The sequence below is a fragment of the Astatotilapia calliptera genome, chromosome 22 (genome assembly GCF_900246225.1).
Source record: "Astatotilapia calliptera chromosome 22, fAstCal1.2, whole genome shotgun sequence".
NCBI lineage: Eukaryota > Metazoa > Chordata > Actinopteri > Cichliformes > Cichlidae > Astatotilapia > Astatotilapia calliptera.
The window spans coordinates 24,404,925-24,670,875 of record NC_039322.1 but is presented as its reverse complement, the minus strand read 5'-3'; the positions used below and the strand labels follow the sequence as shown (position 1 = coordinate 24,670,875).

Here is a 265,951-nt window from a genome sequence, read left to right as displayed (position 1 = left end):
TCCACCAGATTTGGTTTAATCTTTTAAAGTGTTTTATCTCTGATGACAATTTTAACTAGTAGCAGACTATAGATCATACAAATTTATAAAAAGGTAGTTCTCTGAATTTGCTTATATGAGGAAGTAAGGATTTTTGTGTGCATATTGAAGGCTGGCTCTTCAAAACTGACTTTCTTCAAAAGATGACATTTCCTTGAAGAGCAGGGAAATGAAGTTGTGCATCATTCCAGAGTGGCACATTTTAGTTTCTTTTGTGGGTAAAATGTGCTACATTGATTATTTCATTATTTCAGTCATTTAACTGACTGACTAGGTGAAATCTGCATTGCATCTGTTTCCTGCTAAGTAACTATGATTGAAACATTGGCAAAGTAGCACATTTCCTTGAGTCTTGGCTTTAACAAAGCTTTTATTTGTGCATCAAAGTCTCACCACTCCATGTCTGACATTCATATATGTGTTACAAGACAGGTTACTGCTGTATGGAACTGCAAGAACAGATGCACGGTGAATGCCCTCTTAGCATCTCAAAAACTGCATAATTATGGCCTATTTAAAATGTTAAGGAAAGTTAGGCCCACAACAAAATCAGTTACTGGTGGCATAGCTAATGCTTACATTTGTTTTCCAAAACAGGATTTTTAAAAAATGCATTTGATTGCAGTCTTTGTGTGCTTAGTGTGTACGTTTGTGGAATAAGGTATTTAAATCCCACCGAAGGGCATCCTCATCCCAAAAGTCATCGGTTGGTAAACCGATCAGGAGACTGCGCAGAGAGAGGGAATGATAGAGAGAGAGATTTTGGCCTGTGGACACAATGCGTGGACACAGCACTCTGTGCAGCACTTAGTTTAATCATTATTTAAATCTGTCACTACCTGTGGCATTGATTTCATTAGACTGGAAGAGCAAACAAGTAGCAAAGCTGATGTTTTTTGCCATAAATGAGCTTGTTCTGCTGTGTTTCTACTGACAGGATTTGAATTACATGTTCTCACATGCTTGTCTTTACTGAGATCAGCTTGTGCATTCTCTAGTGACTGAGTAATTATAAAATGGACATATATGATGACTTTTTCTAAAAGTAATTAGGTTTTTGGTCAAGGGTGAAGCCTTTCCACAGCAGGTTGGATGCGTGATAACTTTCTGTGCTCTTTGTGGAACTGTCAGAAGAGCCAGGGCGACACTGTGTTAATCTGTTCCAACACACCTGTGCTGCGATTCCTGCGTCTCACTGGAGATCTGCCATCTTGAAGCTCTTGAGTCCAACAATGGGCATTGAAATGCTGTTGTAAAGACAGAATAAGTGCCAGCACTCTGCTTCACTTTCTCCCTGCCAGAATTGCAGACACACTCACAACCTCATAGTTAAGGTGGAAATTCTTCTGGCCTTAGCAAGACAGTGGCCTCTGATTACCGCTGTATCAACAAGCGCAGCCTTTTTGTGTATTGTATCTTTGTACTGTAGACTAGAGCTGAAGCTGATCTAGATACATTTAAGGTACTTTCAAAAAATGTTTAAAAAAGCATTGTCAGAAATAAATGTAAGTCAGTGGTTGATTTTGATGTATTGACAAGAGATTATATCCTACTTTTTTTGTTTATTTGTTTTGTTTAGCGAAAAAGTGTGTAGATGTTTTTGGGTGCAGGGCCTGAAGCTTTAAGACCAAGTGGACTGCATGTGTTGAAGGATGCAAGAGGAAAGCCACTGCTTTCTTACAAAGCAGCTGAGAATGTACAGCACAGTACTTTGTGGGAGCTTGTCTTACAATGGTAGATAAACATGTGAGATTGTAATCCTTATTCCAAATTACACACCATTAATTTGGGTGACAACCCACCCGCCTACCCTCCCCCACACATTCTCCTCATCCTCCTCCTTTCCCACTTCCACAAAGCTTTTGTAATGTTATTGATTATATTTGAAGAAAATGTATTTATTTTCAAATAAAATATTTATTTAAAGTGCTGTTTTTAATTGTATGTCAGTGATTTCTTAAACCACTCTTAAAAGGAGCCAAACATGTAACTTGTCATAAAGATACAGCACTGTTGATATATACCGAGAGCCTTGAGAGATGCTCTTTATTTGCCTGATCTTTTTTTATTGGTTCTCAAGACTTCCACACCCACAATAAGCAATGAGCAAACAGAAGAGCAAAGTACAAGTTACATATCCTAAATAGTAGTGAGTCAGCACTCTGTCAACACAGAGAATGTTTTTGTTGATTCGTTGTGTTATATAATTTTAAAAAAAAGTTTAGCAACCTGCAAAGTAACAGCATACCAGAGTAAAGATTTATAAATACATACATACTAAATGGCTGAAATGGCTCACAGAGACATCCTCCCACACTGACACATTTAAATGACAAGTCTTGTTTTCTCCTAAGGCCTTTATTTCTCTGTTAGATCTGAATAAAGAGCTCACTGCACATTTCCAGCTAGAAGTTTTGCTCTACCATTTTTCTAAAAGAACAGCTCTGTGGGGACTTACGATTAAAAAAAAGTCTAATTGAAATTCTAATTAGCTGTGCAGTAAAGTCATACTACTAGACCTCAAATACACGTGCTGTTTTACATGGTGTTCGTCAAGGCAGGATTTTGTCCTTGAGCTTTTTTTAATAGGTTGCTGAAAACAGTGAGAACTGGTGCAGGCTTGCAGGAACCCAAATCTGTAGAAGGACAGACACTAGTAGCATCTAAGATTTGTGCCACTAGCCATGGGTTGCAGACAGTCAAGTGCTAAGTAACCCAAACCAAAATGTTGTCCATCCTCTAGACATTTAATCCATGATGTTTTATTAAGTAAAATCTAAGAAAGAAGCCTGCATTACATTGCCTACACAATTAAAGTTATTTTAAAATGACTAGAGTAAACGAATTAAAACACATAGGCTTTATACTGGAATATAATGAATTGTAAATAAACACTATGTAGCAGGTTCAGAAATGTGCTGGACTTAGGAAACATTTTTGTCTTCATGACAAACGAGAGAAACCCAAATAAAGACAAATAAGGTGTAAAAACAAAGACTATATAAAAGAATTTAAATAATGAAAAGGTAATGCTATGCAGCAATGTGCAAAAGTTTTAAAGCCCTTGTAAGGATGCTTTCAAAATTGCAGTGGTTCAATCAGCTATTTCATAAAATTGAACTCAAATCACTTCTCATTGACTAATCTGCATATAGTTGTTAACCCTGAGACCAAAGTCATCATAGGTACACTATGATGCAGTCTCCCCCAATAGACTGCTGAGACCACTAAGAGTCAAATCCACTGCCTTTCAGTTTCATCTTGAAATTCTCTCCAGGAAATTTCTAAACAAAATCAGGGACAAAGTCTGAGTCCAAAGCTCACAGGGAACAGTGCTGACCAAGCTGTCAGTAAAGGTGGAAAGGACTACAGACTAAGCAGATTTCAAAGACGTATACCAGGAATGATTACTTGGCCATCATATCTGTCTGTGTATCTATCTATAACTGTCTCAATGTCTGCAACAGAAGGATATAATCAAGGCTTCAAACCTCAGACTGTTAAGGTTGTTCCAATCACGTTGGACAACTTGGAAGGTTCTGCGGTAACAAAAGCATTTCGTGCTGAACATTCCCTCTCTTCTTGTATTTGCAGCTACATCTTCATGACTCTAGCTAAATGAAAGTCTAAAGCAGCTGCACATAATTCTTTGCTAATCTATTAAAATGTAAGCCTACCACTATGGTGCCTTACACCTGTTTCCTGTTCTGAATTAGGTTCACCTTTTTCTACACCAACACTTGCCAGCAAATAGTTGAATAGATATTACACATTTAAGAAAAAATAACAGTCTCTAATTATAACAGACAGAATATCAACCAAATAAAAAAACAGATTATATAACAGTTATAAATTGATTTACAAGTCATTGAGTGAAATTAGTATTTGATCATTAAGCAAAACATGGCTTAGTATTTGGTGGAGAAACCCTTGTTAGCAAGCACATCTGTGAAACATTTCTTGTTACCAGGTTTGCATACATATCAGGATACATAGCAGTAAGATTGAGACTAGCTAGGCCATTCCATGACCTCAGTTTTTCATTAGCCACTCCTTTGTTGTATTGAAGGCCGATTTAAGATCCATCGTCAGTGTTCTGGCTAAAGGAAATAGGTTTTCTTAACCTGTTACTACCAAAAGGGCTTTCTGAGCTCCATGCTCGAACATGACATGCCCAAAATGAATGGAGTATTTCTCTGCAAAAACAAACACTGTGTAAACAATCTCGGTATTAAAATAAACTAACACTTGTGAGATTTCATCAGAGGTGTAAATATTGCAGCAGATGTGTGTCAAAGTGAATAAGCTGGAACACAGAAAAAGTAAGTCAATTTTTTCCTCCAATTGTTTTTATTTTTTAGCATATAACCCCTTTAAAAATATGCTTTAGTTCAGATTTTAATTCAGAAAATCAGTAATCAACATATAAACATCCTCCGTGCAAAGATTTATGCTTCTAATGTGAAACAGTGAAAAATGACTGTACATTTAATAGAATAGAATAGAATGCCTTTATTGTCACTATACAGTTGTACAATGAGATACAGAGCATCTCCTACTCAGTGTAAACATGCTGGGGGGGGAGGGGGTACAGTTCTGCAGCGCTATATACATATGGACAGTATTAACATAGGGAAAAAGAAATATATATATAAAATGTACAGATATACAAGCCGGTTTAAAAAAAAAGTAATATGTAATAAATAGTGTTGTGTATATACAGTTGAGTTATTGCACATAGATAATAATAATAATAATAAATAAATATTCAGGCGTTGTGCAGTTTGTCCAATTTTGGCACACTCTAGAGACCATGTGTCAGCTGAATTATTAGGAAGTAAACAGAAGAAAATATTTAATTTCGTTTGAATGCCCAAAATAATGAATCAATGAATTGGCTTCTATTGGCCAATTTGCAAGATTGACACCGCTTTTTAATCATTTGAGCCAATAGAATCACGATAATGATGCCGCGTTCACGTCAGTTCCACCAATCACAAGTTGCAAAGCGAAAACCCCACATGGCCCTAAATTTACGACAGGTGGTGTAACTGGGCTGAAAATGGCAATTGTGGCTCAGATGCATGGTGTTAGTGAGGCAATTATCAGAAGCTACATCTACTATCTACTAGAGATGGCACGATACCACTTTTTTATGTCCAATACCGATACCGATATCATAAATTTGGATATCTGCCGATACCGATATGAATCCGATATCCGTAATCCCTGCACCCGGCCAGAGGGGCCGATGGCGCGATATGGCAGCCTCGCTTCTGTCAGTCTGCCCCAGGGCAGCTGTGGCTACAACTGTAGCTGCCTCCACCAGTGTGTGAATGCGAGAGTGAATGAATAGTGGCATTGTAAAGCGCTTTGGGTGCCTTGAAAAGCGCTATATAAATCCAATCCATTATTATTATTATTATTATTGGGCAAGACACTTCACCCATTGCCTACTGGTGGTGGTCAGAGGGCCCGGTGGCGCCAGTGTCCGGCAGCCTCGCCTCTGTCAGTGCGCCCCAGGGTGGCTGTGGCTACAATGTAGCTTGCCATCACCAGTGTGTGAATGTGTGTGTGAATGGGTGGATGACTGGCTATGTAAAGCGCTTTGGGGTCCTTAGGGACTAGTAAAGCGCTATATAAATACAGGCCATTTACCATTTTACCATTTTACTTTGTTTAACCAGTTACATGAAGGCGGTAGAGTTCGTAGCTTGGTTGTGTGTGTTTAGCGGACTTTTGCGCAATTACATAATCTTTTAATCATCACTTGTTTTCACTGTGTTTAGTTGTTATCGAAATGGTTTAGCATTTTAGCTGGGATTCTAAAGTTTCTGTGGATACCACACATGTCGATATTTGTATAAAAAACTTGAAGTCATGGAGGGTTGCATACCTCTTAAGAGGTTAAATGTTTTTTGGTACATGGCCCTTTGTACATTTGCCCTTCAGTGTAATTGTCCTGCAGCCTTAGCAACAACAACAACAACAAAACAGCCAGAAAGCATAATATTTCCACCTCTATGCTTGACTGTGGGGATGGTGTGTTTGGGGTCATACTCAGCGTTCCTCTTCTTCCAAACATGATGAGACAAGTTGATGCCAAAGAGATCAATTTTGGTTTCATCTGACAAGAGCACTATCCCAAGTTGCCTCTGAGTTATTTAAATGTTCATTGGTAAACCTAAGATGGTTCTATACATGTGCCTCCCTGTATAGGGTAACCTTGAGCTGAAAGATTTCAATACATTACGGTGTAGTGTATTACCAATGGTGTTCTTGATGAGGCATGGAGCTCCAGATGAAGGGCAATTGACGGTGAGTTTATATTTTGTCAGTTTTCACCTTCTGAGCAAGTTTGTCAGTCAATGTTCTTGCCCCTGATGTCCTTTGTTGAACAGGTTGGAATGGAAGTAATTCTGACTTTATATTCAGTGAAGTGACTTTAGGAAGTTCAGAACAATTGGACAACGGGACAAGAGAATTCTGCATCTTCAAAAAACCAAAAAAAACTTTTGAAAGGCCAGCTGAATCCCAGACTGCATGAATGGGTCCTGTCCAATCCAAGCCAGAGCCCCTAGGTCCTGAGCTGCCTGACCCTGAACCATAACCCTATCGATCCCGAGCTACTTGAGCTTCCCAAATGTGTGGACCTAGATCCCAACCAGTCCTGTCACCCTTCATTTTGACCCTTGAGAGTCTCTTCATCCACCTTCCACCTCCTTTTCAACCAGATGGCTTCTTTCTCCACCAATGCTGGCCAATGGTTCGGGTTTACTGGCTTCCCATGTTCCCCCTGAACTGTTTTGCCTGCTCTACTGGCTTCTTGCTAAGATTTTAGAAAAGGTATTCGCTAAACACCTTACAGCTTATAGTATTTGACTTGGACAAACTACAGTACACTTGACAAATTTCAATCTGGCTTTCATAGAGCTTATACTACTAAAGCTGCGCTTCTTAGAGTGTCTAGTGACATTTTGATACAAAAACATGTAGGAAAATGTTCTGTTTTGCAGATGTTGGACCTTATCTGTGCTTTTGATACTGTTGACCACCACATTTTGCTTGATAGATTGAAATATTGGATGTATCTGCTTTGAAGTGGCTCACATCATGTCTGTTTGAACTGTGTTTTTCTGTAGTTGTTTCTAAGTACAGGTCCCCAGTCTCTTCTCTTAGCCAAGGTTTTGTATTGGGGCTTCATCGTTTCTATTATATCTCCTCCCTCCTCAGGCCACTATGAGGATATTTAAGGACATTTGCTAACACTGCTATGCAGATGACATTCAATTAGGTATGTCTTTTAACCCCTAGGATAATTCTAAGCTGCAGATCTTGAATGGGTGCTTAGACTCTATTAAAGGCTGGATGACTGACAACTTTCTCAAACTTAATGAAGAAAAAAACTGAATTTGTTGTTTGAGCCCCTGATAGATTTGTGCCTGGGGTAATGAAAGCTTCTGGTCCTCTTGCGACATTTGCTAAATTGTCCATCAGGAGCCTTGGGGAAACTGCACTCTCACTTTTGATGCTCATGTCAAATCTCTGGTAGATATTGAAATATTGCCAACTTAAGTTCCATTGTGTTAGGCTCTGAACTGATTGGTTGTTTTTCATACATTTATTTTATCATGTTTGGGTTACTGTAATTCACTGTTAATTTGTCTAAAGGAAAAAACCCCTGGAATGTCTGCAGGTTGTTCAGAATGGAGCTGTGAGGATTCTAATTAAATTACTCTAAGTACTAAATACTAAGTACTCTCATTTAGAAATATCCTGTAGAAATATCCTCTGCAGGCCTACTTGTTGTTCCTAGAGTATTTAAAAGTAGAATATGAGGGAGAGCCTTTGGTTTTCAGGCCCCTCTTCTGTGGAACCAGCTTCCAGTTTGGATTCGGGAGACAGACACTATCTCTACTTTCAAGATTAGGCTTAAAACTTTCCTTTTTGCAAAAGCATATAGTTAGGGCTGGACCAGGTGACCCTGAATCCTCCCTTAGTTATGCTGCAATAGACGTAGGCTGCCGGGGATTCCCATGATGCATTGAGTTTTTCCTTTCCAGTCACCTTTCTCACTCACTATGTATTAATATACCTCTCTGCATTGAATCACATCTGTTATTAACCTCTGTCTCTCTTCCACAGCATGTCTTTTATCCTGTCTTCCTTCTCTCACCCCAACCAGTCGCAGCAGATGGCCGCCCCTCCCTGAGCCTGGTTCTGCCGGAGGTTTCTTCCTGTTAAAAGGGAGTTTTTCCTTCCCACTGTTGCCAAAGTGCTTGCTCATAGGTCATATGATTGTTGGATTTTTCTCTGTATCTATGAAGCGCCTTGAGGCGACTTTTGTTGTGATTTGGTGCTATATAAATAAAATTGAATTGAATTGAATGTCACACCATTGGTGTTCCAGCTGCACTGACTCGACATTGAATTTAAAGTCTATTTCAAGATTGTGGTTCTGACGTTTAGAGCTCTACATGGATCAGTGAACTTTTTTTTTCTTGTTAATGCTCTGCTATTTTGTTGTGAAGCACTTTGTGATCTTTCAAGAGGTGTAATAAAAATAAAATTGTACTTATTTACCTCCTTGAACTGTTTTGTCCCTGTGGGCAACCCGGTCAGCCTCCCAAACTCTTTCTTCCCTGCCATGGGCTACTGCCAGTCCCCAGAACTGCTCTGGGACTTGTTTACCTTGTGAAGGTATGGTACAGACGACACAGGAGCTGTATCTTTCCATTCCGACGTTATTCATCTCCAAACTACAACTGGACACATTGCGCCAAAAATCAGCAGAACCCCTCCTCCCGACCTGGGTGTGAGTGTAGCCCTCTGGTGGGCCACCACACATGCCTCCCCCGAACACCCAGTAGAACCGTCCACTAGTCCAAAGCACGGGGCTTAAGCAAACGGCCAGAATGGCTGAACCGGGGAGGTGGAGAACTGGCTGTGGGCCCACTAGCTCAGGCCGAACCTGCCATAGGTTCCTGGATCACCGGCGGGCGCAGGGCGCTCTCATCCTGCAGAACGTGCGCAGGTTTAAGCCGGTCAACTGAAACTACCTTCTGCCAACCCCCGAAGTCCAAAACGAAGTGCTTGTGGCTTGGCTTAATAACTCTATATGGGCCATTGTAAAGCGGACGCAAAGGGGGTTGATGAGCATCGTGCCTGACAAAAACAAACTGAGAGGAGTCCAATGATTTTGGAACAAAAACGTCAGGCAGGCAGTGGTGCACGGGGCCCGGAACAGAATCGCCTCCTCCTCCGGCCACCTGGTTGTGCAATCCACCACAGTCAAAAGGTGTGTTAAACCCTGAGACTGCGGAAGAGGGCCAACCAGTATGACATGCACATGGTCGAGACGCCGACCAGGGACGCGGAGGGGTTTGAGGGGCGCCTGCGTGTGTCTGTGGAATCTTTGAACGTTGGCATGGAACACACAGTCCTTCACCAATTTCCGCAGCCCTGGCCAAATGAACCTGGTGCTGACCAGCTTGACTGAAGCACGTACGCCCGGATGAGAGAGGGAGTGGACGGAGTCAAAAACGCGAAAGGGGAATGACCGGTCGCGGGCAACCCGTAGAAACGTCGCACAGCAAACGCAGACCACCCTCACACACCGGCATGTCCTCCGACACGAGGCCTGTCTGCGCGGAACAAAGTGCGAGGACGTCCAGGTCAGTGGCGTGTCTAGAAAATTTTTGTTGGGGGGGCCAGGTAGGGGCACAGATTTGGAGAAGGGTGGCAGATGTAATTGGCAGATAATGTTTAAAAAAACATTCTACCAACCGTTAACCATAATTCAATAATCCTATAAACCTAATAACCGAGATTCAGATAATTATTTAATAAAAGCTAAATATTTGAAATGAGAATAAGAAAGAAAAGTATTTCTTTGTGCCCCACCTTTCCCTGTTAATGTCCTACCTGCCCCCCCTGGCAAAACTTTCCTAGATCCACCCCTGCACAGTTACCAGCTGTCAGCTACTTAGAAAAGGATCCTGGTGTTATTTTTCTCTCAGAAACAGTTCATAACTTCCCTTCAACTCATTCATGTCACCTAAAAGGTAAACCTGTTTCTCCATCACCTGTTCAGCTCTGATGATTCAGTAAGGACATCTCCTGGTTTCATCTTCATGTTTCCCTCTCATCCAAACCGACATCATGACCAGCAGGTTTACAGCTGTGGCTCCAGCAAACATCAGCTGATACTAGAAATTAATATTAAATAAATTCTAACAACAGCTGATCAAACGTGCTGCTGTTGTTTAGCGCGACATCCGCTGGTTTCCTCTTTCTGGCGCAAAGTGGGCGATAAATAAACAAGAGAGAAAAGCCGATCAGCTGATCATTGATCAGTTTCATGATTGAAGTAGCAACAGGAGAGGGAGGGGGAGAGAATGAGAGAAGAAGAGGCAGCTGTGCAGCGTAAACACAGAATAACTCCAGCTTTGTGTCTTTTTCATTATAGCGAAAGTCCGGGACAAACTGCGTCTCTTCTCAGCTCAATACGAAACGCGTAATATTTTCTCTGAATGAGGGACCATTCCATTTTTTAAGGAGCCGTTGGCAACTCTACTAACCTTATGAATAAAATAAAGTTCACTATCAGTAACATCATAGCACCCACCCAGCTGTATAAAAACTCTGTCAAGCTGGCTGGAACGCAGTACGAGTTATTGCAGCTGAGGGTAAAAAGTCAGCACAACGAAAATAAACTCCACCTAAACTTGGTTTATATCTGACCCAGATAGACTGCAGGTCATAACTTCTTACCTGAAGTTCAGTTCACCTGACACTCGGACTGGTGGCTGCCTCGGGGCTCTCCTCCTGCCTCCCCTTCCCTCATCCACCTGCTGGCCTCTGTGGAAGCCCCGCCATAGCCACCACCAAACAACTGAGTTATTTTTACACATCGACCTGCATCTGGCCAATCCACCACCTCTCATTGTTCATGCCATTACATGTACAGTATACCTGTGGCTGGCTAACTTAATAACAGCCACTCAACCATGCAGTTGTTGGAGCAGTCACATTAATAGGAATAGGAAAATAAATTGCACCAGGGTTATCTTTAAGTTTCCTGTACTACAAGGTGTCTGCTCTGACAAGAGTTTCATAGAAAACGATGCTGTATCTTGACTGCACAGGGTGACTTGACAAAATAGGTGTATATTTGAATAAAAATAATGTCTTCTGTAGCTCCAAAATTGCACTGCATGTATTATTATAAAAATCTATGACTAAATCAATTTTTACATTAGCAGTTACTAGATCAATCTATTTGAATGATTATACACGGTTTTCTAGCCAGCAGGGTGAAGCGGTAGTGTAATAAGGAAAGAAGAATAGGGTTTTGTTTAACCAGTAGTTTCCGATGTATGGAATTTTAATGCAGCAATTATAAGGTTACCAAGACAAAACTATCCACCAGGTTGACCTAAGCAGAGAAGTCTCACACATAACTCTGTAAACCTCCAATCACATAGGCCAACAGACCAGCCAGCAACTCCCTGGCAGCCCCAAATCCTTTGCTTTCTCCTATCGCCAGCACACTATGTGAGTGGGGTTTTAAATGTACACATGAATATAATAAATGTTGAATTCCATTATTGGTGGTTGTGGCTCTAGATGTAGAGCATGTCATCCACTAATCGTAAGATTGGTGGTTTAATCAATCAATCAATTTTGAGTGCTCAAGCAGAATAGAAAAGCACAATCACTTTCCACAGAAAAGTTCTGGTTTTAAAATTATTCTGTTTTAGAACTGTTGGCCGAGAAAACAGCTCTTGTTATCAACATTGTAGCGTCACTTTAACAGTACTTTTTTCCCTCATTTCAAACAAGCTGCAAGCTTTTACTGACTTTTGCAAGTTGTTATATAAGTCCAAACAAAGTGGCAACATCACAGTTTTAAGGTTCTCTTTGTGAATGCATTTCTCAGATCCCTCCTTTCTCCTATTCCCTTTCTTTTGTGTCTTTGTGTATGTGCATGTGTAATACTCTGAAACAATCCTGACATCAGGATTTAAAAAGTCATAATACATAAAGTTAATAATGGCCAGGTACAATGTCTGATTTTCTGAATACTTTATTATCTGTGATGTTTGGTGATTCATTCTACAGAAGAAGACAGCAGACAGTCTCGCCTTTGCCCCAGTGAAAAGATACATGCTCAGGCGTGTCCAACATTACCTTAACTTATTTGAATGTGGATTTGAAGTGGTATTAATGCTTAGCATTCATATCTTAAAAGCACTTAAGCACTTAAGGTTTCATTTACCTGGTAGTTTTGGATATCTGAAATGGGGATGATACAAGCTTTTACCATGAAACTGGCAACTTGACCACAAAACAAAAGATAAAAATGCCACACATTTAGCACATGTTCTCATGGAAATGAAAGAAACACACACTTGGGGAAAAAAATTGAAAATAACATTTTTTCCTTTGGTATTTATGTGTGTAAGGTTACAAGTTTTGTATGTTTGGAAAGAGTATGACTAGCTGTTTACCAATGGTTACCATGGACTATAAATAAAAAATGCATTAAGCTTCCAGCTTTGAAAAATTAAGATATTGTGGAATTGCTTTAAATCTGGTATTGATTATGTAGCTGAAAAGAAAGAAAATGATCTTGCTGTACCAAAACACAGAGAAAATTCATTTAATATGTATGATTGATGTTTTGGATATTAATAATAAAATATAATAAAAGGATGAGGCACAAATAGAAAGCACAATGGGTCGCCAACTGCTGCACCCACAAGAAAAAAAACAAACAAACACACCCTCAAAGAGATAAATATGAAACAAACAGATGTGTGTGTGTGTGTGTGTGTGTGTGTGTGTGTGTGTGTGTGTGTGTGTGTGTGTGTGTGTGTGTGTGTGTGTGTGTGTGTGTGTGTGTGTGTCTTTTTTTACAAAACATACTTGATAATAAGGGTGAGAAGCTGCAATAACATCCCCTACAAGCCAGAGGCAGACAAGAGACCTGGGAGATCCGTGCCATCCCAACACACACACACAAACACCTCCTTTCTAAGGAGCAGCAAACTTAGGATGCAGTCAGCCTAGCCCCCAAACCTCCAACAGACTCCTGCCAGGCAGGGTGTATGAAAGAGGGGGCTCGGAAGACCCTCCCCACTTACCACCCATTCAGTATTAAAAGTAGACTTGTAGTCAAGACCACCTAAACTAAGACCAAGACAATACCAAGACCAGAGGGTATCGAGACCAAGACAAGACAAAGACAAAGTCGAGACAAGATCGAGGCCGAAACAAAAAAGTCTTTAAACTGCAGCCAGATGCTGCTTCATTTACAGGTGTCAGGCATATTTATGTGTTTTTGCGATGCACTCGCACAGTCCTCCTCACCGCTGTCTACTGTCTCACTCATTTACTGAGAGGACAGCCGCATGCTCCACTGTCGCGTCTCTCGCCCTCTCTGTTTTTCACATAATGATATTATCCTATATCCTCGCATTTGATTGGCCACAATATGGAGGGATTGGAGCATAGCTGAGCCACTGTGTGAGAGCTGAGCTGCTAAAGGAAATTAAGTGAGGAGCCGGCTCTCGCTCAATAGGAGTAGACTCTTCTGATTCACTACAAAGCACTCTCTAAGCACGGCTCATAGAGCTGATGCTTTTGCGCATGACACATTATCGAACATTACGTTGTGTGTCATGGATACTGTTGACTCCAAATCTCCCTCCCACTATGTCGATCTTAGACAGCAAGACCGAGGGATCCGAGACCAAGACAAGACCAAGACCACATAAAAGTGGTCTTGAGACCGGTCTCGAGACATCCAACTCTAATTAAAAGTAATATGCTGGGGTGCGTGATTATATGACGTGTAAAGCATGTGGAGAATTCTGTTAAAACTGAGGGTACAGACGTGTATGAGTACCTGACTCCTGGTCAACAGTGCTCATCCACACTTGGCCCCCAAGAGCCTCAATTTCTGAGCTTCAGATAAAACTGAGGGGCAGATAGCAATGAAGAGGTAAGCTGGGCCACTTCAGCAGACCCACCAACCAACCTCTGGGCTGGTTGGTGGGACAACACACCTGCCCCTCAAGACCCCAGATGTATATGATATGATTATGAGCCATAATGACTACTATATAATTAAAAATGAGGGCCGGATCAGCACACAGCAGCCAGCAAAACTAAACAAATGGCCCTACCTACTGTGACAAATGTGGCACACATCCAATGCAAGACTCTACATGTGTGAGTGATGTGCTGTTTGAGGGAGTTGGGGGAAATGAAGGATCAGGACATATAAGAACAAGAGGCAGAGAATTACCCTTTATGTGCCATTTTAAAGGAAGAGATCCAGGTCCGACCAAGTTTATTAACTCTTATTCACAGTTTTCTGTGAATTGATGATAGTTCTGCGTTGCCTCTTCCAGTGCTTTGAGCAGTAATAGTAAACTGTTAAAAGTACACATTAAAAGTAAAATCCATGAGTTGAGTGGTTACTAGGGACAATATGATTTAAGAATGCCAAAGAGTGAGCCCTACCCTTTCCCATGCTCTGATGTCATTAGCTCCAAGCTACTCTATGAACAGTTTTGACAGTCAAGTACATTCAGTTAACTTACATTGCCCTGAAGCAACAGTGATAAATATCATGGCTAATTTCAGCAGTTGCTAACATCTGTTTTTCACTCTTACTTTACAGCTGTTTCGTTGTCTGAGAAAAAGCCAGTCATGGCATCATTACCTCGTGCTCTTGCTTCCTACATGACTCATTCCAGTACTCTAATGAAGTAGCTGCTTCAGGGTTAAAGGCAAAGAAAAGTGATGATGCACAAGTATTCAAGGCATGTTCAACAAAAAAACAGAATTTATTGTTAAACTACATGAGGTGGAGTAATTTTGATTTCCGTAACTCGTTATTACTGCTTTTATCACATCAAGATTTTATTATTCACTCAGTTACTCGGTTAGTTAATTTATCAACTAAAGAAAAAGAGTTCTAAAACAACCACTGGTTGGATTATTGACATCATTTTGGATATTTGGATTTTCTGCTTTAATTCACATAATCTTAAGAAATGGAAGTAACATTTGTTTTCATTTTCATGTGGATGTGCCCACATTAGTTCAATCAAACTCTTGAGACTTTGGAGACTATTCTAGAAGTAACTATGTAAGATTGTATGCATGCATGTAAACATATTCACAATGCAAACACACACGGTTTTGCAAATGTGAGCATAAACAGAATGCAGTAATTTTCTTTTTCTTTTTTTAAAGCCAGCACAGATGCATGTGTATCACCTTCTGGTTACTACTTCTTTTAACAACACCATATCGATTAGGAATGTAAAAACCCTGCTGCAATTTTGAATGCTTAATGGTATATTTGAATTATATCTGCTAAAAGGGTTCAAAGTTTTATAATACAATGAATGGTTTGATTTTAACAAGTGCCTTCTTGTGTCTTCTTTTTAGTCATTACTTCAGCACACAGACAATTTCACTACAGAGCCACATTGGTAAAGTGCATGTAGAATGTAGTTTGTTGGTGAAAGTAAAGGGTTTGTATGTTGCTTCATTGACATTAACAGTACTTTAACAGGTGTGTAGGTTACCTGATTAGTGCAATAGTTCCTCTCATCGTAGGCTCAGAGGAAGAAGGTTACAAATGATCTTCTTATGGCCTCTGACAGTGGACTCATCTCTGTGCTTGTCCTGCTAGACCTCAGTGCAGCATTCGATACTGTTGACCATAATATCCTATTAGAGCGATTAGAACATGCTGTAGGTATTACAGGTACTGCGCTGCAGTGGTTTGTATCATATCTATCTAATAGACTCCAATTTGTTCATGTAAATGGAGAGTCCTCTTCCACAAGGTTCAGTGCTAGGACCAATTCTGTTTACATTATACATGCTTCCTCTAGGCAGTATCATTAGAAGACAAAGTATACATTTTCACTGCTATGCAGATGACACCCAGCTCTATCTGTCCATGAAGCCAGATAACACACACCAATTAGTTAAACTGCAGGAATGTCTTAAAGACATAAAGACCTGGATGGCCGCTAACTTTCTGCTTCTTAATTCAGATAAAACTGAGGTTATTGTATTCGGCCCTGAAAATCTTAGAATTATGGTATCTAACCAGATTCTTACTCTGGATGGCATTACCTTGGCCTCCAGTAACGCTGTGAGGAACCTTGGAGTCATTTTCGACCAGGACATGTCCTTCAACGCACATATTAAACAAATATGTAAGACTGCTTTCTTCCATTTGCGCAACATCTCTAAAATTAGAAATATCCTGTCTCAGAGTGATGCTGAAAAACTAGTTCATGCATTTATTACTTTTAGGTTGGACGACTGTAATTCATTATTATCAGGATGTCCTAAAAACTCACTGAAAAGCTTTCAGCTAATCCAAAACGCTGCAGCAAGAGTACTGACGGGGACTAGAAAGAGAGAGCATATTTCTCCTGTTTTGGCTTCCCTTCATTGGCTTCCTGTTAAATCCAGAATTGAATTCAAAATCCTGCTCCTCACATACAAGGTCTTAAATAATCAGGCCCCATCTTATCTTAATGACCTTGTAGTACCATATCACCCTATTAGAGCAAATTTTCACTCAGTTCACTATGCTATACACAATGAGACAGAATTGTGATTTACAGTTCAATTATTTGCTCTCACACCATGATATGTTGTTGCTGAGAAGATAACCAGATTTTTTTACTTCAAATGTCTGGTCGTAGACATTTCACAGAAACACAAAGTATAAATGTCATCATAGCTCAAGAGAAATAGCCATCACCAAAGATTTCGTGTATATTTCAGTCTTGATCAAAGTGGTGGATAGCCTGTATCAGTGTAAGAAAAATTTATCACAACTTGAATGACAGCTGTGAAAAACAAGGTGAAAACACACAGACACACACACAACATAATGATCAGTACCTGTTTAGGTGCAGTCATGACTCACACACAGAAATAATTGAAGGTTTCTGTGAACGTCAGACCTGTCTGGTGCTTCTTCTTCCTGATGTCTGAAATATGCAAAAGTTATTTTATGACTGAGTGGATACAGCGGTGACACCATAATTAATCAGACACATATAATCATAATCTTCCTTGTCCATTTACATACTGTAAGTACAAACACATTACTATTTTTACTCTAATACTTTCAACCTTAATATTTGACTCTATAGTATTTAGGATGGTTTCAATTCAACCCGATGTTTGTATAAAAAACATTATTGCAGATTAATGTGATATTACTGTGGAGTAATAAGTCTTGGGAATGCAGTCAGTCAATTCACCACAACTCTTCATCTTACCAAATATCTGATGGCATTTTTCATCGAGGGCAGCATGGTGGCATGGTGGTTAGCCCTGTTGCCGCACAGCAAGAAGGTCCTGAGTTCAACTCCACCATCAGGCCGGGGTCTTTCTGTGTGAGTTTGCATGTTCTCCCCGTGTTTGCGTGGGTTCTCTCTGGGTACTCCGGCTCCAGCTTCCTCCCACAAAGACATGCGCTTAGAATGGATAGGCTAATTGATTAATCCAAATTGCTCATAGGTATGAATGTGACTGGGAATGTTTGTCTGTCTCTGTGTGTTAGCCCTGCGACAGACTGGTGACCTGGACAGGTCAAACCCCTGAAATGTCTTTTCTGCTCCCTGGACTAACCTACTCTTTGTTTCCTTCTGTTTCAAGTGTGTATGTGTGTGTGTTAAGGGTAGCAGGGGTGTGCTGGACTTTTGAAGAGATGAGGAAATTTCAGGCCCAGTACCTGCTATATTACTAGAGTTGGAGGTGGAAGTGGAACCAGTTGTGAATGCATTCTGCAAAGGTGGTGCATTCGCTTGCATGACATGTAGAAAATACATGTCATGCAAGATTCAGGGTCAGTAAATGTTTTATATTCTTTAGGTCGGCTATATATATATATATATATATATATATATATTAGGGGTGCAACGATATTCGTATCGATATTGAACCGTTCGATACAGTGCTTTCGGTTCGGTACGCATATGTATCGAACAATACAACATTTGTAATTTATTTTATCAATTTTCCTTCTGACGATGCTGTCTGTGTTGAGCGCTCAGTGAATCTGTGTTCGACTACTCCGCCTAGGCTGCACTGTCCAGCGCAGATCCACTGAGCGCTCAACACAGACAGCATAGTCAGAAGGAAGAGCGCAGGGCAAGCTAGCTAGACAGAAGTTAAGCTCTCCTTTTAACATGGACCTCCCCCACTCTCATTCAGATCTGGCGTTTGGAATTATTTTGGTTTTCATGTGACGTATGACCCTGAAGGTAAGCGAGTCATGGACTAAAGTAAAACAGTATGTTGGATGTGCCATGCAATGCTCAATTACATTGGTGTGAACTAGTGTGTTAGCACAGTTAGCTCGTTAACGTATTGGCCGTCTAGCCCCATGCACGGAGCGATCGGCGGTAGCTCGTTAACGGAGATTTGCCGTGTTGTGGCGCTAAGGTCATTTCAACGAGATTAACCTGAAAGCACTAGTGGGAACACAACAAATATGACTGCACATTTACGCCAACATCATCCTAGTGCAAAGACAAAAACAACAAGCATGCTACTAACTTTAGCCGAGTCATTTAGACAGCTGTTAGCACATGATTCTCCTTATGCTGCTGAGAATATAGCCCAGAAGAAGCGGATAGTATAGCTTTTATTTTGGAAAGAGACATTTCTCTGTAATAAACTCTCTTTTCCAAAGATGAGTGATTCCTCAATCAGATACAGGGCTTGCAATATCGCTAGCCCGACGTCCCGGAGCTAGCGATTTTTTCAGTCGGGCTACCAAAATTCTATCTCTTCCCTGCCCGTCGGGCTATTGTAGGTAAAATATATGTCAATGCTTTTGCATTCTTTCAGAAATGTAGCTGGGTAATTATGTCATTGGCATCGGTGAGCCACTGTCAATATGTGACATATTGAAGTCGCGTTTGAATTTGCGCTTGTTTTTTGCTTTCACTTTGCAATCACGTGAACTGTGTATAGAGAGCGACAGCACTGATCTGTGAGTGATGATAATTTGTGCACCAATTCCTCTGACATCGTCTTATTAATCGTTAGCTTACTATGCAAACATGACAAGTGAAATCTCCCGCAGCAAGCTTAAACATGTGAGAGGTTGATCGCGCAGAGAATCGCTGAAATTATGTGAGTGCGTGTGTAAAAGCATTTCAGTTCTGCTGAGCCAAATAAGACAGGTCAGGGTGAAGAAGTGACAGCCAAAGAAAAGCTTACCACAAAACGGAGAAGTTATGACAAATCAGACTATAAGGCAAAAAGAAAGTGCAGCTTCATGGTTTCATGGACAAAATAATTTCTGTGGCTGCAATATGACGAGCTAAATAACCAGGGCTGCACATAAGTGGTCCGCAGGTGTGCATTCGCTGTCAAAATAAAAAACACGCACAAGGGTTAGGGTTAAATTTAAAAACTGTACTTTTGAGTTAAAATATATATTTATAATTTTAATAAATGACAAATTAAAAATGCTTGAACATTTTTTTGTATCGAAAAAATATCGAACCGTGACACCAAAGTATCGAACCGAACCGAACCGTGAATTTTGTGTATCGTTGCACCCCTAATATATATATATATATATATATATATATATATATATATATATATATATATATATATATATATATGCACTTCTAATTTACTATTTGTCTCATTTAGTAAATTTGCCCCAGTGTTGCTCACCACACCTTTCTACATGCTGGTATTTGACCAATGAATACACAGCAGAGTTACATCAGCACTAACTTTGGTTTTGCATTTGTAAGCTGCTGTGTTGGCAAAATCTGTTACAACAGAAAAGCTCTATTTGTGCTATGAACCTTGACCTTGTGAAGCACTTTCACACACATAGTTGAACAAGTGAACATCTGACATGGCACAGCTTCTTTGAAATTTAAACTTAAAATTTGAGTTGTGTGGAGCTGTAGCGGTTACTCAGCAGATAATTCTATCTATATCGAGTCTTATGGATGTTGCTTCATTAGGACATCACAACCTGGAATATTACCACTTTAAGATGACAATTAAATCTGCTGCATATGAGTCAGGGTGAAAAGCTTAATTTGTCTGACTATTTGACCATTTTCCAGGATGCTCTCCACTTCTAAAGAAATGATTCTCTCTTAACCCTAAACAAAGATGAAAGTAGAGACTTGTGCACATGTGTGCACATATGCAAAGAGCAAATGTGCATTTGTGCAATGTGTGCACTATATTTAAGCCAGGTGCAGGGACAAGACAATGTTTGCAAGCTGAATTACACCTTCCAAACCTGTATTTACTTGTTGAAAAGTAAAACGACCTCAATACTTTTTCATAAGCTCCCACATTTTGCTATTTTTCTTGCCAGTTTATACTTTAAGGAATGAAAAAGATGACGAAACTCTACAATAGTACAAGACACATGGAGATTTCTACACCTTTTTGCTCCTCAAAAACACCTGGTTGCTGCAACTAAACTGCTGAATTAAAAGTCATTTTACCACTTCAGAAAAAAATAAAAGAAAAAAAAAGAAAGACACCCATTGTTGGGTGTCTTTCTTTTTTTTTCTTTTTTGGTCCAAAGAGTTGTCCTTCTTTTAAAGATCTCCTTTAGTAGTTTCTTTGTGACAGAATCAATATGACTTGAACATTTTTTATGTTGAGATGAATCTACTACTTGAAATACAGGAAAAAAAACTTTTTACATTTATTTCTTTGGTGTTTTTGTAGTTATTGCTACAATAAATGAATAGAGCCATTTCCTATATATGAGCACTACCTCAGCATAATACATCTGATGGCATTAAACACGTTTAGATGGCAACAAATTCCACCAGTTAACCCTTGATATAGCTCAACTGTCATTTGAAACGCATTCTAGTTGACAATCTTAGTGTAACCTAGAATTGGTGACACTAAAGAAAGGATCAGTTGGAGACTACAGCACAAGATTATTGCCAGTGTTTGCAATATACTTTAGATCTTTTTGCCTTTGTTGTTTCAAAGGTTGTTTCAAAGACTGGAACCAGGTTGCAGTCAGAAAAAGTGACTTTGTTTACCAAGACGAGTGCGTGTGTTATCAGCATGCTCTCAGTTTGGACCTGAATGCAGTCAAGTTGCAACTGTGATAAATCTGTAAAAACTGCAAATCTGGTGGTGTCTGTTACAAATCTCCAGCCGTCTACATATCTGTAACTGTGTTTAATTCACGTTGAACAGAAATTCACGCTTCTCAAGAGGTTTTAAGATAGAACCTAATATTAAACTGCAGTTTTTAATGAAAAATGAAAAAGAACTGACAATGGTCAGGTACACGACTGGCTCGTTTTTGATGAGAGCAACCAGTCAATGCCTTGTTCCAACTGTTGGTTGCACATGCCTTCTAGCAGCAAGACGAATAGCTTCAATGACCACAAATTGTCTAAAGGCCTTACGGAGGTGAAATGCATCATTCGATGAATTGCAGCTCTGGAGAAAATAGTCTGTGTTGTATTACATCAGTCTATATAAGTACACATGTATGATAAATTGTTAAATTTATTTGCACTAATTTTTTTCTTACAGAGTTTGATTGTTCTGGTGGCAGCGGTAAAATAGTGGCTGGTTAAATGTTTGAGTAGCTAAAAATTTCCACCCCTGGACACAAACCAAAGAAAAACTGTTTAAGCTCATTTGCAATCCATCATGACAGACAATATCATGTTTTTCATAAATCTTTTTTGAAAAGAGAATGCAAACTGTACAACCCATTTTTCATACCACGAGACATGCTCTGCTATCTGTCTCCAAAACTCCCTTGGTAAGAAGGTGCTCTTCACTTAAGTGGATCACTCTGTAAAACAGAGGCAAGTGCTACCAAACAGCCAAACAAAGAAATCCAAACTTGCCGTTTGAGCCTCCCTGGTGCTTCATTTCATCTTTTGTCTGGAATCACCATGGTTCACTGGGCACACTTTGGAGTAGGGCCATCTCCTTGGTTTCCAAGATTTGCATGGCTGTCCACACGTCAGCAGCCCCCCTTTCCTCACCCCTCCACCAGCTCCTAAATGCGTCAGCACTCCTTCCTCCCACCCCTCCTCTTATCCGCACTTGCTTCCCTGCAACACCTCAGCCAGGCTCCCACATCACACTGTGTCCTTGAGTATTCACTATAGGCTCCCCTCCACCAACTCATGTTCTCTCTTTCATTTTATCCATTGTTTTTACATCTGTGCTACTAATAAATACTAATTATTGTTATTTAAATACAACTGACATGAGAATTAATTAACCTACAACAACTATATGAAATTTCTGTCATTCATGTCATTTCTACAATTTTACAGAGATCTAGCTTAGGTTAATCTACCTGCATAACACAGTAATGCATAATGTAAACAGTAATGTACAGTCATGAGTTTTATCTTTTGTATTTGCCACCATTATCGCAACACCAGATCATCACCGTTATCCTAGAAAACTGGACAATTACAGGAAAGGTAACTACAGGAATGGTTCTTAACAGATTTTTAAATATTTTTAACATATATAATCAATTTGTCTAGTCATTGCAGTTGCATAAAAATGTTTTTTTGTATTGCTTCCAACCTTTATTGATTCTGAAAGTGAGGTGTTAAAACAGATGTTAAAATGCACCAGGAGATTGTGAAAAAGGTGTTATAGTGTCTGCATCTGCAAGTCCACTTCGGTCTGCTTTTGTCTAAGAAGATGAGTGTACGGATTTGCATAGATGCCTGCATGACTGCCAATATTTTTTTCTTGGGACTGACTAAAATTACATGAAAAACTGCTGTATAAAGCATGTTCGCCCTATGTATTACACTGCTTTTTGCTAGATCACACTCATGCAAGCACAAGATACATGGAAATGCATTAAGGACTAAACTTAATTTCATGACAATGGCAATGATGTCATCAGTGGACAAACAATGGTTTTCTAAGGTTTCATGTAGTTTTTTAAACAATACAGTGTGTGTAGTGTTTGTGGCAGTTCAGACATTGCACTGTCAGCACGCCTGATACCTATTGCAATTTTGCCAATAGGCAACATAGCTATTGGCAAAATGTTTGAACCTTCACATTGAGCTTAAGATCTCATTTATAGTTTCTACACTATAACCCCAAATGCAACTACAGCATAACCTCACACGTTGCTACCTAGAAATGTTTTATATATATATATATATAACACCCAGCACGCCCCTGCGGGCGGTTTATCCTTCAAGCTCGGGTCCTCTACCAGAGGCCTGGGAGCTTGAGGGTCCTGCGCAGTATCTTAGCTGTTCCCAGGACTGCGCTCTTCTGGACAGAGATCTCCGATGTTATTCCCGGGATCTGCTGGAGCCACTCGCCTAGCTTGGGAGTCACCGCACCTAGTGCTCCGATTACCACGGGGACCACCGTTACCTTCACCCTCCACATCCTCTCGAGCTCTTCTCTGAGCCCTTGGTATTTCTCCAGCTTCTCGTGTTCCTTCTTCCTGATATTGCTGTCATTCGGAACCGCTACATCGATCACTACGGCCGTCTTCTTCTGTTTGTCTACCACCACTATGTCCGGTTGGTTAGCCACCACCATTTTGTCCGTCTGTATCTGGAAGTCCCACAGGATCTTAGCTCGGTCATTCTCCACCACCCTTGGGGGCATCTCCCATTTTGACCTCGGGACTTCCAGGTTATACTCGGCACAGATGTTCCTGTACACTATGCCGGCCACTTGGTTATGGCGTTCCATGTATGCCTTGCCTGCTAGCATCTTGCACCCTGCTGTTATGTGCTGGATTGTCTCTGGGGCATCTTTACACAGCCTGCACCTGGGGTCTTGCCTGGTGTGATAGACCCCAGCCTCTATGGATCTTGTACTCAGAGCTTGTTCATGTGCTGCCATGATTAGTGCCTCTGTGCTGTCTTTCAGTCCAGCTTTGTCCAGCCACTGGTAGGATTTCTGGATATCAGCCACCTCCTCTATCTGCCGGTGGTACATACCGTGCAGGGGCCTGTCCTTCCATGATGGTTCCTCGTTTCCCTCCTCTTTCTTGGGTTTCTGCTGCCTGAGGTATTCACTGAGCACTCGGTCAGTTGGGGCCATCTTCCCAATGTATTCTTGGATGTTCGTTGTCTCATCCTGGACTGTGGTGCTGACACTCACCAGTCCCCGGCCCCCTTCCTTCCGCTTAGCGTACAGCCTCCGGGTGCTGGACTTGGGGTGAAACCCTCCATGCATGGTAAGGAGCTTTCTTGTCTTTATGTCAGTGTATATATATATAGCGAGCCTACCGCAGACATGAGCGAGACAAATAAATATGAAGGCATGCCGGCTCGGACGTCGCCCGGATCAACAAGGTCCGCGTCAGGTCTTGAGGAACCAGGGCACCCTGACGAAAAGTGGGCTACTGGAACAAGAAGGCATCGGTGGGCAAGAGACAAAAACAGGGCGTTGTTGGAATGCTACTACGCAAGTAACCCCGGCGGAAGGGGCTACATGAATAGGATGAGGGACCTATGGATTCTTCGATACCCAACATCCACAATGACGGTGAAACAACTAGTAGCTCAGTGTTCCAACATTCGAAAGAAGGGACTGCTCTCACAGCTAGAGATTGACGAGATACAACACAAATGCTACGGCAAGGAGGAGTCAGGACGCCAGGTCAGGGGGGCGACATCATCACCCCCACCCGAGATTGGGTACATAGCCCCAAGTGAGATAGGAGAAGGATCGTTGAGTGCGAGAGGAACTGACCTGAAAAATAGGATCATGGCCAAGCTTGAAACCTGGATCCCCCGTAGCCGGTTACCAAGATTACGTGAAGTACCCTCAGAAGGTCTGCTAGATGATGTTAATGCAGCACTACGGGCAATACCTACAACCACGATTACCAACACTAACAAGCTGATCTACAATACGGCAGCAGTGATCAGTGAGATGCTTGGCTACAAGTTGAACAGCGACAAGGGGCAGTACCCTCCATGGAGAAGGAGGCTAGAGGGCAAGATCAAAGTAGCACAGAGGGAGGTTAGCCAACTAACGGAGTTGCAGAAAGGTGCGCCAAATAAGGTGCCTAAGAAATACAGCAAGCTGTCCATACCTGAGGCCTTGGAAACTGCCAAGCAAAGACTCACAGCCTTGGCCAGCCGCTTGAGGAGGTACACCAGAGAGATAGAAGGCAGGAGAATAAACCAGCTGTTCTCCACAGAACCAGCAAAGGTGTACTCTCAGTGGCAAGGGAACAATAAGAGAGACGGAGCAATACTGGAAGAGCATATGGGAGAAGGATGCAACCCATAACGGCAATGCTCAGTGGCTAGAGGATCTGAGGGCAGACCACAGCGACCTCCCTGAACAGGGTCCAGTAACCATCACAGTGGCAGATATCCAAGAAAGGGTCTCCAGTATGAAGAGTTGGACAGCACCAGGGCCCGACATGGTTCATGCCTACTGGCTGAAGAAGCTGACTGCACTCCACGAGCGTCTGGCAGCACAAATGAACCAGCTGCTAGTTAACGAGAGACACCCGGAATGGCTAACTGAAGGCCGGACGGTCCTGATCCCCAAGGACCCCAAGAAGGGACCGGTCCCCTCCAACTACCGACCAATAACCTGCCTCAGTACTACATGGAAGCTCCTGTCAGGCATCATATTGGCTAAGATGAACAGGCACATGGGTCAATACATGAGCGGGACACAGAAAGGAATTGGCAAGAATACCAGAGGCGCAAAACACCAGCTACTGGTAGACAGAACAATCAGCCGAGACTGCAAGACCAGACTGACCAACCTGTGCACTGCCTGGATTGATTACAAGAAGGCCTATGACTCAATGCCCCACAGCTGGATACTGGAATGCCTAGAATTGTACAAGATCAATGGGACCCTAAGAGCCTTCATCAGGAACTCAATGGGGATGTGGCGTACAACACTAGAGGCCAACTCCAAGCCCATAGCACAAGTCACCATCAAGTGCGGGATCTACCAAGGAGATGCTCTGTCCCCACTGCTGTTCTGCATAGGCCTTAACCCCCTCAGTGAGATCATTAACAAGACTGGCTACGGATACCGACTACGGAACGGAGCAGTTGTCAGCCACCTCCTGTACATGGATGACATCAAGCTGTATGCCAAGAGTGAACGAGACATCGATTCACTGATCCACACTACCAGGCTATACAGCAATGACATTGGAATGTCATTCGGACTGGAGAAGTGTAGTCGGATGGTAACAAAGAGAGGGAAGGTAGTCAGAACTGAGGGGATTGAACCACCAGAAGGCAACATTGCAGACATAGAGGACAGTTACAAGTACCTGGGGATCCCGCAGGCGAATGGGAACCATGAAGAGGCCGCTAGAAAAGCTGCAACCACCAAGTACCTGCAGAGGGTCAGGCAAGTCCTGAGGAGTCAGCTGAATGGTAAGAACAAGATCCGGGCCGTCAACACGTACGCCCTGCCCGTGATCAGGTACCCTGCTGGGGTAATAGGCTGGCCAAAGGAGGAGATAGAAGCCACTGACATAAAGACAAGAAAGCTCCTTACCATGCATGGAGGGTTTCACCCCAAGTCCAGCACCCTGAGGCTGTACGCTAAGCGGAAGGAAGGGGGCCGGGGACTGGTGAGTGTCAGCACCACAGTCCAGGATGAGACAACGAACATCCAAGAATACATTGGGAAGATGGCCCCAACTGACCGAGTGCTCAGTGAATACCTCAGGCAGCAGAAACCCAAGAAAGAGGAGGGAGACGAGGAACCATCATGGAAGGACAGGCCCCTGCACGGTATGTACCACCGGCAGATAGAGAAGGTGGCTGATATCCAGAAATCCTACCAGTGGCTGGACAAAGCTGGACTGAAAGACAGCACAGAGGCACTAATCATGGCAGCACAAGAACAAGCTCTGAGCACAAGATCCATAGAGGCTGGGGTCTATCACGCCAGGCAAGACCCCAGGTGCAGGCTGTGTAAAGATGCCCCAGAGACAACCCAGCACATAACAGCAGGGTGCAAGATGCTAGCAGGCAAGGCATACATGGAACGCCATAACCAAGTGGCCGGCATAGTGTACAGGAACATCTGTGCCGAGTATAACCTGGAAGTCCCGAGGTCAAAATGGGAGATGCCCCCAAGGGTGGTGGAGAATGACCGAGCTAAGATCCTGTGGGACTTCCAGATACAGACGGACAAAATGGTGGTGGCTAACCAACCGGACATAGTGGTGGTAGACAAACAGAAGAAGACGGCCGTAGTGATCGATGTAGCGGTTCCGAATGACAGCAACATCAGGAAGAAGGAACACGAGAAGCTGGAGAAATACCAAGGGCTCAGAGAAGAGCTCGAGAGGATGTGGAGGGTGAAGGTAACGGTGGTCCCCGTGGTAATCGGAGCACTAGGTGCGGTGACTCCCAAGCTAGGCGAGTGGCTCCAGCAGATCCCGGGAATAACATCGGAGATCTCTGTCCAGAAGAGCGCAGTCCTGGGAACAGCTAAGATACTGCGCAGGACCCTCAAGCTCCCAGGCCTCTGGTAGAGGACCCGAGCTTGAAGGATAAACCGCCCGCAGGGGCGTGCTGGGTGTTGTGTGTATATATATATATATATATATATATATATATATATATATATATATTTATATATATATATATATAGAAAGCACAATGGGTCGCCAACTGCTGCACCCACAAGAAAAAAAACAAACAAACACACCCTCAAAGAGATAAATATGAAACAAACAGATGTGTGTGTGTGTGTGTGTGTGTGTGTGTGTGTGTGTGTGTGTGTGTATACTGTTAGATATATAGTATATATCTAACAGTATACACAGGTGAGTAAGTGACGGAAGTGACGGACAAGGTAAGCGACTCATGTTGTAACTGACGTCAGACGCCGGAGATTTTGGCGGAAAATTAAAGCAAATGGTAGTTTAGATTTGAACAAATTCATTTAAGCTTCAGCATTACCAAATACACTTATCAATTGTCTTATAACTAACACTATTTGTCTAAATAATCTCCAACACCCTGGAGAACAACGAGGAGAGTTTAGAGACTCTCCAAGATTACATCGATCAGTGCTTTCAGGATCTCGTGATGAAGAAGACCCCGTGTGCAGCTTCCCCGGCCAAAGCTGAGACGCCGTCGTCGAAAAGACAACGCTCGGCAGATTCCCCCGGCTCAACATCGCCAGCCGGCAAAGATATTGCCGACATATTGGAGTCAATCGACAAGCGATTGTCCAGTTTCGACGCAAGGCTGTCCTTGGTGGAGATTCTTCACCGAGAATTTAAATGCTTGCGAGAATCCCTGGAGTACAGCCAGCAGCAGGTGGAAACGCTTGCTGCTGAAAATGCCACGCTAAGGGAGTCGGTGAAATGTCTCACAGATAATGTTACCCAGCTCAATAGAGAAAATAAAAAAATAAAAGAAACAGTTATCGATCTACAAGCTCGTAGCATGCGTGATAATCTGGTATTTTCTGGTATTCCAGAAGCCGCTGGAGAGGACGCGGAGACCACGGTAAAAAGCTTCATCAAAACCCACCTGAAGCTGCCGGAGGACACTGTGAAGAACATCGTCTTCGATCGGGTACATCGCCTCGGCCCCATTCGGGCTACGACCGGGAGACCACGTCCTATCGTGGCCAAATTCGGCCACTTCAAACAAAAGCAACATGTGAAAAGCCGCGGCAGGGAATTAAAAGGAACGGACTTCAGCGTGAACGACCAGTTCCCCAAAGAGATCTTGGAACGACGCAGGGTCCTCTTCCCAATCTGACGCGGCTTCATCCAGAAGGGCTCCCGCGCTGTCATCGCTGTGGACCGGCTGTACGTGGACGGACAGCTCCACCGCGACCCCAACATCACTCCGTGGCTGTATTAACCTCACACCAGATAAGAATCAGCTACACCACTTCCCTATCCACTCACACTAACTTGCATTAACATCTGTTTAACTTACCAGTATCAAATCGCATCTTAAAGTGTGATTTCATAGCAGAATTAACACCGTCACTCTCCGTCAGTGATTTAATTGGAATGTTTACGTTTTGTTTCTGTTTTTTTTTTTTTTCTTCTCGTTTTTTTTTTTTCTTCTCGTTTTTTTTTTTTTTTTTTTTTCCCCTCCTCTCTTTTCCCCCTCTTGGTTTTATGCTGCTCACCCCTGTCCTTGGTTTCTTTCTTTATTCCTTTCACTGCCTCGATCACCTGCTTCAACACTCATCCACAAACATCCTTTATTTCGACACATACGCACTATGCGCTCAACGGCAGCACATTTACATCAGTCAGACAGCGCACACAGTCATATAAGATACACACACACTTAAGCCAAGCCTACTCATATTAGTAACTATGCATACGCCACACATTTTTTCTCTCTCTCCTTCTCTTTATTTATGAACAAGTGACGTATTCTCTCCACCTGTCTAAGCGACGCACACAGCATACATCCCTAGTTATACACAAACATCTATGGGTACACTGAGGTTCATTACATGGAATATAAATGGAGCTGGCTCCAGAGAAAAGAGGTTAAAAATATTTAACCAACTCAAAAAACTACAGGCAGATGTTGTCCTTTTACAAGAGACCCACAGACCTCTTAGAGGTTCGAATGAACTTAAAACGCCTGAGTTTCCTAATGTGTTCTCAGCTTGTTATAATTCTAGACAAAGGGGAGCAGCAATTTTAATACATAAAAATATTAATTTCACAGTACTCGATACAGTTATAGATCCAGAGGGCAGATTCTTAATCATTAAACTATCTATACGTGATAAAAAGCTATGTATTGCAAGTGTATATGGTCCAAATGTTGATGATCCCTCATTCTTTCACGGTTTTTTCAGTGCACTCTCTGAACACTTAGATGGCACACTTGTTCTTGGAGGTGACCTCAACCTTGGACTAAATGAAGACATGGATAGGCTCAATACAGCGGGAACTCAGCGTAATTGGCAGTCCACAAATATAATCAAACAATATATGAGCGACTTTGGTCTTTGCGATGCATGGCGCTCCCTTCACCCCACCAGTAAGGAATATACTTTTTTCTCACATGTCCATCACTCCTACTCTCGTCTGGATTATTTTTTGGTCAGCAGCTCACTGCTGAACGACATTTCAGACACTGAGATTCACCCTATAGCTGTCAGCGATCATGGTCCTGTATCTTTAACACTAATGCACAAGAATAATACTACGCCAAGAAAAAACTGGAGATTTAATATATCACTACTTAAAGATGAAGACTTTATTAAATATTTTAAAAAAGAGTGGACTTCATATTTGAACTATAATGACACTCCCGAAACATCAGCTTCTGTTCTATGGGAAGCAGGGAAAGCTGTGATGAGAGGTAAAATAATTTCTTTCTCATCACATAAAAAGAAAAAAGAAAACAAAAATATTCAGGAATTAGAAAAAAACATCAAATCACTAGAAGAAGCCTACGCGTCCCACCAAGATCAGGAAACATTGAACAAAATACGCAAAACAAAACTAGAATTAAATGAGATAATTGATAAAAAAACAAAATTCTTAGTACAAAGACTACGCCTACAAAATTATGAACATGGTAATAAATCCGGTCAATTTCTAGCAAACCAGCTAAAAATAAATAAAGAAAAAACAACTATATGTGCTGTTCAAGATTCATCTGGGAACACATTATATGAACCGATACAAATAAACAACATTTTCAGGGATTTCTATAAAACGTTGTATTCACCACAAATAAACCCATCTAAAAAAGAAATTGATCAGTTTTTGGACAACATAACTCTTCCAAAATTATTGGACACTCAAGCAATGGCACTGGATTCACCACTGACACCAGGTGAACTCCAGGAAGCCCTGATAAGTATGCACAATAATAAGGCTCCAGGTCCAGATGGCTTTCCTGCAGAATTCTACAAAGAATTCTGGTCGATTCTAGCACCAGTTTTCTACAGAACGTTGTTGGAAATTAAAGAAAAGGGCAGACTTCCATCAAATATGAATTCTGCAAACATTAATCTCCTGCTAAAACCAGGCAAAGACCCTGTATATCCCTCAAGCTATCGTCCAATATCCCTTATAAATGTAGACCTTAAAATAATCTGCAAAGCTCTCTCAAAGAGACTGGAGAAAATAACCCCCCTCTTAATTCATCCTGACCAAACTGGTTTCATAAAAGGTAGGCACTCATCAACAAATACACGTAGATTACTTAATTTGATAGACTACTCATACAGTAAAAACCTAGAAACTACAATATTCTCTTTAGACGCAGAAAAAGCATTTGACAGAGTTAACTGGAAATTTCTATTTGCAACTTTACACAAATTTGGTTTTGGATCCTCTTTCATAAACTGGTTAAAAATATTATATAATTCCCCAACAGCTTGTGTTAGAACAAATGACCAGACATCCTCCAGCTTCTGTCTCTTGAGGGGCACCAGGCAGGGATGCCCACTCTCCCCTTCACTATTTGCAATTTTTATTGAACCACTAGCAGCAGCAATTAGACAGAATTCAGTAATTAAGGGCATAAAATGCAAGAACGTGGAACACAAAATCAGCCTTTATGCGGATGATGTGTTACTCTTTCTCCAAAATTCACAAACCAATATCTCTGGGGTGATTGAATTGATAAACTCTTTTGCAAGAATATCAGATTACTCAATTAACTGGTCAAAATCTACAGTCCTACCGATTAATTGCTCCTTCCATAATTCCTCTTCTACACCACTGCAATCGGGAAATATAAAATATTTAGGTATTAATGTTTCTCCCAAGCTTGCAGATCTAACTAAATTAAACCATATCCCACTTTTAAAGAAGGTAGAAGATGATATGGCTAGATGGAAATGTCTACCCATATCACTCATGGGAAGGGTTGCCGCTATAAAAATGATGGTCTTACCAAAAATAAATTATTTATTCTCAATGATCCCAACTAAACCGCCACAAGATTGGTTCAGATCTCTAGATTCATGTATGTCCAAATTCCTTTGGAAAAATAAACCCCCACGTATAAGCTTAAAAACACTACAAAAGACCAAGGATAAAGGAGGACTAGAACTGCCTAACTTTCAGCACTACTTCTTAGCCAACAGGCTTCAGTTTATCTCAGGATGGCTAAAACACACCCTCTTAGATGAACCTTGGCTAGATGTAGAACAAGCACTCTGCAATAATCTAGAGATCTCAGACCTACCATTTATCAGCTCAAACATCCAACGACATGAATGCTTTAAAAGCATCAACATCAGCTCTTCTCTGACAGCATGGTGGGAGTTTCTAAAATTGACGGCGTCTTCATTAATCCCATGCAAACGTACACCTATCTGGAACAACCCTGACATATTACAAAACAATAATATGATAAACTTTTCAGATTGGAGTGATAAAGGAATCAAATATTTAGAACATATACTAGAAGGAACAGAATTTATTTCATTTGACGGACTAGTTACACAATATGGGATCAACAAGAAAAGATTTTTAGAATATCAACAAATTAAATCCATAGTAAAAAAGAAATTTAAACCGGGTCAAGTTGAACTACAAACACCACCAAGTGTGGTTCAATTTCTTACTCTTAAACCCCCCAAATTACTATCCAAAATATACAGAATGCTTTCTAAAACAGATGAATCAATATCACTTCCTATTGCAAAATGGGAAGCGGATTTATCAGTTAACTTAGACCTAAACTTCTGGTCTCAGATTTGCTTAAAAACCTTTCATCTAATTAGAAATCCCAGTCTTCAATTAATTCAATACAAAATATTACATAGAGTACACTATACAGGTCATCGGATGTTCAAGATGGGCTTTACGTCTACCAACAACTGCTCACACTGCCAAACCAATTCACCGGACAATTATATCCACGCTCTTTGGTTCTGTCCACCAGTTCAGAAGTTTTGGCGCGAGATATGTGAAGACTTATCGAAGTGTCTGAAATGTAACATTCCAACTTCCCCCTTAGTGTGTTTGTTGGGCAACTTAGATAATGTCACTTCAGAAAAGAATATCGCCCATATGGTTTTCACTGCCCTATGCATAGCCAAGAAAACAGTCCTCATGAACTGGAAAAATAAAAATAATCTTAATTCTAACCAATATAGAAATTATCTATTAGATTACATTAGTCTTGATACAGCCTCTGCCACCACATCAGATCAATTGCTCTGGGCTCCTTTGATCAGCTCCATCACCTAGTGGGGGTGGGGGGTCATAGTTTGGTCCCGCCTTCACTGTTGTGATTGGTGTGGGGGTAGGGACAGGCTTAGGGCGTCGGGGGGTTCCCCGGAGGCATCTTCCTTGGGGGGCTCAACCCGGGGTAGCGGTCATGTCCGGTTAGGGGCTCTGTTGGCTCTCCGGTGACTGTTTCCTCGCGGCTGCGTGCAGCGGGGCTAGGGGAGGGTCTGTGCTGACGGACGTGGGTTACTGACCTGGTAGCCTGGCTGGCCCTGGGTGGGTCCGGGATGGGCGTGAGGTTCTGGGGGCGCTCTGTCTCTGGGCTGGGACCCGGACTGGGCCTCGGGGGCTTGGGTCCTGGTTGGTGTGTTGCCGGGGTTGTGGGCGGGTGGGTGCATGGGGGCCCAGCCCTGGAGCAGGGTGCCGCCGGTGCGTCGAGCCACCTGGGGGGCTCTTCAACTGGTGGGGGAGATTGTCACATCTTGCAGGAGCTTTCCTCTCCTCAGGAGCTCCCTCTGCAGGAGGGGGAGATACAGGAGAGGTGGAGGAAGATCTCAGCCTGGGTGTTTATTGTCTTATGTAGTCTGGAAGATGAGTGGATGGTGGGGTGGGTGCAGTTTTCTCTGTGGTGGGGTTGGGTGGACTGTCCCGGGCTCTGTGGGGCCGGGCGGCGCTGCTGCACTGGGCCCGGTCTGGATGGGCCTGGGCCCCCTTTCCCTGGCGGGTCGCGGAGTATGGGGGTGCCTACTGGGGTCAGCGGGGGAGCTGGCCCCAGGGAGGGGTCACTTGCCCCTCCCTTCCTTCCCTCCCCATCTCCAGCTGCCTCCCTCTTCCCGCTCCACAACAACCACCCACACATGCAGGGCCTTGGAGTAGGGGTATGTCACCAGGGTGCAGAGGAGGCTACCCCCCCCCTCTGTCCCCTTCTGGCTGCCTCTGCCTCAATTTTATCCCACAACTTAGACATTCACATTACTCACACTCTCATTACACATACATATAGGATCTTGGGGGTGGGCACGATACACGGAGTCCAAAGTACCATCAGGGTGTACACCCCACCCCTGGCATCGTTGCCCACCTCTCAATTTTAAATACACGTAGACATTGAGGGCTAGCAGGAGGGACCATGCGCTTACCTGCTGCTCTCTGGCAGGTAGCTCCAAGCCCTCCTGGGTTTTAAATGCACCTTAGAACACACATGCATCAACATTACAATGAGCGGGTGGAGGGAGGTTTGGAGTCTTCTCTCACCCCCGTTCTCTGCGACCTGCTGGAGCAGGGGGGCTAGGAGGAGGAGTTGGCCGTCCGACTGCGGTCTGGAGTGTGGAGCCTTCCTGCTGCTGCGGAGTCGGGGCGGTCTGCCTCCCCCCACCGCAGGGAAAAGGGAAACACCACCTGGTTCTGGGTGCAGTTCCCCCCTCCAGGGGCGAGGGCACCTAGACCCGGTTTGTAGAGTACGCTTGGGGAGTGTGATCGTGTGTACAACGTCTCTTTAGGTCTGTCTCCACGTTGGTTGAGTGTGGAGTAAGTGCATATGAGAGCATGAGGGTGGGAATGGATGTTTGTATCTGTGTGTGCCTGTATGTCTGTGTCTATATGTCAGATTGGGTGTCAGGCGCCACCTCTCTGGGGACATCTCAGGCCCTCCAAGGTTTGGAGGCCTATCTCCCCCTACCACCACTTCCCCTGCCAGTGGCGGACCCCCTCAGACATCGGTGCGTTGGTGGTTCTTTGTGTCCGGGGATGGGCGTCCAGGTACACACCGGCTCACTCCTATCGGGGCCTGGAGCCTGGGGCTCGCTCGGGCCACTTCGGAGGTGGGGTGCCCCCGGCCTCTCGGCCTGGGGCTCGGTCACTCAGGCGCAGCTGGCTGCCGGCGGAGCTCACGGGCGCGTCACTGCAACTCCCCCTGGCTTCTGCTCCGCGGCTGCTGAGTGAGCCCTCATCTGGGACTCTCCTCAGCTCTTTCCGGGACAGTGGCGCAGCTGCCCCTCTGTTGGTCTTCCTTGGTCTCTTGTGTTCTGGGGGCCTCTGGATGTCTGGAGTTTTGATCTCCTCCACACCTGCTTCATGCCCTGGAGGACGGGGCTGTGGCCCCCCCCACACCCTCTAGCAGATTATTACATGAAGGAACCTTTTAAAAAAAACAAAAAACAAGCGCGTCCATGCTCACAGGTGTACACACGGGTGATCACACCCACAAACTACACCCTTTTTGGCTCCTACCTCAAAGCACACTGTGTTCTGTTGATCTTATGTGCTGCACAATAATGTTTAACATTTAGTATTTACTGTCATATTCCCATATATCATTGTGATGTTGTTTATTCTATTACTCTTGTTCTCTTCTGCTTGCTTTCTTTTTTCTTTCTCAGCAGGTGATCCAGGTGATTGATATATGCATTTTTTTTTCTCTGCCCGTTCGGTTGGTTTTTGTCTTTTGCCCTTCTCCCCCGTCCCTCTTCTCAGCTGTTTCTCTTTCCCTCTTTCTTTCTCCCCTTCTTTCCCCCAGTCAAGTCTGTCCCGTATTCAGTAAGTGAAAATAAAATAAACAATAAAAGGTGAATCAAATGGACCATTACGGCAAGGCTGGGATGGTCAGTTTGGTAAAGTAAATCCGTTGGGCATCTTTCTTTGCCTTTAGACAACAATTCTGATGGCAAAAGAGCCAAACGGGACAGGCCAAAAAAAAAAAAAAAAAAAAAGAAAAAAAAAAAAGATATATAGTATATAATCTGCATCTCGGTTTAAGGAACATCCGTAAAGAAATATAAGAAATTAGAAATACTTTCTGTTGAGCTTGAAGAGTTTTCTTCTTCTTCGGCCATGTTCTCTTAATAATACACTCACTTGGTTGATTACTTTGCCCGTTTCTTTTATTGTTAGCAACACAGGAAGGGAATGAGATACAGCATTGCTGCAGTTCGCGCCAACTGAACACACACACGGAACAGGAAGAGGAAATGAAAAAACAATCACCAAAGTAAAATCTCTTTCAAAATAAAATGATAATCAGAAAACGACAATCAGAAAAAACGTCTCTCCCAACATAAAATAAATCAATATATTTACTCATGAGAACACAAATCTAACACTTTCCAAAGCAACTTCCTGGCGGGAGATTGCTGAAAGTATTGGAATGGATGTGAGGGACTGTACAAAAAGTGGAAAATGTGTTTGAACCAAAAAATAAACAGTGTGCAGCCAGGGGAAACAAAGCATTTTATTTCCCAGCATTTTATTTTAAAACAAATAAAATGCTTCCAAATCAATTGGAACCACAACACTAAGAGCTGACTACAAGGTAATTAACATGTAGTGGGCAAGAATATGCATAAATGCTGAACTTATGTGTAATTTAAGATATTACAAATGTGCCAGCTTGTGTATGAATTTCCATACAGACAGAGACAGGTTTTCACACACTACAAACTCCAACCAGGGTTTAAATACCTAGGACTTGCCACCATTTGGTTTTAGAACTGAAGGCACTTCTTTGATGAGACGTGAAATGTCTTAGAGACTCCAGTCGCATTCCTTCCAAGCTCCTTAGACTACCAGGATCTGGATGACTGAGAACCTACACAGACATATGACATCTCATCACTGGCCTGTGGGTGTAAATAGACTGCAGTGTCCTGACAGACGAGGTAGCTCTTCTGTTTTGTGCAATCTGCTTAGGCAGAAGTTGTTTGGTTTCCTTGATGCATAATTCAATCTTCTTAGCACTCAACCTCATATGCTATATTATCCTGTGTATGCAGGCAGACCTGATCCTTGGTATGGACCACACTTTGGCAGAACTTATATTAAGGTTCAAAAGCCTTGAAAACACAGTATTTCGCCAAAATGAGTCTCAGCTGTTCTGAAATTCCCATATCACCAAATCATCTGTTTCCCTAGCGACTATGTCTGGGGGGTTAGTGTTTGTTCTGTGTTGACACCCAATTTGTGTTGGAGTGGATAATAAGAGTCAAACCTTAAATGCTGATCTATATGCATTGGTTTATGGTACACATTCAAATCTCCTACATTACTGATGGCAATTTTATAGTCTAAGAAAGGGAGAAACGCTAAAAAAACAAAACAACATATGACATAATAATAAATTCAATTCAATTTTATTTACAGTGGGGCAAAAAAGTATTTAGTCAGCCACCGATTGTGCAAGTTCCCCCACTTAAAATGATGACAGAGGTCAGTAATTTGCACCAGAGGTACACTTCAACTGTGAGAGACAGAATGTGAAAAAAAAAAAATCCATGAATTCACATGGTAGGATTTGTAAAGAATTTATTCGTAAATCAGGGTGGAAAATAAGTATTTGGTCACCTCAAACAAGGAAAATCTCTGGCTCTCACAGACCTGTAACGTCTTCTGTAAGAAGCTTTTCTGTCCCCCACTCGTTACCTGTATGAATGGCACCTGTTTGAACTCATCATCTGTATAAAAGACACCTGTCCACAGCCTCAAACAGTCAGACTCCAAACGCCGCCATGGCCAAGACCAAAGAGCTTTCGAAGGACACCAGGAAAAGTATTGTAGACCTGCACCAGACTGGGAAGAGTGAATCTACAATAGGCAAGCAGCTTGGTGTGAAAAAATCAACTGTGGGAGCAATCATCAGAAAATGGAAGACATACAAGACCACTGATAATCTCCCTCGATCTGGGGCTCCACGCAAGATCTCATCCCGTGGGGTCAAAATGATCATGAGAACGGTGAGCAAAGATCCCAGAACCACACGGGGGGACCTGGTGAATGACCTGCAGAGAGCTGGGACCACAATAACAAAGGTCACCATCAGTAACACACTACAACGGCAGGGAATCAAATCCCGCAGTGCCAGACGTGTTCCGCTGCTGAAGCCAGTGCATGTCCAGGCCCGTCTGAAGTTTGCCAGAGAGCACATGGATGATACAGCAGAGGATTGGGAGAATGTCATGTGGTCAGATGAAACCAAAGTAGAACTTTTTGGTATAAACTCAACTCGTCGTGTTCGGAGGAAGAAGAATACTGAGTTGCATCCCAAGAACACCATACCTACTGTGAAGCATGGGGGTGGAAACATCATGCTATGGGGCTGTTTTTCTGCCAAGGGGACAGGACGACTGATCCGTGTTAAGGACAGAATGAATGGGGCCATGTATCGTGAGATTTTGAGCCAAAACCTCCTTCCATCAGTGAGAACTTTGAAGATGAAACGAGGCTGGGTCTTCCAACATGACAATGATCCAAAACACATCGCCCGGGCAACAAAGGAGTGGCTCGTAAGAAGCATTTGAAAGTCCTGGAGTGGCCTAGCCAGTCTCCAGACCTCAACCCCATAGAAAATCTGTGGCGGGAGTTGAAAGTCCGTGTTGCTCGGCGACAGCCCCAAAACATCACTGCTCTCGAGAAGATCTGCATGGAGGAATGGGCCAAAATACCAGCTACTGTGTGTGCAAACCTGGTAAAGACCTATAGTAAACGTTTGACCTCTGTTATTGCCAACAAAGGTTATGTTACAAAGTATGGAGTTGTATTTTTGTTATTGACCAAATACTTATTTTCCACCCTGATTTACAAATAAATTCTTTACAAATCCTACCATGTGGATTCATGGATTTTTTTTTCACATTCTGTCTCTCACAGTTGAAGTGTACCTCTGGTGCAAATTACTGACCTCTGTCATCATTTTAAGTGGGGGAACTTGCACAATCGGTGGCTGACTAAATACTTTTTTGCCCCACTGTATATAGTGCTAAATAACAACAATATTTGCCTCAAGGCACTTTATATTGTAAGGTAGAGCCTACAATAATACATACAGAGAAAAACCCAACAATCATATGACCCCCTATGAGCAAGCACTTTGGTGACAGTGGGAAGGAAAAACTCCCTTTTAACAGGAAGAAACCTCCGGCAGAACCAGGCTCAGGGAGGGGCGGGGCCATCTGCAGCGACCAGTTGGGGTGAGAGAAGGAAGACAGGATAAAAGACATGCTGTGGAAGAGAGTCAAAGATTTATAGCAAGTATGCTTCAATGCAGAGAGGTCTATTAACACATGATTATTTAGACCTTACATGTGAGGAGCTGGATTTTGAATTCATTTCTGGATTTAACAGGGAGCCAATGAAGGGAAGCCAATATAGGAGAAATATCCCCGTCAGTACTCTTGCTGCAGCATTTTGGATTAACTGAAGGCTTTTCAGGGAGTTTTTAGGACATCCTGATAATAATGAATTGCAGTAGCCGAGCATGGAAGTAATAAATGCATGAATTAGTTTTTCAGCATCACTTTGAGCGAGCAGGATATTTCTAATTTTAGAGATGTTGCGCAAATGGAAGAAAGCAGTCCTACATATTTGTTTAATATGTGCATTGAAGGACAAATCCTGGTCAAAATGACTCCAAGGTTCCTCACAGTGTTACTGGAGGCCGAGGTAATACCATCCAGAGCAAGAATCTGGTTAGAGATAGATATACTATTTGAAAAGTACTGACAGTGGCTGCAGTGGACAGATGTTTTTAACACCACTTGGTTTCGCTTCAGCTCTTTGTATGTTATAAACTTTGCTCCTCCCCAAGCTGGTTGGTGGAACAACAACAGCACAAGCGAGAGTGCCCCACAGACCAGTTGTACCACATATTTGATACACTGCCTCTATCAGCAATGGGCACTGATTCAGTGGGGGCTAGCATGAGGGCATTCCTTGACTGCCCATAGACTGCCTTTACACTTCCCCTGCTGAAGCATAACTTTACTTCGTTTATGGTTCCTAGAGTTTCTAAAAAAGATTGGAGGTATAGTCCTTAGCTGTAATGCTTTATTCATGTGGAACCAGTTTGGGTTCAGAAGACAAAAAACGTTAGTTGCTTTAAGATTAAATTTAACACTTTTGTTTTTGATCAAGCTCATATTTAGGCTTACAGCAGGTCAGGCTTATTTATATAGCACATTTCCAAACAGTCCATGTTGCACAAAGTGCTTAACAATGTAAAATGCCACTAAAATAAATAAAATGTACAACAATGATGAAGTAAAATATAAAAAAACAAACAAATAAATAAATAAAATAAGTCAATAAAAACAGCAAAAACAACAACTAAGGCTGTTAAAACCAAAATGTTTTGATCAATTTGTGTTAAAAGCCAGACCATAAAAATGTGTCTTTAGTAACAATTTAAAATGTTTAAGCGTTTGTGCAGATCAAATATTAAGAGGAAGGATTTTCCAGAGTCTGGGACCTGCCACAGAGAAGGCTCTGTCACCATGAGATTTAAGTTTAGTCTGTGGAATAGTCAAGGTTAGTTTTGATCTGGACCTGGACAGGTAAGAAGGGCCTCGGCCGTTAAGCGATTTAAAAAAAAAGGGAAGATTTTAAATTGGATCCTGTACGGAACAGGGAGCCAGTGTAGAGAGGCCAAAAACTGGTAATATGCTCCTTCCATTTAGTGCAGTTAGCAGGCGAGCAGCTGCATTTTGGACCAACTGGAGACAATGAAGAGAGGTCTGGTCCAAATCAAAGTACAGAGAATTGCACTTGTCCAGTCTGCAAGTAATGAACAGATGAATAACACGTTCAAAGACACCAGCTGCAAGATATAGCTTTACCTTGGCTAGCTGTCGTAAGTGAAAAGGTGACCCTGCATATCCCTTAATTATGTTCCTCTAGGCTCAGACTGCTGGGGTACTGACCATGTTACGCTCACATTTTTTCTTCTCTCTTTCAAGTCATTAAACTCATTTATTAAATGTATTCTCTTAGTTGGTGTTGTGTCCTCGTCTCTCTCTGCTCCTCTTTTCTATCTTCTCTTCCTCTTCATGACCAGCCAGTTGCAGTTGTCCGTCTCTGCTGCTTATATTGAAGAATGTTGCAGGGGTTGATCTTCCTATAAAAAGTGCATTGAAATTGTCTTTGTGAACTGTGAGTTGGCATTATGTAAATAAAATTGAAGTGATGAAATCAATCAAACATTACCAAAGTGTGAGACCACAGAAAGCAAAGTTTCTGCTGAGCTAAATTGTGACATTGTGACACATCTATCTGGGGACAGTACTATATCGGGTAGAAGGAGTTTCTATTTAAAAAGAAAAGAGGGTAGCAACTTATTTAGAAAAAAACGGACAAATAAACATAAAATAGTTTGTTTGTCTAAAAATGTTTACCCCAAAAAAGATATGCTGTTCTTGATTAGAGCTGTGGTTAGCAGGGAGATTGCAGAATGATACCAAACTTGCCTACATATCAAATGTGCCCACATAACAAGCTCTTAGCATATTGAGCTGCGTCTCCCAGGGTAGCATCAGTTACAGCGTCTTTGGGGAAATTACCCTACCCTACTTCCTTGAGGCCATATATGACACTATTCAGAGTGTGTAATATCAAAGTCTATTTTAATAAATAAATAAACAACCCCCCCCCCCAAAAAAAAAAAAAAACATTTTAGAGAAACTCAAAGTTGAAATTTAACTGAGCAAATTCTTTTATATAAAGTAGGTCACAACATGAACACGTCTTTGTTATCAGCATTAATTTTATTTATTTTTTTCAATGCACTCCATGCCACCATTATGGAAGGATATGAATAAAAATTAATATATACAACATTTGAAACACGATGTTTGACTGACCAAGCCTACTTCATGATCCTCTTGATATCTGTAAAAATGTGTACATTAAACTTGTTTGTATATATAATAATCAAACCAATTAGGTATTGATTCAGGAGTGTAGATACATTCCTGCAGCATGGAAAATAGCTAGCTGAGATTGTTTGGGAATCAGATAAAAGCTTATCGGGACTCCTCTGGAGGAGCTGGAAAAAGTTACTGTCACAGTCTGGCGAGGGCAGACTGTATGAATTGAAAAAGGACCCAAAATGCAGACTCCAAGGAACAGGGAACAAAACTTGAATGTTAACAAAAAGCGAGCCGTTTAATATGGCTGGTAAAAAAGGTACAAACAAAGGGCAAGGCAAACTGAAGCAAAATTAACACAAACCTAAACTGGGAAATCTAAACAAACAATAAGAAAAACCTAGACAAGAAACTTGGAAGCATGGCATAGGAAACATGGCGTGGACAACAGACGACCTGACAATCACACACTGAAAACAGAGGACTTAAATACACAGGAGGTGATTAGGGGAAGTGGAGACACATGAGGAAACAGCTGGCACACATGAACATAATGACGTCACAGTGGGAGAGTAAAACTGAACATGATGAACACAGAACACCAGACCTCTTCACAATAAAACAGGAAACATAATGAGACATAGACATGACAACCCGAACTTGACAACGTAAGACACAGACATGAAACGCATGAAGAGCAGGGGAGATTTAACATGGTTGGAAACACGAGGGGAAAATAATAACTAGAAACACTTAGGCATAATAATACAAACTTGATAACATAAGACACGCAGCATGAAACACGAAGGGTGAGGGGAAGCTTAAATACAGGGGAAGAAAACACAAGGAGTCTAATAACCAAATGAACTTAGATAACCTAATGAACAAAATAAACTCAAACTTAAAACGCTGGGTCAAAAGACCCAGGACCATGACAGTTACTGGGCAAAGATGTCTGGACTAACCCTTTTAGCATGTGAATGAGCTCTGGATAAGAGTTAAGTGTTGATGGGTGAATGATTGGTTGGTGAACTAACTAAATAAAATTGGACTAATTTCAACAGTTTCACTTGAATGAGAGTGCCATCTATGTTCACGATTGCCTGTTGCTGTTGTTTTAAAGACAACTAGCATTACCTGTTTAGCAAGCAACAGAACTATTTCTTCTTCACCTGGTGGTGTGTAACAGACAGTACCTTGGGGACTTAATTTCAATATACAAGTCGAGCTCTCTTCCTGACACCCAGCGTGTAAACAACAGCCTTTTATTGACAGAGCATGAAAAACAACTAGTCAAAAAGACGAGTGATGTGATGCAGTCCCCTCTCTACTCCCTCAGCTGAGAGGCAGCGGGGGGGTTGTAAGAATGACTGGCTAAAAATACAACCTCCCTGTGCCTTTCCAAGGTCACTCTGTCATTTTGATTTGATTGGACCACAGCAGTCACAGCTATCCTCCTTTTGAGCTCCACTAACAAGCATGACATTCTCTGCCAGTGATTGCTCAAGCATCTCCCATATCTGAAGCATGTATTATGTTCTTAGATTAATTTTGCTTCCTTTTCAGAACCATGATAAATATCATTTGTTTACCAGTTAAATTAGACAATCAAGGTCTTAGATTATCAGCGGAGCACTGTAGACTCTATTCCACATTTTAGTATTATGTCAACTCATTCAGAGATTTTTTTTCTCTCTGTTTAGATTTTCTACAGTTTGAAACAAAACACAGAACATAAAACATAGGATGAAATAAACATTAAGGACTTTTCATTAGGGGACAGCATCTTCATGGGTGTCAAATATTCATTGGTGGATTTTGTTCCCTTTTTAGGAGTTTGATTCTGGTCGCGTTTTCTTATCATACACATGAAATATTAAAAAATGGAATATATACACATTAAGGCATGGACTCCACTAGACCCCTGAAGGTGTGTTGTAAAATCTGGTACCAAGAGGTTAGTGTTACGTTCCCCTAAAAGGGTCCAGGCGATGAGGGAAAGTAACAAAAAGTGTCCGGGTCGGGAAAAGGAGACAGAGAAGCAAAATGGTTAAATTAAAGAGTTATTAAAGGTAAACTGAAAGAGAGGGACAAGCCGTGATCACCATTTAAAGAAACAAAACAAAACTCAAGCGTCGGTCAGTAAACTGAAAAGTAAGTCAGAAAAGGGTTAGTAACCGAGCACACTCCTCTCCACCAAGCAGGAGCAAACAATCACAAAATACAGCTCACTAGCTACTAGCTACTAGCTACTAGCTGCAACCACCAAACACTCACACAGCTCACTAGCTACAAACACACAGCTCACTAGCTGCATGGCACTCTGGCACCAGAGGTCACCTTTCTCTGCCCTTAAATACTTTTAATTGCTGATCGGAGTCAGCTGTACAAAAGAAAAAGGTGGCACCTAAGGCAAGACAGATGGTAGGGCATGCCCACACAAGCAACTTCAGGAAGAGGCCCTGCTGGGGCCGTAACAACAGATCCTTTAAGTTGAGAGGTGAAGACTCCATGGATCAAAGTAAGGCTCGCTTGAACTGAGATCTGAGTTGGGAGGCCTAGTCAAACACGTCAAGCTCATGGTTGTGTTCCTTAAACCATTCCTGAACCATTTTTGATTTGTGGTAGGGTGTATTATCCGGCTGAAAGAGGCCACAGCCATCATGGAATACCTTTTCCAAGAAAGGATGGACGTGGTGCGCAACAATGCTTACGTTAGGTGCTATGTGTCAAAGTAACATCCACATGGATGGCAGGGCCCAAAGTTTCCCTACAGAAAGAACAATAACACTGCCTCCACTGACTTGCTTTCTTCCCATAGTGTATCTAGGTGTTCCCCAGGTAAACAACGAACATGCACCCAACCATCCACATGTGCACATTGTGGGTTCTTTTGGCAATGGATAGGGCTCAGTTTGGCACCCTGACTGTGTCTATGCAGTCCCATACAGACAACAAATTATGATGCACTGTATATTCTGACACCTTTTTATATTCTGACACCAGCACAACATTTTTGGGCAATTTTGAGCTCATCTATCGGATGGGACCACATGGGCCAGCCTTCACTCCCCACATGCATCAGTTAGCTTTGCCGCTCATAACCCTGCTGCTAGTTTAGTGATGTTGCCTTGCTTGTGCCACTTTTGATAGATACTGACCACTGAAGTTTACCCCACAAGATCTGTAGTTTTAGAGCTGCTCTGACCCAGCCGTCTAGCCGTCACAATTTAGCCCTTGTCAAATTCCCTCAAATCCTTATGTTTGCCCATTTTTCCTGCTTCTAACACATCAACTGTGATGACAAAATGTTCACTTGTTCCCTAATATATTGAAACCACTAACAGGTGCCATGATGAAGAGATAATCAGTGTTATTCAGTTAACCAGTTTCATGCACTAAAAGCTAAAAACAGACTAAGCTTGAATCTGTTCTTTCTTATCCTTCTCTCATTGTTCGGAACCTCTTATATGATGGCTTTTTCCCTGTGCCTCTGAGATTATTACTTGATTGTTGGAATCAATAGCAACAAGAATTTAGAGTTGTACTGTGATATCCATATTGCAGTTGTGTCTGATTACTGGCAACCATGGTTACTGCTATGTACCATGAATGTAGACAGGATGTTTTAGTGAGTGAAAATGTGAAAATGTGTTTAGAGTTCTGGAGAATGCAGAAAGGTTTACATTTTGCCTGAATAGGTGCATGTTATTATTAGGAAATATATTAGTGTCCATGCTTAGTTACACAAAGATATAACGTTTTGTGACTTCGACAACTCTGGCTTTAGTCTCAAGATGCCCCACTATTCCATTGATCTTGCGTTGTGTTACATCCGTTAGTTTTATTGTGCTGAAGTAATGCTGGCAACCAGACATAAGGCGTTTTCATCTACTTTTTTAGTCCATATTATGATGACAGCCACTTTGCACTAAAGTCAAATTATGGTCTATCACCACTTTCGAATATTAGATCAGTCCAGATCAGTCAAACTGGAAAATTTAAAGAACGTTGAAAGTTTTGCAAAGATAGCTGTAATTTTTTTTAATGTTGTTTGAGTAAAGTGCTGTTTGGCATGATGGGAAAAAATTTGCGTCTAGACAGTTGCAATATTTTAGAGGCCTTAGGGGGCTTAGGATTGCCTATGTCCGTGCCTGATAATAAGCTTGTGTAAAAGTCTTTCACAATTTATTTGTACTATGTTCTAAAGAAAGTACAAGCTGCTGAACACCAGATTGTTAAAACATGTCAGTAATATCACTATAATATAGACTTGCAGAGGCCTTGGGCAACATGTTGATGCAGTGTTCAGCAAACAAACAAGGTTCTTCATTAAAACCTCATCTGAGGCATTTCTGTGTGGAGTTTGTATCTTTTTCCTGTGCTTGCATGGGTTTTCTCTTGGTTCCCGAGAGTCCTTCCACGCTTCATACTGCTCTTTCTAAATCTGCTGTAGGTGAGGATGTAAGAGTGGTTGTCTATTTCCCTGTGTGTTAGCCCTGTGGCCGAAGGTAACAGTCTGCCCAGTCTACCCTTGGATTGGCTTGTGACAGCTGGAGTAGACTCTGGCTCTCCTGCAACCCTAAGCTGGATAAGTTAAGAAATCCAAAGAAGTGACTTGGTTTGGGAAGCTCCTTCTGTCTTTCCAAGGACTCTGAAAGCTTATTCAAGCACACAAAAAGCAATTATTAAGACAAAACGAGCTCTCATTGGGACCCTCCTTGCAAAGAAAGATCATTACTGCAAAAGAGAAGTGTATTTACCAGCCTCAGAAACTAATTGTTGAAAATGTGTTATTTTATATATAACCACTTACAATAATAAAATAATAAATAGTAAAGTTAAAGTTGAAAACCATTGAAGCTGTGTGACATGAGGACAGATTTCTTTTAAGGAGCCTAATAAATGCTCTTCTAGAGATATCCTGGATGTTTGTGCACACTGGTAGTTGTTTACCTTCCAGTGCTCACTAGCTTGAGGTCATAGTCTGCCTTTTTGAACACATCATCCTTTAAATATATGACAGGTTTACTTCCCTGACTCACCGTTGCCATAAGAAGATGACTCTATTATCTCAAAGCTGTAACATTTGTAAGTTGATACAGTGGGATGAAAAAAGAAAAAAAAACTAACAGGGAATTGAAATACAGCTTCTGCTGAGGGCTCTCACTGTGAGTCAGAAGCTTCGACTTATGGAAGATGGGGGTTGCTCAGATAGTCCTCAGGGGCATGATGCACATGTTCATTCAGGCATGTAAATTTACACCATTGGTGCAAGGGGACAAATTTGCAGGTTTCAAGAAAAAGCTGCTGTTTATGCTTTCTTTTTAAAGACTGGCCAAAGATGACAAAACCAGATATGATTTGAAAGGGTATAAACTAAAGACAAGAGGAATATATATTGCTGTTTTATGCACGTGGCATAACTCATACTTGTGTACATACACATAAACTGTCACTGCTGGCACAAAGAAACTGTTTCTCATCTCATAAAATGAGGATAAACAGCTCTAGGCACATCTTTTACAACTGCAGCATTTACAAAGACAAAACAGAAAGTAGTAATTTACCTTTGTCTTCTATGTTTCAATTTAAAAAGCTCCATTCACTGTGTCCACAGACTGTACACGTGCATTTACGATTGCTCCTCTGTGATGACACCTGAGCCACGAGAACAAAACACAACGTGACACTTCATATGTGGGTGGGCTGGGAGGAGGGAGGCAAAGTTTCTGCATGGTAAGAAGACTTAGTCAGCCACCCCCATGCAGCTTAGCTGGCTCATAGACACTAACTCACAGCTGCTGTTGGTACTGCGTGTGGTTATGCTTGAGCTAAGTCAACCGCACAAATAAAACGTGTGAGATAACAAGAAGAAAAACAACATCCACAGATGTTTGTTGTAGGGCTAAAAGAAGAATAGAACCGGAAATGTGACATGAAACTCAAAGGGGAAGCATGCTGTGAAATATGTTAAATAGGTTGAAAAAATGAAACTTCATCTAAAATAATTGCAAAAGAAGTCCTGGATGAATTTGAATAGTACCAAGCAGGTGCCTAAATGTCTAATTCTGTTACCCCAAATATAGAAAAATAAAGCCGGAGAATTTGTGTTTTGATTGAGGCAAAGACTATTAAATTGCCACATAATATTCATTGCAGGATGTTTGTTGATTTGACCTTTGACCTGAATGGAGATTAAGATTTGAGACTGTGCCTGTTCTGAATGAACATGTGCTGCAGATAAATGGATAAGTGGGACCCTGGCAGAAGAGCACAGAGTAGGCAGATTCATGGTCAGACGACAGAAATATGTCAGCCTCCTGGCAATGTGAGGGGACACCTGGAAGTAATGTAAGCAGGCCTCCCCAGCCCACCTTCCTAACTCTGCTCTCCAATTTCTCTTTATCTCTGTGTCTCATCCTATCTCCCACCCTCTCCTTGTGACTCATCACTAGAACCTTAATCACCAATGAGTGGGCACTGCCTCCACCTTCCATGAAGCAGGAGGCTAAAATCAGGGCCAGTATTCTGTTGCCCCCTGCTGTTTATTGTGTGGCATTGCATCAACAAACACTATGCTATGAGATTTCATGTGTTCCAGTTTTCAGAGGAACAAACGAAATAATCTGAGCTTCCTGTGTGCAGTTATGTACTTAAAAGGGGCATTCAGTGGTGTACCATTGCCCAAGAATATAGTTTTATAATCGATGTGCCCTAAATCTGGCTTGGTGGTTTCTCAGTCTTCAACAGTAAACCATCTCAGTAACTGAAGATGGTTTGTCCCCTGACGCTCTTGAGTTATGCAGAAGGACAATAATCAATACACAACAGCAAAAAAAAGAAAAGTTGATGGCAGAGCAATATTTGGGTATTACAGTTGGATCCAGAAGTATATGGACAATATAAAAAATTTTGTTATTTTGCCAATGAACGTCATCACAGTAAATTTTAAATTAATTTTAAATAAAATAATCAAGATGTGATTGACGTGCAGATTTCATCTCTAATTCAAGGGACAAAATACCACAAAAAATATATAACTGTCTAGAAATTACACCATTTATTATATATAGTTCCTCATTTTCAGAGGCTAAAATGTTATTGGACAAACTAATAAAGCTATACTTGGAACATGGCAAGAGTTTTAACGCCCCAAATCCCACCAATCTGACTTTGTCTGGGGTATTAGGCTCCTGGGAAGTTCTAACAAGCCTATCTCTAATATTTTTTCCTCTCCTATAGGTTATCATTGGTGGCTCTTTAAAGGTCCCCAATAAGTTTGAGTCATTTTGAAGGATATGCCAGTGTTTTAAAATCATTTCTTTAATGTTCCTGGTTTTTGGTGTGAAGGTTGTACAAAAGACAAGGTTAGGTTTAAGTTTTGGAGATTTCTTAGTTTCTAAATAGAAACCTGTTACTGAATTCACCTTCTGTTCAGCAGATTTTAAGCAGTCCTCTTTGTAATCTCTTTCTTTAAATTTGTTCATCTCTTCTTTGCTCTCATTGTATTTCTCAGAAGTTTCACAGATATGTTTGACTCTATTCAACTGGCTTACAGGTAGGCTTTTTTTGAGGTGGCTCGGATGGAAACTTGCAGCATGAAGTAATGTATTCCGATCAGTGGGTTTAGAATACAAGGAGGTGGACAGAGATTTGTCTTTTTCTGTTACTTTTATGTCCAGAAAGTTCATTTCTTCAGTGTTGTAATTGAGGGTGAAACGTAAGCCTACAAAATGTCCATTTAGGAATTCTACAAACTAGTAATATAGAGACTTGTCCTTTCCAGAGTAAAAACACATCATCTATATACCGTTTCCAAGACATAATAAATGGTAAATAAGGGTTATTTTAGTGATTATATAGAATTTGTTCTTCCAGGCGACCAACAAAAAGGCAAGTAAAAATGGGGGTCATTTGGGTTCCCATTGCAGTGCCAGAGATCTGAAGGTATGGTGTGTTGTTGAAAAAGAAATAATTCCTCTGTAGGACAAAAGCAGCCAGTTTAGTTAGAAGAGAGCTAGATGGTAATTTCGTAGACCTGGTATCAAGGAAATGTTCCAGGGTCTCTAGGCTTTGTTCCTGATTAATATTGGTATACAGGGATTTAATATCCAGGGTACACAATATTATATCTGGTTTGAGATCTTTGAGGAAAAGCAAAAAGTGGGAGCCATATTTTATGTAATAATTTAAGGATGGTAAAAAGTTCTTAATGTGGAAGTCTACAAAGCTTGATATTGATATTCTCTGTTAGACTACCAATTCCAGAAACAACAGGTCTGCCAGGTGGTTCCTCTAGGTTTTTATGAATATGGGGTAATATGTATAAGAAAGCCCTTAAGAGATGTTCATTAAGTAAAAATGTTTTCTCCTTCAGAGAAATCTCCCCTCTTCAAGTAACAGTTATAGTTCTTTAAAGTATTCTTTTGTAGGGTGAGATTTAAGTTTTTTTATAGAAAGTTTGATTTGTTAATTGTCCATCCATCCACTCGCTTATCCTTTTCAGGGTCGCAGGAGCCTAGTTGTCATAGGGCGAGAGGCGGGGTACACCCTGGACAGGTCGCCAGTCTGTTGCAGGGCTAACACACAAAGACAGATAACCATTCGCACACACATTCACACCTATGGGCAATTTGGATTGATCAATTAACCTATCCCCACTAACTGCATGTCTTTGGACGGTGGGAGGAAGCCGGAGAGCCCGGGGAGAACATGCAAACTCACACAGAAAGAGTTTCCAATTCCACCATCAGGTGGTGGAATTGAACGCAGGACCTTCTCGCTGTGCAGCAACAGCGCTAACCACCATGCCACCATGCTGCCCTCTATGAAAAATGCCATTATATATAAGGTAAGATGAAGAGTTGTGGTGAATTGACTGACTGCATTCCCAAGACTTGTTACTCCACAGTAATATCACATTAATCTGCAATAATGTTTTTTTATACAAACATTGGGTTGAATTGAAACCATCCTAAATAGAGTCAAATATTAAGGTTGAAAGTATTAGAGTAAAAATAGTAGCATTGTACCACCGTGCTGCCTTTGTTAAACGTCTTAAATTTTAATTTTCATATTGAATTTTGTCCATTATGACTATGGCACCTCCTTTGTCGGCAGGTTTGATGACAATGATGACAATGGATTTATTCTGTTCAAGTTCTGTCAGTGCTTGTTGTTAGTCATCTGTTAGATTGTGTGAAGTAAAGGTTTTCTGTTAAATATATTTTTCAAGTTCTATGAGTCTACAGTGTGTATCTATCAAGTGGTTTATGTTCTTAGGACAAAAGCTGCTTTTAATGTAAAAGGTACTTTTGTGTACATTATTGTGGGAAGGTTCATTGTTCATAAAAAAAAAATTGCATCTAACATTTCTAAAAACATTATGTAAATCTCAAAAGAGTTCAAATTGACCTACAGAAGGAGTTGGTACAAAAGAAAGACCAAGTTCAAGCACTGACAGCTGAGCAGGGGTCAAAGCAGTGTTACTCAAGTTAACAACAGCTAACTTCTTCCCAGGAATCGGGATCGGGTCCATGGACGGTTCTGTGAGTCTTTTCATTTTTCCCCACCGTGTGCATTTGGATTTGGGCCTCTTCTGGACAGTGGTTCCAGGTGGGGAAACTCCGTTTGGTCCAAGAAAGGATATATGAAGTGGTTGGGTAATTTGTGCTGTGACCTTTTCTTATTTGTGGTAGTTAAAGGAAGCCTTGGATGTGTTTTCTTAAAACAAACTTTCTGTTGCGTTTGGTGTGGTTCAGTGATCGTGGCAGCATTCATAGTTGAATTGAGTATCTTTGGACCATGGGTGTGTGAATCCCTTTTTGCATAATCTCATCTCTTAGGAATTTGGCTCTTTTGAGGTCCTTTGTTTTATTTTCATATTCCATTAGTCTTAAATCAATTTAAGAAAGAAGGTGAAGTTGTGCCAGAAATTTTTGTTGCTATCTGGAGTTATGGAAAGACTGCACTTACCTCAAACAGTGCCTGAATACAGGATAACGCACTTTGAATTGCCGATTTATTTATTTTTATTACATTTAACATCCATGATTTTGAAAGGGGAAAAAACTCTTTCAAACAACCTGGAACTTCAAAATGAAGGAATGAAGCATAGCTTTATTAAGCATTCCATATTTGTTAAAGTGCTTGTGGTTTTGTACACTTTCATGAAAACTTCAATGCAAGGATTTACAGAATTCACAAGGTGATGTCATAATTTTGATTAAAATTGCTTTAACAAGTGGAGAAAAGCTTGTTTAATAGCCTCTAGCCTCTATGGTAGGGCTGGGCAATATGAGGAAAATCTAATATTGCAATATTTTTTGGCTACATCAAAATACACAATATATATTTTCACAATATGTCTTGACCCCAGCTCCCCCGGTACCAGGAGCTGCAGTTTAACCCTCCATGAATTCAAGTTTTATATGTAAATACCAGCATATACTGGAAACACTCTCCAAAGTGCAGCTAAACCCATTTTCGGTTAGTATGTTATTTTATTTTAGTTATTTTAAAATATATATTAAAACCATTGTTGGTTTTAATCTAGTTTAAACCAAACCACTCCACTGGATTTAGCTACACTTTGGACAGTGTTTCTGGAATGCAGAAGCTAGCGAGCTGATTGGAGACCAAAAGTCAATCAGAATTTTTGCATCAAAGTCTGTGATTGATTGGTTTTGTGGCACATTTATAACGGTGTACAGAAAGAGCTGAGTGCAGGGTGCAGAGATGTTGAGGACAGGAGCGACACACTGAGAGCAGGTCCGCAGATGTCTGTGAGCACACAGTACACAGATCTGACCACAGAATCTTTTAACAGACTTGACATGGTGGACATTTAAGACACTCCTCCTTTTCTTCCTCTTTTTTTTTATCTTTAAATGGTTTGGAATATTATGCTTTTTTCGTTTTCTGTGAATTGGAATGGCACTTTGAGAATACATGATTTGAGAAGCTTGAAAAATCTGTTGTTTGTAAGTTAAGTGTGTCTGATACAGCATAAGATACAGAGTGTGCGATGATAATAAGGGGGTGTTAGGATACTAAAATGAACATGAGGCTTGATAAATCATAAAGTCAAGACTGATCAAAACAATGAAGTTATAAAGAGGTGCAGTGCATATACAGTGATGAAGAGAGCATATATTTTATTCTGCTACCCTCATAAAAGTCAGCCTGTGTGTATCTGTCTAAATGTATTTACTGCGTACTTTCACACTAAGGAACTCTCATTATGACATCATTGCAAATTATGATGCATTGCAATGTTGAAACTGTATTTCCTGCTTGTCTCCAAGTGTTCAGTCAATACTGGCTAGACAAACCAGATCAGGTGTAATAAATCACTCCAATCGAAATGATGCAAGACTGAGCTCGATATATAATTCGATTATAAACAACTTTGTGTAACTAATACATTTGCTCTTAATAATAAAGTACTATAGAGTAAAATAGTGTTTTTATTTAAAATTAAATTATTCAATAACAAATTACTTTAGTAATGTTATAAATAAATCAATGAATAAATAAATATAAATGAATAAATAAAATGATATTTTTTTTAAAATGCAGAATTTATTCTACAACATTATTTAAGCACAGAATTCTTTATTTCAATGTATGTGGCTCTTGTGGTCCTCCATTGACCTTTGACTGAGCTCTGACCAGAAATCTCCCACTGATTTGATTCTCAGCTCAGTCCACAGCTCAGTCAGTGATACAGTAAAGGAAAACTCAGCAGGAATTATCATTTAACTATTTTTAATTTTCTGTTAAAGGTTTTCACATACGATTTTTTATGGTGGCACATCATATTAAATTAATATATATATGAATTTAACTGTAAAAAAACAAATGAAAACTGCTGCAAATCTTTGTCTGGCAAAGTAATTTAAGAAAACCAGGTTAGTGTTTCTTAGAGACACACGGGTGTTTTATCATTTTTACAAAGTGTGCAGCTCCTCACAGGTTCATTGAAAATAAACAGGTAGTTATTCTGTAAGAGATCACTGATGGGATAATAAAGCTGAATCCATTTGTTTCTCAGTGAAATCAGCTCTAAACATTGATTTATACAGCTTTGGATATAAAAATGAGCTGGAGACCTGATTCTTCCAGAATCCTTTTCAAACCCAGACTCATGTTTCCATAAATCTGACAGAAAGTCAGTCTGAGTCTCAGAGACAGTAAATACGATTATCGTTAGATCTTCATCTTATAATATAAAGCACCTTGAGGCGACTGCTGTTGTGTTTTGGTGTTGTGGGTCCACAGAGGTTGAAACACATATATTTAATTTTTCCGATTTTAATGGATAAAAAAAGTTGGATATCATCTGCATAGCAGTGAAAATATGCGCTATCACAGGGGCAGTATCATAATTAATGAGGAACTCCTATTTACAGTCTATTAGATAGATATGATTCAAACCGCTGCAGCGCCGTACCTACCTACAGCATGCTCTGACTATAATATTCTAATAATAATAGAATATTATAGTCAACAGTATCAAACGCTGCACTGAGGTCTACCAGGACAAGCACAGAGATGAGTCCACTGTCAGAGGACATGAGAAGATAATGTATAACCTTCACTAAAGCGGTTTCTGTAGCAGGACAGCAGAGTGAAGACTTTTTTAAAGTACATGATATGTCATTTATATCACCAAGTAGAACTTGAGTCATGACTCGACTGATGATTCCTACCAAACTCTTCATTAAGTGGTTTGCAGGACGTTCTTCAGTACAAACTCAACTGATAATTTTGCGACTAAACGTTAAAACCACGAATTTTCTCTTTGGACTTCAGTGCCCTTTCATTTGAGTCAGATGTCGTGCCTCTCCAACACAAACCAAACAAATAGGTTCTCATTTATAAACAGGATTTATGGCACTTCCCACTCCCATTTCTAAAATCTTGATGTGATTGTGACGTGACCTTTCTACAAAACTGACTTTTCTTCTCCACATCTGGATGCCTACAATTTAGCACATCCTTGTTCTGACCATAAAGGGCCATGTTCACGTTATATTAAAAAAGAAAAAGAAAAATTAAACCAGATTGATCAAAGCCTCAATTTCAAACAATATCGCAACATTCATTTGGACAGCAGCAGATTTGTTGAGTTTAATTTTAATTAAATAATCGCAAGTTCACAACAACAGTCAACCAAAGGCGCTTTGACCCGACAATAATAAATCTGATTGTTGCACACACTACAAGTCCTGCAGTAACACTTGTGCATGCAGACATTTTTCTTGAACATTTAAAGCTGAATGTGAGAGTTTGCCGGTGAATACATTTATATGATCCACATAAATGTCCTTCCTGGTGGTTTATTAAAAGGAGCACTGCATCTGGAAATAAGTGGATATGAGGATGTACTTTTTTGTTCACACCTGTCAGATTCATGTGAAACATATTTCCACCTGCACTTTTTAATAAATAGGACATCAAGCTTTGTAGGAGATGCATTCACAGCTCCTGGTAAAAAGACAAACTGTTACGCTCCTATCAAAACTCGCCACTTTTTATAAGCCTGTTTTGATTTGGTTGTAGAACAAAGAAACATTCTTGCTCATTGTATCCTCTTCATTGTAAATGATTGTATGTTTTATCAGTTCCATCTCCAGCAACAGCTGATCAGTCTGAGAAGGCCATTGTGCGTCACAATGTGTTTGCTGACTCATCATTTTCTACTTTTGCCTGAATGTGACTCTGCAGACCCAGGCGGATGACTCTCTGCTGTGTGCAGCTTCATGTGTCTCTTTAGATGTCCCGTAACAGTGAAACGTTTCTCACAAACAGAGCAGCTGAATGGTTTTTCTCCTGTGTGAATCCTCATGTGGATCTTCAGGCTCCCCTTTTGGGCACAGCTTTTCCCACAAATATTACAGCTGAATGGTTTCTCTCCTGTGTGGACTCTCATGTGTTTGGTTAGGTCTCCTTTTTCTGCGCAGCACTTTCCACAGAAAGGACAGCTGAAGGGTTTCTCTCCTGTGTGAACTCTCATGTGCTTCTTTAGGTCTGTTTTCTGAGCACAGCCTTTCCCACAGACAGAGCAGCTGAAAGGTTTCTCCCCTGTATGGTACTTCATGTGTCTGTTGAGATGTTCTTTAACATGAAAACTTTTATTGCACACTGAGCAGGTGAACGGTTTCTCTCCTGTGTGGATCCTCATGTGTCTGGTCATGTTTCCCCTCCCACTGAAATTTTTCCCACAGAACAAGCAGCTGTATGGTTGCTCCCCAGTGTGACATCGCATGTGTGCCGTTAAGGAGCCACTGTCTTTAAATGACTTATCACAGTCTGTGCAGGGAAATGGTCTCTCTCCTGTGTGGTCTCTTATGTGTCTGTTCAAATTTCCCTTAAGGCTAAATCTTTTCCCACAATATGAGCAGGGAAATGGTCTCTCCTTGACTACAGTGCCAACATCAATGTCAGGATTTTTAACATCTCTACCTGACTGGGCTTCCTTTGTTTGTGTCCAGTCACAGTCACTGTCATCAGTTTCAGTCGAGTCCAGAGAGTTGTCTTCACTAACAGGCTGTAACAGTGGATCTGGATCTGAGTTCCTGTCTGCTTCTGGTCCTCCCTCCGAGCCTCTGCTCTCCTCAGTCCAGCAGTGATGAAGTTGTGAGGACTCAGGCTTCTCCTCATCATCTTCACTCTTCACGTGCACAGGGCTGAATGTGAACGTGGTGATTTCAGCTACCTGCAGGTCCTGAAGCTGTTCTCCTGTCTGACTGGCCCAGGCTTCTTCCTCTTCCTCTTTAATCTGTGGGGGCACTGGGTCTTCCCCCGGGTCCAGGCTGGAGCTCTTCTCCTGGTGTTCACGGGAAACTTCATCTTTGCTCCCCAACGGCTGCTGAACATCTGAAGGAAACACTGAAACAGACACAAAATGTGATCTCAGTTCTCTTTCAATCCTAGCAGAAATATGTTGTACCATCATATATGTTATAATGTCCACTACAGATTACAGATTGTTATGCAGAAGAAGCAGCTCGGGGTCAATTTGTGACACCATCATAGGCACATGACTAATTGGGATGCCAAGAGCCAGAAGCACACTTTCTTAACCCTGTACACTTAAACCTATCTCTGTTTTGGAGAAAGTAAGAGAGCAGAGGGAACAGAATGAGAATATATTTGATCTGTGTGATTATTTAACTTTACAATGTGGTGCCAAATCACATAAAGTTGACTCAGAGTGCTTTATTTTACAAAAGGTAAAGATCCTACACTGTTAAAGAGGAAATCAGGGGCTCAGGGAGGGGCGGACATCTGCCATGAACAGCTGGGTGTGAGGAGAAATCAGAATCAGAAAGACTTTATTTATCCCCAGGAGGCAATTACGATACAACAGAGCAGCATGACGTTGAAGATAAAACAAGAAAGAGAAAAGATGTGAGCACAGCCAGTGAGGACTTCGACCTTTCTGGGGCAAATAACTAAATATGTAATTTGTGGCATATGTGAAATTGGATTAATAATCAGCTGCCTTTCTCAGAGTCTTTTCTTCGTGTTGTTCTGGTCAGTGCTCAGTGCAGCAGCTTATGAACCAGGTCCTCGCCTGCTGCAGACTGGTCTAATGGAACTATCACCAGATGTGGTCCATCACAGAGAAGATTATCTAACTAGCTGATAGCAGGACCACAGACACTCTGTGGAAGTGCCTAGTTTATGCTCATGAACAGAGGTGTGCACCAAAAGTCAGCACTGCTTCTGAAGAAAAAATTTTAATATATTTTTTTGGCTTTATTAGATAGGTGCACAGTGAAAACTGACATAAAAGCGAAGGGAAAGAAATGCGGCAAAGTGCCGCAGGTCGGACTCAAACCCGGGCCGGCCACACTCAGCCATGCGGCATAAGGTCGCCTGCTCATCCAACTGAGCTAAACTGGCACCACCTTCTGAAGGAAGTTGAAGAAAAAATTGCAAAGAGCCAGTATAAACATAGGGCTTTGCAGATGTCACAGTTGGAGTGTAACAAAATAAGTGTTGACTGTACACACGACTGGACCAGAATTATAGATAATTAAATGTTGCTGGGTTTAACATTTGGTGCATCTATTTATCCCTGTTCTGTCTACTCTGTATGTTAATTTTCCAACTCTGGGAATAATAAAGGCTCTCTGATCTTATCTCATTTTATCTTGCCTCCTTTTTTTTCTCCTGAAATGAAAACATTATGAACTAAAAACTTTCCATGCTCGATCAGTTTATTGCTAATAACAGCTCAGAAAGACAAGAGACGCTGTCTGTTGCAGTTTGAGTGATGTACAGTCAGGTCTGTGATTTGTGGCACTCTGACACAGTTTCACCTCTGTGTACGACCAAAGTGGATGTTAAATTAGTGAAGATGTGAATAAAAGTGTAAACCTTCTGCTTGAGTTCAGGATTTTACCTGACCTGGTGAAAAAGTGATCATTTCTTTTTCTCATCAATAATTTTACTTTGTATCTGCTGGGATGCACGCAATCTCAACTCTTGCGCGCGGACATCAGCTGACAACGCGAGCTCGGTTCGGCTGCTCTCGGCTGTTTCCGGACACTGACCTGCCGCGCGCAGCCGGACTTCGGGCTTGAGCACGGCATCGAGCAGCCTCCTCTGGCGGCAGATCTCCCGCTCTGAGCGCTCCACTCTGTCCTGGTACTCCGCCACGGTCTCCTCCAACAGAGCGACGATCTCCTCCGCGGCCGCCGTCAGCCGCTCGGTCAGCAGCGCTCTCAGCGCCGGGAGCTCGGCTGCTTCTTCTCCCTTCTCCAGCCGCAGCAGGAAGTCTTCGGCGGCGGCGCTGATCCGCTCGTGGACCGACACCCGCAGCAGCTGCACGGCGCACATTCTGCGGCTTCTCCCCACCGGGAGCCTCCGGGACAAAGAGAGCCAGTGGAAAGGTAAACACGCTGCGAGTTCCGCGTCGAGGAGCGCGGTGCGGAGAGAGCGAACAGCGCCCCTGCTGAAGCGGAGGCTGTCGGAGTCAGAGGAGAGTTGTGAGCGTGCGCCGGCGTCTCCTTGCTACTTTCTGGTTGTGCGGGACATTTTTAGCCAGAAGTAAACCGCCTGTGAGTCAGCAGATCAACTGATCAGAAAGCCATGAGAAAAAGGTTGCGCATTCAATGATGAGCAGGTGAGGCTGAGGAGCATCACATGTGGTAGAATTTATTTATTTTTAAACTACCTCATAATTTTTATCACATGTTTAGGTATTGTAGAATAGAGCATTGAAAGTAGACTGGTACACTCTGATACTAACAGACACAAACAAACAGAAGACACCGCCCCACGGATTGTGTACGGGTTGTGATAGGATGCTGTTCTATATGGCACAGCAAAGCACAGAAACTATAAGATATAAATTCTGGCAGAGCTCTCCCTCTCCTCATCTTTCTTGCTCTCTACAGGCCTGGCCAGAGAACAAGAGACAGTTGCCATGGTGAAGTGGGGAGAGTTTTCTTCCTATCACAGGGAGAAGCTCGCTGCATAAAGTGCAAGATGACCTAAGGGATGGACCCACACCAGGGGGACCAAGTTTAAACTGCAGTCTTCACCCAAACTCTCAACCAGTGATATGAATATTCTCTTTCTGTGTCTCCTAACAAAAGTGTGTTCTGCTTGGGTTCGGAGCGCTTTGTCTGTTTTGGCATATGGACCAGAGGAAGAGGCATGGCACAGTTAGTTACCTGAAATTTAAACTGCTTAATAATAAATTTTGAAAAATTATACTTGGATTATATACTTTGACTTTATACTGATTGTCATTTTGTTTGTTGAATAATTGCAACTTTATTAATAAAGTTTAAAGAAATAGGAATCTGGTTCAGATTGAGTCCACAGTAATCCATAGTCCTCATGTGGTCCAGCAGCTGCCTTGTTGGCTCCGTTATGAGCAGCAGCCAGATGGAGCAAGATTCTGTCCTCCTAGTTTACTGTCAGAGGACTAGGTCATCACTGAGCTGCTGTTTGTCACTCACCTTGGACTTACCTGACACAGGTGCCGCTGTTAGCTAGAGCTCATTGGATGCAGTCAGGTTGTTAATAAAGTTTGTCAGTAATATAAATTCTTGTTATTTTTAGTTTTCTTTTCTCCTTTTTCTAGTTCTGCAGCAAGTCTTTTGATGAATCACCTGTTTTCTTCTCTGGTGAGACATGACAATCCCTATAAATAAGACAAGTACCCCATTAAAAAAAAAAGCAAGATCTTAATCAAATGAAAGGATAATTATTCATAAAGACACTGGTGACACACACAGTAGCTCCAAATTTCCTGAACATCTCTACACGACAAGCAGCAGGTGAAGTGAGGACCCGGTCATGGACTAGCAGTTTCTAATAACTTACTGTGCGTTTATGGTGACTGAGCATGGGAACGTATCTTTATCCTGTATAAAACTGCTGATCTTGTCAGTTGCTTGCTGTATAAGCTTCCATTTGGCCTTAAAGTGACCAAGCTATTTAAATTACAGACAGAAATTTCATTTTATTTCATTCCTGCTGCTGGTATCCTCAACCCACGTAGTCATATCTGAGGATAAAACTCACTTCTGTCTACACCACATCCCTGCAGACCTTTCTCCAATCCACCTGTCAGATTCCCACTCCACTCTCTCCAAGGTGGGGCTTCAGGGGGTACATCCATGGGCTGATATGACTCTTTCAAGCTCATTATGATGCTAATGCATCCTTGTATGAAACTGCAAAATAGCACAAAAAAAAAAAATCACAAGACTCAGTGCCTCCCACTGGCTTCATCCTAGGGAGAAGCAGTTTGTCAGCTTGTGTTGTTGGTTCAGTTTCTTCTTTCTTTTGGGTAGTTTCCATCATATTCATACCAATTCTTTGTAGCGACTTACAAGACATTCTAGCCTCTAAGTTAGCATGAGGAAAGCATTGCCATGTCCAAACCTGTGAGATACAAAAAAAATGAAAATGCAGGAAAATCAAAATGTGGAACACTGGCTGAATGTGTGGGATGTAGAAAGGGACACCTGGTCAGGTATGAATCCAGTCACTGGGCTACAAACATTTTATAAATAGCAGCGAGTTTGCCCAATGCCTGCCTGCCTGTTCAAACCTCTGGACTTCACAACACACTCTGAAGCTGCTCAGCTCAGCTAGCTACAGTTCACTGCAAAATAACACAATCTGCTGATTATGTTCACGAACATGCACATATTTCCCACAACCTTCGATTATATTCACTCCACCAATGGAATAATTCCTGTTAAAATCTAAAAATAAATAGTTACAGAAGCAGATTCAAATTAATGGTAGGAAATATTTGTATGAATAAAAAGGTCACAACAGTACATGAATACATACTTGTAATAATCGTGTTAGGGCTGCCACAACGATTATTTTGATAGTCGACTAGTCACCGATTATTTTTGCGATTAGTCAACTAATCAGATCATGCATCCATTGGACGTAAAACGTACAGCTGATTGCACCAGCAGCATCTGCTCTTATATAACTATCATTAGCTTACAGCTTTAAGTGTTTAAGGTATGTGCTAACTAAAAATAAAGACAAGATGATAGTTTATTAAATTTTAATGACATTTGCTGATTGTTTCGGTGGAGTTTGATAAACTCAGCCGTGTGCTCCTTGCTATCTAAAATATAACAGGACACCGGAGTATATTCTCGAGCGTCTCACACTTCTGATAATCAGTTGTCTGCTTGACGTTTATTCAGCTGTGTAAAAATTATAACTTTAATCTCAACCAAACCGATTTACTCAGGAACAAATAAAACACTGAAAAAAGCCAAACAATAACATTTTTAAGTTATCTAAATGACTATGTATCATGTTTAACCTGAGTAGCGAAAGACAGCAGTGGGTTTGAAAACGATTTCCCCACCGGCTCTAGTGAGCCTTGAACCCCAGCTAGCTATTGAGCTGGTGGGTAACAGACGTCTCCGAAAACCTCGGAGCTCTTTTGAAAATATCTGGTGTCTTGATAAACAGAGCAGATATTTGAGGTTTACACAGCTACATTCTCGCCTGAAAATATGTTAAACGTTTATTTTGTGACCCAGAAAGAATAATAAGAGTAATATTAAAACTAACTAGCTGCCGCCATTGTTGGAAACTGAGCAGGGCCACGCTAAGAATTCTGGGATAGGTAGGGCCACGAAGTATACACCCGACCCATCCTTCAAATCTGGGGAAACGAAGGGCGCATTTGTCGGCCGCATTTGTCGGAGTCTTCAAACTTGGACAGTCTTCGTCATGTCGCTGTAACGTAATCGGCCTACAAATGCAGGCACAGGAGGATGTGGTTCCTGAATTTGGACACAGCTACGATACCGGACACTGCTTCTTCTTCTTCGGGGTTTAATGGCAGCTGGCATCCTTGTACATGCAGTGCTGCCATCTTCTGTTTCAGTCCGTTATTACACGCTTAAATCCTACTACTTATTCCTGTGTCTTTTGGGATCTTACAAAGCTTCAAACGACGTGTCGACTATTAAATTAGTCGTCGACAATTTTGATAGTCGACGTAATCGTGACTAGTCAACTAATCGTGGCAGCCCTAATTTATGTACTGTATTCACTTGAAACTTAAACACAACCTAAAATCCAATATAGACTTTTTTTATTTCATTTTTAAGATTTGTAGCTGTGGACGATCAACCTGTTTACCAGCATCCTTATATGTTTAATATGTTGCTCCATAAACACCAAGAAATAATATGAGAAAAACTCAGTTGTTAAAAACACTGAAAACTAGAAACTATTTCTATCTGTGGAGCTCCCAGAATACGTCATTTGTAAAAATTACCGATTGTTAACTAATTTCTTAATGCATGTTTCAAAGTTTTAGCTCGAAGGTTTTGAGCCTCCACCCTGGCTGTTCCTAGACTATCAGAAAGTGCCGCCCCCTGAAGGATACTTCTTTTAGGCGGGCTGTCTCTTGTGAAGCTTCCTTGTCCTGAGTTTTACACATTTCATTCAGCTGATTTAAAAGTGATAGACTGGAATCTTGACTGTTGTAGTTTTAATTAAAAAAAAACTCAAATATTTCTGCATAAAAGCAGCCACACTGTCTGGCAGGAAGCTCAGATCTTTATGGTAATTTCAATTCTGTCCAGCTGACACTCTGTCTATATCATCTCTGAAGATATGGGAACATAAATATACTTCAACATGTTCATGAAGCAACAGCTTCTCAAACTGAGGACTTAACAGGAGCTGTGTCTGCAGCTCACAGCTGGATGAAGTCAGGCTGAACTTCCTGTCTTTGACAGTCTTTGACAGGCTGCTCTCCCCTGTGGACCTTCATGTGTGACTCCACTGAGCGTTTCTCCTGGTACCTCTTCCCACACTCCTGGCAGCTGTAGGGTTTTTCCCCTGTGTGAGTTAGCATGTGTCTCTTCAGGTCGATCTTCTGTACGAAGCCCTTATTGCAGAGCTGGCAGCTGTAGGGTTTCTCCTTCTTGTGGAACCTCTCGTGTGTCTCGAGTGAGATTTTCTGGCGAAACCTCTTCCCACAGAGGCTACAGATAAATGGCTTCTCACCCGTGTGGATCCTCATGTGAGAGTCCAGGTTTCCGATCTGCCTGAAGTTCTTCCCGCACACCCTACAGGTGTATGGCTTCTCCCCAGTGTGGATCCTCTTGTGAACATCCAGGTGTTGGCTCATGGTGAACTTCTTGCCGCAGACCTCACAGGAGTATATTCGTGGTTTCCCTCCCATGTGGCTCTTGATGTGCCTCTTTAGGACTGTGTTTTCTATGAAAGTCTTCCCACAGAACTCGCAGATGAACGGCCGCTCACCAGCATGCAGCTTCATGTGCCTCTCCAGCGATCCCTTTCTGGGGAAGTCCTTCCCACAGTCTTTGCACCTGAATGGTTTCTGGCCCGTGTGTGTCCTCATGTGGATCTCCATGTCTCTGAAGCTTATGCCACAAATGTCGCAGATCCGGCTTGTTTCTCTGTGACTCTGGATGTGCAGCTGCAAACTCTCAGAGGACTCTGCACGCTCTCCACAGATGCCACAGAGACAATCAGGGTGGTTTAGATGTGTCTCTGCATGCCTCACAAAGTTTCCTTTGTTGTGAAACGCATTGCTGCAGACCTTGCAGCAGTGAGAAGGGGTCAGGCTGGGTTTTCTGTGCCGGCTACTGATGGTCGTTTGCTCATCTGATCCATGGCACCGGATATGTCGCCTCAGCTCAGCACTCTTTGCAAATTCTTTTCCGCAAAAGCTGCAGCTGAGCGGTGTCTGTCCGTCGTGAGCTTTCATGTGTCGTTCAAGCGAGCTGCCTTGACTGAACTCTTTGTGGCAGATGTTGCAGGTGAATGGCTTCTCTGCCGTGTGGATTCTCATGTGGGTTACCATGTTGCCCTTCTGATTGAAGCCTTTCCCGCAGACAACGCAGCTAAAAGGTTTCTCTCCAGTGTGCATCCTCATGTGCATCTCCTGAGCTCGGATTGAGGGAAACTTCTTGCCGCAGACATCACATGTCTTGGTGCTGTCACGGTGCATCTGGAGATGCAGCATTAGGCCATCACTGGACTCAAAACGCTCACCACACAGACCACACAGACAGTCGGCCTCTTTCAAGTGCTTCTCCACGTGCTTCATCAGAAAGCCTTTCCTGTCAAAGGACTTCCCACACACTCTGCAAAGGTGAGACACCAACTGCTTGTCGTTCTCACATTGTTCTTCGTCTCCTGTTGGATCATCTGGAGAGGCCAGCTGGCGATCCAGTTCAGAGATGGTCTGTGGTCTGGAGGATGTGCCAGGCAGAGTCTCCTTCAGTTGGTTGTCTATCGAGTTGCTTGGCTTCAGACGTTTCTTGTCAGAGAGACTCGTGACGCCAACTGACAAACACAACTCTGGAGAGAAAATACATGACATGTGATTATTTAAATCATGTGACTCTATCACTTTTTTTTTTAAAGGTTTATGTGTTACCTAAACACTAGCCCCGCCCATACTTTCCCTCTGATGCCCTTTCTGCATGGTCCACGCCAGAAGCCTGATTTGTTTTGCACACACTTTTGCTTCTTTTGTTTCCTGTCATTGCTGTAGTTTAAAATTAATCATTTTCTTGCTGTCGTGGGATTAAATTTACTGAACTACTGATACCTGAACTTTGTATATTACATTAACGTTTATATCAGAGTTTGCTTCAGTAATGTTGAGGCGCGGGATTTGGAGAGACCAGTTACTGATAGTGTTCCAGTACATGTTTTTCCATCCAAGTATGTTTTTACTGCATTGGTGGTGTTTTTTGAGATCACTGTCATGCTGAAAATAAAACTCTGCAGTAATGCTTAAACTTCCATCTGTTAATACATTCAGTTGCTTTTTTACCAAAGGAACAATAGTGCAGGAACCACAAGTAAAGCCACACATTAATTTGATAATTTCTATCCTGCAGACAAAGCTTTTACCACCACTCACATTTAATTATTAGTTATTATTAATCTGTGGCTCTCTTCCAGTGGGTCTTTGTCCTGTCTTCCTCACCTCACACCCCACCAGTCGTAGCAGGTGGCTACCCCTCGATGAGCCTGATCCTGCCACAGGTTTCTTTCTGTTAAAAGGGTGTTTTTCCTTTTCACTGTGGCCAAGTGCTTACTCATTGGGGGGGGGGGGGGGGGGGGGGGGGGGTCATCTGACTGAGTCAAAGTCAGCTTTATTGTCAAACACCATATGTACAGTCATACACAGGAATTTAAAACTGAAATGCTCCCATGGCCCTCATTGTGCACTAAAACAATATAGAGATAAAAATAAAATAACAGTCTTATATACAACACAATACAATACAATCTTTTATAAACAACAGTGTCCAACACAATCCAAGTGTTCGTGGGCAAGAGTTTGTGTGCAAGTGGGGTGGAGGAATCAGTGAAAAAGTGGCGATGCTACATGACAGGTTTGCCCTTGCTGTTCTTAGGCTCACCTCATCCCCGGCTCTGAAGGCCACATTACATGTTTCCCCGTATAGGAATTTTCACGTGTTTCTCCAGTTTGGGCACTCTTTTGGTCTGCATGATTCAAATCGCCCACCAGGATGAGAAAAGCATCTGGGTGGGCCTTCTGCTGCTCCACTGACATGCTGATACATTTCATTCAGTGCCTCACTCCAATTGTTGTTAATGGAGCAGGGAGGGATATAAACAGCAACAAACAGTATGGCTGAAAATTCTCTCAGTAGGTAGAATGGTCTGCAATTGATGATCATAGTAGCAGAGGTGAACAGTGTTTGCAAGCCACAACAGGGTCGCAGCACCAGGCATCATCGATGTAAACACAGAGTTCCCCTCCATGAGCCTTACCCCCTACCCCATTCCAAAAGTGCATGAATGGCGCTTTTGGGAATGTTAACATGTGGAAACATGTTAAGCCATGTTTCCACAAACACGAAGACCCAACACTCCCTCATTGACTTCGAAGTGGACCAAAGTAAGCGAGCCTGATCCAGCTTGCTGTCCAGGGGAGTGCACATTGGGACAGTTCAATGGTGGGAATAGCGGGTTTGTGTGGATTAGCCGCTAACCTACTCCGGATGCCTCCGCGCTTACCCCTCTTCTGTTTCCTCTCACACCGCCTGAGACATTTCCACTGTGGGCGAGATCTAGTAGCAAGGGTCGGTGATAAATGCCTCCGAAGCAGTCCGCAGTGCTCTAGTGTAATTTGTAGTTCTTCCGTGTATCGTGAATTTGCTTCTGTTGATTTTGAGCACCGGGAGGAGGCCCCGGGGCAGACCCAGGACACGCTGGAGAGATTATATCTCTCGGCTGGCCTGGGAACGCCTTGGTATTCCCCCGGATAAGCTGGAGGAGGTGGCTGGGGAGAGGGAGGTCTGGGCCTCTTTGCTTAGGCTGCTGCCCCCGCGACCCGGCCCCGGACAAAGCGGATGAAAATGGATGGATGGATGGATGGATGGATGGATGGATGGATGGATGGATGATTTTGAGCATGCACTCACGACTGTACCTTACAACAATATAAAGCACCCTGAGGTGACTGCTGTTGTGATTCAGTTCTTTATAAATACAACTGAATTGAATTGAACTAAATTAAATGTTTTTTAAAGCCCTTACGAATAAGAACTATTTTGCTCTAGAAGTACAGAAAGGACCACATAACATCTCTTTGTCTCGGACCATCTCCAGCATCTTTTTCCATCTTCATGCATCTGGTCTCCTTCTGTCATTGCACAGTTTCTTATGTCTGCTCCTTTATTCCAGCATCATCACATCAACACTGTTTCAGCTCGGTCTGTATTTTAATCCTAAATTTGAAACGAAGTCTCAAGCATTCTTGAGCCTCGTGTTAGTTTAGTACTTACTTATGTGAAACTAATAAACGTGATGTGTTTACTGGCTAAACTCCCACACTGACAGGTAATGTTTCCTGATAGCACTGTGTGCAAATACTTCATTAAATCCATGTAGTATTCGGAGTATTTAAATGCAGAAAGGAGATAAAGTTATCATTGAAAATCAGTTTATACATATACATTCAGATCTGTCGTATATAAACAGAAGAATGAGCACTAAAAGATCTGGGGGAGGACCGTGAGCGCGCCAGTAAATGGGACTAATTGAGGCTGCAATGTGGTGCTGAATGTGGACACTGACCTTTGCGCTCCCTACCGGGATCTTCCGCGCCTCTCTCGGCCGCTCTGCTCGCTTCGAACGCGTTGAGGATGAGCTCGATGGCCGCCGACAGCCGCTCCACCAGCAGCTCCCGTAGCTCCGGCAGCTCGGCTCGGCTGCGTTCATGCAGCAGCCGGAAGATCTCCTGAGCGGCCGCCGCCATCCGCTGCTCGATGGTGGCCTTCAGCCTGCGGCTCTCGGACCGCTTTTTCGACATTTTGCAGCGAACAAAGAGCAGAATGTAAACAGGACGAGACACTTCCGGGATCGCCGGGCAAGCGTCACTGGAGGCGGACGCTCATTTCCTGCGTGAACCGGAATGTGACTCTACAGCTGCTGTTATGCTACCAGCTAAAATCCGACAGAAACGTCCGACAGAGAAATAAGGTGTAAAATTATTCAGGTTTCAGTTTAAAGTGTCCAGCTTTCACTTTTCTTCCAGTGTCGTGTAAACGCCTCAAATGTCAATGCATCACGTGACACGAAATTTGTCAAAAACACCTCAATTTAAAATGTCTTCACTAATTCACAGAGATCTACAGCTTCAATAATAAAGCTTTAGGTAAATTGTCAATTAACAACGTCTCCTGTTAATTTCTGCATGTACCAGAACCATTAACAAGCAGATACTGAGTTTAAATATAGAGGTTAGTGAAGACACCATCCAACTTGTCACATAGTGTTAACGTCTGTCGAACTGACCGTTACTCTTTAATACAATAAAATAAAATAAATCTTTAAAAAAGATTATTAAAGAATCTTTAATAAAATAATTCTGACGTTTCACAGGCACATCATGACCAGATTTCAAAAATCAGAAGAGTCTGGAGCTGGATTTCTAATAATAAAAACTGCAATATCGTATTGGTAGGAAGTATATGGGAACAGAAACCTCTGGACACGTTTTTTATGCTTGGAGAGCTGACCATTATTTGCGAAGGACATTATGGGCTGGTGGAGTGGATATTATGCTACTGTCCTTAGCACTGCTTTTTCGGGTTTACCTCTGACATGAGACAGAAAGCAAGTGATCTGAGAGGTCTGGATTTCTTATAATGTTCCCAATGATGCTGCATGATGCTCACACTATATGAATGTTAAAACTGCACCTTCATTCAAAGCAGTGTTGGGGGGGGGGGGGGTATTTAATTTTATTTAGGGCAGCTAATGAGACAGATTTCAGGTCTAAAAGCTTCAGATGGGAGTATAAACGTCATAGCTGTGCAGATGTCCCATCTGAAAAAGAAGAAGGATGTGCCAGACCAGTGGCTGGTCAGAGGATCCCTGGGACTTGATTCAATGCCTTCAAAGTGCCTTTTAAACAGTCTGTGACCTGGAGAGTCAGGACCTTCATGACTAGGTACTACAAACTGATCGACATCCTGCAGTCCTACTTTTACATCAAGATCTTCATCAAAGACCACCATGTTCCCTCTGATGCCTCCATCCTGAGCTTCAAATGGGAAGCGATGCACTTCCTGAATGAGAGCCAGGACAATGACAAGCTGATTTAAGTCCACTGCACCTATGGCGTGAACCACATTGGGTACCTGGTCTGTAGGTACCTAATTGACGTGGATGGGCTGGATCCACCAGCAGAGCTGGAGCTCTTTAACTCCTCCGGCAGAGGTCATTGCTTCAAGAGGCAGAACTGCCTGAATGACCTGCAGAGCTCCACCAAGAGGAGCAAATAAGGCATGGAGGACCCTAAAGAGTTCAAAAGCAGTGGGCTCCAACAGGTGTCTGCTCACCTTTCAGTTATTTATGATGATGAGTGAATGAACAGCGTTCCTCCGAGGTCCTGCTGAAAATCTCCAGTCGCGAATCTTATCCAATTCTTTCTCTTTTCCCAGCCTGCCTCAAGCAGCAAAATAATTCATGCTCTCGAGTTAGAAAGCCACAGTCTGCAGTAGTTTGCTGTAACCAACTTTTGGAAGAGAGATGCCCCTAACTTAGAGGTACACATATTTATAAAAGAGATGTGCTTCTACCCGATTGGTCAAAAACCATTGAGAAGGGCCGTGGTTTAGATTTTAGACCCCCTTAATGGCTCTCTTCTTCTCCTCCATCAAGTGCAGCTTCACCTAGGGATGGACACCCCCCCCCCACACACACACACACAGTCCTGCCTTCCCTAACCTGTTACACAGTTTCATGACCCTAAGCCAGCATCTATCTGTGAGAGCTTGTTTCTTGACCTTGCTCTAGTTCACTCCCGCATTCCTGCACACAGCTTTTTTTTCTCCTTTTTTTTTGTCAAAAGTATAATCATGGTTTTTATTTATCAAAGTTGATTCATCCCGATCACTTTCAGCTTTGTCTTTTAATTTTTGGACTCTCTAGAGGAGCTTTAAAAGGAGGCTCTCATCTGAAACAAGAATTTTCTTCTTTGCTGCCCCTCTCAAAGGCTTGTGTTTATTATCCATTTTACATCCTCTGATCCAAGAGTAGGAGAAACTGTGGTAAACTAAACTGTTCATGGCAGACTGAAAATTTGGCTCACACACTGACCTCGTTATTGGGACTGTGCTCATGTTTGATATCAACATCCCTTATTTGCCCTCACCCAGAGGTGGGTAATGGCAAATAAGGAGAACCAGAACTGGTCCACTTTAATACGTCTATCATCAAGGTCATGTGATGTGACCAAAAGCTCCAGAACAGCAGCAGTTTTTTGACTACTGAAAACAAACCCTTGCTGACTTTCTGACACCTACAGGAGAAACTAATGCACAATGATCAAAAGCAGCATGAATAAAATAGAGTTCAGCTTAACAAAATGGAAAACATCAAAAAAATCCCTACCCCTTACTGGAGTTAAAGCCATCACAGCCATTTTTAATCTATCTGGTGAAAATAATGATATAGTATTCCTCCAACACTGTTTTTTCTAGTCACAGAATTTACGATTACCTTTGACAGTAAATGTTTTGTAACTGGTAGTCTGGGATTTTATTACTCTTCCTGTTAAAAGAAAAATTGTACTTTGAGAAAAGAGAAGGTGTGGAAACTATCAAAGTTCAAACCAGATCTGTCCCTTCCTTTATTACCTCCAAATGAAAGAAGTTTAAATTTAAGCCAACAATATTTATCTGTGTGCTGATTTTTTGACATTGAAGCTGAACAGTTAAGTCTGCACTTTTAACGAAGGGCTTCTTTACATACTTCAGGGCTTGTTAGAGGCTTAGAGAGCCTTATTGTCATTTATTGTCATTGTGCAGTTTCTTGCACAGCGAAATTGGGTAGCTGAACCACAAAGGTGCTAAAGTAAGAAGAAGAGAAACCAATATACAACGAAGGCGGAAAATAAATAAATAATTAAATAAATAGAATAAAATAAAAAACAGTGTATATGTATACATATGTGAGTGGAACTATATACATGGTGTATGTGTAGGAAACATTGAAACAGACTGGGACCAAAATAATTGCACATGAGCCAAAAATATTGCACAGAACATAGAAAGACTGAGATATTGCACATAGATGATCAGCAGCAGTGTCAGGGTGGATGTGTTGGGGAAGTCTTTACACACTCTTAGTTTGCATTAAGAGTTCTGACAGCCCACAGGAAGAAGCTGTTCTTTAGTCTGTTGGTTTTGCACCTGATGGTTCTGAGCCTTTTTCCAGAGGGCAGGATGTTGAAGAGGTGGTGGTTAGGATGGAGGTGGTCCTTTATAATTGCCCTGGCTCTGGAGAGACATCTTGAGCTGGCAATTAAGTCCAGGGAGGGGAGTGGACAGCTGATCACCTTCTCTGCAGTTCTGATGACCCTCTGTAGTCTCTTCTTGTCAGCTGTTGTGCAACCAGCGTACCACACAGGGATGGCGTGCACCAGCACACTCTCGGTAGTGGCACGGTAGAAGGACTCTAGGAGTTCAGTCTGCAGCCTGTTCAATCTCAGAACCCTCAAGAAATGGAGGCGCTGCTGGGCTTTCTTTACTAGGGCTGATGTGTTTGTGGACCAGGATAGGTCCTCGGATATGTGGGTGCCGAGGAACTTAGAGGACACCCTCTCCACATTGTTCAGGGCCCTATTTCAGGAAGCCGGTTTAGTGCAAACTCTGAGTAAGTATACCCTGAGTTAACGAAAACTCTGGGTTTTCGGTTTCACAAAGCGAGTTCTGATGAAGCCTGAGTGAGTTACTATGACGACACACTCCGTGAAGCTAACCTGCCCCCTAGCAGGTTTACTACAACTAACCCTGACTGTCTCCGCCTCTTTGTCGGAAACCTGACAGTAGGAAGTGTCGGACATGGCGTGCCCCTACCTCGAAGAGCCAGTAGATCTTGAAGCCCAAATTCTCCGCAGAGCTCTCCGCCGGGAGAGAGTGATCAGAGCGCGTTTGGACATTTTATCATTCCCTGATGATTTTCTGTGTGAACGTTACCGTTTCTCAGCACAATCTATAATTTATTTGAATAACATCCTCAGGCCTAATATTGCGCATGTGACACATCGCGGACATGCTCTCAGTTCTGTACATATTCTTTGTACTGCACTCCGTTTTTTTGCAAACGGGAGCTTTCTGTACAATATTGGTGACGCTGAGCACGTTTCCAAGGCTACCGTCTGTCGGGCAGTCAGGAATGTTACAGTTGCACTGAAACGTCTCCTGCACTCGTTTGTGGTGTTCCCCGGTCATAGACCCACAAGATTTATCAAAGAGGGATGCCACAAAATTGCAGGTATCAGGATGACCAAAACTTAATTCATGATGTGGTGATACTTGAACTACTACTTAAATGGTACATTAATTTCCAGGGTTCCCAGGCGTGATTGGCTGTATAGATGGCACTCACATTCCAATCATTGCACCCTCAGTAAATGAAGGAGACTATGTGAACAGGAAGTCTTTCTACAGCATCAATGTACAGGTACATAGTTCCCTGTAGCATTTCACACTAACAAGTGATGGCATCATAGTAATGGATGCTAATTTGTGTTCTCTGCACTGTGTAGATCATATGTGATGCTGCCAACATCATCACAAATGTGGAAGCCAAGTGGCCAGGCTCTGTACATGACTCACGAATCTTCCGGGAATGTACACTGAGCACCAAATTTGGACATGGTGGGTCGAAGTTACTGTGAAATATACAGAGACCAATTGCCACAGGGACGTTTGCACTGACATGTATTCTTCTGTCCTAGGAGAGTTCACTGGCTACTTGCTTGGTGATAGGGGTTACCCATGTTTATCCTATTTGCTCACCCCTTACCCTGACCCTGAACCGGGCCCACAGAAGCGTTATAATCTGGCCCATTGCAGGACACGGGCCAGAGTTGAAATGACCATTGGAATGCTCAAGGCCCGGTTCCAGTGCCTGCAAAGACTCCGGGTCGCCCCAGAAAGGGCATGTGACATTATTGTGGCATGTGTGATTCTTCACAACATTGCCACGATTAGAGGTGAACACTGTCCAGCTGAACCAGACATCAGCAGTGATCCACACGATGAACATCCTGACCCACCCACGAACGTACAGGATGGAAGAGCAGTCAGAGACACCATATGCCACAACCATTTCCTGTGACCCGTCACCTCAACATGTTACAAGACAAATACACAGATTCTGTGGTCAACTGGCTTTATTGGTCGCCCTGTATGTCCTGTACACAAAGTATAAATGCGTATATTAGTATGTTGTACAAACACTGACATGATTCGTCCATCTCTGATCACTCCACCCACCCTTAACTGTTGTTCCAGCAGTACAATCTCCAACTTGGACTTCTGGATCTGCAGCTTGAGGTGTACCATTTCCATGTCGCACTTCTATATTTTCCTGACCAGATATGTCTTGTACAGCTTCACAGGGAGCTATTGCAACACAGGACATAGCATTGGCATCCATAGTACATGCCTACTTAGGTTGGTTGTAAATCAGTGCTGAACATCCTACTGTGGACAGGTTTGTTGTAGGAGTGGCTGGACCCTCTTCCTCTTCATTTCCAGCATCACTCTGCCAGGGACATAGTAAGTCCATGGTGTTATCATAGTACCAAATTGTAGTCAGTTGTTATATTTTCCACTGTACGCTGTAAACCTCATGGTGTGTCTCTGTTGCGTCCTCCTCTGTAACAGCTGTCACTGTTTCGTCATCATATGCCTGTGGTGGAGACATTTAACAACATTGCTGTTCTACTGTTGACACATGTAGTCTGTGGAGTATTACGAGTACTCACAACTGCATGTTGGTCTGGCTCAACAGGGGGCTGCACCAGATGCAGTACACCATCACCATCAACTGGAAGAATATGGGGTTCATACAGGTCACTCATGACTTATGTGGGCGCAACTGGCAATTACCAGACATACCAATCACCATACACCTCATTGTCAGTATGCTCTCAGAGACAACCGACACTGAGGGAAGGCAAAATCAGTAGGTGTTAAGGTGGAAACGCTTTTATGAGTTTTATGTTGCATTACAGTATATGTTCATATGTTACTCTTAATAGGAAAAGAACAAAATGTACTACTCGCTCAGGAAGTTCACCCTGTGAGAGATTAACACACACACACACACATGCAAAATTAAAGGACACTGCTATGCTATAAATAAAGACGAACTACTGCAGCTCGGTGTGAGTGAGTCTCTCCCTGAGCCCTCACCCGTGCAGCACGTTAACAGTCTCCAAGTGTCTCAGTGTTGTTTATTCACCTGACTGTTTGATAACTGTAAATCTCTGACAGTAGGACAATGACTTCACTACGACATAGTTCATTTTGGTCAAGGTGACTGTGAAGAATGGATGTATACACATCATGTATTGTTTTGGATTTACCTCTTATGTAGGCACTTGTGCCCTGTGGGGTTATTGACTCAGAGGATGTCCCCGCAGAGATGCCTTCAGCCACAGGGCGCCCACTGTTTTGGCTGAGGGCCAACTGCTCAGCCTCTGTGAGTGGTGGTGGTGGAGGACCCCCACCTGTTTTTCGGGCCTCCGCTTTTTTTCTGTTGGCTGTGACGGCACACATTTGAGCATACAGAGTAAGCAAATGTGTACTTGTAATGTGCTCAGATAATTTCAATGAGTGCTTACAGGCGGTAAGTTAATGTAGCCTCTAACTGCAATTGATTTACATGGGACAAACAGACCAAACACTATGGCTCATAATACAATTACACCTTACCTGTTTGGACTATATTTTTATATTTCATTTTTACTTGCTGCCAGGAACGTTTGGGGCCTGTTGGGTTGCACCTGCGCTCACATCACATCACAAAATAACATGTATGACATAAAAAATGGAATAACATATACTAAGATAACGTGTTAAATGGGTGGAGATCCCTCGATCAATGTTTAAATTAACACTCACGCATTGACTCTGTCAGCTATGTTTTGCCATGCATGCTCCCTTTCTTTTGCAGCTGCGGCTGTGTTACTTTTTTTCTGCAAGATGTGCATGCTGTCGGCATATGCTGCCATCAGGGCCTCGGCCTCAAGCGCTGTGAAATACGTCGACCGCACCTTCTTTCCCTCCGTCTCCATGGTGACTCGCGTAATCTGTGCTCCACTAATCAGGGCTTTATGTATCCTCGTGCGCGCGTTTAACTTGGGGTTAAAGCAACTCCGCGTTGATTGAACTAATTGTTATCAGCCTTTCTGAAACCGAATATTCCGAGTTGGACAGTTCGGGGTTACTCAACCCTGAGTATCGTTTTTCACTCTGAGTTTTCTAAACCGGCTTCCTGAAATAGGGCCCAGGTGTTTGTTCTATGTTTGCAGAAATATCAAAGAGACCACCTATAACAACATTTTGGAAGGAAAGCACCATGTCGGTCTTTAAGCCTAGATCTTTGCAGACTCTGGTTCTAACCAGATTTAAAGGAATTTGTTAGAATATGATGATATGGATGTTTGGGTTTTCATACTGAACAAATCAGGAGTGTTTGTAGAAACATTTTGATTATTGTTCAATTCTGGTTGTTGAATTAGAGGAAAAGGAAATGTTTATTTTTTTTTTCATAAGTACCAGCAGTCCATTTGGAATGAGCCCCAGTAATGTCATTTAGATTCAATTTAGACACTTTTTGGTGGGTTTTTGTAATTTATCATTATCCTTTGCTGCTTGGATCATTTCATGTACACATTCGCCAAATAAGGCTTGTGTACTCCAAGACTATTAAATTCCTCCACAGGAAGAGGAAATATTTCTCCCTGCTGAGAATTGTCACAATAAAAGCATAGAACAGTCTTTAGTAATCTTGTTCAGACACACAGGAAACTAAAGTGTAATTCAAACATTTTATTAAAACAGCTTAAAACCAGCAGCAGTTTCAGATCTGCTCCACCTATCAGATGAGTGTGGTTGTATGTGACATCACTTGGGGGTAGTCCTTTGGATTGCAGGACTTAGAGCTTTTAGAGTAGCTGCAGGTCTCTGGAGTGCCTTAATGACCTGCAGACCCAGAGTCCTCATTGGATGCAGGGATGCAGTCCTAGCACGCCTGCTAGGACTGGGACCAGGACCAAGGTCTGCTGGGTCAGATACAGTGTGGGGGTCTCCTCTGTTCCGATGAAACAGGGACTCCCGTCGCCGTGTGCAGGGGCTCACAGCCAACACATTGCGGAAACCGTAGGGCGTGGTCACCTTCGGCACGTGACACAGCGACATAGCTGCACGTGTGGTCAGGTCCATGTCTACGTCCGCAGATACTGCAGCGGCATTGTGAGGGTGAATGACTGGTAGGGGTGTGTGGAATCTGGGAGAGGATGCAGGGCTAGGTGGGTTCTCAGGGGGGCGCTCACTATCACCACCATGATGAGAAAGTAGTCTGGTCCGCTCCGGGAACACCGGATAAGGCCGCGGCGTGCAGGGTAGGAGAAAGAAACTCGGGATCTTCTCCGGGGTTAGAACCAGAGTCTGCAAAGATCTAGGCTTAAAGGCCGACATGGTGCTTCCCTTCCAAAATGTTGTTTATAGGTGGTCTCTTTGATATTTCTGCAAACATAACAAACACCTGAACATGATTGTGATTATCACATGTCCTTCCTGAGGCTGTGGGACAGGAAACATTAAACTGGATGCATGCATACATTAAAGTTTCAGCTCTAATGTGCAGCCATCACCTTAGAAACAAATGGCAGCCCTGAACATGCTTAGATAAAATCATTCACAGCAATTCAGGTATTCCATTTTACCACTCTGGGGCATTTCCACTATCTATCTATATTATTTTGAAGTACAATTTAATCTCTATTTTGCATAACAGTGGTGACATCACATATTAAATGACTGGCTTTTAACACTTCATGGTTTGGGAAAATAACCATTTAATAATTTTCTCCCTTCAAGCTCATCCCATCATCCATTCACACCATTTGAGAAAATTCTAATCCTGTGAGAGGTTTAAAAGTTTCAACCCTATTAAATAAAATCACTATCAATTTTAGAAAAATGCATACTCAGAGCTGCAAACATTAATTTCTTGCAGCAATTTTTAAGTGTTCATTCACATGGACGTCTTGCTGACCTTACATGTTTGGTGTACAAAATATTGATTTATGCATGCAGTGGAAAAAAGATTCACGCTTCATGCGAGTCACATGAAGACCAGAAAATAATTTAACATGTTTATCAGCCATATGATCAATTTTATGATACAAAGCAGAAAAGTAGAGCCCAGCTTAACAGAGTTGATAACTGCTTTCACAATACTGTTATTTTCACCTGTGGTTTGGGTTTGTTTAAGCTGCCAGCGCAAAGCAAAGCTGGCTGTGTTAAACTTTGTAGTCACAACGTTCTGATGAACATGTTACTGGGAAAAATCTTAATTCTTGGTCAGAACCATTTCATCTACAGCAGTTGTGTCCAACTCGAGTCCTTGAGAGCTACTGTTCTGCAGCTTTTAGATGCATCCCTACTCTAACACAGCTGAATCAAATGGTTGGATTACCTCCTCAGCATGTCATCAAGTTTGGCAAAGGCCTGATGCCATTCATTTGATTCAGGTGTGTCAGAACAGGGATTGTCTAAAAGTTGCAGGACAGTAGTTCTCGAGGACTCGAGTTGGACACCCCGATCTACAGCAATTCTGAAGCTGCAGGGACGCTGAGAAGGAAAAAAAAAAAAAAAGGCAGATGTCTTGGCAAGCATCTCTCAATCTTTGGAACCACTGAACTGGACCTGACTGGGTTCACTCACCAAGGACTAAGCACACAAAGTTCATGAAAGCAATTAAACTTTGATTACAAATCATGTACATTTCCTAGAGTGACTGAGAAGGTTTTAGAGGCACTGAAGGACTAGAATTTAGTTAGCTTTGTGCACCAAGTGTCTCAAACCGTTTATTTGTGTGATAAGTTGAGCGTGTGCTCAACTTATCAGGAACAGGAACTATTTAGAGGCTGTACTTCACAAAACGTGGGTGTGGAAGTCCTGCAGTCAAACATTTGAAAGCCTTGTAAACACTAAAGAGGTTTGAAGACTCTATATACACATAATGTAGCTGAAGTCAAAGTTGTCACTTAGCAGAAACAGTCACATCAGAAGATCTCTGTATTACTCTGCCTGTTGCTGCTCACCTCATGGACAATATAACATTCAGGTGGGGGCAGCACGTCCTCACATCCACACCTTCAGGCTTCCAGAACAACCTGATAGTTTGTCTGCACACGCTCAACTTATCACACAGGGTTCACTCTCAGGTGTATTTGAGCAGCAGCCAATGACACCACACACCTGTTAAAGGTGTAGTCCACCTTAATTACAGTGGAATCATCTGATTTACGTGGCTCTCAATTTATTTTATTTCTACTTTGTTTTCTTTTGGATGTCTGATGCTTTTAAAAAGACATTTTATTTTGTATCTTTTCTTTCTCACATTTTAGGAACCTTTACATGTTCATAATCTGTTTTCTCCTTCACTGATCTAAGAATTTGATTTTAGGAACAATCTTTTTCACTTTTTTCGTATCAATGAATCTGTTAATATATCACAGACCGCTGTGACTTTTTGTTGGATTAAGGAGCTTTTTCCAACATTGATCCCATGCTTATGTTTCATTATTTAGGTTTCTTTCTGATAACACAGGATTTATGTTACATGGTAAACAACTGCTTAGTTATCACAAAGAGGGTGGGGCCATGCTGACTTAACCACACTACATTCATATTCTTCAGGTTTCCAGATGAAGACCACCTCCATATTCCTCCTGCTTCATTTCATGTTTTTAAAGACATCTGGACATTTTCACTGACTTTTTTTTAAATACAGGGTATATCAGAGATTTACAATGTTCATAAGTGCTAAATGTGTCCCCTCCAGACACACAGCGTATGTCAATATGACAGTCAAACTCAGCCCATATGGTGAGCAGGTCTGCAGGTTTTTTGGTAAATAAGAAATCACTTTTTAGCGCAACACCAGGAACCATGTGAAACTCCATAATATGTTCTTTCAAGCTGTATGTGTTTTAATGGTTACCGTGAACAGTTGCAGAATTCAAGTACTTTGAAATCTGATGATTCTTTCTGATACACCCTGTATTTTTTCTTTATTTCAGAGGTCACATAACTTAAAAACTTTGAACACTGGAGAATTCATGAAATGTAATGATCAGCCGACCACACCAGGCTTCATATTAAACCTACTCAGGGCAGTTTGTGATATGATGTTTAATCGTCATAATGTCCTCTCGATTTCCATGTACCTGTGGTCCTCAGGGGAAAAAAGGTCCCCATTTCATTTGAGTGTTTTTTAAAGTATAAAGTATAAATTTTCAATCAATTCAGTGTTACACTTTAGTTTTACTTAAGACCAACACATTAACACAAAATTTACCCTACATTTTACATTTTAGGGCCACCCGACCTTGTTTACATGAAGTATACTCTGTTTTTGAGCGAAAACAAAATGAGACAATAAAGTATTTAAATGTTTATATTATTATGACTATCTGAATAACCACAGAGTTGTATGTTGATTTTTAATGAGAATGTTTTTTTTAATCATTTACAAATTTTAAATGGCAGCACATAATCACACCTGTGGTCCTCAGGGGTCAAAAATGTCCCCATCTGGTTTGATTGATACTTAATTAATATAAAGTGGATTTTCCCCCACTTTTAATTAAAACTTAATTCAAACACTTTGACACTATTTCTTTATTCCATATGTCTGATAAAACCTCATTTAAACGAAATGTTTCAGGTGTTTTCAGGTAACAAAATAAATAAAATCATCAGTTATTGTGATTATCCTTTCACAACCAAAATTGGTTGCTTTAACAGATGATCACAGACGGGTATATGTCGAAGTTAATTTGGGAAGCTGTTTTTAAACTACTTCAAGTTTTTTACTGGCAGCAAATAATCACATCTGTTGTCCTTTGGGCTCAAAAATGACCTCAACTGGTTTGACTATTTATAAAGCAGTAAGTATAAAATATCATTCATCTCTGTGTTTCAAGGTCTTATTCAACTTTATTCTGACTCATTACATGATATTTTTCTGTTTTGGCATGGTAGGAACACCAGGGCATGGGTCTGAGTGAAGGCAAACTTTCATGAGAACAAAGGCGTGTCCATATTTGACACAAGTGCAGGAGGAAGCTCAGGTTTATCCCTCTGTACTGGTCCCATCATGGACAGCTCTTTTTCTGCAGTTGCAGGCCAAGGGCATATGAAGTAAACAAGGTGTTACTGGTGATTGTTTTCTTTTGGAAACCTTCTGCAATGTTAGGGACAACTCGCGGCCAGACGGTTTGCCATCATACACTCCATGTACAGCTGTACCTGGCATCACATACTGCCCATGTTTTTATCTTATTCAATCTCTGTGTGCTCTAGTCTGGAGTTATTACCTAGGTGTCCTTGGGCAAGTTACTGAACCCCAACTTGGTCTCTGATGCATCCATTGGCATTTGAAAATTAAAAAGCAGAATACAAGCAGAATACATTGTATATAATGCTTTCAGTACTCGAGTAGAAAAGCCACTGAAGGAGTATGGGACCTGGCATATGTGCTTGGACTGTGGTAGATTGTCTTTCTCTTTGACGCACGAGAGAGTCATGCATCGTCTGTCACTGGGAAGGATAGAAGACCAGATCAGTGTTTCCTCACATTACTGCAAATATTCCTGTCTCAGCTGACTCCTCTTTCTTGCTTGATCTTCATCATAATTGAAATGGATGATGTGTAGTCCTCTGACACATCTTCTATTTCAGTTTCACATTCTGAAAATTCAAGAAACTTCAAGAAGCCCAGTCACTTTCTCTCCAAGCTCCTCAGACTACCATGTCCTGGATGCTTGAGAACCTACTTGAACATAGTTCAGATTCTTCATCACTTTTCTTCACTTCATAGCCTTCTTCCACTTCTGCAGGAGGGTGATGTGCTTTTTCAGAGAAAGGGTAGCATGTGCTCTAAATATTGACAATATTTTCTATATCTTCTAACCCTGGATCTTCCTGAAAGTTGATTCGTCCTTCTCATTATACTAGAGGACAATATATGCTTTGCTCTACTGGTCATTGCTTTCCTCAACATGGTAAAAAAAAAAAAAAAAAGTATGCTCACAAGCCTCCAGTGCAATGGAGGCTTGTGAGCATACTTTGTGTATGTATTATTGTAGGGTCTACCTTACAATATGAAGCACCTTGATGCATCTGTTGTTGTGATTTGGCGCTGTAAAAATACAATTGAATTGAATGTAGAGCACCTGCCTCCTCATTGGGCTGCCTGTTGTTGTTGTTGTGGTTGTTATGACCTTTAAGCAAGACCATTGACCCCACACATCAGTGATTCAAGATCAAAGATGTTTGAAAGCAGTATGGTGTGAAAATACGGCTCTTTGCAACACTTTGTACTTTGGGCACATTTTCATCCCCGAGGACAATAAAAACCCCATAAATAAAACAAATTACTTAAAACTTATTCCAATCATGCATAGCATAGTACTGAATAACTGTTATTTTCAGACCATTTGATGAATAAAAAACACATTTTTGATAGCAAAAGATTTCTGCAGAGGACAAAAATGTCCCAAAGACAACACATGGGTTAATTCTGAAACTGTCCTGCTATTGGCTCAGTCCAGCTATAACAGAAATGCAATGACATCACTGCTCCTCACTGGCTGCTCCGTGCTCTCACCGTTTTATTACCCAGCTTTAAGTCAGTTCACTTCTGAGCTGCTTCGTCTGTTCTGTTTTTTACCCTCCTGCATCTGATGAACGCCACGAAAAGGTGTTAAAAGGACCTTTGCGGCACACCCCATTCTCCTCCACCCTCTCCACCCCCATCAAACTCCCAATAACAGACAGCTGAGTCTGAAACCAACCATCAGTTTTTATACAAAGAACTCATTGACATGACGGAGCTTTTACTGCAGGGAGCCAAACAGGAAGGAGGCGCTAAAAACAGCAAGAAGTGAGGATTTTCCAAAAAAAAAGTACAACCCATCCCCCCAAAAAAGGAACAAAAATCATCATCATCATGTCTGCTGTTAAAATCAGTCTGAGTTCCTCCTTCCCCCAGTGCATTGTGGGAGATCAGCCACACACAGTGACCTTCGACTGCTGGTCTCCATGGAAACAGCACATTAAAAGTCAGTTCATCACATGGAGTTAAAGTTGGCAGCATCTCAGAGCTCCACCTCCCAGCAGCAGTCAGTGCATGTCATCAGGAAGAGACATGGTCTCTCCCAGTACATGGAGCAGCTGGCATGTGATCTTGTTTGGAGGTTCCTTCAGTCACTGTCAGAGCCAACAGCTGATGATCCTTTCCGTTTCCTCTTTGGAGCTTTGGGCTTTGAGTCCTCCTCCTCCTGCAACAACATAACAAGATCAGAAACAGACCTGAACCAAAACAAGACTTGAACGTGTATAGAGGGGGTACATACAGAGCCGCTGCTGGATGCACTTTCTTCCTCATTGTTGGTGGGTGGAGCGACTCCCTTCCTGGAACGAGGTGACGAGGCTGGAGCTTTACGGCGCGACTTTGGCGGCTTCGTCTGAGAGTCCTCGTATTCCTCCGCCAGGGCGAACAGATCGCTGAACCTGACAGGGAAGATGAGACGTAAACAGCAGTGTTGTGATGTAATCGTTTGTGTGTGTCTGTGGGAGTAAATGTACCTCATCTTGTGGGCCTCATCACAGCTTGCTTGGACGTGCTGCAGAGCCTGAAGTATCGGAGTCTGAGTGAAGACTGACAGAGACATACAGACATTAGCACATTCAGGTCATCAGTAATTGGTTGACAATCGAGAACTGTGTGTGAGGGTACTGACAGTTGTTCTTGGTGTTGCTCAGACTCAGTCTGAGGTTGTCCATGTGCTCCAAGATCTGTTCCAGGGTCAGCTGAGCCAGTTTACTGCTCGAACTGCGCAGACTGAAGACAGAATAACGTTAACAGAACTGACACTACAGACAAAGAAATGAACCTGAGAAGTACAGATGAACAGAGGAGGGGCATGTCCCAGTTCAGGAGCTACATCCTTTAAAGGCTGCATCTGAAGGCGTACAAGGCTGCCCCAATTCAAAGGTTTCAACAAATGTGTTCTCCTTTTACCTGAATTTGAAAACAAGTGGGGGGGGAGGTGCGCGGTATGAAAAGGGAAGAAAAACCAACAAGAACATTTTTCAAAGGGGGGCCTAGCAAAAACAGTTTGGGAACCACTGACTTAATGCAGCTCAGGTTCCAATTGCTTACAGATATAAAGTATGTACAGTTTTTATTTTAATTTGTGTTTTAATCCTGCGACTTACCGCACATTTGATTTCCTTTGTCTGAAAACGTTTTATATATTTTGGGGTAAGTTCATCAACAGCTGGTTTGTCCAACTACAGGGCTCAAGGCCCGGTGTCCTGCAGGTTTTAGATATCACCCTGGGTCAACACACCTGAATCAAATGATCAGTTCATTACCAGGCCTCTGGAGAACTTCAAGACATGTTGAGGAGGTAATTCAGCCATTTAAATCAGCTGTGTTGGATCAAGGACACATCTGAAACCTGCAGGACACCGGCCTTCGAGGCCTGGAATTGGACACCCCTGATCTACAGCGTTACATCATATTTTATAAGGATGTTGTGTTTTTGTATCATATAGCCACTTACTTGTGGCCTTGTGGTCTTTGAAGAACCCACTCTGCATGGGCCGAGTCCTGCAAGTGTGAAGCCCCTGATATGGGACACAGCTGAGGAGAGCCCCAAGAAGTACAGATGCAAAGAGGGGAGAGCCCCAGGCAGAACTCACAGTCCTCACCTGTTTTTTTTTTACGTCCTTATGTCATCGCCTTCAAATTGTCCTTTTTATTGTAATTTCTGTTTTTACGTTATCCTAACCTCTTCTGTCTTTTTTCTCTTTCATCTATTTGTGCCCTCATCTGTTTTTCTTTTCTTACCTGTCTTTTTAGAGTTTTTCCCTCAACTCAGTCTCCTTCTACGTTAGTCACTTTTTGTGGTTAACTCTCTGTGCTTACCTCTGTCTCTTGCGGGGTTGGTTGTTGTTCTTGATCAGCTGGGCCTTTATGTTTTCTGCCAGTGTGTCGTCGTATTTGGTAGCCCAGTGTCTCAGGATGCTAGTGGCGAACTGGTCTTCTGGGTGACAGGGACGACTCAGGACCATTTTCACCATCTCTTCGCTGGGCCTGTCACAAAAACATGAAGGGATGTTAACAGGGACACAGAAACACAGCTCAAATGCGGAACAGAAACACATGTGAAATGGGGTGTCTGCTATGTGTCATACTTTTCTCTGCGAAGCTGCAGCAGCAGGCAGGACAAGGCCTCAGGGTGCTCTGAACCATAAACAGAAAGGAGGGTTACAATCTTTCCTTTGCTTTGTGTCCCTGTCTATTGAGGATTTATTCACCTTTGTATTTGAGGTGCTGCAAGATGGGGATGATGGTTTCCAGGGGAATGCTGTGGGCCAGAAACAGCTGCCAGGTGCTATATTGCTCGAAGGTCTCCCACTCGAGTGACTGAACTGTGGAGATCGAGGATAAACAAGCAAATGAAGATGGACCATGGCCCGAAAAACTGAAGAGTCAAACTTTTAATCCGAGTTTCTCACTGAGGATGTTGAGCACAGAATCTTTCCGGAACATCACCAGGTTCCCCATCATCACGTGACACATCAGCTCCTGTAACTGCACACACACACAAACACACACAGATGAGACATGGTTTCCCAGCCAGAGCAGCGGGGACGCACCGATCAGGTTTATTACCTGTGTGGAGTCGATAACGGCGACGATCATGTTGAGAAGCTCGCCACTCCGCAGCGTCTCATCTGGAAACTGAACAAGAGCAGGGACCTTCATCAGAGTACTACATTTTCAGTGCTCACACACACAAACTACACCCTTTTTGGCTCCTACCTCAAAGCACACTGTGCGCTGTCGATCTTACGTGCTGCACAATAATGTTTAACATTTAGTATTTACTGTTATATTCCCATCGATCATCATGATGTTGTTTATTCTATTGCTCTCAACAGGTGATCCAGGTGATTGATATATGTATTTTTTGTCTGCTTATTTTGTTGGTTTTTGTTTTTTGCCCTTTATCCCCGTCCCTCTTCTCCGCTGTTTTTTCCCCCCCTCTTTCTTTCTCCCTTTTCTTTTCCTCATTCAAGTCTGTCCCGTATCTAACAAGTGAAAATAAAAAAATAAAATAAACAATAAAAGGTGAATCAAATAGACCATTACGGCAAGGCTGGGATGGTTTATTTGGTAAAGTAAATCCGTTGGGCATCTTTCTTCGCCTTTAGACAATAATTCTGATGGCAAAAGAGCCAAACGGGACAGGCAAAAAAAAAAAAAAAAAAAGAGTACTACATTTTCACGTCACATAAAAATGTCATATTGTGATACCATTTCTATAGCGATGCCATACTTTTATGTTCCCTTGTCCCGAGACAAGCCCGGGCATGTCTGAGAACGAGTGACCCAAGACATGATGTTCCAGTTTGATGATGTTTAAGAGTTCAGTTAGTTTAATTATTGTTAAGCTGTTATGTTGTACTTTTACTGGTTAGGCTACTCTTGTACTTGTGTTTGTCTTATGCTGGGTCACTACTACCGCACTCCTCTGTTTCAGTACAGTCAAACATTAAATCATACAGTGTGTCCCCAACAGTGTTGGTCAAGTTACTTGAAAAAAGTAATCAGTAACTAATTACTTCCCCAAAAAAGTAATCCAGTTACTTTACTGATTACTTATTTTCAAAAGTAATTAATTACTTAGTTACTTTTTAAAAACACGATTTACAACCTGAATAGGTAATAAAGCGATAGATCTTTCAGCCCAATTCTACTTTTTCTACATAATCCATCATACAAAATGTAATCAAATGGAAAAGTCTCTTTTTAAAACTTGTTTTATTAGTTTTAATCTTTTAACTTTATGCATCAAGCAAAAATTTAACTATATGCACCATTCTCTGACTTGAATTAGTTTAACATTTAAACCTATTTTCTGCACATTCCAGCACATAAAATAAAATATTTTTTGTGTTTACACTCACTCTTTCAAATAGATGCAAGTAAAACACAGCAGAAAATAAATAAAGTCAAAGACTAGCGGTCCTGTTGCTCTATTTTCACCTGTAAAGCAGGCGGAGGTTTACCCTGGTGCAGGTGTGCCGCGGTCAGTTGAAGGATCCGCGAGTTTCTCTGTGAGTTTCCCATTACGTCGTTGCGCACTCGGTGCTTGCTTGGAAGTTTAGGGGTTTTTTTCGCTGTAAAAAGAAGTTTTCTTCCCACGCACGATGGACGCTAATGTTTTTGTCACTTTTTATGGAATCAAACTCAAAGTAAGGTCAGTACTTCCACACTTTAAACGCTGCACACTCATACTCTCTCCCACAATCGATATGTGATCCACTGTTGATCTGCACACAGCTGTTGTCACGAATGTCGTGCTTGCTTACGTCACTGTCATGAGACATTCTTGCAAAAAAATCACGGTTTTAGTAACGCAGTAACGCAGCGTTCCTACGGGAAAGTAACGGTAATCTAATTACTGTTTTTGCAATAGTAATCCCTTACTTTACTCGTTACTTGAAAAAAGTAATCAGATTACAGTAACGCGTTACTGCCCATCTCTGGTCCCCAATGACAGCAGCTCATTGGAAAAGAAGGATGGAAGTTTCAGGAGCATTTTAAAGGACATGAAGGGAAAAAATAAGTTCCTGGAAGGATGCTCTTAAATCAGTACTTCTACTGTGTGAAGATTTTCTGGCTGGTCTCTTTTTTAGAGACTTTTTGTGGTGCATGTAAGACTTGGGTAAGCCTACCTCAGAGTAAATTGAGGGTGTGAGGTAGCAGAGTAGCCGGACGTCGTCCTCCTGACAAGCCTTCATGTCCATCATCAGACAAGTGTGGAGGTCACCAAGTGCCGTCGCCTGAGCAAATGACTCGTACAACATCATCTTCCCATTTGCTGCTTTACTGTTGACAGACACAGACATGGAGTTTAACCACGTTTCTCCTATCAACATCTGTGACAGCAGCTTTTTTGTCACACCTGCTCACCTAGCCTTCAGGTAGTACAGCAGGTGATAACCGATCTTTGGCTGCTTCTGGTAAAGTTCAGCAAGCATGTCTAGCAGAACTGAGAAACCGCTGTTGTCCTCTTGCATGGTGACAAGGTTCCTGAAGATCAGACAAACGGGTTTACAAACCGACTCCTCCAGGGACCTACAGAGAAATATAGACGGGTCATCAGAGAGAGCCAGACATGAGTCAATAAGGAGAGAGAGAAGGGGACAGAGTCAGTCTGATCTTACTCCTCCGTGATCTCCTCCGGCAAGACTTCTCCTCTGAAATGATCTTTGAACAGTTCGGCCAGACAGGAAGCCAGAGCTGACATCTGCTCTGTGTCAAAGTCCTCCTGTAGGACAGAACACAACATTGTACCAACATCTCTTAACACTGAAGCCCTGCAGCTGGCCGCACTCTTTTCTGATAAGCCACGAATTACTCATTTAACTCAACAAGATAGCTCACCTCCAGGATGAGATCCACAATCTCCTGCATCACCTCACACTGAGTCTCTGTGTCACTGCAGAGGAAGTGTTGCTGTCAGTTAACAGGAAATGACCTTGATGTAACATCTAACCTGAGGACCTGAAAAAAGACTGGACTTTCACCTGGTCTTCTGAATCTGCTGCACCTTCTCCTTCATTGTGTCATCTAATTGGTCAAGCCAGGGTGTGATATCAGCAGGCTCCTCAATCACAGCCTCTTTGATTGGATGAAATCTGAACTCCCTCTTTTTTCCTGAACAGTGATGGGAGGACAGGTGGTCAAATACTCTACTTCCTGTTTGGGGTGAATTGTTAGAAATTTATAGTAAAACTTCCAAATTATGAATTGGAAATTGAATTTATATTTATAAACTCACAGCTCATATTTCTTCCCCAAACTGGAATACCACACCAGTTAAATCCAGGATAAAACAGGTTATTCTGGTTTAAAGTAGTTTCTAAACCATTTTAAACTGTTTTATTCCAGGATACAATTTATTTCAATTAAACTTGTTTCATTGGTCCAACTTGTATTATTTTGTTTACTCCACTTTAAAATAAATTCATTCAGTTTTGTTCAGTCATTTTGACTTATTTGCATAGAAAAATATAACTGTTAAATTTAAACCCCATCATCTCTATTTCATGACTTAGTGTAGTTAGGTGGGGCTGCAATGGTAGTCCCAATCACCCCTTCACTGCAAACCGCCTCTCAATTTTACATACATCTTAGACACTGAGGGTTTTGCATGGTGCAAACATTGATGGAAACTGCTGACAGTCTCTTGTTTGTGTTGCATTTCTCTTATTGCTTCACTCTAATAGTGACAAACATCTTCATCAGAATTCTAGGGCACGTTTTGAAACACTCCCATCCAAACATGTATGTGCAGTTACACATTCGCTGTAGACTGAGCAACTTCTTGTTGGCAGTTTTCAATGTCTGTATTTTGGCCAAAGTTATAATTACCAGATTCGGATCCACATTTACTTTCCTGATTCTCGTTATGAGTTTTTTAAATTACTTAAATCATAGAAGGTATGCAATACTGTACAACAGATTAATGGGACAGCAGTGGAGAGCCTTCAGGACTTGCCTTAGAATCCTCTGGTTTAAAATATGTCTTCAACATTAAAGTAATCCAGTGACAGTTATCAGTATTTCTGCTGCACAACAAACAATAACTTAATAATTAATTCAGCAAATGTTATTTTTCAAATTGTAAACAAACACAGTTTAAAACAGCATTTCTGTCATTGCCAGTGTAACTCAGTTTAACGCAATAACCTGAACAACAAAGTGACCAATCCCATTAGGACCCCGTCCTCATTTGAGCTCCGCCTACAAACTGTCAAAAGTAAATTTACTCGCATGAGAAGGATTTCTCCCTGAACGCAGGGAGCTACCAGCGAGAGCGTGGAACTGTAACAGCGCATGCAATCAAGTCATCTGAAGTTGTTTCTCCAGGTGTTACCTTTGTTGTTGACTTCCTCCTCATCGTCACTGAAAGTTGCTTCTGTGTTGTCGTAGCAACTCTCCTCCTTGTCCAACACATGATTGTCCATCTCCATGGAAACAGACTCCTCCATCTTCACTGCATAATTGAAAAAAATAAAGTGAAAGAGAGGGAAGAGGTTAATGTTTGTGTCTACTCACCTGTGTGTGTGTGTGTGTGTGTGTGTGTGTGTGTGTGTGTGTGTGTGTGTGTGTGTGTGTGTGTGTGTGTGTGTGTGTGTGTGTGTGTGTGTTACCTTCAGTAGGAGGTGATGGTGGGCTGCAGAACTCGGGGAATCTTTCTCTGAGCATTGACCGGAGCTCTCGGTCCAGCTTTGGGTTATCAAACAGTGGAGCGAGGTGACTGAAAGAGAGATCAATAACCAATAATCAAAAATGATCCCTGTGATAGAGTGGTCAATGATCAATAAATATTGATGCTTCTTACGCCAGGACCCTCTTTTCCATAATGAAGTTTAGCGAGTTGAAGACACCCTGACGGACCTGAGACTCCAAAGGAGGGAAGAAATGAGGGATGATCTGAAGAGGGGAGAAAGCAGACCAACAATAAGAGGAGAGAAATTAAAACCTGGTAAAGTGTGTGTGTGTGTGTGTGTGTTACCCTGCACATGAAGTCCAACAGCGTTGCAGTGATGGCAGGATGAGGTTTCATGGAGTGATGCATCACCAGAATGGCTGGCTCTGAAACACATCATCACAGGTGAGTGCTGTTTTACCTGTCTACCTAATAACATGATGACATCATCTCTGACCAACACCACTCTGGTGTAGCCTAAATTGTGTTACCTATGTTCATGATGCTGTCCTTCTCAGGGTTGAAGAACAGCCAATCATAAAAGAGAGCCAGCTTAGCATTGGAGGCCGCCACGTTTGACTGCAGTCACACAAATCAATTGATTATTAGTTATTGACCTATAACAATTCCTGCAGATTGACAGCCTGAAACCAGATCCCCTTACCGTGCAAGTGGTTAGCAGCCAGCCAATAATAGCCCAGCGTGGCAGGATATCAGAGCTCAGGACCTCATTGGATGGATGTACTACCCCGCAGATGTAGCGAATCAGATCACAGCGTAGTGATTGGCTCTCTGCTGTGGACAGGTACTGTCTCTGAAACCAGTCCTGGTACCGTTTCTGCTGCCCAAAACGCACCTGAGCAGAGATGGAGAAAGAGTCAAAATCAACTGAGTCACAGGTGGAGAAACACCCAAATCACAGCATTTAATAACGTGGTTGAGGTGAGAGTGCGAATGGCACCTTTGTCTGACCTGTTTACCTGCTGTATTTGTTTTGTTGGAGGCTTTTGCACTGGTGAGTATGACTGTCAGGCTCTACTACACATCTGAGCTTTTAAGAAATATCACAGCTCTTCTTTTGTGTAACCTGGTGAGCCACTCTCTCAGGGCCCTATATATACCCTTTAGCTGACCACCTGTGAACGCAGAAGAAGGAAGGGGGAAAAAGGCTGGAGTCCAGGCGATATTGGTGATGATGATTTGTTGCAATTGCCAGTGCTATTTGATCAGCATGGTGTTCCCTGATTCATCAGGATACTACATGTTTTCCTCCCTGGATGCTTTTGCAGGACCTGCTGTCTCTGTCAGGTGCTGACAGCCACCGTGCTGGAGGTGAAACGATCCTCCAGCTCCTCGCAGGACAGTACTGATAAATGCATGGTCCATCTCATCTTAAATGATCCTAATCAGACCAGAAACTTGGTTTTCTTGTCTCTGACAGAAACAGATGCTACAGATAAACCTGCAGCTAAACGGACTGTAATGGACTCTTAACTTAACTCGGCATGTGTTCAGGTCCCACTCACAGCAAGGGGCTAACACTGTTGGATCTTTCAGCTGCCTTTGACACAGTAGATTGTGGTATCCTGAGTGACAGCCTGCAATTGTGGGTGGACATCTCTGAGTCAGTTCTGGGCTTGTTCTCTTTCTGTCTCTCTCACAGGAGTTTATTTTCCCACTTTACCTTGTGATGTGTCCCAAAGTTTGATCTTAGGGCCCATGTTGCTTTTCCTGTATATGCTTACACAGGGACACATCTGAATGATTTTGAAGGCATCTTAAAGCATTGTTACGCAGATGACATCCAGATGACATGCGGTTCCAGAACCCAGAATTTAGCCACGGTCTGTCTCCTTAAGAGCTCTCTTGTGTCTGTGAACTACTACATCATTACATAACTATTACACCTCTGAGGTCACCTGATCAGTGCTTGTCCAGTTTAAAGCCAAAACGAGACTGAGCTTTTCAGATTTTGAATTCCATATTGTGGTACTAAAAGATCTGGTGGTGATAGTTTCAGTCATTATGTACTACTTATAAGGTTGGGGAATCCTGCAGTCAGGTGAGACTTGAGAATGAGTGAAGAAGCAGATGAACAGAATCAACTTCTGGAAATTAGTTATGTGGAGAACCACTCTAACATAATTAAATACAGAGTGGTACCCTCTTCTTAAAGATCATTACATTTATGAGGTAAAAGAGGCTTTACCCTGGAGGTCATGAACAGTAGTTTGGTCTCCATGTCTGGTGTGAGTCGACAGGCCAGAAACTTCCTGGAGGTCCGAGCCGTCAGTAGTTGGAGGACACCCGTGAACTGAGGGCTCAGGACTTGAGGATTGTGCAGCAGGTCTCTCCACAGCAGCTCCATCTCTGGGATCCGAGCAACATTTTGCAGCAGACGAACCAGATCTCTGCCGATGATTAGACAATCCATGAACTACAGACAGAGAGAGGTCATCAGTGTAAAGAGAAGGCGTTAAATACATAACAGACCACACCATACTTCCTTCCTCTCCTTATTACCTTCTCCCTCAGCATGCTGATGCAGAAGTCCACTTCTTTCTGGCGCAGAGGCAGCAAGTTCGGAGCTCCGTGGTCCACAATCAGACGAAGGTAAGTGTAGACTGACATCGCTATGAGCATCCCACTCTTCAATACCCACTCTCTGGAGAGACACAAATAATCAGCTGCTGCACTATAAAAACCCACTCTGGGCTCTAACAGAGACAGAAAAAAGCAGCTGATACTACAGTCTGAAAAAAACAGTGAATCATACTTCTGCTCGAGCAGGATATCCAGGACACTCTCAGCCAGCCACAGGTTTTTGGTGGAGATGTCTCCGCCTGTGCAGAGAGAACAGTGACATTACAGTCAGAGCGAGTGGTGACAGGATTCGTGGTTTCAGCTCAGGTAAAAATCCAAGTGTCTCACCTGCAATCTGTTTCAGCAGTGTCATGATGACGCCATCAGCTCCCATCACGCCACTCTTCACCAGCTCTCTGACCAGCCACACTAGCTGCACACACACCAGCACTTCATTAGTAACCACCACAGTCAGGTTCAGGTGAGATCCCACATTTAAGACCAGGACCTGAGGAGGGACGCTGCTGTCCTGTCCTCTCAGGACCTAACCTGGTCTGCCTCTGTTCCTTCACAATGGTAAACACGGGTCCCTGCTACCCAAAACACTTGTATATAACTGTGTGCAGTTATCTTTGTGTGTGTGTGTGTGTGTGTGTGTGTGTGTGTGTCCACCTGTATTGGTTTACCTGTGTTCGGGGGACGTCTTGCAGTTTCAGGAACTTCTCCATCAAGATCTGGTTGATTTTAACCAGGACAACGTTCATCCCATCTCTGTTGACCAGTGCCAGGTCTCTGTAACACTATCACCACACATAGTGATGTTATTGTAATGTCAGAGTCGCATCAGACATTACCCACAATGCTGCAGAAACTCACCCTCTGGGCCTGAGCCGGCTCTGTGAGGACCAGTGTGAAGAGACCCAAACACACCTCCTCATGCTGTTGCTGACCTTTACATGCCTACAGAACAGGTAAAACAGGAAGTTAGACACAAATTACAAAAATATAGTCTTTTCATTTTCAGGTCTCAGAAAATCAGGAAGGTGTCTGGTTCCAGCTGTTAAACACAGAGTAGACTGAATGAAGTGATTCAGAATTGGAGCACATTAGAGAGACTAGAGATTAGATGTTTCCAGCTCTGACATCCAGAAGTATTTGGACAAGGACACATTTTTGTAGTTTAGTCTCTGCACACTACCACACTGAATTTCAAATCAAACTCTCTGCTTTAGTTAAAGGAGTATAATAAAAATATTGCAATAAGGAATTCCAGGAATTTTTTATTCACAGTTCCCTATTTTCAATTTCATGGAGAGACCTGTTCTTTTGTTATTTCATTAAGTTAATATAGATCTGGAGTCGATTCCAAGGATTGTATTTGTATTTTATAGTCACTGAAATTTTCTATATGAGGGTCAAAGAGATGTCAGTGTAAGTGAAGGAGGTCATTGTTAGGCTGAAATACCCAAATGAACCAGTCAGAGAGCAGGGCTGTGCGATATGACCAAAATCTCATATCCTGATATTAAGACATCTATCGTCCGATAACGATATAAATCACAAAAATGTAACATTTTCTGTAAATTCTGTGAATCTCGGGCAGCTCAACTTGCGTGAAGTGTTTCCAGCTGCGCGTCATGTACCTGGAGTCGAGTGTTTTAACCGATGCATGAAACGATACATTTTCAGACATAAGTTGTAACAGCCGCCGTTTTCTTTGTGAGTATTTATTACACAGCCGTAAATATTGCCGTAAACAGTTTATTTTGCGACACCACGAAACAAACGATAGCGTAAAATGAAACGATAGACGTTTTTATATAGTCATCCGATATATATCGTTATATCGAACAGCCCTATCAGAGAGAGCTAAATCTTTAGACGTATCCAACAATCTGGTTCATTCTTGAAAAGACTGAATGCACCAAGCAGCAACAACAAACCAAGACCACAGATACATTAAAGAGCATGGTGACAGAATTATTTCCACAGTTCAGAAAAACCACCATCTAACTAAGTCAGGAATAGTGTTAAGAAGGCAGGAGCATCATCAAGCATCACATTCAAGAGACAATCAAGAAACACTTTAATAACAGGAAACAAGGTTTGCACCTTGTTGAAAACCAAGAAGGTGTAAACCACTGGTGGTCATCTGATTAGACTTTGCCAGATAGCATCAAACACAGCCAGCACAGTTCTGGAAAAAAAAAATGAAACCAAGATGAACCTGTACCAAAACAATGGAAGAGAAAAGTTTGAAGAAGGAGAGGAACAGTTGATCTGAAGCATCCACACAATCTTTGTGGACTGCTGATAGAAGCAGCAGGATAATGTGTGGAGTGTGCAGCGTTGTACTCCCTCACATTCTCACTGATGCTGCAGAACTGATCACACTTAGCTTCACAGAGGAGCTACAACTTACAATACAACTTTATTTATATAGCAAATTTTAAAAACCTGCGGACACCAAAGTGCTTTACAATAGAAATAGGGAAATTAAGACATGATTAAATAAAAGACCATTAACAAATTACCACATATGTCAGCAGGTTGAAGGCACTAATTATACAGGAATAAAAGGGAATATAAGAACAAACTTACTAAGAACAGATAACTAAAAGATAAAGTACATAGATAAAAATGGAGCCAAATGTAAAATAGGGACACTAACTAGATGGAAAAGCTAGGTTAAATAAGTGAGTTTTTAAATGAGATTTAAAAGATAGAATGGAGTCTGACGCACGGATAGCGATGGGAAGGTTGTTCCACAGGTTAGGCGCAACAAGGGCAAAAGCACGGTCACCCCTAGATTTAAGTCTAGATCTAGGCTGAACCAAGAGTAAGTGGGCTGAAGACCTGAGGGCTCGCCCAGGGACATATGGACTAAGGAGATCGACAAGATAGCTAGGGGCTAAATTATTTATAATTTTAAAAGGTGAGCAACAATATTTTAAATTTGATACGATATGATGATGAGCCAAAGAAAACTCGAAAAACAAGCCATGAATCGGTTTCAAAAATGACACTTTCGATTATTGAGAAATCTCTCTCTTGACGAGGGATGGTAAAAATGGTAAAAGGCCTGCATTTGTATAGCGCTTTTCTAGTCCCTAAGGACCCCAAAGCGCTTCACACTACATTCAGTCATCCACCCATTCACACACACAGTCACACACTGGCAATGGCAAGCTACATTGTAGCCACAGCTGTCCTGGGGCGCACTGACAGAGGCAAGGCTGCCGGACACTGGCGCCACCGGGCCCTCTGACCTCCACCAGTAGGCAAACATGGGGTTAGTATCTTGCCCAAGGATATTTGGCAGCCAGGAGGGAGCCTGGGATCGAACCACCGACCTTCTGATTAGTGGCTGACCTGCTCTGCCACCTGAGCTACAGCCACCCAAAACTTAAATGGGTATCGTTTAAGTTTTATCTGATACCGGTGCCAACCCGGTACTTTTGAAACAGTGCCGGTGCCGGTAACTACAACGGTGTTTGCTAGTTTACCTTACATGCATTAATTTAATAACGTGGTTAGCCTACTCAAGGTGCAGAGAAGAACGGCTGCTGTTGCCATCATCATTCATCATCATTTATGCTACATTGGCAGGGCTAGGGGCCAGGACTCTCCTCTTTGGGTTCTTGGGGGATGTTGATAACTCCGGGTCGATAACAGGCACCACACACGCAGTAGATGCGCTCGGTGTGAGGTCTTGCAGCAAGCTATCAAATACGGTGCATTTCTCGGCTTTTAAAAAACGCTATGCGTCGCCAGGTGTTTCATCAAATTCGAGGTGTTACCTCCTTTGCACAGTATCACCTTAAAGCACTTGTTGCAGGCTGCTGAGTTTGCATCTTTTGATGTGAAGCACAGCCAGACTTTTGACCGCTTCGCCTTGGGCATTTTTAATCTGTAGCTCTGCTCTAAAAGAACGTACCTACCTGGGCCCGCCTACTATCCTTGCAAAGGTAAAATGATTGGCTAGAATCCAAAGTGTATGACATCTCAGGGAAAAAAAGCACCGAAATGTGCGCTGCTTTTCGGTCTGGTTACTACCGTTTATGTCAGAACGATACCGGTACCCATCCCTACTCTTGACTCACTGATTGACACCACTGACTGGCCAGTTGTTGACATGCAATCTGTAGACGTCATATTTTCGGATCACAGCCCACATCAGCGGCACATCATAACAAACTAATCCACAGATTACATATCCTGCACATAACCCTAATAAGAGTCTTCAGTCGTTCTTTAGTACAAACTCTGGGTTTTCAGATACTGCAGTATTGTTAGGTTTCGCCTACAAGCACATCATGCCTAAATACAAGCATAGTCGTTTAATTTGGTGATTGCAGTACTATGTGTGAGTATTAAATGTAATAGTACTGAGAGGTGTGCTACGAATTGTGAAGATAAAGGCATTAGTGAGCTGTGAGGCTAAAGTCAGAGTTTTCTGTGTCATGAAGGACTAAATCACCATGGTAACTGATGCTCAACACATCACCTGCTGGAGATCAGGTTATGTTCAGAGTCTGAGTTAAAAATGAGGTGGATGTGCCATGTTTTCACTGATTCTTTTATTTAGCTCTCGTTTATTTGGCTTTAAAGCGTGATTTAGATTCTTTCCTGGAAAGTAAGTTTATAAATGAGTTGCTGCTGAGTTGTACCTTACAAACCCGCCAAATGCAGCCTGCATGTAAAGCTCCTGCAGCTCAGACTGTGCCCCAGGAAGGCTGAATGCACAAAATGTGTTTATGTTAGCTCCAAATGCTACTCCGTTTCTTCACATGGGTGGAAGTCATTAGTAGTATCAGCAGTAGTAGTACTGATGTTTCTTACGTTGGCCGTGAGTGCGTCATTGGCCTCCCTCTCTGATAGTCCATTGGTCAGTGCCTGGACGATTCCAACACAGCGCTCCAATCTCTGCAAGCAAACACAGCAATCAGTGTAAACAAGACAACAAACACTAAACACACCGACAACACAAGCACAACAAGAATCAATGCAAATACGAGAAACACAAACAGAAAATAGTAAAGATTAAAAAAAATAGCATCAACTAGTCGATCAGCTGACGGCGCCCCACAGAAAAACTGAACTTTATCAAACAGCACTCACAGTTAGCGTCTGACAAGTGAGACACTGCGCATGTCACTTTTCTTATGTTCGTATGTTTACGTAGAGTTAGCATGCTAAGCTAACTGATTTGGTTTTAATGAGCCCCGCGGTTCGGTCCGCAGTCCCTCACACCGTGAACGACCACGACAGCAGAGACACAAATTCCACACCTCCGGTAGCAGTTCCGAGTCCCGCAACGTACCCTTCTGCTGAGCTAACGCTATGAGCCTGCTGCTAGCCGTGCTAACCGTCTAATAAAATGGTACCGCGGAGTCTTTATACCAAGGCTGCGCTGTCTGCCCATAAGCCCGCTCTGTCCTGGTTTAGTCCGGGTTTAGTCTGCCTTGAGATCAGCTAAACAGCGTCAACCTACCTCCTCCAGCTCGTCTTTGGCGTCCAGTGGGGTGGATACCAGGAGCCGGCCCTGCGGCTTCGCTTTCGCCGGTGCAGGCTCCATCTGCTCCCACTGCGCCTCGCCGGGCCCCGCGGAGTTGAGACGGACTGGGACTACCTGTGCTGGGGGGCGTGATGGGTGTCTGTGTCAGTATAACGGAGGATTTAGGGTCGGTGCCTTGCGGTGAGCCGCTTCGGACCTTTAATGTGTGTTTTCAGAACTTTTTCGGGGTCAGTTCGGACCGTGAGTCCCACTCTGTCCGACACTGTAACATAACGGACGTCCGCACTGAGCCAGCAGGGGGAAGAGGCGGGACCGCACACGCCGCCGACCAATCATTTCACTTACACCACAGACTGAAGTGAGCGTGGACCAATAACAGGAGCGAGAACCTGGAGCCAATCCTCGATCGCCTATACTGAAGGCCAACAGCATGGAAAGGGCTTCAGCGTGTTTATAGTGTTGTAGAGCAAATATTGAAGAACTGTAAAGTACGCAGTACTTGTCTGCTTACTGCACTTAGACTGCTGTTATACCACCTTTTGAGATACTTTTGAAGTATGTACAAAATAATAATTAAAAAAAACTGGTTTTCTTCATCCCAAATGTCAACATCTAACAAGTAAAAACCAGTAACAACATAAACTCAAAAAGAGGAATGTGAAATGGAATGTTTAAAAGATGGTAGTGAGACCTCCTGTGATGGAAGGTTTGGAGACATTGGCACTGACAAAAAGACAGCCAAACAAATGAGCTGCATGGATGACATTAATTCCTAAATGTCTCAAAACCTTTTAGAACCAGGCAGAGAAAAGATAGAAATAGTTGTTGTTGGTCCAAAAAGTCAGAGACAGAGAATTTGTTCATATTTATCATGCATTGTTGTCTGTTGGTACAACTGAGGAGGATAGTGGTATAGGAGGAAATGGAGATGATGATTCACTGTGGAGACCAGCAAAGAGAACAGTGGGAAGAAGAATAATCCAGATTTTTAACCACATTTGACTACTCTGCAGTGGGCTATTTTGGAACTAACATAACGGACGTCCGCACTGCTGGCTCAGTGCGGACGTCCATTTCCTCATATCTATTAGTTTTATTATGGACAAAACAGGACAATATAAAGTAAAGTAAAAACAAAAATCAATCTGCACACTCTAGGAGAAAGAACTGGACCACCTGCACATTCCACTTCCAGGGTCTACTTAGCCATGAAGCTCCTGGTGCCGTTTTTGAGCAGATGTTAATAACAGAGGAGATTTGGAGCACTGCAGAGTCGGCAGAGTGTTGGTGACTTAAACTTGGTCACTTAAACCTCACCACCCAGTGACCAACTATGTAACTTTACATGGTCTGACACTTCATGGCTGAGTTGCTGTGGTTCCTAAATGCTTCCATTTTGTAATAACAGCACTTACAGCTGATCCCAGAACATCTAGGAAGGAAGAAAGTGTATAAACTGATTTGTTACAACAGTGGTAGATTTCAAAATACTTTAGGTTTAGAAAAACTGCTGGATTGTCTAAAGTGGACTGTATTGTTTTCATAGACAAATTCATGTTAATTGATGTGGACTTGAATACATGTTACTGACATGAAAAATGATAGAACTATCTGTGTTAATAGGTATACTCTAAAACACTTCTTCAGTAGGGAATCAGAGAAGAGAAACACACAGAACTTCTTGCTAGCAAGGGCAGCCTCCCGAACTGAGACTCGCGCTGAGAAACTGCCCCGGTCTTTATTTATACTTCAGTGGGTGCTTGTGTGTGTGTGTGTGTGTGTGTGTGTGTGTGTGGTGTCAGAGTGTGACCCCATAAATGACTTCCCGAAACCTGCTGGCCTCGAAGTCCAGCAGTTCATCAAACCAAAAGGCACTTAGACTAAGACAGATATAGCTACGTTAATCCTACCGTAAAACAATAAGACAAGGTACGACCTCTCCCATACTCCTAGGATGTGGGGGTGAACGCCAGAACACCCTGGAATGTTACAGACCTCCTAGGATGAGACATTCTTTCAATATGCCACCAATTATATACTTCTAAACACAAATGATTACATGCAGTATTCTACCATATGCAAACTTATATCATTAAAAGATTAGAATAGAATAGAATAGAATAGAATAGAATTCAACTTTATTGTCACTGCACATGCACAGGTACAGGGCAACGAAATGCAGTTTGCAGCCATCCAGAAGTGCTTTAGTGATATAGATATATTACAATATGTATTAGCAATAATATAGATATGTAAGTATATTACAGAAATGGGTCTATTATGATATGTTATAATGTACACGGTATGAAGTATGTTGTGAATATTCTATAACTATAAGTATGTACAGGCTGTAGTGAGTACAAGCTATGTACAGGCTATGAACAGGATATAAATATGAAAAACTATACAGAATATGAAATAAATAACTTTACAGAATCTGAGATATACAGCTATACAGAAATGGGAACTATGCAAGTTGTAAACAGTTGTAAATTATACTGACTACTAAATACAATTTTCCGTTGACAATCTGAGAAGCTGCTTTCCTTTAAAAGTCATGTTGAGAAACTAATGAAGACATTGAAACCTGAGGCTCTCTTTTAGAAATCTCTGTTTAATTGGTAGGTTTCTCATTTTACCTCTAGTGATGCACAGTGGTGGGTGGATCCGTATGTGTTTGCCAACTCCTGCATTTATTTATTGTCTTGCATATTTATCACACTTATATGTTTAGATCATTAAACACATTATTATATTAGACAAAGATAACCTAAGTAAATACAAAATAAAGTTAATAACTGATGATTTCATTTAGAAAGGGAAAAAATATTTCACTGTCTGACAAAGTGAAAGGCTAAAAGATCTCAAAAAACAAGTCATCATGCCACAATCAGGCACATGCCACAAACAGCTGAGAAACAAAGTCACTGACATCTATGAATCTGGAAAGGTTTACAGAGCCATATCTAAGGCTTTATAACTCGAGTGAAAAATGGTGAGAGCCATTATCCAGCTTGGAACAGTGGAAACCTTCACAGGAGTGCCTGGCTTACCAAATTTACTCCAAGAGTGGATTGACAACTCATCCAAGAGGTCACAGAAGAACCCCTAACAACACCTAAAGAACTGCAGTCTTCAGTTGTCTTGTTAAGGTCAGAGTTCATGATTCAACAATCTGTCACATCTGACATCAAACTAGCATCATAGTAACTTTAACATATGGTGGTGTGATGGTCTGGGACTGCTTTGCTGCTTCAGGATGTGGACTACATGCTGTAATTGATAAAATCATGAATTCTGTAAATACAGAAAGAAAAAAAGTGCTTGCATGTATGTGTGTGAGATGTAGTATAAAGAACTTTGAGTGCTCAATTTGAGTAGAAAAGGGCTATATTAAAAACCAGTCCTTCTACCAAGTATCGAGCAAAACACCATCTTTCACAACAGCAGCTTAAAGTTACAATTCACCCTTATGGCTTGTTATATTTCACACGAGTGACCATTCATAACCACTGGCAATGGCAGCAAACCTAGAAGCTGTAGTACTGAGAAATATTTTTGTGCTGAAATCACAGTGAACATAAAGTTTTGACACGGTACAATTAAATCCTGAAAAACTGAAATAAATCACACATTTTTAGGGATTTTGCAACCTGAGTAACCCTCATCATTCAGGCCACTCACACATGGACTCTATTCTCAGACCAAGTCCTTTGCACTCTGTCCAAGCACTCGATCCTCTAATGTGTGCCTTTGTTTTGTTTTGTATATATCCCTCTCGATAATATATATTTCTCCTGTTTGTTATTTATTCCTGCTGTCTACTATTTATATTTAATCTGGCACAGTTGGTGTGGAGAACCCATAATTTCATTGTACATGTGCAATGACAATAAAAGACTATTCTATGAACTTAAAACATGCAAAAAAAAAAATCACCTGATGTGGCAAATATGACAATGGATTTATTGACAATAAAGGCACACAGGTAGCAAACACAGTTTATTGTTGTATTTACACATTTTCTTCCTCGTGATTAATTTATCTTACAGTAAAACATTTGCCTATCTTTGTTTTTCTCTACAGTCTTTGGTGAAAGTTCACTTAGTCTTTTATCTGTCATCTTAAACAATGTTCTGTCCAATTAGATGGGAAGATGAGGAGGCGGGTTCTTGATGTCCTCCTGATCTTTTAGTTAGTGGCGTTCTCTCCCACCAACCAGTACGTCCTCATGCGTCCTTTCCCTTTCACTTCAATCTCTCCTCTGAGCTGCAGCTGGAAACAGCTGAACTCCTGCAGAACCTGACGAGTCGCCTCCGACACGTGAATCTTCAGAGCTGCAAAGACACAACAACGCATTACGTCACACCTGGCCGAGCAGGGGATAAAGTGCTCAAGTACAACCACAGCATGACAAATATGTAAGGTCCCAAAACCTGCAGTTCCTCTAATGTTCACCAAAGGCTCCAACAGCAAATCAGTCAGCATAGACACCCATGTTAAAACTTTAGCAGAAATAAACATGTTTACAGCCTGACACACAAACTGGTTTGGCCTGTGTAAATGATTTCTCCCTTCATAACAACTGTAAGAGGGGAGGCTGAAAGTCACCTCTGGCTTTATAAAAATAAAATAGGCAGCAGGTGCAACAAACCAGTATGTGGCTACATCCATCTTTTAGATTCACTTTATTCCTAGAACATACACTAAATGATGTTTTTGTCTTTCGCCATCAGAGTTGATTAGACTAAAGAACCAATCAAGTTAGACCTGTCCTGGTGGACACAGACATGTGATTACTTAGCAGGAAGCAGGCCCTACCCTCCCCAGTTGACTCCATGCGTGACGCTGTATTGACCGTGTCTCCGAACAGACAGTACCTCGGCATCTTCAACCCAACCACGCCAGCACATACCGGACCTGGTGACACACACACCAACACTAAGTCTGCACTGTTCTTTTACTGTAGTGTAATGATAGTAGTGATAGTAATGCCGTGTATTGTAGTATTTCTGGCTGCAGTGTATGTAGTACCGCTATGGATGCCAATGCGGAGCCGTAGCTGCTGATTGGGTCGGTGTCGGATCTGGAAGCTCTTGACAGCTTCCAGCAGGGCGAGGGACATGCGGGCGACCTCTCGACCGTGAAGTTTACCGTTCCTGGCAGGTAGTCCTGAGACCACCATGTAGGCATCACCGATTGTTTCTACCTGAAAGGTGAAGATGTACACGGTAAACTGATCTGACTCACAGGTGGGATGTAGCTTAGATTAGCTCAGTTTAGCAAATTGTACCTTGTATACATCAAAGTTGTCTATAATGGCATCAAAACAGGTGTACAAGTCGTTTAATAACGTCACAACCTGCAGGAGGAAAACGCAGACACAGAAGGTGAGTGAGATTTCACACCAAAACAATCAGAAATGTACTGCAATAATAGCTCAAACCAGCAGATGGCAGCCTTATGTTTGCACGTTGTGATCTGAATGTATAGATCAGGCGTCTCCAACTCCAGTCCTCACGAGCTACTGTCCTGCAGCTTCTTCAGCATGCCATCAATTTTGGCAAAGGCCTGGTCACAAGCCACTCATTTGATTTAGGTGTGTTGGAACAAGGATGCATCTAAAAGCTGCAGGACAGTACCTCACTCCAGGACCTGAGTTGGAGAACCCTCATGTGGATGGTTTCCCTGTAGCTTCCTCCGGGTTAACAACCTGCAGTGGCGTGCTCTCTGCAGACAGAGTGGTGAAGCCAACGATGTCGCTGAAGTAGATGGTGACAGAGTCAAACGCTTCAGCCTGAACTGTCTCTCCTCGTTTTAACTGCTCTGCTACAGAACTGACACATAAATAGGATGTTATAGTACTGCAGTATCCAGTATTTAGTGTAGTATTCAGGGCAGTAGTACTGAAGTATAGTTACTGTGGGAGTATCTGGTACAGCAGGGCCTCCGCCTTCCTCTTTTCCTCATGATAGGCCTGCGTTCGCTCCTCCACCAGCTCCTCCAGGTTATTAGCATACTGCTCCATCCGGGAGAGCAGATTGTCCAGGATGTTAGAGCCATATCCTCTGAAGAGACACATGATTGGACAGAGACAGACAGGGTGACAGGTGTTTGGCTTTCTGTTTTGTGAGTGACCGTTTTTCTACATATTTCTCTCATTTCTCAGCCTCTATTTTAGTGAAAGAACAACATGAATATTTATATTTCAATATTTCTTTACTGGCTGATTTTACAGAGTTACCGGGGACGCTCTCTGCCAGCTCTGTTTAGTGTCCAAACAGAGAGCTGAATAAAAGCTTTGTACAGCTGAGAGCATACTCTGAGATGTTTTGCATGTCTCCTGCTTCAGCATTAATCAGAGCATCATAAAAACCTGTCTCAGAATAAATGTGGGTCCGTCGCCTCTCCCTCACCTGTGCTGCTTCCTGAGCAGGATCTTGATGGTGTTGAAGTCGGGACGCTCGCTCGGCTCTTCACTCCAGCAGCGCTGCATCAGGACACCGAGCTCCTCACTGTGACTGTGGAAGCAGAGGGAGGGGCGGAGGGGTGGGGTGCCACCATGAATCACTGCCTGCACAATCTCTGTTGGAGGGAGGGAGGGGGGGGGGGGGGCATTGGTTGCAAAAGCACACACGTTCAGCAGTAAGAGGTAAGTAGAAACACAAACACTTAAAAACGCTGATGCTCTAATTCTAGAAGACTCAATCCTGTGAATCCTCCTTTGTCTGATCATTTCTTAACATATACATTTACAATAATGGATTACACACCATTAATACATTATTGGATGTATTATTGGGAATACATTTAATTACAGCAGATGTCTTTCTAAAAGGGTTGTAACTAAGTTTAAGGATATAATTCCTCCACTGTTATCTTCTTCAATACCATGTGCCAACAGAGTGCAGAGTAGCTACGTGAACTCTACCCCCACAATGGTCGATTATCTTTGAACTTGAAGATGTAAAATTATTACATTTGACAGCTGTGGCTGTCAAATGTGAGGGGGACATCCATCCATCACCATACACAAACCTCATGTCATTGAAGTAAGTCTGAAAGAAATCAGCTGATAAACAAATCTACAGAAGCTCCAAACACAGGCTCAGATCTCTTTCATCCTCACGAGGCTGGTTCAGGGTGCTCAGAAAGTCCTGGATGGATTTCCATGAAACAGGATGAACTTTTGGAGTCAATCCTAATGTGGATCCAGGACATTTTGGAGTGATAATTTACCATTGTGAGATAGGTAGGCCTGAGTGCACAAGCAGTGTTCACCTGGAAGTGCTGAAGTATCAAAACAAAGAAATGGTCTGTCTGCTAATTAGACTGGTTCTTATACTTGAGTATGCAAAGCACTTTATACAATATACCCTATTCCCACCTGCTTTCAAACATTCACACTCCGATAAAAACATCACAGAGCAACTCGGGGGGTTGTATCTTGCTCAAGGGCAAGTTGTCACGCAGATCAAGCAGTTAGGGATCAAATCACCAATGTTCCAGTTAGCAGATGACCTGCTCTACAGCCACTCCAAAAGTGAGCACAAGTAAGAAACTGATGTTTTTAGAAGTTCAGCTGTCAGAACAGAGCTCAGGTGAAGCTGAAAAACGGGGGGGGGGGGATCAGAAGTGTATTTCATTAGCAGCAACAGGAGGGAATATAGCAGTTAAAATGATTATGACCACCTGACTCCAGACAAAAACTTTAATTTTTGTTTCCACACGTTGAAGTGAAATAACACAACTCTTCTGTCCTTCAGTTGTTCTTACAGTGAAAAAACTGCTAATTGGTTTGGGACTTGAGAGAGGTCATTGCCGATGGCACCAATTTAGAGATGATAACTCCATTAGGATTGTAGTTGAACTCGAGCAGAAATATCCATGTGAGTAAAGAAACTGGCTGTGGTGCCTGAAGCTGATGCTATTATGAGGTTGCTGCTCGATTCATGCCTCAAATTAAAGTGGAAGATGCTGTAAAACGGTTTTTGGTGCTGTGACATCGCTACAAAAGAAAGCTGCCAAGCATCTAAAAATGGAGCTTTGTCTATCACCTTCTCCCTTATATATTAGAAGCTCAGCATGCGGACAATTGGTGTGAATGTCAAGTCTCGTTTATTTGTCCTACAGCAGCGACTCAGGTCAGACACACATTAATCTATTGACCTATTATTGTAGGGTCTTTATCTTACAATATAAAGCACCCTGAGGTGACTGCTGTATAAATAAGGTTGAACTGAATTAATTTAACCCTGAGAAACACACATTCACCTTTAGGGGAGAGAGAGTGTGAGTCGAGGTAGAAAACTCCTCTGAGCAGAGCCACTTCCTGCAGGATCACTCCAAAACTGTACACATCCCCCTTTTGTGTCCCACAGTTCGGAGGACAATCTATCCTCACCAGCTCTGGAGCTGTCCACAGCTTCCCTGCCAAGTGATCAATAACTGATATCAGTGAAAACAACATCCTCATAGACAGTCTTTAATGAGCGTCAGCTTCAATACATACGTGCATAGTAAGCATGTGTGTCCTCGGGGCAGTTTCTGGTCCTAAGACTCTGCAGGCCATAGTCAGTGATTTTCAGGACAAAGCGGCTGTCCACCACACAGTTGGACGATTTAAGGTTACCATGGGAGATGATGACGCTGTTGTGGAGAAATGCCATTCCCTGGAGGCAAACAGACAGACAGCTCATTCAGGTGAAAAGTCTGAAGCTCTCTAGAATCGAAACATGAGTCCAACATTGATGTCAGAGACCTCGTTCATACTTTTTCATTTACATGTGTTTTCTGTAACCCCACCCCCCAAGCCAAAGAGACAAGTTTTTACCTTGACAATGTCATTAATGAGAGAGTATCTGAACATCCAGTCCAGTGTGATGCTGTCACTCTCCATCAGGTCCTGAGGGACAGACACACACGCATGTTGGCCATTCAGTCCAAGTGAGGTCCTCAGCAGAGATGGGCAGTAACGCGTTACTGTAATCCGATTACTTTTTTCAAGTAACGAGTAAAGTAAGGGATTACTATTGCAAAAACGGTAATGAGATTACCGAGCACCGAGTGCGCAACGACGTAATGGGAAACTCACAGAGAAACTCGCGGATTCTTCAACTGACCACGGCACACCTGCACCAGGGTAAACCTCTGCCTGCCCTACTCCTGCTTTACAGGTGAAAATAGAGCAACAGGACCGCTGAGTCTTTGACTTTATTTATTTTCTGCTCTGCTTTACTTGCATCTATTTGAAAGAGTGAGTGTAAACACACACAAAAAATATTTTATGTGCTGGAATGTGCAGAAAATAGGTTTAAATATTAAACAAATTTCTTCCAGTCAGAGAATGGTGCATATAATTAAATTTTTGCTTGATGCATAAAGTTAAAAGATTAAAACTAATAAAACAAGTTTTAAAAAGAGACTTTTCCATTTGATTACATTTTGTATGATGGATTATGCAGAAAAAGTAGAATTGGGCTGAAAGATCTATCACTTTATCACCTATTCAGGCTGTAAATCGTGTTTTTAAAAAGTAACTAAGTAACTAAGTAATTAATTACTTTTGAAAATAAGTAATCAGTAAAGTAACTGGATTACTTTTTTGGGGAAGTAATCAGTAATTAGTTACTGATTACTCTTTTCAAGTAACTTGACCAACACTGGTCCTCAGTGACAGACACTGAGGACACTTCTGCTCTGCGAGGACATTTCTGTGCATGGTTAAAATTGTGTACTGAATACTGAATCACTCAGCAGAGTAATGGTGTCTTTGCTTGTGACTATCTGTAAGCAGCAGCTTCAGCTGATATTTGATATTCATTCTTCCTCCCCACACTAAAAGCATCATCCTCATCTCAGAGCACAAACTCAAAATAACTCAAACCGCCTGAGTTGCTCTGTGTTAGGATGACAGCCCTGACATCCAGCGGTCATCTGACAACAACCCAAACCCCCACACGGCCCACATCAACCTTTGCATGTTGCTAGGTTACTGTGCTGGGAGGTTGCTATGCTACAGTGCTGACAGATAACTGTAGCTGAGAGGAGAGAGAACATCTGAAACACAAAAAACATCTCATATGAAAAAATGTAAGGAATGAACGAGCAGAGGATGGCTGCAGTGCTACCTCCTGACTGTAGAAACCACTGCATCATTTTGATATCTTAATGCCTAACCAGCTTTCAACTGCTCCCGTATTAACACGAGCTCCACACAGCAGCCATCTCCATGTTTGATGTCAGAGTTTGCATCCAAAGAGCTGTCGCGATCTAACCAAAGTAAACTGAGGATGTGGACAAGGTGTGCAGTTATATTATTTGGAAATATTGTTCTGACTTTTTGCAATATTTCTAATCTGTATAAAGTAAAACTGGACCAGGGTTTTGACATGCAAGCTGAAAGTGTCGATGAAAAATAATGCACAGATTTCTAGCAAAACATTAGCTGGGTGTGACGTACCTGAAGGCTGCCTCTTGGACAGTACTCTGTGATGATGCACATGTTCGGCGGGTCAATACAGGCGCCAATGAAGCGGGTCAGGTGTTCATTTTGGACATCTCGCATCTACAAAAACACAGAGGCTGCTACTTTAAATCCTATCATGCTCTACAAACAAAATGGGTAGATTGGTAGGTTGAGATCATTTAGGAGGTTAGATCGGATAGGTGTATACACACACACACACACACACACACATATATATATATATGCATGCAGGTAGGTAAGGTTTTCAGTCTATAGCAAGTCGCTAGGCTATTATTTCATTTGCTACAAATACAAAAGCTCAACATCCTGCAAGAAGACCTATAAGCTAGGTCAGTCAGGTACAGTGTTAGCTGGTAGGTTAGTGGGCAGATAGTTCTTACATGCTTCAGTTCAAACAGAACCTTCCGGGTCAGTTCGATGCGTTTCTTGTTGATGTATTTGATAGCTGCCAAGTTTCCCTGCAGGAGACACAGTGAACCAGATTACCACTTGACACCATCTTGTTAGAGGAACATGTGATGGGACTGTCAGCATCTGTCAGACCTTGTAGTATCCGGTTTTAGTGTAGATCTGAAAGTTTCCCTCCATGGTCATCAGAGAACCATAGTTGGATCCTTTCTGCAGACACAAGCACAAACAATCGAGACACTCGGCTTTTTTTCAATGAAGAGTGTAGGTCCTGGATAACATGCAGCACTACCATACGGAGGAAACTTTTTTCCTCATGTTTTGCATGGGTGGTCCAGCCCAGTAGTTACTAATTAATAGAGTAATCAGCATCACAGTGAATAATTATATAATATATAACATAATATATATTATATAAAGAAAAGAAAACCAGGTTTATGGTTTGAAGGAGACTTCAATTATCTTTTTTTTGCACAACTCTACTATACAATGAAGAATTTAGGAAAATGATTTAATTCAATGTGAACAAATCAGTCAGTCAGCTGATCCAGGCCCAGAGAGCTTCCGGTGTAGCCGGGAATTCCAGAAAGGGAAAAATAGAAATCCAGTTGAAGGCTTCCTGTTCCATCTGTTAGTCATTGTTTACAAATGCAAACACATTTCAGACTATAAACTGAAACTGGAAAATTTCAGGAAGTAAAGACAGGCACTGTATTAGGTATAATATGTTTCCAGTGAGTACGGATGATTTATTTATAGTATAATAACAGCTGTGTTACCAGAGACATGGTGAGCCTGCTGCACGCTCTCCTCAGGACTTTATCCAGGTTGCTCATCTGGACGTCATCCCAGGAAACTCTCCACAGCTGAGCTGCAAGCTCGCTCTCCAGCTTCAGCTTCCTGTTCAGCAGACAGGAAGAGAGTGTGTATATGTGCATATGTGCGAGTGTGTGTGTTGAAATTTGAGGGGAAGGAAAATGGAGAGAAAGCTGATGGAAAGGATAAACAGGCTGAATGAGTTACACAGAGATCTGGTGGGGCGGCTGTGGCTCTGGTGTTAGAACCACTGGAGCACTGGCGTGTGAGCGTGTGTGAAAGTATTAGGTATGGATAAAAGCATTGGATGAATGTCTGCGATTGGGCGGATGAAATTTGTAGTAGAAAGTGCTTTGAGTGTGCTTTGAGGATCTCAGTCAGAGATGCTTGGCTTTACACTAGCGTTTGTTCCAGTTAGGATTATGCTCTATAAGTGGAAAAGCAGCCAGACCAGAGCAAGGGAATGACTTCAGCTTATGAACTGATGATAACAAACCTCCGTAACAGTAGAGTCTCACCTGCCTGTATGGAGTCAGTTTTTGAATTTGAGTGCATGAGTGAGCTTCTTGTCAGTTTTATGCTTTGTTCATTTTCACTTTCAATGACTCAAAATCAAATCGGGGTTTTCTTTGTTGAAGTCAGATGAGGATTTCTCCTTCGAGCCATCCTTTCTTTCTGGGCCTGATGTGCAGCATGAGTGTAATGATTTAAACTGAGATCTGCCGGGGTCGCAATGGGGTCATACGTCCAGTTTTCATACTCAGTACAGAGATACAAACATGTTTGGCTCACCTGTAGATGAAGATGGTGACAGTAACGATGATGACAAAGACAAAGCAGATCACCATTGCAACCATCTGATGCATAGCAACTGTACCTAAAAGATGAGACAGGAAGAAAATCCATTACTGTTTGCAGGAGTGAGGACCAGTTTGAGCTCTTTTGCTCTGGGTGAAGCGGTTTTCAGTCCATGGGGCTTAACATGTGTTATAAGCAAAGATGGGCAGTAAGGCATACTTTTTTAAAGTAACAAGTAAAGTAAGGGATTACTATTGCAAAAAAGTAATTAGATTACTCTTACTTCTTTCCCATAAGCATGCTGCATTACTAAACAGTGATTTTGTTTGTGAGAGTGTCTCATGACAATGACGTACAAGTGTGTGACGTCTGTGGCAGCCACAGACGTGTGTAGATCAACAATGGATAATATGGAGTGTGGGAGAGAGTATGTGCAGCGTTTAAAGCTTGGAAGTACTGACATTACTTTGAGTTTGATTCTATAAAAAGTGACCAAAACATTAGTGTCTGCTGTACACTCTGCGTGGGAATAAAACTTCCTTCTACAGTGAAAAATTACATTTCAAAATTTCAGCAAGCACCTAGCACGCTGCCATGGGAACGTAAAATTCACAGAGAAACCCCCCGGATCCCCCCACTGACATGACCGCTGTGGCACCAGGCAAACCTCCACCGGCCCTGCTTCTGCTAATCAGCTGAAAATAGAATTAGTGCTGCTGAATCTTAGATTTCATTTATTTTTTGCTGTGTTTTACTTGCATCTGTTTGAAAGAGCAAGTGTAATATGCTGGAATACGCAGAAAACAGGTTTAACTGTTAAACAAATTTCTTCAAGTCAAAGACTGTTCCATATAATTTCATTTTAAACTTTATGCACATTGCATCAAGCAAAAGATAAATACTAATAAAAACAAGTTTCAAAAAGAGACTTTTTCATTTGATTCAATTGTATATGATGGATTATGCAGAAAAAAATGCTGATGTTTATGTCATGGTCCTGGGCCATGTGGGCCCAGTATTCTTAGTTTTCATGTATTTTTGTATTTTGTTCTTTATTTAGGCCATGCTTCCTGGGTTGATCTGTTACGTTGTTCCTTATGTGTTTTCCCTTCGTGACTCTTACCCCCTGTGTGCCCCTCTGTGTATTTATGAGCCCTCGTCTCTCTTTGTGCTTTATTCTATGTTTTCCCCAGCCCGTTATGTCTGCGTTCTCCCCGTGCTCTCTCTCCTCCTGTTTGAACCTCTGTGTACTTCCTGCTTTACTTTGCCCATCTCCCATCAGTGTTACGTTCACTCCTGCCGTGTCTTGTTATGATTATCAGTGTCACCTGTGTTCCCCGTGTGCATCCACTTCCCCTGATCTTCCCTCATGTGTATTTAGTCTCTGTGTTTCGTACAGTCTGTGTCGCGTCGTCTGTGTTCTCACCTCCATGTTTTCACAGTCAGTATTTGCAGTGATCATCATAGTCTGAGTTTTCTTAGTTTGTCGCAGTATTCGTTTTCCCAGTTTAGTTATAGTCTAGTCACGCCATCCCTGCTTTGTTTGTGCACTTTGTCTTCAGCCATAATAAAGGCTCGCTTTCTGTTAAGTCCACTCCCGTCTACTCACTTGTGTATGCACCTGGGTCCATCACACACACCACCGCACGGCCTGTCTGCAGACCGTGACAGTACGACGCGACCACCACCCAGCGTCACAAGACCAGGAGATCATTCGGACAGTGGAGTCGCTATGCGGCGGTTGGCTGCAGTGTTCCGGGGAGGAGGAACGGGTTGAGCTAGCCCGCCAAGCAGGGGTATGCGTGTCCGCATTCCCCTGGTTATGGGAGGCGCTGCATCCCCTCATCATAGACTTTCTCGCCTCCACTCTTCAACTCCGCCCGCGACAGCAGCTGCCCGGTAAGCGTGAGCCGTCGCCTGAGCCATGCTGTAGCTCTGTTTCCCCGCTGCCTCGTGAGCCTGAAGCGGTCAGAATCGGTACGGTGTGGCTCACCGCCGACACACCCTCGGCTCACGCTCCATCGGCTTCCGCTTCCTCGCCATCGCCTGACTGCACTACGCGGCTCAAGGAGATGCCAGCTGCTATTGACTTTGGTGAGGAGGAGCGGCAGCAGGTATTACGGGCGTATCGCGAGGACGAGCTCCGCTGGAAGCCCTGGCTCATCCCCGAGGAGGAGTTCTCGCCAACTTCCCCACCTCGCACCTGCCGCCCGCCCTCGCCGCCCCGATCGGACTACTCGTCCCCTAGCACGGATGTGGTTGGAGGACGAGGAGCCAGTCGCCAGGGACAGTCAGGCTTTGTCCACAGCCGCTTCAAGGGGAAAGCGGCGTTCTCGCCGCCATCGCGCACTGCTACGTCCTGTCTCGCCCTCCACGAAGCGTCCCGCGGACGCTGTGGGGGTCCTGGACGTCGATCACGAGGGGCAGCAGCACGCCGCAGGCGCACAGCTAGTGGAAGAGTTCGGGAGGGAGCCGTGGCTCGCTCCTGATCATGACGAGCGCTCTTTCCGGGGAACTCGACTGGCTCTTGGGGGTCCCCGGAGTTGCCAGGGACTTCCACCGCTCACCCCGCCCGCTTCCACGGATAGAAAGAAGCGGCACTCTCGCCGCCGGCGCTCTGAGCCCCACCCTAAGGAGGTCCCTCAGTTAATGCCATCTGAGGCTTTAACTCCCATCAGCCATCCAGCCGTGAGTACCCCTGACTCAGTTTCTGACGTCGTATCTAGCCCCTTAGCCAAAGACCTCAAGTCAAAGGGATTTTCTGAGGTAACTAGTGATGAGGACGTTACGTCTCACACAGTGAGCCTGCAATCGGTGGGTTTTTCTGGAATAATGAAAGATGCTGGGAGTAAGGGGTCAGACTCAAAGTATTCTGTATCAGACGACTTTCGATTTAATGTGTTGACATCCTTAGCGAGCAGTCCTAGTTGTGTGGGTGATCAAGAATTAAATCCTATTACCTCTGACAATTCAACGATTACCAAGCCACCTCATGCCAGGTTTGAAACTTTGCGTGAACCATCTACCGAGTCTGAAGAGAGACTGCCTAGCTTTCCTCAAGGAGCAACTACAGACTGTTTGTACTGTGCTGAAGTCTCTGAAGAGGTGGGGGCAGCAGCTGTCCAGTCAGCACCCGTCCTAGTTTTGCCCCAGACTCCTCTTATAACGGAGGTGAGTGACTGTGCTTTTTCATCTCATGAACCTGATATAGTGGAGTGTACTGGGTTGCCCTTTTGTGGGCCCAGCTATGAAGAAACTGGTGCCAAAGACTGCTCTACCATTAATCATGATTTCATAGACACCCATGCTGTGACTGACCTAACTCTAGTTACGAATGAGGGCCAGTCAGAGCAGTGTTGTGATAATCAAAGGACTGTGTGTAACTGTTTTGAAAAACCACACAACGAAACCACAGACAACGTTCTTGGCCCTGTAGAATCCAGGACTTTTTCTAGTGTTGCTCCCATAGCCGCACCACATGGAGCAAAGGTTCATGAGACAGCGAAAGGGATTCACACGTCGACTGTACAGTCTGCTTCTGAGCCTGCTAGGAATGGCGTGAGCTTTCTCTCCGCCTCAGACTGTTATCTACTGCAGCAAACTCGTACAGCCGAGACGGAGTGTTACCCCCGCGTGCAGATCGTAGTGGAGTCTAGTTCCGTATTCCCTGATGGTGGGATTGCAGACAGGGCTCAAGACCAAATGCACAGGAACGTGAGCTCTGATGCTACTGCTTCTCGGTCGCAGACTGTTAGGCCAGCCATAAGCATGCCTGCCTCTTTATGTGACTCTGAATCCAGCTACGGACTTATGTGCAATCCTACCATGAACTATTGTGTTGACAATACCGACAGGGAGTTGGCATCTACTACTCGAGTTACCGAAAGTGTTCATGACCTGAGAAATTATGTTTTCAAAGCTTGTCATGCTAACAGTGTTCTATGTGCTGCCTCACCAGTCGCTTCTGAGCTTAAGACTCTCCCCAGGGCCTCCTCAGATGCCACGTCAGCTGGAGGGTCCGAGGGGCCCGTTCAGCCTCCCGTCTCCGCTGGAGGGTCCGAGGGGCCCGTTCAGCCTCATGCCACGTCAGCTGGGGGGCCCGAGGAGCCCGTCCAGTCCCACGCCACGTCAGCTGGAGGGTCCGAGGGGCCCGTTCAGCCGCCTGTCTCCGCTGGAGGGTCCGAGGGGCCCGTTCAGCCGCCTGTCTCCGCTGGAGGGTCCGAGGGGCCCGTTCAGCCGCCTGTCTCCGCTGGAGGGTCCGAGGGGCCCGTTCAGCCTCATGCCACGTCAGCTGGGGGGCCCGAGGAGCCCGTCCAGCCCCACGCCACGTCAGCTGGAGGGTCCGAGGGGCCCGTTCAGCCGCCCGCCACGTCAGCTGGAGGGCCCGAGGAGCCCGTCCAGCACCATGCCACGTCAGCTGGGGGGCCCGAGGAGCCCGTCCAGCACCATGCCACGTCAGCTGGAGGGCCCGAGCCGCCCATCCAGCCACCTTCTGCTTCTGCTACGCCTGGTCCAGCCTCCGCCTCTGCTTCGCCTGCTGCAGCTCCAGCCTGTGCTTTGCCTGCTGCAGCCCCAGCCTGTGCTTCGCCTGCTGCAGCCCCAGAGTCGTCGCCTGGCCCAGCCCCAGAGTCGTCGCCTGGCCCAGCCCCAGAGTCGTCGCCTGGCCCAGCCCCAGAGTCGTCGCCTGGCCCCGCCTCAGCCTGTGCTTCGTCTGGTCCCGCCTCAGCCTGTGCTTCGTCTGGTCCCGCCTTGACTGGTCCCGCCTCGACTGGTCCTGTGCCCACCGGGCCTCGGCCAGTACGCCTGACACTGGAGAGCCGCCGCTGCTGCCTTGCGCACTGCCGGCCCCCTGAACCGCTTCGCCGCCGCCGCTGCCTTGCGCACTGCCGGCCCCCTGAACTGCTCCGCCGCCGCCGCTGCCTTCCGCGCGGCCGGCCCCCTGAACTGCTCCGCCTTCGCCGCCGCCGCTGCCTTCCGCGCGGTCGGCCTCCGGATCTGTTCTGTCACCGTGGCCACCTTTCCCGTGGCCGGCCTCCGGAACGGTTGGACTGGACTTTTGTGTTGTCGCCTCTCGGGTTGGCCTTCGGGCCTCTTTGGACATTCGCCTTCCTGTTCTGGACTCTTTTGTGTATTTGTGGACTCGGTTTTGTTCTCGTGCTCCTTGTTTTTGGTTCGTTTTGTTCCCTCCGTCCTGGTCCCCCGCCTCCCGCCCTGGGTGGGGTGTTTTCTGTTTCGCTTGTGTTTTGTTTCTCGGGTTTGGGCTGTCGGGAGCCAGCCCTTTAGGGGGGGGTGGTGTCATGGTCCTGGGCCATGTGGGCCCAGTATTCTTAGTTTTCATGTATTTTTGTATTTTGTTCTTTATTTAGGCCATGCTTCCTGGGTTGATCTGTTACGTTGTTCCTTATGTGTTTTCCCTTCGTGACTCTTACCCCCTGTGTGCCCCTCTGTGTATTTATGAGCCCTCGTCTCTCTTTGTGCTTTATTCTATGTTTTCCCCAGCCCGTTATGTCTGCGTTCTCCCCGTGCTCTCTCTCCTCCTGTTTGAACCTCTGTGTACTTCCTGCTTTACTTTGCCCATCTCCCATCAGTGTTACGTTCACTCCTGCCGTGTCTTGTTATGATTATCAGTGTCACCTGTGTTCCCCGTGTGCATCCACTTCCCCTGATCTTCCCTCATGTGTATTTAGTCTCTGTGTTTCGTACAGTCTGTGTCGCGTCGTCTGTGTTCTCACCTCCATGTTTTCACGGTCAGTCCTTGCAGTGATCATCATAGTCTGAGTTTTCTTAGTTTGTCGCAGTATTAGTTTTCCCAGTTTAGTTATAGTCTAGTCACGCCATCCCTGCTTTGTTTGTGCACTTTGTCTTCAGCCATAATAAAGGCTCGCTTTCTGTTAAGTCCACTCCCGTCTACTCACTTGTGTATGCACCTGGGTCCATCACACACACCACCGCACGGCCTGTCTGCAGACCGTGACAGTTTAGGCTTCAAAATGTGACGTTTTTGTGACGTAGCCTGTGATCTGCAGTTTAGCAATGTCACAATACCAGAAATGTAGGTACGAATCATTAAAATTATATGATTATCAATAGGAAAAAAAATTATCATCCCATGTACTTAAAGATAAACTACTTTAATAAATCAATGGCATCCTGGCAGCAAGCTGTTTCTTTAAAGTGTTAACTATATTTTTTGACAGCACAGAGGCTGAAATGACTGAGTATACTGTTAGTGTTACTTTAAAGTTAGTTCCATTAAGTTACCTTAAGGATGTATAACGTTAGCCATTGCAAAGACCCTTTTGAACATATCAAACTTCACTATAAGCACTATATACAAATGCACTATATAAGAACCAGTCCATGCATTGGTTCTCGTGACATCCTTTGTGCAGTTTGGTCTGTAGTCTGTAGTTGTGCATTCGTACTTGTGAGACATGCTGGGTTGTTGTTCTTGAAGCCACACTTGGGGATGTCTGGTGGCGGAGAACCTTTGGGCCAGTGGAAGTTTAGACCATTTTGCAGGATGAGCTGCTTTATGCTGCTGTTATACACACACACCACCTGGGAACATACACACACCACAACTGGTTTCTTCACTTTGTTCAAAGCCTGCAATCTCACTTACTCCCTAACAGTATCGAATAGGGCAGGAGTGGCCAACTCCAGGCCTCGAGGGCTGGTGTCTTGCAGGTTTCAGATGTGTCCTTGATCCAACACAGCTGATTTAAATGGCTAAATTACCTCCTCAACATTTCTTGAAGTTCTCCAGAGGCCTGGTAATGAACTAATCATTTGATTCAGTTGTGATGACCCAGAGTGATATCTAAAACCTGCAGGACACTGGCTCTCGAGGCCTGGAGTTGGCCACCCCTGGAATAGGGTTTATTGGTGTGTCAGGGCCCTGGGTTGGGGACGCAGGGTTTAGAATTTGAACTCTGGTTTGGGGTTAAAGGATGTTCTAAGTTTAATTCTCTGGTGCTGCTACACCAGGCTTGGAGAGTTTTCCTGCCTTGGAGCCAGTGACATCTGGAGTAATTACACTCACCTGCTGCTGATCAGCCTCGTCAAGTGAGTACTACTAACTGGGCGACAGTCAGCACAGGATCGTTGTACAATCAGTTCTCCTGCTAGTGAGGTGAAAGTGTTTCTGTTGGCCAGTTGTTTGGAATATACTTACAGCAGTGTCTCTTGTTTCCAGGTGGATTGAGGAAATGGGTGGAGGGTGCTGGGCACAAGTGTACATAGACACCGAAGAGGGAGCTGGGAACTGACACACGAAGAGAACACGCACTGGGGATTATTGGCACTTTTATTTTTATTTTATTTTATTCTTTGTAGGGCTGTCCTGATTGACACGCCTCTACAATGTTGCGTGGAGATCAGGGGCAGTACCCCTGGACTGGCAGACCGGGGTGGTGGTCCCCATCTTTAAGAAGGGGGACCGGAGGGTGTGTTCCAACTACAGGGGGATCACACTCCTCAGCCTCCCTGGGAAAGTCTACGCCAGGGTGCTGGAAAAGAGAGTCCGCTAGTCGAACCTCGGATACAGGAGGAACAATGCGGTTTTCGTCCTGGTCGCGGAACACTGGACCAGCTCTTTATCCTCTCGAGGATACTTGAGGGTGCATGGGAGTTTGCCCAACCAGTCTACATGTGTTTTGTGGACTTGGAGAAGGCATTCGACCGTGTTCCTCGGGGTGTCCTGTGGGAGCTGTTGGGGGAGTATAGGGTGTCTGGCCCGTTACTACGGGCCATTCGATCCTTATACAACCATTGCAAGAGCTTGGTTCGCTCATCGGGGTCTCCCCTGACACACTGAACTTTACTCCAGTCGGTTTTACGGTAGCTCTGCAGCCTTTATCGTACCTCTAAGGTGTTACATGACAATGATGACATCAATAGTCTTACCTGGAATTCTCCAGACTCAACATCGGTCATGTCCCACACAGCGAAGTCCATCTCTCTGTCCCCGAACTCGTCCATCTCCACAGGGCCCATCACGCCTGCAGAGACGCCACAGAGCAGATGTTATCTGTTTGTGATCTTGGAGAACACTAACTCTTTTCTCTGTTATTTCTGAGTGTTTGCTTTGCAGCGATGGGGAAATATTTTCCCTCAGCTCGGGCACAGTTTGAACTGACGTGAGGTCACGTTAATCTTTTTTTACCATGTTCTGAGAAATGTTTACTTTCACAATCAAATTTATTTATTTGACATATTTTATTGGCACCCTGAATGATGGAAGTCTTTATCTCGCATACCCAAAAGGTCAAAGATCTAGCTTAGACAAACACAAATGTGAACTGAAGCCTGACGGGTTGGTGATGTAATTCTCACATTTCTGCTCCAACATGGAAAAATACTGCGACCACTCTGCAGTCTTCTCAGATCCCTTGACAAACACCAACAACAATAAAAAAAAAAAGGTGGAATGATCACTGACAGAGCGGCTTGTTTACAGGAATAATTCTCCACACTGATTTTGGCTCCTCAGTCAGTCAAACATCTGTCGCTTTTTATTATGCCTGTAGTAATATGTATAAATGCACACAATTGTGTGGAAATCAATCTGCACATTGAAGCATGGCCTCCTCGGGCTCGTGGCTAGTGAAGCAGCTTGTGGCTAGTGAAGTCTCTGAGCCAATTAAACTGCATACAGCTCAACAGCCTGCAGGATTTAAACTCGGGTTCACCTTCAATTTAAGGAATCAGTGAAACAGGAGCTTGTTTTCTTCCTGACCATTATCAGGAATGGAGACACTGTGTCACAGCAAACAACAGCAATATACAAGCTCGAGGGGGGAGGGACCTCAAAGAATCAGCCGACCGACCAACCTTTATCAAATAAAAGCTGTCAGATTTTCTGGTTTTACAGTGGTATGGTCATGGTTACTGCAGCCTGCCCCACCCCACTGTTCTGTATGGACATGGAGGGACAAATGAGGGTTTTTAAGCTGAAATGGTTCCTCATTTAAAGCCCTGTGGTTCTCCACCCTGTTTGTAATACCACCAAGCAGAGAGAAGAGATTATTGTAAATAAAATGTCATTGTCAACTTTTTTTTTCTTTTACTCAACAGTTTTGTAATAACTGAATATTTTCTGATTAGCTAGAAACAACAATGCTTCTAGTGAAGCACAACAAAGTTAAACACAGTGAAGCTAGACTCCAGCACAGCCTCATTTAATGAGTAACTGAGACACAACAAATGTCCATCAGAATTCCCTCATACTCGCTGCATTTTGGCAAAGCTCAGTTACCTGAGACTGTCCTTTAGTGGCCGCGTTATGGTGAAATGCTCTGAAATTTAAAGAAATGTGAATAAACTCACTGAGATGTAATCGTGAGCACCTTTGAGTGCTTTTATGTCTTTCTGTCTGCAAACATGATGAAGGTTAATTTAATGTTTTCTTGGTTCACAATTAACAAAAAGCCTTAGAACATAAACTGCACAATGGAAACTCCAAACAGAAAATCCAACTAAATACAACACATGAGACAAGAGACTAACAAAATAAAACAGGAAGTAACTAAAAGGGGCTATCTCATGCAGCAAAGAGGACTTAACAAGATGCAAGGGACACAGCAGGCAGGATAGAATAGCCCTTTGTTGTCATTGAAAATGTACAATGAAATTGTGGGTGCTCCACATCAACCATGCTGGAGTAAAAAATGAATAGTAGACAGCAGGAATAAATAGCAAACAGCTTAAATACATACAATCATGAGGGGTATACACAAAAGGCACACATTACAGAAGAAATTGCAAAAGGCAGTGCAAGGATGCAAATTACTCGGTCTGAAAAGAGTCCACGTGCGAGTGGTCTGAGTGGTGATGGTTACTCAGATGAAGGCTCCGATTGGTGAGGTGAGTGGGCAGGGGTGTGATGTGGGGGATAGTGTTTGTTGACAGTCCGAACAGCCCAGGGGAATATGCTGTTTTTAAGTCTGGAGGTGTGGGACCTGATTGACCTGAAGCACCAACCATAGGGCAGCAGGTCAAACATGTGGTGGGTGGGATGCAAGGCAAGTCATCATGGCCCTGGTTTTTCTGAGACAGGAGGATCTGGCAATGACCTCCAGGGGTGGCAGAAGGCAGCCAATGATTTTTTTGAGCGGTGTTCATTACCTTCTGTGCAACCGTACTGTTCTCAGTAGTGGCCCAAGCATACCAAACACCCAGGCATCAGGCGAGCACGCTCTCCAGTGAGGCATGCTAGGCTAGCAGCAGTTTCTGGTCCAGCTTTTTCTTCCTCAGGACACAGATGAAGTGCAGTTGCTGTTAGGCCTTCTTTACCAGGGTGTTGGTGTTGTGAGTCCAGGTGAAATTGACGGAGATGTGGGTGCCCAGAAACCTGAAGGTGGAGAAAGATTCCACCCGTTCTTCATTTATAATGGGAGGGGAGTAGACCTGTCTGAGCCTCCTGGAGTCCATTATGACTTCTTTGGGATATTCAGCTCAAGGTATTTTCTGAGCATCAGCGCAAAAGAAGGACAGGGGGATATTGAGGTGGTCCAGTTTGTTGGTAAGGATGTCTGGGATCATGGTGAGCTGTAGTCCATGAAAAGTCCTCATGTAGTCCTCGGGTAGTTCTTACTATTCCTAGATGTTTCAGTGCTCTTTGAAAAGTGATGGTTAACGATAACTGATAACTATTAGGGTTGTGCGCAACTAGTCAACTAATAGTTGTTCCTGTTACTAGTCGGTACCAGACATACTAGTCGTTTAATCTAATTGTTTACATTTTCTTTGATGCTTAATGCCAGTAAATTGTTGTATCTTAATGTTATGCAGCCATCTGCCACCAGATGGAAATTTGTTGGTGAGAAACACCAAAACTCCGTTAATCTCGGCCTGATGTTTTCTTAACATTATCATTAGAATGAGATCACGGATCAAAACGGCAGAAATGAGCTTTCTTGCCCAAGGAGTCAACGACTGAGACTGTCCGAGCTGGGGCTCGAACCGGCAACCTTCCGATTACAAGGCGAACGCCCAACTCTTTGAGCCATGATCGCCCCTATATAGTACATGTAACATTCATTTTATCATTTAATAAAATTCATCCAAACGTTTAGTAAAAAATATCAAGTTGAAAAGAGGTTTTTGATCTCAAATTTGTTTTCCAGAAACTGATACTTTTAATAATAATGGATTGGATTTATATAGCGCTTTTCAAGGCACCCAAAGCGCTTTACAATGCCATTATTCACTCACACACACTGGTGGACGGAGTAGGGTAAAGTCTCTTGCCCAAGGACACAACGACCAGAACAGAGAGCCCAGGGATCGAACCGGCAACCTTCCGGTTACAGATGCGCTTCCCAAACCCCTGAGCCACGGTCGCCCTTTTTGTACATTGTACCGTGAGTTTAGCCTTTACGTTAGGGCAGCAGGGAAGCCCAGACCTCTTCATCACCACCCCTTCTTCCTGGGAAACATTGAGCCTTTCTCAGGCCAGCCTAGGTGTAATCTCTCCAGCGTGTCCCAGTTCTATGCTGGTATGCTATCCTTATGGCAGGACATTTCTGCCTATAACACCTTGTCCTGGAGATGCCTGCCTCAGCTGGCTCCTTTCAATGTGGAGGATCAGCACCTGTAGTCCCTCCTTAATGACTGAATTCTTCACTCTATACCGAGAGAGAACCCTTCCACCCCACAGACACTTCACCTACTGCCTACTGGTGTTGGCCAGAAGGGCCGATGACGCGATATGGCAGCCTCGCCTCTGTCAGTCTGCCGCAGGGCAGCTGTGGCTACAACTGTAGCTTGCCTCCACCAGTGTGTGAATGGGTGGATGACTGGGTGTGTAAAGCGCTTTGGGGTCCCTAGGTGGGACTAGCAAAAGCGCTATACAAATACAGGCCATTTACCACTTGTATGCGCATAAATAAAAAATAATAAAATTATATCTGTAGTCAAAATGATGTCAGTTAAATTAAAATGAATTTCAGCCAGGCAAGTATCAAAAGACTGCACTTAGCACTTTGTTTTTACTGCACTACAAACCTCTTAACGTGTGTTTCAAGAGAAATAAAATTAATAGAATATATAGAGAATACAATATTATTCTTTAATGGCAAATACTACATAGGCTTGGTGAAGGTTTGCTTTTTGTTAAAGGTTTATATTCATTTCTACTGTTGTCCTCCTTTCATCTATTAGGATTGTTTACTACCACCCCCTCATTTCCCCTCCCCTTCTCCTGTACCCCCATCCACCATCTCACACACCTCTGACGCAAATGCCCACTGATTGATGGCCGCTGACGGTGTTTCGGTGTATGTTGTGGATAAAAGCTGTTCAATCTAATAAAGAGCACACAGAGCAGCCTGTTTATCAGCACCATCAACACACTCGCATACACACTGAAGAAACACACACCGAAATCACAGTGGGACCTGGGCGTCCCGCTCCTGAGTCTGACTCTGGTTTTGATTATATTAGTGCTGGTTGACATATACGTGATAAATATAAGGACATATCTGTTTCTAAGGTACAGCCCTGTTTCCAAAAAATGCTCATTCCAAATATTAATAAAGTAGATGGTGATCCTTACACATTATTTATAGTCCACACAAAGCACGAGATTAACAGGCCCAGAAAAATAAAACACTGCACAGATTTGGCTGCTTAGTTCCTTAAAAATGTTTTATTGTGGTTACAGATGCATGTGTTGGATTCCATTGGGGGTTTTTTTGTTTGTTTGTTTGTTTTTGGGGGGGGGGATAAGTGTTTTTATTTTTATTTATTTATTTACTTACTCTGAACAATCTTTTTAATGTTTTTATTATTCTATGTATATATGTATCATTTTTGTGATTGTGTGGAGGGGTCTGTGTGGTGTAACTGAAAAAAATATCTCCCAAGGGAGACAAATAGTACGGAGCCCCTCTGATGACGTGGTCCAAAAAATAAATAAATTGTGGCCACAAAATACTAATTCGTGCCGTCGAAATAGTATAACGTGCCCACGAAATACTTAATTGTGGCCACGAAATACTATTTCGAGGGCACGAAATAGGTATAACGTGCCCACGAAATGCTAATTTGTGGGCACGAATTGGGTATAACGTGGCAATGAATTACGCATTTGTGGCAACAAAATAGATAACGTGCGCACATCATATTGATACAATTCCTGGACAGCTGCGTAGAGACATAAGCATAAGAGTAGGCTAAACCTATACACCATGGACAGAGACAGTATGATTGAGGGTTTTTTTTAGGCTGGGAATGAGCTACAAATGCATTTTGAAAAGCCTGGCAATGCAAGGAACCATTATTACGGAGAGACATTTAAACGGGATATTATGAGCCCAGCTGCTTTACAGACGTAAGTACGACCTGGATGCCGGGATAGATTTTATTGTCAACCAACTGCAAGGGCCTGGGAAGGATCACGGTTATCGGTCAAGTGTTTTGTGCCCACAAATGAGCATTTCTTGCGCACGTTATACCTATTTCGTGCCCTCGAAATAGTATTTTGTGGCCACAATTTATTTATTTTTTGGACCATGTCATCAGAGGGGCTCCGTAAAATAGAGAGACTTTGACTTGTAACAGAAAACAGCACATGGCCGAAGTTTAGCTCGTTTTCCTCTGAGCTGTATCACCTCATCTTTACCTCTCTGAAGAGACAGACTGTTGCAGAGTAAAGCAAGGGGTTTTTATTGTCTTTTCTTTTTGATAAAGCATATTGTTATGATTGGATCACGGGACCCATTAGTTATGCAGCTGGTGCCTTCCTCTGTGTTTCTACGTCAGTCACCTTTTTCACTCACTGTGTTTTTATACACCTCTCTGCATTTAATCATTAGTTATTAATCAGTCTCTGGCTGTCTTCCACAGCATGTCTTGTCCTGTCTTCTGGTTTCTGCCTGTTAAAAGGGAATTTTAAAACTTTCTGTCTTTCATTAAAATTCAACATGATAAGTCTTTGGACTTGTTTCAATTAAATTTGAGACCTGACAGAGTGTAAATGATTACATTGTTTTTAGCAGTCGGCCAAGTCTTTTGGAAACAGGGTTACAAAAATACTACAACAGAAATAGCACTGCGAGGAAACCAGGCTCGAGCTGTTCCAGTTTGAGAATGCAGTTGTAATTTATCCCAGTTTAGACTAGTTTTCAGGACTGACCTAACTGGTTCTTCATGGCAATTAGGAAATGCATAGAAAAACATTTAATTCCACTCCCTCCAACAGACGCTCTGACAGCCGAGTCATTATGGGACATGAAAGCTTGATCCTAAACTGACTGGACCATCGATGGACGTCCTTCCCTGATCCACACCAATCGGCAGCACAGGATGGTAACCCAGTCCCCTCTGGAGAGTTTACGCTGCACATGGACCAACGTGTGTGTGTGTGGTTGTGGGTCAGAGTGTACCAGTGACATGGAAAGAGAACACTGGAGATCAGTGTGTTCACACTGTATATTAAAATAGGATCTAACCATGTTAGCTGATGAAGTGCTAATCTGCTGTGTTCTGTTCCTTTAAGCAGTTTTATTGTTTTTATGTAATTTAAAAAAAAAATCAATGTCATGTTCGGTGTGTGCTGTAAATGAATGATAAACCAGGAGGAGATTTTTCCTGCCACCATGTTTTCTTGCTTAAAAAAGTCACCCTGAGAGATTCATGTGTAGCGTTGTCTGCACCAGTCAGCAGGCTCACACTGTGCTTCACATCTGACTCACAGCTGCAGACAGTGTTGGGGAGTAACGGAATACATGTACCGCCGTTACGTATTTAAAATACAAAATATGAGTAACTGTATTCCATTGCAGTTACCATTTAAAAAGGTGGTATTCAGAATAGTTACTTTGCTGAAATAAATGGATTACACTGCGGTACTTTCCTGTTTCATATGTTAGGCTGTCCCCTCTCTATTTTTGGTAATTCCACGCCGGTGGAAACCCAAACAAAACACAGAGGCTCTAATGTCTGTGTCTCAATCTAGCGTCTCATAATGACGTGAGGAAATATTTTAAAAAATGATTTAATATGTAGGCAATAAGAGAGTGTTACAGGCATCGCCCTAAAGAATGTAGCCTCTCATGAGCAGTGTAGTCTGGGCTGCAGGGAGAATGGACTGCCATACCCGTTATGTTTCTGTGAGCGCGAGGGAGGGAGAAAAAGGAAAAGTACGAGCTGTCACCGAGCAGAAACGGGAGCTGGAAGCACGTAAATATAATAATAACCACTGCAGCCAAAAAGAGTCCCTGACGAGCCCAGTTGTAAGTAAGCTATTAAGACTCGACTGTACGCTATGTTCGTGTTTTCTCTGAAACAGCAAGTTCCGTTGGAGCAGCCTTTCAATGCCTCTCTCTGTCTCTCGCTAGCAGTCGACCCAGACAACAAAGTAAAGCTAGTTTTCAGCTACGAGCCCGACACGGAGCCCGACGTATTAGCCAGAGGCCCCTTTACTACAGTTCGGAGCCGCGGACCTGTTTTATATACGTGCGGAATAGTTTTCTATACGAGATCGCTGCAAAAAGTGCAGCCTCACCTAATGTCCACCCTACTATTACTCATTTTATATTAAGACTTAAAAATCTAGTTGTATTCGTATGGCGAGTAACCTTCAGTAATAGTAATAAATCACACAGCAATAGTACATTCATGTAGTTGTAAAAAAGCATGATAATATATGAAGTAATCCAAAGTATTCAGAATACGTTACTCTCATTGAGTAACGTAACGGAATACGTTACAAAATACATTTTGGGGCATGTATTCTGTAATCTGTAGTGGGATACATTTTAAAAGTAACCTTCACAACACTGACTGCAGATGAACAGGTTGGCCAGGTCTGTGAAGCCTTTCGTCCTCATTTCTTATGCATTATGAAACTTTATTATACATGACCAACTACACTCTCTCTTATACACACAAATATACACACACAGATCGGATTAGCGCTCATCTCCAGCTGAGTCCGGCTGTTATATCCTGTGGTGGACATTCGTTTTCTACACCTGGACCCCCCCCCCAATCATGTTTGTAATCTTCTCCTCTCCTTCCTGTCTGCCCTGCTATCTTTTGCCCAGTCTGTTCTTCTGTTTGAATAGAATAGAATAGAATAGAATAGAATAGAATAGAATAGAAAAGCCCTTTATTGTCACTGTACATGGTACAACGAAATTGTAAGTGCTTCAAATCAACTATGCCAGAATAAAATATAAATCGAAGACAGCAGGAATGAACAGCGAATAGGCGAAATATATACAATCAAGAGCAAAATATACAAAAATAAGAAAGACATTGCAGACTGTTAAAAACACTGGTGGCTTCCTCCCAGTAGGTGCATCTGTGGTATCAGTTTAAAAATCCTAAAATCTTCAGGAAAGTTGATCTTTGGCCTTCAGGTGACCAGAATTTGACCTCCTCTGAGATTTTTAATAGATGCACCTATGGTACCAATTTCAAAATTATTTTGTCACTTTGTTCTCGAGTCATTGCATTCACAAAATCTTTAGTGTCCTCGCCGCCTGTCCTGCATGATGTCAATAATACCCCCATCAAAATGCTGCATTTCTTAAAATGAGCTCTCAACTAAGATCTTTCAGATGTTAGAGAATAATATGAAAATCTTTTTTTTTTTATTGTTTTTGCGCACAAAAGAACAACAGGACATTAACATGCTTTACCCCCTGCAAATTCTTAGATTAATCATAAGCTGGAAAGCTGTTCATTTTCCAGCTTATGATTAATGTCATATTATGGTTCAGGATGACACTGAAGAGACCCTGTCCCTGACCTGTGCACTCAAAGGCCCCGCTTTCTCTATACCTAAATCTGCGAGCACCAAGTTACATCTGGAGCATGATAACTGTGTTATCTGTGTGTATTATGAACTGCCAGTGAACACTTTTTAACTAAAAACTTTTACAAACTTTAGACTTTAGATCAATGAATACCATACAGCTTGTTAGAACAAGAGGTGATTCTAGATCAACTGCAGGTGTGAATGTCTCTGTGTGTCAGCCCTGTGACGGACCGGTTATCTGTCCAGGTGCAACCTGTCTCTCGCATTGTGACAGCAGTGTTTTAACTTGAACTACCACTGGAGCCTCAGGCTGGACTTCAGTGACCTGAATCAACTTCTGTTGTCATTGTCGACATTAGCAACATGCATCCACCAACCACAGCTCATAAGGCATTGACAGGGTGATGAGGTGTGTGAAAGTTGTGCAGTTGCGTTTAGCCAGTGGGTGAGCAGGTGACCATATAGCAAGGAGAGCAGCCGACCAGGTTTGAGTCCAATCCTCTCTGTGTCTCCCCACTTTCCTGCCTATCTCCACTGCCACTATCCAATAAAGGCAAATCTAAAACCCAAAGCTTTAGTGTCGGTGTTTCTTTTCACTTGCATTTGATCTGATGTGTTCCTATGTTTCTTCGGCTTTTTCATACAGGATTGATTGGATTCCTATTCATGTCCAATCTTCAGTCTAAATGAATCCTAATTAAAACTCCAAAATGAGATTTTACTGGGACCCAGTACTGGGTGTCCATGACCTCTACTCTGAGTCCAACAGCATCACACACAGGCAGCCAATCAGAGAGCCACGTGTGGTTTTCCAGTTAGTTAGAGAAGTCTACACCTGTGCTACTTTACTCAGTTACTTGTAGTGCACATGCGATTTTCAGCCCAGTGCTGTGCTCTGATTAGTCACCCGCTGACAAATATCTGTGCTCACCTTTGATTGTCCTGTTCCACATCCTCCGGGTCACCTCATCTCCTCTGGGCCTCTGGACTGGTCCCAGTATTGGTCCCAGTCCTGGTCCTTGCAAATTCAGGGTCTCGTTCAGAGCATGAGCGTACAGTATCACCCCGTCGTAGAACCCTCCGGCAATCAGGTTGTACTGAGGGGACAAAGCATGTGATTGTTATAGATGAATATCAGTCTCTCACATATTTGAATAAAAATTTGAAATATCAGATTCAGTTAATCAATAAGGATTGTTATTTGTACCATAGAGTCTCTGATGGTGAAGTTGAACATCGCCTTTGCATCTTTTTTCAGAGTTTTAACAAACTGAAGATATTCGGGATTCTGGGGCTGCAGATACGTCAGCACTTTCACACTCTGACGAAATCAATAACAAGCTAATCAATTGACCGGATCACTTTACATCAGTGAGCATCCTTTAAAATTTAACAATGAAAGAGCATCTTGTCTCACCCTGAAAGCATTGCGAGCCGCATAGTCCTCCTGGTCTCCTCTGAACCAGGGCCTGATGGGAGCGCTCCCGTCCAGACCCTCAGCAAAAAGATCAATGAAGAAGAAGACATAGTCCTCCAGCTCCACCCCTTCCTTCCAGAATTGGACCATCAACGTCCTGAAGATGTCCCAGGAGCAGCACATGTACACAACTGAAGACAAAGAAGCAGCAATGTTATTCCATAAAGGAAAGGAACAGAGACAGCTGCCAACGCTTGATGGTAAATCTTTATTACACACACCATGTGTGCTTCATGGTGTGACCTGCGTGGAAGCCTGGATAACAAAAGCCCCATTCCAGCTCATCAACAAGACTTCTCAATTTCCATGACCAATACTTTTCATCAATGACCATTTTTCTGATGAAAAAAAATAAATGTAATGGCAACCACCAGTGCTACCCCTCAGTCTCATAGTACACACACCTGTGCTGTAAGTTTGATACTCCAGAAGAGTCCTTCTCGAGGGTTGGGAATCAAGAACTGGTTCTTGTAGGAAACTGGTTCCCAGTAGTCCAATTCTTTGGAACTGTTAGTTTGCCTGCCTATCGATCCTACGTATCTGTTCTTGCACTCACACTACAATCAGCTGATTTCAGTTAAGGTGTCAGAGAGGGAAAATAATGACGTAGTCACATTTATTTTTTTTTGCACTAAAGGATGGAATAAATGGTAAAGTGGATCTCTGCATGCATGACAGAAACAACCGCATTATGCTGCTAACATAACATTGGTTCTTTGTAAGCATCTGCCCAGACAGCATGCTAATGCTAAGCCCGCCAACAACCCAGGGTGAATGCCAACCCCAGCAGCCAGACCCTTAACTTCAACATGTAAAAAAAAAAAAAAAAGATGAGCTGCAGCCTCCCTTTCTACCTGTTCACATTTCATGTTTTTGTGCTGGTTCGGTGTGAGATTGTAGCCTCTCAAGTTTATATTGTTAAATTGTGATTATGAGTGTTTCAGCTATTTTACAGAGTAATATGAAAGTAATGTAACGAGCAGTATAACAAATTACTTTCTCCTGGGAGTAATTAGCGTTCGATACTGTAGACCATAATATCCTATTAGAGCGATTAGAACATGCTGTAGGTATTACAGGTACTGCACTGCAGTGGTTTGTATCATATCTATCTAATAGACTCCAATTTGTTCATGTAAATGGAGAGTCCTCTTCACACACTGAGGTTAATTATGGAGTTCCACGGGGTTCAGTGCTAGGACCAATTCTGTTTACATTATACATGCTTCCCTTAGGCAGTATCATTAGAAGACATAGCATACATTTTCACTGCTATGCAGATGACACGCAGCTCTATCTGTCCATGAAGCCAGATAACACACACCAATTAGTTAAACTGCAGGAATGTCTTAAAGACATAAAGACCTGGATGGCCGCTAACTTTCTGCTTCTTAATTCAGATAAAACTGAGGTTATTGTACTCGGCCCTGAAAATCTTAGAAATATGGTATCTAACCAGATTCTTACTCTGGATGGCATTACCTTGGCCACCAGTAACGCTGTGAGGAACCTTGGAGTCATTTTTGACCAGGACATGTCCTTCAACGCACATATTAAACAAATATGTAAGACTGCTTTCTTCCATTTGCGCAACATCTCTAAAATTAGAAATATCCTGTCTCAGAGTGACGCTGAAAAACTAGTTCATGCATTTATTACTTCCAGGCTGGACTACTGTAATTCATTATTATCAGGATGTCCAAAAAACTCACTGAAAAGCCTTCAGCTAATCCAAAATGCTGCAGCAGGAGTACTGACAGGGACTAGAAAGAGAGAGCATATTTCTCCTGTTTTGGCTTCCCTTCATTGGCTTCCTGTTAAATCCAGAATTGAATTCAAAATCCTGCTCCTCACATACAAGGTCTTAAATAATCAGGCCCCATCTTATCTTAATGACCTTGTAGTACCATATCACCCTATTAGAGCACTTCGCTCTCGCTCTGCAGGCCTACTTGTTGTTCCTAGAGTATTTAAAAGTAGAATGGGAGGGAGAGCCTTCAGTTTTCAGGCCCCTCTTCTGTGGAACCAGCTTCCAGTTTGGATTCAGGAGACAGACACTATCTCTACTTTCAAGATTAGGCTTAAAACTTTCCTTTTTGCTAAAGCATATAGTTAGGCTGGACCAGGTGACCCTGAATCCTCCCTTAGTTATGCTGCAATAGATGTAGGCTGCCGGGGATTCCCATGATTAGGGATGGGTACCGGTGTCCGGTGCCATGATGGCACCGGTTCTGACATAAACGGTAGTAACCAGACCGAAAAGCAGCGCACATTTCGGTGCTTCATTTCGGTGCTTTTTTTTCCTGAGCTGTGATACACTTTAGATTCTAGCCAATCATTTTACGTTTCCGAGGATAGTAGGCGGGGCCAGGTACGTAGTTCTGTTAGAGCAGAGCTACAGATTAAAAATGTCCAAGGCGAAGCGGTCAGAAGTCTGGCTGTACTTCACAGCAAAAGATGCAAACTCAGCAGCCTGCAACAAGTGCTTGAAGCTGATACTGTGATACTGTCAAAGGAGGTAACACCTCAAATCCGATGAAACACCTGGCGACGCATAGCGTTTTTTTTTAAAAGCCCAGAAATGCGCCGTATTTGATAGCTTGCTGCGAGACCTCACACCGAGCACATCTACTGCGGGTGGGTTGCCTGTTATGCAACATCCCCCAAAAACACGAAGAGGAGAGTCCTGGCCCCTAGCCCTGCCAGTGTAGCAGAAATGATGACGGATGATGGTGGCAGCAGCCGTTCTTCTCTGCGTGAGTAGCTAATTTACGTTGAGTAGGCTAACCACGTTATTACATTAATGCATGTAAGGTGAACTAGCAAACATCATCATAGCTACATGCGGCTGTCCTCTTGTTTGATGGCAGATACTCCCTTCACCCTGGCTAAAAAGGCTAAAATGACCAAAGAAAACAGTTAAACATGAGAGGTTTTTGGACAAAGTTTGTGTTTTTTCCATTGTTTAAGCACTGCTTCCAGCCAAGAGTGATACCATATATGCCCCATAGCTGCAGAAAAGGCTAACATTGTTATATTTTTACAAAAAACAGCTGAACATGAGAGGTTTTTGGACCAATTTTGTGTTCTCCATTCTTTAAGCACCGGTTTGAGCACCGTTTGAGCACCGGCACCGTTTCAAAAGTACCGATTTGGCACCGGTATCGGATAAAACCTAAACGATACCCATCCCTACCCATGATGCATTGAGTTTTTCCTTTCCAATCACCTTTCTCACTCACTATGTGTTAATAGACCTCTCTGCATTGAATAATATCTGTTATTAACCTCTGTCTCTCTTCCACAGCATGTCTTTTATCCTGTCTTCCTTCTCTCACCCCAACCGGTCGCAGCAGATGGCCCCGCCCCTCCCTGAGTCTGGTTCTGCCGGAGGTTTCTTCCTGTTAAAAGGGAGTTTTTCCTTCCCACTGTCGCCAAAGTGCTTGCTCATAGGGGGTCATATGATTGTTGGGTTTTTCTCTGTATCTATGAAGCGCCTTGAGGCGACTTATGTTGTGATTTGGCGCTATATAAATAAAATTGAATTGAATTGAATTGAATTAAGTAACATACTGCATTAGTTTTAAGAAAGGTGTTCTGTGTAATATGAGTAATAATGGCCTTTTTAAGTAACAACACTGCTCATATCAAAGAGGGGAAAAACCTCAACAAACATGCACAAACATTTGATCGACAGCATGCTATTAATTTGCATGAGCCTAATTTCTTTATTGCTGGTGGTGACTCTCAAAATGGAGCCAATGAGATAAGATGAGATAAGATGATTGATAAAAGAATCGATAATGGAATCTGAATCGATAAATTCTTATCAATTCCCATCCCAATTCTCGAGTTATCACATTCACAAGATTTTCATAAAACTTGACCTCTGACCCTTGACCTTTAGGTTGAGGTCACTGAGATGTGAACTCATCCGAGATTTAATTCTCAAGGTATCGCATTCACAAACTTAGTCCACACCTCCTGCGCACCCTGTGGGGTGATTCTAGAGATGGAAGATCCAATCAGAGCTAATTAAGTTGCGTAGAAAGGCGGGACGAGTTTGAATGCAATCCAATCAGAAAAAGAATCTCCTTGTACAGTAAGGTTAGGTGCAGTCATTTGATGAAAATCTCAATTCTTGAGAGGAAGAGAAGAGCAGACATATGGACAAATTTCAAATATTATATCAATTTGTAAACCATGTGGAGCAACTCTCACTGCTAAAAACAACTCCTCAAACTTTAGATTTTAGTCACTGAATCAGCTTTAGATATAGTCTGCTATAATCTTATGATATATAGTCAACCAGAATTACCTTAAATCTAAGAAAAAACTGAGATGCCTAAATTAAGACTAAAATTAAATTGAAGTTTGGAGCCAAAGTCCAAGACTACAGCACCTGTCATGTCTCAAATCCTGCTGCTCATGTGCGAAATCTGACCTGTGGTGACTGATTTAAGCATGCAGATGTTAGGGACAGCCCAGAGCTGGTAACGTCCTCCTCTTCTTAGCAGACCCACATGTGTCCTTTCATGGGACAGATTTGGGCAGGAATAGAAATAAAGACAGATTCAATAAACTCTTCAAAGTTCATTTTCCTCAGAAAGGCTTTGCGCAACCTTTTTGTTGCAAACGTCTCAAAAAACCTAATTTGTTATAAAAAAAATTAAATTAAATTAAAAAATAACACCCACACAACTTTCTGTAGCTCTTTCACCTTTCATAACCAGTCTTGGATTCATCTTCTAAAATCTGAAATCACATCTCATCATACCAAAGCAGCAGTCCATGACCCAGGCAGCACCTTTGAGAAGCAGAAAGGACAGAGCAAGCACCTCTCTGAAGTCAAAAAACTGAGATGTGTAAACATTACCCCATTATTTTGGGGTAATATTATTTGGGTGCGTGGCCTCTTTGACTGACAGGTGGATAGTGACACAGGCAGCTGGAGCTGCTAGCTGTCTGTTAGGATTCACCAGAACTGGACCTCTGGACCATTTTTGTGCTTAAGAGACATTTTAACTTTCAACTTACTTTAACTTTAACTTACTTACTAACTTACTTAATTTTGTATTTGCTGTTTGGTCAAGTGTGTAAGACGGATAAACACTGGAACAGCCTGTCAACACGTAGAAAAAAGAAGCCAGTTTCCTTTTGTTTCCCTCCCCACCATTGTTGGGTTTGAATCGCTACATTTGGGCGCGCACTGAGGAGGGTTCATTTGCTCGCAGCTGGAAGACGCTGCCGTTAAAACAGCCCTATTATTTTTTCCGTTGGCTGCTTCTTTTAGCTTCAACCAACATTAGTAGCTAACTTACTCATGGGCAAATAAATAAATAAATAAATAAATAGCTCTAGTAAAAACGATCAGTGAAAAACTCAGCCTATTGTTGATGGTCGATATTCGTCCAATCGCCCAACCTTACCATCCATCCATACATTTTCTTCCGCAATTGCGCAGTGACAGGGCTAACACACAGACAGCCAATCATTCACACTCACATTCACGCCTATGTGCAATTTAGAATCACCAATTAACCTGACCTCACTGAATCCCACTGAACTGAAAGTTTTTTTAATGAAAAAATATTGTGATGTCAATTCTTTATAGCCCATACCACATTTAAACAACAGAAGCTGACCCAAAGTCCTTTAAAGACAGGCATATTTACATTCCAGGTCTCTAAAAAAATCCCAAATCAACATATAAAAAACTGTGTTAACTAATTATTGTGGATAGCTAAAATCACGGTGTTCATTAAAATGTGTTCAGAATTTGGCAAATGTACAATGATTCAGTTCATAAATGACTATCAGCTAGCACTGGCTGATAACTTAGCATGCCACTCTCTCCTGGTCATTTCCTGAAATAATAAACCAACATGGATGGTGCTTAGTGAAATCTTGGTTGGCTATCCGTCGTTTATATACTTCTTTCTCACCACTCCCACACTGTTGTGGGGTATTGTTGGGGTTCCTGATAAAAAACTGATGAGAACTTCATGGTCTGAATTTATTTTTTTCTCCAGAGAAATCAAGAATAAATGTGGGATGAGAAAAACAAAAACACCCCCCATCCCCCACCTTGCTATAACAGAGCCTGAAAATAATCAACTGTCAGAGAAAAAAGACAAATACCACCACCACCCAACCCCCTTCTGTCCACACAGTCCCCAAGGTGGACAAAAAAATGTGAATACTGAGAATTTCACATGCGAAAGGCAGAAAGTCACATGTTGGTTTGTCTGCAGCCAAAAGTGCTTTTAATGGAAGCAGAAAAGAAAACAGGACTGACTGATTAATGCTCACACACACACACACACACACACACACACACACACACACACACACACACACAAACATTATGAACACAAGCGTGCTCATAATGTTTCTCCATGTAGTGTCCAATGGTGGGTGTGGGTTCAGAGGTAATTACTAGGACGTCCATGTTGCTGGGTGCAGCAGCTGGCGTTGGTTAAAGGACGATAGTGTGTCTGTGATGATGTCATCATGTCACACAGCTCTGATCTCGTGATCTAATTCACACTGTGACATCAGCGGGCGATGCAGGTCACTGCAAACATTTTCACGCCATCAGAGCAGCGTTTCAGTGATGCTTACAATAAAAACGTGCTGACGGCGAGGAGCAGAAACACAGCAAACAGGCTCACTTCTGCTTCTTCTTCTGTACTAAATTACAGACTGATTGTTTACATGTGTGTTCAGCAAACACACACACAGACACACATTTGTTTTCTGTACTTGTAGACCCTCACTCACATCATTACCCACAAACTGAACCTGATATCATGCAAAGCATTTCCAGCTCCAGCTGTGTTTCAGTCACCTTCAGCAGCCAGTGCTGCCCAAACACCATGAACACGCTTGTCATTGATTGAAGACTAAGCTAAATGACTGACACTTCCAGTCTGACCACCGCTGACTGCAAATCAAAGTCCAAAGCAGCGATCTGCATGTATCGCTCATGAACTAATTTCCATTAATAAGTTAGAGACTGAAAATATAATTTTCCTCTAAAATGACGTTTGAACTGTCACGCGGAGGTCCCCACAGGACTGTCCCCACTCCAAGGTCTTAAAATGAAATTACTCCTCACAAACATGTAGGAGCACCCAAACACACAGAGGTGAAGTCAGTCATTAACCAGTGAGGATAAAAATCTCAGAATAATTAACCATCATTTAACAAGGAGAACAACAATAAGGCAGGGAGGAAAGGAAAGGAGGAAGGAGGAGTGTCATGAAGGAAAAACAATCAGTGACACGAGAGCAAATGAAGCATCTGACCACAGCTTTTCATCTGATGAAAGAATGAAAGAACAAAGAATGAAAAGAAAAAAACTCAGTTAAGGAAGGAAGCAAAAAGGAAAACTGGAAAATAAAAGAACAAAATGAATGAAGAAAATAATGCTAAATCAGTTGAAGTGTCTGAAGAAGAAATGAAAAAGAAGCAAGGCTGGAGGAGTTGAAACTGGGCAACAAAAGCAGCTGAAAAGCCATCTTCCCCAAGATCATGGATCACCTCGGCTAAAAGGAATGGCATGAACGTAAAAGAATAAGTAACCTTGAGATGTCTGCTCTTAAAGAGTGAGCAGAAACAGCGTAGCTTTTACGCAGTTAATTTTAGAGAAAAGGACGAACAGAAAGCAGTGGGATGAGGACAACAACAACTGTTAAAACATGAGGAATGAAAGCAGCAGAAGAAGAATATGACCTCGGCCATTGTCACGGATATCCTGGACCATCGACTTGTAGTTGACGTCGCCCTGGATGACGTGGTCGTGGACAGTGATGTTACGTTTGCCCAGCAGCTCATACAGCCCCTCCACAGCGAAGTAGCACAGCGGATCATCATTGGCGTCCCTGTTGTCACTGAAGATGACCGTGGCGTGCCGCTGCCAGCCAAACATCTCCTGGATCCTGACACCAAACTCACCCAGCTTTTTGTGAGTGGGGCCCGTGTTGGTGACCGCAGCGTACAAATTGAAGCCGATTGCTCGGGCACCAGCTGTCACCATGGGAACATCCCAGTGGGTGGTAAAGCGGGCAACAGGTGAGGATGAGTAGTCGCAGCCGGGTCCAATGAAGGCCCAGGGGTCGTGGGACAGCTTGAGGTCGACGGCTACAAGCGGCGCTATGGAGTCTGAGCAAAAGCCGTCGCGGCTCTCTGAGCTGCCATAAACTAGCCGCAGCTTCAGACCTGGTAGCAACCAGGGGTCAGAGTTCACCTGCTGTAATGCCTGGTAGATGGCGGGCGCAACCCGAGGCCATGCCCATGCATAGTTAGTGTTAGTCAGAGGCAAGATGGCTGCCAGGGTGACCTCCTGAAGGTCCTCCGTTCTGTTGTCAGCAGTTAGAGAGGTTGCAGCTGATTGGGCAGGAAGAAGGACCAGGAAGAGCAAGGGACAGGCCCAGGGCAGCATGATGAAGAGGCGTTAATAGCCTGTCAGACGAGCTGTGGGGAAAATATAACACAGTGTTAATCAGCGTGTCCTGTAGAGAAAATTCAAAACAAACCTTTATTCATCAGAACAGCTACTGAAACTTGAAGCTGCTGGGAATTCTGGAAAGTCTGTGCGAGTTTCCGTGTGGGATCATTGAGTGGGATCTATCCATCCTTCACGTGGCCATGTGTTTGCAGACATGAAGCTGAAGTCCTCCACTGGGCCGGTCCAAGATAATTGCTTGTTAAACAGCAGCCTGACCATGTTTACCGTTTGATTAATGAGTAATGTGAGTGACAATTAGATCTAATCTGCTGCTGTGAGAGTCAGTGAAGCAGTCACACTCTTACAGTCCATCTGTTCCTGGTAACACAGAGCCGTAAAACCGAACAGAGGTGAATGATAAGAGTAAGGTGTGAGGGAAAGGCCAACTAAAGAGTGAAGAGAGAACACATCAGAGTTCAGGGTCCTCTGAATAAAATGAGTTGTTCTCTTTAAAAGCTAAACGAACGCATGGGAGAAGTCTGACTGCATGTTAGGGTTAAGGTTTCATCAAACTCCAAATCCTCCCCGGCTTCCTAGTCCCTTTTGATCAGAGCTGCAGAGCTATGTGACTCCTTTCAACAGACCACAGAGTTAATCTGAACATCTTCATCAGCTTCTTCCTCACATTTTTCTGCTCTACCTGGGTTTCCTTTGTCATCTTTCTCTGTACCTCATTTATACAGTCCTGTGATAGGGTAACACCTGCGTGAGGAAGCAGATGTGCACGAGTTTCCATAATAAAAGCCTCACTGACATATGGACATACAGTTTCTGTACTGCAAAGCTAACAGGGCTTTTAATTTGAAATAAATGCAGAAAATGTTGAGTTGAGTCACTTTAACAAGGTAGGAGAGAATTAAAAATACTAAAACAGGTCTAATTCATCCCATAAAATACAAGGAATGAGGTAAGCAGAGGTCAAAGACAACACAATGTTAATGGTGACAGCATTAGTTCATCAGCTGTTCCAAACAACGAAGGATCCTTTTCTCGTCTTCTCATCTTTAACAGTTAGCGAACAAAGAAGAGAGAAACAAAACTGAGGTCACGGTGAAGTTTGAAGCCAGGTGGTGTGGCTCCATGACTGGAATCAGTCCACTCGCATTATAGCAACTTGACAGCTCGGATCATTTCATTTGACTTAATTGGCTCTCTTTCATCAAATGCACTCCAGGGATGACTGAATTTCAAGGAGAATGAATAAATAAGCTCCAAAATATGTACCTGATGTTTTATTCAGTAAGAATTGAAACCAGGTCTGCCAGTCCAGGGTGAAAGAAAATGGATGGATGGACGGATGGATTTAAAACTAGGGACTGAGATCATGAACTCATCAGGAAAGTGTGTACTGAGCTTGGCGATCAAGTGAGGAGTGGGCTCATTTTCCCTTAGACTTCTGTATAATCAGACCAAAGCAGTTGCACCCTGCTGGACATTAGAGTGCTTCTGCATTGGCGTCAAGCTTCAGATGCAGTACCAGTATCTGCACCAGGGATGTCAAACCCTTCATTCCTGAGCCACTTACCATTCAAATTCATCAGCTGTGCTGGTTGAGTAAAACCACTCCCTAATAACTCTTGATGCATGCTCAATCATCTGGACATAGTTTTATTAGTGGGAGAAACGTTTCATCACTCATCCAAGTGACTTCTTCAGTCTCAGCTGTAGGTTTCCCCAATCTTTTAAACAGTACATTTGCATAATGACTCAAACTAACTCCACTGGTGAACAATGGGCTGTAAGGTCAGTTTCTTGACGAGCTGAACAAGAGTGACAAAATGTTTCTCCCACTGAAAATGCTACGCCCAGATCAACAGAATTGGGCTCTCCCTAATAACTTTGAAATCTCCTTTATTTCATTTTCTTTAAGTAAAGGGTTATGGTTGTTATGGTGATGTTAATTTGCCTATGATTCCACACATTTAGAGTACAGATGATCTGGTCTCTTCGGCTTTCAGCCTACATGACTCACACCTGTTGTTGAGCTGTTGACCAAAATGTAGGTCCCACTTTAAACTCAAGAATCCATCAAAACGCCCTCACATCCCAGTTTTGAAATGCAGCGTGTGTTTCTGGGTCTGTCCAAATGGTGGGAGGTAGCGCAAAGTAATATGATGTGTGGTCTTGAAATGCGTGCATAGCTTCTCTGTATGTGGAAACAAAATCAGACTTTAATCACCACATTTCTCCACACATATGAGCGCATGAATAAATCTCTGACAGCAGGCTGCTGTGAAAAAAGGCAGCAGGAAATCTGACAGGAAGAAGAAGTATAGGCCAACTTCAGTCAGGCTGAAGTGTCTTTAACACATCAGGATTTTTGATGCTGATTAAAACTTTACTGTCCAGAGATGGAGGTAAAACACACTCAGCCACCCGGTCTGTGTGTGTGTGCCATTGTTGTACATAAGTGTTGTTGCAACATCAGTGAGACTCAAACACATCACTCACGGAACAAAAAGCTGTCAGCACTCAGGTCTGTTTCTAAACTTTCAGCTTCTTTAGGATCAGGATCTGTGCACACATCAAACCTCATACAAAAAAATACACTTTCTCACTTTCATTCTGAGGTGACTGTCCATCTGACCATTGAGTGTCTGTGTGTCCGTCTGTGTGCTTCACATATCATTTTTATTATTATTAATAATACTATTGTTATGTAAAACAGTCAATGATATCGTGGATGTCAAATGCATCATTCTCGCGATCGATTATGAATATTTTGTCCCCTCATGCCCATCCAGTCTCTCAGATGATCGCCCTTCCCTCAGCCTGGTTCTACCGGAGGTTTCTTTCTGTTCAAAGGGAGTTTTTCCTTTCCAGTGTCGCCAAGTGCTTAATGGTTGCTGGCTTTCACTGTTTTGTTGCTGTTGTGATTTGGCGATGTATAAATCAAGTTGAACTGAATGTATTCTTAATGTGGGCTGTTTTGTCTGAAGGCAGATAGACTTCGGTTAAAATGAAGAAGGAAAATCAGAGTCTTCGTTCATTTGAAAGCGTAACCAGGACAGAGACTAAGAAAAGAACTAAAAATAACTTTCTGCTAACTGCTTATTAACTCGCGGCGCCTTTCTCCTGTGTAAGTTCATCAATAGAGGAGCGGCTGACGTTGTTTTACCTGTTCGGCGCTCAGCGCATCTCCGTGTGTCCGCAGAACGACATCCAGCTGTTTTCAGCGGCAGCTCGTGCGGAGGAGGAAGCCTCGTGAACACTCGGTGGGAACTCTGTCTCACCGGAGGCTCACCGGAGGCTCGCGCCCCGCTGCTGCCGGCGCGTTTCCGCTTCTCCGCGCTCACAAACCATCCCGGTGATAATCCAGCCTCCCGCCGTGCGCGCACACTGAGGGGGTGTGGAGGGTAAGAGGGCAGTCCTGAAAACGCGAACTGAAGCGCGTGCTTGAACCTACGTGTATTCAGTTACCAAAGTGACACAGGCTATATATGTGTGCTCGCAGTACTCCCTCCTCGCCGTGCTCTGCGCATAGGTAGGCCTGATAGGCTGAAATATTACTTTTAATCAAAAACTTTATATAAATAAGCTGCTCTGCGACGTGAGCATGTGGATATGGAGCCCCCTGGTGGCTGTCTGCAGCTATGACAAAACGTCCGTCAGTTGGTTTTATTGATTGGATACCGGCACTAGTCAGTTGATTAGTTAGATTGAACCCCGAGTAAAATGACTGAGGTTGAGGGTGATTATGGATTATAGACAGATGATTGTGATTCTTCCTTCCGCTCAGTAAAAGTTCAACTTTCATAGAATTATCTAACATCAGTTAAGTTAAATGATTGATCAGTTTCTCATCAAACTTCCAGCATCTCTGAACTCACTGCTGACCTTTGACCTCTTTGCAAGGAGAGATTTTAGATTAAAGTTCATTAACAGCCACACATGACGTCACACTGCAAGTCTGTTATTGTCCATAAAGTTCACGCACAACACATATATAGAGAACCAAAGAATGTGTGTGTGTGTGTGTGTGTGTGTGTGTGTGTGTGTGTGTGTGTGTGTGTGTGTGTGTGTGTGTGTGTGTGTGTGTTTTAACAGGATACACCCGGTATACCAGGAAGTCACTTGGAAACACACAAACTCTCCCTCTCTGTACCTCTTCCTGGAAATGATCACCACCCACCCTCATACTCAGACTCTCTTGCTCTCTTTCTCACATGTGTCCTGCCTTCCTCCCACTCTCTCCTGTTAATGAAAACACACATTAATGTTTCTCTTATTTGACTGTAAAGGTCACACTTGAATACAGCAAGTCGACTCCAAAGGAAGTCAGTAAATACAGTTAAGGTGAGCTGTTTCCTCCTTTTATTCTTCTGATTCTGTTAGAGAAGCTTTGCATGATTCCGTATTCAGAATAATCCTTCTGTGTCTGATTCTGGGTTATAGTGCGGCCTCTTCCTCTCTTTTGATTGGTTGTTCTCTGCCAACAGAACCTTGTAAGTATTATATTGTGCTGTGTCTACTGGAGAAAAAAAGACAACATGAAGCTACTGAAAACATGACTTGTGGTTGTTGGTTTGGACTGAACTGGTACAGCTGAAGGCTCAGCTTCATACTGGGATCTTGTGATTCCTGTATGAAGTGAACGCTGATCTGAAAATAGAAACTTTATCTTTTTTTTTCTTCCTTCATACAGGTAAACAAACTATGATGAGATGACTGTGAGGATATCCTCTCTGTGTGATATCATACAGCCAGGGTCGCCACAAGGAGGGGCCGGGGAGGGGGGGGGGCACTGGTCCACCCTAGCAAGGCTGTTATATGTTGGTATTATTTTAATAAACATGAGGTTAGAGAGAGAGGAAGACACCCTACAGTGAGTTGAAACATTAACCGTTATTTATTCCTGCATATACTATTTTGCCATTCGTATTGTGTCACTTTGTACAGGGAGTGCAGAATTATTAGGCAAGTTGTATTTCTGAGGAATAATTTTATTATTGAACAACAACCATGTTCTCAATGAACCCAAAAAACTCATTAATATCAAAGCTGAATGTTTTTGGAAGTAGTTTTTGTTTTTAGTTTGAGCTATTTTAGGGGGATATCTGTGTGTGCAGGTGACTATTACTGTGCATAATTATTAGGCAACTTAACAAAAAACAAATATATACCCATTTCAATTATTTTTTTTTACCAGTGAAACCAATATAACATCTCCACATTCACAAATATACATTTCTGACATTCAAAAACAAAACAAAAACAAATCAGCGACCAATATAGCCACCTTTCTTTGCAAGGACACTCAAAAGCCTGCCATCCATGGATTCTGTCAGTGTTTTGATCTGTTCACCATCAACATTGCGTGCAGCAGCAACCACAGCCTCCCAGACACTGTTCAGAGAGGTGTACTGTTTTCCCTCCTTGTAAATCTCACATTTGATGATGGACCACAGGTTCTCAATGGGGTTCAGATCAGGTGAACAAGGAGGCCATGTCATTAGTTTTTCTTCTTTTATACCCTTTCTTGCCAGCCACGCTGTGGAGTACTTGGACGCGTGTGATGGAGCATTGTCCTGCATGAAAATCATGTTTTTCTTGAAGGATGCAGACTTCTTCCTGTACCAGTGCTTGAAGAAGGTGTCTTCCAGAAACTGGCAGTAGGACTGGGAGTTGAGCTTGACTCCATCCTCAACCCGAAAAGGCCCCACAAGCTCATCTTTGATGATACCAGCCCAAACCAGTACTCCACCTCCACCTTGCTGGCGTCTGAGTCGGACTGGAGCTCTCTGCCCTTTACCAATCCAGCCACGGGCCCATCCATCTGGCCCATCAAGACTCACTCTCATTTCATCAGTCCATAAAACCTTAGAAAAACCAGTCTTGAGATGTTTCTTGGCCCAGTCTTGACGTTTCAGCTTGTGTGTCTTGTTCAGTGGTGGTCATCTTTCAGCCTTTCTTACCTTGGCCATGTCTCTGAGTATTGCACACCTTGTGCTTTTGGGCACTCCAGTGATGTTGCAGCTCTGAAATATGGCCAAACTGGTGGCAAGTGGCATCTTGGCAGCTGCACGCTTGACTTTTCTCAGTTCATGGGCAGTTATTTTGCACCTTGGTTTTTCCACACGCTTCTTGCGACCCTGTTGACTATTTTGAATGAAACGCTTGATTGTTCGATGATCACGCTTCAGAAGCTTTGCAATTTTGAGACTGCTGCATCCCTCTGCAAGATATCTCACTATTTTTGACTTTTCTGAGCCTGTCAAGTTCTTCTTTTGACCCATTTTGCCAAAGGAAAGGACGTTGCCTAATAATTATGCACACCTGATATAGGGTGTTGATGTCATTAGACCACACCCCTTCTCATTACAGAGATGCACATCACCTAATATGCTATATTGGTAGTAGGCTTTCGAGCCTATACAGCTTGGAGTAAGACAACATGCATGAAGAGGATGATGTGGACAAAATACTCATTTGCCTAATAATTCTGCACTCCCTGTATGACCCTCACGGTTTCCTGCTACACCCCTGTGCTGTTTTGAATTGGTGTGCTACCCCAATATTTTTAGTGGTCGCCATATGGCCATACATTGAAAAAATTCAGGAGGTGGCCCTGCACAGAGCTTGCTGAATGTAAGATGCTGGCAGTGGTTGGAGGAGCATGAAGTAGAAACATGTTTAATATGAACATCCAAACTTGGAACAGGAGACAGCAGACAGCAAGTCGAGAGGAGCACTCAATCACCGTTAACGGTTCTTTAGTGTCATAAACGAGTCAGAGTGGCTGGTAAAACTTGAGGGTAAATTTGATATGAGCAGCCATGTCTTGTGAAGCCATCTGCGGGAGGATCCAGTCGGTACACAAAGTTGTGCCAAGGCTCAGGTCTGACTCTGCTGTGAGGATGAACGAGGAGATCTGAAAACCAAACTGAGCATAAACAGATGAATGAATTCGAACAACTAACTCTTTTTCCAGGCTAAATGAAGATCTTCTAAATTAGTGACACACCATTTCCTCTCCAGCTTATGGGCTATCTGATTTGTTCAGCAGGTGATGGTTTTGTACCTCTGCAGACTATTTTATCATTTGTTTATTTTTAAGGGATTAGTGTTTTTTTAAACCCTGTAAATAGTGCCTGAAATAAAAGCCATTATTATTTATAGAAATTGTGGAAATTCTTTGTCTGCTGAGATATAATCACACAGAATTAATCTCACAGGGAACACTTGTCACAGGAAACTGATTACACCTCCACAACAACAAAGCCCACAATGCGGGAACAGTGTGACGTCTGGACGTTCGCATACTGTGTGCAGTCATTTCACTGCTTCTGTGCAAAACCAATCCTAAGCACATCAAGCACTCAAACGATAGCAGAAAATGCAAAAGGCACTAAAGCAAAAACTGCTTTAAAAGGTGAGACACTACAAAGAAAAATATGAGTGGCATCTGAAGAGCTTCTTTGACAGCCAGAGGAGTCCACATCTTTTTCACACAGAGCTGCTACCAGCCCAATGTTGTTTGTTAATGAAGTTTTTCAGCTGAAAGGTTTTGTGGAATCTTTTGTTCGTGGAGTCCAGAAAAAATGAAGTCAGATGCTGACAGTGGCTTGGAGCCGAAGAAGGACACAGTTGAGTTATATAACGGCACAAAGCTTCTGGAATTATTGAAGAAGAGTCAGTTTGTGACTGAACGGTGTGGACAAGAGGATTTTTGCAGCCTTATGTCATATGGATTTGGAAAATATTTGTAATTCACAATTGCGTGATCTAAAGTCTGTGGTACACAATTTACTGCAAACTGCATGAAATCTAACGCAGAAAAAAATCTTCTTCTGCCTGTTGTGGTTGTGATAGCTGCTACTAGAAAGGTTTATGAGGGGGACATGTCTTGAGAACAAGTGCATAATTGGCTCAAAGCTGTGAGCTCGTTACCAAAACTCTGTCACAAACGTCTTCACTCAGTTTTCATGCTGTGTTAGAGGCAAATACACTTATTTCTGCTCCCCAGTAATACTGTATTTTACTGAAACAGGCAGAAATGAACTGAACTCTGAGGGGCACTTTTCTCTACTGAATCTGTAACAGATAAATGCAGAAAATCCATCTTTTAATGAATTGTGTCAATGTGTTAGATTATTGTCTGAATGTTGCAGTGTGCTATAAAAAAAAAAAAAAACTAAAAACGTGGTGTGGCAAAGTAACATTAACTGTGACAGCTCGTGAGCTGACAGTAAATAATGTTTTTTTATACATTGTGGAGGCCAGCTGTTCACACAGATTTCAGGTTTATGGTGAAACAGTTTACAACATTTAATTTTTTTTACAGTTTTTCTCGATTGCTAAAACACATTTCTTGAAACTACGCCTCATATCCTCACAACAGTAAACACAAATCCATAACATCTCACTCAATTTCCCAAACATCCTATTTCCAGGTCAAAATGAAGCTCTACACCCAAAACTATTCACTCCTGCTGAAAAACCAAACTTTGCCCTCAGACATCAAACACAAGCCCTCAAAAACACACACACTACAACAGAGTTTTGCACACTGGTACAATTAATTCAAAACAATAGTTCCAAAACAAATAGGTTGCTTATGGTTCTCTCCTTCAAAACCCTTGTCACATGATAAACACAAAAGACGCAACCAATGTATGTACAGTAGCACATTGTCATTCATGTACTATACAGTACAACACACACCAGAAACATTATCCCACCTCAGCATCTTGTCTTTGGTCTGGGTCAGGCCAGAGAATCTCATCCACATCACAGGCTATATTGGCCCCAGCCAGGCAGCGGGGGTGAAATCCTGTTGCATGCCTGATCCACCCCTGGCATGCATCTACTGATATGTCTAGGCAGGCCTCTTCCATGGCCTGAAGGAGGTGAACACGGACATAAGGTTCTCGGTCATACACTTGCCGAAAATAACTCCTCTATCGGGTTTAGAAAGGGAGAGTATGCAGGCAGAAAGATATTAGAAAACCTTGGGTTATTGGTAAACCAGTCACGAACCAGAGCAGCGCGATGGAAGCTGACATTATCCCACACAACAACGTAGTGAGGCTGCTCTGGCTGTGCTGGTTCCCTGTAGTCCAGCTGGAACATATGTTGTCTTAAACCATCAAGAAAAGCAAGGAGAAGCATAGTGTTATAGGGTCCTAGTACGGCATGGCGGTGGAGTACCCCTCGTTGGCTGATGGCTGCGCACATAGTGACATTCCCCCCACGCTGACCAGGGACATTTACAATAGCCCGATGGCCAATTATGTTCCTCCCCCTTTTCCTTCTTTTGGTCAGGTTAAAACCTGCCTCATCCACAAAGATTATTTCATGGGGAACAGGCCGTCCTTCAATCTCAAAGATTCTCTGCAAAACACATAACACAGTAGAGTCAATCGGTACCCTGAACCACAGTTCAAGAGTGCTGAAATGGCAGCATAAACTGCCATGCTGTGATGGTACACAATACTTTATACAGTATGAAAACTCATACCTGAACATATTCCACACGTTGGTTTTTCACTCTGTCAGAGTTTCGTTCGAAAGGGACTCGGTATGCCTGTTTCATCCGGAATTGATTCTTTCGGAGGATGCGGTCAATTGTGGAGAGGCTGATGGCATTTATGCCTCGAAAAAGATGATCATCCTCAATCACTCTCCTTTGAATCTCTTGCAGGCGGATTACATTATTTGCAATTACCATGTTTACAAGTTCCCTCTCTTGCTCCTCCGACAAAAGCCTTAACCTGCCTCCACCAGGTGGTCGTCTCTGTGTCCTACAAAAATAGAAGCACTCATTACTGTAACTGTCACACATTCATTTTACAGGCAAATAATGGAAACATACTGAAACTCAAGACACATAAGTTCAGTAACTTAAATGTTACTGTACAAAGCAGTCTTACTGCAAGTACACCTACCTGTTTTCCTCCCTGAAGGTTCTGATGATGGAGGCAACAGTGAAGCGACTCAAATTTGGTTGTACTCGTTGCCCAGCCTCCCTCATAGTCATCCCATGGACAAGGACATGGTCAACTAAAGTGGCTCGAATTTCATCCGAGACTGACTGTCTTCTTGCCCTTGCTCTTCCCCTTCCTTGTCGCCGTCGTTCTCCACCTCCTCCTCCTCTTCCACCACGTCCTCCTCTTTCACCATGTCCTCTTCCTCCACCATGTCCTCCTCCTTCACCACGTCCTCCTCCTCCTCCTCCTCCTCCTCTTCCACCACGTCCTCCTCTTTCACCATGTCCTCTTCCTCCACCACATCCTCCTCCTTCACCACGTCCTCTTTCTCCACCACGTCCTCTTCCTTTGCATCTCTTTGGATCCATTGTTTCAAACCTGAATGAGCTGGCTTTGGCCCTTTTATCTATCCATCGCAGGTTCTGATTGGTGTGTGCTAAATTTTGACTCCTAGTGTTTCCACCTGGTTAATTGTGTGCTAATTGAGCTCAAGCTATGCTGACTTAAGTTAACATTATTGCATGCTAGTGCTTTCTAAATGACTACAAGCACTGTAAAATGTAGGGATTTGTGTGTAGAGTTTTGCAGTAACAGTTCACCAAATTTGAGTCATGTGTCAAAGCAGGGAATAGTGTTTATAGTTCAGGGAAATGGGTGAGCTTTTTGAAGAATAGCGTTACGGTTTTGAAATTTTAGTTTAGAGGCCTGGTTATAGTGTTTAAGCAATCGAGAAAAACTGTAACAACTAATATAGAGACTAGTGTTCTGCTCTTGGTAGATTGCAGTTATTATTACTGAAGTGAATTGGCTCTGTCTTTGTAAATAAATTACAGCACATTATAAGTACATCATGCTGTGACTGAACACATCACAGTAATTTGTCTCACTTAGTTATTCTGTCTGTTAGCCTATAAAATTTAATCCATCTTATTTTCTTATATTCACCTGCTGTGTTCTGCTCTGCTTGGAATTTCTATGACTGCAGTAAAATTGCATCACCCATCTCAGCTCCTCCCTCTTCACAAAGGATGCTCCAGTGTGGCCTTTGCTAAAGGAAACAATAAAGGAACTCCTTTCCTTAGTGTTTGGAAACTGGAACTGCTCTGATTATGGCTCCCACACAGATACACAGACAGGGTCATGTCTCTCAGTGAGGAAACTTCATCAGAAACATGGACTACTCAAACGCACTTTCACACAATGAACAGTAGCAGCCAGACTGGAGTCCACAGCTATATAAGAGCAGAAAGCTCTAAAGGTGAGCAGAAGCAAAGAAATGTAAGTAAGCACTGAGACAAGAGCAGACTCCTTTCACTGGCTGCTGGCAGGGACGAGACACCTCATCAGCTCAGGTTAGAGCTGCAAAGCTGCAGATCTCCTCTCAGACTGAAATGAAGATCCTCATTCTGAAGGTCACCACCAGGTTTCTCATTGCTGATGTTCTACAGATACTATGATCAGACCGAAGGCAGGGTATCTGATATGGGTCCGTGTTTCTACAGTCATTGGTCCGTACCTGTGTTTCTCTGAGCTAAACTCAAATCACCAGCAGATTCTGGTCCAAGTCCCTGAGGAGCTCTGGAGACCCAGGATGAACCTGATATTTGGTGATGGTGGCAGTCATCCCCAAAAAACAGTAACTCCAGTGCAGTAAAAGTCGAGGTCAGGGGTACTTTTACAGCAGTAACTGAGTGAGTATTAACAGAAAAGCACTGGACAAGTTTTAATGATGTTGTTTTACTTCCTTTTGTTGGTCTTCAAATTTCCAATTTAAAAAAAAAACAGACACGAGAAAGCGTTTCTGGTTTACTCGTGTTTGCAGTTTTTAACGGACAGTAAAACCATTTGTCATGTACACACTCATTCTGCTGCTCTTCTCTGAGGTCACTACATTACATCAATCAAAGTAGTCAGACTGAGCCATGAAAACAACAAAACATGGCAGCAGTTTGATATAAAAGTTTTAAATTCACCCCACTGCTACAATAATGAACAGCACTGGCTACTGTTAATGTAATAACTGAAGAACTTTGTACTCAGTAGCTTCATTAGGAGGAAAACTGGAAAATGAAATTAAAAAATATAATTTTGTTTTATGAACTAAATTTTTATTTTTCATTTAAATTGTGCACCTTTAAATTTCTGTAGTTTTTAATTTTCTTATGAGAACATTTTATCAAACCAAATTATTTATTTCTGAATGTTTAAATGTTTTGGGAAGAGTAAAATGCTGGAAAAAAACAGAAATGTGTCCTGTGGTCTCAAACATGTTTTGAGCTCATTAGCTAAAAACTCTTAATGAAAGTAGTTGACTCATTCACCCCAGGATTATTTTTAGCACATTACCAGGAACCCAGGATTCAGTGGAACTCAGAATAAACAATCCTGGGTTAAAGAACTGGATCCTTTCAGGGCCCTCTGTTTTTGAAGCCCTGCAGGAGCTTTTTTTTTTTATTGCAAACACCAAAAAACATACATATTCAGGAAGATTTTATTTGGTCTTGTGAAAATATTTTCTGTCTCCGATCAGTTAGTAAAACCAGTACAAACTGGTCTGGACTGGTCTCTACAGCTGCAGCAGCTGTGGCTGCAAAGTGTCCTGCTCCGTGATTGGGTCGTCACTGGCGTCTGCGTGGACCTTCATGTGCACGTCCCGGGAGCGCTTTTCCTGGTAGCTCTTGCCGCAGAGCCGGCAGCTGTATGGCTTCTCCCCACTGTGCGTCAGCAGGTGCTTTTTCAGGTCATTCTTGGTGACGAAGGCCTTCCAGCACAGGTGGCAGCTAAACGCGCATTCCTTCCTGTGGAAGCGGAGGTGTGTCTCCAGGTAACCTTTGGTGCTGAAGCTCTTAGTGCACAGGCTGCAGCTGAATGGCTTCTCACCTGTGTGTGTCAGCTTGTGGGCATTCAGCCCTCCCACCTGCCTGAAGGCTTTCCCGCAGATGCAGCACTGGAAGGGTTTCTCGCCTGTGTGGATCCTCCTGTGAACCTCGAGGACGTGGATGGAGGCGAGGCTTTTCCCACATGTCTCGCAAGAGATGCGGTTGGATGGTTTGTCTCTGGTGTGGTTCCTGATGTGCAAGGTGAGAGCGCCGTTATCGATGAACGTCTTGCCACAGAACTCGCAGATATATGGTCGCTCCCCACTGTGGATTCTCTTGTGGCGCCGCAGAGCACCAGACCGCGGAAAGGACTTCCCGCAGACACTGCAGTGGTACGGTTTGATGCCGGTGTGACTCCTCATGTGAGTCTCAATGTTCTGGTAGGTTTTCCCGCATACGTGACAGATTTTGCCGGTGTCTCTGTGACTCTGCAGATGCTCTGTGAGCGTTTTTGATGGCGGCATACTTTCACCGCAGACCCCACAGACAGACTCTGCCGAGTGATTTTTGGCATGTTTTCTCAAACTTACTTTATTGTGAAAAGACTCACCGCAAACTTTACAGCGTGGCGGCATTCTGGCATTCTCTATGTCAGATGTCCTGGTGTGAGAGTGCGCCGGTGACTCGCCATCTTGACCCTCTAATGAGTGACTCTTTCTGTGAGTTTTCAAAGCGCTGCTCTCTATGAAGGTCTTGCCACAGCAGTTGCAAACATGCGGGCGCTCACCACTGTGGATCTTATTGTGGCGCCTAAGCGCACCTGGCCGGGGGAAGTGTTTGCCACAGACCAAGCAGTGGTACGGTTTGAGGCCTGTGTGGCTCCTCATGTGCGTCTCCATGTTCTGGAAAGTCTTTCCGCAGACACCACAGGTCCCACCAGTCTCTCTGTGTGACTGCAAATGTGTTAGAAGAACATCTGGCGAGTCGAGCTGCTGTCCGCAGATGCCACACATGCTCTTTGACTCCCTGCAGTGCATTTGGGCATGTTTCCTAAGGAAGCCTTGACTGTGGAACGAATCGCCACAGACTCTGCAGTAGAGCACTGCCGACTTCAGATCTGGCATTGGTCCCTCGCGCTTTGGCTTCAGTGAGTCCGGCTGACTGTCCTCACTCCCGCTGTCTTTCTCATTTTGGTCTCCACCGTGCTCGTGGATCTTCAGGTGCTCTTGGAGAAGTTCACTCTGAGCAAAGCTGAGTCCACAGATGGGGCAAGGGTCAGTGCTTCTTCTGCTGTGAATCTTTTTGTGGCGCCTCAATGCTCCGGATCGGGGAAAGCTCTTCTGGCAGAGGACGCAGCTGAAAGGTTTAACTCCAGTGTGGCTCCTCATGTGTGTCTCCATGTTCTGAAACATTTTCCCGCAGACTCTGCAGGTCCCGCCTCCACCACTCACGGTTTCCATGTGAGATCTCAGATGGTCTGACAAACTGTCTGATGACTCAAAGCGCTGCTTGCAGACCCCGCAGAGATGCTCGGGGGAGTCTGAGTGCAATTTCACATGTTTCAACAGATTCCCTCGATGGCGGAAAATCTTTCCACAGAGGACACAAGGCTGATTTGTCGGGCGCGCCAACAATGCTGTCCGCTGTCTCTGCCCACTGGACTTCCTGTCTGTGGTTCTCCTATCTGTCCCTTTAATGCAGAGTGAGTTTTGGCTGCCTCTCCAGTGGTCATCACTTTTAGCTGCACAGGTGATGTCTGAGGAGGCAGGGCTGGGCAGAGGTGAAGGCATGTGGATGGAGTTTGCCTGTGGGCAGAGACTTTCATTAGCAGCAACCTTACAAAGAGCAGATGTGTCTGAAAGAAAAAAAAAGAAAAAACCGTCAACAGTTCATAAAAGCAATTGCGGCATGAAAGACACAGAAAGTAACAGTGAAACAACATGAAATACAGATGTTCAGTGTTTCCACTAGCACCTGAATGCAGCACACATCTGTAGCTCCATTCATAATTTATTTATATAGCACTTTAAAAACAACACATAGCCGATCAAAGTGCTGCACAGCAGAAATATTTTTAGATTTTTATTTTTAGATGCATTTTTTGGAGCCATCCATGACTTCAAATCGCTAAGACAAACAAGCAGGAGTCCAATTGAGGAGATATCAGAGTGATTGAAAGGTAGATAAAGCTGGCAAACGTCAGCATATAGATGAAATTAAATATCGTGTTTTCTGAAAAATCATACCCAGTGGCAGGAGAAACAATGAAAACAGTACTGCCCTGCGGTACCCCCCATTGTAAAGGGGCCACAGATGATGAAGCAGAACCCAACTTAAAACAAAAGTTCCTGAAAGATATGATTTTATCCACAAAAGTGCCAAGCCGGAAATTCCCACACAGTGTTGTAGTCCAGAGAATAAGGTTGGGCGATATGTAAAAATTTTCCAACCGACAATCGTCAGTCCAATAACCGACGATAGACGATATATTCATGGATGCACAGACTTTTCGATGGGCAGAGTGATGTAACAATGCACGGACTGATTTGCCCGTTTACAACACAGAAGAAGTCCAAACATGGACGAACTAATTGCCAACTTGCACACTGCAGGAGTAGGCGCAGATAGAAATGGACTGTTACCTCACCGAGGAGGTCGTAGACAGAGAAGACGATCCACTGGTTTGGTGGAAAATTCATGAAAAACATTTCCTATTGATGTCACACATGGCACGGAAATATCTGTGTATACCAGCCACAAGCACACCTTCAGAACGCATCATAATATTGTTAACCACCTGCGCACACTACTAAAACCGGATAAAGTAAAAATGCTTGTTTTCCTGTCAAAGAATTTATAAGTTTTGTTTGGAGGGAATATTTTACCTTCTTTTCTTCTTTGTTTCAGCATTAATATAGCTACTTTTTTGGATTATTCATTCATTTATTTATTTATTTGAGATGCGCCGAATCGCACAAAAGACTAAACTTTACATTGGGGATTTTTTTTTATGTTCGCTGGAAGAGACATTTTGATTTTTAACTTATCTGTTGTTTGGTCGAGTGTGTAAGACAGATAAACACTGGAACGGCCTGTAAACACAGTTATAATGGAAAAAAAGAGGCCAGTTTCTCTTTGTTTCCTTCCCGACCATTGTGTTTTTTTAATTAAATAAAATGCTTTTCTTTCCTGAACATAGGCTACTGCGGTTCTTTCTTTCTGTTATGAGTTTGAATAAATGAATCGCTGCTGCATTTGGGTGCACTCTGAGGAGGGTGCATTTGTTCGCAGTTAAAGGAGGGTGCTGTTAAAACAACGCTATTATTTATTTCTGTTGACTGCCTGTTAGCTTTAACAGACACTTTAAACTTACTCATGGACAAATAAATAAATAAATAAATGGCCCTTGTAAAAACTTTCGACAATAGGCTGCCCTGTTGTCAGTAGTCTATATATTTGTCCAATCGCCCAACCTTACCAGAGATCAGCACAATCATGATCCATCGTGTCAAATGCAGCAGTCAGATTCAACTAAACAAGCAATGCATATTTACCACAGTCGATCGCCAACAAAATGTCATCACAGAAAGCAGATATTAGTTTTTTTTGTCTCATATTAAACACATCTGTTTAAACTGCAGCACGTGTTAACAGGCCAATCACAGCTCTCACTGGCTCTCTCTAATTTTCATGTTGCTGTTGCTGAACAAAGCGAAATTCATACTAGTACTACAGTGTGCCAGGACCACAGAAGTTAAAGACAGTAACGAAAAAGGTGGATGAGGTGAAGTGAAAGCCTTAAATTTATGAGAAAAGAAAAATTATTATTATTATTATTTAGCAGATAGACTTATGGTATCAGTTTGAAAGTTCTAGGTGACCTTGTTCTCAGGTTATCACATTTACAAACTTGGGTGTTCATGCTGCCCGCCACCTGAATGATTTTCACATCATGTTATGCACATGTGCTAAAGACTTGTCCACCATATAGGACACATAGCAACCAACAGTTGCTGTGCAATTGACAGTGTTTACACGCAAATCCATCACTTCCATTCAAACTATGAAGCAGCAATGTTTTAGCAAACAAAGAAATCACAGGGAAGTAACCAGCAACCTTTCACATCCTGTGGTTGCTAGACGGTCTCAGACCAGTCTGTAGATCTGTGAGATTGAGACGTTTTTATCCTGATCCTAACCACGTGTCAGGTTAACCTGACGTGGTTATTGACTACCTGTCTATAAGACCTCAGAAGAAGCCTATGTAAAACAACGTGGTTTTTGTACATTTGCGCCATGGCATTTCTAAGACTTGGTTATTAGCCAATGAGAAAATAGTTTCAGTCAGACTTGCCTCTCCATTTCACATATGGTTTCTTGAGTACAGAGACCTGATCTGAAGGCTTGAGAGCAGGTTGTGCCAAACCAGCAGCCGCCATCATGGTACCTACTGTCTCTGCTCTGCAGTGTGCCTGTATAAAGCTATGATGTTCCTCTGAGTATGTGCAGTAGGAGAATAGCCAGCAAGGAAAAAAAGCTTTCAAACTTTCTGTTTTGTTTTGTTTTAATAAAGTTGGTGTTTTAAAGTAGCTGCCCAGTGGCATTACAAGGATTGGTTCCTGAGCAGTCAGACTTTGAGGTTTTCTACGAGATAATGACTCTTTCAAACAGTGTCTTTGTTTGTCTCTCTGCCATGTGTGAGGCTGATAAGCCGCCCTTTTCCTTTTACTCTCCGGTGCTGTTCCTGAACTACAGTAATGCTCTTGTGATGTCACCTCTTCCCGATCAATATCGATTTCTGATTGAACAGCTCCGGTCCTGTTTGCCCGGAGAGCCACGGCAGCAGACACGGAGCTCACCTGTCCGGTTCAGCAGGACCACCGGGCTCAGCAGCGCCTCCAGCCGCCGCAGCTGTCGTCGGGACTCCTCCACCTCCCGCTCCAGCAGCCCGACGATCTGCTGCGCTGCCGCTTCGAGCCGCTCGGCGAGCAGCGGCCGCAGCAGACGGCCGGGTCCTCTGGAGGACCCAGAACCGCCGCTCTGCGTCTCCAACGCGCCCAGAACCTCCTCCGCAACCCGTGCCAGCAGCTCTGACACAGACTCCGCCAAAGCCCGGTGTCTGCAGCAGCTTGGCGGGGATTCTGTCAGAGACATCCCGGTTCAGAGCTCTGCGGCCACAGGAAGGTAAACAGCCCGAAAACCCGCTATGCTCAGTATCGACGAGCCAGAGCACGACCCTGCTGGAGTGGAGGACGCATCGCTTCCCGAGAGAGACCGTAGCGCAGGAACTATTTTTTGTGGAAAAAGTGTGCTAGTGTTTTTATATTAAGGCGGATAAATGTACCAGCTGAGCTGCTTTAAGTGTGAACCCTGTGTTTAACTGTCTAGACCTCTGCTGCCAATCAGAATTTGGGTAAAAGTACCAAAGCAAGAAACAAACGCACAGGAAATGAGAAGTTAGATCCGAAATATCAGCCTGTATTTGGTTTCTTATACTTGTTTTTCTACTATATCTGTTGTATTTATTTTTCTGTTTTCTTTCCGATTTGTTTAAAAATAAAATTTTATACACACACACACACACACACACACACACACACACACACACACACACCAGTTTAGAGGTATAGAAAAATGAATTTTCAGCTGTGGTGACTTGTTTCCTCTTCTGGTTATAAATTCTGCAGCTCATCATCAAAGCCACTTCTTTACGTGAAGGTCCGTTTTGTGTGTTAAACGTGAACAGAAAGCATAATCAAGTCTTCCTTTCCTGTCACAATGATGGATTTAAAGCCAAACCAAAGAGGAAAACTTTATCCCTGCGGGGGGATAACTCAGGTTATGAGGTCAGAGTAATAGTAACAGTAATGTGATTACTCTGAGACACTCACAGTTATGTTCTCGCATTAATATGTTCCTCAGAACAGAAGATGAAGGTCGTCTGAGTGAAGGAAGCAACTGTACAGACAGGAAGTACTCTGAGCTAGTATTTTGGAAACTCCAATATTTAAACCACACTAAAGAACAGAGATCAGGATGTCACGTGCTATCATCATTGTGTGGTGGACCACTGGAGGGCTCCACTCACACCCAGTTCTCAGGAAGTGTTGTTGCTGTGTTTTGGAGTTGTTTTTAGTTGTGTGGTGATGAGTTATAAACGAGGAGTGTTAATCGAGAGCTCTCGTGTCGTCTGTGTTTACCTCCACAATTGGAATAATTTCATCTTTAAATACTCTGAGGCCATCACCTTGGTTGAAACATTAACACACCACACATCAGCTCACTCTCAGTCTCAGACACACACACATACACACAGAGCTTGATGTGAAACAGCATCTGTGTTTAAACAGATGCACACAGACTCAGTGTGACACTTAGTTTCAGCTTTGAGCTGCATGTTTTTCAGTCTCTCTCCTTTTTATCAGACTGAAGAGTCAAGCGTCACCTGCTCACAGAGAGAAGCTGCACATGCTCTCTCTCAGTGGCCTGTAAACAGTTTGCTGACCGAGGCCAGGCCTCCTCTTTGCGAACCTCAACCAGAACCAATCCACAGAAGAAAGGTCAGCACTGTACACTGACTCTTCACACATTTATTTGACAATAAAAGTCTTGAAACTTATTAAATCCTTCTGATTACTCATCACTCCAACATAAAAAAAAAAAATTTTTTTAAATCAGCTAAAAAAAAACCTTGAAGCCACAAAGACTGTGGATCAGTTTGAACAAACTCAGGCCACCTGTGGTGTTCTTCAAACATCATGTTTTTCCTTCTTCAAATGACTTCAGAGCGACAGTACTGGGTTCCCTTCAGACTCTCCTGACCTGCTGGAGGCATGAACGTGCTGCAAAGATTTTACTGATGCAACAGAGTCAATGTCAAATGTCAAATCAATGTTACCACATCAGTGCTCTGCTCAGCTCCACAGGTAACTGAAAGGAAACGGCACTGTTTACATACTCCCTGTTCTCTTTTTTAAATCACAACCTTTAAAAATAGAAACCATCAATATCATACGCATAAATGGATCTTTTCAGCTTTCAGTTTCACATATCCCTAAATTTCATTTACAGGACTTTTTGGAAATAAGGTTGTATAAAAACATACAAAATTTAAAATGCTCAGTTCTCTCCAAAGTTAAAGCAGATTGTCGCGAGTTTAGGGCAATGGTTAAATATTGAAGGTTAAACCAAAAATCATAACTAGAATTGATCCCACTCCGGGCTGTGGGGCTGGAGCCAATCCCAGCTGCCACAGGGTGAGAAGAAGGGCACACCTGAACAGGTAACCAGGCTGACGCAAGGCTAACGCAGAGAGACAGACAACCTTCACACTCATGTCAGCGGACTCTCCACCAGCTGCTGAAGCAAAAACCAATTGTGGCACCTTGAGGGAAAATACATGTCACTTAAAGGAGGAGGAGTGCTCAGAGCTGAGAAGATTCAAATGGAAGATATCTGACATTTTATTTGAATCAACTAATCTTTAAACTGACTGTTACAGATTTCATGGAGGAAAAAAAGCGGGGGGAAAAGAAGGTGAAAACACAAATTGGGAAAAATATAGCTACAACATTTGTGTATACGGAATTCCTGAAGACACTGTAAGAGACAAACTATGGGAGTTTTTTTTAGAAACGTTTATTAAATTGGAGTTGTCCCTAAGTGATACGGAGCTGTGAATGCAAAGAAGTCACAGAGAGAGACCCAAACCACAGAATCCAGAGAAATTCAGTTTCTCTGTCGATTTGACTTTCCCTGGGTAAGGCTTGACACTTTAGTTTAACAACACTAAATATAATTTAGTGTAACCATTTCAGTTTAATTTTACACTGGAAGTTACAAATGTCTGCCTTAGAGAACTTGGAGAATAAGCCACTGTTCTGGAAGCTTGTTTTCCTGTTTATTTTGACTACTAACTACTTTGTAATACTTTGATTATTCATAACCTTACCGAGGAGAGGCCCCTCGTAATGCAAGAGCTTTCCTCTCCAAAAGGTTTTTGGGAAATTCTGATTTTGAGTAGAAACCACCATTCTCTCATTTGTTCTGTTTCAGTTAAAGTTCCAAGTTTTGTCAGATGTGTGTTGTGTTTTTTGTCACCCAAGGTTTACAATGTAAATGCTGTTTCTTATACAAGGCATGTCCTTTCAGCAGTATAGTTTACTAACACTTAATGTCAATGAGTTACAAAACCCAGTTAAAAGATGTAAACTTATTGCTGGAATGAAAGAGGAAAACCATCATATAATTCTTTGGCAGGAGACCCGCTTTACCAAAAAAGGGCACAAAAACCTAAACACCCCAGATTGAAATACATATTTTATTTATCAAACACAAAGGGACCCAATAGGGGAGTTGGAATTCTAATTTTAAAACAAATTCCTTCCAGCTGAGGAAGGACTATATATTTTGGTAAAAGGAATTCTAGACTCTAAAGTAGTGATGCTACTTAACATCTACAGACCTCCTGGACAACACAAATCATTATTAAGGACCATGTTTGATTTAGTTGCTACAGAGACATCAGGTGTTCTGATATGTGGTGGAGACTGAAATGTACAATTACACCCTACCTTGGACTCCTCAAACTTATCAAAAAATCAAAATCCTGAATCTCTTAGTACTAAAACAATTTGAATTCAAAGAACAGATCATAGGTTGTTTGAAATTGCTGTACAGTCGTCCAACTGCCCAGATAAAAAATAATGGAAATCTGTCTAGGATTATTACGCTTGAGAGAGGATGTCTTCAGGGGAGTCCCCTAAACTTTACTTTGTCTGTACTCTTTATAGAGCCCTGGTTCAATAGATTAGAGAAGACAAGGAAATCGAGGAGTGGAGTATAAAATATGCTTATATGCAGATGATGTACTTTTGACCTTGTCCAATCCGGACTCTAGCCTCCCTAAATTGATGACTCGTCTTAAACAATTTAGCCAATACTCAGGTTGCAAATTAAATATACAAAAAACCCAAACTCTAACTTGCATCTATGTACCAAAAGAAAACATACGTAAAATGCATAATTTCAAATGGAATACTAACAAACTGACGTATCTTGGAGTCACCATAACAAAGGATTTGACAGAAATTTATAACTTAAATTATAACGCTATCACACAAAATATAAAAGTGGACTCAGGAAGATGGGCACCTTTGACAGTTTGTCTGTATGGCAGAATAGAAATTGTGACCATTTTTTTCTTCACAATTTTACCCCGTGTGTTGTTTCTTTTTCAGTCCCTGCCAATTGAAATTCCCCCGAAACAACTTAATGAGTGGAAAAGAATGATCTCACAACTTATTTGGCGAGATAAAAACCAGGGTACAACTTGAGACTCTACAGTTACCAAAAGACCAAGGTAGATTGTCTTTACCTAACCTGGAGGACAATTACGATTACAGCTTCAGTACTTGGTTAGACTTTGTGATACTAGATACGAAGCAAAATGAAAAGATTTTGAACTTACCCAATTAGACAGGTTTTACAGTCTTTATTGGGTGATATAAGCCTACAGGAAAAACACGTGTACACTAAAGTAGCTTTAAACATAGGGATTAAAGAAGGTAAAAACTAATAATTTAGAAAGGAAAGTGTGAATACTAAGATGGGCAGGATATGATACAGACTTTACACTACCACAAAGGACTTGGAAGGGTATTACAGCATACTGTAAAATCTCAGCCAAAACAGATATGGGCAGATTCTTACCACTCAGTGAAACTTACAGGTTAAATAAAACTGCTTTTTATAGACAATTGAGACACCACTTTAATAAAAATAATAAAGTTGTAAGGTAGTGGGTGCCTCATTGACATATTTGTGAACACCTAGAAAGGTAAAGTACATAAAAGGCTGATCTCTAAACTATTCATATTTACAATCATTCAGGAAGCACTACACCCAATATGTTAAGACCAAATGGGAGAAAGAAGACAAACAATAGCACGTCAAGGTCCCCTCTTTGGAGGGAATATTCCTGGAAGAATAACATTAGATTTTTCATTAACCCTAAAAATAAACCACTTCAGAATAGCAAACCTGAATCTAGTAACTGCTGGAGACAATGTGGCAACACCATGGCTGATCACTATCACATATTCTGGACCTGTCCTGCTATTAAATCTTATTGGAGAGAGAAAACAACGATTAAAAAGGTAAAAGAAATTTTTGAAATGGAAAACATTTACCTTTTCTCTAAGACTCTGTAAAGAAAAATTTCAAAGATATGGTCATACAAAATGATTTTCCCATCTCAATCTCTTTTCATTTAACTTTATTTCCGGGACCTTGTTTAGTGCTCATCTGGACTTTTCTCCATTTTGTGCTGAATGGGCACTTGTGTAGACACATACAACAATATGCAAAGTTTGTATGTATGTAGGTATTTGAAGGTGTGTGTATATGTATGTAGGTGTGGGTGTATGTGTACAGTATGTGTGTATATATGCGCATGTATAAAGGAGCAAGATGCACTGTGTATTTCTAAAGAAAAAAAATAAAGTTTGAAAAAAAAAAGCAGTGGAATTGAGCAAAGGTAGAGGCAAAGATTAAATGGTGGAAGTTGTAGAAAAATAAATGTTGTACAGAGTTCACGGAGGAGGTGAAACAAGCTTTCGGTGGCAGGTAGAGTTAACAGAGGACTGAGTAGTGAGAGGAAAGAGGACAAGGAGACTTAGTGGAGGAATGAGGAACTACAGGAGAGGTTAGCAAAGAAAAAGTGGGTTGATTGAAAAAAGTAGACAGAAGTACACAGGCTCAGTGGACAGCAATGGTAGAAAAAGCTTATTGTGACCTGTATGTGAGACTGGACACCAAGGAAGGAGACTGGTTAGACATAGAGACCAAGCTGTTTCAAGGACTGAAATGTAATAACAAGTGAAGAGGGTGTGATGTGATGTAAGCAGTACATGGAGGAGATGATGAATGAAGAAAATGAGAAAGGATGACAGTTAGTGAATGTGATGTTTGCCTTGAGAGTGTTGATGAGGAAGTTTAAAGAAGGTCAAAAGGAGCTTCACTGTGTCTTTGTGGGTCAGAGGGATCAGATGATTAGCAGTTCAGAGAGGAACTGCGGTAAGTAAGGAGTGGCAGAGAAGTCTGTGATGGTGGTGCAGGACATGTATGAGGACAGAGACAGTGGTGAATTGAGTGGTAGGAGTGACAGGGCGGTTAAAGGTGGAGGTGGGATTACATCAGGTATGCTCTGAGCCCCTCTTGTTTACTGTGGTGAAGGACCGACTGAGAGATAAGGTCTGTGGACTGCGATGTTTACAGATGACGCCGTGATCTGTAGTGAGTAGGTGGAGGAGAGCATGGAGAGGTGGAGGTATGCTCTGGAGAAAAGAGGAGCCAGTAAGAGGAAAACAAAATGCATGTGTGTGAATGAGAGGGAGACAGATGGACACGACAGGAGTACAGTCAGTGAAGGCGGTACCACTACCATTATGAAAACATGACCAACTTTATAGAGATTCCATTTTGTCAGAAACTTCCTGTCAACTGTAGTGTTCTGTGCTATTATGAATAATGGGGAGGTGCTGTGGTACTACAACTGCGTGAATCCTGAGTAGAAGCTGTCCTCTGCTGTCCTCTGCGGCTCTGGCCTCGAGTCCTCCTGGCCAGCTAAATGCACTTTAAGGTGCCCATTAAGCGAGCGTTTGGCCTGGAAACTTTTCCCACAGACCCTACAGGCGTATGGTTTCTCCCCGGTATGGATCAGCATATGTCTCTTAAGGTCCACATCCTGCATGAAGCCCTTCCCGCATACCTGGCACAGGAAGCGGCGCTCCTTGTTGTGAAAGCGGACATGTGTGTCCAGGGTCTGTTTTTGGGTGAAGCCTTTCCCACACAGGCTGCAGGAGAACGCCCGCTCACCCGTGTGGATTTTCAGGTGTGTCTTCAGGTTGCCACTCTGGTTGAAAGCCTTCCCACAGAAGCTGCAGCTGTAGGGTTTCTCCCCAGTGTGGATCCTCAGGTGCATCTGCAGCGCCGATTGGCCCGGGAAGCACTTCCCGCAGATGCTGCAGGTGCCGCCAGCCTCGCGGTGAGAGCGCAGGTGGGCAGCAAGGCTGTCAGAGGACTCATAATGGTGTCCGCAGAGTCCACAGCGGCAGTCCGTGTCTTGCAGGTGAGTCGCCACGTGTTTCACTAACAGGGTCTTCCTATCAAAGGTGTCACTGCAAACTTTGCAGCGGAAGGACGGTATTGAAGTGCGGTTCGTCTTAATTCTGAGGCTGTCGTTCTTCTGATGAGTTGCCATGTGTTGCCGCAGACTGTTCCGTTTACTGAACTCCTCACCGCAGACACTGCAGGTGTGCACTGCTGAGCTCCTGTGCTCCTCCATGTGGCGCTCCAAAGAGCTCATGTGACAGAAGGCACGGCTGCACTCTTTACATTTGAAGGCTTTCTCTTCTGCGTGGACACGCAGGTGTGATGTCAGGTTGCCCTTCTGACTGAACTTCTTGCCGCAGAAGTTGCAGCTGTACGGTTTCTCTCCTGTGTGCAACCGCACATGCATTTCCTGGGCCAGGATGGAATGGAAGGTTTTCCCGCAGAAGGAGCATGTTTTGCTTTTGTCCTGGTGCATCTGCAGATGAGCCTTCAGGCCATCGGCAGAGTCCAGGCATTCCCCACAGTAACCGCAGCGAAAGTCTGGGTTGCTGGCACAGGTGTGCAGGACGTGTTTGAGTAGGAAGCCTTTCCCTTGCAGTGCCCGGTCACACACGTGGCAGCTGAAGCTCTGAGCCAGACTCGAGCGCCTCCGGTTGCTTGTGACACTGAGCGCCGGACGGCTACGCTTCTTCCTCCTCAGAGGTCTGAGAGTCCGCCTATGTTCAATCCAGTCACTGTCCGGGTCTCCATCGCTGCTCTCAGAGAGGGGTGGGTGGTAGGATGGCGAGGGCGAAGGAGGTGATGATGGACAGGAAACGTTGCTGCCATCGTGCTCCTCTGGATCGGAGGGATCCTGGTCTGTGGGGTCGTTTGGGTCATACAGCGTCACTGACTGCAGAGGATCTGAGGAGGAAAACAACAGTTGTCAGCATCAATCAGATCAGAACACCTGAGATGCACCTAGTGATGGCTGAGTTATTGCAGCTAGGGCTGGGCAATATGAGGAAAATCTGATATCACGTTTTTCGGGGGGGCTACATCACGATACACAATATATATCATGATATGTTAAATAACCTCCAAAAACAAATGCTATTTTCATATAGTGCCCAAAATTGCACTGGTATACTCATTCAAATCGACAATTAAATTTTTTTTTTTTTTTTTTTTTTTTTTTTTTTACTTAAACACAAAAAAAATGTGAATAAATTGAAATATTTTATTTTAACCAGTCAAAGGTTTTTCACAAGTGACTATACATTACAGTATAGGTATGTCCCAATTCATAGGCCGCATAGGACCTGGCCTTCGCGGTCTATGTGGGCCAGGTCCTTTGAAAGCCAAGTAAGCCAGAAGTGCGAGGCTGTTGAATGGGACGGTCTAGCTTTCAGATTTGCGTCACCAGCTGTCGCGGTGGAGTTTAATAAACTCAGCCGTCTGCTCCTTGCTCGCTAATATATAACATGACATTGGAGTAAATTCTCGACCATCTCACATTTCTGTTTAACCATTTCCTGTTTGACGTTTATTCAGCTGTGTGAAAACTATAACTTTAATCTCAGCTAAACCGATTTACTCAGAAACAAATAAAACACTGAAAAAAGGACCCGACCCATCCTTAAAATCTGGGGAAATGAAGAACACAGTTGTTGGCCGCATTTGGAGCAGCCTTCAAATTATGACAGCCTTCGTCGCCTGGCCGTGAGGTAATTGGCCTTCAAATGCGGCCTCTGAAGGATGCGGCCTACGAATTGGGACATACCTTATGTCTCTTTCTGTGGTCAACAATAAACCTTTAACAAGCAAAAGATCATAGAAACAAAAAGTACATCAAGCAATAAATTCACGAGACAATAAAACAATTGAGATGAAAAAGGTGCTCTTTTGTGCTTATAACATATAAAAACTGTAAAATAAAAAATGTGATGACCTCAAATTACAGAAATAAAAGTCTAGAGAGCGACCAAGAACCTTTATAGGTAATTGCAGCTGGTTTATTTAACATTTTCTTTAGTGTGTGGGGAGACGCTGATATGTGGAGTTTAAAACATTCTTAATTTTGTAGTGGATGACATTTCAGCTGGTAGAATAAATTTGTGGTACTGCTACCTTTTGCGGCAATATTTCACTCTAATATTTCCATGGCAATTTATACCCGATGATTGCGATGAAGTCATTTTTAACCATCATACGTGGAAAAACTTGCGATACATTGAGTATATTTGATATATCACCCACCCCTCATTACAGCATGGAGCATTTTGAGATATGTTTTGATCCATTTCCTCAGAGGCCGCTTTCGAAAATCAAAACATGTACTGAATGAGTGAGCTTGTTAGATGAAAGTTAGACTGACTCAATGCTCCACCCTGTGGTGGAAACCGGTATTACAGTAACTACAGTAACTGACCCCAATGGTTCTTTCTTCATATTCTGTTTTAGTTACATTTACACGGTTTTCAACTCCTTTTAAAAACTGGAATTTTAATTCCTTTACTCTGATTTTATTTATGATAGGTCCTGACATCAGCTGGATGAATGCTTTCAGATGTAATGCAGATCGAAGCACCTTTATTTCCAGGTGTTACTCAGTCCAATCCAACAGGTATGATAATGCCGAAATGCCAAGTGTTTGGTCTACAGAGGGTCTTTGATTTTGAAAAAAATAAACGGGATTTTCTGTGCTCTTCCTGCCCTCTTCATCTACTTGGTGCAGATCAATGCAATTTACATTAACATATGGACCATTTTCACCCCAGAGCACCGAGAATCACCAGCTTTGGTCTGAGCATATGTGATCAGATTCCTTTATTTGGAAAAAATGAACACAGAATCAGGCTGTGTGGTTTGTGTTAACCTGATGCGGAAGCATCTTTAATTTCTGACTTAACCTGCTAAGATTTCTGGGCTGCTTGGAGCATCAAACATACATCATACCATAGCAGTGAACAGTTTAATGTATATTTAATGTATATTTTTAAGATTAATATTGTCATGGTGATGATTCTGAAATACTTTAATGCACATACCTGCACACTGCACAGTCACCTTAATCTCAGCTGTCCTCTGACTGGCTGTTTGCACAATGGAGGTATTTCCTGTGTGTAGAAGAACCTTGGAGTTAAACCAGAGGAGAAACAACACACAACAATACACTGGATAATAATATAACAATATGTACATGCAAATCCTAAAATCTGTCCCACCAGCAAAACAAACACATTTTAATTCCCATCTATAAGATGACTGACTCATGAGTGACCATAAAAATCCACATAGGAAAGCTTAAAATAATCTATAGAATGTTTTTCCATGAAAAGCAAAGACATGAAAACATGTTTTAACCTGATGGAGACCTCCTGTTCTTTAAGGTGGGCCCCTTTTAAAGAATTTCAAACTCCCCACGCAGCTCAAAGCTGCTCTGCTCACAACAAAGCTGTTGGACCTTTTTAAAAGTGACACAGCAGCATTGAAAAAATCCAAGTATGCAAATATCGCTGAATCGTCATTGTCACGCTCACGATTTCCACATAGATTTGTGCGTGTGCACTGTTGGTAAATGAGGACCACAGCCTGTGAACACACCTCACCGTGCTATCAGCTCTGTTACACAAAGCGGAAGAAGCATGAACATGCTCCAGAAACAGCGCCGTCTCTTCAGAACCAAAAAAGCGTTTAAAGTGGACTGAAAAGTGGAGGGAACAGCTGATGACCCTCAAAGCCTTTTTTTTCAAACACATGTGCAGGTGGTTACATATGGTTAAAATAATTCAAATGCAGTAAGTATACACATTTTTCATATAAATACAGTCTATAACTTGATTATTGTCTGTAGCCCACATAATTACACACTTTAGTTACATAAAACATGTGAGTTTCTGTATAGCCTGTATAATAAATAAATATGTAGCCCAATAACTATAAAACCCAGAAAGCTACACAACATGGGGCGGTTCATTTACAAACACAAGTCTAACTTACATTTCACACAGTTTTTTGTTAGAAAACAATCACATTGTTACAGCTTAAATTACACAAAATGTCAGAAATCTGCACTGTCATGAACAAAAATTTAAATCTAATTTTTCATGATTTGTTGGATGAACCCTCTGAGGTCTGAAATACAACCGGCCATTTTTGACTCCTTTTGAGTTTACGTTTGTATTTCACCCTCAAATTGTTTCATTTTATTTTTTTCCCCTTGCCTCGTTTGGTATCTTTCTTTTCAGCTCAACTGAATTGAACTGTTTTTTTTTCACTGACATACTGCATTAGTATTACTGATCTGAAATCACACAAAGAACTTAAAATCCTAGTAGTATTTCTTTACTGTAAAAAAAACCACAGACATGTTGAGTAAATTTTTATAACTTGAAATGCAAATATAAAATGTACATTTTGGAAACATAAACAACAATTTATCTAAAAATGCGGCCAATAGACCTGACGTTTTTTTATTTTGTACAACCATTTAAAAATATTACTAAAACTAAAATGAGAGAACAATCAGGTGTTGCAATAAGATGCCCCACAAATGTTGTGTGCCAGTAAAAACAGGAGAACAGCACAGGGATAAACCTGCAGGCCTGACAACAGGAGGTGTATCACTCCGCTGGTTTTCTACTTAGTGACAGTGTTTACGTTGCAAATGTGCCTCTGTGACATTAATTAGTGCCCTCACTGACACACAAAACAAAACAACGACTACACAACAGAACAACTACACAACACAACACACTAAGTATACACTCCACACTAAACGTCACAAAACTCTCCCCTCTTCCTAAACAACCAAATCCCACGTGTTGACTTTTTTTTTTAATTGGTCGACATGGTACATTTTTCCACCGATAGGAAACATGTGGCTTTATTTCTTTCTTTACCGTTTTTGCGCTGTCCTTAGAAAACGCTTAAAACACACACACACACAAACGTGACGACAGTATTTAGAAAAAAGCATGGCTTATATATATATATTATCATAACTCTGGATTTACTGGCCTGTAATTAAAATGTAAAAACTTTGAAGTCCAAACTCTCAATGTGGGCTGAAATAGAGACTCAGCGTGGCTGCAGCTTGTTGCTATGTCAGCTTACATCAGTCATGTGATTTGGAGGTGCAGCGTGTCCGTGGACCACGCAGGGTTAATAACACTCACCTTCCTTCCATTTCCACAGTGTAACATCCAACCATCTGTGTAAAAAGCGAAATTCCCAAGGTGTTGTTCAAAATGTGCTCTGGCACAATCATAACCATCACTTGCTACCAAAAAAAAGCCGGTCCTGCTATGGACTGAACCATTTGTTAATGGTGGAGGGGGGAACACTATGCAATATATTCAGTTTTAGCATTTATATTCACTGTTGACTGTAACTACGCTCAAACTGTTAATGCTATCTTATATTAATAAACAACACTGTCATATGCAAAACTGGGGTGGCAAGGGATCATTTTAGGGTGGCACTTGCCACCCCATGCCACCCTTCTAGATCCGCCCCTGGTGTTACACGTGCTGGAAAGCAGTGTGAGTAAAAGCATCGGCCCCAACAGACTGAAATAGTGCCAACCGCCAGTAAACCCTATGCAGAAGAAGAAGAAGAAGAAGAAGAAGAAGAAGACTGAAACAGTATTTCTGCGGTGGCGCTTACACTGAACCTTTATGACCGATGAGACTGCAAAAGCTTATTAATTCGAAGATCAAATATTTCAGATTTCTGCTGACTGGAAAAAGAGAACGATCAGCTATGTCTCCGTGGAGCCAGTAACTCATTAATCGGTGACAATAACCAGCTGGTTAGCCCATACCGAGGGTCCTGTTTGTGTTCTGCGTGGGTCCTGCTTGCGTTTAGCGCGACACTGACCTGCCGCTTGCAGCCGGACTTCGGGCTTGAGCACGGCATCGAGCAGCCTCCTCTGACGGCAGATCTCCCGCTCCGAGCGCTCTACTCTGTCCTGGTACTCCGCCACGGTCTCCTCCAACAGAGCGACGATCTCCTCCGCGGCCACCGTCAGCCGCTCGGTCAGCAGCGCTCTCATCGTCGGGAGCTCGGCTGCTTCTTCTCCCTTCTCCAGCCGCAGCAACAAGTCTTCGGCGGCGGCGCTGATCCGCTCGTGGACCGACACTCGCAGCAGCTGCACGGTGCACATTCTGCGGCTTCTCCCTGCCGGGAGCCTCCGGGACAAAGAGAGCCAGCAGGAATGTAAACACGCTGCGAGTTCCGAGTCGAGGAGCGCGGTGCGGAGAGAGCGAACAGCGCCCCTGCTGAAGCGGAGGCTGTCGGAGTCAGAGGAGAGTTCCGGAGTCTCCTTGCTACTTTCTGGTTGTGCGGGACATTTTTAGCCAGAAGTTAACGGCATGTGAGTCAGCAGCTGAAGCCGGAACAGATCAGAAAGCCCTGAGAAAAAGGTTTCACATTCAGTGATAGCATGGTTTACTCCAAATCTCAGCAGGGTCATTCTGGTGATCCACTGACAGGTGCCCCTTCACCTGTCAGTGGATCACCAGCTTCCTGACTGACAGGCAGCAGCTGCTGAGGCTGAGGAGCATCACAATGCCACACACAGACCATCAGCACCAGCCTGCCCCAGGGGTGTGTTCTCTCCCCACTGCACTTCTTCCTCTACTCTGATGACTGCACCTCAGGAGAACCATCTGTGAAACTCCTGATACAGAACAATGACAAGTACACATGCAGACAGGAGGTGATGCAGTCAGAACCTGGAGCTGAAGCCTGTGAAGATGACAGTAGACCTTTTGGAGAGAGTCTATAAACTACAAACTATTTTTAGTTTTCTTTGCTCTTTTTTTTCTATTTTCTGTGTCCTCCTGCAAGTCTTTTGGTCTTTTTTTCAATCAGCCATTTCCTCCTCTCGTCAGACTCCAGCTCTGTCTCTGTGGGGCTGCCTTCTTCCTACAGCCTTGTGAAGAACAGGTTCAAAGTATTTGAACTTCGGACTGATGTACTGCAGTTGAATGGCCTGCATTTGTATAGCGCTTTTCTAGTCCATAGGACCCCAAAGCGCTTTACACTACATTCAGTCATTCACACATTCACACACTGGCGATAGCAAGCTACATTGTAGCCACAGCTGCCCTGGGGCGCACTGCAGTTGAGTAGAACTACTTACTTACATTTCTCCGCTGTTAGAGACTCTCAGCAAATCCACCAGAACAATGGATTAAAATGTTCTTATACACAATAGAAAATTCAAGCAAAATATTAATGGAATAATGCAACATGATACCAGCTTTAGAGTTAAAAAACAAACAAAAAACACACACACACACTGGGCTGAACATAAGACCCTCCACAGAATGTCACATCACCCTCAACTCTTTGTTTCTAGTATATTTTTGTTTGTTTTTCAAAGAGAAACTTCATTTATAAACTTTAGCTAATGGATCATGGTTTTTAAGTTAATGAATAATAATGACTGAAGGCAGCTCAGGTCTGAAACCAGTACATCAGCTGCCCTTCTGTGGGTCCACCAGCTTTAGGAGTTTGGTGCTCTGTGGATAGATACTATGGAATCAGAACGATGCCACCTTGAAACGAAACCGAAAAATGGATTGAAACCGAAAAAAAATATTGTAACTGAAATAAATGTACTGAAAAATCTTGTATTGAAACCGAAAAAAAAATTGATAGTGAAAAACAATTAATTGAAACTGTAATTTTTTTGTTTTCGCTTACAATTTTTTTTTTTTTTTCGGTTTCAATCCATTTTTCGGTTTCAATCCACTTTTCGGTTTCAAACCATTTTTCAGTTTCACTCTGCTGGCACTGTTTTGGTGTACGGGGGCGCGCTGGGGGGCGGGGATTCCGACCCGCATGTATTTGCATATATTATAATGCTGACCAATGACTGGAGAAAACACTGACGACGCGGCTGCGGTCACGGACAAACTCGCACGTGTCTGTTCGGGAATGGCAGATGCCGAGAGGTCCAGCGTTTACATTACCGACTATTTCAAAGTGACAGCCTGAGGTGTTCTTCAGTAAATTGGACTACCGGACAGGAGGATCTGAGGCCCCACCGCATTATTTTTGGTAAGTTAAATGTGTTTGTAAGCTAATCCGTAATTTAGGTCCTTAGCTAGCTACCTAAGGACCTAGCTAGCTAAGATGAGCACTCGGCTGTCGGGGAAACATGTTTTGTAAAGTTCGTTTAGCTACCCCGTGCAGGTGAATGGATTTACCCTGACTAAAGAAATCAAGAGAAACGCACCGGGCTGCTCAGTGACTAACCACGGTTACTGTACTTTTATTATGAGTATTATACTGTAAGAGCAACGGGCTGGACTCTGCTTCTGCTCCTGTGCAGAGCTGATTATTAAATATGTGCAAACAGCAGCATGTTTTCTGTCGCTTTCCACATGTGGAAGGACATTAAAGCCAACTTTTAAATTCCCCTCATTAGTCAATAGCTACGGATTAAATAGCAAAGCCCGATACTTATGTACTGAAACCAACTACTTCCGCTTGTCAGCTTAACTTAAAATGTTACATTTTTCCCCTGATTATTTTTTTTAGCTTTTTTTTTTTTTTTTTTTACTGAGTTTGTTACAAATATTCAGGTTAAAAAACTGTCCAAATTATTTTTAATGAATTATGTTCACAAAGTCACATGTTCAGTACTCTGTACAGCTTGCATCCTTTAGGACAAATAATTTGAAACGTTAATATTTCTTGTTCAATACTAAGCTGATAACACCTCTGTATGTTGTGACCAGGATGCAGCAGCAGACTGAACCTCGACTGAAACCTGCTCCATCATCTCATCTTTGCAGATGTCCATTTATAAAGCATCAACAACTCAAAGGTAAACATGATATTAGAAAAAGTGTTAGTAAGGCCTTTAAAACAAATAAAAAAATAAACAGCTGTCGGCAGAACTGTAGGACTGAACAACTTCAGATCCCGAGTGTGTGAGGCCGGAGAAGGATCAGCTCTATTTCAGATTTGAGAGATAAACTTTATATTTCAGTTTGTGATGATTCTGTTCTGTTTGTGATTACAGGAGCCGTCCTCAGATTCAGACCTCAGCACCACCCAGTGACAGCAGACAGATCATCCTATATCTTCAATCTTTGTAGTAACTCCAAAATTAACTGAAGAAAACAGTACAAAGGTTAAAGTACCACATGTGCTGTCAGTGAAAGCTGCAGCTGTTTTATTGATAAATTTAAAGACAAAAAGTCAAAAGGATTAATCACCCCTGTAACTGTGTCACTATACATCAGCATTAACAGGACCTCAGTTTGGTGTTTCAGAAAACTGCTGATCTCAGACCTGCACAACTTCTGTTTTAAACACTGAATGTACTCAGCTACATGAAGAGCACGTGATGTTTTCTCTGACACAATTAAATAAAACCTGATTAAAAGTCAAAGGTTGTTACTTGTATTTGAACTAAAAACTTGTGATCTGGAATTCTTTCACTGTTTTTTGACAATAGTGTGTTATTTATCATAAAGTAATTCAGAGTCATTCATACCAGAGTAACCAGTGAGCACAACATATATTTAACTTTCTACAGGACTTAAAGCTATTACTATAGCTTATAGCTATAGCTATTAACTGCACTACTGTATAGTTCTGTGTAAATAATCATTCTGTACATATGATGATTTTTAATCCTACAACTGTTTATAACCTGCATAGTTCACATTTCTGTAGTTTTTCATATTTATATCCTGTTCATATCCTGTACATAGTTTGTACTCACTACAGCCTGTACATACTTATAGTTATAGAATATTCACAACATACTTCATACCGTGTACATTATAACATACCATAATAGACCCATTTCTGTAATATACTTACATATCTATATTATTGCTAATATATATTGTAATATATCTATATCATGGCTAAAGCACTTCTGGATGGATGCAAACTGCATTTCGTTGCCCTGTACCTGTGCATGTGCAATGACAACAAAGTTGAATTCTATTCTATTAAAAGTCCAGACCCTCTGAGGATTATCTGAGTACTTCTAACATTACACAAAGCAAAGGTCTCCATCAGTGTTCATGAAATGCTGGGTTTATCCTTCTTGTGAGGGAGCTGCTGGTGAAGATCACGAGCCCTGCTTGATCCCGGCGATGAGTTTCAGTCTTCCTGGTGTTTCTGAAATGATTCCTCTCACTGTGGGTCAACAGAACTTCTGGCACAGGACAGCTGTAATGAAAGAAATTGAAGTTTTGGAAATGCCCTATATGTGAGAAGCAGATTTTGTATTTACTTTTCTTTTGCCAATCAAGATAAAGTATAATTTTCACCATACAATTACTAACCTTGTCATCTCCTGTACTGTCTGTTTTGGGCTCTGGGCTCCTCCTTCCCAGCGCTCATGAGACTGCTTTGCTGCACTGTGGTATGAGGTGCTAACCTGTTGACAGTGTTGGGAAGGTTAATTTTAAAATGTATTCCACCAAAGATTATAGAAGTAATGTATTCTGAATACTTTACAACTACATGAATGTACTATTGCTGTGTGATTTATTACTATTACTGAAGGCTACTCGCCATACCAACACCAACTAGATGTTAAAATCTTAATATAAATGAGTAACAGTAGGTGGACATTAGGTAAGGCTGCAGCGATCTCGTGTAGAAAACTATTCAGCGCGTATATAAAACAGGTCAGCGGCTCCGAACCGTAGTAAAGGGACCTCTGGCTAATACGTCCGGTTCGTGTCGGGCTCATAGCTGAAAACTAGCTTTACTTTGTTGTCTGGGTCAAGTTTGCTAGCGAGAGACAGAGAGAGGCGTTGAAAGGCTGCTTATTGTTTCGGAGGAAAACACGAACACAGTGTACAGTCGAGTCTTAACAGCTTACTTGCAGCTGGGCTCGTCAGGCACTCTTTTTGGCTTTAGTGGTTATTATTATATTTACATGCTTCCAGCTCCCGTTTCTGCTCCGTGACAGCTGTACTTTTCCTTTCTCTCCCTCCCTCGCTCACAGACACATAACGGGTATGGCAGTCCATTCTCCCTGCAGCACGGACTACACTGCCCATGAGGCTACATTGTTTAGGGCGATGCCTGTAACACTCTGCTATTACCTTCATATTAAATAATTTTTGTATAATAATTTTTAGAGGCTCTTATTGCGTGTTTTGTTTGGGTTTCCACCAGCGTGGAATTACCAAAAAGTAGAGAGACCATAGCCTAACATATGAAACAGGTAAATACCGCCATGTAATCCATTTATTTCAACAAACTAACTGTATTCTCAATATCACCTATTGAACAGTAATTGTAACGGATACATTTACTCATATTTTGTATTTTAAATACGTAACGCCGGTGCATGTATTATGTTACTGCCCAACACTGCCTGTTGAGATCCTGAGATCCGCTCCTAGAACACCGGCCTCCAACTCCTGAAGAGACACGGGTGTCCCTAAATTTAGCAAATATTAGCGTCAGGCTAGCTTGCTACGACGAATAGGCTAATACCAGCATTTTACCACAACTTCACCAGATGTAGCTAAAAAAACTGAACTAATGTCCAGCCCAGTGGGACAGCAAGAAAAGATGACAAAAAATGATTACTTACTTGCGGTTTGGAGGTTCAAGCTGAAATTGAAGCAGCCATTGAAAGACGGGAAGAGAGAAAGATGGCAGCTTGGTCAGCACTAGTGGCCTCTATAATATATGCAAATACATACATACCATCACTGACTAGCTTTACTCTGTCTGCCTGTACTTTACAAAGCCATCTAACCACGACTAACCCTGACTTTGGCAGAAGTCGCCTCTCTTTATGCAGCACCCCCGGTGATGAATAAACAAAGAGGATTGGCTTTCATGCGTTGCTTTTTAGGCTCAAATCCGTTTGATGCTTGGAGGCTCACAGTGACATGAATTAATAACTCCTCCGAAATGCATTAGACCAGGGGTGTGCAACTCGGATGATCTGATATCGTCACAACAATGTGGTTGATCCTGTTGTTCCAGGATCAACCACATTGTTGTGACGTTATTCTTTGGCACGCCAAGCCATTCGTGCATTTATGAAATTCCAATGTTGCAAGGACAATATCAATTCTGCTTAGCGTTTTTTGTTTTACGGTAGTTTTTCCCGAAGTCGCAAAAGTATGACGTTGCAACATTCTGATTGGTCACTTGCAATGTTGATCAACATTTGGAACAACATTTACTATTTTGATCTGGGAACAACACCAACACGACGATATCAGATCGTGCGTCCAACTCCAGGCCTCAAGGGCCGGTTTCGTGCAGGTTTTAGACGTGTCCTGGATCCAACACAGCTGAATTACTGGCTACATTGCCTCCTCAACATGTCTTGAAGTTCTCCAGAGGCCTGTAATGAACTAATCATTTGATTCAGGTGTGTTGACCTACAGGACACTGGCCTGGAGTTGGACACCCCTGCGTTAGAACAAAAGAGGCTTTATTGAAAACGTAAGGAGCAGAAAGTACAGATATTTGCTTAAAAATATGTGGAGTAAAAGTATTCAGAAAAAAACCCTCAATACTCAATTAAATTACAGATATTTTTAAAATTCTACTTAAGTACAGTAACGAATTATTTGCACTTCTGTATACTGTATATTTCCCACCCCTGTCCTTGTTGCTAGGATGCTGTCTTTTTCACAGCGTTGCTAGGAAACAACAAACTGAACCGAGTTTGTTTCCGGTTTACAGACCCAAGTTGAGGTTACTGTAACGGACGATTGGAGCTGGCTCTTCGGTGAGTTCTCGGTGTTTTAGCGGCAGTATGGAGATCGTTCATGTTTACTCGAAGCTCCGCAGCGAGTTCGGCCGTCAGTGTCTGTTTTCTGATCGGCCTGCTGAGCTGCTGCTGGATCTCCCCCCGGACCCGAGCCTGACCCTCAGCTTCATCCAGAAGAGCCCCCGGGACCAGGCGGTGCAGGCATGTTGGGAGACGTCAGAGCACCAGGTGAGCCTCATCCCAGCGACACATGACCTGCAGCCACACGCGTGCAAACCAGCTTTAGCTCATTTTTACCTACTGTCTCAAGTGTGCGTTTGATTTCCAAGCGAAGCCGTAACACTTAAAGTTTAATACATATAGTTTAATAATAAAAAGTTGATTTCAGAGGGAGCTGTGCTTTTGACTACTGGTGCTGTACAGCAGGTGAGAGCTTTGAACTCCTCCAGTACTTTATTATCCATGTTAAGTGGACTGGCATTCCTTCTACTCAGTTTGAACATTCAGAGCGCTTCCTGCTACAAGTGTCTGCCTCGCAGTCACGCATTCATGCAGCATGTTCATCTAAGCCTAAGCACTACTTTATAGCTATTCATGCACATTAAATAAAGGGCATGATCAATTCACTTACACACTCACTCTCGAGCGATGCATCGACTCAGGGTTCAGAATCTTGCCCAAGGGTACTTTGACAGGAGTAGGACTGGAGGAGTGACATAGAAAAATCACTATAATATTAGTGAAGATATGTTTTTCTTCACTTTTATCAAGTGCATTTGAGGGGGGGTTGGAGCTATTTGTTAAAATGTTGCTTAATTTTTTGTTTTGTTTTTGTTGTTTGTCTTTGTAAGACAGCCAGGACGAACTGTAGGGTTGTTTTCTATAAGCAACAAGCATGCACTGAGGTGGGCCTTTGGGTTGTTTTGGGGGTTTTTTTTTTACCAGCGCACGAGCAGCAGCAGGAAACAAAACTTTAAAGAAGTCACTTATTACTTCATTCCAAAAAGTTTGAATAGAGGTACAAGACCACAATATGTTACCGTGATCTGCCAGAACTTCCCAGTCCCAGTTTGTTATGTGGCCCCTTGGGAGAATTAATTTCCTGCCCCATCATAGACTGTGAGCACAATGCTGATGGTTTTCTCTCATTTTCTACTGCAGTGTTTCTTTGTAGGTTGTAAAAATGGAGATGTTCTATTTTTCTGAAAACATCTCAGGCTATTGATGAGTTTTAGAAATTATTTATTAATTGTGGACACTGTCAGATTATCCTTCTTTACACAGAGAAATGTGAATAGTCTAGAGTTATCTTGTTAGTATTGGGCTATTATGGAACAGCTGGAGTGCTCCAACCACTCTTGAGAATAACTAAAATGAGTGTTACGAGTGTGAGTCTGCAGTAACTGATCACATACACACATCTTGAACTGGATTGCCAGATGGGTTGAAATTATATACACAGTAAATGGACTGGTTCTTATATATGCAATATGTCTCATTCACAGATTCATAAAAGCACCTTTTATTTTATTTTTTTTAATCTAACATCTAAAGATGTTCACATGCAATGAACACATCAGAAAGCAATTCAGGGTTAAGTATCTTGCCCAAGAGATGCAGCCTGGAGTAGCCTGGGATTGAACAACCAATCTTCTGATTAGTGACCTGCTTTACCTACTGGGCAACAGTACACCATGTGAATTACCTGTCTGTGTGAAGCTCAGGTGTTACTTGTTGTTTTCAGGTGAACACAGAGCGCTTTGAGACCACAAGCTGTGGAATAAACCACATGGAGGGGGGATGGCCCAAAGACATCAATCCTGCTGAGATGGAACAAACGATCCGTGTAAGAAAGAAGGTGGAAAAGGACGAGAGCTTCATCAACAGTGTTCTGCAGCTGGGCAGCGTAAGTTTCAAATGAATCACAGCAGTCTACCGCAGTCTTACTATTATGCACGTTGGTTGGATGGATGTTTGGGTTGATGCATGTTGGTTGGGTAAATGAATGTTAGCGGGCCAGTTGCTGGCTTTATGGATGTTTAGGTTAATGCATGTTGGTTGGCTGGATCGATATTGAATGGATGCATGTTGTTTATGGATGTTGTGTAGCCCACTGTAACAAACAGATAAAAGTAGAAACCTTTTGATGGAATTATTACTCAAGTGGTAAATGCATTTCGATGAAAAACCTTTAAACTCTAAAGCAAAACTCAAATTAAATAATTGTATAAAATTAAGTTATTGTTGTGTTTAAAACACTTTATTGTTGTTTATTCATTTTTGTTTAACAATTTTTATATTCTAATAATGTAATAGTGCCTAATAATGTAATTTAATTTTTAATCAATGAGACTTGTTGTCCCGCCTTTAACTTTTTCCTGTTCAGTTACACAGGTTGGGCGATATGTAAAAATTTTCCAACTATCATCAGTCCAGTAACTGATGATAGGCGATATATTCGCATAGGCACAGACTTTTTGTTAGGCAGAGCAAAGAAATCATGCACGGACTGATCTGCGCTTACCAACAAACTCCTCAACATACACTCAAATCAGTTGTCGGTTGAAAAACTTTTCCCACCGGATTGTTCAAATTTTCTTCTCCTTCTAAACATTGCTGGAAATTCCTATTTGGCTTATGAGCGCCACTGGTGTTTGGACTTGGATTTATATCCACCTGTAATGTGATTGTCGTTTTTGTCCAAAGGACAGATTAGTGACAGGAAAGGGGCACTTCAGGGGGCCAATCACATTTCAGCTTGGGCCAGTGCCTCTGTGGCCCTACCCCTAGAACCGTCCCTGGGTCTAGAACATATTGAATTTAATTTTTTCCTGGGCATGGACCTTCTTCCCAGTTTTCCTTAATTGGGTCCAACACTTCCTGAGACTTCCTGTCAAACAGCAACTCAAAGGGAGAAAATCCTGTGGAGCCCTGGGGCAGTCTGTACAATCTGAACAACAGATGGTCTAACCTGGGATCCCAATTGCTTTCATCCTTGTGATTAAGCTTTCAAATAAGTCTTTTTCGTAAACTAATTCGTACAGGATTTTTTTTTTTTTTTATTGTGCGAGACATGGACAAAGTGCCCTTGTATGTCTTTCGGGATGCTGTCTCAGGAGATGAGTCTGAAACAGCGCTTGCGCCACACTCTGGCAGAAATGGTCAGTGCTTTGGGATATTGCATTGCATAATCCACCAGAACTAGTACAAAGCAATACCCACATGAACTCTACTGAAATGGTTTGACGGGGTCCATGCCAATGTGCTCAAATGAAACCTTCATTAATAGTAAGGTGCAAAGATGCTCTCAGAATGGCTGGCTGGTTTACCAGCAGATATTCCGGGCAGGAAGTTTTTTTTTCATATCCCATGTAACCAGTCATTGGTTTGTAATGAGTAGAGTTGGATGTCTAGAGACCACTTTTACGTGGTCTTGGTCTTGTCTTGGTCTCGCTGTCTCGGTCTTGCTGTCTTAGATCGACATAGTGGTCGGGAGACTTGGAGTCAACAGTATCCATGACACACAACGTAACGTTCGATAATGTGTCATGCGCAAAAGCATCAGCTCTAAGAGCTGTGCTTAGAGAGTGCTTTGCAGAGAGGGTGAGAGACGCGACAGTCAAGTGGAGCGTGCGTCTGTCCTCTCAGTAAGTGAGTGAGACAGTAGACAGCGGTGAGGAGGACTGTGCGAGTGCATCGCAAAAACACATAAATATGCCTGACACCCGTAAACGAAGCAGCATCTATTATGGTATGTTATAATGTACATGGTATGAAGTATGTTATGAATATTCTATAACTATAAGTATGTACAGGCTGTAGTGAGTACAAGCTATGTACAGGATATGAACAGGATATAAATATGAAAAAAACTATACAGAATATGAAATAAAAAAAACTCTACAGAAATCTGAGATATACAGCTATACAGAAATGTGAACTATGCAGGTTATAAACAGTTGTAGGATTAAAAATTATTGTATATACAGAATGATTATTTACACAGAACTATACAGTAGTGGGAAAATAATTTCCCACCAGCTTTTTGGCACCATCAACTGGGAGTGTGCTTGCTCTGTGCAAGCCTTACAATTCAGTTGGTATAATCTATCCCTGATAATCACAAAATGTTAGTGCTTTGTCAGGACGCACCATTAATTTTTATCACTTGGTCAAAATCTGAGCGTAGAGTATCGTCATGGGACTTCTCTGGTGAAAATTCTTCTATGGAGCAAATTACAGGAACCGGCAAAATCAGTAAAGGCCCAGTTGTTTCCTCCTTCCAATGGTCAGTGTTGGATGACCTCATGTCACCACTGAGCGCAGCACAGACATCATGCACCAATCTGTTCCCAAAATCAAGGTGTGCCTTACGCAGAAGCCTTTCGCAGCCTTTAGTGTATATATTTTGCCCCTTTGTTTAATTTCCACTGGTCTTTGGCCAGTGTTATAGAAAGTTTGAGGCCCACGTACCGATATCAGTGGACCCACTCCGCTGTTCCTGCCGGGAGCCCCTTCACAAATTGTTGCAGTACAAGGAGGTTCGCAGCTCTCGTCTCCTGGCCCCAGCTTGCTACTGAAGTAGGTGGGGCATGATTAGAAAATGACTACCAGCCATGCTGGCCAGTCTTCCCCAGAACTGTCCCTTGAACCCACAGCCTCACCCCTGGATTTTGCCTTGCACAGCAGAAGAGTACATAACAGACTGTGACATTTGGGATTTGATTAGTTGAATGTCTGTGTATGATGATAGTGACAAACCAATAAACCGATCAGTGAGTGTTTCTGGCTCATTCTATGATCTCATTCTAATGGTATGATGTTGTCCAGGTCATGGAGCACTGCATCAGACAGAACAATGCTGTGGACATCTATCAGGAGTGTTTCGAGGATGAGGAGGTGGTGGAGGAAATTCAGGAGCCACCATCAGCCAAGACCGTCAATATCTTCAGGTATGGCTGACACAAGGGTTACATTTTCACTCTAGTGACTGATTCCAATAAGAGAAGTAATAAAAATGAATGACAGTCATATTTTTTTATGAAAATCATAAAATTATAATATTTCATAACTCAGTAACAATCAATAATCACATGCCCAAAACTCGTGAAAATATGGTGATGGAATAGGCTGGTGTATAGGATGTTTGAAATAGAAATTAAAATGATGGAATAATAATTCATAATGGTGGGCCACCTGTTCAGGTGTGTGTGTGTGTGTGTGTGTGTGTGTGTGTGTGTGTGTGTGTGTGTGTGTGTGTGTGTGTGTGTGTGTGTGTGTGTGTGTGTGTGTCCTTATTTTCAACGTCATGCTGCTCTGTTGTATGTTAATTGCCCCTTGGGGATAAATAAAGTCTCACTGATTCTGATTTATTTGTGTTTGTTTAATTCAAAAAAGGAAAATCATAATCAAAGTCATTGGTAAAGGGTTGGGCCACCTCTATTTTAAATGGCTTTATTGGTGGAGCAGGGAAGAGCCCCAGCTCGGGGTTGGCACCGTGAGTCAGAGAGAATTTAATCTTTGCCCACACTGGCTGATGTGTGAAGACACACCTGACTCTCTTGGGGGGTCCTTGATCCGATACAATCACCTCGTGTTGTGGTGGAGCGTGTGTAAGTCTGACTTTGATTCTGATTTTCCAAACACAAATAAAACAATGCTTTCAGCGGTGCATGCAGCCTCCAGCTCCCCCCTTCCTCAGAGCTCTCTATTGTTCCAAAAATGCCCTTTTTATCGTGATATAACACACACACACACACACACACACACACACACAGCCCCCCAATAAACTGTTGTCTAAATAGGTGGCCCTGTTTTGTCAAAAGCTAAACCTTTTTGTTTAAAATGACAACAGCCCACCATTATGAAATATTATTCCGTAACTTTAATTTCTATCTCAAACATCCTATTCATCAGCCTTTTCCATCGCCATATTTTCATGATCAGATTTTTGGGCATATCATAATTGATTATTCCTGAGTGATCAGATGTCATAATTATGATTTTCATAAAAATTATGACTGTCATTAACTTTGCTACTTCTCTTATTATGTCCTCAGTTATAAATCACTGGGTTGACATAAGGTACATAATATCCCTCCTGATGTGCCATCTTGCAGTGTCCGGGGTATCTGGGGAAGTAGCTGAAAACTAAATGAATCTTAACTAAAAGAGAAAAAAGACAAAACCTAGAAGATAATTGCTAAACAAATGTCAAAAATGTGAAAGGAAATACACTCCTCTCCACAGAGCATGAGTAAATCATCAAAACATATACAGCCACCACACTGCAAAGGGACGCTAACACTGGAGCTTTCGTAAACACAAAGTTTCATTTCATCTATATGCTGATGATTGCCAGCTTTATTTTCCTTTCAGTCATTCTGATAGCTCCCCAATTAGACTCCTGCTTGATTGCCTTCGTGATGTTAAGTTATGGATGGCTCAAAACTTTTTAAATTTTAATGAACGTAAAACGAAAGCAATTCTGTTTGGCCCGAATCGTTCCTCTGATATCCCTGATGTTGACCTTGCTGCTCTGACCCCTCACCTGAAAAGCTCAATTACCAATCTTGGGTTAAAAATCGACTCTTCACTTACCTTTGATGGTCACGTGAATGGGGTGGTAAAATCGTCATTCTATCAACTCAGGCGTCTGTCGAAGGTTAAACCTTTTCTTTCAAGGCGTGACTTGGAGACTGTTATCCACGCTTTTATAACCTCACACTTGGATTATTGCAACTCCCTTTTAATAGGGGCTGGACTGGGCACTCTGACACATCTGCAACTAGTACAGAATGCTGCGGCACGGTTTTTATCTGGTAAAAGGAAATTTGAGCACATTACTCTGGTTCTGGCCTCCCTGCACTGGCTTCCAATTGAATTTAGGATTCATTTTAAAGTTCTTTTATTGGTTTTTAAATCTTTAAATGGTCTGGCACCTGCATATATGTCTGATTTGCTGAAGCCCTATGTCCCCACTGAGCAGCTGTTGCTCTCAGTCCCCAAATCACGGCTGAAACTGTGAGGAGACCGAGCGTTCTCTGTCGTGGCTGCTAAGCTTTGGAATAATCTTCCTCTTCACATTAGACAATCGACATCAGTGCTGGTTTTTAAATCCAGATTGAAAATGCATTTTTATTCACTGGCTTTTGACTCAGTGGTTGACTGACTTGTATTTACTTATATTTTATTGTTTTCGCTATGTTTATTATTTTATCGTATTTATTATTCTTATGGTATCTATTATGTTTCTATTGTTCAGCCTTGGGTGTTTTTAAAGTGCTATATAAATAAACGATGATGATGATGAGCTCTGCTGTCTCAGCCTAAATGCAGAGGACAGACAACTGCACACAAAGCAGGAGAGAGATCAAAAACATGCACTGGGTCAAAATCACAGCATGTCATGCTAGGCCTATAACCCACATACATCTTGTCTGATCCTTGGCCAATCAGCAGTCCGGTTGGTAATTGTTGTACTTTCTGTGTCCTCAGAGATCCTAATGAGATCAAACGTACTGTCACCAGCCTGTCCTGGCAACCTGATGGGGGCAGGAAGCTGGCGGTCGCCTACTCATGCCTTGAGTTCCAGAAATCATCCAAAGACATAAGCCTAGACTCCTACATCTGGGACATTGGTGGGTCAGAGAGGCCACAGATTGACTTAACACCACATCAGGATCAATATGTTCACTGCACAATGTTTTCTGTTCCAGAAAACCCGAACAGACCAGAGATGATGCTGAAGCCAACGTCTCCACTTGTCTGTCTGGACTACAACCCCAAAGACTCCCACACTCTGGTGGGGGGAAGCTATAACGGACAGATTGGTGGGTTCAGGTCTACACATAGTCAGAGAGGTGAGCTTCTCTCTGTTACCAGGTTTATTTACCTACACGTGTGTTTTGTTTAGCGTTCTGGGATACCCGGAAAGGGAATCAGCCAGTGGAGTTTTCTTCTTTGGAGCACAGCCACAGAGACCCAGTGTACAAGATCATATGGCTGCAGTCCAAGACTGGAACCGATGCCTTCTCTGCCTCCACCGATGGACAGGTAGACTGATAGATGGTTTGGCAAACCCTTTGAAACCCTTTAAAATAACCCTTTATCTGTCTGTCTGTCAGGTTTTGTGGTGGGATGTCCGCAAGCTAGCTGAGCCCACAGAGTGTCTAGTCCTGGACCCAAGCCGGGAGGGGAACCTGGACCAAGCTTTAGGGGCTACATCTCTGGAGTTTGAGCCCACCATGGTGAGAGCTGTTTCCGTTTTAAGTATTTAACAGTTCTCTACTAATGTGGCTAAACTTCATCATTCTTACTGAATGCATTTGGTTCTGTTTGGTAAGCTCCAACAGTGGACTTGTGAGTATCCCCACTGCTGCCTGCTGCCTTTCACACTGGATATCTTCATTCTGGTAGTTTGGTTTCAGTGATGGAGCTATGTGTAGGGTGATCCTAGTTACATCCAGTCCAGATCACTCCACTTCCTGCACCATGATAACATTTAAAATGATGTGAGGAATCCTATTATCATTTAAACAAAGAGGAAGATCTGTTCGCTGATTATAGAAAATGTTCTGATACATAGATAGTTGCATCCATTCAGGGTTGGACAGTGGGATGTGTTCACTCTGTAGATAGTTACCAATTCAAAGTTGAACTTCGAAGCAGACTAAAGTCATGAGTAAAAACAGCTGAAGCCAGAATGGCTGTACAGCAGACAGTTTACAGCAGTGAGGTGGATCAAGTTTACCTGAACACTCACTCCTTTTGTATAGTCAGTTTCACTTTCTTATTCTGGACAAAATCCCAGAGTACAGAAGAACAGGCAGTAGAAACAGCTTGGGTTCAGCAGCATCACTCTGTAGAACAAACCACAACTTTGATAGCCTACATGATGCTGTGTGGAGCTTCAGTGTGGTGTGTTATGTTCATCTGCTGTCTGTGTTTGTTTGGAAACTATACATGTGAGGATTGGTACCTAATCTACTACAGACCAAATCTACAGGTCTGCAGTAGATGGGTTTCTTTCAGGATTTTCTTTGTTCAGTCATGAACTGCCAATATAGATAAACTTGCAATTCAGTTTCAATTATATAGAGCCGAATCACAACAACTGTTGCCTTAAGGCGCTTTCCTTGAAGATTGTGGGCCAACGTGGTTTAATTTTTCTTCAACTCAGACTCAGAGATATTCCAAATCATTCTTTTTAATTGCTCAGTTAAGAAATCTTTAGTAGAATCTGCTACTGTAGGAAAATGTTTTGTAGCACTGTGCTGTCATACTTTTATTAGCTCAGTTCAATTCAGCTTTATTTCTATGGAGCTAATTCACAACATTTGATTTTAACCAACCTGCTGTATAGTGTTGGATACATTATGGCACAGAGACACTCCAGGAAATCTACGTGGCATTTCTGCTGCAGGAAACATGGTGGTGGAAGTATAACTCCCGATACTAAAACCTCTTTAAATAATTACTTTGAGAAAGTAGATGATAAGCTCCTGAAAGAGGAACTGTGATGGACAGCTCAGCGTCAGATAGGCTGGTTTGAACATGTGCAGAGGAGGGAGAGTGAAAAATCTGGACAAAGGATGAAGAAGATGGAGCTGCCAGGCAGGAGGAAAATAGAAAGACCTCAGAGGAGGTTCATGGATGTAGTGATTGAGAACATGCACAGGGTTGGTGTGACAGACAAGGACGCTGGGATAGGAGGAGATGGAGGCAGGTGACCTGCCGTGGAGACCCCTAAAGGGTGCAGCTGGAAGAAGAATAGTAGGCAAACTTTTCAGAATTTTTAAAACCATATTTGCCTGGTGACTTCAAACATGCAGGATTTATGTCCTGGTGACCATTTAAATAAAAGTTCATTTCAATAATGCCCAAATAGTTGCCCAGAGCAATAAAGAGTTGTCTGTGGAGTTGCGAGAGCTGCTTCTTTAAGACAGTGTATAGCATGAGGCTCATTGTTGTCTCACAATGTTTTGTCCTAAAGTGAGCCTCCCAGGATCATGACTTCACCAGCTTTAGGTGTTTCAGTCTCTGTCATTGATGTCTCTGCAGCCAACTAAGTTCATGGTGGGGACGGAGCAGGGCCTGGTCATCTCCTGTAACAGGAAGGCGAAGACCCCAGCTGAGAAGATTGTCTGTACATACGACAGCCACCACGGACCCATCTACGCCCTGCAGAGAAACCCTTTCTTCCCCAAAAACTTCCTCACTGTCGGGGACTGGACTGCTCGCATTTGGTCTGAGGACATCAAAGAGTCATCCATCATGTGTACCAAGTAGGAATCAGTGATTGCAAACCTCTGATAATAATTCAAAACAAACTTCCCCAAAAGTTGATTCTGTTCATCTGGACGTAGAGTTTTCAGTGGGAGAAATGTTTCGTCACTTGGCTGTCACAATGATGCCATAAAGTTTCACAAAATAATATGCAACAAAGCATTAATGCAACATTGATGCATTGTTGCTCTTTGATCTTTTCTTATGACCTCCAGGTCTTCCTTCCAGATGGTCATCCTGCTCAGACTCAGCTATATCTTTCTCTTTGTCTCTTTGATACACAGGTATCAGATGTCGTACCTGACAGATGCCTGCTGGAGTCCAGTCAGACCCTCTGTCTTCTTCACAGTGAAGATGGATGGCGTGCTGGATGTGTGGGACATCCTGTTCAAACAGAGCGACCCCACGCTGAGTCTGAAGGTGCTCCGACGTGTCCTACAGCTGGCTGATGTTGCCGTTTCTTGCTGTTTCTGATGTTAATGTGTGTTTTGGGCTCCAGGTGTGTGACAACTCTCTGTACAGCCTCAGTGTTCAGGACAACGGGCGCTTGGTGGCCTGTGGCTCTCAGCTGGGTGAGGCTACGCTGCTGGAGATCTGCTCTGGGCTGTCGAACCTGCAGAAGAATGAAAAGAGTCTGCTGGCTGCTGTAAGGAGACACAATGACAAACTGAGCTGAGGTCTTCTGACTGCATGATGAGCAGCTGTGTTTCTCAACACTTCTGCAGATGTTTGAGCGGGAGTCTAAACGCGAGAAGATCCTGGAGGCACGGCAGAGGGAGGTGCGTCTAAAGGAGAGGAGTCGCTCGGAGCAGAGCAGAGAAGAGGAGGCGGGCCGTGAGGAGGGAGAGGAGGACCCCAAGCAACTGATTGTCAAAGCTGAAAGTGATTTCTACAGCCTGGTGGAGGCAGAGGTGAAGAGGAGGGAGAAGAAGGACGAGGTGATGAAGGTTAGGAGGAAGAAGAAGAGTTTTTCATTTGGTTCCTTTAACTCTGTTCTGACTGCTTTTTGGTCATTTATTTTCCAGGAAAAAGATATATGTGAAGAGAAAGATGTGAAAGATGAAGAACAAAAAGGAACATCAGAATGAAGGAAAACGGGAGACCACTAGGGGGACGTAAGGAAGATGGCAGCATAAGCTTGCAGCTCCCGGTCAAAAGTCGAAAGAGAACCAGAATTCGAATATTTCCACCGCTAAACCGTGTAATAAATGCCATGGAAGGTGGAAGAAGGTCAAAAAGACAAAGAATGAAGGAAAACACGTTTCTTTTTTAAAGTTAGCAGCTGTTTTCAAGCAGATTCTGTCACTGTTTTACATTTAGTTCAGTAAATGGTGATCTGTTTAATGAGCACTTTGTGTGTGTTGGACTGTTTTATACCAGTATTGATAATATTTTGTCTGTCTTCTGTGTTAATGGGTTGTCTAAATTTCCATGAAATGAAGTCTCAGATTTTAAATAATTAACTTAGTGGTGCTGTTGAAGCTTATCAGAGTGAGAACAGTCCACATGTAGTCATGAAAACCATCTCATACCCAGTGCTGTGGACACCCTGAGACTTGGATATGTCTCAGCTTTGGCAGGTGGAGAATCAACTTGTTATGTTTACAAGTTCTGATCCTATACGCAACTTCCTGCAGATCATTATCACATTCAGTCTTTTTATATCTGACTGCACTTCGTTTCTTTTTTTTTTTTCAACTTTTATTTAACTCCCCCCCCAACAAATACAAGACTGGTTCACATCCAAAATAATAACACTACACAGCACTAGAATATTACAACATTATGTCCATAATTGTTGTCCACTAGGATTCAGTTTACAGGTTACTCCCAGTGCTTCCAGTGGTTTCTTCCATTTGTCCACAAAAATTCGGGAGCTCCCATCAATATAGTGTCCCAGCCTGATCAGAGTCATAACTTCAATGATGAGCGACCTCCATAGAGAAATGGAGGGAGGCTCAGCCCCCACCCATCTCAACATAATGCTTTTCCTGGCCAACATTGACAGTGACTGAATTACATGCTCATGTTGTACCAGTGAGACAGGATGGGGTATTTTCATCATCCTGCAGGGCAGCCGGCTGGCCGGCAAGGTCACCATGTTTGTGAATATGATAACCTGAGACTGAAGTGGTTTCCATCCCTCCACCCATCCATCCATCAGTTGTCTTCTGCTTTTCCTGGACCAGCTATCACAGGGCAAGGAAGGGTTAACCCTGGGTAGATCGCCAATCTGACACAGAACCAAGTGGCGTAGGAGCTTCAAATTGATACCGTAGGTGTATGGTATCAAATGGCATGGTCTGGTGTCCTCTTGGACAAGTTCAAATCTCAATGACCACGACCTCAAGGTCAAGTTTTCTGACAGTCTTGTGACTGTGATAACTTGGGAACGAGGTGACATGTGCTCTGATAAATAATAGGGCAGTAAGCCAGAAATGGATTTATAGATAAAGTGATACCAATGAACCATCATTCGTAAGGCCAGTGAGGACCAGCCAGAGAATATAAAGTACAGTGGTGATTAGAGCCAGTTATAAATCTTAATGCCCCTTGATAGACAGACTCCAACAGATGAAGAGACTGAGCAGAGGCATTCATTTAATTATGTCACCGTAATCCAGGAGAGGCATCTGTAATGAGCATCCCAACTCCCTGAACCACGGTCGCCCTAGCACCACACCTTTCAGCCACAGTTTATTCGTTTTTCGGTTATTAATTTGGCTTATTTAATAATATGCCCACATCTTGTGTAGTAACATGTTTTCGTATTATATTGGTTTATTTTCAGTATATTTCTTTGTTGTTGACTATTTGGAATATAACCTGTAATGTTGACAATGGATCATGTGAGGTACTGCACAGCATCATGATTCATTATTGAAGAATGTGATAAATAAATGCTTTGGTTTAGCGTTTTTGAGATTAAACAGTTCTCAGATTTAATTTATCTGAGTGTTTCTTAATTTTAGACTAGTCAGCTAGCATGTTTCCTGTTTATTTTTTATTTCTTTATTTTTAAACTAAAATTCTAATAAGCACGGTTATATAAGATAAAATCGACACACCTATGCATTTCCATGAAGTGGAGTTAACAACCTTTTCCTGTGAGGTCTTTAATCTGTCAGACCTATGATGAACTCACAGAAATGGACAACTCTCCAAATGGAGGATCTGGAACATGGAGAGTGGAATACGGAAACAAAAAAATGTACCATGTCGACCAATTTAAAAAAAAAAGTCAACACGTGGGATTTGGTTGTTTAGGAAGAGGGGAGAGTTTTGGGAGTGACGGTAACGGCAGCGAGACTGAGAGAGCGAGCGAGCGAGTTTTTAGATGTGGGAGATTTGTGACGTTTAGTGTGGAGTGTATACTTAGTGTGTTGTGTTGTCTTGTGTAGTTGTTCTGTTGTGTAGTCGTTGTTTTGTTTTGTGTGTCAGTGAGGGCACTAATGAATGTCACAGAGGCACATTTGCAACGTAAACACTGTCACTAAGTAGAAAACCAGCGGAGTGATACACCTCCTGTTGTCAGGCCTGCAGGTTTATCCCTGTGCTGTTCTCCTGTTTTTACTGGCACACAACATTTGTGGGGCATCTTATTGCAACACCTGATTGTTCTCTCATTTGAGTTTTAGTAACATTTTTAAATGGTTGTACAAAATTAAAAAAAAGAAAAAACGGCAGGTCTATTGGCTGCATTTTTAGATAAATTGTTGTTTATGTTTCCAAAATGTGCATTTTATATTTGCATTTCAAGTTATAAAAATTTACTCAAGGTGGCTGTGGTTTTTTTGGGGTTTTTTTTTTGGTTTTTTTAACAGTAAAGAAATACTATTAGGATTTTAAGTTCTTTATGTGATTTCAGATCAGTAATACTAATGCAGTATGTCAGTGAAAAAAACAACTAAATTCAGTTGAGCTGAAAAGAAAGATACCAAACAAGGCAAGGGGAAAAAATAAAATGAAACAATTTGAGGGTGAAATACAAACGTAAACTCAAAAGGAGTCAAAAATGGCCGGTTGTATTTCAGACCTCAGTGGGTTCATCCAACAAATCGTGAAAAATTAGGTTTAAATTTTTGTTCATGACAGTGCAGATTTCTGACATTTTGTGTAATTTAAGCTGTAACAATGTGATTGTTTTCTAACAAAAAACTGTGTGAAATGTAAGTTAGACTTGTGTTTGTAAATGAACCGCCCCATGTTGTGTAGCTTTCTGGATTTTATACTTATTGGGCTACATATTTATTTATTATATAGGCTATACAGAAACTCACATGTTTTATGTAACTAAAGTGTGTAATTATGTGGGCTACAGACAATAATCAAGTTATAGACTGTATTTATATGAAAAATGTGTATACTTACTGCATTTGAATTATTTTAACCATATGTAACCACCTGCACATGTGTTTGAAAAAAAAAAAAAAAAAGGCTTTGATTTTGCCACCCCATTTGATTTCTTTGCCACCCTCATGCCACCCTAAGAAAATTTCTCTAGATCCGCCCCTGCTGCTACCGTCACACCCCGTTTACAGACACTGCAGTTAATCTACCCGTGGGCACGCACTGCACATAATTCGGGTCTCAGCACAGCTGGGAATCAGCGCTATGCATGACCTGCAATCTGGGACATAAAGGGAAGTGGCACAAACAAAAAAAACTAAAACAAGAAAGGTTATTCCGCCCTTACACAACTCACTCTCAGTCATTAACCGCCTTTACGGCTGGACGTACTAACCAAAACAAAATTACAAATCAATCAAGAGAAAAAAAAAAAAAAAAAAAAAAAGGACAGCAGAGACAGCACAACAACAGCTGAAAAACACAAACAACATTATCGATTAAAATGTTACCCAATAAAATATGAGTTTTATTAAACCATTCAAAAATCACAAAACTTAAAACAAACACTCAACATACCTACAATATTGATCGGTTTCCCTGCGCGCAGTCGATCTAGACCTTGATCAATTCCTCCATTAAAACTCGAAACTAAAAAAAGTCCAACAACACGCATTAAAAATGGGCACCTACAATAATAATTGATCCAAACAAAATGGTAAAAGTTTCTTACCGAACTATATACCCACTCGCACCCGAGTGAGTTAATCACCTCTGGAATTTCCCACAGAAGAGCGCTAACCTCACCCCTCACACCCACTACCTTTTCAAAGCTCCTCTGCTAATCACCTGGCAGAGAGCAGCAAACTGCCAGGTGACACTTGTTACATTCATAAGAACAAGAATAATTTAAGGAGAAGGGAATTATTTCAAAGAGACTCGGGGAGCATAGTTTTTTGCTGATATTTTTACATTTTTGAAAGAGACAGGAATTTTAATAAGAAAATAACGGTGGTACTGTAGGTTTTGATAAAAATTACAATCTAGTACGTGGCGCTAATGCACCTAGAATTTGTTTGCCAACCGCCATGAAACTGAAGAAGAAGAAGGAAAATTACGCCGCTCCATACGTCACAGTGAGGGCGCCGGAAATGTAGTTTTTGGAGGCACACTCGTCTGACGTTGTGGCGGTAAGTTAGTCTGTGCTGCACCAGACCATGCCCGTTATCGTGTGGGTACCGAGAACGGACAAGAAGGCCTGCTGCCCCGTGCACTCTTGAGCTGGATCACCCTCGCGGCCCACGGACCTCTGGGGCTAACGTTAGCAGCTAGCCGGCGGGAGGCGGGACGAAGAGCCGAAGCGGCTAAAACAGGTAAACGCAGGTGAATTCAGGTAGTTTACCACGGTGGCTACTGGTTCCTTGTCTGCCCATTCCTCTGCTGGTTCAGGTCTCATGTCTCTCGGTCTTTAACAGCATGTTCACACCGACAGGAGCTGCGAACAGAAGCAGCTAACCTTTTAGATTTGCTAAAGGAGGTCCACCCTGCTTGCCTGCACCAGGGTCTCCTTCTGAGGCTCAGTTCAAAAAGAACTGTTATTAATCTTCTGATCTTGTTTGCTGTGATTGGTCAACTCTTGGAAGCCTGCTGAGGGGCGGGAGTTACAGCTTGGGTGTCCCTTCAATACTTTTTATTCTCATCTGTATAAGTTGTTTGAGTCTGATGTCACTGTTTCAGAGGTCATGTTTCTGCACGATGAACTCGGGCCGAAAGTGTCTTAAACTCAGCCTGTCCGGCCCAGCTCCTGCCGTCACTGCTACTACACTGCTGCAGTTCGCCTCCCATGATGCTTTGCTACAGGAGAAGGAGGAGGAGCAGCGTTACCAGCTGGCGGAGGAAGACACCACTGACTCCAGACTCGTCATCACCATGGGTAATGCACACACATGCACATACGCTGGTGGCTTTGTGAGGACCCGTGTCTCTGATGGACCGATCTCTCCATCAGAGGACAGCCAGGAGGAGATGAAGGCTGCCAAGAAGAAGGCCGCCAGAAGGAGGAAGAGGAAACTGGCTGAGGAGGAGGAGCCAAGGGATGGGGCCTCAGAGAGTGAGGAGGAGGCAGGAGTGGAGGTGGAGATTGACAGACAGCTGGATCAGTCACTGGAGACAAAGTCCAAACAGCACAACCTGACCACAGTGAACGTGAAAAACATCATCCACGTGAGTGCCTCCACCCACATGCCTGGAGAGGGTGTGATCACGATTTTTGATTGAATTCAGGTTTTTAAGCCTACTGTCTTTGAAGCAGTTTAATTTGAAGTATTTGTCCATGAAGTGTCATGTGACTTACCCTTTAATGACTTGGAGTAGGATGCCTGTTAGATGGTAACGGCTTATTAAAGAATACTGTCAGTCTTTGACAGTCTTTAGTACATTCAGTTCTCTGAGGTTACTCTGAGCTCTTTTAAAGATATGAAGTGTAACAAACTCAAAGGCTTTCAACAAGAATATGGGAAACTTACCGTTTAAACGTTGGCCTTTGACCCACAGGAAGTGATCACCAATGAGCATGTGGTGGCCATGATGAAAGCTGCCATTAATGAGACTGAGGCTGTCCCTCCATTTGTGAGTCTATCATCCAATCAAAATCAATCATTCACTGCCATCACGTGAGTCCTGACCCTGCTTACAGACTTTCTTTCTTTTCTGCAGGAGCCCAAAATGACTCGATCTAAGCTGAAGGAGGTGGTGGAGAAAGGCGTAGTGAGTCCACTTACAGCAACACACACACACACACACACACACACACACACACACACACACACAGAGCACTCTGAACTTTTTGTTTTCTGTCAGGTGATTCCAACCTGGACCATCTCGCCCATCAAGAAAACCAGTGACATCGTCAAGGTAAAGGTCAAAGGTCAAACCTGAAATCCTGACTGCAATCTTTATAAAGTCTTCAGTTAAGTGTAACTTTTTAAAATCATCTGAAAAACATTTGAATCCCTGCATTTTTTCGAAATGTTTTAAAATGACGTAAAAGCTTTTAATGGCATTTTGTCAGCATTTGACTTGAATTCAATTTTTAACACCGTAAAGTGTTTTTTAATCATTTTAAAATTTTCATTGGCATTTTTCATTTATTTAATTTGGAGAAATAGCCATCAAATTAATTCAATTACACATTAATTCAGTTCTTAAATGTTAAACAATTCAGATTTAAAATTCTTATTTTATTTTAGTTACATCTCTAGATATTAAAAACATTTGAAACTAACATAAAATTTAAAAAATGAGTTTGTAATTTTTTCTTTTTTTTAAGTAGATTATGTAATTGTTTTAATTTTTAATGTTAGTATTTTTAAAAATATATATTTTTAACTGTGTTCTTGACGATTTGTAAAAATATACAAACTGCTTTTATACCTTTCTTCATTTTCTCTTGATGAGCCTCATGAGGTAGTCATCTGAAATGGTTTTCCAACAGTCTTGAAGGAGTTCCCAGAGATATTGAGCACTTATTGGCCGTTTTGCCTTCACTCTGTGATCTATCTTGTCCCAAACTATCTCGATTGGGCTTAAGTCGGGTGACTGCGGAGGTCAGGCCATGGCGCAACAGTCCATCACTCTCCATCTTGGTCAAATAGCCCCAACACAGCCTGGAGGTGTGTTTGGTGTCATTGTCCTGTTGAAAAATAAATGGTAGTCCAACTAAACATAAACTGGATCGGGTGGCATGTCGCTGCAGGATGCCGTGGTAGCCATGTGTGCCTTCAATTTTGAATAAATCTCCAACAGTGTCACCAGCAAAGCACCCCCACCTCACACACATCACTCCTCTTCCTCCATGTTTTACGATTGGAACAATGCATGTAGAGACCATTCGTTCACCTTTTCTGTGTCGGATGAGAAAGACACGGCGGGTGGAACCAAAGATCTCAAATTTAGACTCATCAGACCAAAGCACAGATTTCCACTGGTCTGATGTCCATTCCTTGTATTTCTTGGCCCAAACAAATCTCTTCTGCTTGTTGCTTTTTCTTAGTAGTAGTTTCTTAGCAGCTATTTGACCATAAAGGCCTGATTCACGTAGTCTCCTCTGACCAGTTGATGTACAGATGTGTCTGCTACTGGAACTCTATGTGGCATTTATCCTGGACTCTAATCTGAGGTGCTGTTAACTTGCGATTTCTAAGGCTGGTGACTTGGATGAATTTATCCTCAGCAGCGGTCGTTGTGTGTGCCAGTTTCATCGTAGGGTTTCGTGGTTTTTGCCACTGCACTTGGGGACACATTCAAAATGTTAGCAATTTTCCAGAGTGACTGACCTTCAACTCTTAAAGTAATGATGGACTGTCGTTTCTCTTTACTTAGCTGATCGGTTCTTGCCCTTATATGAATTCTAATAGTTGTCAAATAGTTATGTCCGCTGAGTACCAACCTGACTTGTGCACAATAACACAGTTGGGGACCATCGGTTGTAAGAAGACAATAAATGTCACAAATGAACCCTGAAAAGGCTCACCTGTGGTGAAAACTATTTCAGGTGACTACTCGTGAAGCTCATTGAGAGAATGCCAAGGGTTTGCAGCGCTGTCAACAAAGTTTGTGTCTAACTTTCTGGAATCTAAACTATAAGGCATATTTAGAGTTATTTATTTTGTTTTGCTACATTTCTATATATCCTGCTTTATATATTTGATATCTTCAGTCTGCAGTTATAATGTAGAAAGTAGTTCAAATAAGCAAAACCATTAAATGACAAGGTGTGTCCAAACTTTTAACTGGTAGTGTATATCTGACCTGACTTTTAGTCAGAGTATGAACAGTTTTAAAGCAGGTTAGCAATTTAAAAATAATTAAAAGTAAAAAGAGGCATTTTTAAAGTCCTTTTTTCTCCAACTCTAGTGTTTTTGTAGTAGTCATAAAATGTGATTCTTATTTCTCTGCTGAACGCTGAGACTAACGCTGTAGGATGTGTGTGACCTCCTTTGTTTTCTGTGTGGAATTACAGTGTCAATGAAGTTTCAGCTACATGTGTCTGTCTTCAGGCTCCGCAGTTTGTCGACATCCCTCTGGCTGAGGAAGACTCCTCTGATGACGAGTACCATCCCGAGGAGGAGGACGAGGACGAGACGGCTGAAGACGTGAGGCTCCAAGCGTCTGCAGCGTGCTGTGATGTTGATGATGACTGGCTACTGATTTTTCATTGGTTGTGTGTCTGTGTAGACGTTCCAGGAGAGTGACATGGAGAGCACAGCTTCGTCTCCTCGAGGGACTCGGCTGCCCCGAGCTGAGGAGGACAGCTCCAGCCCATGGCAGGTCCTCAGAGTGTGATCATCGCTGTCAGTCTGCTGATCAGTCAGAGCTTTAGAAGTGAAAATGTGTGAAACAATCAGTGTTGTCTGGTCCCTCAAACGTCAGATTGTTAGAAATGAACAAATTCAAAAACTTTATTGATGACCAAATGGCAAAACTACTGATCAAATTATTTCTGTTGATCTAATGGTAAAACATGGAGATTTGAGTGAAAACAGGAATATTCCGCAGTTTTAAACACACCGGTTTATGAAACCTGAGTATAAAACATTGTTTTTATTTGCTGATTTCCCTAAAAGCTCTGAGTTTACTTTTTTCTGAACCTGTGAATGGGACACTGTCTACCTCAGGGGTCTCAAACTCCAGTCCTTGAGAGCTTCTGTCCTGCAAATGTTAGATGCATTCTTGGTCCAACACACCTGAATCAAATTAAGGGCTTTGCCAAACTTGATGGCATGCTGAAGAAGTAGCTCAACCATTTGATTCAACTGTGTTGGAGTAGGGATGCATCTAAAAGCTGCAGCACAGTAGCTCTCGAGGACTGGAGCTGGAGAGCCCTGGCCTACCTAAACTTTAAAGCCTGCTTCCTGTCTTCCATCCTATCAGAAGTCGCGGAGTCGGTCCAGACTTGTGAGGGCAAGGTCTGTTTCCATGGGGCCGCCCCCTCCCCCCAAAGCTCCACTTCCTAAACCTGTGACTGACAGGACCTTCCTGGAGAAGCTTCATGCTGTGGAGGAGGAGCTGGCTGTTTGTATGGAGCCCTATCAGGTAACCATGGAGACAATCTGGTCATGTGATGCATCAATATACGATAACGATATAGATCAAAGCGACAGATCATTATGGATCATCTGTGTCGTCAGCCTCTGTCTGAGTCGGAGGATGAGGCCGGTCTCATGGCGTCTCGGACTCGGTCCAAACGTCCTCTCAGGGATGTCCCGCTGGGCCGGCTGGAGGCAGAACTCCAAGCTCCTGACATCACACCTGATATGTACGACTCTAGCTCCACCCACGAGGACAGGGAGTGGACCGATTGGCTGAGAGGGCTGATGAGCTCAGACATGGACAATGAAGGTGAGGGTTCATAACAGAGCAGGGATTAGAGTTCTGACTGGACTCAAACTGATCAAGAATCTTTTTCTGACAGAGGAGTGTGATGACGAGGATGATCCAGAGTACAACTTCCTGGCTGACATTGACGAGCCCGATGTAGAGGATTACCGTGATGACAAGGCTGTCCGCATCACCAGTAAGTACACAAACACACATGTGTTCAGATTTTCCCTGCATTTACAAAGGAGCTGCTCAGTCATCTGTTTAAACTCAGTGCACACGTTCGGGAGGGTGCCTCAGGTGATCAGCCGTAATATCTGAGAAATCAGTAATCAGTGGGCGGCCAACAATCAAAGGTCCATGGATTTTAAATTTTTTTTATTGTATTTTTTTTTCCTCTCCTCTCCTCCGGTCTACCCTCACACACACACACACACACTCTGATGGATGCATCAAGGGTGCATCCATAACATGGCCAATATTAAATGTATCATAAGCGAGCAATAAATGTGATTAATACCTGCTGAAGATGATAATTTGTGTTTATGTCCTCAGAAAAGGAGGTGAACGAGCTGATGGAGGAGCTCTTTGAGACGGTATAAAACACCTTCAGGTTACCTGTCTCTTCACCTGTCTCCTCAGTGTCTCCTCACCTGTCTCCTCACCTTTCTGTGTGTCTCAGCTGAAAGAGGACCTGGCTGGACAGGAAGTGGATGATGAAGGCCATGAGGAAGAGGAAGAGCCACAGGAGGAAGCACAAACATTTCAGATCCACACACCTGAGGAGCAGCAGGACAGGTGCGTAACTAACACACGCACACAGTCGGGTATTCATATATTGTGGGGACATCTAATTGACATGCTTTCACTAGCAACGAACCCTGACCATCAAAAATGAATGCCTAAACCTAACCAAACCATAACACAGTTGTAACCGTGACATTCCCTAAAAGGCCTTCAAACTTGTGGGTACTGGGATTTTGGTCCGCATGAGGGCTGTTGGTCCCCACAAGTATAGTAAACTTCCAATTTTTTGGTCCCCACAAAGACATGAATACATGCTCACACACACAGATACATCACTGTCTGTGTGTTTTCACATCAGAGAGTGTCCTGATGATGAGGCTGAGGATGGACCAATCGCAGAGCTGCGCACGGTGAAGCAGCAGCTGGCATTGATAAGAAGGAAACAGCTGACTGGAGTGCCACATGACACGCACACAGAGCTGATCGTGTACAAGTTGAACGCTGAGCAGAGGAAATGCCTGCAGCAGCAGCTCCAACAGGTAAACTCTACTCTTTCAGCATGGCGGCTGAGAGCTCTTACCATGCTTTTACCATGATAACAGCAACTGAACTCACCTGTCGTCTTTCTTTCAGCATGTCCAGCTACTTACTCAGGTTTACCTGCTGACCTCACTTGTGCCCAGACTGCACAGCGAAGCGGAGACCTGCCGGCAGTTCCTGGTAACTCACCTGGATGTGTTGTGATGTACTTCCTGTTGTTAATGCACCCATTGAAGCTCACTTCCTGTCTTTCAGTGTGAAGTAGACCTGCTGGCGCAGCGGGCCGAGCTGATTGGTTTGTTGGCTCTTCCTGGTTTCTGTAGTGTCTTCAGAGCATCCAACCTGCAGATGGCGCTGCAGCTGCTGGATGAGCTGCGTCAGGCTCCCATCAGCTACCGGCCACAGCTTCGCCCCCGTGATGCCCGGGGACGGAGTGAGTACAGGTGGGGGCGGGGCTTCCTGATTGATTGACTTGAAACTTTGATTGAAACTTGTTTTTACATGCTAACAGTGCGCTGCTTCCCCGTCATGCCGGCTGAGCTTGCCTGGCTCTTTGCCACACGGCCCGTCTTCATGTACCCGGAGCTGCTGCCTTGTGCTAGCCTAGATCCCGCGCTGTACTGCCCCCGGAGGACAGCAGCCTTCACTCCGGCTGAGGACTGGTGAGCACACACTCACTGTAACACAAAGAGGCCTGAGAAAAACCTTCACCATGCCCTTAGTGTGTGTGTGTGTGTGCGTGTGTGTGTGTGTTTCAGTCTGTTGGTGCTCGGCCTCAGGAATATGGAAGGGTCATGTGACCCACCCAAACTGGTGTCCCAGTTCCTGCTGAGGAAATCTCTGGTTCAGGTTCGACGAAGGATCCTGCAGTGCTGCCGGCCAGGTTTTCCTGACAACGTTGTCAAGGTAACGCAGACATACATACACATACATGGTGCGTCCCAATTCATGGGTTGCATCCTTCCAAGCACCTGGCCTTTTGAAAGCGAAAATTATGTATGTTTTTTAATTAGATTTTTTTGGTTTGTGAAGTATCTGAGGCTAAGACCACAGGACTGTAAATACAATATTGTTGGGCTTAATTTCTGTACCCAACAGTAATTTTAACATTAACTAGTTAGCTAATGTTGTTAATGAGACTAGTGTCATTTCAGTTTGGTCATGTAAATATAACATGGCCAATATTAAATGTATTGCATTTAATTAAAAATGTACAGCAGTGAACTTTAACTCTGTTTCAAATAAGAGAGACAAATATTGTTCTTTTAATATATTGGCAATACCAAATTTGTCTGAAAGCTTATTTATATGGGTAAAAAGACAATTTACGAGTTGTGATAACTATGTGTTTGTTAGATAAAATGAAGAGTAGATTGATTTATCGATTTGTCAATTTTGTGAAAAATTTATTTTGATTTTGAGAAAATCATCCCATAACTGTTTTAAGTCATATTGAATAGATATCAGAGCCTTAAACAGACTGACCTGGCAAAAATGATTAAAAAAAACATAACATCCTTATAAATTATAGCACTATACATCAACTTATCCGAAAATACATAAAGCATATAAACATCTACAGCAATATAATTCAACAAACAGCAGTACTACTAATCCAAAACACTCCATGTTTCATATTACTGAAAGAAACACAGACTTTTATTTTCAGGTGCATTCTGCTGCTGATATTTGCGTACTTTAAGTTTCTGAATATAGAACTTTTTACTGCCTTTCATAGTTTTTACTTGAGCGCCCTGAGTATTTTCTTCCACACTGAAAACACTTTGATAGATTTAATGATGACTTTATCTAATAAGAGTGATTTAGGACAGATAATTAGTTATTTTAAGCTTTTTTTTTTTTTAAGTAGTCCCTCTCATAGAGAGAACAGTCTGTCTGTTCTCTTCATCTCTCAGCTGGTGCTGGCTCTTCCTCACACACTGCTGAATTTGTCCTGTATCATCAAGGGTGGAAAGCCTCGGTCTCAATCAGCTGTCCCTCAGAGATGATCGCAGATGATCTGAACACTTGCAGTTCTCAAACATGGAAATCAAATGTGTGCAAAGCTACAGGATTAAAACACAAATTTAACATAGCAGCTCATTTAAAAAAAACACAGACACCACCAAACGGAGCCAGCAAAATAACCAAACTAACATTAACAGTGCTGTGAATCCTGCTAGTACTGTGATATTCAGGTTTGAATATCACAATTTCTGTAAAATTAAAGTCAATTTTTGAACAATATGCCTTTTAGAGTAAAGGCTTTAAAAGCAAGTGGAACCTCACTAGTACTAACATCACTAATGTCACATAACTTTGCCGACATGTAGCTAAAAGTAATGTTTTCATGTTCTTCAGTATTAGAACATTTGTGTCGCTGCATAAATGAGTACTTATTTAAAAAGTTTATTCTTCGACCGCTCCACTTGAGCTGTCCATTATTTTTTCGAAAAATGATCTGCTTTATCACACCTCTGTACATAAAAACACACAGTCCATCTGTCTGTCTTCTGCAGACCTTCAGGTACCAGCGGCGGGTTCTCCCAATGCCAGTGGCATGTCGTCCCGTGAATTTAGCAGACTGGCGACCTCCTGTGGAGAGAGAGGAGAGCGTCATGCCTCTGTGGCTGCTGGTAGGAAGGCTGCTTGTGTTTCCTTTGTTCCTCTCTGCATTTTTCCTGCCCGTCTTCTCTTCATGGAAAACTAGTTCCAGAATAAGCACTGATGACATGGTGTCAAACAGTTGACCGAGGAGACCCAGGTGACACTGGAGAGATGAAGCAGGTGCCCAGGGGAGGTCTGGGAGTCTCTGCTTAGACTGCTGCTCCATGGAATGGATTATAAGAGAAGAGGGAAATAGCAAACGTAGTTAACTGGTCAGTAATCAGCCTTGTGGTCCTCCCACTGTCTCCTCGGTGTTATCGTGCAGCTCAGGAACCAGTTCCCCATCAGCTGCAGGTTTTCCCGCTGTTGCAGTGTCTCCCTCTGTGTAATCTGAGAAGCACTAGTTCTGATAGGTATGAGGTTCACTTAGAGGTCATAAAAACGAACGGTATTTTAGATTCTGAAGAAAGGATGTGATGAGGATTAGCTGATGCTGCTGACACAGACCGTTTGTGATGGAAACAAAACCAACTGTGACCTTTGAACTTTTAGCAAACCAAACAGAGAAGTTCCACACTTTATTTCACACTAGATCCTCCTGCAAAAATAGAATATTTTCTTGGAACTACCAAAAAATCTGTTTTGTAATTGGAGCGTTTCTGTGACTTATTGCAGCAACTTTTCCTTTTCTAATGTGGAATCTTGACACACTTTGTTGAAACTGCAATTGTGTTTGTTGGGATGCCTCAGCGATTAAGAATGTGCTTAGGCTGATTTTACAGTGAATCAGAAGAGAACACTGCTTTCATGTGTGTAGTTTGAAGTCTGAGTATGTATGTGTGTATGTGCATATATAAAACCATCTCTTTTCTGTCTTCAGCGCTCTCTCCCCGTCATCTACCCAATCATTAGGCACTATAATAGCTCCGCCTCAAACATCCCAACCCCCTCCAGCTCCTACAGCGTCCCCCCTGGGACCCGATACCCACCCCGCCTCCCTCAGAACCTGGACTTCAGACGGATCGGCTTTGTATTGCTGAATCAAAACCACAACCCCCCTCATCCCCCTGACTCTGCCCCCTCCGCTCCCACTCCTCCTCGAGTCCTCCTTCACTGCCTGCTCCTGACCAGGACCGATTCCCCCACTGACATTTGCACTGCCACTGTGTCCATGGCAACCAGAGATCAAATTAGACGATACAGTCAGAAACTTGCAGCCCTGAGGAGGGGGAGGGAACACAAATCCTTTACACCTCCTTCCTGCGATGACCCCACCTCCCATCAGGTGACAGGGGATGATGTCATCAGAACTGATGAAGAGGAGGAGGAAGAGGGCGACATCATCCTGGTTCTGTCTGAATCTTCACCCAGTGCTGCAGGAAGTGTTGCTGTCAGTGACGATGTGCAGGAGGTGGGGTCAGAGAGTAAACAGGACGGAATCTTGACACCACCTAGAGGAGCAGAAGAAGACAGTGGTGATCCTGATGAAGATGGAGACAGAAAAACTCAGCAGGTGAAACCTTTAGTGGCCAAAGTCAGCTCTCAGTCAATCAACCAATTAATATCTGCAGATATCTGACTTCCTGTTTGGTTTCAGCCACTGTCAGAAGAAAGTGATGAAGATGATCAGAGAGAGTCAGAAGACGTGCTGTTCGCTCATGATTATCTCTACAGGGTGAGGCTTTAATTCTGGAATTGAATTGTATTTAGCAAGATTGTGTAACCGCAGTTGTTTGTATTTCCTGTTACCTGGTCAGGTTTATGAGGCGGTGCAGATGTATCCGGGCTTGTGGGAGGAACTGATGTGTGTGTTGGACGAGTTCTCAACTGCTGCAGTTGATGTCCTGTATGACAGAATAAGCAGCGTTCTGCGGCCGTGGCCTCAGCTGCTCAGAGACTTTGCCGCCTTCCTGAACCGCAGACAAGCTCGCCGCTGTGGCCTGGTGGGTGACATCACTGTGACCTCGCAGAGGTGTGCTGTGACTTAGGTGCAACTCATCAGCTCTCTTCATCTCCGCAGCTTCTGGAGCAGCAGCTATTTGAACGCAGTCGAGTGTTTCTATGGAAACTGAGATGGAGCCTGGGAGAAAGCTCCTCACTCTACCAACAGGTGGTGTCAGTACTGCAAGGAAGCTCTGCCCCTTTACCTGAGGACATAAACAAGGTAAGGTAGATGACATTTGACCCCTCAGCTGATCTGACCTGAGGAAATCTGTCAATTAAATCTGTCTTCTACTGATAAAATAATTAAACACTGATTATTTTCCTCCGGAATGATGGGTTTATCAAGTTATTGATAAAAAATGGAACAGAGAGAGACCGAAGTCTGATCCTCTCTTTGTTTTGTCAGCTCTCTTCTTTGCTCTGCCATCATCCTGACCTGCAGCAGGAACTCCGCCAGTTCTACCAAGAGTTCCACACCACAAACTCTGCTGCCCAGAGTTCCCCTGACGGGAACCAAGGCACCGACAGAGAGGAACAGGATGAGGGGCAGCGGCAAGCGGTTTGTGCCAAAAACATCACTTTGACAGCCACTGGGGAGAAAGTCGTCATGTGGACACGGTCAGAGAAAACACTAAAGAAACATTATAACGATGAAACATCATTTCAAGGTTCTGAAACTACTAGAGACAAAAAACTCCAGTGTCCTGAAAAAGTGTTGGCAGGCATTATTCAGATGTTGTAGAAAATATCAGAAAGTCATCAATAAGTGTTGCACCAGCCACAATCACACATTCAAAATCTGTGTTGCATAAAACATTACACACCCTGCAAATGTTCACGTGCTCTGGAAACGTGTTCTAAGATAAGATAAGATAACCTTTATTAGTCCCACACGTGGGAAATTTGTTTTGTCACAGCAGGAAGTGGACAGTGCAAAAGTTATGACGCAAAAATTAGAATACAATAAGAATAAATACAGTACACAGCTGTACAGAATAGAATAAAATAATATACTATATACAGTAGAATAAAATAGAATAAAAATATACAATAAGATAAAAATAGAATACGAATGCTATATACAACTGAGTAAAAATACAACGATGCCAGAAAAGATTATTGCACTTAGTCTTATTGCACATGTGTGGATGTGTGTGTTTGTTCAGTTAAAGTCTTTGTTGTGGAGTCTGACAGCAGTGGGGAGGAAAGACCTGCGAAATCTCTCCGTCCCACACCGTGGGTGCCGCAGTCTCCCACTGAAGGAGCTGCTCAGTGCTGTCACAGTCTGCTGCATGGGGTGGGAGACGTTGTCCAACAGGGATGACAGCTTAGCCGCCGTTCTCCTGTCACTCACCACCTCCACTGGGTCCAGAGGGCATCCTAGAACAGAGCTGGCCCTTCGGATCACCCTGTTCAGTCTCTTTAATATTCATTAAATGCTCCATAAAAAATCCTTAAGGAATAAAAATGAGACGGAACATCTGTAAACCCAAAAAATAAAACTTCTGTAGCATACATCTTCTAGTAGCAAAGACATTTGTATTGTATAAAACTGTAAATGTTGTAGAAATGTTTCATTTGAAATGTTCTACAAACATAAACGCTGATCTTGAAACATTATGAAAATAAAATGAATTTAAGCATCGAAGCTTTCAGACCCAGATGTTTTAAGATGATTCTAAAAGTAGCATAAGAAAAGAGGAAAAACTAACTCTGATTGTTCCTGTTCCAGCGAGGTGGACCGAGCTATCCTGACTGCCTGTCAGGAGAGGGGAGCCACCTGGAAAACGTTTAGACAGGTGTCTACCCACCTGGGAAACAAGACTGCCCAACAGGTGAGATGAGGCAACGCCTCAGCATGCAAGTGTAGAGCTCTGAGCTCTGTGTTTTTCTTCTAAGTATTAAATCCGATGTTTTCTACAGGTACGCCTTCGGTTCCTCGACCTGATGAAGCTTTTCCACTCTGCAAAGTCCACTTCCTGTTCCTTTGAGGCACAGCCAATGAGCAGGCAAGATGCTCCAGACTGAGTCCTTGACCAGTTAGAGACCTGCAAATAGACTACAGAGTCCAAAATGATGCGAATCCACCGCTGTCCGACTTTGAGAATCCAGAGGAGTTTATTTAGATGAAAGAATGGAGTCTTGCAGGAGGCGCTCTGCTCACCTCTGCCAGACTGTTTAGAGAACGTGTCTAGAATGTGTTGAGACGAGAGGATCAAAGAGTTCCATTCTAGATCAGAGATGATGAATGATTCAGGATACATGTGAACCTCCTTGGCCGGCCTTTGGTTCTGGACTTTAGGTTTAGAGACTTAGCTGTGGATTTAAAATCTAGAACCAGTTAAAAGTTCTACAGCCTCAGGATAACACCCCCCTTCTACAATCTGGGTGATGATGGATTCTTCAGACCTTTTTTCTCTGGAGCAGATTTGAGGCTGATCAAAGAGTTCATTTACAGGACTGTAGCTTACTGTGAAAGAGTTCAGAGACACTTGCTGTTTATACTTCAACTCCGATTTGTTGACCAATCAGAGCAGAGCTTTATTTAAAAAATATTTATCATTAATTTATCTCCTCTAGAGAGGGAGGGGCCTCTGTGGTCACATAATACAAAGAAGGAAAGTAGAAACCAGCTCCTGTTGGCTTAAACTGGGTCATGTGACCTTGGTGAGGGGCCTGTCTTCTGGTTTCCCATTATGCTCTGCGTTGAGGACACCTCATCACTCCCATGATTCCATGCTCTCATGTTGGTGAAGGAGACATTGTGTGAAGGTTTTGTACAAATGTTTATTCACATTGAATGAAAATAACTCATTAAAATTTTTTTACTCCTTAAAAGTGTTTGTAAACAAAGTGTTTGTTTGTGAAGGCTAAAGAAAGAAATCTTTAAGCTTTAGGGAGGAAAGAGAGTACTGATATAATGAATTGCCCCCTCTATTGGAGAAATGAAAAGAGCTCTGGGTAGCACCAGGATAGTGCTCCAGGGAACGATGAGGTATGTTATATTATATTGAAACATTTAAGTAATGTAGCGTTAAATAAATTGTTAATGTTATTTAATAAGATATGACAAGTAGGGCTCTTGCCATATAGATGCAAAAAGGCAATAATTATGCCAATAAAGAAACCTGGAAAAGGCCATAGTAATCCTGGGAAATATAGAACCATTGCTTTGACTTTCAATATGTGTAAATTGATGCAAAGGATGGTGAATGAGTGGTCGGCGCAATTTTTAATCAAGAAATATAACAGCGCCTTATCAGAGTAGTTTTCGTAGCAATGGATCCTCTTTTATGTCTGGAAGATGATATTAAGAAAGCTCAGAATAATAAAGAAATTGTAGTTGCTATGTTTGTGGATGTAGAAAAAGCATATGATATGCCTTGGAGAAAGGGTTTACTGATTAAATTACATCAGTTAGGAATAGGAGAAAATATGTTTAGTTGGTTAAGGGATTTTTTTTATGTGACAGAACTATTCAAGTTAAAATAGGATCACGTTTCAGAGCCAAGAAAAATAGAAAATGGAACTCCTCAAGGAAGTGTAGTAAGCCCAACGTTATTTTCAGTTATGATCAATGGTATTTTTAAAGATATGTCTGTAAATTACTTTTTGCTCATGATAGAGCATTATAGGTAAGGGTGGGAAATGTAGACCATCTCATTAAGAAATTCCAGGAGGGGATAAGTAAAGTGGAAAAGTGAGGTGTAGAATGGGATTTTTAAATTTTCAGTTGAGAAAACTAAAGTCATGTTTTTCACAAATAAAAAAAAAATAGGAGAAAATAAACAGTTTTACTAGTATGGGAAGGGGCTAGAAAGGTTTGATTGGTTTTGGTTTTTGGGTCTAGTTTTTGATAAGAAATTAACTTGGAAAAATCACAGAGCACATTATGGGTAAAAGTAAAAAGGTACTTAATATTATAAGGGGTTTAGCAGGGTTGACATGGGGTGCAAATTTTGATGCCACATTAATTCACTCAAGAATAGATTATAGGTGTATGGTATATTGGTCAGTGGCTAAAACTTGGATATTATCCAAGCTCAACCACTGAGACTTTAAGCAAGTAGAATCGGGTGGAGTGCCACTATATTTTAGAAGACAAAAGTCAATGGTAAATTATTGGATACATTTGAAAGGTCATAATAAAAGTCATCGTGTTAAGAAAGTGTTACAAACTGTTGGAAAGAGGAAAAGATTTTAAAAATAGTTTTGGGTGGATTGGGGATAATATGACAAAGAATTTAATCAGACAGTATTGTGGCCTTTAAGGTCTGCATGGAAATACATTAATGTAGATAGATCATTATCAGATATTAAGAAGACATGAATTACAACAGATATTTGTCAAGAATTGTATAATAGTGTGGAGAATAAGTACAGTGACTATTTGCAGATTTATAAAGATCCCAAAACTGAAACAGCTAGTGTGGCAGTTGTCATTCCTGAATAAAATATATAAACTTCAAGAAGAACATAATTTTTTTTAGTATGAATGCGGAGTAGAGTTATATGCCATATTATTTTCCTTGTTTCTTATTTTTCTTGTATTTTAGCACACCACTGTTGCTTGTGAAGCTTGCACACAAGAATCTCGGTCACATGTGCTGTACCAATGTACCAGTAATGTGACGTGACAATAAAAGTGATTTGATTTCATTAAAAAGGTGCTCACAAGGAGATGGCTCAAGCCTGAGCCACCAACAACTGAAGACTGGATATCTTCTGTACAAGAGATCTATACAATGGAAAAACTGTCCTTCTCAGAACAGTTGCAGAGGGATACCTACTGCAGAATATGGTCTAAGTGGACAGAGTGAGGTGTGATTTTCTATGAACTTTGGCGCTTTTTATGCTGTTGCACTGATTTAAATACTCACACTGATATGGTGATGGTAACTCAGTTTTAAAAAATACCTGTGGATGTAACCCTAGGCATTTTCTTAATAGCAGTTAACCAGGTGTAATAACTCCACGGCAGAACGGTCCACATTTTAAATGCTTTTCAGCATACTCTTAATTTACCACTTTCAAACACACTTTTATTCCGGTTGCTGTACACTCACAGGTGGCTGCAGGTCTGCAGCTGCCAGCCACACACACTAACAACAAATGGTAAATGGCCTGTATTTATATAGCGCTTTACTAGTCCCTAAGGACCCCAAAGCGCTTTACATATCCAGTCATCCACCCATTCACACACACATTGGTGATGGCAAGCTACATTGTAGCCACAGCCACCCTGGGGCGCACTGACAGAGGCGAGGCTGCCGGACACTGGCGCCACCGGGCCCTCTGACCACCACCAGCAGGCAACGGGTGAAGTGTCTTGCCCATGGACACAACGACCGAGACTGTCCAAGCCGGGGCTCGAACCAGCAACCTTCCAATTACAAGGCGAACTCCCAACTCTTGAGCCACAATCGCCCCTTACAACAACGACAGTCAGGAACAACTTTTAATGCAGGCGAGGTGTGATTGCCAATGTTGTGCAGGTGTGTCCATCGTCCCTGCAGCGGCACCGCAGCCCCGCCGCACCAGCATTTCCTGATCTAAGTCTGGGTGTGTTCACATTGGAAGAATCTAACCAAACACAGTGTACTGTAATAGTGTACTGGCAGCTGTGCAGCTAATTTTTTTTTTTTTTTTTTTTTTTTTTTTTTTTTACAAGTGGCACACTATCTTTTGCTTGTCTGTACAAAGAATGTATTATCATATATAATAAAATATAAAGAGCTTCCACACATAATAGAGAATGAAATTAACACAACTGCTACAGATAACTCAGCATTGTGAGAGAAAAGGCACTCTATAGTTTAGTGTTAAAAGTGCTGTAAAAATGTGTGTAAACTCGTTGGTTAGTAAGACTGGAAAAGAGCTGCCATATTAATCAGGTTTAGACTATTTGAAGGAAGAAGAAAAATTGTGAGACTGTTTGCAGTATAAAGGTTAAAAAATAGAAATAAATGGATGGATGTTTTCCAGAAACTTGTCTAACTTAACTAACAGCTAAGTCTATTAGCAGCAACCAACCCGGTGACGTCCTATTCTGTATTGGCACAAGATGGTAGTAGACATGTTCTAAAAATGACAAATTATACTTGCACTATTCCAACATGTTATTAATTATTGACATGACATAACACGTTATTAATTAATTTAATAATTAATTAGACTAAATTAATTGAAAGATTTTCTTTCATTAAAAAACTGTTATACTTAAAATTATGACTATTTCTTGCATTACTTTTGAGTAGAAAAGTATAAAAATGGCTTTTAATCCTAAACAGTTAGTACTTTTGTTAAAACTGATGAATTAAAGTCAAAAGTCTACGTGTCTTGTTTGATTTACACTCTATTGTGGCACTCATTATTACATTTAACCTACAACGACAAAACCAACACTTAGATTAAATTTACTACAAACCATTATACCTATTTAATTTTAACAACTCAAATGTTCTGACAAACACACATTTGTTTCATTTTCTGATATGAAAGTTTTATTTTCAAATTAAGAAGCAAATTATGTAAGATATTTAGAGTGTCCAATCAAAGTGCACGTCTTTGCACTCTGAGAGGCCCCACAGAGCTGCCATGCTGCTGTTACAATCCTCCCTACAAAAAGAGTCATTCAAAATCACTATATGGTGGACAGAGTCAGGTTTTAAAACCTGTCCTGTGGTCTGATTGTCTAATCAATAGTACAAGGCAAAGACCCTGCGGTTTGGGGGGAAAAAAAACCCTGACAATCAGACCACCCCTATGAGCAAGCACTTGGCAAGGAAAAACTCCCTTTTAACAGGGAGAAACCTCCGGCAGAACCAGGCTCAGTGAGGGGAGGTCTCCTGCCACAACCTGTGTTAAATGACAAATAGTTGAAAGTGTAGCAAATTTTTTGAAAGGAGGTTTGTAAATTATGGAACATTATGAAGCTACCCCAAAAGGTGGAGTCTGTTCATCTGGACATAGCGTTTTCAGTGGGAGGCGTTTTCTCCCACTGAAAACGCTACGTCCAGATGAACAGACTCCACATTTCGGGACTGACTTACCTGGATGATTGTGCATGCATTAAGTAATTGTGAAGATAATTATTCTGTTTCTGATTCACTGCTTATGCAGCAAAAGAACCTCCTCAAACTACTAAAAAAAGAAGAGAAGGCCCTAATGATACGGTTACTTGGCCTGTCTTCCTTCAAAACACGTACGAACTCCAAAACAAAAGACAACAGAAGTGCTCCAGAATGCTAGATGCAGTGTTGAGCTTTTGTTACCTAGAGTCTACACAAGCCAGGAAATACCAACGACCGGATTTGGTGTGTGGTAGTAACAGGTAAATGAACATTTTTTTTAAAAATTAATTATAATTTTATATTATTGTTAATAATAAATCAATTAAAGTAACAAAACAACCTGAAGAGCTGGTTCGGAGCCGAAAGAGCCGGCTCTTTTTAGTGAGCCGGTTCTCTAAAAAGAGCCAGAAATCTCATCACTACAGTCACGACTGACGACTACTGGGCAGGGATCTTTTAAAAACAGCCACCTGATGAGGGGACCAATCAGCTGCCGCCAGCTCTCTAATCAGGGAGGACCTGTACATTATTTGGTGTTCTGGCCTCTAGTTTAAATCACTGTCTTCTCCGTTTTATGTGTTATATTCTTTATGTCTGTCTCTCAGTGTGAAGTTTGCGTTTTTGTGATTTGTTTCTTATTTCCTGTTTTATATTGATAGTCCCAGTCCTTTGTCAGTGTATCCAATTTTACCTCCCCCTGTCTCGTTAGCCCTAATCTCTCCCAGCTGTCTCCCTCCTGTTTCCTGTTCCCTGATTACTCCCTGTGTATATAAGCCCTGTGTTTGCCTTTGCTCTCTGTCGTGTTGTACCCTCAACGTGCTGTGTGTTTTGTTTCAGTCTCCTGTTTAGGGGTTCCTCTTCTAGTGTTTCAGTTCTTAGTTCCTCTGTTCAGAGTTTTTTTTTTTTTTTTTGGTGAGTTTAATTTACTAAGAGGTTTTTCTCAGCAATAAAGCTGCGCTTTGAGTTTTACCTCTGTGTTTGAGTCCTGCTCTTGGGTCCACCTTTCCTGTCTGCCTGCCACACAGCCCTCCATGACAGAACGACTCGACCAGTACATGGACCCAGCAGAACTCACCCTGTCTGATGAGCTTAAGGAGGATATAATTTATTCAGTGAATAGATTATGTGACCTGTGGCTGAATCATCCAGAGGAGTTTCAGCGTGCTGTACCCAACCAGCTACAATGACTAGTTTCTGGTCTCCCCTGGCTTTTGGACTCGCTTCACCCACTCATACAGGAATTTTTCCTTAATGAGCTTCATCTGCATCCCCCTGCCGCTACAGCTTACCCACCCAGCTCTGAGAAGGATGTGCTGCCCGGCCTGCCGGACTTGGAGTTGCCCGGCTCACTGGAGCCACCACCGAAGTTGAAGCGACGGCGATGTTTTTTGTGAAATTCCAGACTCATCAAGAGGATTTAACCCTGTAAGACCCAACCCATCAAAAAAAAAATGGCCAGAAAATTCCGATTTTTTTTTTAATTTATTTTTTTTGGAACTGAGATGGTTATTATGTATATATTGTGTTATTCTTACTTAGTGTATTGTCTTTCTTTGTTACTGTTTGTTTATACTGGAGCACTTTAACCAAAAATAATTTCCCCTAGAGATCAATAAAGTATTCTGATTAACCATTCTAACAAAATCCACAAATGTTTTTGCTGTATGTATATTTTTGTTTATCTTTTATTTTTGTATTGCACTTGATACATTGGGCATTTTTGGCACGTTTTGTTAACAATAATGTTAATTCTAGACAAAAAAGGAGTTTTTGAAATTATGGCAAGTATTTATCATGTTGATGAGATAGCGGTCTCAGAAACTCATGCATCAAAAATAGGATACAAAGGGCATTGTAGGGTTAAGGAAATAGAAGCGATGTAGCAGTATAAGCCAAGAGAAGGCAGTAGTACAACTGTATTGAATGCAAGCTGCCATTAAAAACGAAAGAAGAAGACGACACCGGAAACTACCCAATCTGCAGTAACCAGCCCTTCATGTGTTGCTAGGTTTTTCCTCTGGATTAAAATGGCGTGGATTGGTGTCTGTAAAGGCTCTCGTTTTACACATATTTAATTTCCCAATAAAGATGTTTGATTTTAGTTATTACACATTTTAAATCCTATTTGTTACGGTGAAGCGTTTTAATTTGAAGGAGGTCACCGGAACACCGCCTCATTGTAAGAAGTCTCCAGTAACGATCACCGGTTTCATCCTTCGTTCTCTCAGCTCTTCTTCTACTTCCGTCATGGCGCCCACTTTGGGCTTTTTTCCTGTTGTCACGTTGGTGGTGCTGTCTGGTTTTCCCGCCGCTGTGTCCTCGCGAAGGGACGTGCTCGAGCTCGGGGACGCGGACTTCGATTACCTGGCAACAGAGCACGAGACCATGCTGGTGAAATTCTACGCTCCTTGGTAAAGAATCGGCGTTAGTTTAGCGCGGCCTGCGGCGGGAGATTTTTCCTGAGTTTTTTTTTATTTTTTAAATGAAATCATTCCATCTTTATTGGTTTTCTGCTGTTAGGGAGGCACTAACAACCTGCTTGTCCTCTTCCATCTCTCGTTCCATTCCTCCACCTCTTTCCTACGTCATTTCCCTTGATTTAATTATTTTGTATTTATTATACTGTGGCTCTTATTTCCTTCATTCCTTGCCTTCCCTCCCCTTCCGTCTTTTCCGCATTACTTCTTTGCGTTCCAACTTCCTTCCTTCCTTCCCTGTTTCTTTACACCCTTCCTTTGTTTATTTCTCCTTCCTTTCCTTCATCCCTTTATTTTTCCCTTCCTTCAGGTGTGGTCATTGTAAGAAATTGGCCCCAGAGTTTGAGAAAGCTGCTAGTCGACTGAAAGGAAGTGTTCAATTAGCAAAGGTAATGTGTCCATCTTGTTCATTACTGTTGTGAACACCTGTTTCACAACAGTCTTATCTGTTTGTCTCACCTGTGCGGCAGGTGGACTGTACGACAAACTCTGAGACGTGCAGTCGTTTTGGGGTCTCAGGTTATCCCACCTTGAGAATTTTTAGGTACGGCAAAGATTCCGCCCCCTATGATGGTCCTCGCACTGCAGGTAGGAAACACTATGAGCATCCCAATCCTGCTCTGTTACTTGACTCTGTGATGTAACCTCTGTCTGTGTGTGTGTTTGTGTTCAGAGGGGATCTACGAGACTATGAGGAGGCAGACTGGTCCAGACTCGATGCACCTGAAGACCAAAGACGATCTGAAGGCCTTTGTCAATAACCATGACGCCAGCATTGTAGGTACGAGGTCACGTGTTGCCAGTGGCGGTCCTAGCCTATTTGGCGCCCTGGGCGAACACTCCCTCTGCACCCCCCCCCCCCCCCCCCCCCACACACACACACACACACACACACACACAAAACATATTAAGGATTGTACATTAACATAAAACTGTTGTACACACACACACACACACACACAGAGTATGCATTGTATGCAAACAGCTACCAAACAGCCATCATAATTCGTCATACAATGAGAACAGGACAAATCAACAATTGACAATGACTAATTAATATTAAAATCTGTAACATAATGTATTGTTTGGAGTTTAGTCTGTTACTGATACTATTTTTACCATTTCTTCTTGGAGCAACTGTAACACACATAATTTCCTTAGGGATTAATAAAGTATTCTGATTGTTTCAGGATGACCTGCCATTATCCAATGACACATCTGTTTACCTGTATCTTTTGCTCGTTTCTCCTCCTCTTTTCTCTTTTTTCTAAACTGAGGAGCTGATGGCTTTGAACTTTTCTTGTCCATCTTCCATTGGTTTTAATTTTGCACTCCAGTATGAACACAAATCCTCGAGGACTCAAGGATCACCACAACATAACCTAACAGACCTACACCTTAGTTCACAGATTCACTTTGTCTAAGGTTTATTTCTGAGATTTCACACAACCCAGGATTCAAATCATGAATACATAAGGGGCTTGGATTTACAACATTCTAAATGAAATGTGCTCTATTTGGAAGCAGCAGGCCCCCCTCCCCTTTCGACGGCTTGTGTGTGAGACTTTAAATCATCAAACTGTAAATTTTGCTCCAGCCGGTCAGAAAACCTGCCGCCGCCCCGCCCTCTCCTCTCTGCGCCGCAAGCAGCAGGCGCACCTCACAAACGAAGGGCGCCCTTACTCCCAGCAAATGAGCGATAGAAAACCGATCGGTGCTTATGCCATTCCCAATATGCGCTGGCTGATGTCGGGGCAGCACGAGTACGAGCTTCTTTTTTTTTTTTTTGCCGATGCCCGTGATGCCGCCCCGAGCAACTGCCCGTGTCGCCTGTATCTAAAACCTCTACTGCGTGTTGCTGTATGCTGCATCATGCTTTAGGCTGAGTGCTTCTTATTTGTCAAAGTCAAGTTATACAGACATTAAAGAATAAAATCAGTATAAACAAAACAGCAGAAGACGAAACAAACGATGAGGAAATGTAGCTGTTGCTTGGTCACAGGTGAAAGTTCCAGGCTCTTGTTGCCTAGGTAACCCTCAGTTCAGCTTAATTCAGTTTTATTTATATATTGCTAAATCACAACAACAGTTGCTTCAAGGTGTTCAAGTTGCTTTATATTGTAAAGATCCTACAATAATACAAAGAAAACAGAAAACCCCAACAATCCGATGACCCCTATGAGCAAGTGCTTTAGCGACAGTAGGAAGGACAACCTCCCTTTTAACAGATAGAAACCTCCAGCTGAACCAGGCTCCTGGAGGGGTGGCTAGAAAAAAGAGGGATGTAGTCTTAATCTAATCTTTAAGTATTTATTCACCTTAAACAGTTCAAACAAAACATGTACTCCTTCAATCAGAAAACCATAGTCTGCAAGCAGCTAGCTGTAGCCAATTTCCTGAAACAGAATAAGCCTAACTTAGCATTACACAGGATTATATATTGAGTTGTGCTTCTATCTGTTTGGTTAAAACTGTGGGGGAGAGGCCGTGGTTTAGACTTGGCATTCCCTCGTTGGTGGACAGGATGATCACAACCTCTTGGCAGTCCTCTTCCCCTCCGGAGGCCATAGCACTCGTCTTTCCACTGTACAGACGAGGTCACATCTAGGTTAGCAACCTGCCTCTCCTATTTTTTATGTAATGACTTTTACCCTGGTTACGTGTCTCTGTGCTGGCTTACGCTCTGGTTTGCACAGACGACTTCTAAATGTACTCGGGCATAGTGCAGCCTTTACACTCCTAACCTAGACAGAATCATAAGATGCATGATCCTCAGTTAGATTTCACACATAGGTACATCTGCAGGTACATCTCTATGTGTACCTGCAGAATTAAACTGAGAGCAATGGTAACAATGGCCTGCACGCCCACTCCGGGCTTCATCACTGCTCACCAAGCTGCATGCAAAATCTGAAGGATGTGCATAAAACAAAATGTATAAAAATGCTCGACCTCACATACCAGGACATATCCTGGTTAAAGACTCCACGATTCCTCAGTGTTACTGGAGGCCAAGGTAATGCTATCCAGAGTAAGCATCTGGTTAGATGCAGTGTTTCTAAGAATTTTAGGGCCAAGTACAATTACCTCAGTTTTATCTTTATGTCTCTTTAGGTCTTTGTCTTTAAAACATTCACGCAGTTCAAATAGTTGTTGTGTGTTATCTGGCTTGATGGATAGGTAAAGTTGGGTGTCATCTGCTATGCCTTTTAAGGGAAGCAGGTATAATGCAAACAGAATTGGTCCTTCCACAAAATCCCGTGGTACTCCATACACCTTAGTGTATGAATTTTTTGTATTTTTTTTTTGTATTTGTAACCTTCACTAAAGCCATTTCTGTATTGTGATGAGCTCTGAAACCTAACTGAAACTCTTCAAATAAACCATTTTTGTTGAATTTGTTCGCACTGTTGCAGTCTGGATACCTGTACACCTTTGAGGTTTTATTGCTTGCATGGCATGATCACCTTATAGTAACCTTAAAGTAAACATGGCCATGCTAACTTCAGGGTCAGGCAAACACTTGGTGTCTGTGGTCCTCTGACTCCCCTTTAGCTCCCTTACCAGTGCATGTGTCTGCATCAGGTGTGTTCTCAGGTACGGACAGCCCCCGTCTGGCTGAGTTCCTGAAGGCAGCCACTCTACTCAGAGAACAGTTCCGTTTCGCTCACAGCACCAACCTGCAGCTCGCCGAAGAGCATGGGGCCAACTCAGAGTGAGTTCACACCTAAGTGATATCACCGTAGTGATGTCACAGTTTAAAGGTGTTATTCTCACTTCTGTGCGTGTGTGTGTGTCTCTCTCTCCAGATGTGTGCTGCTGTTCAGACCTCCCAGACTCGCCAATGCTTTTGAGGACAGCATTGTCATCTTCAGAGACTACCTGACCATCGGCTCACTGCGGCGCTTCATCAGAGATCACATGTGAGTCTTTAAGAGATAACTCTTTATTGTCATTGCACAGTCATATATAGTACAATGAAATTGGAAAACTGTCCTACGTCATTAGAGGAACCGCAGCCTCATTCTGTGTGTCCATCTATGTGCAGCTACGGTCTGTGTCCTCACATGACAATAGAGAATAGAGACCGTCTGAGAGTCCGGGACCTGCTGACGGCGTACTACGCTCTTGACTACCATCACAACATCCCCGGCTCCAACTACTGGAGGAACAGGTAACGCGAGCACACAGAGGGGATGTGTTCCAGATGTACAGCTTGATTGACTAAAGTGTTTGTGTGTAATCCTCTCCCCTGTGTGTTTTCTTCTCAGGGTAATGAAGGTGGCGTCTAAGTATGTCGGGCGGGGTCTAACCTTCTCTATAGCCAATAAGAAGGACTTCCTGTTGGAGCTGGAGGAAGACTTTGGAATGGGGACGTCAGATGGAGGGGAGCTGCCCTTTATCACCATCCGGACCCGACTGGGTCACAAGTACACCATGAGGGAGGAGTTCACGTGCGTAGCCAAGTCATACCACTATGTCACCTGTTCTGCAGGTGAGGGGGTGGGGTCACAATAAACCAGAACTATCTGATCCAAGTCTGTTTCAAACTTTTGGGGGGGCTGACCCGCATTTCTCAGCTTTCTGACCTCATCCACAATGAAAGCACCAACAAGTAACTGTGTGTGTTTGTTTGTTTGTCTTAGGAGGGATGGTGCGTCTCTGCAGAGGTTCCTGGAAGATTACTTTGCAGGTCGACTCAAACGTTACATCAAATCAGAACCGATACCTGAAAAGAACTCTGGGGCTGTCAAAGTGAGTAAAACAAACACGCCAAAGCCTCTTGTGTGAGTATCAATGACGTTGTAGACCTCTTTGTAACCTCTGACCTGTGTGCATCAGGTGGTGGTAGCAGAGTCCTTTGATCAGGTGGTGAATGACCCGGATAAAAATGTTCTGATCCAGTTTTTTTCTCCGTTGTGTCCTCACTGTAAGAAGTTGGAGCCGGTCTATGGAGAGCTTGCTGAAACGGTACGCTCACTCATATACTGAGAATATAATGTCCACTCTCACACTCTGTCGCTTTAGCAGTAACTGGGTGTTCGCTGTTTGGCTAGCTTCACTCAAACAGGAAAATCCAACTGTAGCCGTAATGTGCGGATTTGTAAAGCACTTTATAAATAAGCACTGTGTGGTGAAGACCCTGTTTTAGTCACCAGACCAACAAGCTTGAGTCCACACTCTAACTTCTCTGCACCAGGTGTACCATCCTGTGCAATCAGCTGGCAAAGCAGATGTTTGCAAGGTGTGATCAATGCTATTTTACACAATAAAATTTTCTTTCGCCAAACACAACCAAACAGATTACTACAACACAGGTTACTTACTGCATGCGTATCACACCAAAAACATAACTGTTTCCTATCGAAGATAATTGCAAATCCCATCATCCATCAGCATTTCTGCAGGAAAAAAACCTAATCTCCACGTTACAGTCTCCTTCACTCACATTTGGGCTCATTCCTCACTTCTAATATGAAATAATCCGGTCAGTGAGATGATGTAAGGAAAAAAGAAAACATCTCCAAAAAGTATGACATCTCTTTCTCAGAGCGTCTGCTTTTTTTTCTTTTCTTTTTTTCCTTTGTACACTTGAACCTACTTGCCCTGCAGACTTGCCGATGGTATTCCCAATTGTGCTTCAGTAAGAAACTGCATTCTGTTTGTGGTGTGGTGTGCATTAGGGCTGCCACGATTAGTCGAATAGTCATGATTACGTCGACTATCAAAATTGTCGACAACTAATTTAATAGTCGACGCATCGTTTGAAGCTTTGTAAGATCCCAAAAGACGCGGGAATAAGTAGTAGGATTTAAGAGTGTAATAACAGACTGAAACAGAACATGGCAGCACTGCATGTACAAGGATGCCAGCTGTCGTTAATAGTTTTTACACAGCAGAATAAACGTCAATCAGACAACTGATTATCAGAAGTGTGAGATGCTCGATAATATACTCCGGTGTCCTGTTATATTTTAGATAGCAAGGAGCAGACGGCTGAGTTTATTAAATTTAAATGAAATTTGCAGATTGTTTCAGTGGAGTTTAATAAACTATCATCTTGTCTTTATTTTTAGTTAGCACATACCTTAAACACTTCAAGCTGTAAGCTAATGATAGTTATATAAGAGCAGATGCTGCTGGCGCAATAAGCTGTACGTTTTATGTCCAATGGATACATAATCTGATTAGTCGACTAATCGCAAAAATAATCGGTGACTAGTAAAATAATCGTTTGTGGCAGCCCTAGTGTGCATGTACTGGGCTGTTATGTTCTAAATTATTAAATTAAATAATAATAATTAAAATGCTAACTAATTGAAAAAGAAGTGTACCGTAATTGTCGGGCTATAAGCCGCTACTTTTTGCACAAGCTTTGAACCCTGCGGCTTTTAGTCAGGTGCGGCTTTTCTATGGATTGTCCATGATTTTTGTGATATCGTAAGACGATTTGTTTTGTTTGTTCCGCTGTTGTACGGCACTACGTTGCCTGGCGGAAGGATCGGGGTTCAAGAGTGGTATGTTGGTCACATGTCCATCCGCCAGGCAACATAGTGCCTTACAAGTAGCGTGAAAAGCGGCTTGAAGACGTTTCGCCTCTCATCCGAGAAGCTTCTTCAGTTTTAGGGTAAAGTGGTGGAGTGTCCCAGATTTTTCTTTTCAAGCTCCTTAGAAATCTGAGATGATGGTGTTTTAGATTTATCAGAATCAGAATATTTGAATAATCCCTGAGGAAATTATGTAAATTATTTAACAGAGTTACAGTTGACATTTAAAATGAACCCCTTGGCGGTTTTACTATTAACTATACATTTAATTTTCAGTATAAGAAAAGTGCAGTTTGAACAGTTTCTCTACACAATAAGGAAATGGTGCTAGAATAAGAATAGGCTGGGTCTTATATATTTGTGTGACATGGCCTTCCTGCTCTCAACAACAGCTGAGCACCGCAAATAAGCAGGTGCACAACAAACCACACAAAGCTGCCAGCTCATGCTTCTGTAGCATCGTGTGTGCTATTATGAACTACTCTCACACTGCAGCTGCACTTAGGCTCTGCCCCTTCCTGAGTGTGTAAAACATCTGCAAAAGGTCACATGACATCTTAGAAACTCTGAAACATCTTCCGTCTTCCTCAAATGGGGACTTGTCTCAGACCTGGTGCTGGTTCCTGTTTGCCTATGAGGTCTTGTGTGCTGTAGCTCCACCCACTAAAATGACCTGTTGTACTGAAGAAGATATTACTGGTTTATTTCTGTGTGAAATCATTGTCAAACCTTTGTGTTCTTCAGCTGCGCTCTGACCCCAAAATCGTCATTGCCAAGATGAATGCCCTGGCCAATGACGTCCCTCTGGGTTACGATGTCCAAGGGTGAGATTCAGGTTTCCCGTGACATGCTTCAGTCATTGCCAGGTGTGAGTCTGATGTCGCTGTGTCTGCCTGCAGGTTTCCCACCATCTACTTTGCTCCAGTAGGCAGGAAGGACGAACCCGTCAGATACCAGGTAAGACACCTGAGTGCATACCCAAGACCTGAGGCTAGATGGACCTCAGCTACAGTTTTAGACGAAGTTGCTTCCTCTCAGTTTATCTAAGGTCAATGTTATCTGCAGCAGCCCACTCGCCTGTGCTGTAGTTTTCCCTCACAGCTGTTTGAGCTGCCTTGTCTCAGGGTTTTATGGGTAGTTAATTATGCTCTGTGCTCACCTATGTGCACCAGCTCAGGTCCACACCTGCAGTCTGCGGCTTCTCTCAGCATATGTCAGTGGGATTTAAAAATTCCATTTTCTCATTTACATACATCCTGTTTGTCAACACAGAGTCTGCCCATTCATACTTCACATTTAAATAATTTTCTAACCCCCCGGGTCAGTGTGAGCACTGCAAAGTACAGACACTCATTTTTCTCCACAGCCACTCATGGTCAGCTCAGAAGAAACACAGGACATAATTTGGTCCATTAAACTGCACCTGCTTCCACTTGTACAGGCTCTTGACTGATATGGTACAGGTACAACCACATCTGTGCACAGATCAGAAGAGGCGTTTTCTCAAAGTGCAGAAGTGAGTCATTCAACGATTCAGTGCAGAGAGGTCTATTAACACATAGTGAGTGAGAAAGGTGAAGAAGACTCAGTGCATCATGGGAATCCCCCAGCAGCCTACACTTATTGCAGCATAACTAAGGGAGGATTCAGGGTCACCTGATCCAGCCTAATGATATGCTTTAGCAAAAAGGAAAGTTTTAAGCCTAATCTTAAAAGTTGAGCAGCCAATAACACTAGGGGTGCAACGATATTCGTATCGATATTGAACCGTTCGATACAGTGCTTTCGGTTCGGTACGCATATGTATCGAACAATACAACATTTGTAATTTATTTTATCAATTTTCCTTCTGTCGATGCTGTCTGTGTTGAGCGCTCAGTGAATCTGTGTTCGACTACTCCGCCTAGGCTGCACTGTCCAGCGCAGATCCACTGAGCGCTCAACACAGACAGCATAGTCAGAAGGAAGAGCGCAGGGCAAGCTAGCGAGACAGAAGTTAAGCTCTCCTTACAACAGGCAAATTGAACGTCATTCAGATCTGGCGTTTGGAATTATTTTGGTTTTCATGTGACGTATGACCCTGAAGGTAAGCGAGTCATGGACTAAAGTAAAACAGTATGTTGAATGTGCCATGCAATGCTCAATTACATTGGTGTGAACTAGTGTGTTAGCGCAGTTAGCTCGTTAACGTGTTGGCTGTCTAGCCCCATGCACGGGGCGATCGGCGGTAGCTCGTTAACGGAGATTTGCCGTGTTGTGGCGTTAAGGTCATTTCAATGAGATTAACCTGAAAGCACTAGTGGGAACACAACGAATATGACTGCACATTTACGCCGACATCATCGTAGTGCAAAGACAAAAACAACAAGCATGCTAGTAACTTTAGCCGAGTCATTTAGACAGCTGTTAGCACATGATTCTCCTTATGCTGCTGAGAATATAGCCCAGAAGAAGCGGATAGTATAGCTTTTATTTTGGAAAGAGACATTTCTCTGTAATAAACTCTCTTTTCCAAAGATGAGTGATTCCTCAATCAGATACAGGGCTTGCAATATCGCTAGCCCGACGTCCTGGAGCTAGCGATTTTTCCAGTCGGGCTACCAAAATCTATCTCTGCCCTGCCCGTCGGGCTATTGTAGGAAAAATCTATGTCAATGCTTTTGCATTCTTTCAGAAATGTAGCTGGGTAATTATGTCATTGGCATCGGTGAGCCACTGTCAATATGTGACATATTGAAGTCGCATTTGAATTTGCGCTTGTTTTTTTGCTTTCACTTTGCAATCGTGCGAACTGTGTATAGAGAGCGACAGCACTGATCTGTGAGTGATGATAATTTGTGCACCAATTCCTCTGACATCGTCTTATTAATCGTTAGCTTACTATGCAAACATGACAAGTGAAATCTCCCGCAGCAAGCTTAAACATATGAGAGGTTGATCGCGCAGAGAATCGCTGAAATTATGTGAGTCCGTGTGTAAAAGCATTTCAGTTCTGCTGAGCCAAATAAGACAGGTCAGGGTGAAGAAGTGACAGCCAAAGAAAAGCTTACCACAAAACGGAGAAGTTATGACAAATCAGACTATAAGGCAAAAAGAAAGTGCAGCTTTATGGTTTCATGGACAAAAGAATTTCTGTGGCTGCAATATGACGAGCTAAATAACCAGGGCTGCACATAAGTGGTCCGCAGGTGCGCATTCGGTGTCAAAATAAAAAACACGCACAAGGGTTAGGGTTAAATTTAAAAACTGTACTTTTGAGTTAAAATATATATTTATAATTTTAATAAATGACAAATTAAAAAGGCATGAACATTTTTTTGTATCGAAAAAATATCGAACCGTGACACCAAAGTATCGAACCGAACCGAACCGTGAATTTTGTGTATCGTTGCACCCCTAAATAACACCAGTGTGCTTTTTACTGCTCTCATTTATCATCCACAGGGCATACGGACGCAGTACCCTCAGGGTCTGCCGACTGCTGCTAAAGTCCTGATTTTATACTAATTAATTAAATCCTCGTCTTATTCCTCAGCTGGTCTATATAAATAAAAGTGTGTGTGTATATATAATAATAACTAATGTGAGCCTGTAAAGGGCTGGATGTTAAAAATCCTTCCTGGTGACAAATATTTGCTTTGATTACACTGTAACTTCAGGCTGTGGTCTTTCCTGGAAAACCCAACGTGTTTATACTGTTTGACTCAACATTTATTGTTCAGAAACAGCACTACAGCTGTTTCTGAACAATAGGCTCATACACCACCAAAGAAGAGCCTACAGGGATTATAAATGAAGAATTTTACTTTGAAAGTCTGTTGTCATTTACGTACACACACAGCCACATTTCCTGCTCGGACCAGTCTGTTTTGTTTAATACACCCTCATTCATCCAGAGCTGCAAGTGGAGGAAGTGAAGCTAAAGTTCAGTGTTTAATAGTTGGTAGTTTGCTGAAGCTTACACAGACACTGTGGACACTGTGCAGTTTGTGAAGGCAAGGCTTCACAGTAAGGGTGGAGCTTGAGCCACTGACAGGTTTTCAAGATAAAGTCTTTATGTTAACTTCCTTCTGGGGTCACATGACATCTCCCATGTGCTTTCAGGGCACCCGCGAGCTCAAAGACTTCCTCCGGTTCCTCAAGCGAGAGGCGAGTCACCACTTGGTGTTGAGTGGCTTCAAAGATGAACTCTGACACCCCCAACAGCAAGGAGGAGAGCCTGAATCTGGAGCGCCAATACCGGACATTACATCAGGACACTCGTTGCATCAAATCAAATCGCTCACTCATCCCTGAAACACACCGCTATTAATCATGCCATTGTCAGCCTCATTATTTATTTATTTATTTGTTTGTTTATTTGTTTGTTTGTTTGTTTGTTTGTTTGTTTGTTTGTTTGTTTGTTTGTTAACTTCAGTCGACCTCCTTTCGTGCACAAACAGGTTGCAGGTGTTTTTCTTCTGTTTTTTGGGACAATAAAGTTTTGTATGAATTTCAGAGACTTGGACAGGTTTGTGCTCGTTCAGGCCCACAGCTGCTTATCGACCTGTCGTCCCAATATGCTTTAGGCACATGTGATGTCACTGGACACAGGTAAACACACTCATGGGAATATCCACGTGTGTTTTCAGAATGCAAATCAGTCAAAATTGATTCTCAGCTTGGTGTACAAATAAGTCACAAGAAATGCAGAAAGTGCTACATGAGCACCAGCCCTGAGTCTCCTCAATGAAGGAGACATTCACAATCAGCCTGTTAGATATAAGCATAATTAAATTCACATATGACTGCTCACATTATTTGCCACATTTTCATGACGGTAATCCCACTTTTATTGTATTTATGGCTGGTTGGTTCTTGGAACCAACTCTCTGATGCATTCATGAGTCTAAATGTTACATAGAGTAGAAAAGCACTGTAGTCCATTTTCTGCTTTGAGAAGTACTTAATAAAAATGTTTTGGGAGCCCTGGTCAAAAACACCCCCTCCTCCCATGCAGTTTCAATAAATGAAACTATTTATTCACCTCATGCTTGCCATGGATCCTAAACTAAGGTATCACACAATATCAAAGGTGGTGGGGCATTCTGTCAGTCATTTTAAAGAAGAAAGGCTTCATTGGTTCATGAATCACCTGATCCAGTCTAGAAATTACCAGAACACTGGAGATGTTACTGCATTAACCTGAGACAGCTGGGTCGGTTCCTGGTCATGAAAGGGAGACGTGATGCTGCTACAACCCTGCTGGGAGTGAGGAAGACTTCTGATGTGACTGCCCACTGCCCAGTGGGAAAACGAGCTGGAAAAAAGTGTAACCTTTGCTCCTTAACAGACAGGAAGGGAGAAAGTGGTAGCGCCTGATGCTTTTGCTTGTTTCCGGTCCTGTAGAAAGATTGGTTTGCATTACCAGGAGTAAGTCTATTTAATAATAATGAATTTTATTTATTTTATTTATAAAGATCCTCAAAATTACATTAGTACAACAAAATAAATGATAAAAATAAGAAGACCAAGTGATATTATTTCTATGTGCCGTGAAGGAAAGAGTGCTGTCAATGATGACACCAACACTGTTAACCTGAGGGGAAGGTATGACAATAGTTATCAATGAATAATGAAAGATTTATGGTCCCAACTTTAGTCAGTATAGATTTGGTGCATATTTGAATAAATTCTGTTTTATTACCATTAAGTTTAAGAAAGTTCTGAAACCTTGATTTCACTTTAACGATAAGAAATGTGGGTATGAGAGTAACTATAGGTTTGGAAGTAGATTTGGGTGTCATCTGCGTAGCAGTGGAATTGAATGTTATATTTCTTGAAAATATTACCTAGATGTAGGAGATAATAAAAAGCAAAGATCCCAGGACAGAGCCTTGGGGTACACAGGACTTAACTGGAGTAGATGGTGATCTGTGAATAAGTACAGTGGGGCAAAAAAGTATTTAGTCAGCCACCGATTGTGCAAGTTCCCCCACCTAAAATGATGACAGAGGTCAGTAATTTGCACCAGAGGTACACTTCAACTGTGAGAGACAGAATGTGAAAAAAAAAATCCATGAATCCACATGGTAGGATTTGTAAAGAATTTATTCGTAAATCAGGGTGGAAAATAAGTATTTGGTCAATAACAAAAATACAACTCAATACTTTGTAACATAACCTTTGTTGGCAATAACAGAGGTCAAACATTTACTATAGGTCTTTACCAGGTTTGCACACACAGTAGCTGGTATTTTGGCCCATTCCTCCATGCAGATCTTCTCGAGAGCAGTGATGTTTTGGGGCTGTCGCCGAGCAACACGGACTTTCAACTCCCGCCACAGATTTTCTATGGGGTTGAGGTCTGGAGACTGGCTAGGCCACTCCAGGACTTTCAAATGCTTCTTACGGAGCCACTCCTTTGTTGCCCGGGCGGTGTGTTTTGGATCATTGTCATGTTGGAAGACCCAGCCTCGTTTCATCTTCAAAGTTCTCACTGATGGAAGGAGGTTTTGGCTCAAAATCTCACGATACATGGCCCCATTCATTCTGTCCTTAACACGGATCAGTCGTCCTGTCCCCTTGGCAGAAAAACAGCCCCATAGCATGATGTTTCCACCCCCATGCTTCACAGTAGGTATGGTGTTCTTGGGATGCAACTCAGTATTCTTCTTCCTCCAAACACGACGAGTTGAGTTTATACCAAAAAGTTCTACTTTGGTTTCATCTGACCACATGACATTCTCCCAATCCTCTGCTGTATCATCCATGTGCTCTCTGGCAAACTTCAGACGGGCCTGGACGTGCACTGGCTTCAGCAGCGGAACACGTCTGGCACTGCGGGATTTGATTCCCTGCCGTTGTAGTGTGTTACTGATGGTGACCTTTGTTACTTTGGTCCCAGCTCTCTGCAGGTCATTCACCAGGTCTCCCCATGTGGTTCTGGGATCTTTGCTCACCGTTCTCATGATCATTTTGACCCCACGGGATGAGATCTTGCGTGGAGCCCCAGATCGAGGGAGATTATCAGTGGTCTTGTATGTCTTCCATTTTCTGATGATTGCTCCCACAGTTGATTTTTTCACACCAAGCTGCTTGCCTATTGTAGATTCACTCTTCCCAGTCTGGTGCAGGTCTACAATACTTTTCCTGGTGTCCTTCGAAAGCTCTTTGGTCTTGGCCATGGCGGAGTTTGGAGTCTGAATGTTTGAGGCTGTGGACAGGTGTCTTTTATACAGATGATGAGTTCAAACAGGTGCCATTCATACAGGTAACGAGTGGGGGACAGAAAAGCTTCTTACAGAAGACGTTACAGGTCTGTGAGAGCCAGAGATTTTCCTTGTTTGAGGTGACCAAATACTTATTTTCCACCCTAATTTACAAATAAATTCTTTACAAATCCTACCATGTGGATTCATGGATTTTTTTTTCACATTCTGTCTCTCACAGTTGAAGTGTACCTCTGGTGCAAATTACTGACCTCTGTCATCATTTTAAGTGGGGGAACTTGCACAATCGGTGGCTGACTAAATACTTTTTTGCCCCACTGTAATTGAAAAAAACTGTGCACGGCCAGAAAGATATGAGGTAAACCAGGCGAGTGCTATATTTTTGATGCCAATAGATGTTAATCTATGAAGAAGGATGCCGTGGGAGATTGTATCAAAAGTTGCCATAAGGTCAAGGAGAATGAGGATAGTGATGAGTCCAGAATCCGCTGCAAACAAAAGATCATTTGTGATTTTTCCTAGAGCTGTTTCTGTACTATGGAATGAACGGAAGCCAGATTAAAATGGTTCAATTTTTTCAGTTTTATTTATACAGCACCAAATCACAACAACCGTCAATTTTAAGGTAGACCCTACAATAATACATACAGGAAAAACAACAATTAAATGACCCCCTATGAGCAAGTACTTTGGCAACAGTGGGAACACGTGAACACGTAAACATTCGGCCCATTTCTCATGGGGCGCTGCTAGCTTGAGTGACACACATGTCTAAGATGGACTTTATACAGTTTATTCCTCTGCACGACAGACTGCTCTATACAGGTTACAGGGCACGCCTCTGAGCGCATCTATCATTAATGCTACTGTGCATAAAGCTCCGACAATGGTACAGACCAGCGGTTCATTACACTCCCACCAATCATGCTATGATTTACAAACTAGCTAAATCATACATGATTCTGAACAACAACAAAAATGAAACCACTTCAGCCAATATAAAGGTGTACAGACCATGATAGAGCAGTTGCCACTTGGAATGGTACATTGTTTATGTCAATATGTCAGTTCATCTCAGACAATAACATGTTTGTTATTATTCTCTTTCAACAAGAACCACCAATTTTTGGATAGGCTGCTCGATAATGGGGGGCTTGAAAGCACGGTCCTGTTTTTTGGTCCGACTTTGGTCTCCTACTTGAACCTTGACCCGACGGACTAAACCATCATCCCCTTCAATAGTTTCAACTATACGTCCCAGTTGCCACTGACACCTTGGTAACATACCTTCTTTGATGATAACAATGTCATTCACTTTTAGATTGCGGAGGGTTTTGTGCCACTTCTGTCTTGTGGAGGCATTCATGAGGTATTCTCTTTTCTGCTCAGTTAAGTATTCTACTCTATGCCACCTCTTCACTGCATACATTTCAATTCAATTCAATTTTATTTATATAGCGCCAAATCACAACAAAAGTCGCCTCAAGGCGCTTCATAGATACAGAGAAAAACCCAACAATCATATGACCCCCTATGAGCAAGCACTTTGGCGACAGTGGGAAGGAAAAACTCCCTTTTAACAGGAAGAAACCTCCGGCAGAACCAGACTCAGGGAGGGGCGGGGCCATCTGCTGCGACCGGTTGGGGTGAGAGAAGGAAGACAGGATAAAAGACATGCTGTGGAAGAGAGACAGAGGTTAATAACAGATATGATTCAATGCAGAGAGGTCTATTAACACATAGTGAGTGAGAAAGGTGACTGGAAAGGAAAAACTCAGTGCATCATGGGAATCCCCCGGCAGCCTACGTCTATTGCAGCATAACTAAGGGAGGATTCAGGGTCACCTGCTCCAGCCCTAACTATATGCTTTAGCAAAAAGGAAAGTTTTAAGCCTAATCTTGAAAGTAGAGATAGTGTCTGTCTCCCGAATCCAAACTGGAAGCTGGTTCCACAGAAGAGGGGCCTGAAAACTGAAGGCTCTCCCTCCCATTCTACTTTTAAATACTCTAGGAACAACAAGTAGGCCTGCAGAGTGAGAGCGAAGTGCTCTAATAGGGTGATATGGTACTACAAGGTCATTAAGATAAGATGGGGCCTGATTATTTAAGACCTTGTATGTGAGGAGCAGGATTTTGAATTCAATTCTGGATTTAACAGGAAGCCAATGAAGGGAAGCCAAAACAGGAGAAATATGCTCTCTCTTTCTAGTCCCTGTCAGTACTCTTGCTGCAGCATTTTGGATTAGCTGAAGGCTTTTCAGTGAGTTTTTTGGACATCCTGATAATAATGAATTACAGTCGTCCAGCCTGGAAGTAATAAATGCATGAACTAGTTTTTCAGCATCACTCTGAGACAGGATATTTCTAATTTTAGAGATGTTGCGCAAATGGAAGAACGCAGTCTTACATATTTGTTTAATATGTGCATTGAAGGACATGTCCTGGTCAAAAATGACTCCAAGGTTCCTCACAGCGTTACTGGAGGCCAAGGTAATGCCATCCAGAGTAAGAATCTGGTTAGATACCATATTTCTAAGATTTTCAGGGCCGAGTACAATAACCTCAGTTTTATCTGAATTAAGAAGCATGTCTTCTTTCACAAATTTTCCAGGTGGTGGTAGGGCAACCTTGGACTTCATCAGTATAAGATGGTTTGGAGTAAGAGGTTCAGGTGCTTTTGGGTCGCTGATACTGTCCACAGTCAATGGGTGGCTATTTACAATAGCCATGGCTTCATAAAACAAAGTTCTAAGAGAGGCATCGTCTAGTCTTCCTGCACACTGAGCAGTAGTGGCATTTAGCACATTACGAATGCTCCTAATGGCCACCTGCATGACTTGCAGAAGGAGCACTGAAAACAAACTCACACTGTTTGTCTACCAGGAAAGCTTCCAGTGCCTGCATGTCACACGCCTCTGCCTTTCTAAATGCAGGGACAGTAACTGCGTGTGTATATGTAAGCGTGTAAAACCTGAAGATAGTCAGATTAACAGTATTTTGTCTCTATCTGCCATTCTGCAATTCATCTCATGTAAAAAATAACATGCGCACAGCGTGACGTGAAAAAGGCACATACCTTTGACGTTGCGTGACGAACTCTGTATTCCTCGTCCACACGTAAACGCAAAAAAGGAGTTTTAAAAAATCTCAGTTTTCGGTGATTCGAAACACCGTTTATGTGTGGATGAAGCAGCTGTGTTTTCAAAAATACCCATTTAGGTGTGGACGTAGTGTAAAAGAGTTAGTAGTTTACTTTCTTACTACCTGTAATTTATTGCAGATTACTTGTATTTGCTTAATTGCTTACTAAATGTTTGAGGTGTGAAATGGATTGGAATGGATTGCATTTATACAGCGCTTTTCTAGGCACCCAAAGCGCTTTACAATTCCACTATTCATTCACTCTCACATTTACAATGTGAAATAAACCACAATGGAGCAAAATATGGGTGTGTGCCCCCCCTCCCACGAACATTTTTCTTGTAAAACAAAGGGGGGGCCAGCAAAAAAACTTTGGGAACCACTCCTGGAGAGTGTTGTTACACTTGGTTGACTGTTGTGATGGGTTCTCTCTTCACCATTGAAATGATTCTGCAATCATCCACCACTGTTGTCTTCCTTGGACACCCAGGTCTTTCGGGGTTGCTGAGTTCACCTGTCCTTTTTTTCCTTTCTCAGGATTTACCAAACTGTAAATTTTGCCACTTCTAATATTGTAGCAATTTCTCGGATGGGTTTTTCTGTTCTCTTTGACCGCGTGGTGTCTGTTCATAATAAAATTTTCCAAATGCAAGCACAACACCTCAAATCCACCCTCTTTTTGAAGGGACCAAACGTTAATGGACAAGTGACTCAACAGCTATTCATAGGCAGGTATGGATAATTTATCAACTAATTAGTTGATAAATTATCCATACCTGCCTATGAATAGCTGTTGAGTCACTTGTCCATTAACGTTTGGTCCCTTCAAAAAGAGGGTGCCACATATTAAGAAGAAGAAACTCCTAAACACTTCATCCACATTGAATACGGATACCCTAAATTAAATGTCATTTCTATAATATGACTATAATTAGAATATATTTCAGTAAACAGGTAACAAAACAAAAGTTGTCAGTGTCCAAATAGATATGGACCTAACTGAAGGCTACTCTGAGTGCTCAAAGCACTTTATACAGCAGATCACATTAGGTCTGTTGCATTTTCTAAGTCTAGGATACCAAGCGATTCCACTTAATAAATAGATGCATAAATCCAGCTGCGGTTGTTGTTTAAGTCTCGGTTGAAAAGCTCAATCCTCTGGTTGTGCACAGAACTTCCCATTAAGCCAGAGCCTTCACCCCTGCTTGTTCTCATGTCCTCCCAAATGTGAGACTTCTCACGTAACCCCAGATATGCAGGGGTCTGCCAAATTGTCCAACAGCTGCAGTAAAGAGCGCTTTTACAGTCTCAGCTCTGATATCAAACATCAACACCCCGCTCCATGAAAAACAAACTTCCAACGAATCAGCTTGTGATTTGCATCTATATGTCATATGAAATTTGGATGAGGCACGGCATATACTCGCCACCAGCCGAGTCCACTCCCCCTAGTGACTCTCTTAGACGCCATCTTTGAACCACTATATTTTTGGAATGCAGGTGTCCCATCAGCATCATTTCTCCAACAGTTGGATGTTCCGTTTTTATCTGAGAAACTATCTGATGATTTAAATATAATATTTAGATGTAAAATTTGTATTTTATATAGTATTTAGATTAAATATATTTTGAAATACAAAAAGTTTGAAATATAAAACGTTACAAATATTTTCGTAAATGTTGTAAAAAGTGACTCGAAAAATGTTTTCATAAGGTTTGGAGCTAAATGTGTAAAACTGTTGCCGCTAATTTCAGCATTTTCAGTTTACAAACGGCGCACCATAGGTAGGTAGGATGAGGGTAAGAAAAAGCTCTGAGACGCCCATGCTCCTGAGCATAAATTGTTTCTTTAAAAAAGCAAAAAATGTCATTTTAGAAGTTCAGTCCAAAACTCTGAATTCTGATGGTGCTTATTGTAGAAGCTGCTCTATTTTTAGCGGAAACAGTTTTTAATACACGGAAATAATATGAAACTAAAGGCTGATTTTAGTCTCCATATGAAAGGGCGACCCTTTTGCCTCATTCAGTTTATTGGTGGATCTGCCTATCTGTCACGTAATGTTCTCTCTGATTAGTCGGACCCGGGCTGTTTGCCCGCCCCTGTAGGTGGAGCCTTCCTCTCTCCTCGTGCCACCCAGAAGCTTCCAGGCTGTTGTCCGGCACGCGCTGTGAAAATGATCGGCCAGCAGGTTTTAGTGCTCAGTGAGTATTCTTATTTTCCTCCAAAGCTTTTACAAAACCACCGACAACCGTACGCAGGCCGTTCGGAACTGCCTTCGATCCGCTAACAACCCAGAGACGCACAAAGCGGGGCGCGGCCGGCGTTAGCATGTTAGCCCGGTTAGCAGATGGATGATAGGCTAACTTAAGCTAACCCGTTACTCAGCATGAACACGGAGCTAGCAGGCTAACGGTTCCTTTGAGGCTAAAATCAGGCGTTCATGTGATGGAGTGAAGGTGGAATCCTCCACCTGTGTTAGTGTGAACTCACTTATTGATTATGTCATTAGGAACATGTCATTGTGTTTCTGATCATTGTGATTGATCCAGAGAGAAGAGTCATCATCAGTACTGATCGTTTTCTTTTTCAGGCGGAACCTCTGCCTATTGAAAACGGATCATCACTGTACGAATAAGAATAAAGAGTAACAGCACTGCGTGTATGCGGGCAGTAACTTCTGTGTGTGTTTGTGTCTCTGCAGACCAGAACGTGAAGAGGGAGTCTGGACGTAAAGTCCAGACCGGGAACATCAATGCAGCAAAGGTGCGTTTGTTCTACAAGGCTCTGCTCACTTCCTTCTGTGCCCTTTAGGTCACAAACTGAATAACCTGCTTTGTGATCCAGACGATGTGTTGGTGCTGTGCACAGCGGTCCCCGCACCACTGCTGACATATATCTTGCCTATCAAATTTGTTACCGTGGTAACTGACATGTCCAATCTGGCAGGTGCTCCAGCTGTTGGTTGTAGTCAGTCTTGGCCTGCTCCTCTTCTTGTAGGAGCTGGGCTGGGTAAAAAAAATAGAATCATGACCGGATTGGTCTCATAGCACAATGAGCTTCTTGATGAGCTTCACACTGTCCTTAAAGTTATTGGTTAGTTACTTAATAAGCAGCTGTGTCCAAGTGCACTCACAGAAGGCAAACAAACATTATGTTCTGTGTCTGAGCAAAAAACCTCAGGTCTGGCTAATTGAGGAAATCCACCAGTGACAGTAGCCTGGGTTAGCCAGGGCCTCCTCTGCTCCTCTACTCATGCTTTTAGCTTGGTTCTATGTAGAACCCATAGTACCTATGCAGTGTGTCCCCATCCTTTCACCCTGTCATAGCTTGGATAGAGTTTTTTGTTGTTTTTTTTTAACTAAAATAAAAGCATTGTGTTTGGACAGCTGTTTAAACTGATTGTATACATTTCTAAGATTTAATCTCCTGAATATTTAATATTAGTAATTAATAGGATGAACGTGTTTATTTGTCACTGAGCAATTAATAGAATACTCAGTTACTAAAATAATGAATAGCTTTACCCAAGTGTTTATGATTATTTAGTCATTGAATTTATACATATATTTGCTCATAAATGAAGAAGAGTAAAATTTGAAGAAGATAAAAAAGGTGTTTAAATTTGTGTGCTTTGTTAGCTTTCTGTTTAGAAGCTGCAGAAAACATCTGCCAAAGGATGTGTAGTGCATTCACATGCGGTATTAAATTGTTTTTATATAAAACATTGTCCTAAATGCAAAAACAAATTGGTTAAAAATGCACTTATCAGTAAGGTAAATGTTACTGTCTGATGAAGATTTCTGACAGTCCTACACTATATCGTGGGGCGATCGTGGCTCAAGAGTTGGGAGTTCGCCTTGTAATCGGAAGGTTGCCGGTTCGAGCCCCGGCTTGGACAGCCTTGGTTGTTGTGTCCTTGGGCAAGACACTTCACCCGTTGCCTACTGGTGGTGGTCAGAGGGCCCGGTGGCGCCAGTGTCCGGCAGCCTCGCCTCTGTCAGTACGCCCCAGGGTGGCTGTGGCTACAATGTAGCTGCCATCACCAGTGTGTGAATGTGTGTGTGAATGGGTGGATGACTGGATATGTAAAGCGCTTTGGGGTCCTTGGGGACTAGTAAAGCGCTATATAAATACAGGCCATTTACCATATATGAATGTGTTAGTTGTGTGCGTGTGTGCGTACATAACAACCCTACAGACCAGCAGATAGGGCTGCTCAATTAATCGAATTTTAATCACGATTACAGCTTTCAGCCATGCCAAGCTCCTTCTGAAATGACTTGGGCTGTTCCAGGACCAGACACCAGATGCAAAGTGAGAGATGGGCATTAGAATAATAAAATACAGTGGGGCAAAAAAGTATTTAGTCAGCCACCGATTGTGCAAGTTCCCCCACTTAAAATGATGACAGAGGTCAGTAATTTGCACCAGAGGTACACTTCAACTGTGAGAGACAGAATGTGAAAAAAAAATCCATGAATCCACATGGTAGGATTTGTAAAGAATTTATTCGTAAATTAGGGTGGAAAATAAGTATTTGGTCACCTCAAACAAGGAAAATCTCTGGCTCTCACAGACCTGTAACGTCTTCTGTAAGACGCTTTTCTGTCCCCCACTCGTTACCTTTATGAATGGCACCTGTTTGAACTCATCATCTGTATAAAAGACACCTGTCCACAGCCTCAAACAGTCAGACTGCAAACTCCGCCATGGCCAAGACCAAAGAGCTTTCGAAGGACACCAGGAAAAGTATTGTAGACCTGCACCAGACTGGGAAGAGTGAATCTACAATAGGCAAGCAGCTTGGTGTGAAAAAATCAACTGTGGGAGCAATCATCAGAAAATGGAAGACATACAAGACCACTGATAATCTCCCACGATCTGGGGCAAGATCTCATCCCGTGGGGTCAAAATGATCATGAGAACGGTGAGCAAAGATCCCAGAACCACACGGGGGGACCTGGTGAATGACCTGCAGAGAGCTGGGACCAAAGTAACAAAGGTCACCATCAGTAACACACTACAACGGCAGGGAATCAAATCCCGCAGTGCCAGACGTGTTCCGCTGCTGAAGCCAGTGCACGTCCAGGCCCGTCTGAAGTTTGCCAGAGAGCACATGGATGATACAGCAGAGGATTGGGAGAATGTCATGTGGTCAGATGAAACCAAAGTAGAACTTTTTGGTATAAACTCAACTCGTCGTGTTTGGAGGAAGAAGAATACTGAGTTGCATCCCAAGAACACCATACCTACTGTGAAGCATGGGGGTGGAAACATCATGCTATGGGGCTGTTTTTCTGCCAAGGGGACAGGACGACTGATCCGTGTTAAGGACAGAATGAATGGGGCCATGTATCGTGAGATTTTGAGCCAAAACCTCCTTCCATCAGTGAGAACTTTGAAGATGAAACGAGGCTGGGTCTTCCAACATGACAATGATCCAAAACACACCGCCCGGGCAACAAAGGAGTGGCTCCGTAAGAAGCATTTGAAAGTCCTGGAGTGGCCTAGCCAGTCTCCAGACCTCAACCCCATAGAAAATCTGTGGCGGGAGTTGAAAGTCCGTGTTGCTCGGCGACAGCCCCAAAACATCACTGCTCTCGAGAAGATCTGCATGGAGGAATGGGCCAAAATACCAGCTACTGTGTGTGCAAACCTGGTAAAGACCTATAGTAAATGTTTGACCTCTGTTATTGCCAACAAAGGTTATGTTACAAAGTATTGAGTTGTATTTTTGTTATTGACCAAATACTTATTTTCCACCCTAATTTACGAATAAATTCTTTACAAATCCTACCATATGGATTCATAGATTTTTTTTTCACATTCTGTCTCTCACAGTTGAAGTGTACCTCTGGTGCAAATTACTGACCTCTGTCATCATTTTAGGTGGGGGAACTTGCACAATCGGTGGCTGACTAAATACTTTTTTGCCCCACTGTATATCCCCGCCATGTCTGAAATATCTTTCAACGATCATTAAAAATGACTGAGCCGATTATTAGCCCCTCCCTCGTTTATCCGCGACACCTTAAAGGCCGGTCCGTGAAAATATTGTCGGGCATAAACCGTCCGTGGCGCAAAAAAGGTTGGAGACCGCTGATCGAAAGCTCGGAAAGCTAAGCAGAAGTTATTTGGAGAGGAGAGTGACTGCCGTTGGCTGAAAAGAGAGGTAAAAAAAACTTCAGTGGTGTTGCACACTATTTTATATTATTTTTTAAAGTCATTGGTAACCTTTTAAAGCCGGTCAGAGCAGCACGCTCCGTTTTGTGTAACTATTTTTAAATCCCTGTAGAACCGGAACCGTGTAAGCTAGCGCAATAAACCGGAGGAGTTGTACTTACATCTGATGCCATCAGCTTGTCCTCGGTCACGGTTTCCTTCCACATAAAGCTTTGCAAAAATTGCATAAAAAGCACTTGCAGCAACAAAAACATAATATTCCAGAAACACGCTTTGCCGATCCGATCAGCTGTTCGTAACACTTCCCACAGTGAAACAGATGTCAGCGGAACTGTCGCATGTCCGCTATTTCCTGCTCGAAACCGGAAGTGATGTCATTTTCGCGGAAATTGTAGTTTTTTACTTGTAGGCCTTAAAAGCCTATACTGGTCATGTTTGACTTTTCTGAATAGTTTCTGTGATGCTTAGAACTCGAATTGCAGTGCTGGAAATAGTTTATTTTGATGCACCTGCTGTTTTCTTTGCAAATCTGCATCATAGGATTGTTTTTTGTTTTTCCTGCAGTATATAAAAATTGGTGTATCTCCAAAATAAAACTATGAAGACACTCAAAATAAATTTCCTGTTGTTGTAAACTATTTTTTGCAACTTTTTTGTATTTAAAGTTTTGAGGGATAAACCTCTTAAATTTCTCCAAGTAGAAATATATGTAAAAAAAACAAAAACGATTTTCAATTTTTTTTTGTAGTTTATTGCACTTTTTTGCAATTAATGTAGTTACTATGGACTTAATGCATACATATTATTAAAATATGGGCTATAACAGTTGCATAGCAAATTAAAATGCTCCCACAAATGGCACTACAACATGTAAAAAAATAATATGAGCTCTGGCGGATTTGGTTCTATAGTAGGTCTTAAAGGGTTAAATAAATATCGTCAAATAATCGAGATCTCAATTTCAGTGAAAATAATCGTGATTATCATTTTTGCCATAATCGAGCAGCCCTACCAGCAGAGAGTTTGTGCAGAACGGGTCAAACTCAGATTTAGATTTTAGTGTGTTACACACAGCCTGTGCACACTGATGGCTTACCTAAGAAACACCTGCAGAGAGCAGTTTACAGTGCTGACAGTGACATAATCATGTTCACTGATTGGCTGATAGTTCAGTCTGAAACAATGTGTACACGGGTTTCATTCTGCTAACAGCGTCAGACACTAACGGGGAGCTGTGTGTTTCCTCTGAATGCCGGACTGGCTGTGGCACAGAAAGCAAAAAGGTGATGCTCAGAGACTGAGTCGGCACATAACTAGACCGGTTCAGGCTGGTCCAGGTGCTGCTCAAGGACCAGGAGTACCATCACAAACATCTCAGCAAAGAGCCAGCTCCTGTGTGCTCCATTATTGACCATTGTCACACACACACAACCTGCTGAAGCTCCAGCTTTTATTGACTTTTAGTTATCCTGGCAGAATATTGGCATTCTGGTCTCTCAGTGCTCTACATAGATTCACTGCAGGAGGATAAATGAACTCAAATTGTGTGTGACAGATAAAATCTGATCATATTAACACAGACCAGTGTGATCAGCATGACTAAATAATAATCAATAAGCAGTTGTACACCTGGCTCTTTGAAACATGTTACAGATGACATGCTAACTCTGAGATCCCCAGTGGGTCGTGAGCACAGACTCACCATAACCTTACAGGTGATAGGAACTATTGATCTGACCCGCTGGGATTGATTGAGTGATCGATTGACCCCTTGATCTCTTTGTGCGTTTCAGACCATCGCTGATGTCATCAGGACCTGCCTTGGCCCAAGGGCCATGATGAAGGTCAGACCCTCTGCACATGCACAGCAAGAGAAGTGTTGTCGGCATGCTAATATGCTAACATGTGCCCCTGTGTGTGTTTGTGTATATGTAGATGCTGCTTGATCCCACTGGAGGAATCGTGATGACCAATGATGGAAATGCCATCCTCAGAGAGGTCAGTCACTCACACGCTCACACTCATTCAACATCTAATCAGGCGTGTGATTCCTCACCTGCTGCATTTCCTTTGCAACAGATCCAGGTACAGCACCCAGCAGCGAAGTCGATGATTGAAATCAGCCGTACACAGGATGAGGAGGTGGGAGATGGAACCACCTCGGTCATCATACTGGGTGAGGAAGAGGACGAGAAACGTGGCACACAATCACACGATCTCTCAGTTGATCTAAAACCTGTCTTTGTCTCTCTCTCCCCCCCTCTCTCACTCTCTCTCTCTCCCTGTCACCTGTGTGACCTTCAGCCGGTGAGATGCTGGCAGTGGCTGAGCAGTTTCTGGAGCAGCAGATGCATCCGACTGTGATCATCAGTGCTTACCGCCGGGCGCTGGAGGACATGTTGGACACCCTGAAGGAGATCAGGTAACAGCTGTTCCAGCTGCGATGAAGTTGCCATGTCCTATGCTATGTGTAACTTTGCCCCCTCCCCTCCTAGCACCCCTGTGGACACGTCAGACCGCTCCATGATGCTGAAGATTGTCCACTCAGCCATTAACACCAAAGCTCTGAGCCGCTGGTCTGAGCTGGCCTGTAACATTGCGCTGGATGCCGTGCGCACTGTGGAACTGGAGGAGAGCGGTCGCAAAGAGATTGACATCAAGAAGTACGCCAAGGTGGAGAAGGTACGAATCACTGTGGGCCAGTCGCTTTAAACTAGGGTTGGCTCGCCTGCCTTCAGGTTGTTTGTTAATAAAGTTTTATCTGTCCCGTTTCCAATGATGGTGTGCTGCATACAGGTTCCTGGTGGAATCATCGAGGACTCATGCGTGCTGAGAGGAGTCATGATCAACAAAGATGTGACGCACCCAAGGATGAAGAGGATGATCAAGAACCCACGAATTGTCTTGCTCGATTGCTCGCTTGAGTACAAGAAAGGAGAGAGTCAGGTGATACACACACACACACACACACACACACACAGACAGAGGTAGTTACACTTGTTTGCGTGTGTGTGTTACTTGTGTTAATGTTTGTCTGTGGCTCCGCCCCCCTGCAGACAGATATCGAGATCAGTAAGGAGGAAGACTTTGCCCGGATCCTGCAGATGGAGGAAGAGTACATCCAGCAAATCTGTGAGGACATCATCCGCCTCAAACCAGACTTGCTCTTCACCGAGAAGGGGATCTCAGGTACATGTCAGCTGCAGCTCAGCAGAGAGAGTGGAGCTGGTGCAGAGCACCAAGATGGTGAACAAACGTGAAGGGAAAGTCCTCTGAGGTCAATGCCTGAAACAAAATAACAGCGTAGCATTTACTTCCCGTTTCCTGTCAGATCTCGCTCAACATTACCTGGTGAAAGCTAACATCACCGCCATCCGTCGCGTCAGGAAGACTGACAATAACCGCATTGCGAGGTACGCAGCAGCCAATCAGCGTTCTGCTCCTCAGACAGGAAGTTTTAGCGAGCTGTAAATAACTGTTTCTCTCTCAGGGCGTGCGGCGCCCGGATTGTGAGTCGGACGGACGAGCTGCGTGAGGAGGACATGGGCGTTGGAGCTGGGCTGTTTGAGGTGAAGAAGATCGGAGATGAGTACTTTACCTTCATCACTGAGTGCAAAGACCCCAAAGCCTGCACCATCTTGCTGAGGGGGGCAAGCAAGGAGATCTTGGCGGTGAGCGGTGGTCGATCAATCAATCAGTCAGTGAGGTGATTGGTAAATCCAAGGATTGGTTAACACTGTCTCTGTCCACAGGAAGTGGAGAGGAACCTGCAGGACGCCATGCAGGTGTGCCGTAATGTGTTGCTCGACCCCTTCCTGTTGCCAGGCGGTGGCGCAGTGGAGATGGCGGTGTCGAAGCACCTGACGGAGCGTTCCCGTGCTCTCACCGGTGTCGAACAGTGGCCATACCGTGCTGTAGCTCAGGCGCTCGAGGTTATCCCCCGAACATTGATCCAGAACTGTGGTGCCTCCACCATCCGCGTTCTGACATCACTGAGGGTAAGCAAATGAGGTAACAGCAATAAAACTTTATTTAACGTGTGTGTTGTTGAGAAGTCAGTTGTTTGTATTTGTGTGTGTGTGTTCAGGCCAAACACACTCAGGATAACAGTGTGTGTTGGGGTGTGGACGGTGAGAGTGGCTGTCTGTCCGACATGTCAGCTCTTGGGATCTGGGAGCCATTCGCTGTCAAAGCTCAGACCTACAAGACCGCCGTCGAGGTCAGAACTTCCCACACAGCAGTACATCCTGATGTGTGATTGATATCAATGATTACTGATCAGTAGTGTGATTGATACTGATGATACTGCTGTGTTTGTAGACGGCCATCTTGTTGCTGCGTATTGATGACATCGTCTCTGGTCACAAGAAGAAGAACAAAGAGGAGCAGATGGGAGGACAGGGAGCTGAGTAGACCCACATCTGTCCGCATCACTCTAGATCCACGTCAGTCTCTCTTCCTCTGTGTGTGTGCGTGTGTGTGTTTGTGTGTATGGATGGGGACTAGTTGACTCAGTGAACTGTAACAACAGTTAATAAAGTTACCTTTGAAACCTGCGTGATGTACTTTTAGGTTTTTTATGAGATTGTAAACCTGGTTTAGGTTTATTTTTCATTCTGCCAACAAAGAAGCTTACAATTATCTCTGTCTTTACATGCTTAGCTGTAAAAGAATTTTCCTCATACTCAGGGGCTTGGGTTTTCACACTTTAACACCATCCCCACCTGATGTTTCGATAAACAGTTGAACCTAGGTGCAACATCTTTAGCTTGCTACTGAAAAGCTGAAGGTAATGTTTTTATTTGAATCAGCTTTTTAAGAAGTGTCCATTTAAAAAAAAAAAAAAAAAAGATTGTGAGCTTTAAATTTTAATATTTAATAATTTCATTATCACTTGCCTGAGTTTATAAACTTTGTAACGTTTAAGTTTTTTATGCCATTTTGTTCCTACCTATTGTTTAGAGTGGGATTGTTTATGGTGTGTAACATGCTCTGTGCCATGTGTGTTGAGGAATCGAAAAAATGAAAAGTTGACTGCACACTGTCGAATCGGTATTTATTATACAAGAGAACTTTTAACATAAGCTAGCCTGCCATACATCCAGGGACTGAGAAACACAAAAAGGCACCGTGGCTGAGATTTGACGAGGCTAGGAAGGAAAGCTTAATTACATGGAAGGCAATAAGGAATAGGAATGAATAAAGTTAATTCAGATATGGGCTGATAGTTGAAGTTGAAACAAACACACAAGACTTCTGCATCAAACTTTTTTACTCCCATCTCCATTAACTTTTTCAAAGACTGTTTTGTAATGCGTTCTGTCTTTCAGTTAAAAACTTATATTTCATTTATTTCTTTTAAAACAAGAGGACGTAAGGACTCCATTAAGTGGAAGGCTGTTTTTCTGTTTGTTAAGGACCAACAAAAAAAGCTTGTGTGTGACAAGGCAGATAAAGATGGACATTTGGTTCCCTGTGTTTTGAATATTTTTAACATCCATTCTAATTAACATTTATTTATGGGTACAACAATGAACAAAAACATATTTTTTTGCATCAGACATCAATTGTAATAAGGGAACTGTAGACAGAATTCACCACTGACTATGCGATGATACGAGGTGATTTTTAATTAGCTTGTGATGAGATTTTATTAACAACAAACATATCTAAAAGGTGCAGAATGGGGTTTAAATGGTTTGCCTGGCATAAATCTAAACCTAGTTGGATGAATCTACTCTCTGTTCTCAAATCTATAGTTCTTGGATAGGTGACTAAGGTGCTGCCACGTCCATTTCTAAATTGACTGAAGTTGTCGCTGCACTCTGAGTGAAATGCCTTCATCCAACATCAATCTCGTGGTCACATCAACTCCTTCAATGCATGGCATGCATTTCTCCAGCTGTGTTGTCTTTCAGAGCTGAAATCCAAGCTGAAGCTCCTCCTGTCAAAGGTGGGAGTTTGGCAATTAGTCCTTTCGTGTTGCAGTGGCTAAAAGGATTATACACAAGCTGGCCAGTGGGTGCAGTTCCCAATGGCATCTGTATTTTGGGAAGAAAGCTCCAAGCTTGTTGTTCAATCTGTGTCTGAGATCTTGTATAATATTTTCATGGTAAGGCAGCTCCCTCCTCTTCATCCTCTTCTGATGATAGAGATTCAGAGTAACAGTACTCTCTTTCAGAGTCCTCTCTCAATCAGCAGTTTTGTCCTCGTTTAGAAGTTTTCCTTTCTTCAAGGTTCCAGGAAATCTCCCTTTCACTTACATTCCCACAGACCTAAGGTGATTCTTCTTCTTGCTTCTTCTATCTTTTCTGGTTTGTTTTGAAATCTCATGTTGCTTTAGCCAGTTGTACATTTTTTTCTTTTTCTGGGATTCTTTGTTGCCTCAATGTAGTTGCTCAAAAGTTGTACCTTGATATGGTGGAGGTGAGTTTGCCGACAAAGATGGATATAAAAGTGGAGTCATAGGTGCAGCCTCTGCAGCTGCTGGTCTAGTCTCAGTTGCTTTGAGATTCTGGCTTTGTGTTGCAAAATTCTGCCTCTTCCCTTTAATGTTTCCATTGTCTGTACACAGTTTGATTCTTAAACAAAATAAAGAATAAAGAAAGCACTCTGCACCCAGATTGGACTTTCTTATGTATGATTGTGCTCTATGTTCAAATAAAGAAAGTTTGAAAAGAGGGGGGGTTAGCAAACATGTTCATTAAATTATGAAACAGCAAAATGGCGTAAGTTACAATGATCTGATGCAGAAGTATAATTCATATATAAAAAGTGAACCACGGTCGTAGTGCAGAAAACCCGGGGTTAACTCTGCAGTATAAGCCTTTGGTCAGTTTCACAGAGCTGAAACTCTGACTGAAACAAAAAAGCCGGAGTTTCGACTCAGGATCGACAAACTTAAAGCTGTGAGATAAACCTGCTGCCTGCGCAGTTCAGCCCATGACTGGGTTAGTCTGAGCTCAGCTCTGGTTGGCTGATCTCTTTCTGACACTACGAGCAGCCAGGTCAGCTGACTTCAGGGAACCAGCGGATCATGTGATCAAAGACAGAGCAGAGACGATGGCAGCGGGGAGCGCGTGGAGTGGCGGACTGTACGTGGTTCTCGTGCTGTGGATCGTCACTGTAACGTGCTCCGCGGAGCCCGGACGCAGACAGGTGAGTTCACAGGTGAAGCCGGAACCGGCTCCGAACCGGCTGAGAGCGTGAGGGCCAGAAGGGGAAGCCGGAAGTGACGGAGGCTTGTTTGGTAGCTGCTCAGCTCAGCTGAGGGCTATAGACCCGGGGTTAAGGTTGTATCGTGTGATCGATTAGCTGTTTCCCGATTGTTTTGAATAGAGTCGTAAAGAGGCGCAGCGGGTAGAACCGCATGTGGTCCTCCAATCAGAGAGCAGTTGGAATCCTTTCAGTAACTGAGACATCTATCAGTCTTGATGCATGCTCAATCATCAAGGTAAATAAATCTCAGAAAGTTTGATTTTGTTCATCTGGACGTTTTCAGTGGGAGAAACGTTTCGTCACTCATCCAAGTGACTTCTTCAGTCTCAGCTGTCTGCAGGTTTCCCCAACCTTAAACAGTACATTTGCATAATGACTGAAACTAGCACCAGTGGCAAGTCATGGGCTGTGAGGTCAGTTCCTTGGTTTTTAATCTCATGACCATTGATCAACAACAACTGCTCAAAGCCCACTGATCAAAAGCCATTGATAAATGGGATCAAGCTAGGAAGGCACCTAAAGAAAGCTCCAGCGGATCCAGTAGAGAAGGACAACCATTGCCTAAGTGAAATCCCATAGTGATCCTGTATGTGTCAGGAGTATTAAACAGTTGAGGCGCACTTGTTTCTTAAGGCTGTGTCTTTGTGTAGTTTATGTGAAAAGGGAAAGGCCATCTCTGAATCCAAGAGGGGGGCTAAGGGTACATCTTTTGCCATTTTACAATGCAGTGATTGCAGCCATTCCCCAACTCTTTGTGAGTGGTACTCATGGTCCCTTTGATAAGTGTCCACTGATCAGTGGTTGCTGATTAATGGTCATGAGAATTTACATATTAATGATCAGGGAACTGACCTCCCAGCCCATTGTTCTTTCAGTGGGCTAGTTTCAGTCATTATGCAAATGTACTGTTTGTAAGATTGGAGAAACCTGCAGACAGCTGAGACTGAAGAAGTCACTTGGATGAGTGACGAAACGTTTCTCCCACTGAAATGCCACGTCCAGATAAACAGAATCAACTTTTGGGGAGACACCTATCAGGTTTTTCTTTTCTTAATGAAACTTCCTTAACTGCTTGTCCTACAGTTAAAATAATTTTAAATGTACTCATAATCATCTCACGGACGTAACACGTACAGCTACTTTCACTGCCACTGATATTTATTCTTTTTTTCCTTTTTCTGAGTTAACTTCAGTAATTACTTTTTCCAAACCACCAACATGTCTTTTAGACCCCATTCCTACATGATTGCTTCTATCATTAATTAATGTTTCAATTTTAAATATAATCAGCAAACCACAGGCCTTCAAGCTGGCAGTAGGTACACCATTACTTAAAAAGCCATCTTTCGACCCGCTGTGTTAGCTAATTACAGGCCATTTTCCAACCTTCCTTTTATCTCCAAAATGTTTTAAACAGTAGTTGTAGTTTCAGTCAGATTTCAGGGCTTATCACAGTAAAGAAGTGGCAAAGGTTACAATCTTTGTGTCTTATTGCCTCTGACAGTGGACTCATTCTGTGCCTTTCCTGCTAGGCCTCAGTCCTTTATTCAATATTGTTGACAATAATATTTTATTACAGTGATTAGCGCATGCTGTAGGTGTTAATATACATTTTTAACATTATGCAGATGACACCCAACTTTATCTATCCATGAAGGCAGATAACCAATTAATTATACTGCAGGAATATCTAAAAGACATAGAGACCTGGATGATCTCTAATTTACGTTACTGTACAGTAACGCCACTGTTTTGCACATGTCTCACTCTGTATATTTTATTTTATATATTTTATTTATTGTTTACTCTATTTAATTTGTAAAATATGTACACACACACACACACACACACACACACACACACACACACGTAGAAAAATATTTAGTATACACATCCAGAAATGCATATACTATTATATATTGTACATATATTTATTAGTTTCAGATGTAGCCATTCTTGTATTTTGCTTGTTTACATTATTGTATTTTGCACAACTCTGTTGCTTGTGAAGCTCGCACACAAGAATTTCACTCACATGTGCTGTACCAATGTACCTGCACATGTGATGTGACAATAAAAGTGATTTGATTTGATTTGATTTTCTGCTTGTAAATTCAGATAAAACTGAGGTTATTGCACTTGGCCCTGAAAATCTGAAAACATGGTATCTAACCAGATGACTACTCTGGATGCCATTACCTTGGCCTCCAGTAACGCTGTGAGGAACCTTGGAGTCATTTTTGGCCAGGACATGTTCTTTAATGCACATATTAAACAAATATGTATAAATACTTTCTGATTTGTGCAATATCTCTAAAATCAGAAATACCATGTCTCAGAGATGCTGAAAAACTTGTTCATGCATTTATTACTTCTGGGCTAGACTACTGTAATTCGTTATTCTCAAGATGTCCTAAAAACTCCCAGAAAAACCTTCAGTTGATCCAAAATGCTGCAGTAAGAGTACTGACCGAGACTAGAAAGAGAGCATATTTCTTCTATATTGGCTTCCCTTCACTGGCTCCCTGTTAAATCCAGAATTGAATTGAAAATCCTGCTCCTCACATGCTACACGGTCTTGAATAATAAGGACTCTTCTTAATGACCTTATAGTACCATGTCATCCTACAGACTGTGGCTTACTTGTGCTTCCTAGATTATTTACAAGTAGAATGGGAGGCGGAGCTTTCAGCCATTAATGCGTGGATCTACCTACTATTAACATTGAATATAAATTCTAAAACTGAATATATTGCATAGTGTAACCCCCCTCCACCATTAAAAAATGGTTCAGTCCATAGCGCTGACTGGCTTTATTTCTTGTTTTCAGTAGCAACCGATGGCCATAATTGTGCTAGATCACATTTTGAATCAACACCATGGGCATTTTTAGATTTTAACAAAGGTGGTTTGACTGTTACACTCTGGAAATGGAACAAAGGTGAGTGGTATTAACCCTCTGGGGTCAACGGACATGCAAATCCAAATCACATGACCGATTTCAGATGACATGGCAGCAAAGAATGATGAGTATCCATTTCAACTTGTGTTGAAACTTCGGACTTCAAACTATATAGCAGTAATAAACCAGAGTTATGATAAAAGAATATATTCTGTGTATATATACACAATGCTCTTTACTGAATACTATCATCATGTTCAGTGTGCGAATAAAACGGTAAAAAATGTCTAAGCACAGTGCAAAAAAGAAAACCCTTTCCTATTGGTCAAAAAATGTACCACGTCGACCATAAAAAAAATTATATGGCACCACGTGGGGTTTAGTTGTTTAGGAAGAGGGGAGTGACGGAGGTGAGAGAGCGAGCGAAAGAGAAATAATAATAATAATAATAATAATAATAATAATGGATTGGATTGATATAGCGCTTTTCAAGGCACCCAAAGCGCGTTACAATTCCACTATTCAGTCACTCTCACATTCACACACTGGTGGAGGCAGCTACCGTTGTAGCCACAGCTGCCCTGGGGCGGACTGACAGAAGCCAGGCTGCCATATCGCGCCATCGGATACTGAATTTGAGATGTGAGAGATTTCTAAGATGTGGCATATTTGGAGTGTGTAGTTAATGTGTTGTGTTGACTAGTGTAGTTGGTTGTTTTGTTTTGTGTGTTAAAACAATGAAGGCACTAACAAACAAGTTTTTGGAGCGGCACAAATAAAACAGTGATGCGGACGCTGAGGATCCTGCACAGTATCTTAGCTGTTCCTAGGACTGCGCTCTTCTGGACAGATATCTCGGATGTCGTTCCTGGGATCTGCTGGATCCCCTAGTCTAGCTTGGGAGTCAATGCACCTAGTTCTCCGATTACCACCGGGATGACTGTTAACTTCACCGTCCACATCTTCTCGAGCTCTTCTCTGAGCCCTTGGTACTCCTGCAGCTTCTCATGTTCCTTCTCCCTTATGTTGCTTTCATTCGGTATCGCTACATCTATCACTATGGCCGTTTTCTTCAGTTTGTCTACCACCACTGTCTGGTTGGGGAGCCACCACCATTTTGTCTGTATCTGGAAGTGCCACAGGATCTTACCTCGGCCTTTCTCCAGCACCCCAGGGGGTGTCTCCCATTTTGAGCTCGGAACTTCCAGGCCATAATCGGCACAGATGTTTATCTCATCAAAATTACAATTTCTTTTTTACACTTAAATGAAATAATCAAAAACAAAATAAATTGGGCCTTCCATAGTTTTATCCCATAGTGATTTTTTTTTTATATCTTTTGCTGTTTGCATAATTTAATGAACATTTTTGCTAAAAAAAAAAATGCCCTTTTTTGTACTCAGTACTATTCAATAAAGGGAAAAAAATATTCAGCAAGATGAGACCAATGGCTGTAGAAAAGATGAAATGCTCTGAGTAGGTTTGCTTCTTCTGTCTTGCAGATTTCAATGCAGTTATACCCCAGCTCACATTCAACCCCTCAAGCTGGTGACCTGCTGCATGTGAGAGCCGTGGGAGACAATGACACGCTGCATTTCCTGTTCTGTAGCCAGGGGGCGCCAACGCTGCTGCTCATCCACACCAGCTCAACTTCTTCTGAAGTGCAGGTATGGACAGGAAGTCGGTAAACTCAGTGTGATGTCATGTTTCAGAAAGGGCGTAAACAATCAAGTGAAACCGAGTGCGAACGGCCAGCTTTGTGAGAATAAAAAATATACTTCTGATAAAATGAAAAAATGGATGAAAAGCCTCAGCCTACTGAGAGGGTGATTTTTATTTATTTATTTTATTTATTTATTTTAATCTTAAGAGCTGCATTGATTTTAATAAATCTGTCCCTGACAAACACTGTTCACTTAATAATAATGATTAAAAGATGATGGAAGATCTGCTCTACCTCCTGAGCTAGAGGATCTACTGATTGGAAGGTTGGTTGTTCGATCCCTGGCTGCTCCAGTCTAATTGCTAAATATCCTTGGGAAAGACCCCAAGTTGGTTCTGATGTGTTTATTGGAGTGTGAATAATAGATAGAAAGCACTTACGCATGTATGAATAGGTATTTACCAAATAATAATTAGGCCCAAATTCCAAATTATAGACGAACTGAGATCCACATCGTGGGTGGGGCTCATAGTCAGAGCATACAAACTGTACAGGTAATCAGTTCTGAACCTGGGAACATGAGCCTGTCCTGCATTATCCAGTGTGCTTCAGACTCAGTGTCCTTTTTGGTCCTGCTGCCCACACACTGAGCCACAGTTAACAAGCCGATAACATCAGTGTGCCTTTTATTCCTCTCACTTATCAGGCATTTGTACGTTTCATTAGCAGACCCTAGGATTTCCTTTTTACTGAGACTTTTTACTTTTTAATGTGAAAGTATATCAGGAGAACTCAGCTGAGAGGGCACAGAGACTTCTTGGGAACCCCAGGGTCTGTCCATAAGCCTGTCATTGGCGGGGCTGTGGGGCTATGGGCTCACAGCTGGAGGATAAATGTTGCCGAAAGAAGGGGCTAAACACTTGAGCCCAACCTTTTAAAATAAAATAAAAGTAATTAAATTAAAAATTAAAATAAATAAATAGTTTAAGTAATTTCTGTTGTTTGTAACATTCTTGACACCCTAATGTTGATATATGTGTGACAGTCACATGACTGTTCATAATATTCTGACCTTGGGTGTGCTTTGTGTCCCAGGTGAACTGGCCTGAGTTTGTGGCTCGCAACACCAGCGGCAGCCTGAAAGTGGAGCCAGAGAGCAGCTTGATGTACAGCAGTGCTGTCGTCTTCAGCCGGGTCAGAACAAGCTCAGTCCACCTTAAATCTTTAGGGTATGTCTGGATACATCTAACCTTAAACTTTTTTTTTCTCTCAGCTGTTGGAGTATGACGATGTGAACGACACGGCTGAGCCGACCTCTGACCTCTTCCCTCCATACGACCTGCAGAACTTCACCTGGAACCCCATCAACCTGTCCGAACCCATGGCGCTTCTCTGTGGCACCGATGCCTCCTTCACCAATGGCTCGCTCTGCCTTCAGGTCTGTTGCCGAGCACAGTGAAATCAGTATTCAAAAATGATCGATACGCTGACAGTCATTATTTTTATTTCAGCTGTCGGTTTTTGACTCTGAGGGGCGGGGAGAGGCATGGCCGCACCTCCTGCACTCTGTTAACTCTTCCCAGTTGGAGGTGTGGTTGGATGGCATACCGGCCCGAGCCACTCAGTCCAGGTTCCTGTTGGAGATGCATGCAGTAGGGGAAGCTTATCCTTTAAGCACAGTCGACGTTTACCAATCAATCGACGATGAGTATACGCCATCGATATTCAAGGTAGCTTTGTGCTGTGCGTTATGTTCTTCTTCTTGTTCTGACATAATTTTATTTTCTTCTTGGAGGAAATCATCCTCATCAAAAGACTTATCCCTAAACCAATGAATGATAAGGACCCTTTAAATATCATGTTAAATTCAATAAATGTACCACCCAAAATGAGAAATCTGGCCCATCATTAACTACATTTATTTTTTATTATGAATTAATGTGGTCTGAATTGAGTATGGTGTGCTGTTTGACGACAGACCCAGTCAGTGATTAGACATAAACTCAGCGGGACATCCAGTGTGACGACCTACTCGACCAATAACCTGCCACAACCCTGGATGTGTGCACACAACCCTGCGCACACATCCAGGGTTGTGTGCGCAGATGGACTCCTTTAGTCTCGGGGGCTGGTTTGGAGGTTTGCTCCACCTTGTTTTAAGCTTCCCTGCAGAAGAAAAGAGTGCTCTATCCTGCTGAAATGCTGCTGAAAATGGGTTTTCTCTTGTTGGCCAAACACAGATTGGATCTTTGAATATTTTCTCACATCAAATGAGGTTTTGATGTTGAGTCACAGAAATATATTTCGATAGATTTTTTTTACTGTAGACAGTGGCCCTGTTGGTGTGGGCGGGAGTATGACTTTGATTTTTCTTCCATATGTTTCTGGTCCTGCTCATTCTGTCTACAATGTAGTTTGAGTAAAGTTTGACTGAATGTCCTGTATTGACCTCTGACCCCTCAGGTTTCTCAATGGGTGTCATCAGTGAATGGCAGTCCTGATGTTCTGGGTTATGCACTGTGGAAGCCAGTGGCGTACCGTCAGGCACGGCCGGCTCTGGAAGATGCCACGCCATGCCGTCACTCGGTGCCGCGGGCTCAGAGTGGGTCGATGGTGACGGCTTCGTCCGGTCTGATCCGAGGCTTCTTCTCAGATCCAAAGAGCATGGCACTGAATGTGAGCTTTGGCCTGGCGGGGGAACCATTCTACAACGTCACACGCTTCCTCAGCTGGTAGGCTTGTTGTTATTTCTTTGTTGTTTTATCTCTTACTCTCAGCCGATCAGCTCTCATCTCCTCCTTACTCCTCCAGGACACTGCTGGTGGGTGTTGGGTCACCGCCTGTTGACTCCTTCTCTCCTCTGGTTGTTGCCATCATGGCAGTTGGTCTGGGAATTCCCATGATCATCCTGCTGGTTGGTGGAATCTGGCTCTGCATCCGTAAAAGCAAGGGAGCATCCTCAGCCTCCTACGAGCCAATCAACTAATCATTTCACTGCGTTGCCAGAGACCGTTTTAATGTTTTAGAAACAGATGACGTCACAGTGACATTCCAGCCAGTCAGCACACAGCAGAATCCGTGTACCTATTTGTGTTTTTAAAGACAGTCAATGTGTTTGATTGGTGATTGGATAAGATCTTACTCTGTCCTCATCGATTTCTTCCTGAATCAAACCTCCAGGCTCACCACTTGGCAGCCATCTTGAAAAACCTGTGGGCTCTTATGCTCATGGTTATTCTGAAGCTTTCTTTTACTTTTTCAGTAGGTCATATAAAATACAATGTTTATAAATAAAATATATCCTTTTTCTGAACCCTCAGTCATTGTTACTGAACCCTGACAGGTTCGTGTCCCTTTCTGATGATGTCATATTCTTACTCTAAAGGGTTCATTTAAAGCAGCTGCTCACAGATGAAGAGTCTGCCACCTTGGGGCCAGTCTTTGACTTTCAGATTAAAAGATGTACGATTAAAATTTTTACTTTGAAACTAAGAAGCAAAGTTAAGTTGATTGTTAATAAAATATATCAGAATTGCCTGATTCAGTTTCTTTCTTCATCAGATGTCAGCTGACATGTCACTGGTGTTTTTTAATAATTTAAAAAAAAAAACTTTCATATTACAGGATGTCTCACCTGGATTTGTTTGACACCTAGTTGTAATAAGAAGTAAGTTTTTTTTCAGATGGTTTCTCTAATCTAACATCATCAGTCAGGACAGGAGGTCACATGAAATTGGTTATCAGCTTAATAAATCAACCCAGGATTTATTAGTCTGGCTACAGCACATTCATATGAATGGGCTGGTGTTGGCAGCACGTTGTAGAGACATGCACAGGTGTGCTGAGAACAGAGCAGCTGATTTTACTCAGAAACATAATTACAACAGTCCCCTCAAGGTGCTTCATATTGTAAGGTAAAGACCCTTTGATAAAATAGAGAAAACCTAAACAATCAGATGATCCTTGAGCAAGCACTTGGTGTGGCGGTGGAAAGGAAAAACTCTTTTAACAGGAAGAAATTTTCAGCAGAAACCGGCTCAGGGAGGAGCGGCCATCTGCTGGATTCTTCCACAGAAGAAGCTGAACTATGGACACGCACACACATACACTTACACTGATAAGCACTCACTCATCCCCCCTCCCTTTCCAACGCCTTCGATGCTTGTTGCCCCCGGGGAACACGAGGCGGGTCTGGGCCCGCGCTGGAAACGGCGCCGTTGCAGGATGGCTGCTGTGTTGCCTGGGGTTACTCCTCATCCCCTACCCATCCCTGTGGCTTGTCATGTCTTCCACAATGTTGTGCTGTGGACATTCATGTGCTTTTTTGTGCAGAGGAGGGGGGGGGGGGTTCCCATTTCACTGCAGGGCAACCTGCTTGTGACAAATAAAGCTTTCATTCATTCATTCATTCATTCAAAGCTTTGTTTCCCATTCTACTTTTTAAATGTCCATTTGCGGTGGCTGTAGCTCAGGTGGTGGAAGGTTGGTGGTTTGGTTACAATCTGCATGCCAAATATCTTCAAATTCAAATTTTATTTGTCACACACACACAACCATACACAGTAAGACATGAGGTGAAATGCTTGTAGCTGTGCAATGCAATGCCCGACCATTAAATGACAGTGGTTTTACAGTATTTACAATACACAGGTTATACAAAATTTACAGATTTAACTTAGAAATTTACAGTAAAAAAATGTGCAAATAGCAGAAAGAGATTATAAATTATAGGAAGTGTGCATGAAGAAAAACCAGAGTGCGTGTGGTGATGTGTGTGAGAGTCCAGTCTTATAGTGATGTAATGTGTGTGGGGAGAGTCCAGTCCTACACCTGGTTCAGGGCCCGAATCGAATAGCCTGGGGGAAGAAGCTCCTCCTCATTCTCTCTGTTTTGGCCTTAAAGGAGCGGAAGTGCTTCCCAGACCTCAACAGTGAGAAGAGTCCATTGTTGGGATGGGAGATCTTGATGAGAGGATCTTGTTGCTCCCTGAAGCATCCATCTGAGGATGAATGAGTGAACATTTGAAAGCACTTAAAAACAGCATTAAAAAGTGCTTGGGTGAATGAGGCAAGTTGGGTAAAGCACTTGGTGTGCTCAGGTACAGTAGACAAGTCCCATATAAGAACCTGTACATTAACCATTATGATAAGGTGGAGCCTGATTATTTTAGACCTTTGTATGTAAGGAACAATTTTAAATTTGATTCTGGATTTAACATGGAGCCAACGAAGAGAAGCTGGTATGGGAGACATATGGCTCTCTTTCTCAGTGCAAATATTTTTTATTTAATGTGCACACTGAAGGACATAGCCTGGTCAAAAACAACTCCAAAATTCCTCACAGTGTTACTGGAGGCCAATTTAATGCCATCCAGTGTAGAACAAATGGTCAAATAATGCTTATGGAACAATAAAAATGGTTTACAGTGCAAAGAAACACAGAGCTGTGTCTAAGTGTCGTCAAATCAACACAAAGACTTCAGATGGTTTGGAAAAATTTCAGACTTTCCTACAGCTCACAAATAGCCTGGATCTTCCTGGAATGGATGTCGTTTTTAGGAGCAGTGATTTGAACACTATCAGGGCTGCATCATCTTGATGCATACTCAATCATCCAGGTAAGTAAATCTCTCAAATTGATTCAGTTCATCTGGACGTAGCGTTTTGTGGGAGAAACGTTTCGTCAATCATCCAAGTGACTTCTTCAGCCTCAGCTGACTGCAGGTTTCCCCAATCCTATAAACATAAGTGCCAGGATTTATACATCGGGGAAACCAAACAACCTCTGGCAAAGCGGATGGCACAACACAGAAGAGCTACCTCGTCAGGCCAGGACTCTGCAGTCTATTTACACCTACAGGCCAGTGGACACTCTTTCAAGGATGAGGATGTACACATCCTGGACAGGGAGGAACGCTGGTTTGAGCGCGGAGTCAAGGAGGCCATTTACGTGAAAAGGGAAAGACCATCTCTGAATTGAGGAGGGGGTCTAAGGGTACATCTTTCGCCATCTTACAATGCTGTGATTGCAGCCATTCCCCAACTCTCTGTGAATGGTACTCATGGCCATTGATCAGTCGTCTTTGATCAGTGGTTGTTGATCAATGGTCATGATAATTTGCATAATTATGATGAAGGTGACCTCCCAGCCCATTGTTCCTTCAGTGGGCTGGTTTCAGTCATTATGCAAATGTACTGTTTATAAGATTGGGGAAACCTGCAGTCAGCTGAGACTGAAGAAGTCACTTGGATGAGTGACGAAACGTTTCTCCCACAAACCGCTACGTCCAGATGAACAGAATCAACTTTTGGAGATATCAGGGCTGCAGCTTAAAGAGTAAAGCGTGTCACAAACTATATACATTTTTTTCTTATTAATTTAACGGAGCTTAACTACAGTCAGAGACTTCCGTGTCCAAATGATGGTGGCTTAACAGATGACTGGGTAAGTACAGATAAAGTGCTGGGGGAAACTGCTATGAAGGTGTTTGTAGTATCCTTTGGACAGAAGAAAGAGGGCAAGGAGAACTGGTGGAGGAATAAGGAAGTACAGGGAACTATTCAAAGGAAAAAAGTGGCATCATTAGGGAGATGAAAAAAGGAAATGGCAATGGCCTGTATTTGTATAGCGCTTTACTAGTCCTTAAGGACCCCAAAGTGCTTTACACATCCAGTCATCCATCCATTCACACACAGGTGATGGCAAGCTACATTGTAGCCACAGCCACCCTGGAGCGTACTGACAGAGGCGAGGCTGCCGGACACTGACGCCACCGGGCGGCAAATTGCTGAACATTTTCTTTGATTTTGAAAAAAACTTTCTGTTTGGCTTTACAGAAAACTGTACAGATCTACAAAAGTAGCCTGATAAGGCCTATATAATTGACCTGATTATTATTATGGCTAAGTTCTATATACATAAGTGTAGTGTGTGTGGCGCTTAAACAATCCAGCCCTTTAAACTGCTCTTTGCATAGATTTTAAGAAGTTACAAATTTTATTCATTTTTGTTTGACTTGTTTTTACTAAGCAGATTGCAACATTCTTGAGTATTACCAAAAATTGCAATTTACAAGAGTGTTGTACCAGCACATGCAAAGCAGACACTTTCCATGCGCGATGGTTTCTTTGTGCGCTCGTTGGATTTAAGTGCGAGGAAATTAATCGCACCGCGAAATGAAATTATTTTCGGATAAAAAATTTTTGCGCATTTATTAAGGCATAACTATAACTCCATACATTTTGTAGAGGTCATAGGAGAAGCTGTGACAGTTTGTCCTGAAACAACAACAGCGATCTCCACGCTTTGAGTTTAATCTCGAAATTTCGACTTTATTCTCAAAATGATCAATAATATTTTTGTCTTAATGTGACCCAAATACTCATTCACACATCAGGTATATGCATTCATGTAATGTTTAACAAACACTTTCAATTGAAAAAAACAAAACAAAAAACAAAACCCACCGACTCTCTGGTGTGACGCAAATATGACGTGCACAAACCCGGAAGCGGCTGAAAGCGCACGCGTCTTTCTCGCGGAGCACAGTGAGTTATTTTTCTCTAAAACTTTGGTCGTTAATTCAAGTTAGTCTCGGTGTTATCCATTAGATTAGTATCGACTGGAATATCACATTCAGCCACTGTGCTAGCTGTTTCCGGTTCATCTCTGAACACACACCGACATCTGTTAGCTCTTAGCAGCCGCGGCTAACGGTCAGTTTACAGTCAGTAGCAGCTTCTGGTCACTAATGGAAGGTGAGAGTGAGCAGCTTTGGGTCGTATCCGATTTTAACCTGGTCACATCCAGATTTAACCCGTTTTATCCACGGAGTAAAAAGAGTCAAATAGCGCCTTAAAGTTTCAGAAGGAAACGCATCCTCGACCCCTTTAGTCTCATTGCTTCAGTAAACACTCGAGTCCTGTTTGTGACTCTGCAATATTAAATCCTGTGACGGCACACTGCACAAATACTCGTCTTTTTTTGCACAGAGGCCGGGGGGTGGAAGGAAGGAAAACCGCAAAGGAGGTTCATAGATGTAGTGAAGGAGGACATGCAGAGGGAGATTAAGGCAGATGAGCCGCTGTAGAGTCCCCTGGGGAGCAGCGAAAACAAGAAGGCGGCAGGCTTACTGCATCCTACAGTTTTCCAAACCAAATTAGTACAAAGGTGGAAGTAAGCACACACCACCAAAGAACATCACCCATCAATTTAACTTAGGTCAGGCCCAGGGTAGCATCAATATGTGACCCAGTGGCCATACAACAGTCTGCCCTGAAACAGTCCTGCATCCATCACTGTAAACTGCATTACAACATGGTGACAACCCAGTTTAACCTGCACTTACAGTTCTATGTAACCTTTGAAATTCCATCCATCCATCCATTCGCTTCCCCTTTTCAGGGTCGCGGGGGGCGCTGGAGCCTATCCCAGCTGTCATAGGGCGAGAGGCGGGGTACACCCTGGACAGGTCGCCAGTCTGTCGCAGGGCCAACACACAGGGACAGACAACCATTCGCACTCACATTCATTCGCACATTCACACCTAGTGACAATTTGGATTTTCCAATTAACCTATCCCCACAAGCTGCATGTCTTTGGACGGTGGGAGGAAGCCGGAGTACCCGGAGGGAACCCACGCAAACACGGGGAGAACATGCAAACTCCACACAGAAAGACCCCGGCCTGGTGTTGGAATTGAACTCAGGACCTTCTTGCTGTGCGGCAACAGTGCTAACCACCGTGCCACCTTTGAAATTTTTGTTTTTAATTAGTTTGATTGACCCAACATGTAGGCTTTAAATTTCCAACTTCTGAAAGGTCACTGAGCAGTTTTATCATTAAAAAGGTTAAATCAAGTTCCAAATGATATCAGATTGTTAAGACAGATACCTCTATTTGGTGATCTGAAAATGCAATATTTTAGTCAATTGATGTTTTTTTTTTTAACAAAACTTAAAACTTTCTTTAACATATCTCTAATATTTATTATGTGTAGTTATTTATGAGAAATTTCATTATAGAAAACTCCGATACCACTCAGGACCATCAGACTGTAGCGCATAAGCAGTGATTAATACATTGTAGTTTTTGACATCATAATGTATTACTCTCCCTTTCGGATATAACGGGTTATTAAAAAAGGTAAATGGATCACGTTCGGCATTGTTCAGTCAAGCTGACATCACTAATTCTCAATAAACTCAACATAAAGCTTCATCAGCTCAAACTGATATTGTTTTTCTCTCTCCTCCTCTTCCTCCTCTTTTTTTTCTTAGATGGAGCTTCAGTCTCGTCAGACAGAAACGATGGAGGAGGCAACACAGACCAGAGGAGCTCAGCAAGAAGAGAACTCGGGGATGAAGAGGAAGCATGTTGAAGATGAAGAAGAGAAGATGTCACCTAGCAAGAAGCAGGTTGTCAAGTTCATTTTTTTTTATATTTCTTTAAAGCAGTTGTCTGAAGGCTCTTCATGTTGTGAGATGAAGTCTCGGTTTGATGTGAGAGGATCAGACAGCACTTTTAAAACTATTTGCTAAAAATATATATAGTTTAGAAGTTTAGGATAATTTGGAAAACATTTGTAAACTCAGCGAACAACCTAACATATTTAAAAACTCAAATGTCTTCAGTGTTTTACGGTCTGTACTTTACAATATAAAGCACCTTGAAGCAACTTTTGCTCTGATTTGGCGCATGAAAATAAAATTGGACTGAACTTGCTATGCTATTCTGTGAGACTGCCTGAGGGAAAACATGCATAATGTTAAGAGTATCAGTTAACCTTAGTGTGTGAAGAGGACTCTGTTAGATTGAATTGATTCAAACCACTACAGCGCAGTACCTTTAACACCTACAGCATGCTCTAATCGCTGTAATAAAATATTATTGTTAACAATATTCAGTGTTGGGGAGTAACGGAATACATGTACCGCCGTTACGTATTTAAAATACAAAATATGAGTAACTGTATTCCGTTACAGTTACCGTTTAAAAAGGTGGTATTCAGAATACAGTTACTTTGTTGAAATAAATGGATTACACTGCGGTACTTTCCTGTTTCATTTTGTCGCGGGTCAGGACTGTTTGGGTTTTGTTTGACAGCTACGTTCTGTTGTTCCAGGCGGCAGCGTTACGGTTGCCATGGTTACAGGGCGACGCTCTCTCTCTCTCTGCGACTGTGTGTTTCCTGGGTGAGAGAGCGCCTTTTCGTTGTTGTGCTAAGCTAACAGGCAGAATGCTACAAGCATAGCTCTAAAGAATGTAGCATCATGGGCAGTGTAGTCCGTGTTGCAGAGAGAATGGACTGCCATACACATTATGGGTCTGTGAGCGCGAGGAGGGAGAGAGAAAAAGGGGGAGTGGAAAGGTACGAGTTGTCATCGAGGAAAAACGGGAGCTGGAAGCATGTAAATATAATAATAACCACTTCAGCCAAGAAGAGAGCCTGACGAGCCCAGTTGTAAGTAAGCTATTAAGACTCGACTGTACACCGTGTTCGTGTTTTCCTCCGAAAACAATAAGTTCCGTTGGAGCAGTCTTTCAACGCCTCTCTCTGTCTCTCGCAAGAAAAGTTGACCCAGACAACAAAGTAAAGCTAGTTTTCGGCTACGAGCCGACAGGGACCCCGCCGTATTAGTCAGAGGTCCCTTTGCTACAGTTCGGAATCGCGGACCTTCAGTATTAGTAATAAATCACACAGCAATAGTACATTCACGTTGTTGTAAAAAGCACGATAATATATTAAGTAATCCAAAGTATTCAGAATACGTTACTGTCATTGAGTAACGTAACGGAATACGTTACAGAATACATTTTGGGGCATGTATTCTGTATTCTGTAACGGAATACATTTTAAAAGTAACCTTCCCAACACTGACAATATTGAATAAAGGACTGAGGCCTAGCAGGAAAGGCACAGAATGAGTCCACCCTCAGAGGCCATAAGACACAAAGTTTGTAACTTTCACTAAAGCTGTTTCTGTACTGTGATGATCTCTGAAACCTGACTGAAACTTTTAGTTAAACCATCCCTCTGCAGATGATCAGTTAGCTGTTTTACATCTACTCTTTCAAGAATGTTTGAGATAAAAGGTCAAGTGGCGGCTTTAAGTAACAGTTTAACTACTGCCAGCTTGAAGAGATGGGTTGATCATATTTAAGATTTATAATTTTTGGACTTCTTTGAGCAGTCTTGTAGGAACGAGGTTTGATTGACACGTTGTTGATTTGGAGGAAGTTATTATTCAAGTTAATTCGGAAAGATCAGGCAGACAAAAACAATCTAAATATTTATCAGCAGGTATTAAAGCTGCTGTGAGGCTGTCTTCCTTATTAGTGATCCCTGTAATTGATCTCTCAGGTGCTTGATCACGGTGTGAAGGTGGCAAGTCACTACAACCAGCTGCAGGAAGTTGGCCGGGCAGCTCGTAGCAGAAGCCGAATCTTCTTCATGAGGAACTTCAACAACTGGCTGAAGAGTGTTCTAATTGGTAACTGGCTTCTGATCAACACACCACACTTCCTCAGTTTTAACATATCCATAGTGATCTGTAAGCAATTAACACCCATCCGGCAATCGCATGCATAATAACATGAGAGCGTAGTTTTGTTTTTGTTTATTTTTTGCTATAAGTTGTCTCTAGGGCCAAACATCAGATCCAACATTTAGAAAGCTGATTATCAGAACAAAATGACAATGCAGTGATATTTATCCAGCGAGTATAATACCAGTCACTAATACAGATTATTGGTCTTTTATGTTTTATTTGGCAGCCTGTTGTCGTCATGCTGATTAATGACCTTCATCCTTTAAAAAAAGTGTTTTATAAATGATCAGAAACTTTTAAAAAACAGATTTAATAGATTTAACTAAAATAAATGGTTAAACCTTGCAAAGGGGCTGGTGTAAACTTTTTACAGGAAGCCAGTTTATTGTTTTTATTTTCACATGGACCAGAGAACTCGTCCATTTTCTACAGTTTTATCGAACAGAGAAAGGGACTGATTATTTTATTTAAAAAGGTTTGCCTTTATGTTTCACCTGTGCCTTGTATGAACATAGAGGTGACTGTAGTTTAGGAGGTCATCTACTAATCATAAGGCTGTTGATTCCAAAACTGGCTGCTCCAGTTTGTGTGCCAAGATGTCCTTGGGCAAGATGCTGAACCATGACTTTCATGGGAGTGTGACGCTGTGTATGAATGTTAGATTAAATGCACTTACAAGCACTTTTTTCTATGTCTATGCTTGGTGTGAATGGATGAGACATGTTATATGAAACACTTTGAGTGCTCGAGTAGAAAAAGACTATAAAAGGACGCTTTTCTATTTGCCATCCTGTAACACAAAGGACCGACGCAGACAGCATTGTAAGTTGAGTGATTGTTGTATCTTTAGTAGTCTTTTTTTGCTTTTGGTATGACTCTTCTATTACTCCCATTTTCAGTATTTCAGCCAATTCCTTCTGAGCAATTTGTCTTGTGTGTTCAAGTATCTGGTAGTGAATGCACCATCACACTAGAGTGTGCTACAAAACGGTGCTCTGTGAGACTGGTACAACCAGACAAAACGATGTTGCACTGCAGCACCATCCACTCTCTGGGCCTGTGCAAGATGGTCATCACAACGGAAGGAGGTGGAAATGATAGAATTTGATACCGCTGGTCCCAACTCATCTCTTTCCTTCACCAGGCTCACCAGAGAAGCAATTTCAGCCTATCTTTGAGCAGGTTGAGGTGATAAATCTTAGATTTAGGCACTGCTGACGTGCCTGGAGCAAATTCTCATGATAACCTTCTCCTTATCCTCGTGAATTAACTTACGAATCATGGATTCTGTCTTACTTAGCAGTTCCACCAGCCTGTCAGTCTGAAGGTCATAGATGCTGGCCAAACAAAACTTAATACCCAGTAATTAGTACAGTTCTTTTAGTGTGTGAGTCATGAACAAGGTGGTTAGTCAGGAAATTGCATTGTATAATCCTCCAGAATAATACAAAGGTTGACACTCAGAGCAGGGCATGCACTATTTGGACACCCCCCACCCCCCCCACACACTATTTGAACCTGCTGCTCCACCCCTCCATTGCAGCTGAGCCACAAACCACCCTCTCAGTAAAGGTGTAGCCTAGTTGTTGTTTTTTTTAAGGTAAATAATAAAAGTCATCCTTTGTGATGATAATAAATAATTATTACCTTCACCTCCTCTGAGTCTCTCCTCCATGGTGTGCTGGAGCTGGTCATTCTGGTTCTGCTCATGAACCAGATCTCTGAGTGATCCTCTTGAACTGAACTAGGACTACCATCACCAGCTACAGTCCAACACTGGGGGAAGAATAATTTTTATTCCGAGTCTACTGGACTGTATTTTAACCATTTTTATAAACTTTTTACTTTTTATTCTTTCGCCATTTAATAATTATTTATATTTTTTTCTGATTTTACCTATTTTCTTTCTGCAGCACCTTGTGTGGAAGCAACTTTAAAAATAAAATATTTACATCCTCTTACAGTTTAGTGTCTTTTTCTATTGACAGGTGAGATCTTGGAGCAGGTAAGAGGGGCGGGATCTCAGCAGGTGTCTGTGTTGGACCTTGGTTGTGGAAAAGGAGGAGACCTACTGAAGTGGAGAAGAGGAGGAATCGATCACCTGGTCTGTGCAGGTATTGATTCATTGATTTTTATGGTTTATGAAACTTGACATCACATTTCTACAGACTCTTTTCATGCCTATACAGCTTTAAGGACTGTAAAGGACCAGCAGTGAAATCTTCCTCTACAGACGCACCTCATCCTGCTGTTTAACCTGAAACAGTCAATGTTAACTTTGTGTAAAATCAAACCTGCCTGCCAACCATCCATCCATCCATCCATCCATCCATCCATCCATCCATCCATCCATCCATCCATCCATCCATCCATCTGTCCATCCATCCATCCATCCTCCCTCTTCTGTTTGACTGGGTCGTTCTTCACATGAGCACAGACGACAGTCAGGACCCTTTCCCCAATCTGAAGGCGTAGGGAAACAACACTCTCGCTCACAAAAACCCCCGGGGGACAGGAGCAAACTGAGGGCATACAAAAATACCCACCGCCTGTCTGCCTCTTTCTCAGTAAGAGAAAGAGGCAGGTGCCGTCCCTCACTGACTGGGACAGAGTCCAGATTCTCTCCAGGACACTGGTTCCAGTTCCCAAACTGTGCAATGACGTGACCCCAACTATATCTAGTCAGTGTCCCTAAACCTCACACTCTAGCTCAGGCTCCTTCCAAAGCAGAGAGGACAGGTTCCACATCTCTGTAGCCAGCTTTGATAGCTGGGTATCGGGCTATCAGGGCCCTCGCCCTTGACTGCCACCTGACACACAATATACCTGACCCCGACGGTATCTGCTACAGGTAGTGGGCCCAAGGCGTGGCCACCAGCTGCTCTTTGTCAAGCTCCCTACCAAGCCTGGCTTCAGGGTGAGGAGAAATAACCCTGGAGTAACCCAATCTTGCACAGGTTACTCAGGTGTCTTGCTCTTTTTTTTCTCATGGGGGTCCAATGAATTGCTTTCATCCAGGACCAATTTGCCTTGGGAGAGACCTACCAGGGGACAAAGAAAAGGATAGCTGCTGGGACTACTGGGGCACACAAACCTCTCCATAGCAGTAAAGTGGTGGCATTGAATTGAAATGAATTATGTCAAACATCACAGAGATCAAATGAGAGCACCTGCCACAAAATCTCACCTATGTATGAGCTAATACTTGTGCTTCACTTTTGACTTAAGTAACTGGCACTCGGTCCTCTATAACTGGTCATCACGTCAATTCAGTTCAGTGTTATTTACATTGGATTAAAAAAAATGCGTTTTATATTTACTTAGAATTTTTTCTAAGTAAATATATTTCTACAGATGCCATTGACATGAAATGTCACATGAAATGGAGCAATCCACTCAATGATTCCAAGAAAGCTGTGTACCAGGTTTTAGATGTGTCCTTGATAAACACAGCTAGGCCTGATAATGAACTAATCATTTGATTCAGATGTGTTGACCCAGGTTGATATCTTAAACCTGAAGGACACCAGCCCCTGAGGCCTGGAGATGGACACCCCTGCTGTATACTCTAAGCTTATGTACTGTTATTCAGTTCATAAGCACAAACGACAGTCAGAACCTTCTCATCCACCACCGAAAACATACTGGAAACAAACTGAGGGGATACAAAAATACCCACCCCTGCACCCAGCTGCAACCGTACCTCCTGGGGGCGGTGGATCGACTGGAGGGTGGCCCATATCATCTCTTGCCTCTATAACTGCCCCTCAGCTCAAAAGGCATTACAATTGAGATTAATTGTTGCATGTTGCTGGAGATTTTTGATGATTAAACATAGATGTTTATTTTCAGATATTGCAGGGGTTTCTGTGGAACAATGTCAGATTCGTTATGACGAGATGAAAAAAAGAGTCACCGTAACGAGAAAATCTTCACTGCTGAATTCATCACAGCAGACTGTTCAAAGGTAGACCTGCAGCACACAAAAAATAAGTCGAGTATTCTGTGATAAAAGTGAATATATAAAATCAGAATTAAGAAGAAAATAAAAGTGAGGTTTTTCTCAGTCTGGATTGTTTGATTTGTTACTGACCTTTTATCTCTACCTACAGGAGTTGTTGTCAGAGAAACTGGATGATGCTGAGCTTATGTTCGACATCTGCAGCTGTCAGTTTGTGTATCATTACTCATTTGAGAGTGAGCAGAAGGCTAATATGATGCTGAGAAATGCCTGTGAGCGTCTTAAACCTGGAGGGTACTTCATCGGTACAACGCCAGATGCCTTTGAACTTGTGTAAGATAAACAATTAAGTGTAATGAAAGGCGCTTTTTTATGGTAAATTGTTTATAGTCACATCTGTCCACATGTCAGGTGGACAACCTTCTTCACCTAAGCCACATGATCCTATTAGGTGAAGCAGGTTGTCCACCTGGTGTTGGAGCTATGAAAACTCCAAGTATTAAGATAAGCTTAATACTTGGAGTTTTTATAGCCTTTTTCCATTAGTACCGTCTCTGTGTAGCTTGGCTCAACCGGACTTTGTCACTTTTCATTATAAACGAGTACCATGTAATGTGCGTGGGGTCATTACAGCAAGGATCTGAGGCTGGATCGCCTCAGATCGCCCTGAACCTCAGCCAAATAGGTACTAAAAAAGTACCCGGTGCCAGGTACGACCACCTAATGAAAAACCTTAAAACTGAGTCAAGCTGCGCTAAGCCGACCCTATTAGAGACATTTTGAAATGTTCAGATGTAAAGACTGAATCACTGAGTCAGTATCTGCTTCATCTTCACTCTTTTCCTTGCCCCCCCCCCCCCCCCCCCCCCCCAACAGTAAACGTTTGGAGGCATCTGATTCGCTGTCATTTGGTAATGAGGTTTTCAAAGTGACCTTTCAGTCCAAAGGTTCCTACCCTCTGTTCGGATGTCAGTATCACTTTAACCTCGAGGAAGTCGTCAACGTTCCAGAGTTCCTCGTCTACTTTCCTCTCTTTGAACAGTAAGAGTACTCACAGTAACATCTGCTTGTGTACTCTGAATTTCCTATAAAAATATTTCATGATACTCTGTTTCCACTTCTTATGTCCCAGCATGGCGAAGCAGTACAATATGCAGCTGGTGCTGAAACAAAGATTTGCGGATTTCTTTGAGGAGAAGGTGAAGAAGGAGAATCATCGCAGCCTCATGATGAAGATGATGGCTCTGGAGGTAGAATATTAATTAAAACTGACATACTGACTATGATTTCTCAGTTCATTTTTCTTATTTTTACAATAATGATGTGACCAGAAGACAAACTAGATATGGACTTAACACAACATTTAAGCATGTTATTTTTGGACACAGATCCAAATGGTGACAAATTAAAGGAAAGGACCCACTTATCCTTTCAGTGAGGCATCTCACCATCTCAAGCCTTAAGAATAGCTTCACTCCTCTGCACACAGTGGATGAACTGTTTTTTTTTCTTTTTTGTTTGCTGTGTTAAAAAAAAAGTTCACTGCTTTACTGTTTTGCTAGATGTGTGGCGATATTTTGCTCCAATAAATCCACACAAACATTAGTGTGGTCCTGTGTCTTGTGGATAAATAGAACAATTCATCTCATAGTAGTGTTTGATCAGAGGATAAAGAAAACACATCAGAACCAGCAGAATCTGTCACTGTAGCTCAGAGGTCCAGGTTTTGCTTTTAACCTGTCACTACTTACTATCTTTTTAAGAGTTTGTTTTGCTTTCAGCCATTTCCCAGTGAGGATGGTCTTCAAGCCTCAGACAGTGCAGAGGAATACTGTCATGCTAAAGAGCACTGTGACCGAGCCGACGTCAGAACTCCCCTGGTAAGTGTGCTCAGATGGTAAATGTTAAATGGACCGGTTTTTATAGCGCTTTTCTCTACTTTCTCTACTCTACTTGAGCACTCAAGTGCTTTATGCCACATGTCTCATTCACACATTCACACACATGCATTCAAGCACTTTTTAACATTAACACATGGATGCATCAGGAGCAGCTTCGGTTTCAGTATCTCGCCCAAGTGTATATATAGCATGCGATTGAAGAACCAACCTCTCCATTAGTAGATGAGCGACCACGTCTACCCCCACAGCTCAGTTTAAAAAAAACCAAACCTAAAACAGTTTCAGGTGTTCGGCCCAGTTTTACAACATTTGTCTGTATTTCCATGTGTGCAGGGAACGCTGAGCAGATCTGAGTGGGAAGCTACCAGTAAGTCTGATCATCTCCATCAGCTGTTTACATGACACATTTAAACTGATGCTTGTAAAAACATTTCAGTATTGTTGTCTTTGATCTACTTTTAAAATATGTATTCATATGTGGGCCCATTGATCTACAAACTGTTGATCACTAAAACCCTCATCTGTCTTTGCTCTGCAGGTATCTACCTGGTGTTTGTGTTCCAGAAGATGTCCTGATGCTGCGCTCATCTGCTGCTGTTTGTCTCACTGTTCTTCAGCTCATATTTGTGTTTCTGTTGCTTTAAGTCATTTTTGATAAGAAATGATTGTTTTGTTTGTAAATTAAACAAAACTTCTGTCAAACTTTTTTGTGTATTGTTCTTCTGAATTATGGAAAAAAGCGTGTATTTTTCTGGATTACAGGATAGTTACAATAAACAGAATTTACAGCCATTTAATGCAAACAGATTATTATACTGTAGCTCTACTTATGTTGATGGGTAAATTGGTTATTTTTGATTTGTTAATCTTTTAGTTTGGCTTAAAATTTAATTTTTTTTTCATTGTCTAATGTAACTCTGAAATTTGTTCTGTTGCATTTCCAAAGTGCAAAATGTAACTGGCAGATTAAACCCCGTTTCCCTCCCCTTTGTGATTCCTCTGGTATTCATTGAACCTCTGTTAAGTTTATGACAGGCACAGATTTGAGTATTGTGGATGAAACAAACTGTTAAGGATCAGTTTATTCTCACCTAAAAACCTGGACCTGAACCTATAACATATGAACGAAAGTACTGGGCCATTTACAGCTACACTTATTCATAAAGCACTTTATAACAGCCACAGCGACACAGTACTGCACACTGAAGCTGAATAATAAAAATGCATAACATACAAATGATAGCCAGTTAAAAAGGTAAGATAACTAAGAGAAAAACGGAGTCTTGCTGGGGTAGAAAGCCGAAGAATAAAAGTGGGTTGTAAGACATGTTATAAAATTTGGCAGTGAAGGGGTTTCTCTAATGTACAAGGGCAAGTTATTCCATAATTTAGGAGCAACAACAGAGAACTCCCTGCTCTCTCTGAGCTTCTTCTTGGATCTCAATACTTCCAGAAGCAGCTGGTCAGCTGACCTCTGCTCTCTTTTGCAAGTTCCTTCTAAGAGTTGTGCAGCAGCATTCTGAATCAGTTGCAGATGTGAGAGTAATGACGGATTGACTCCCACATAAAATGAATTATAATAATCCAAATGCAATGAAATAACTTCAGTAATAATAGGTTTAAAATATACTTCGGGGGTGCAAAGTTTTTGTGCTGTTGTTAATAAAAGAGATTTGGAATGTTTGTGACTTTACACACTTGAGCCTCAGCATGCAGTGACCCACTTACGTGGTCTGAGACATCATGGCTTAGCTGCGGTGTCCTAAATGGTTCCACTTTGCAATAACAGCACTTACAGGTGTTCCCAGAACATTTAGGACGGACGAAACTGAACCGACTTGTTGCAACAGCAGCATCTTGTTATAGTGCTACACTTAAATTCAGTTAGCTCTTTGGAACAAGCTATTCTTTCACAAATGTCTGTAAAGGCAGACTGGAGGTGTTGGATTTTATGCACCTGTGATCATGGGACCGAGGCTGTGTTAACGTTTGAACACTTCTCTGCATATATGTGTATCCTGTATACGGTTATCCAGCAGTTATTTATGATAAGATAAGATAAGATAAGATAAGATAACCTTTATTAGTCCCACACGTGGGAAATTTGTTTTGTCACAGCAGGAAGTGGACAGTGCAAGTTATGACGCAAAAATTAGAATACAATAGGAATAAATACAGTACACAGCTGTACAGAATAGAATAAAATAATATACTATATACAGTAGAATAAAATAGAATAAAAATATACAATAAGATAAAAATAGAATACGAATGCTATATACAACTGAGTAAAAATACAACGATGCCAGAAAAGATTATTGCACTTAGTGTTATTGCACATGTGTGGATGTGTGTGTTTGTTCAGTTAAAGTCTTATACTTACATGGATTCTTAATCAAAGCTTAACCAGCTGTACAATGATGTCACGAGGTGTTTACGCAAAAGAAAATGAAACTATATATACTTTTTAAAAATTTGAAATGTACAGTGAAGCATAGAAAGTGCTTAATCATGGACATCGGGTCAGTTGGAGGCGCAGTCGAAAGATTGCAGCGGTCCCAGATCAGATGTACACACTGGAACTCTTTCCCATGTTGCTTGTCTGTGTTTATTGTGTTATGGTGTGTTGATATCTGTGCATTCCTGTATTATCCTTTTGTGTTACACATTTCGATGTTTTTTTCCTCGCTACCTAGCCTGACCTGTCTCCCCAATGTGATGTTTGTGTATTGTATGTACGGTCGGCAAGGTCTCGGTTGTGGGCAAAAGACCTGCAACTGACAAATAAAGGCCATCTCATCTCATCTCATCTCATCTCATCTCATATGCTGAAAGGGACTGATTCTCCTCATTTTCACCGACATATTCTCTTGAGCAGCTTTTGATTATTCACAGATCAAAATAGTCCTAGTTTATCTCACATTGGGCATAGCTGTGTCCACTCAGTTAAAAGCAATTTTAGCACCTCTGCTTTTAAGACAGTTGGTTGCTCCTT

General features: G+C 42.5%; 13 protein-coding genes, 2 long non-coding RNA genes and 1 pseudogene across 21 annotated transcripts; 8 read left to right on the top strand and 8 right to left on the bottom strand.

The window, feature by feature from the left end:
* LOC113014887 (cbp/p300-interacting transactivator 3-like) overlaps positions 1-1,973 on the top strand; it is a 5,256-nt pseudogene extending 3,283 nt beyond the window's left edge.
* A 52,502-nt stretch (positions 1,974-54,475) lies between these two features.
* LOC113014720 (oocyte zinc finger protein XlCOF6.1-like) lies at positions 54,476-61,282 on the bottom strand. Of its 3 annotated transcripts, none has more exons than XM_026156432.1 (2): positions 60,448-61,282; positions 54,476-56,790 (listed from the first exon to the last, which is right to left on the bottom strand). In XM_026156432.1, exons 1-2 carry the CDS (start codon positions 60,569-60,571, stop codon positions 55,592-55,594), a joined length of 1,323 nt encoding a protein of 440 aa, XP_026012217.1. In that variant the 5' UTR covers positions 60,572-61,282; the 3' UTR covers positions 54,476-55,591. The 3 variants fall into 3 exon arrangements, with proteins under 3 accessions (XP_026012217.1, XP_026012216.1, XP_026012219.1); XM_026156431.1 differs by lacking the exon at positions 60,448-61,282 and adding an exon at positions 58,464-58,769; XM_026156434.1 differs by lacking the exon at positions 60,448-61,282 and adding an exon at positions 58,313-58,449.
* A 1,207-nt stretch (positions 61,283-62,489) lies between these two features.
* Positions 62,490-68,009, bottom strand: LOC113014719 (gastrula zinc finger protein XlCGF57.1-like). The gene is made up of 2 exons (XM_026156430.1): positions 67,513-68,009; positions 62,490-64,752 (listed from the first exon to the last, which is right to left on the bottom strand). The coding sequence occupies exons 1-2, from the start codon at positions 67,745-67,747 to the stop codon at positions 63,116-63,118; spliced, it is 1,872 nt and encodes a 623-aa protein (XP_026012215.1). The 5' UTR covers positions 67,748-68,009; the 3' UTR covers positions 62,490-63,115.
* A 4,908-nt stretch (positions 68,010-72,917) lies between these two features.
* Positions 72,918-73,741, bottom strand: LOC113014296 (uncharacterized). Its single transcript, XR_003270951.1, has 3 exons — positions 73,438-73,741; positions 73,227-73,355; positions 72,918-73,144 (listed from the first exon to the last, which is right to left on the bottom strand). It is a non-coding gene; the product is annotated as an uncharacterized LOC113014296 (long non-coding RNA).
* A 2,035-nt stretch (positions 73,742-75,776) lies between these two features.
* Positions 75,777-78,185, bottom strand: LOC113014293 (C2 calcium-dependent domain-containing protein 4A-like). 2 transcript variants are annotated; one of them, XM_026155719.1, is made up of 2 exons: positions 78,071-78,185; positions 75,777-76,506 (listed from the first exon to the last, which is right to left on the bottom strand). In XM_026155719.1, the coding sequence occupies exon 2, from the start codon at positions 76,437-76,439 to the stop codon at positions 75,867-75,869; it is 573 nt and encodes a 190-aa protein (XP_026011504.1). In that variant the 5' UTR covers positions 76,440-76,506; positions 78,071-78,185; the 3' UTR covers positions 75,777-75,866. The 2 variants fall into 2 exon arrangements, with proteins under 2 accessions (XP_026011504.1, XP_026011503.1); XM_026155718.1 differs by having other exon boundaries at positions 75,777-76,487; positions 78,071-78,184.
* A 3,632-nt stretch (positions 78,186-81,817) lies between these two features.
* ints3 (integrator complex subunit 3) lies at positions 81,818-97,789 on the bottom strand. The gene is made up of 28 exons (XM_026155707.1): positions 97,410-97,789; positions 96,758-96,841; positions 92,792-92,875; positions 92,602-92,715; positions 92,264-92,348; positions 92,109-92,175; positions 91,856-91,997; positions 91,542-91,769; positions 89,997-90,188; positions 89,824-89,911; positions 89,639-89,718; positions 89,465-89,556; positions 89,274-89,380; positions 88,997-89,116; positions 87,645-87,774; positions 87,502-87,556; positions 87,282-87,385; positions 87,028-87,192; positions 86,790-86,943; positions 84,721-84,789; positions 84,564-84,639; positions 84,363-84,476; positions 84,240-84,288; positions 83,971-84,138; positions 82,778-82,878; positions 82,623-82,695; positions 82,391-82,547; positions 81,818-82,315 (listed from the first exon to the last, which is right to left on the bottom strand). Exons 1-28 carry the CDS (start codon positions 97,491-97,493, stop codon positions 82,238-82,240), a joined length of 3,060 nt encoding a protein of 1,019 aa, XP_026011492.1. The 5' UTR covers positions 97,494-97,789; the 3' UTR covers positions 81,818-82,237.
* Positions 97,790-101,376: 3,587 nt separating this feature from the next.
* npr1a (natriuretic peptide receptor 1a) lies at positions 101,377-140,143 on the bottom strand. Its single transcript, XM_026155706.1, has 22 exons — positions 139,823-140,143; positions 135,930-136,670; positions 128,133-128,323; positions 127,923-128,036; positions 127,647-127,812; positions 117,853-117,947; positions 116,370-116,505; positions 109,939-110,023; positions 109,110-109,230; positions 108,466-108,540; positions 108,303-108,380; positions 107,896-108,000; positions 106,267-106,338; positions 105,946-106,105; positions 105,708-105,863; positions 103,850-104,018; positions 103,355-103,501; positions 103,147-103,270; positions 102,727-102,795; positions 102,468-102,642; positions 102,255-102,353; positions 101,377-101,770 (listed from the first exon to the last, which is right to left on the bottom strand). Exons 2-22 carry the CDS (start codon positions 136,636-136,638, stop codon positions 101,625-101,627), a joined length of 3,192 nt encoding a protein of 1,063 aa, XP_026011491.1. The 5' UTR covers positions 136,639-136,670; positions 139,823-140,143; the 3' UTR covers positions 101,377-101,624.
* Positions 140,144-149,050: 8,907 nt separating this feature from the next.
* On the bottom strand, positions 149,051-154,743 carry LOC113014287 (zinc finger protein 2 homolog). Of its 2 annotated transcripts, none has more exons than XM_026155708.1 (2): positions 154,312-154,743; positions 149,051-151,307 (listed from the first exon to the last, which is right to left on the bottom strand). In XM_026155708.1, the coding sequence occupies exons 1-2, from the start codon at positions 154,604-154,606 to the stop codon at positions 149,200-149,202; spliced, it is 2,403 nt and encodes an 800-aa protein (XP_026011493.1). In that variant the 5' UTR covers positions 154,607-154,743; the 3' UTR covers positions 149,051-149,199. The 2 variants fall into 2 exon arrangements, with proteins under 2 accessions (XP_026011493.1, XP_026011494.1); XM_026155709.1 differs by having other exon boundaries at positions 149,051-151,257; positions 154,312-154,374.
* Positions 154,744-159,711: 4,968 nt separating this feature from the next.
* On the bottom strand, positions 159,712-168,570 carry LOC113014288 (gastrula zinc finger protein XlCGF57.1-like). The gene is made up of 3 exons (XM_026155710.1): positions 167,429-168,570; positions 164,596-164,664; positions 159,712-162,469 (listed from the first exon to the last, which is right to left on the bottom strand). Exons 1-3 carry the CDS (start codon positions 167,712-167,714, stop codon positions 161,001-161,003), a joined length of 1,824 nt encoding a protein of 607 aa, XP_026011495.1. The 5' UTR covers positions 167,715-168,570; the 3' UTR covers positions 159,712-161,000.
* A 754-nt stretch (positions 168,571-169,324) lies between these two features.
* Positions 169,325-170,728, top strand: LOC113014295 (uncharacterized). The gene is made up of 3 exons (XR_003270950.1): positions 169,325-169,618; positions 170,302-170,390; positions 170,589-170,728. It is a non-coding gene; the product is annotated as an uncharacterized LOC113014295 (long non-coding RNA).
* A 3,200-nt stretch (positions 170,729-173,928) lies between these two features.
* On the top strand, positions 173,929-185,915 carry dnai2b (dynein, axonemal, intermediate chain 2b). 2 transcript variants are annotated; one of them, XM_026155713.1, is made up of 13 exons: positions 173,929-174,007; positions 174,251-174,506; positions 176,023-176,184; positions 179,109-179,230; positions 181,776-181,918; positions 181,997-182,110; positions 182,194-182,333; positions 182,405-182,527; positions 184,341-184,564; positions 184,850-184,985; positions 185,065-185,211; positions 185,291-185,503; positions 185,591-185,915. In XM_026155713.1, the coding sequence occupies exons 2-13, from the start codon at positions 174,324-174,326 to the stop codon at positions 185,651-185,653; spliced, it is 1,770 nt and encodes a 589-aa protein (XP_026011498.1). In that variant the 5' UTR covers positions 173,929-174,007; positions 174,251-174,323; the 3' UTR covers positions 185,654-185,915. The 2 variants fall into 2 exon arrangements, with proteins under 2 accessions (XP_026011498.1, XP_026011497.1); XM_026155712.1 differs by having other exon boundaries at positions 185,291-185,512.
* Positions 185,916-190,096: 4,181 nt separating this feature from the next.
* Positions 190,097-203,966, top strand: gon4la (gon-4 like a). The gene is made up of 26 exons (XM_026155705.1): positions 190,097-190,285; positions 190,714-190,845; positions 190,921-191,135; positions 191,466-191,540; positions 191,628-191,678; positions 191,772-191,825; positions 193,970-194,065; positions 194,148-194,240; positions 194,844-195,005; positions 195,101-195,311; positions 195,385-195,486; positions 195,846-195,886; positions 195,973-196,088; positions 196,396-196,576; positions 196,671-196,757; positions 196,833-197,010; positions 197,089-197,239; positions 197,336-197,483; positions 199,097-199,213; positions 200,065-200,697; positions 200,782-200,859; positions 200,942-201,127; positions 201,205-201,348; positions 201,535-201,746; positions 202,861-202,963; positions 203,052-203,966. The coding sequence occupies exons 2-26, from the start codon at positions 190,842-190,844 to the stop codon at positions 203,154-203,156; spliced, it is 3,543 nt and encodes a 1,180-aa protein (XP_026011490.1). The 5' UTR covers positions 190,097-190,285; positions 190,714-190,841; the 3' UTR covers positions 203,157-203,966.
* Positions 203,967-209,680: 5,714 nt separating this feature from the next.
* Positions 209,681-221,723, top strand: LOC113014291 (protein disulfide-isomerase A3-like). The gene is made up of 13 exons (XM_026155715.1): positions 209,681-210,612; positions 210,989-211,067; positions 211,149-211,266; positions 211,352-211,459; positions 214,264-214,393; positions 214,488-214,601; positions 214,727-214,852; positions 214,950-215,132; positions 215,325-215,433; positions 215,521-215,649; positions 217,971-218,050; positions 218,126-218,183; positions 221,331-221,723. The coding sequence occupies exons 1-13, from the start codon at positions 210,449-210,451 to the stop codon at positions 221,418-221,420; spliced, it is 1,488 nt and encodes a 495-aa protein (XP_026011500.1). The 5' UTR covers positions 209,681-210,448; the 3' UTR covers positions 221,421-221,723.
* Positions 221,724-229,671: 7,948 nt separating this feature from the next.
* On the top strand, positions 229,672-238,318 carry cct3 (chaperonin containing TCP1, subunit 3 (gamma)). Its single transcript, XM_026155714.1, has 14 exons — positions 229,672-229,780; positions 230,281-230,342; positions 235,556-235,606; positions 235,698-235,760; positions 235,842-235,938; positions 236,067-236,184; positions 236,258-236,444; positions 236,559-236,708; positions 236,819-236,951; positions 237,094-237,175; positions 237,253-237,433; positions 237,515-237,760; positions 237,850-237,981; positions 238,083-238,318. Exons 1-14 carry the CDS (start codon positions 229,753-229,755, stop codon positions 238,173-238,175), a joined length of 1,623 nt encoding a protein of 540 aa, XP_026011499.1. The 5' UTR covers positions 229,672-229,752; the 3' UTR covers positions 238,176-238,318.
* A 2,370-nt stretch (positions 238,319-240,688) lies between these two features.
* glmp (glycosylated lysosomal membrane protein) lies at positions 240,689-249,085 on the top strand. 2 transcript variants are annotated; one of them, XM_026155716.1, is made up of 7 exons: positions 240,689-240,920; positions 245,385-245,549; positions 246,641-246,739; positions 246,819-246,983; positions 247,057-247,275; positions 248,009-248,277; positions 248,357-249,085. In XM_026155716.1, exons 1-7 carry the CDS (start codon positions 240,825-240,827, stop codon positions 248,529-248,531), a joined length of 1,188 nt encoding a protein of 395 aa, XP_026011501.1. In that variant the 5' UTR covers positions 240,689-240,824; the 3' UTR covers positions 248,532-249,085. The 2 variants fall into 2 exon arrangements, with proteins under 2 accessions (XP_026011501.1, XP_026011502.1); XM_026155717.1 differs by lacking the exon at positions 240,689-240,920 and adding an exon at positions 241,058-241,215.
* Positions 249,086-253,031: 3,946 nt separating this feature from the next.
* LOC113015026 (mRNA cap guanine-N7 methyltransferase-like) lies at positions 253,032-263,943 on the top strand. The gene is given in 12 exon segments (XM_026156923.1): positions 253,032-253,092; positions 254,824-254,961; positions 256,908-257,037; positions 259,083-259,208; positions 260,947-260,997; positions 261,000-261,061; positions 261,207-261,388; positions 261,932-262,096; positions 262,188-262,305; positions 262,837-262,935; positions 263,290-263,323; positions 263,495-263,943. Coding segments are annotated over 11 exon segments (1,143 nt in total). The 5' UTR covers positions 253,032-253,092; the 3' UTR covers positions 263,533-263,943.
* Positions 263,944-265,951: the final 2,008 nt, after the last annotated feature.

Excerpts from the sequence above, each read along its gene's own strand:
- LOC113014291 (XM_026155715.1), top strand. The coding sequence starts at position 210,449 with ATGGCGCCCACTTTGGGCTTTTTTCCTGTTGTCACGTTGGTGGTGCTG. Across the intron at positions 214,394-214,487 it reads GAGCATGGGGCCAACTCAGA|ATGTGTGCTGCTGTTCAGAC; the intron begins GTGAGTTCACAC and ends CTCTCTCTCCAG. Across the intron at positions 215,133-215,324 it reads ACCATGAGGGAGGAGTTCAC|GAGGGATGGTGCGTCTCTGC; the intron begins GTGCGTAGCCAA and ends TGTTTGTCTTAG.
- LOC113014288 (XM_026155710.1), bottom strand. The coding sequence starts at position 167,714 with ATGTGCACCGTGCAGCTGCTGCGAGTGTCGGTCCACGAGCGGATCAGC. Across the intron at positions 164,665-167,428 it reads AGTCCGGCTGCAAGCGGCAG|GAAATACCTCCATTGTGCAA; the intron begins GTCAGTGTCGCG and ends TTCTACACACAG. Across the intron at positions 162,470-164,595 it reads GGTGACTGTGCAGTGTGCAG|ATCCTCTGCAGTCAGTGACG; the intron begins GTATGTGCATTA and ends TTTCCTCCTCAG.
- LOC113014293 (XM_026155719.1), bottom strand. The coding sequence starts at position 76,439 with ATGTCGGCCTTTAAGCCTAGATCTTTGCAGACTCTGGTTCTAACCCCG.
- LOC113014719 (XM_026156430.1), bottom strand. The coding sequence starts at position 67,747 with ATGTCGAAAAAGCGGTCCGAGAGCCGCAGGCTGAAGGCCACCATCGAG. Across the intron at positions 64,753-67,512 it reads TCCCGGTAGGGAGCGCAAAG|AGTTGTGTTTGTCAGTTGGC; the intron begins GTCAGTGTCCAC and ends TTTTCTCTCCAG.
- LOC113014720 (XM_026156431.1), bottom strand. The coding sequence starts at position 58,749 with ATGTGCGCCGTGCAGCTGCTGCGGGTGTCGGTCCACGAGCGGATCAGC. Across the intron at positions 56,791-58,463 it reads AGTCCGGCTGCGCGCGGCAG|TGTTTCCTTCAGATGTTCAG; the intron begins GTCAGTGTCCGG and ends TGTCTGTTTCAG.
- gon4la (XM_026155705.1), top strand. Across the intron at positions 200,860-200,941 it reads CTCATGATTATCTCTACAGG|GTTTATGAGGCGGTGCAGAT; the intron begins GTGAGGCTTTAA and ends TTACCTGGTCAG. Across the intron at positions 201,128-201,204 it reads AAGCTCGCCGCTGTGGCCTG|CTTCTGGAGCAGCAGCTATT; the intron begins GTGGGTGACATC and ends TCATCTCCGCAG.
- ints3 (XM_026155707.1), bottom strand. The coding sequence starts at position 97,493 with ATGGAGCCTGCACCGGCGAAAGCGAAGCCGCAGGGCCGGCTCCTGGTA. Across the intron at positions 91,770-91,855 it reads TCAGCATGCTGAGGGAGAAG|TTCATGGATTGTCTAATCAT; the intron begins GTAATAAGGAGA and ends CTCTGTCTGTAG. Across the intron at positions 82,316-82,390 it reads GTGCATCCAGCAGCGGCTCT|GAGGAGGAGGACTCAAAGCC; the intron begins GTATGTACCCCC and ends ATGTTGTTGCAG.
- LOC113014287 (XM_026155708.1), bottom strand. The coding sequence starts at position 154,606 with ATGTCTCTGACAGAATCCCCGCCAAGCTGCTGCAGACACCGGGCTTTG. Across the intron at positions 151,308-154,311 it reads GGTCCTGCTGAACCGGACAG|ACACATCTGCTCTTTGTAAG; the intron begins GTGAGCTCCGTG and ends TTTTTCTTTCAG.
- npr1a (XM_026155706.1), bottom strand. The coding sequence starts at position 136,638 with ATGCTGCCCTGGGCCTGTCCCTTGCTCTTCCTGGTCCTTCTTCCTGCC. Across the intron at positions 128,324-135,929 it reads TATCCGTGACAATGGCCGAG|TTGTGTACATGTGCTGCTCC; the intron begins GTCATATTCTTC and ends CTTTGTCTTCAG. Across the intron at positions 102,796-103,146 it reads CAGAGAGCACGCCACTGCAG|GTTGTGACGTTATTAAACGA; the intron begins GTTGTTAACCCG and ends TTCCTCCTGCAG.
- cct3 (XM_026155714.1), top strand. The coding sequence starts at position 229,753 with ATGATCGGCCAGCAGGTTTTAGTGCTCA. Across the intron at positions 236,445-236,558 it reads AGTACGCCAAGGTGGAGAAG|GTTCCTGGTGGAATCATCGA; the intron begins GTACGAATCACT and ends TGCTGCATACAG. Across the intron at positions 237,434-237,514 it reads CAAGCAAGGAGATCTTGGCG|GAAGTGGAGAGGAACCTGCA; the intron begins GTGAGCGGTGGT and ends CTCTGTCCACAG.
- glmp (XM_026155716.1), top strand. The coding sequence starts at position 240,825 with ATGGCAGCGGGGAGCGCGTGGAGTGGCGGACTGTACGTGGTTCTCGTG. Across the intron at positions 240,921-245,384 it reads CGGAGCCCGGACGCAGACAG|ATTTCAATGCAGTTATACCC; the intron begins GTGAGTTCACAG and ends TCTGTCTTGCAG. Across the intron at positions 246,740-246,818 it reads GTGCTGTCGTCTTCAGCCGG|CTGTTGGAGTATGACGATGT; the intron begins GTCAGAACAAGC and ends TTTTTCTCTCAG.
- dnai2b (XM_026155712.1), top strand. The coding sequence starts at position 174,324 with ATGGAGATCGTTCATGTTTACTCGAAGCTCCGCAGCGAGTTCGGCCGT. Across the intron at positions 176,185-179,108 it reads GTGTTCTGCAGCTGGGCAGC|GTCATGGAGCACTGCATCAG; the intron begins GTAAGTTTCAAA and ends GATGTTGTCCAG. Across the intron at positions 185,513-185,590 it reads AGAAGGACGAGGTGATGAAG|GAAAAAGATATATGTGAAGA; the intron begins GTTAGGAGGAAG and ends TTTATTTTCCAG.